General features: G+C 31.1%; 25 protein-coding genes and 2 long non-coding RNA genes across 44 annotated transcripts; 13 read left to right on the forward strand and 14 right to left on the reverse strand.

Annotated features, from left to right (window-relative positions):
* Positions 1-7,495: 7,495 nt before the first annotated feature.
* Positions 7,496-10,133, forward strand: LOC139091063 (schwannomin-interacting protein 1-like). The gene is made up of 3 exons (XM_070640998.1): positions 7,496-7,890; positions 9,435-9,563; positions 9,766-10,133. Exons 1-3 carry the CDS (start codon positions 7,714-7,716, stop codon positions 10,066-10,068), a joined length of 609 nt encoding a protein of 202 aa, XP_070497099.1. The 5' UTR covers positions 7,496-7,713; the 3' UTR covers positions 10,069-10,133.
* A 5,723-nt stretch (positions 10,134-15,856) lies between these two features.
* Positions 15,857-17,127, reverse strand: LOC139091108 (nardilysin-like). The gene is made up of 2 exons (XM_070641051.1): positions 16,017-17,127; positions 15,857-15,915 (listed from the first exon to the last, which is right to left on the reverse strand). The coding sequence occupies exons 1-2, from the start codon at positions 17,125-17,127 to the stop codon at positions 15,857-15,859; spliced, it is 1,170 nt and encodes a 389-aa protein (XP_070497152.1).
* A 2,402-nt stretch (positions 17,128-19,529) lies between these two features.
* LOC139091110 (nardilysin-like) lies at positions 19,530-23,098 on the reverse strand. The gene is made up of 5 exons (XM_070641053.1): positions 22,862-23,098; positions 21,603-22,797; positions 20,863-21,400; positions 20,232-20,505; positions 19,530-20,177 (listed from the first exon to the last, which is right to left on the reverse strand). Exons 1-5 carry the CDS (start codon positions 23,096-23,098, stop codon positions 19,530-19,532), a joined length of 2,892 nt encoding a protein of 963 aa, XP_070497154.1.
* A 563-nt stretch (positions 23,099-23,661) lies between these two features.
* trsn (translin) lies at positions 23,662-24,639 on the reverse strand. The gene is made up of 2 exons (XM_070640966.1): positions 24,455-24,639; positions 23,662-24,383 (listed from the first exon to the last, which is right to left on the reverse strand). The coding sequence occupies exons 1-2, from the start codon at positions 24,529-24,531 to the stop codon at positions 23,756-23,758; spliced, it is 705 nt and encodes a 234-aa protein (XP_070497067.1). The 5' UTR covers positions 24,532-24,639; the 3' UTR covers positions 23,662-23,755.
* Positions 24,640-24,999: 360 nt separating this feature from the next.
* Positions 25,000-25,527, reverse strand: LOC139091042 (glutaredoxin-2, mitochondrial-like). The gene is made up of 2 exons (XM_070640970.1): positions 25,338-25,527; positions 25,000-25,276 (listed from the first exon to the last, which is right to left on the reverse strand). Exons 1-2 carry the CDS (start codon positions 25,461-25,463, stop codon positions 25,076-25,078), a joined length of 327 nt encoding a protein of 108 aa, XP_070497071.1. The 5' UTR covers positions 25,464-25,527; the 3' UTR covers positions 25,000-25,075.
* A 301-nt stretch (positions 25,528-25,828) lies between these two features.
* Positions 25,829-28,326, forward strand: LOC139091041 (uncharacterized). Its single transcript, XM_070640968.1, has 6 exons — positions 25,829-25,920; positions 25,980-26,152; positions 26,215-26,776; positions 26,845-27,346; positions 27,405-27,709; positions 28,140-28,326. The coding sequence occupies exons 1-6, from the start codon at positions 25,830-25,832 to the stop codon at positions 28,223-28,225; spliced, it is 1,719 nt and encodes a 572-aa protein (XP_070497069.1). The 5' UTR covers position 25,829; the 3' UTR covers positions 28,226-28,326.
* A 64-nt stretch (positions 28,327-28,390) lies between these two features.
* On the forward strand, positions 28,391-29,560 carry LOC139091008 (trypsin-5-like). Its single transcript, XM_070640927.1, has 3 exons — positions 28,391-29,000; positions 29,129-29,138; positions 29,196-29,560. Exons 1-3 carry the CDS (start codon positions 28,401-28,403, stop codon positions 29,336-29,338), a joined length of 753 nt encoding a protein of 250 aa, XP_070497028.1. The 5' UTR covers positions 28,391-28,400; the 3' UTR covers positions 29,339-29,560.
* A 1,231-nt stretch (positions 29,561-30,791) lies between these two features.
* Positions 30,792-110,385, forward strand: spir (spire type actin nucleation factor). Of its 3 annotated transcripts, none has more exons than XM_070640932.1 (14): positions 30,792-31,204; positions 50,339-50,373; positions 56,934-57,051; positions 58,576-58,667; positions 67,941-68,135; positions 77,439-77,569; positions 77,972-78,083; positions 78,503-78,620; positions 100,973-101,163; positions 104,301-104,424; positions 105,173-105,229; positions 106,403-107,169; positions 107,240-107,508; positions 107,595-110,385. In XM_070640932.1, the coding sequence occupies exons 1-14, from the start codon at positions 30,847-30,849 to the stop codon at positions 107,806-107,808; spliced, it is 2,781 nt and encodes a 926-aa protein (XP_070497033.1). In that variant the 5' UTR covers positions 30,792-30,846; the 3' UTR covers positions 107,809-110,385. The 3 variants fall into 3 exon arrangements, with proteins under 3 accessions (XP_070497033.1, XP_070497034.1, XP_070497035.1); XM_070640933.1 differs by having other exon boundaries at positions 58,579-58,667; XM_070640934.1 differs by lacking the exon at positions 105,173-105,229.
* Positions 110,386-112,909: 2,524 nt separating this feature from the next.
* LOC139090988 (trypsin-1-like) lies at positions 112,910-115,036 on the reverse strand. The gene is made up of 6 exons (XM_070640906.1): positions 114,953-115,036; positions 114,723-114,881; positions 113,751-113,872; positions 113,562-113,689; positions 113,337-113,500; positions 112,910-113,286 (listed from the first exon to the last, which is right to left on the reverse strand). The coding sequence occupies exons 1-6, from the start codon at positions 114,960-114,962 to the stop codon at positions 113,012-113,014; spliced, it is 858 nt and encodes a 285-aa protein (XP_070497007.1). The 5' UTR covers positions 114,963-115,036; the 3' UTR covers positions 112,910-113,011.
* Positions 115,037-115,172: 136 nt separating this feature from the next.
* Positions 115,173-121,428, forward strand: Gpa2 (Glycoprotein hormone alpha 2). 3 transcript variants are annotated; one of them, XM_070640982.1, is made up of 4 exons: positions 115,173-115,526; positions 120,424-120,451; positions 120,709-120,857; positions 120,999-121,428. In XM_070640982.1, the coding sequence occupies exons 1-4, from the start codon at positions 115,488-115,490 to the stop codon at positions 121,134-121,136; spliced, it is 354 nt and encodes a 117-aa protein (XP_070497083.1). In that variant the 5' UTR covers positions 115,173-115,487; the 3' UTR covers positions 121,137-121,428. The 3 variants fall into 3 exon arrangements, with proteins under 3 accessions (XP_070497083.1, XP_070497081.1, XP_070497082.1); XM_070640980.1 differs by having other exon boundaries at positions 119,536-120,451; positions 120,999-121,425; XM_070640981.1 differs by lacking the exon at positions 115,173-115,526 and having other exon boundaries at positions 117,917-120,451; positions 120,999-121,425.
* A 1,521-nt stretch (positions 121,429-122,949) lies between these two features.
* Gpb5 (Glycoprotein hormone beta 5) lies at positions 122,950-124,440 on the reverse strand. Its single transcript, XM_070640963.1, has 2 exons — positions 124,373-124,440; positions 122,950-123,607 (listed from the first exon to the last, which is right to left on the reverse strand). Exons 1-2 carry the CDS (start codon positions 124,384-124,386, stop codon positions 123,112-123,114), a joined length of 510 nt encoding a protein of 169 aa, XP_070497064.1. The 5' UTR covers positions 124,387-124,440; the 3' UTR covers positions 122,950-123,111.
* Positions 124,441-126,040: 1,600 nt separating this feature from the next.
* klhl10 (kelch-like protein 10) lies at positions 126,041-128,436 on the forward strand. The gene is made up of 5 exons (XM_070641054.1): positions 126,041-126,180; positions 126,502-126,753; positions 126,827-126,974; positions 127,039-127,155; positions 127,207-128,436. Exons 1-5 carry the CDS (start codon positions 126,041-126,043, stop codon positions 128,434-128,436), a joined length of 1,887 nt encoding a protein of 628 aa, XP_070497155.1.
* A 22-nt stretch (positions 128,437-128,458) lies between these two features.
* On the reverse strand, positions 128,459-130,008 carry nSMase (neutral sphingomyelinase). The gene is made up of 2 exons (XM_070640910.1): positions 129,854-130,008; positions 128,459-129,662 (listed from the first exon to the last, which is right to left on the reverse strand). The coding sequence occupies exons 1-2, from the start codon at positions 129,917-129,919 to the stop codon at positions 128,538-128,540; spliced, it is 1,191 nt and encodes a 396-aa protein (XP_070497011.1). The 5' UTR covers positions 129,920-130,008; the 3' UTR covers positions 128,459-128,537.
* Positions 130,009-130,274: 266 nt separating this feature from the next.
* scat (VPS54 subunit of GARP complex scat) lies at positions 130,275-133,474 on the forward strand. Its single transcript, XM_070640967.1, has 2 exons — positions 130,275-130,457; positions 130,701-133,474. Exons 1-2 carry the CDS (start codon positions 130,357-130,359, stop codon positions 133,432-133,434), a joined length of 2,835 nt encoding a protein of 944 aa, XP_070497068.1. The 5' UTR covers positions 130,275-130,356; the 3' UTR covers positions 133,435-133,474.
* Positions 133,475-136,175: 2,701 nt separating this feature from the next.
* Positions 136,176-137,288, forward strand: LOC139091112 (cytoplasmic dynein 2 light intermediate chain 1). The gene is made up of 2 exons (XM_070641055.1): positions 136,176-136,301; positions 136,362-137,288. Exons 1-2 carry the CDS (start codon positions 136,176-136,178, stop codon positions 137,286-137,288), a joined length of 1,053 nt encoding a protein of 350 aa, XP_070497156.1.
* A 2,932-nt stretch (positions 137,289-140,220) lies between these two features.
* On the forward strand, positions 140,221-186,534 carry numb (NUMB endocytic adaptor protein). 2 transcript variants are annotated; one of them, XM_070640759.1, is made up of 5 exons: positions 158,624-159,325; positions 178,519-178,946; positions 179,540-179,791; positions 179,857-180,840; positions 180,903-186,534. In XM_070640759.1, exons 2-5 carry the CDS (start codon positions 178,863-178,865, stop codon positions 181,191-181,193), a joined length of 1,611 nt encoding a protein of 536 aa, XP_070496860.1. In that variant the 5' UTR covers positions 158,624-159,325; positions 178,519-178,862; the 3' UTR covers positions 181,194-186,534. The 2 variants fall into 2 exon arrangements, with proteins under 2 accessions (XP_070496861.1, XP_070496860.1); XM_070640760.1 differs by lacking the exons at positions 158,624-159,325; positions 178,519-178,946 and adding an exon at positions 140,221-140,633.
* On the forward strand, positions 150,188-150,875 carry LOC139091089 (nucleoside diphosphate kinase homolog 5-like). The gene is made up of 2 exons (XM_070641027.1): positions 150,188-150,485; positions 150,546-150,875. Exons 1-2 carry the CDS (start codon positions 150,245-150,247, stop codon positions 150,869-150,871), a joined length of 567 nt encoding a protein of 188 aa, XP_070497128.1. The 5' UTR covers positions 150,188-150,244; the 3' UTR covers positions 150,872-150,875.
* LOC139091082 (uncharacterized) lies at positions 157,399-157,927 on the reverse strand. Its single transcript, XR_011544486.1, has 3 exons — positions 157,663-157,927; positions 157,567-157,604; positions 157,399-157,499 (listed from the first exon to the last, which is right to left on the reverse strand). It is a non-coding gene; the product is annotated as an uncharacterized lncRNA (long non-coding RNA).
* Positions 186,535-187,034: 500 nt separating the features above from the next.
* Positions 187,035-205,378, reverse strand: LOC139090979 (fatty acyl-CoA reductase wat-like). 8 transcript variants are annotated; one of them, XM_070640891.1, is made up of 14 exons: positions 205,097-205,378; positions 202,143-202,261; positions 192,712-192,899; positions 192,214-192,344; positions 191,855-192,103; positions 191,546-191,691; positions 191,013-191,041; positions 190,794-190,940; positions 190,685-190,718; positions 190,501-190,549; positions 190,128-190,324; positions 188,789-188,908; positions 188,406-188,663; positions 187,035-188,310 (listed from the first exon to the last, which is right to left on the reverse strand). In XM_070640891.1, exons 3-14 carry the CDS (start codon positions 192,833-192,835, stop codon positions 188,223-188,225), a joined length of 1,572 nt encoding a protein of 523 aa, XP_070496992.1. In that variant the 5' UTR covers positions 192,836-192,899; positions 202,143-202,261; positions 205,097-205,378; the 3' UTR covers positions 187,035-188,222. The 8 variants fall into 8 exon arrangements, with proteins under 8 accessions (XP_070496992.1, XP_070496997.1, XP_070496991.1 ...); XM_070640896.1 differs by lacking the exons at positions 202,143-202,261; positions 205,097-205,378 and adding an exon at positions 197,481-197,690; XM_070640890.1 differs by lacking the exons at positions 202,143-202,261; positions 205,097-205,378 and adding an exon at positions 196,617-197,392.
* On the forward strand, positions 199,127-211,832 carry LOC139090978 (trafficking kinesin-binding protein milt-like). Of its 4 annotated transcripts, XM_070640889.1 has the most exons (10): positions 199,127-199,246; positions 199,743-199,810; positions 202,055-202,175; positions 202,386-202,501; positions 202,616-202,712; positions 207,743-207,828; positions 207,961-208,153; positions 208,249-209,372; positions 209,884-210,164; positions 210,240-211,832. In XM_070640889.1, the coding sequence occupies exons 3-10, from the start codon at positions 202,070-202,072 to the stop codon at positions 211,096-211,098; spliced, it is 2,862 nt and encodes a 953-aa protein (XP_070496990.1). In that variant the 5' UTR covers positions 199,127-199,246; positions 199,743-199,810; positions 202,055-202,069; the 3' UTR covers positions 211,099-211,832. The 4 variants fall into 4 exon arrangements, with proteins under 4 accessions (XP_070496990.1, XP_070496989.1, XP_070496988.1 ...); XM_070640888.1 differs by lacking the exons at positions 199,127-199,246; positions 199,743-199,810 and adding an exon at positions 201,798-201,939; XM_070640887.1 differs by lacking the exons at positions 199,127-199,246; positions 199,743-199,810; positions 202,055-202,175; positions 202,386-202,501; positions 202,616-202,712 and adding exons at positions 203,562-203,723; positions 205,496-205,962.
* Positions 211,833-212,919: 1,087 nt separating this feature from the next.
* Sytbeta (Synaptotagmin beta) lies at positions 212,920-217,212 on the reverse strand. The gene is made up of 8 exons (XM_070640930.1): positions 216,593-217,212; positions 216,387-216,527; positions 215,973-216,053; positions 215,655-215,890; positions 215,116-215,464; positions 214,809-215,039; positions 214,584-214,721; positions 212,920-214,237 (listed from the first exon to the last, which is right to left on the reverse strand). The coding sequence occupies exons 1-8, from the start codon at positions 216,797-216,799 to the stop codon at positions 214,067-214,069; spliced, it is 1,554 nt and encodes a 517-aa protein (XP_070497031.1). The 5' UTR covers positions 216,800-217,212; the 3' UTR covers positions 212,920-214,066.
* Positions 217,213-217,348: 136 nt separating this feature from the next.
* LOC139091012 (ankyrin repeat domain-containing protein 13C) lies at positions 217,349-221,293 on the reverse strand. Its single transcript, XM_070640931.1, has 5 exons — positions 221,006-221,293; positions 220,884-220,935; positions 220,561-220,789; positions 219,936-220,446; positions 217,349-219,775 (listed from the first exon to the last, which is right to left on the reverse strand). Exons 1-5 carry the CDS (start codon positions 221,120-221,122, stop codon positions 219,359-219,361), a joined length of 1,326 nt encoding a protein of 441 aa, XP_070497032.1. The 5' UTR covers positions 221,123-221,293; the 3' UTR covers positions 217,349-219,358.
* A 623-nt stretch (positions 221,294-221,916) lies between these two features.
* On the reverse strand, positions 221,917-224,986 carry LOC139090981 (uncharacterized). 2 transcript variants are annotated; one of them, XM_070640900.1, is made up of 6 exons: positions 224,897-224,986; positions 224,222-224,336; positions 224,087-224,160; positions 223,895-224,018; positions 222,306-223,702; positions 221,917-222,046 (listed from the first exon to the last, which is right to left on the reverse strand). In XM_070640900.1, the coding sequence occupies exons 2-5, from the start codon at positions 224,330-224,332 to the stop codon at positions 223,679-223,681; spliced, it is 333 nt and encodes a 110-aa protein (XP_070497001.1). In that variant the 5' UTR covers positions 224,333-224,336; positions 224,897-224,986; the 3' UTR covers positions 221,917-222,046; positions 222,306-223,678. The 2 variants fall into 2 exon arrangements, with proteins under 2 accessions (XP_070497001.1, XP_070497000.1); XM_070640899.1 differs by lacking the exon at positions 222,306-223,702.
* A 452-nt stretch (positions 224,987-225,438) lies between these two features.
* On the forward strand, positions 225,439-228,784 carry ALiX (programmed cell death 6-interacting protein-like protein AliX). The gene is made up of 6 exons (XM_070640913.1): positions 225,439-225,749; positions 225,894-226,012; positions 226,087-227,832; positions 228,046-228,150; positions 228,211-228,444; positions 228,513-228,784. The coding sequence occupies exons 1-6, from the start codon at positions 225,550-225,552 to the stop codon at positions 228,626-228,628; spliced, it is 2,520 nt and encodes an 839-aa protein (XP_070497014.1). The 5' UTR covers positions 225,439-225,549; the 3' UTR covers positions 228,629-228,784.
* Positions 228,785-229,123: 339 nt separating this feature from the next.
* On the forward strand, positions 229,124-237,625 carry Cnot4 (CCR4-NOT transcription complex subunit 4). 2 transcript variants are annotated; one of them, XM_070641025.1, is made up of 13 exons: positions 229,124-229,266; positions 230,850-231,506; positions 231,577-231,813; positions 231,873-232,416; positions 232,620-233,165; positions 233,713-234,096; positions 234,266-234,550; positions 234,748-234,879; positions 234,946-235,137; positions 235,250-235,384; positions 235,819-235,980; positions 236,103-236,164; positions 236,521-237,625. In XM_070641025.1, exons 2-13 carry the CDS (start codon positions 231,285-231,287, stop codon positions 236,674-236,676), a joined length of 3,057 nt encoding a protein of 1,018 aa, XP_070497126.1. In that variant the 5' UTR covers positions 229,124-229,266; positions 230,850-231,284; the 3' UTR covers positions 236,677-237,625. The 2 variants fall into 2 exon arrangements, with proteins under 2 accessions (XP_070497126.1, XP_070497127.1); XM_070641026.1 differs by having other exon boundaries at positions 236,103-236,206; positions 236,521-236,661.
* LOC139091088 (uncharacterized) lies at positions 235,365-236,907 on the reverse strand. The gene is made up of 2 exons (XR_011544488.1): positions 235,781-236,907; positions 235,365-235,698 (listed from the first exon to the last, which is right to left on the reverse strand). It is a non-coding gene; the product is annotated as an uncharacterized lncRNA (long non-coding RNA).
* An 851-nt stretch (positions 237,626-238,476) lies between the features above and the next one.
* On the reverse strand, positions 238,477-243,488 carry LOC139090941 (protein BTG2-like). Its single transcript, XM_070640832.1, has 2 exons — positions 242,910-243,488; positions 238,477-242,348 (listed from the first exon to the last, which is right to left on the reverse strand). The coding sequence occupies exons 1-2, from the start codon at positions 243,076-243,078 to the stop codon at positions 241,897-241,899; spliced, it is 621 nt and encodes a 206-aa protein (XP_070496933.1). The 5' UTR covers positions 243,079-243,488; the 3' UTR covers positions 238,477-241,896.
* Between the last annotated feature and the right edge of the window lie 305 nt (positions 243,489-243,793).

The raw sequence follows: 243,793 nt of genomic DNA on the forward strand, positions 1-243,793 counted from the left end.
TTAATACGACATAACCTCAATGAACACGTTGTACCGTTCGGGATGATTTTAAATTGCATAATAGGGATTAATGCTAACGGATATAAAAGATTAAATAAATTTCATAAGCGCTGAATCATTACCAACTTGTGCATAAAATATTAAGCAATAAATTTTATTATACAAAATACAACAAAATGAGAATAAAAAAATGCAAGAAAAATTTTCACGGTACAGCAAATAAGTAGATACTGACCTACATACAACATCACAATTGTTATCACGAGGAGAAGTTAAAAAAAGAAAAAAAAATACAGCGTGGATTGTGGAACTTTCCATGCTCTCTCAGTGGAATATTCTAGTACGCAGGAAAGGATTTTCCAGTTGGTTCATCCTGATTCAAACATTATTATAATCAACTCATTCAGTTGAATGGAGAATAAAAAAAATTGTTGACATAAATTTAAGGGTCAACTCATTTATATCTTGGAGCTTTTCGCATTAATAATAGCTCAATCATAGGAAATCTCTCAATTTTTCTTCTTTTTCGTGTATATAATTATGAAATTTATGTTTATGAATGAATATGAACTTGAAACAAAAAAGAAAATGATATTGGTATGGAAGTTGAATGTGTAATTCTCGGCAATGACTCGGTAGTTGGAACGCATTCATTGTTTAGATCAGTGGTGGGCAACTTCTGTGCTGCGGCAAGTTAGTATATCGTCAACAAAATTTGGAAAATACATAAACAGTATGCCGTATACGGTTTTGGTAGAGGCTTACCATCGTAGTGTACCGTGAAAAATAAAAGGTTGCCCACAACTGATTTAGAATAACTTGAATTTTTACCGGTTTTTATTAAGCAAAAAATTATAATTTGATTCAAAAAAGTTTAAAAATTTCTAAAAGCTCAATTTAAGCTGAAAATTGGTCTTCTCAAAAAAGTAAAATTTTAAGTTTTTTGACATTTTTTTAAGTTTTCAAAAATTTCAAAATCTTTGTTTCAAAATTTAGACCTTTTAAGAAGCTTTTTTGAAAAAATTTGAAAGCTTTGTTCAAAAAACTGCTTTTGTTTTGTTCAAAAAGCTCATTTAAATTCAAACTTTTCAAAAAGCTCAATTTCTCATCGATTTAAAAATCAATCGAACTCTAAACACGCACCATATTATCAGAAAAACATGCTTTAAACATGCCGAGATGAAGTTTATTATTGTTTTTCCTCTTCAGTTGGAAACAAAAATCTTTCAAGTGTGATTTATCACATTCACTTTATTATGAAATGAAAATGAAGAAATTTCGTAACTTGTTGAATCTCTTCATTTTATGTACATTAGGTTATTTAATCTAAATACGGTCTGTTACTTTCATTTATTACGGAGGAAATTATTTTGCTGATTAGGTATTGAAAATGTTGTTTATGAAGCTTCCGAGCTTCTTCTTATCAATATCACTTTCTTAAAGCTCAAAATATTGAACTTAAATAAGGTGCGCGAAGTTCGTTTAGCCGCACTATTTCATTTTTCAATTTTCCTCATACAAACGTTGAAGGAATGAAAACTATTTTACACATTTGTAGCTAGTTTCAATAAGGATTGAAAACAGCTAAAAGATTCTAGCAATCTGCTTTCTTCGTTAAATTAATTAATTTTTTTCTAAAATTACAACAACAACATACGAAGTTCGTTTAACCGCACTTTGGAAAATTAAATATTTTGAGTTAAATACTTTATTAATTGAACCTTTTCTATTCTAATATTGTTCTTATATCAACGATTCTGGAAAGTTTCAGAATTTTCCATTAGGTTTTTCCTAATATTTTCTTCCATTTAATATTTCATAGTTTAAAAATGTTTAAAAAAATTATTTCTCGATCATTTTTTATTAAATTAATATATTTTGAACTGATTTACATTGTTAATAAAGCATATTATTAAAATACTATCCAAAACCTTGCTTAACAGTTGAATTAGAGTCGAAATTTTGAGAAAACCATCCATTGATGAAAAATTTTCACCACTTTTTAATATTAATCACCATTTTTTGATGAAACTATAGATATCATACTAAATTCGAATAGTATAACTCATTAACCATATAATGTTTAATACAATGAAGAAAACTGCTTAGTTCTACGACCAGTGTAACATGAAAATTTTGGTAGAAAAAGTCAAGTCGTGGTGAAAATTTTTCATAGCAGTAGACTTAATTTCTTATTTACTGAAATCATGCTCCGAATTGGAGTATAGGTTATTGCAGAAGGCTTTTCATATAACTTTATTGCTTCATAGTAGTAGAAGTACTATCAAAATAAAGCAAAAACTCGTTTTTTTGATATTTGAATTTTTACTGAGAAAAATTTTCACCACGACTTGACTTTTTCTACCAAAATTTTCATGTTACACTGGTCGTAGAACCAAGCAGTTTTCTTCATTGTATTAAACATTATATGGTTAATGAGTTATACTATTCGAATTTAGTATGATATCTATAGTTTCATCAAAAAATGGTGACCAATATTAAAAAGTGGTGAAAATTTTTCATCAATGGATGGTTTTCTCAAAATTTCGACTCTAATTCAACTGTTAAGCAAGGTTTTGGAAAGTATTTTAATAATATGCTTTATTAACAATGTAAATCAGTTCAAAATATATTAATTTAATAAAAAATGATCGAGAAATAATTTTTTTAAACATTTTTAAACTATGAAATATTAAATGGAAGAAAATATTAGGAAAAACCTAATGGAAAATTCTGAAACTTTCTATAATCATTCATTGTTGATATTAGAACAATATTAGAATAGAAAAGGTTCAATTAATAAAGTATTTAACTCAAAATATTTAATTTTCCAAAGTGCGGTTAAACGAACTTCGTATGTTGTTGTTGTAATTTTAGAAAAAAATTAATTAATTTAACGAAGAAAGCAGATTGCTAGAATCTTTTAGCTGTTTTCAATCCTTATTGAAACTAGCTACAAATGTGTAAAATAGTTTTCATTCCTTCAACGTTTGTATGAGGAAAATTGAAAAATGAAATAGTGCGGCTAAACGAACTTCGCGCACCTTACTTCACTGGCCGCACAGATCAAGTGCGATCCATGACTTACATCAGTTGGCGCCTGAAGCTGGCTCTTTTGTGGCTATCGCTTGCCAATTACCAAAAAAAACCTTTAATAATGGAGCTTCCGTGGAGGAGCCTCTGTATCACACAACATAAGTAACTTGGTCTTGTCCTCATTTACGCAAATCCCTTTTCATCAAATAATATGCGTCGGTAATGGACCTGATGTTCTTTCCAACAATATCAATATCGTCTTCAAAGCTTAAAACTATTGAACTTGTATAACCCCAAAATTTACAAATAAAACAAAAAACTTTCCCAGATCCAGCGGCAATATGGTCATGACACGTACACAATATTAACAAAACAGCTTACTCTTCAGACTACTGTAACAACACAATAGGTAAAAACTTGTAATATTCTTCACAAAAAAATGACTTCAAGGTTATAAGTACTGCTTTTTAACAGCTTTTATGTGAAAGCTTGCACATACGATATTTACTAGACAATTCTAGTATGTCATTGAAAAGATATAAAACATTGTCACGCTATTTTAAATTGTTTGCTTGTGTTGCATTTTAATGTACATGAAAAATTGTTTATTTGAATTGTTGAAGATGTCTAGCTGTTGTCATTAGTCTACATATAGATAGTTTTATAAATGAGGAAGAATGTTTGTAGAATGGATGGATGATAGTTCTAGCATATTGCAGAATATGGTGCATAAAGAGATGTTAACTTTTGGAGCTTAGTATTGGAATTGGGGCGAGGAATTTTGATACTCTTATTCTGGGGTAGAGCAATTTTGGTTGATAAAAGAGCTTTTAAAAAAGCTCAAAATTCAGAAAGCTCAAATATTTGTTTACATTTTGAAATTTTCATAATTTTTAAAATTGTTCCTTCCTGGACGAATCTGCTTCTCATATTAATTTTATTTTAATAGTATGCAGCTCAAACCAACGAAAGCTTCCACATCTTCCAAGAATAACAGCATCTTTTAAATTTCAAAAGCGTTCATACAATCAAGATCTAATCTATTGTAAATTATTTCATTCCGAAAATATTTTGCGTGAAAGTTCTTCTTTTATCAAAAATTAGAATTCAAGAAGATACGATAGATAATTTGTTGTAAGGTTTGTGTTGTTTCGCTGGCAAGTTCAATGTGCCCATAAAATTAAGTTTATTCATGTTGAAATTTCAAACAAATGAAATAAATGTTTAGCAAGTTGCTGTTAAAGTGGTGGACAATCTGTGTGCTGAGGCACAATTTACTGATCTAAGACCAAAACCGCACACGGCATACGATTTATGGCATTTCCGAAAATTGTTGGCAGTACACTAGATTGCCTCGACACACAGGTTGCCCATCGCTGACCTAAAACAATCCAACTGTTGTGTAATTTTCGCCTACAATCGGATTTAATTGAATAAATTATAATTTGATTTAAGTTCTTCTTCATCCTTTTGGAGATGCTTTGAAGATATTTTGGATCAAAATTATTTAAATTCTTATCAAACAAAGTAGAAAGCAATCAAGTAGCAAGAAGCTCTTCAATTAAAACTTGAATTCTATTTTTAACACACAACTAAAACTTTCTAAATCAGTTCTGTTAACTTGTTTTTATCATTTTCACTCTCTAGTAAGCAGCACAGACAATAATAACTATGGATAAAAATAAATTGTCAAACCTGTAATCGTCTCAGTTTTGTAATTGATTGTACTAATTAGAGCTACAAACTGAGTACTATAATTAATTTTCGATAGTTGTATAGTCAAAGTACTTAGTAATCTATACAGCAATAAAGCTATTTTTAAAAAGAGACAATAAGCATGAAATTGATTTAAGTTTTTATTGCAATAATTGAATGTTTTATGGAATTTTATGATTGATGAAATTAGGGCAGAGTTGGAGCTACAATCCAGTGTGAACCAAAATACGTTAGAGTTAGTCAATGGCAAGTTAATGTCCAGTTGAATGTCGCACTTGGAAATGGGAACAGGCAAGTAAGAGCCAATGATAGAATAAGCTTCCCCATTAGCGAAAAAGCATGTTCTGAAAAGCAGAGAAGCTGAGAATACGCTTGCGAGCATACTTTACAAGTATATTTAAGCAAAGCAAGCTCTTGACATATCTATGGTAGGTCATGGATAATAATTGAGTAAGAATTGTAGAATAAGATGCCTCACCTTCCAACTCTGTCTATAAATCCCCTATAATAACATCTTTGATGTCTGCTTCATCTCTATTAATAAAAGGAATTTTGATGATTTTATTTGATTGTGATATGATTTGATTCCATTGTATTATTCTGTGCCCAATTTTCACTTTCTAGATTCTTTTTTGATTTCGCAATCAATTTTACAGCCAATTAGTACGGCTGTATTAGAAAATAATATAATAAAAAAATTAAGGTTAAATTAAGAACAACAAAAAAAAACTAATAAATTGAATTGAAAAGAAATTATAATTGCTTAAACAACCTTCAATCGCACAAACAAGTGTTTTTAATGAATCATAAAGGATTAGCAAATGTAGAGCACAAACAAAATTAATTGGTAACTTTTTTATAGAAGGTTAAAAGTTAATCTTGTTGATCTGCATCTGAGTTCAATGCTTTTATGTCATGAATATCTTCAATTGACTAGTCAGCATGATTATGGAAGAATTTTTCGTCTACCGGTTAGTATGCTTGACCAGTTGTGTACGATAATTTTATGTGTAATGCAAGGACGGTTGAGAATTTATAGAGAAGATTCATCTATTTTTGGTATTTGAGGAAATAAATTTTAAATTGTGACTTAAATTAATGTCAACTTTACTTCCGACATTTATGGATAATAATTGATTTGTACGGTCAGCTAAGTATGTGAGTAGATTAATTTTAAAATAGAATTCTCATGATTCTTTGAGCTAGTTTGAACATGCATGTAGTGTCATATTATAATGAAATGTGTAAGGAACCATTCACTTATTACGAACAGAATAACGAACTTTTGTCAAAATTTAACTTTGGGATTCTAAGAATTTCTATTGTTTAAATAGAATTTGACCCCTGAACAACTCCTCCACTCGAGATATCGACCTATATACAGACGAATGTGCTTATCCAAGAGAAAGACCTCTGTGGTCGGTAGCATATCTGCTTAACCTCACTTGAATTCTAAGAAAACTCTCAATCAAAGAAATTTACAATGCTGTTCAGAACAATTATTAGTTCAAGTGAAGTTGGAGCTTGACCTGATTCTAAGACTCCGAGTTTCTAACCTATCCAACGGTTGGGCAATCTGTGTATCGTAATTAATCTCATGCTTAGTGTGAAAATTATCTGGTGATACAAAGAAGGTTGTCCAAAACTGAGTTTTAGCAACCAAGTAAAATTTCACAGATGAGGAACACTCCACAAAATTATTATTTAATAAAGAAATCACACAGCCGCTAATAAACATTCAAAAAAGCTTTTTCAATTCCGCAAAATTTTCACAACAATTGCCGGCAAAAGAAAAAAAACATTTTTTCATACCTTATTTATTTCACATTTTATTTATTTTTATTTTTCTTCTTTTTTCGCGTGCTTACTCACTCGGAGTTATTTATCTCTCATTCATTAATTAGCTTAAGCAGCCTAAAGACGAATAAACTTTTAATTTTTGGTTGCTTTTAGCACCGCTCAGTCGCTTTTCTTTCCATAAAAGTAATTAAAATTAAAAAACAAAAAAAGCTATAGAGTGAGCGGCACACACGTATGGATTTTTCATACATAACTAAAACAAAAAAAAGATGAGAGCAAATAGCTGCAAAAATAAATGTTGCCACATTTACACATGAGAGGCACTTAAATGTATTTTATTTGTAGAGCACTTGTGGTAACTCACCTCACAAAATTTTGCGCTCTATAATTTTTAGTGTATTTTTGGTGAAATTTCACTTTGGTCAACTGACTGGGTGGCAGACTGACTGGACGGCTGACTGGCTAGGTGACAGATTAGCTGACTGGCTGGGTGACAGATTAGCTGATTGGCTGGATGGCTTGTTGGGTTGGCTGCTGACTGGTAAGGTGGCTGGCTGGCCGGCTGGTTAAATGGGTGACAGGCATGCTGGCTGGGAGGCTGAATGGCAGAGTTCGTCGCAATTACTGACCTTAGAAGAGCATGCTTGCTTCCACCGTACCCAAAAGCGGTTTTCTTGTCTGTTAGGTTGATTGCTGGGCAAATATGCGCTCTAATTCTCTCAATAATACGAAAATTTTTAACATTTTCTTTACATCGAAATTAATTTTTTTTTTCTTCCACATTTCGTTGTTTGCTTCTGTTTGTTGCTGCTTTTTTTTTGCCCATATTTTCTCTCTCAATTTTTTTTTCTCATATTTTTGCTTTTTGGTAGTTTCTACTCACGAACTTTTATTTTTTTCCTACCGCAAAAAAGCATAGTTGCTGAAAAATCAGTCGCTCGGATTAGTTTCGTAAACCACATGCTAGTTTCAACAAGCTTCTCAATTTGTCTGCAATTGCAAGTTTTACAGTATCATAAAAGTGCAGCAAAAAAGAATTTTTTTGTTTTTTGAGAGAACATAGCACATATGCAGTGAAACAGTTGTCAAAAGAATCTGTGATTTTATTGGAAAAAAAAATTTATATTAAGTTTAAAGTTCAATATAACATCAGTTCTAGTCATGTACATCGATAACAAGATGGACTCAATATCTAGTTTAAAATCAATAAAACGGCATTACAAGAAGGATTCTCGTTATGTGAATGATCTATATACTTTAACATATGACAATCATGAGTCACTTGATACTGTCGAACTAATCTCATCACTCTATTTTCGCACGGATATTACTGATGATGTGAGTATGATAAAGAGTGTCAACAATAACATTGTAGAGTGGATTTGCTGTGGAATTATAGAAGTTTACTAAGAAGGCAGTTTGTCCTGTTCAATGATTAAGTTTGCAAACTTAGCGTTCCTCCCTAAATTCTTCACAAATAGGCACAATCGTGATTAAAAAACGATTTTTGACATAAAATTGATTTCTAAGGCATTTTGGTCCTCAGAAGTGCAGCTTCAGAGACATTCAGATCATTTGAAGTTCCTTACTTACCACAATCTTGTAAGCAAGTCAACGGCTTCAGTTCCACAACACCTAACTTCCACAAAATGCGCCTCTAATCAAACGCACCCCAATATAATCATTTCCTTACTTTCTCTTTAACTTCTGCCTTTATACTTATTGCAAAATACTTCAAATAGGCGTTAAATCGAACAATATTTGAATGGTTCAATATGCGGCTTTGGTTAGATATGCACTAACGTGCGGCTTGTCTGTCTGACGATTAGTCTTCATAAATTGTAAATTTATGCTTTTTTAATTGGATGCATTTTACTGTCCATTGGACTTTAAAATTGTAGTTAAAGTGAATTTTTAAACTTTCTCAGTTGAATGAACTGCTTAATAAATATGTCGGTAATTGCCTCTTTTGGATTCATTATTTTATAACTTTTTTTGAGTTTATTGAGATGTTGTATAGAGAGGTTGAATGAAGTTATGTAATTGTTTTTGGGGTTTTTTGGATATGAAGGATGGTTGAGCAGCAAAATGTATTTGGTAGGACTCTGCTACGTTGCTGTGTTGACTGTACGAAGTGAAGTGACCTTGACGACACAATGACAGCTGATTTCGACTCATTTTTCACTCGGAAAATTGTTGTTTACCGCATTGAATAGTTTAGGATAATTTGTGCATTATTAGAGAAGCAAATCCAAGTTCTAAGTCAAAATTTGAATTTCTCCAGATGTCATGCCACGTTTTGATTATGTGTCGTGACTCTGATCAGGACAAAAACAGTAGAAATCCACAGTAAAGCTAGTAAACCTAAATACACAACTCAAAATTAATTTGAAATCTATAACAAGTCCCAGGATTATTCTTGTGTCGATTTGGTGCCACATTCCCTCCAAAATCAAACTCTACACCAATCTAGTTTCAGTCTAAAGTCGATGCATTCCTAACAACCCCCAAAAATGCGTTTAATCCATATAAAAATCAGTTTAACACCCAAACTCAACTAATTTCACTTTTAATGTTTTATTGCCAATAATTGGTTGCATAGATTACTAAATAATAATATAAACATGCAAAATTACTTTTTGTTGTTACCCACAACAATGACGTATCTTGTATAAAATTATATTATTTCTTCGTTTTGTTCCACTACTCAGTTACCAAACGAGGCCATTCATATGAGTATAAACGTACATTTATGTTCATTTAACAATTGAAATAGTGAGGAAAAAAAATAGCTTCAATTATATTTTCAATTTTAAGCTATGGCAATGCATTGGAATTAGCCGCAAACTATAAATTAAAAGAAAATTTCTTTTTAATTACAGAAATCAATCGATAGCCAACGATTTGTTGGTCGAAGACTCACGATGGGCTATACAGATCGTTTAATACGAAATGCCAATTTACATTATCGATTAGCACATGCAAAGGATATGGCTTTACGTCAATTTGAGGTGGATTTTTAAACTTTTAAATAGAGTTGGAAAACAGGCACTGGTCACAGGCAAAAACCGTACAATTTCCTGATTTGTTTAATTTTTCTTATATCAAAATCATACAAATTATCAAGAAATTGTACGGTTTTGTCTGTCACAGGAGCCTGCTTAGCAACTCTGATTTAAAATGTAAACTTTTTTATAAAATTATTATTTTTAGTATGAAAAAAATCGTCAAGGTGCGTCAGAGTTAGCAGTCTTTATCAACAGCACATTAAAAAAGGTAAAAAGGGAGCAACCGCAGCCTATAACTCATCTATCACGAAAATTACTAATGAACATGAACATTACTCAACTACAAATTGTCATCAATGAAATTCACACATTCATTGAGTCACTAAATGAGGCTCTTGTAAAGAATCTAGTCGAACGTGATGAACTGCTGTCAAAAAGAGATGCGATGCTAATTGCAATTGAGAAAAACTCAAGGGAGAAGAGGCTAATTGAGAAGGGAAATTTTTAATTGCTTGTAAAAATGGTCGAAATAGGAACTGGAAATAATAAAAAAAAAGTGAAAAAATAATTAAGTTTTGTGAGTAAAAGTTCTCTTATTTAATTGGATGAGTTTTTCCTACTTCAAGGATTTATGCTCAACATTAACTTCATCAGTACTTGTTAAAGACATAACAAGAAATTCCTACAAATCTAACTAAAATACTCAAGTTGTCAGATTTATGTCAAAACTTTTCCAGTTATTTTATGTTGATGCATCACATTGGGATGATGAATTGAATATTACTGAATTTATGTCAACTGGATGGGTGGTGCTGTGGGTGGAGATAAAGTGTGTTTGATGTAATTTTATCATCAACAACTTTATAATAATATTGAGTATCGATTATCATAAAATACCGAGCATTTATAAAAAAAGCAGATAATGAAGTATTGATTTTCTTTTCAAGCAGATGTTTCGTTGTGTAGCTTTAAAGGTTGTTCATTATATTGCTTTAAACTTTTTCTTCTTCTTTTGTTGTGACGTCAGTGAATAAAGTGATGCAATCTGACTGTGTTGGAAGATGTACTTGATTGTGCAAAAATTGTCTCAGTAATTTAAATTGAGTCATATGAGTAGTTGTAGTTTAGTATGGTAATGATTTGGGTGTGGTACGATGGGTTTATTGATCCATCATGGTAACCTTGTCTACAGTATTATGTATGTATATGAGCTACAGGAGGTTTGATTTTAATTGTCAAAAGCACGAACTAGTCGTCTTCATTCGGGCTTTTGTCTATCCTTTAGATAAATCCCTGCAGAGAAGTATGTATGTCTCAGTTTTTAGGAAATATTTGAATAACTAACTTACTAACTGCACAGATCAATTGTGACCTATTGTCTCCCTTAGATACCCCCTGAATCTGTCCTTATTCCAAGCAATCGCTTGTCAATTTCCAACTCTCAATGTAATAATTTCTCTGTCGGATAGCTGAATGAGGCGCAACATTTCAGCAACTAGAAACATTTGCTAGGTACAATCGATTAACATGCTTACCAATTAGGTTGATAAGCTTAAAATGACTGATAATTAAAGATATATGTAGAATCCAAAACATCAAGACAGCAGTATTGAACGAGCTTTAAGGTACAACCGAAAACTGCAAATCAACGCATATAAAATCTAAGAAATACATTTCTGAGGTTCTTGACCGAACCCTAGATCAATAACATTACTGCTTATTCCATTTGATTTCAATTCCAAAACGATTTTAATTTTAATTCCTAAAAATTTCCATTTCAGCTTTCAATATTCATCTTGTATGTTAAATGTTATGTTCAAAGTGTCATTTACACATTTCTCCCTTGTTAAATTTAATATGCTTACACGCTGTTGCATGTTTAGAAAATTTCTTCAAACATAAATGTTTGCAAATAAGAAATGTTTTTCATCCGACAAAGCGTAAAATGTTCACTTCTGTTTTTTTATTCATATGCAAAAATTTCATCCTTTTTCATTTCAATTTCAATTAAATCTACATATATGAGGGATGAAAAGTTGATGTGACATTGATGTTGTCGCTTTTCAGTTCCTCTGTTTTTCTGCAAATGAGCAAAAATCTGAATTTCATAAAGTTTTCCTACACACATTTTGCAGCTAGCTTGCTTATAGTTCATGACTATGCAAATTTCATTGCATTTGCCTTATCCATGTCAGCATTTAGCAAAATCTGTGGAAGAATTCAATTTAATTCTTCTGTTGCTCTAATGCTGTAGGAGGAGTCGTTGAGAAGTTATGTAAAGCTACATGAGCTTCTCTGAAGAAACTTTAGATTCATTATTGGTCAAAGGCCTCAAAACTGTACCCAGTTTACTAGCTAAACTTCATAACTCATAAACCCATGACCTTTGACATACAAGGCCAAAGATCTACTATTTAGACTATTGATGCCATTTCACCGATACCTAATTAGACTGTAAATAAAGAATGAAATCGGTAAATAGTTAGAATAAAACTGGTGTCAGTACAGGTATAAAACAAGAGAAGATATAGAAGTAGCACCACTGAACTTAGGAGCATGGTCTTATGCTGAACTTAGACTATATAATTGCGAAACATGGCTTACAAATCATCCCTACTATTAAGAACTCAATTTTGAATGAAAATCTCTTAATTTTCGGTTGAAAAGTTTGTACAGTTTGGTTTACATGTGTTCAGCATTAGATGACATAATCTCCTATGTAGTCCATAGTTTGCTGTTTATGTAGGAAATCATGATGTTTGACAAGAAGTTAATTAAGTTATCAGAATGATATCATAATTTGTTGGATTTTAATACCTAAGCATACCAATTAAGGATGCTCAATAATGTCATTAAGTGACTCAAATTTTCTAATTTCAATGTCATTATTCCCACGGTCATTTCTCATTTTTCTATATCATCCTCTAATTCAGCGACCAGAAACTTTTTCTTTTTCGCAGGACACCTCGATCAAAACCGCACAAAGTATACGGTTCATGGCATTTCCAAAATTATTTGCAGTCACACTTGAGTGCCGTGACACACAGTTTGCTCATAACTGCCTGAATTTTTGTTACCAAAATTAAAAAAAATTCTTTTCTTAATGCACTGCCATATCTCGAGTAATTAATTAATAATATAATGAACTGCCTGCTACATCTCTTTGAGTCTTTTCATAATGAAAATTTTTTATCTGCCTCAAAAAAAAGTTGTAGTAAATCAAAGGCAGCATCATCAAAGGCAATAAAGTTTCATCTCTCATATAATTTTCGCATTAATCTTGTCATGATAAAAATTAATAAAAAAATTTTCCGCTTATGTTCATTGAGGTTGATGTTCTGCATACATCGGCTTGAATATTTTTCATGGAAATTGATAGATAATGAGGTTTTTAGTGATGCTGCTAACGTGAAATGAGGCTGGAATATGAAATTTCCTCAAACTACAGATCAGAGTTGGCTTGTCGGTACTAGCCAGCTCTAAAACGGTAGTAATTGACCACGTTGACCAGCATCGACGACGTCCGTAGTCCCCGACATCCGGCACCTACCTTCGGCCATTCTCACCGACAGACGGTATCCATCAGCAGACACCAGGATCAGAAGGTGGCTATTGACAGCCAATGCTGCTGCACATTTCAAAAATATAAATCGTCACTAAACATGACTGATTAATCAATTTTTAATCAGATGTATTCCAATCCACTGCATGCACATGCATCTACATCATCCGATTGAAATGAAATGCACATGTTTAACATATTTCATCGTGAAACTAAACGACATCCGGTAAATTCAATTTTCCGATTATTGCGTCTACAACTTCCTACAAACTCAACAGTTAGAAAATGAAATGTGTGAAAATTTTTGCATCGCTGCCAAAAAAGAATTTTTTTTTCATTAAATATTTTTCAGGTGGTTGAATTTAATTCTTGAAAAATAAATTATGCTATTTTTATGTGCTTTCGGGATTTAATTATGTAGCTTCTCATTAAATAAACATCAAAAGTGTAAAAGTTTTATTTTGTGCTAAATTCTTGTTTATTTAATTAAATTAATGGGATTAGCGGTCAGATAAACACCACAACACAGAGAGTTAGTTAGAATGTATTAAAATAACGTTGGGAATGTCTGTAAATGATGTCAATTGATAAATTGGATTTTTTGAATCTTCTGCTGCAGTTTCTGAATGTAATGAATCATTCATGGCATACAAGTGGCTGCTATATGGCGACCAAGTGACAATTTTCATCTTAACTGTCATTGTCTGCCTTAATAACTACCACTAGGATGCTAAATGACTTCCAACTAGCTACATAGCTTTATTACAAATGATTGGATCAATCTAAATTAGTAGTACTTCTCAAACTATGCTCCGCGACGTAATAATGAGCCTTGACATAATCGGAAGCTTTTAACTAGGTCAGTGTTGCTTCAACTGTGGTCCGCGATACACTAGGGTTTTTCAAAGACAAATTCTCAAATCGGAAATCGAGATGGGGCAAAGACGGAAATGAGACAAAGACCAGAACTGAGACTATAAGTTCCGATGAATCGAACCCGATCGTTATCGACGGTCTGATTTACGAGGAGACTTCAAGGCCGTTAACGACTAGTTCAAATATATTTCTATCTAATCGGGAATACATCAGTGTTTAAGAAGGTTTGAGAATCACTTCAGATGGATCAAAATTATAGCAAGTATAGCAACGCTAAACTGACATAATTTACAAACAATCCCACACATGAATGAGACTATTTAAGCTACAATATAAATTTAAATAGTTCAAGATTTATCATCAACTATCACAGATAAATTTGAAATAGAAATACAGCAAAAAGTATCGACGATCAAGAATAAACTTTGCAGCATGCTTGAAGTTCTTTAAAATCAGTTTCTTTGCAATTTTCCACTCCGTTGATACTTTTCGTCTCACAATTTTCATTCGCTCGATTAGTGCCTGTTATCTGTACTGACAATTTTCTTTTTGTCGCTGTATCTAACAAAACTTTTCTATAAAATTCCAAAATTTCCTTTTTTGTTATATTTTCTATTTCATCCGCTTCGAGTTCACGTCTATTGAATATGTCTTCGTTGTTTCTTATTTCATCGAAATTCCGCACCACTTCGACTTCAAGATCTGTATTTGAAGTGAGTTTAGATGAAATGAAGCATCGTTTAGCGGCAATAAAATCTTCTTCGCTCATCACATTCAAGGTGTTCTGATATTCAATAAGAAATTCCTCAATTTTCGCATCGATGAATTCTGATGCATGTTGATTCTCTTGATACTCGACTGTAATTATCAAACCCATAACGCGATTATTTTTCCTCGCTGAACAATTAACTCCATATCCAAGTTGTTGATGTGTTCTCAAAATATCAAAAAGTGGCTCCATCAATATACTTGCTAAAATCTCGGTGAGACACTCCAATTTAATATCGGATCTTCCGGCTTGATAATAATTTTTTATAATGGCATTATAATCATTGTTGCGTAATGACTTATTTTTTATGTAAGTGGAGCCAAGAGGAAGCTCATAAATTTGTGATTCATTTGGAAAATCGTTAATTTTTTGTGGCTTCAAATTATTTACAATTAATTCTTTTAGATACTCAGCGCGTGACTTTACGATATTTCCTTGGATTAAAATTTTCATCTTTAAAGTCTCGAGAATGTTTGATGTAAAAAGTTTGAAATCTTGATACTTAATTGAGTCAATTTGCTTGTATCTTTCGTAGAATGATCGATGATTTTGCTTGAGGATGGTCAATCTGTAATCACTGTAAGGAAATTAAGTCTCATGAGTGATGAATCTAAGTTATGAAATATTAATGTAGTGTTGCTGTCTTAGATGTCTAAATTAACTCAAAATAGTCAGTTTCATTGACATTCTGGGAGTTTATGGCATATTGCCCTAAAATAGAGCATTACAAACTATGTGTCGATCAACTTTAGAATCAAAGCAGCTTCAAATGACAAACATCCAGTCAACAACACTGCATAACCTACTTACTCATTCAATATATTCAAATCCGTCATGCAATTATAACAATTTTTCTTCAATTCCCTTCTGAAAGTCTCAAAAGTACATTTTGTAATTGACTTTTTCATTTGCATTGTAATAATCTCGAGAATCAATTGTAATTTTTCATTAAATCCATTCAAACGTAAAATCAATCCAGAATCGACTGAATTTAATTTATAGCTATAACCAACGAGTGTTGCTGGATATAATTTTTCGGATAGGAAATTTTTAACACACATTGAATAAATGGATGTCATATTGAGATTCTCAACGGATAATTGTGAAAGCGGTGAGATGAAGAATATGTAGACGTAAGCATATGGAAGCTTATATGTTTTATCCATTTTATAATATAATTCACAAATTTCATTTTCAAAAATTTTTCGTGGATACTTTTCATTCTGCTCTGTTGGATTATTAAAAATACCGAAACTTTTGCATATAAATTTATTTGGTTGTGGTAAGTAAAGCTCATTCATAAGCCATCTTTCATTCCATAGCTTTTTATACTCTTGGGGAAAATCTACAGCTGAATATTCAGTTTGAAACCATTTTTCCTTCATCCGATAAGGAGCACATGATTTATCTGACAGTATTAAGATATTAAACTTTTTCTCATTGAGCTTTTCAATTAATCCTTTCATAACAGAAGCATTGAAATCAGGACAATAATCACTTCCAATAATGATATCTTTATCATCATAATGCTTCATATTTACAGCAATGTCTTGAACATTTTCAATCGCTGACTTTTCTTTACGGTATTTAAATAAGGTATCGCTGATTTCCTTAAACTCTTTAAATCTCGTTTCATGCTCTTCAATTTTTGTTGACTTAAGAAGCAGCAAGTAAGCAAAAATTGCTCTCAAAACACAATCAAAATCTTGAAATCCTTTCGACGTCAAATTGACATCGATCGTAAAGAATGTGAAATATGAATTTCCCTCAAAGTCTTGATATCCAACACGAGCTTTCACTTTTAATGCCAACAATTCATCCATAAAATAATCTGATAAGCTTCCAGGACCTTCGTATTGTATCAATGATGCGAGATATTCGAGGAATTTATTTTCTTTTATATTTGTTGGAAATAAGAATGTCATAAGAAGCTTGCACTTCTCCGATGTTGATTTAACAAAGAAAATTTTCTCGTGAAAATCCGATTTAAAAATCTCGTAAGGATTATTTGAAGCATTCGTATCTTCAATATTTGCATTATTAGAAATTGGAATATCTGAGAATGTGGCAATAACAGTTCGTTCGAGTCTGCTTATTTCCACACATGATTGAATGCACAAATACATCCGATTTGGCGTATAATATTTCCTCCTAAATGCGTGCAATTTCTGATATAGAATTCTGCTGTCAACTCCATCCTTCAAGGTCAATGAATTTCCCCAAATAAAATTCGATGCTGGATGCTCATCGCAAATCATCGTTGAATAAATCTGATTTATTCTCACATCATCATCATTTATATTATTTTGAAATTCAGATTCGACGGCAATGATTTCTCTTTGTATACTATCAAGTGACATCAAGGGTGATATAAATAAATTTGCGAATCGATCGAGAGCACCAGCAAGATGTTTTTCAATAACGTCAAAGTGAAATACTGTGTATTGACTTTCTGTATACGCATTGTCATATCCGCCGTGTGATGAAACAAATTGATCAAATTCATTTTCTTTTGGGTATTTTTCTGATCCCATGAAGATCTGTAAGTTGATAATGATTAATTAGAAGTGAATGTTTAGGTGCTTCATCTACAACGTCTTGATAGTTCGGGTACATAATGATCTAAGATTCAAAGCACTGAATCTTCTTCATACTCAATTAAGATTTGAGTCTTATAATATTTTGGGTCACTGACACCCACTGATAATCCACTGACACCCTCTAACAATCCACTGACATCCACTAACAATCCACTGACACCCACTGACAATCCACTGACAATCCACTGACACCCACTGACAATCAACTGACAACCACTCAGGTGGAAGATGCAACGACTAATTGACCGTATCCCTAGATATAAATCTTGAAATGTCATTGCAAGTTCTGCAAATGTCACCTTTATAATTAGTCATATTTCTGATTAAAGGCAACATGTTCCACTACAACCTGTTGATTCTTTGATTCATTTCCACATTCTCATAAACTAAGTTCATGACACAAAACTTCAATGAGTAAGCTTAATTAGAGCAAGGCAGACAGACATACAGACTGACAAAAAGTGAACTATCAAGACATCTTTCCATCAATAATCAGCACAAAATAACACAAAAAGAAAATATCATCTTGATTTCATCACAAAAAAAACATGAATGAATTGACAGATTAACTGACCACATGTTCCAACAAATGACTCATTCCTTGTATTTCACGTGGATCTTGAAAACTTCCTACATCAACACACAATGCGACAGCAGCTACATTTGATTTATACTTCTTATATCTACACAACTCATCATCATTATCACATGGTTGCTTAATTAACAAAACTTTTAAGCCATTTGACAATTTTAAAAATTTATAATTTTTTCTATCACTTAAAGACACAACGGGATCGTCTAGCAAATTATCAAACTTCATGCTAATTCACAATGAACTCAAATACTGAACAAAAGAGAGAGACAAACACACAATTTTATTTTAATTATCATCAGCTTTTTTTGAGAGTTTATAATATTTGTAGTACAAATTATAAATAAGTCGCAGCTGTTCTGGCGTTACAATCGACAATTTCTCTGTGAATAGAAGGCAGTGAAAGTAAATGAGCATGCGATAAAATTATTTAATCAAAAAAAAGACTTCTGTTGTTGTTATTTTTTTGTTCGCTTCCACGAGTTGCTTCTAAACTTTTTTTATTTACATTATCTTCTTCCTTCATTCATAAATTAATTAATGAAAATTTTTTTAAACACACACGAGTTTTTGTGTAAAAACAAACGCTTTTGAACTAATTAAGTTTTATGGGATTTAATCAGTAGCATGTCATAAAACTTTTGACATGACTTTAATGGGTTTTATTCAAATGGTACATGTAAAGTATTGTAGAAATTTTTGGCACTTAGACAATTTTATGAAGTTTTTATGCAGTTTCAATGGGGATGACTATCTATTCACAGAGCTCAAAGACGACTCAAAATTCATATGGGGTCGAGTCGAATTGAGCCAACTTTTTTGTACAAAATCCGAATTTACTTCGAGCTCTTCTATTTGAGGATCTGCTTTAGGGAGCAATTTAGTGCTTTTGACTTAGAATTACTAACTGTCTTCGCTAGCCGTACAGATGAATTGTGATTCGCTGCCTCCCTCAGATGTTGAATAAAATTGACTTCGCTAACTTCCGCTTGACTTAAAATTCAGTTTTATAATCGCGTAATTTTGAAGGGTTTTTAGAGGTTGCTTATAACTAGACAAAATTTAAGTGATGCAATTACTTAAATACAGACTCATAATTTCGGATAGTTCTAAGAAAACGGGTCAAGTGTTAACTATTAGTTATCATCCCCAAGTTAAGATTGTATCCTTGTTTCTCTATCCAGTGCAATGCACTTCCTGAAAGGCACACGACCTAATGTCACAATGACGTCAAGGCATGTTGACTAATGAAGGAGTGGTGCTCTAACATATAGAGAGCATGCTCACATTAATGACTATACTCGAATACTCGAAGCATGCTTTTTTCATACAAATGAGCATGCTCACAAAAGTGAGTACCCAGCTCAGATATCATCTAAGGTGCAAGTCTTCATTTATGAAGCGCAATTGATATGTACGGTCAGCGAGGCAATCTACTGAAGCGGGTTCCTAAAATTCCAAATTTCATCCCAGTTAAAGTCCAACAGATAGTCACCCCAAAATAAAATAAATTTAAATATTTCAACGAGATTAAATTTCACAGCAAGAAGTAGTAAAAAGAAAATATTTATCACATAAAGTTTATAGCTCCCATAGGGAAAATTTCTAATGTTTGTTTAAATTGTAATAAATTACGAACGATGTTTTGACTGTCAACATCATTGCATACCATATTAATGTGAACGTAACCGTGTTGCAAAAGTATGTCGTCATCATCTGCATTTGCCAGTACTTGAATTGACAATTTTCGTCGTGACGATGAGAGAACAAATTCCTTAAAGAAAATGATGAGAGACTCTTTATTCAGTAATTCCATTTGTTGTGCTTCAATCTCGCACCTATCAAACTTGTACTTTTTCTCTCGAATTTCATTCCAATTTCTTGTTACTTCACTCTCTAGATCATTGTCAATTGAACGTTTCTGATTAATAATTGAACGCTTTACGACTTCAAAATCACTCTCGTTCATTTCATTGAGCATTGACAGAAATTCCCAAAGAAAAGTTTCTATTTTGGCGTCAGTAAGTCTGGCAGAGTTTCTCTTCTCTTGAGACTCGACGATAATTGAAAATCCTAAAATGTCATTGTCATTTTTACTAGCACAACTTACAGCATATCCCAATTGTTCTCTTGTTCTTAGAATATTGAACAACGGTTCACGAATCGTCTTTACCAATAGCTCTAAAAGACATTGTGACTCAATCGTATTCACATCAATCTGATAATAATTTTTTACAATCGAATTCTTATCGTTTGGATGGAGTGATTTTACCTTTAGATAAGTACTTCCATATGGAATCTTATATGTTGAATTTTTTATAGATTTTTCAGTGCATTTCATTAAATTTAGATTATTAATAATGACGTCATTGATTTCTAAAGCTGAACTTTCTGTAAAGTTTCCTTGGATCAAAATTTTCAATTTTAAAGATTTGAAGAAGTTTTGAAGGAATTCTTTAAATGAATTATAGTCAATTTTCTCACATTGCTTGAATCGATCGTAGTAGAATTTATGGTTGGATTTAAGTACATGTAGTCGTAGATCTCTGTAATGAAAAATATCCTTGAATTGATGTTTTTCAATAAATATTAGACATTGGATCGTTCACAAATGATGTATATCGAAGAATGTAATTGCTGCATCTTTCTTGTTAAGGAACTAAATACTGTAGCTTATTCTGGATCTGCTATCTTATCGGTGAGCAACAGTAGCTTCAATGATGCAAATTAGTTCATTATTATCTCAGTTTGGACACACAACAATAGCAAATCAGGCGAAATTTAGCACGATCCTTTGTTATGGCATCAACTGGACTAGCCAGAGTAGACATCAGCTTGTCTCCCCTCCCAGTCTCCCTTACAATATCAAGCATCATTTATGAACGACCAAACAGTCAACTTACTCAACAAATTGATTAGAATTAATGAGATAATTATAACAATTCTTCCTCAGTTCCTTTCTAAAAATATCAAAAACTAATTTGTCAAGAATTCCATCGACATTCTTCATCGCTTTCGTAATTACATCGACAATTAATTTAAGTTTTTCATTAAATCCACTCAAACGTAAAATCAATCCATTCTCAACAGAATTTAATTTATAATTGTATCCAACTAATGTCGCAGGATATAATTTTTCAGCTAGATAATTTTTAACACACATCGAATAAATTGATGTCATATTAAGGTATTCTACGGAGGAATGTGTTAGCGGTGATATAAAATGTACGTATATAAATCCGTGTGGAAGTAGAAACTTATTATCCGGTTTGAAGAAGCATGTACAAGATTCATTTTTAAAAATTGTATAAGGTACTTCATGAGATTCTTCAGTCATCACTAAGCTAAAGTCATTACAAATGAATTTATTTTTAGATGGAAGTGAAAATTCTTGTCGTATCCAACGCTCGTTCCACAGTTGTGAGTATTTTGTTGGGAAATCTAGGAAGGAAAAGAAGATTTTGTAATTTTAAGGTGGATTTAAAGAGTTTGTAGCTTTGAATCATGTGTGACTGGAGAAGGTCATCTGCATGTCTATACTGTACATGATCCAGCCACTCAAAGATCCTTAGTCACTCCTAATCATGATCCAGTCACTCATAGTCAAAAGCTCTACAACATCAAAAAATCAAGTTCAACTTACCAACTTCAGCATATTCAGTTCCAAACCACATCTCTTTCTTGGTATTCTTATGATGCTGTTCCGACAAGATTATCAGGTTGAATCTCTTCTCATTGATTCCATTAATGAACTTTCTTAGTGAAATCTCATCAAAATCATTGCAAACTTCTCGTCCAACAATTACATCCTGATTCTTAAAGTACTTCATATTCAAAGCCAACTCTTGTACATTCTCAATTATTGACTTCTCTTTCCTGTACTTGAACAGAATTTCTTTAGTTCTTTTAAATTCTGTGAATATTTCTTCATGTTCATCCATTGGTGTCATTTTAATAACAAGTAGATACGAGAAAATTGCTTCTAAAACTTTTCCAATGTTTTCGTACCCTTCCCTCGTGAGATTTACTTCGATGGTAAAAAAAGTGAACATGGAATTGCCATCAAAATTTCGTGCACCGACTTTTGCGATAACATGAAGCGCTAAATTTCTATTCTTAAAATATGAATTCAAGCTATAGCGACCTTCATGAGTGAATAGATAAGCGAGATACTCGAGAGATTTATTTCTGTAGTCAGATTCAATGGATGGAAGTAGAAAAGTCATAAAAAGCTTTCGCTTCTTCGTCAGTGACTTCACAAAATAGATTTTCTGGTGGAATTTAGATTTAAATACGTCTTTAAACGGATCAATGGATATTGTCTTAAGAATTGTTCCGTATTCAGGTTTGATATCATTAAAGTATCGAGCTACGATTGCTTGTAAAATGTCGAGATTCATGCTTGACTGGATGCATAAATTCATACAATTTGATTTGTAGAATTTTCTTCGAAATTCATGTAGAATTTTATTCAATGAATTACTGTCGATTCCGTACTTTAAAGTTCTCAAATCACCCCAAGTAAAATTTCTCGCTGGATGTTCATCACGTACCATTGTCGAATAGATTTGATTAATTCTATAAGAATCATTATAAATATCATTTTGAAATTCAGACTCAACTGCTTCAATTTCACGTTCCATACTATCAGTTAGCATCAATGGATGAATAAAGAATTGAGAAAATCGGTCAATGGCACCAGAGAGAGCTGCTTGATCGATTTTAAAATAGAATATTGTATATTCAACCTCAGTCATTGCATTGTCAATTCCGTTACGATTTTTGATATATTGATCAAATTCATTTTCTTTTGGGTATTTTTGAGATCCCATAAAGACCTAAATCATTGGACATACAAGATATTAAATTTCATATCATACACAAAAATTTGCCAGTTGTTACCATATGCTCTAAAAAATGACTCAGTCCTTGAACTTCTATCGGATCATCAAAGCTTCCTACATCTACAACTAATGCAACAGCTGCAAGATTATCCTTTAAATTAATATCCGTATTCTCTGCATTTTTTACCAACAACACTTTCAAGCCATTCGGTAATTTCAATAAACGATACTGTTTTCTGTCACTTGGTGATTTCAACGGCTCCTCAAAAATCTCAATCTCACTTGTCACAATCATTACTTACTATCTCACGTGTGATTTGACAGCAATCAAGTGTGTTACTGATTTATAAATAGCGACAAACAAAAAAAATTTAAGCAGGGTGTCGCATTTTATTGTATTGCGGTATTTGAGGAATTAAGAAGATTGTGATTAATTTGAATTAGGGACTCTTGAGTTGTCGACAAGGTAGGAAAATTAACTTCAGCGCATTTTTGTCCCAGCGATCAGTATATGATTAATAAGTCAGTCCTTGACTTACAAAACGAGATCCAGTAGGATCCTGTTCATTTTCTTCCCTACAGTACAAGATCCAGTAAGATCCAGTTCACTTCTAGATTCCACAAAACAAGATCCAGTAAGATCCCGTTTACTTCCAGACCCACAAAACAAGATCCAGTAGAAGTCATTATCGAAAATAAGAAATTTGTGTTTTACCGGTATTTTCGGGATATAAATTTTTGAGTATCCCTAACAGACACCATCACGATCATTTGCATTTCTCTTTGCCAGCCTTGAAAATTGTTGCTTATATACTTTCATTAGATAATTTTGTACGTACGTGAAGTGAAAATCGGAAGTTTATATTCTCACAGAATTTTTATTTTATTCATTAAAAAATTAAATCATAGTAACTGTTAAAAAAGGATTAAACTTAAAATTAATGCCTGCTTTTCAGTCTTCTTTCATAGATGCATTATTTGATGATTCAGGAAGAGATTCCATATCAACGGGTTTAATTAACAATCCACGAATTGAAAGGTCATAGACAATTTCTTCAATTTTCTTAACATCATACTTAAGTCCATCAAATCGTTTGCGTAATGCGTCATTCTTCAAATTTAATAGACGGAATCCACTGCTTAGGTTTGCGATGAAATCCTGGAGCAATAAAACACGACTATAATCACCTAATGTTACACTGTTGATTGCAAATCGTGATAAATCGTTAGACATTTGTAAGATTCCCATAAGATACATCTCTAAGTCAAGATGAAATCCATCAGAACTGTTCGATTTAAGTCCTAAAATTTCTGCAGATGTGTCACGGGAAACAAGAATTCCAGCTTCGAGATAAATAACAAGAGCAATTAAACTAACAAGTCGTTGTGTTGTCCAATTCCAATGGTCACTAAATCGGTAGTATTGTCCAGTTGGAACTACATGCGCTAATTTCTGATACATTACGTTGCATCTTTCGAATATTTCACGAGCTTTTTGACATGCCGGCATAACATCAGTTAAACTTTTGTGAATGACTTGAAGAACTGTCACTGCCTCCTTTGATTCTGAATCGATTTGTCTATAATTAAATGTTGTAAGTTAGTATGGCTCATACGGATGATTGTGAAATTCCAAGAATATTTTGCTTACCTCACAATTTCGCGAATTTTCTCACGAATTTCTTGTTCCTCTTCCAATTGAGTGTTGAACTTTTGAAACATATCCATGATTGAGTTACTTATGTAATCGCCAATTAATTATAATTTGAATTGCTTTAATTTATATTGAAATTTAATTTCTTTGGAATTTTTTATTTATCACGTTGCCGCTTTTGTTTTGGGATTGGCCAATTTTTAATCAATTCTGAATTTGTCTAGTTTTTAATACGAAGTCGATTTTTCCGAATCTTAAGGAATGCCAGCGTAGTTAAACTGTTTGATGGATAATGATGTAATTATGCAAACCAATAAAACTATATACAAGAACAATGGCTAGAAAACAAGTAAATTTGAACCGAGTTTCTAAAAAATTCCTAATTTTTATGGCCAAACTTTTGTAAACAACTTGTAGAACTATTAAGTTACCTGCCCCTCTCAGATTTTTTGTTGATGTAGAACTTCTTCAAACTCTAATTTACTCTTCATCATCCTTATTCAACCATGAATTCAGTAATAAGATGCAGAACACAAATGAAATTACGTCAATGCAATAAAATAATAATTTATTTAAGCTTTAAAAAATATTTGAGGCTTTTGTCATATTAATGCTAATTTAACTTAACATCTTAGCTAATTCACCAGTCTCGTTAAGCTTTTTAACGTCAGTTCCACCTCCAATGAACTTCCCGTTAACAAATACTCTTGGAACTGAGGTAGCACCTGTCATTTCACCTAAAACGTCTTGGATTTGATAACAGTCTTGTCGGTTCTCGATTTCTATAGCTTTATAGTCAGCATTTAACATTTGGAATTGCTGTAAAGGATTTGTTGATTAGGTCATCAAAAGAAATTTCAAGAGAAAGTCAAAATCTTACTTTTTTAGCCATTGTGCAGTATGGACAGGATGTTTTCGAGAATATAACTACACGATTCTGTTCTATAGATTCCTTTACGAACTTCTCGGCATCCGGATTAAGAGTTTTTGTGCTGGAAGATCCCATTTTTAATTAAAATAAATAAAGTTACTGTCTAGACTTCTTATATGTAAACAAATCTACTGGTATTAAATTGGTTCCAATCGAAACATCCAGAAGCGCATTTTTTCAAGATCCAGAAACACTGGATTATGTAACGAATTAATCATAATTCATGCACTTTATAGCCTTTATGAATAAATTGGAGATAAAGGCTAGAAGGAATACAGACAAAACAATGAATATCTACATGATCTACCAAACAGCCAGTCAAAATGACACAGACATAAAACTATTCAAAAACTATACACAGCACATGTGACTTTTCATATTTAACGGTCTAGACGAGAAAAATTGTCATAGAAACAAAAATAACAAGTTGCACAATTTAATATGGCGAAGAAAGGTGGAATACAGCAGCTTCAAGCTGAACTTTTCACAGATGATGAGCTGGAAAAGTTTTTGGAACGTCATGGAATCTTGGGTATGTCACTTGCACTTAGCTAGATCTAATGAAATTACAATTTTCCCATAAAATCACAGTTATCGACGTCTATTCATGGGCTGGTCCGTGCGTCGGAATGATTGGATATTTGAAAAAGGCTAAACTTGAAATTGGCGGTGATAATCTTCATTTGGCAATTGCCAGAAGTGATTCAATTGAGAAATTAAAGAGATTTCGGAATAGATCAGAGCCTACTTGGTTATTTTGTAGTGTAAGTTTGATTCTTTTAAGCCATAAGAACTTTATTGATCCACAAAAAAATCAATATTTCAGAATAAAAAAATAGTCAGCATGATGCTTGGCTGCAACGTCCCCAAATTGATGGCCATCATCATACAGGAACTAAAACTTGAAGAAAAATACAAAGCAGGAGAATATGAGCGTGTATTCTACGACTTTGATCAACTTCTACCAGACGAACATGAGCGTCAAGTATTAAAGCAACAGTTGGAAGAAGAAACTGAAAGATTGGAAGTAGAACAAGCCATACAACAACGTAAAGAATACATTCGTTATGTGACAGATCAAATCATGGAGCATATTGTTGACATGGGTGTGACTATGTACCTTCCACATGTGATGAAAGAAGCTTACCGCAGAACAGCTGATATAGCTGATAAAATGGAATTGACAAGTAAAGATCGTAAGATTGTAAAGATTAAGCCTGAAATGCTTGAAGTGCTTCATTTTGAAATTGAGAATCCACTACCGGATGTGATTCTTGAGTACTTGTATAACAAGGAAGTGCTGCTCTTTTTGTGGAAGCTTGGTGACACTGATACTCGCACACCAGAGGAAGTGCTGAACATTTTTCACAAAACAATTGCTGTTCCAAGTAAGATTAGATCTTAATAGCTTGTTTACAGCCATTAATCTTGTATTTAACATGCTTTGTATTCCTAGACATTGTCTACGACGAATCAGGCGAAAAAATAATCTCAAAGACCCCAGCAATCTTAGAATCAGCAGAATACGTGCCCGGCTACGAACCCGTTATTGAAGTACGAACAAATCCAAACAAAAGAATAACAACCGGTGCTGGAAAGAAGCAAGAAGTAATTCCACCACAACCAGCACTTCCTACACATGACGAGAAAACTGGCGAGCCTATAAAGAGATATACAATTCCACCCAGTTGGACGCCAAAAAATAAAAGAGCAAATGCTGCATTCATATATATCTTCTTTCGTAATTGTACTGAACATTTTTTACCACCTGATATGCCACCAATGCCACAGCACTTGCTGTTCGTTTTTGATGCATACAAACGTCAAAATATTTTTGATATCTGTAAGCCACATGAAGAGGATATATTAGCCTATGGATATTTTTCGTCAGAGGACTTACAGACATGCACTTTAATTGCAAAGACGACTGAGAAATACGATACCTTAAAACCGACCGTGTAAGTATGCTGCCCATTTATGTTACATAATATAAAATGGAATGTCGTCTACTTTCAGAAATGATAAATTAATGCTGAAAGTTGCAAAAAAACGCAGTAATATCGCCAAAATATTAGCACAAATGGGGCCATGCTACATGTCCAAAAATACACTCGATGGTAAAACTGATTGTGCTCGTCTATTTCCACTTGATTACAACGTTCCGGAAGAAGAAGAACATGAGAATGATAGCTGTGAAAATGGCAGCAAGAAGAAGAAGAGGAAGCGACGTAAAAAGCGTGAAAAGGGTGAAGTTGAAGATCAGAGTCAGAGTCAAACGGCTGATCAAATGTCGACTCAAGACAGTGAGGATACTTTGGATGGTAAGATGAATGATGATATATTGAGAGGTCATTTGGGTATTATGCGTAGCTATGAGGCGGTCGAAGGCCTGAGCAGCATAATGCGGCTGACGGGATTCATCTGTCAGAACAACTTCGTGTCTTGCCGTTGATACGACGATGTAGCGATGGACTAGCGAAGTGGTGGACAACCTGTGTTTTGCGGCACACTAGTGGGCTTCCAATAATTATTGGAAGTGCGATGAACGGTATGCCATGCGCGGATTCAGGCGAGACTAACCTATGTTGCCTGCGAATGCTCTTACGACCACGCTGTGCTGTTCAGAAACGCCTTAAAAGGATGTCAAGCTCCTGCTATAGAAAGGCATCAAAATAATCATTAACACCATTACATAATCCCTAAATGAACCATAACATAACCTCAATGTTTACTTCTCATACTCTTTCACAGACTTGAGTGCTGATGAAGAAGAACTAAACAATGATGAAAAAGATGAGCATGAATCAGCACCGCCTCCATCACCAAACCCACAGTAAACAGTTTCACTTATCAAAATATTAAGACCTTGACCCAAAGAATAGAAGAAATTTCAACAGACATGCTGAATTGCTCAAGATTTTTCAGAGATAAAAAGTCATGATAAGGAATTAGTATAAAAAGCATCAGTTAGATCCCATGAGATTGCAGTCGAAAATATCTAATTTAGTGAAAATGAATAGTTACTTAGTTCTGTTAGTTCCACTCTTAATTTGTAGTGAAATAAATGGTGAATCTGATAAAATAGTCGGTGGTGATTTAATAACAATTTCAGATGCTCCATATCAAGCTGCACTTTTATATTCTGGAAATTTCATTTGTGGTGCTTCAATAATATCAACAAAATACTTACTTAGTGCTGCACATTGCGTACAGGAATACAAAAATAAATTATCGATCCGTGTCGGCGCTAATAATGCATATAAAGGCGGTGAAGTCTTTCAAGTTGAAAAGGCAACATCACATCCCTTTTTCAATGCTGTAACCTTGAACAATGACTTTGCTATTTTAAAAATAGTTGGAGATATTAAGCTACAAAAAGGTGTGAAGGAGATTATTCCATTACCGGAGCAGAATCAAAAAATTGAGAATAATGTTAATGTCTACGTAACTGGATATGGAATGATTACGATGAATGGTAAAGCTGATCACCAATTAAGGGGCGTTTTAGTGCCAATTGTTCCACAGAATATTTGTAGGAATTCATATCCAGTGATTATAACGAATAATATGGTGTGTGCTGGTTTTAAGGAAGGTGGAAAGGATAGCTGCTCGGTAAGTTTCGAATTCCTGTTTTACCTTACCTCAAAACAAACGTAATAAATGAAATACTCCCCAAATTCCTGATCAAGTCAGTAACATCCAGCTCTAATAAGATTTCTATTTATTCTTTCAATTTTCAGGGCGATTCAGGTAACATTCTTTACAATTTTCACATCCAAGATTTACTTCCAGTAAATACTTTTTCAGGTGGTCCAATGGTTGATCGAGAGAATAATCTTTTAGTTGGAGTTGTTTCCTTCGGACAAGGATGTGCTTTACCAAAATATTATGGTGTTTATGCTAAAGTATCTTCCGTACGACAATGGATTAAGACACAAACGAAGATTTGATACCTGCTGACTGAGTTTATTGGGGGAAATTCTATTCTGGATGCTTATTTTGTACTATTTTATGAGTTTATAGCTGAAAGTTCTCACCAATAAATGTTAATCTAGTTTATCGACATGCTTGCTTTGTTATTTAATCTGCAAATATAACTGGATCTTACAATTCTTAACTATTATGTAAAATTAGTACACAAACTTGTTAAAATGTCAATTGCCGACTTAAGAACCGATCAAAATCTATCATTACATACATGATTACCATGTGAGGATCGCTCGTTATATTTGATTGACTGTCATTTTTCAATAATAAATTATATAATTAGATCCATTCATTGTATTCATTAATAATTTTCAGGTCATTTAAATATGATAGTGTTAATCTGTAGTGTTTCTTTCTTATTTACATTCTCATTATCATTGTTTAAATAGTTAAAGTGATTATAATGATCAACAATTCCACTTTTCAGTAACGGTCATACATTTTTTGAAATTTTAAATGGGACACGTTCAGTTTTTTGAATATTTAGCGACCGTTATTTTATTTTGAAGTCTTTTGAATTTATTACAGTTTCTACTATGAGAATTAGATTTAAGGTTTATCGAAGAACTTCTGTATTGAATTTAGCCGGTAATAATGCAAGAAAGTGATAATATCAAATTTTTGAAATTTTTCAGTTATTTTTGTGAAAATTCAAATTTTTCATATTTTTACACCCTTTGAACGCATTCAAAAGTAATAAAATCGTTAAATTACAGAATAATTGTATTAATTAAAGTTTATTACTGAAACTTTATTCCTTTCAGAAATTAAATATCAGAGAGTAATGCAGAGAGCAACAACAGAGAGGAATAATTTCTCAAAGAGAATAACAACAGAGAAAAAAGCTCATTTATTAAACGATATTCGGAAAGACAAGACGTTTGTTAATGTTGTTAGCAAAAAAAAAATAATATTTTTAATTAAAGTAAAATAAAGCTCCAAAATTTAAAAAGTGAATATCTAAAAGTGATTTTATGTGAAATTTTGTGCAAGAAAATTAAAAGGAAATATCAAAAGATAAATGAAAAAAAATTAAATCCGGTAAACAAAAATAATTAATGAAATTTTAGAGTTTTATCGTGTATTTTAAAGCAAAAGTTTTAAATGATCAGAGGTATAATCATAATATGATGAAACTACCAGCTGATTAAAGTGATTTGTGATTATAATATTGTGAAAATCGATTTGATATTGAAAAAGTCAACAAACATCCAGTTGATAACACAAAAAAAAGTTTCTCTGTGAATATAATTAAGTTTTTGTTAAAGTTTAGTTTTGTGAAAAACAAAAGAAAAGGATTATTTTTCTATATAAGAGTGAAAAATCGATTTTCCACACGCAAAAATGCTTGTAAATTTATATTAGCTAAATGCTAAAGGAAATAAAGTAATAAATTAATATTCTATTTATAGTTATGAAATATATAATATTATGTGATTAAGAAGAAAAGAAAAATATAAAATCCGGAAAAATGAAGAAAATGGAAGAAAATAAAATAAGTAACAAATCATTAATTAAACATCCAGAAATATTGGATGGATCAGCCAAGAAAATAGATAATTGCTTGGAATTTTGTTGTGATAAGGATAACTGTCTGACACTTGATGACATACTCCGTTCGTTTAATGCTCCATTGTCGGAGGAACAAGCCTGGTCGCTGATATATCAATCCGTGTTATTGTATCGTAATTTCATTCGAATTGAATTTATCGATAAAAATACAAAGAAGGACTCAACAACACAGAAGGTGTCACATCGAATAAAAGTTCCAAAATCACCAAGAAATTTAAATATTCATAAGGATGGAACCGTTCATATAAACGATAATAGTGAGTAAATTTTATTTTTAAACGGGTTTTCAGAATTTGAATTTTCAAATTTTGATTCTTTGATTTCAAATTTATAAAAATCGTTAGATTTTCAAAAGTGACAAAAGTACATAAATTACTTGCATGCCTAACATTCGTGCTATATTTTCTGTCTCTGTCAATAATGCCGCAGAGCAATAAAAAAAACGAACGAGAAAATCAGAAAATCGATATCAGAATCCTTGAAACAGCTGTTTATGTTCATGCTTGCCACTTGCCACATAAGTGCATATTGAGATTCACTCCTAAGTTTCCGATTCACATCCACAGGTATTAATTTAGTCGTGATTATAAGAATTTATCTTCCCAATTGGATATAACGTTATGTCTCAATCAGAATAATACTCAATGTCGAATTAAATTATTATTATTTTCTCACGTGACTCTATTTACCCAAAAAAGTTGAGTACCAAGGAATGAATATAACAAGATAGCGTGCCTGTAAAGTCCACTTTCTCACTGAGAATTTCTTTCATTATCATTTTGCGTTTCGACTCACTGTCGGACATCATATCGATATTTGTTTTATGCCTACAAGACTACTCCAACCATAAGTAGATCTATGTATCTCCAGGAAGAAAGTTTTTTTTTTATTTCGTTTATCTGCTCACTTGATACGATACGAACAAGAATGCTATAAACAAATATTTTCTTCTGTCTCTGTCTACTGCTTGGTACACAGTAAGAAATAATTTTGAGAAATCGTTTATTTAATTGATTGTTATGTTGTCATGTTTTATTTCTTCTTTATCTCAATTCTTCTTATTCTTTACTTCTGTTACCTGACTTGTAGAATCTTGATCAGATTGTCTTTTAATGGATGTTAATTGAATTTCGTTGAGTTTTGGTTTTTAACGTATTTTTAATGTTTAAATTTTGGTGAATTTTGAGAGATTCAATTTTAACGATTTTCTAGACTTTGAATTTTAGCGGATTTTTAGAATTCAAAATATTTTTGGGCGAATTCGAAAATTTTCGTGGTGAATTATTTTCAAATTTCATAATGTCGTTAAAATTGATATTTAACGGATTTTTAGAATTCAAATCACTTTTGAGCGAATTCAAAAATCTTGCGGTGAATATATTTCAAATGTCAAAAAGTCGTTAAATTTCAAAATTTTCAAAACCGTTAATTTTTATTCTTCAAATTGAAAACATTGATAAAAGCTGTTCAACCACTCAACTTCCGAAACTAATCAACTTCTACTTCTGACTTCATAAAATGCTGTCATGTGAGTTCTTCAAATCACAGAAAGAAATAAAAAATAATAGAAAAATTATGAGAGAATTCCAAGAAAGTCAACAGGTGGAAATTACACATATTTTGATGAAAGAATGTAGATGAAAAATTTAAGATAGAATAGACCCATCTCCATTAATACGGTAGCAAGGGAATAGAGTCATAACTTTTCTTAATTCCAAACATTATCATTATCAGAATCACAACAATAGATTGGACTTGGTTGGTTGGGGAAAAAATATATGTGATCATCAAGCACAATGAGCTATAATGAAAATGAGCATAAGAGTAATTTGAAGTGTAAACACGAGATTACAATTGCGTTTACCGTTTTTTAAAGTTGGTCAATGACCAGATGAGAAGCTCAAAATGCTTACTACTTTCATTATTTACCACCATGATGCACTTACTGTTGACATTTTTTTTTTTTCAAATAGTGGTACTTGAAATGCTTCAAGCCTCTAATGCTTGTAATTTCCTATATGAAATGAACATAAAATTTAATTTTTATATTTTTTCATGGAATTTTTCCATTTGGACTTATAGTTTGACATGTGACTGTTAAGCATAACAATGGAATCATGATCATAAAAGACTTTTTTCTACTTTGCGTTCCCATCGTGTAAAGTCAGAAGAAATGTGGGTTGAGAATTGTAAATTGCTAGGCGATAATTAATGACCCAATCAAATGATTGAATATCCAAAAAAACCTCACACTCTTTTTGATCTTCTCAGGTATCAATTATGCGTAGAATGGCAATCATAATGCAGTAATAATATTACATTCATGATTTTCCTTTTATTAGTTTCTCTCATTCTACACTCAAATTCCCTTCAATCATCTCAATTCGTGATTCACGAGTTTATTTGATGTACATTGAATGATAATCGAAATCAGAATTATTGTGGAAAATTATGTGGGATGTGAGCGCATTTTTCTTAGAATCAGAATTTATGGTCCTTTAGGCAACTTTCAGTGGGATTTTTGGCGTGAGAAAGAATGTTGGTATTTAACGTATTTAGTGAAATTGAATTTTAACCGATATTTATGATTTGAAAAAGTCAAAAATTTGGTGAATTTGATTTCAAGTCTGTTTCTAACGTATTTACTGAATTTGAATTTTAAAAGATTTAGAAATGTGAGCGAATTCAAAATTTGATGAAAATTGATTTCAAACTTAAAAAAGTCGTTAAAAGTTTAAATTTGAAAAATTCTTTAATATAATTAATGAAAAGTTGGCAACCGACATTTCTGATTAATAAATTACAATAATTTTTGGCATTATTCTTTCGGCTGTAAGCCTACTTAAGCACGAAAAACTGATAAAATCGCTATCGCAACGACCTTTGCTAAGCGATAAGCTATGAAATCAGACAAACAAACGCACAAACTAAAAATCTAATGAATTAAATGAAAAACTACGAGAATTAATAATGAGAGTTTTTTTCTCGAATTTTTTCCGTACTTCAGCTGATAAAGTCTACAATAAATGACGTCATGTTACTCTAATAAAGTGATGTGGAATAATATGAAAGTCACAAAAAATAAAATCATTTACTGATAAGAAAAAAAAATAATTTTATTTTCCTTGTGCAGTGTATATTTTTTTAAATGTGTGATATCACAATAGCCTAGTGCTATTATAGCAGGAATTACCACATGTTCATAAAAAATATTGAAAATCACCGCACTAATGTTCAGAGAATTTCAACAATCTTGTGAAACTATAATGATGTTTTTTTCTCCTCATTAAATCTAAACGGTTCATATCTATACATAATAATAATTTCGAGTTTATTTTCAAGAGCAATGCCATGAAAAAAATATAGCAGAAATATATACTTTATTTTAACTATTCTAAAAAAATATAAAAATAATGGATAAAATTAGTGCAATGTTTGATGCGAAAAAAATGAGGAACTGTTAAATGTGCTGAGGGAATTTCCATCTCTATTGTTCTAGTTACATTTAATAGATAGACTTGTTTCACATCGTTGCACATGGAAAGCATGAGAGACATAAAAATTTATACATTATTTTTATAATAAAAAGTAGCAGCATTGAACAAGTTTTTTAAGGGTTACCTTTAGTTGGGTTTTTGGTTTGTCTGGCTTAGCATGGATCATTTTTATGTTAAAATTCAAAATTTTAAGCAAATTTGATTTTTGAAGTTATTTTTGAGGAATTTTAATTTTTAAATATTTTTTGTCCGTCATTATTTAAAAATTCTTCATAAATCTTAACTTATTTTCTTTGTTGGCCGTACCGATCAATTATGCTTCCATAGCTTCTTTTAAATGAAGCATGAAGCTGGCTGTATCGCAGCTCACCGCTTGTAAATTACCAATATCCAGTGCGTTGCCGATTTTGAAGAAGGCAAGCGATCTCGCTAGCGCCCTAAGAACTCATTAAAATACGCATCCAAAATGGACTTAGAATAAGATATTGGCAGGCTATTGGCAACGTTATAGCCAGCTTTAGGCGCAAATTAAGAGATGCCATTGATCACAATTGATCTGTGCAGCCAGTAAATTAAGTATCTGCGTTGCCATAAATCTTCAAGCATTGCCAATCACATAAAAATGCGCATACATTCCACACTCCCACAAAGACTTCTTCTACTCAATTTTATTATTTTATTTTGTTGTGCCTGTGCCTGTGCTGTTGAGTTTCAACTCTCGGCTTAGAAAAATTAAATTTAAACTAAAAAAATAACATGTAATAAATGTTTAGAACGCATGAAAACTGCGCCGATCGTGAATTAAGTAAGTTGCTCGTAATATGAGACACTCCCAGTAACAAGTATCGATATTATTACTGCATACATACAATTTTTATAGTTATATGTAGCAACAACAGCATTCCTTTTGGAGAACAAAAAAGCTGAATGCCTTTAAAATAGTTTAGAAATAAATTCTTAAATTCAATAAAAATGATCGGTGCTCTGCTTAACCTAGGTTCTTATTATTCTCAATACTATGATCATTTAAAAATCCATTAACTGCGCTTACCCAAAAAGAATACCTACAAGAAATTTTTTAATAAATTTAAAGCCACAACTGTTCACAATTGATGCTTTTTGGAACTAATGATCATCAATTAATTATGCGCCATAGAAATTTCCTTTAGATTCATTATTGATGAAGAAATTATGAAATGGATGCATTGAATTTGTTAGATGAGAATAAGAATTATGGGGCTAGAAAATGAATCATTAAATCTGTTTGATGCTCGGCCAAATGTTAAATCATTCAGACATTATTTAACAATCGAATTCTCTTTCACTTCCTGTTGCTTAATTAATTTTTAAAAAATTCTCTTTTTTCTCCCTTTTTTTTATGAATCGCCACGGCTCGATAGAATCTTTCTTTACACATATACACAATAAGCACAATAGGTAGAATAAGAATGAATCGTTAAAATGTAACATTTAAAAATCCACAGGTTGTCGGCCACAGAACAGAACAAAAGAAAAAAATTAAATGCTTGAAATTCCTTTTAAATTCTCATTCATTGACCCTTTTTTACCTCTTAATCCTTTTTCAATAGACCTTCGTTGAGATTCATTTACGGCTGTTTTTTAAAAGAAATATAAAAATTAATTGAATGACTGCATTAGAGTCCGATCAAAAAGAAAACGAAACTGACTCATTATCATAATCTAAAAGGGTCAAGTTTTTCTTGATAATGGTGCTGTATGCGATTTTATGGTTTTATTACGTAGCTTTTTTTGGGGTAAATAATCTAAATTGACTTGATTACACAATCTCTTTAAATAAAGTCAGACGTTGAGCTTCTGGACCTTCAAAAAGTTGTCCATAAATGCATAAATAATGCAGTAATGATCTCATATCTGTTGCAACTCGAAAAAAACGAGATGAAGGCATAGTAAAGTCCAATGTCAAGTAATCAAAAATAATATACGCATATTAGTAAAGTTCAAGCATCATTGTGGCTGGACTATGAAATAATATGAAAATTTTCACTAATTTTTGTTGTTAAAATATTTAAATAATGTCATGGTTAAACAAATAAACATAGTCGGGCACTTAAATAGCAGCAATTGAAGCTTTATTACGGATGTTAACATTTTTTATTTATTTCTCGTCCATTTCGCGTTAAGCTTTTTTGGCAAATAAATTTCAATTCACGACTGTTTATTTTTCCTCTTTGACTATTAATGTTATTGATTGCTGCACACATAATATCTTGGTGTGTTTATTTTTCACAATTTCACTGTCGTACGCCAGTAAAAACACAAAAAACTATCACCATATGGAATTTTGTGTCTTCTTCTCTTGATGCTTATTTCTTTTTTTTGTTGAGAAAACAAACATATTGAGACGGAAATGAGCGCTAATGATGATGCATATTTATAAACTTTTTTCTTTCTTTTTTTTTGTTTCAAAGAAAACTTTCTTTGGCTGATAATGTATGAAAAATGTAGTGTGTAGAAGTTCAATAATAATAAAGCTACTAAGGGACAGGGTTGGGATGTTGAATTTGATTGTTTGGTGAAGAATATGGTTATTTGATTAACCTTAACAAGCTGTTAGGTACTGTAGTGGTATTTCTGTACCATGAAAGCATGCTCTTTGACTGTTGGGGTGAGGGGCTTTTGGGATATTAGGCCAAACAATTAAATCCAAAATTTACTTACTTCGCTGACCGTACAGATCACTTGTGATCCATGGCTTCCTTCAAGTGCCGCTTAAACCGGCCCTATCGCTGACTTCCGCATGCAAATTTTCAAGCTTTAGACATTCTAATATGGGATTTTGCATCATTTTTGTAGTGGGTAGACTAGTTAACATGTGTTTTTTACATGTCTAGACACAATCTCTTTGTTTTCGATAGTTCTGACTAACTAGACTTAGATTCGACAATTCAGTAGCTGTATAGATCATTTGTGATTTATAACATCCTTCAATTGTCACTTATATTTAGCTCTAGCCCTGGATTTTTTAATTTTTGAAGCTTTCATTAGATTCAGAAAGACAATAATCCTAATACTGTTATCAAAATTTGCTAGGATTTCGCATCAAATACAATTCAGGTCACAAGAATCCCTTATTCCTGTTCAATTATTTTCTACTCACGCTAATACTCAATCCAACCACAACAATCACTTCAAATCTTCAATTTCCCACCCCTGCCTAAGCGCCTAAAAAAATACAAAAAGCCCGCTAAGTAGTATTTCCCATCTATTAAATTCAGCAGTATGTCAATATGTGACTATTATTCACTTGAAGATGCTAATTTTTAATTTCTTATTTATCGGAGAATGTTGGTTATTGAAGGGTCCAAAAATACAATGTTATTGGAAGTGAATGAAAGTGCTTTTGTTGTTTGAAAGAAGAGAGAAAAAAAAAGTCAGCAACAGCAGCACACAAAGTAGGAAACGAAATAAATATCTTCGAATATTTAATAGCGTATATGAGTAGCTTTTAAATTCACTATTGGAATCGAAAGCGAAAACGGCTTATTGAAATCGCTTATGATAAATTGAATAAATTAATATTTTTTTCTCTTCTCTTCTCTCTCCTTGATTTAAGTTGAAACTGTAAAAAAACTGCAGAATTAATAACGATGCCTTGATAGTTTTTAATTTTATTTCATTACTTGCAGTGCAAAAATGATATTTTTTATGTATTTATAGTTTTTTTGCACAGCGTTTTCATCGCCAAAAAAAAAAAATAATTTTTTTTGATGCCTCATGGTTAATCCATGCTTCTTATTTTAATCTTCGCGATAACATAAATGCGGCATTCACTTTGACAGCCTTAAAGATAATGTCATTACATTGCGGTATTTTTTCTTCTTCATATTCGCATTTTTATGATCATTTACAGAAAGAAATGGATATAATATATTGGCGTTGGGGGCAAGTGACGTCTGTTTTTGGGTACTTAATGTTAGTTCTGTTCTAAATCAGTTCTGTCACAAAATCTGTGATGATCAGATGATGCCTCAATATTTAAATTAACCACTGTTGACTTTCTGAATGGAAAGAGATCTCGAGGTAGATACAAGAACTCATGGGATTGCTATGTGAGCAACAATACAAAAGTGCTAGGAATTAGAAACAGGCAAATGTTATCTAAAGACAGATTAAGCTTTAAAACGAACTTTAAATGCGGCAATGGGGATTCCCTTACAGACAATGAGCGTACTCACCTAAATTAGCATGCGCATGTTCAATTTTGTGAGCATGCTCTTTGTCTGTGTGGGGAGCATTGATATATGGGTTATGAATGACACTCAACATATTCCTGCGTTTTACAATATTTGTGCATCCAAGGGTATTAGCTGTAGGTAACCCCAGGAGTAAACCAAACAACTGACCCATTCCGACTCTCAGAAACCCCAGTATGAATTGAGGAATTCCCAATATGAATTGAAGAGGACCCCAAGTAGTCCAGTACTAAACGTCATAAGCAAATGAATCCCCAAAAATATTTATTCCGTGAATCTTACAAAAAAAGTTTTAAATTATGCAAGATTATGAGAAAAAGAAGAGAAGTATAAAATAATTTCTTTTGATTTTGATTTTCCTTCCTTCTTAATCTTCTTTCGCGAATCTCTCATTTATTGTTATTATTTCTCTTCATTTCATTTATACTTATTATTTTTATGGCTATAAATTAGAAAATAATTTCTTCTAAGAAAAAGATCTCACGCATTTAATGTTGGTTGGTGGATTTTATGAATGAGATTAGTTTTTAAATTGTGACGTAAAAAAGGCACAAACATACTACACTACAATTCTTATCTTAATCTTCTTCATCTTCACATGATGCCCCCTTCTTAATATTGTAAGAGCTTACATTGTCTTCCTTATAAACGTGTTTTTTTACAATAAACTCACTGCCGATTCCAATCGCACGTTGTTGCACACTTTATGACATAAATTGTCGCTGGAACTATGCTTGCTTGTTGTTGGCGTAATATAAATATGTGTATAAATTTTTTTTTTTTTAACTTGTTGTGTAATGATTTCTTTTTTATGATATGAAGGAAAAATATTGTCGACTTCTCAAGCATGCGTAGAGATATGTATAGATTAAATTAAAGAAATGTGTCATATTGATGGAATTTATGTCACCATTAAGAAACGTCATATTTTGACTTACTTGATAGTTCTTGGAACGATTTAAATTCACATTTTATGTCCACATAAAGGTGAATTGGTATTTGGAGCAATGCTGGACTTTATAGCATTAATGTTGGTGCATTTTGTCTTAGAAGTGAAGTTGAATTGTTAAATGTTTTGTTGGAGATCGAGAGTTCATGATGTTGGGATTATTAGGTGATTTATTAAATTTTTGGTGGTCTATATTCATGCAGAATGAAGATAGATGGGACATAATTTTTAATCTTCTTAAGAGAGTAAAAGGAACCGAGCAATATTAAGAGCTACAATCAATGTAATGCTGAACATAGCACAACAGACTGTCGCAAAGCTTTCTTAGTTAAATTTAATGAGTCTAAAGCCCTTAACAATCTGGAAATATTAATCTGGTGGTAATAAACAGACAGTAAATAAAGTAATTCCATTTATTGAAGTCAGGTTAATAAAAAATATGAAAATTTACACCAGTGGAACTGCAAACTATCTCAATTACTTACTTACTTACTTCGCTGGCCGTACAGATCAACTAAGGTCCATGGCTTTGCTCAGATGATGCTCAAAACTGGCTCTATCGTTGGCTTCCGTCTGTATTATCTCAATTACAATCTGCATATCTTTAGACCCGATAATTTAAAAATAATAGCTTTACATTACTCATTCCCAGTAGCAATATCTAATCTATTGTTGTAAATATGAAGATAGACCACTTGAACTTTATCAACAAGGCTATTTCCTCAGAAAACAATGATAAATACAAATGCGTCTTTCACCAAACCCCCAAAAAGTCAACTCAATCACTTACTTATTGTTATCACAACACCACGTTAAACTTTCTTCCTCCACATTCGATTCAATCAATTCAATATGCATAAAAGTATCAAAAACAAACAAAAAAAAACTAAAGCGGCATTTCAACTTCTTCTTTCTATCAACAGTTTTAGTGAGATTTTTATGACTCATTTGACTTTAAATTTCCATAAAAAAAAATTCAATTCTTGTTATTTCAAGAAATAATAATAAAATAAACTAGAAAAAGAAATAATTTCTGACACAAACAAAAGAAGATAATTCCAATCATTAGATTTTTTAGTTTTTCTAGGTTTGTCTGTTTGTAAATGATTAGCTTAACACTTTTTGAGGCACATCAATCAAACATTTGATCGGTTACCGTTAAAGAAAAAAAACAAAGAAACGAGTGATTAGCTGCGGGTTTTGTATCAGCATTTGTATTAACAGTTAGAAAAAGTTTCGCTAATTTGAGGCAGGCATGAAAAAAAAATAATTGTTTACTTATTTAGCCTTATCAATTTACATTAATTATAGAATGGCAATTTCTCATTTGGTTTTCTAACGAAATAAGAGCTGATAAGATTATGAGTAAATTTTTTGGGTAAATATTATGTCAGGGTGGGGGTAATGAAGTAAGCTTCGATGGAAGAATGTAGAAAATTTTCTAGTGCTGACGTGCAGGGATGCGTGTAGGACAGTGTTTCGTGTCTATCTGCTTGATGCAGCTTTAGACTTTTATGCCAAACCCTAACAGACAAATAAATCGGTTTTTGCTATCATAGTAGTCTTTCCGTATCATGAAAGCATGCTCTTTGCCTGTTAGGAAAACTTGCATTAACGTGAACTAACCTCAAAAATTCTAAAAATGCTGAAATTGAATTAAACAATTAATTTTGTGATCCTCAACATATTTCTATTGCTACATCTCTGCCCACCCAGTCAATTCCTATCATTTCCGCCAATCTAACCTCAAAAATTTGCACACAAAAACCATTTCTTGCACGCTTTTTTTCACCAAATAATTTACGGCAAATCAAAACAACGTCTCCCGCCTGCGAAGTATAAAAGCAGTGAAATCATATGATAACATTATGACTGATACGTTTGACCTCTATTAATGCCGGGTATTTTTGCATTTTATTTTTTGCGCTAGCAGTGAAATTTTTAAAACGACGAAATTTTTTGTTGTCTTCTCTCTTCCTAATTTAAAAAATTGAAAGAAAAACTTTCGCTTAATTGAAAAATTGATTGAATTAATTTGACACTAATGTGTTATCGAATGAAACAGTAGCTGCTGATTAAAAATCTTTTTTTTTTTTGGCTAACGTTCGATAAATAGTTTGGAACAAAAAAATGTTAATTAATTTTTGTGCAAAAAAAAAGAGATTTAAAGAAGATTAAAATGCGATATACGAGAGAAAATAAGCTATTTTGGCTGTTAATAAGACACAAAACTAAAATATTATGTTGCTTATGAATATAATTTCTCTATTGATGATCAATTTTCAGAAAAAAAAACAAAAAGTTCATACCGGATCTCATAAATGAAAAATTTCACTATAAATTGCAGCAAAACGGCTACTAAGACTCGACTACTTATGGCTTCATCAAATGTCAATAATGCTTAAAAGCCATATCTAATTGCCGTTTTGTATTGAAAATATAAATAAGTATTAAAAACACTTGCCTTGGCAATGAAAAACACTCAATGATAATTTTCTTTAACATTTTGATGGCGCTTAATGTTTCCACTGCAGCTTTATCTACAAAAAAATGTTGCGTTTCCTTTTTTTTCTGTGTCAAATTGACACATGAGATGTTTTTGACATAGAGCAATTTATCACTTTTTATGATGTGATGCTAATCTTTTAGGTTAGAAAACAGAAAATATAAGACGGCGACACATGATATCAGTTTTCAGCTCTCAAGTCTTGTACCGATTACGTCTGACAAACGAATCAACATTGCCCCGTCATAAAGTAGACAAACTCATTGAGACCTTTAAACTTATTTACATTTTTATGCTGTTGAAACAAAAACATCGACACAAATAATAATAAGAAGTAAACAACAGTAAAGGAAAAGAAGGCTTGGGTCGCAAAAGATAAACAAGAAAATGTTAAAAAAATAAAATAAAACGAAGCTTGATTGCAATTAAATTGTCAAGTTAATGATTAAGAGTTAAATAATTGTGTAGCAATTGAATGTAGAGAGATTGAAAAATTGGAGCAATGTCATTATGTTGGCCTTCCATAATCACATTTAATGTATATTATAAATCACAAAATAATCTTCATGATTCCTCCGTGAAATGCAACGGTAAAATTTGTGAGTGTCAATAAATATTTGACTTAACTTGAAATCAAGAGAGAGTTCAAAAACACCTTTATTGAAATTCATGATCAGGCCCAGCATGAAAAGCCCAAGAAAGAACATTTCTCTCTGCACGCAGAAATCTCTTTTTCATTTTATATATTTTTTTGTCATCGCAATAAAAAGAAAGAAGCAGAATAAGTTTATTTTATAGCACAACTCGGTGCTTTTTTTTTTCTTCTGATTGAAATAAAAGCAGAGAAAAGCATCGTCTTTTTGGAAATTGCTAAAATCCAGTTCTGAAGATCAGGTTTTTATAGTGCATAAATTAGTGACAGGCAGTGCGAAAGGAAATCTTTGTTTTGCTGTCTTACGGGAGATTTATTGGTGCAAACTTTAGTGACCTAAATAATTAGCTTAATAGAGCTTCGAATTTTTCATGTTCCTTACGGTTTTTAAAATCCGAAAATCTCGACAAAATCTTCTAAAATAGTCAGTCGATGTCGATTTATTGATATTGAGGGAAATTAAAGCATTAATGCAAATTTTGTCCCGAGTGACACATTCTATGGCTTTGTGTAGGATCTTTGAATTTCGTACCTGATCTGATCGCGTTAATTAAACATTCGAAGTGTCGGAACTTCAAAAATCATCCAATTCGAACCATTGCAATTCAATTTACCGCATCAAATTCAAGTCATGCTTTAATCTGCACAAGCAGCCACATAACAGTCATTCTAATAATGTATCTATCGGGTATGCTAATAAGCATCAACATTTTTATTATTTTATGAATTTAAAATGAATTGATTTGAGCTTTATGATGCCAATCTATTGATCAGATGAACGCAAAATTATTTTAAAAATGTGAAAAAAACATTTTTTTCGATTAATTTTTGCATAAAATTCACGATCATCTTCATTTTTTTGGTGAAATGCTTTTGCTCGTGTCTAACTCAACAAAATTTCTTCTGTCGTTTAGGAATGAAAAGAAACGAAACATTCAAGTTCAATGCCTGCAAAAAAAGATACTCTCACGTCTAGGATTGAATGAACGAATTATTGGCTATATATATTTTTATACGTTTTACGGTGATTGTGTCTCTTTTTCGCTTTTTTTTCATTTGACATTCAAGCATCTCCAAAATTTATTTATTCGACAAAATTGCAAATTAATTTTTATCTATGGAAACGGAAGTAATTCTTTAATGTGCTCAGCTTCACATGGTGAATTCCGAATATAATTTTTCCTCAGCAAAATGAATAAATGCGCGATAATGCTAATGATGATAATTATTATGACTCACGTGAATAACAAGCTACATACATTTTCTATATTGATGATTGTCGAATGTCATGTCAGCAGTGATGCGTTCCGTAACACTGACTTTGAAAAATTTTTTTTAATTTTATTCCATACGAAATTATTTTTTTTTGGGAAGAAGAGCTTCCTCTGCATGAGACATCAACAAAATTAATTAATTAACAAACATTTCACTTTAATTAGAGAATGGGAAAAAATAAATCATCACATGATGACAATCAGCATGACACTTCCACTCAATATTTTTTGCTTAATTTCTGTCCCGAATTTCTTTTTTTTTCCTGTCTCTTCTGTTTTTGGCAATATCATCTACCTTCTCAATATTTGAAGTTTAATGAATGAATGGCGATGAAAATGAAGATGAATAAAAAGAGAAAGAATTAAAGAAGACATAGAAATTGCCGTCATAATGTCTGTGGAGATAAATTTGATTCTCAATAACATTTATTAGTCGCTTTTTATGACACTTTGTGTTCATATTCCAAATATGATGAGACATCAAATTGTGCATTTCCGCTCTAGAATTGTTAACTCGTATTCTAAATATAACAGGGATGGAATTAGTGGACAATAGAGCTGTTTCCGGAATATTTTGGTCTTTTTATGTCTATAAATTGAGTACAGTAGGTTTTGTAGATATTACGAAGTTTCTAGACGATTCTTACAACCAATATCAGCTTGATAAAGTTCTTCGCTATTTTATACCAGGGATCAAGTTACGATCAGGCGCCTACAGACGTAGAATACCAGATAATACGCACAGATTCTAGAAAATGACAAATTTATGATATTTTTGGAAATTCCTTCTTTATCTTATCTCCCCGTCATTCAATAAAAAAGAAATATTTCATTGGAATATCCGTTATACCGTCTGATTAGGAAGCATTAAAATTTTCACGATAAAAATCAGTCCAATCACCTCTTTATGATGATATATACCAAATTTAATTTTATCGACTTTAGAATATTTTCAAAAAGTCATAAAAAGTTCCCCCCCGAACACCATTAAACTCACTCAATCGACCATAAAAAATTCGATAACTTCACAGTTATTGCCAACAAAATCTGCCACTGACATTATTAGCAACTAATATTGCCAATTCTTGACTATTCAAAAAACAACTTCCAATGATTTTGTTACTATTTCTCATCAGAAAATTGCTATTGACAGCAGTCAATGCTACAAACAGCTTGCATGCAGTGTAAAAATTGTTGGAAATAATCAGCGGGCGGGAAATAAAAAGCTATTACGACTTGTACCAAAACTTATTCAACTCTGCCTTCAAATTAATAATAATAATGATGATGGCAATAAAATCAATGATGATAAAAATTGGAACGACTGCATTACACCCAAAATTGGTGATAATCATCTTCCTTTCATTATTTACTTAATCAATTTAATTTCATCCATTGATTTACTTATTCAAGTAACTTCCTTGTTTAATGGAATGCTGAGACATACAACTAATGGATATGAAATTGTAAATTTACACTCAGACAATCAGACTTGTAAGTCAGTAAGTCAAGATGAAAAGCAGCAGTCAATGAAAGCATAAAATTGGAACAAATTTCATTAATGACTAGTGACGTTTGAGGATAAATTAGAGTGAAGTTGAAATAAAAACAAAGACGATAATTGTAATAAGAAGAAGTAACCGAAATAATTTCATTTTAATGTTTGTGCTTACCATAAGAAAATTTAATTAAACACTGATTAGACATCACAACACGATACGACAATCCAAAAAAAATTTGGTACAGACAAAAAATTAGTGAAATTTTTTTTATTAGGAGTTTGTGTCGATTAACACAAAAATAGCATCGCACTGCATGGGCATTCAATAATCGATTTAACGAAGGCATTCACTTTTTTTGTTGTTGTTGTTGCTGTGTCTTGAATGAAATAAAAAGTTTATTGATTGTAAATCTTTAACACGGTTACGAGTGTCTTATGCTGCTTATGATCACATTTTATTCTTCATCTTTTTACTTCGCATGATTGTTGGTCTGTTTGTCGACTAAATATGAGATGCTAAGTACTTGAAAGGCAGAGTTGGGAGACAAGTACTTAAATCTGGTATTTGTTATCAGTGACCGACTGACCTGGAAAGCATACGGTATAGAAATGACAGAATATCTGGTGCCAGGACGGCTTGACTCTGCCATGAGACCCTTAACTCTGGCAGCAAAATTCTGGCATTTGCTATAAATAGCTACTAGTGACCTCCTGACTCGGAAAGCACACAACATGCGTATGAACGAAAATCCGACGACACGATGGCTTGGGACTAAATTCATACTGATCTGAGGACCAATTTTCGTATTTCAAATTTCTACATCATGTGCCTTTCGGGTGACAACCAAAGTCCTTTTGAGTTCAAGTAACGACTGCCGAAGACTGCCAACTGATCAGAATCAAAACATCAAAAGTCAGTCCATCTCCATCTCTGCATGCAAGTTAAAAATCAGAGCACAGTCCAAAAAGATACACAAAAATTTTTTTTAGATTAAGAAAATTGGCAAGCACAAAAAAGACTATAATGCTGATGAAAATTTTGAGATCATGTTTCACTTGTTTGTTATCTCTCGCTGATTTAAGAAAACTTATGAAAGTTGCAAACATTTTTAACATGCTGCCAACGGGCATTGAATTAATAACGATAATAATTGCTCATTGAATTTATCTTTTATTATTTTTCGGGTATGAATCTAATGACGTATAATAATGGATTGAAATATGTGAGAAAGTATGTCAAAGTCATGGATATTAAAAGCCATTAATTCAAAGTTATAGGTCGATGACTTTTAATCACTTTTGTTTGACGAAATAAAAAAATCTTTTAATAAATATTGAAGAAAAATTAGCTTTTATTAGACATTCGTTGTTCATTGTTATCGATGCATGAATGAAAGTTTTATAATTCACACATTCATTGATAATTAATAGAACCTCAATTAGCTGAAAAATAACAAGTGCTGATTAGTTTATGACATCATTTCATTAAACATTAATTGACAATTTTTTAGGGTTTTTCTTTCTTTTTATTATGCTAATAAAGATTTAATTCGAACAATTTCTCAGCATCTCATTCTCGTGTTAAATTTGGCTTGCAAATTAGCATCGCCATGACATGGACATAGCGGATTGATATATTTCATATCTGATTTCATTGTTTGCTTTTGCTGTTTAACATCAGGATATGCTTTATTTGATATTGGCTTGCAAATAGTTTTTGGACACTCCTCGCATTTTTGTCGATTTCGATAGGTGGTCAAGTATTCGGCTGCTTTTTGTATGACTTTCGTGTCTAATAAGGCTGTGAATAATATTGCACATGCTATGCCAATCATGAGGAAATCCGTTAAATTTGTTGAGTTTTCGTCAGTCGAACTTGGGTATGCACTTCCGATTAATAGATTTAGATGATGTCTACAGCTGTATAAAAGCCCCATTGATACCTCTGATATCGTAAAGAAAATAAGAACTTCCACAAATTGCAGTAAATAAAATCCAGTCTCGGTATTCGGGCATAGCTTAATTCTATTCAGAAATAATCCAACTGATGCAAGAATAATCAGGCTTGCTATAGCTATTACTCCACTTTCAGACTCAGGCAATTTTATCAACAGTGAAATACCAAAATAATAGTGCATGACTGCAGTTATTATTATAGCAATAAGCTGTGTTATCATGGCTGTTTGTTGATTATGACAAACGAATAAAAAAGTAAAAATCTGAAATAATGCGGAAGAAAAAGTTTTTGCAAAATGATTTGCAAAGAAAAATATAAAATAAATTTGTCATCATACCCGAAAAGAATGAGACACTAGAAAGCTCCGCAAGGTTGAACGAGAAATTTTTTTTAAGACAATAAAAACAACGAAGACAAAAGTGTAAATTCGCGTACAAAAAAAAATAAATTAAAAAAATTGAATTTGAAAAGCTTACTGAGATATAATTTTTAATAACTTTTAGTGCGAAAGAATGAAAAATTAATTGTTTATGGAAATGATTAATTATTTCTGCTTATTGAAACCGCTATAAACATGTTTACGATTTATTACTAATGCATAGAATTGATTTCTTATGATTATTCCGTTATCCTTTTATTTGTCTGTCATGGAATCTCATTTTTATATTTGAACAGGTGTTTGACTGTTAAGAGTAAATTATATGAAAAAATATTCTTCTTATTCCTTTTTCTCTTATTGTGCAATAACTGCAAATATTATTTTTCATCAGTCATGTACTGTATTGCAATGATGCGAGTAATTTGCTGACCGCAAACAAACTCATGCAATGATTTTTCTCTCTCATTCTACCTTCTCATCTTTCTTTCATATTCACTAGTTTTATTTTTAAATATATTCTCATCATTCACATTTATTAATCTCATCCAATGTTAAGTATTCATAAATTTGACGCTAATTTTGTCATGGGAATCTTTTTTAATCGATTTTATATCCATTTTATTCAATAAGATTTAATTCAATGGTAAACTAAGTAAACTTGAATTGTATATGAATAAAAACAGTCACTTGAGGCTGTGTGGCAGTAAAGAAATATGCCGAAGAAAATTGAGTAATGAAATACTCTTTGGTCTAACAAGCTTGTCGTTCATTTAACTTCTTTCTTTTTCTCTTACCTCCTTTAAAGTATCTTTTCATATGCTTCAATGAATTTACATCTTAAGTTAATGTTTAGTATTATTTTCTTCATTCTGTCTTCTTGATACCAACTCCACGACAATATCTCAGGTTACGAGAGAGCGATGAAGAGCATCGTTGAGCACAAAAACAGTTGAAAATGAATATCGAAAAAGGAAACCACAAGATATTGTTGAATATTCATGTATCAATCTTAAATGCAGTAAAATGAGGAGAAAAAATATGCAATAGAAACTAAATATATGTGATTATGACTTTCTGCAGGCATTTCTTAAACTCTTTTACTGCTTTTTATTTTCATCTCCAATTGAATGAAATAAGATATTAATTTAATTTCATAGTATACATAAAAGTATATCTAACAACATTGCTTTTAATTTAATTTAACTTTTTATCTCGCAATGTACGTGCATCAGGGGTGTATCTAGATTGTTGCATTCTTAGGGTTTTTGATCCTCTAGTCATCTTCTTCGAAAATACTCATTTATTGGATGCTTCATTACTTACTTCGCTGGCCATTCAGATCAATTGTGATCCATTAACTCCTATCTGGTTCTATCGCTGGCTACCTCTTCCCAATACCCGATTCCAAGTTCAATACTGTCTCGATCGACAGCTTCTTTTCATGAGATCTTTGACCGCTCTCGTGATCTTTGCTATCAACAAGGTCAGATTTGAAGACTTTACTTAAAGAAGCTTCCACAGATCTTCTAATGACTGCTGGTGAATTAAGCAAGTCAAACTAGATTGCTAGAGCTAATGCTCTGAAGAAGTTCCTAGAACGAACTAGAAAGCTTTTATTACTTCTCTGGTAAGCCCCGACCGAAAAAGTACACGGAATTAGTGCATTTTATTTCCAAAAATTTGTGGCGGAACACAGGTTGTCCATCACTGTTCTAAATGCATGTTGCTCCAATTAAGTCTCTAGTGACTTTTAAAGAACCCCAACTCATCTCCTGGATACTCCACTGATGAACACATTCCATACCAGTTCCATAAAGATTGTGTTTTTGAAGATCACGTTAATACCCTAAAGATATAGAAACGGAATGAAGATTGAATAAAAAAGTATCATGCTATATTTAAGCTAAAAAAATTTCTTCACATGATCTTTATGGATTTTTATGAGCATAAATTGCAGGTGAGAAAGTCTGCTTTTAAGATATGACTGACACATGAGGAAATTACTATACATACTCTTGACTTTGACCTTCTTTCCCTCATCCACCATCAATATATTTTATTTCTTCAAAAATTACTCGAATGTAATTTTCACAATGTAATGTGGAAACGAACCAACAATTATTGATAAATTTCATAGGTCATGGGCGTAAAAGCATAAAATTTGCAATGCTTCATAAAATTTCTTTACTTTTTTTTGTTGTTGTTGTTTTGTTTCATATTTTTTTATTATTTTTGAGGTGTGTGCAAGCATGAAAAATTTATAAAAATCTAATCGATTTGGCCAACGGTGCCGCTTTTGATCAGAAATCAATTTCTAATGTTGGCATTTATGTGAAATTAATCTGAAGATTTTTTTCCTCTCTTTCTCTCTTATTTCCCTTCAAATAAACACAAATTTAAATGATTTTTTTTTACTAATTCCATTTCTTGTCTATTTGCAGATCTCGAATGTTGTCTAATATCATCACAAAAGAAGGTAAGTCGATGCTGATTATAATGATTGTTGAAACAAAGCAAATCATTAGCTTTAAACCATCTATGATGATGATGATACTGCTCATTAATGATGTTCGATTAATCAACATTTCTATTACTGTTTTTTTGGTTGAATATCGTTAATAGCAGTGTGGAAGCAGAAGCTTAATAGTCATAGGCAGTTGAAAACGAAAATTCATTGCCAAATCCCACGACAGTAAAAAAACAAGATTTAAACTGAGCGTTCACGCAGAAAACGAGAAGAGGAATTGAAGAATTGTAAAAAATTGTGTCAGGAGGTTTTTTTTGAATGTCTCTTTTGGCTGTGTTTATGCTCGGGTCTGATCTTCTCATAATAATAAATGAATGGATATATGAATGAATGAACGAATAAATTATCCGGAAGGCAAAAAAAAGTAAAAATTACAAGTGAAATGAAATTCTTCGCCAAGTGCTGTAGCAAGTTGAAATTTGATGTAAAAAAACCAGTTCAATATATTTGGCACTTACGATATATTGCCGCATTGGTCCAGTTTTCACTTGATAGTATCTTTCAGTTATTTTTGGATACATCAATAAACGTAGAAGAAAGAAAAAAATAATAAGTTTGATGGTGAATGGTACACTGATGCATAAATATCATGTGATTTTTTTTTCTCTTTGCTCTTAAAAAATTATTTTTATTGAGCAGCACCTGTCATGTACAGTAAAATGCCTTTTTTAAATCCATAAAGAATGCTTTCAAATCTCTTTATTTCTTCTACTTATTTACTTAACATGTCTCAACCCTAATCGTACAAATATTCATCTGAATAAATTTTTATTTCATTCTCGTAATGAGGGTTCATTTGGTGGTGACGTCCAATTTTGTAAAATGAGGAGAGTATGAGGCATAATTCCAAAGCAAACAAATAGGCACCTGTGTCAGGCAAAAACCGTACAATTTCTTGATAATTTGCATGGTTTTGCCTACAAATCCACACAAATTATCAAGAAATTTTACGGTTTTTGCCTGTCACAGGTGCCTGTTTTGCAACTCTGTTCTTCTGTGCTTATCTGTAAGACATCGAACAAAAATGACTTAATAATTCTAGAATTTTGATTGACATCACTTCCCAATCAACCCCAAAAGATTATTTCATTCCTATCTGTATATTTATATGTCTAAAAGTCTTTAGACTCTAAACTGTCACAGATCATTTCCACAATCTAATCATCGTCAAGTCTCAATCTTAAGTCTAACATGTTATTATAATTTCTTTGCCTTCCTTCTCGCATTTTAAAAGTTCGAATTATTTTGATTAATGACTATTTCATTCCTTTTACTACGATTTACAACCTGAAAAATATAGACGTTTTTGGAATAGAAAGAAAACCAAAAAATAAAATTTCATCATCGCTCGTAAAATCGCATTCTCATGACACAATCATATTGGCAAAAAATTGTGAATAAATATTTGACCTGGAAATTTTTACGTTTCTATTTTGATTTATGAAAATAGAGTTTTGCGATTTTAAAAATAAGCATTCCACATACGGAAATTTAAATTTACTAGCAATTAAAAGTAGAAAGCTCTGACTTTACTTATGAGTTATCTTCTTCGTATTCTTGCTTAATTTGTTTCATTGCACGTTGATGAGAACCTTTTCGCTGTTGGAGAATAAGTAGAAAATTGATCATAGTTTGTCCATTATCATGCAGACTTAATTTTATTAATATCGGAAATCAACAATTATATTATTGTGATGCTTTTATGGAATTTATCCTTTGATGATTCTTATATTGCTGTTTTATTGTGGAAGATATGATTGAGTTTATGCAGAAATGGATGTTAATGTAAGGCATCAAAAGAGCAGCAGTCTGCCCAACACTCTAACGACCTGGGTTCGATCCCAGGGAAAATCTAGTCGGATTTGGGCTCTATTTCGCTGCTTCTAGTCATACCAACTCGGTTTGTGTATTCCCTAAAAAACCTTTTAGCTATTCAGATCTTTAAGATCCAGAGCTGCGCTAGGGTGATACGCGGCTAATGATTGTTTAACGAGTGAGGGTGCGCCAGACCACTGCACTCAATAGACCTACAGTTTATAGTGGGATCAGAACCACTCCTTTGATGACATTACTGCCTGTAGCCTTCAAAGGGAGGCTGTGAGCCGCGTTTCCACTACATATGATTCGAAAAAGGACCAGTGAAAAATTTCCCATGCCAAGTCTCGAACCCATGATCGATAGATCGGTGTTGCAATAATTATGTACCGAAGTACTAAACCATTCCGCCACCGAGCCACTTCGACTCACTTGTATGTCTGGTTTGTGTATTCGCGACTTACAAATTGCGGTTAGGTTCATTGCATTGGTACACCTTGGGTGTATTTATGACAAAAGGATGAATTTTTAAGGTTCAAGTCCTTTAGTCCGTTTTAATAGTGCTAAGCATGCTACATAACATACCTTGTAGTCTACAAAATTCAAGCATTTTTAACTTACATCATTACAGCTCATACCTGACATAATACCAAAATATGTAATAACCTCAAACTAGAATTCTCTCTGGTCAGACTCGAAAAATATTATTATGAATATAAATTATTCATTAATACATTTATTATGCATTAATTTATGAATGGTCATGTATTGAAAAAATTTAAACAGTCAGCCGCGCGGTCGTCGATCCATTTAATATGTAAATTAGTTTTTATAGCAGAACCACTTCCATTTAATAACAAAATCGCCCTTAGATTAACCATTTCTATGCTAAAGATGTTCATAAATAGTTCTGTTGATCTTGAACGATCTTTAACGGTATTGATTGTGCTTAGCATGAAACAATCTTTGACATATCCATCAGTTCACCTTTCAATCATCCGTCAAATTATTCTAAATACTTTCAACCTATTATGCTTAACACCTACTTAAAACTCATTGAGTATTCAATAAATTGACTGCAACTGATCGATGCTTACCGGTAGTAAAGAAAATAAGCTTTTATGCCTGCTTAGAATAAATCTCATTTCAATATTTCCATTCATAATCATAGAAAAATTCAAATTTTTTAATCTGCGCTGTTCTGACTGATCTTTCCAGTAAGCATTTTTCACTTTAACAATTACCTATTTAAATGCATCATAATTATCACAACTCATAACGATGATCTCGCTTACTAATTTAATGGATCTTAAAAAAAGTTCTAAAGAAATGTTTAAGGAGATGTAAAGAAAAGTACTAATGATTGCTTATTGCGGCAATTTAAGAAGCTTGAATAATAACATGAACATTAACCGTTGTAAAGATTCATATCTTGCACCAATTAAAAATATCAGTGTATTTTTTTATATTTTGGAAGCATTTACGTGCTACTGCTTCTGTTACCACATGTTTTTTCTTTTCTATTTATTGAATTTATATGTACATACTTATGCTGCATAATATATCGACAGCGAAATATCTAAAGAGCGATAAAATTGTAATGCACATTTTGCCCAATGCTTTATTGTGAGGAGAGCTTTCTCGATTCCACTTGATGTAAGAGAAATAATATTAAGAAAAAAAAAAGTTAAATGAAATGAATAAATTTTGATGTCGATAAGAATTTTCAATTGAAATGGTTGTGTACAGCAGCAATAACTAAAGCACGAAATGTAATTTGCAGAATAATTTTTTGCTCTCTCATTTTTATTTCGTGTGACTATCAAAAAATAATAGTTAAGAAAGCTTGTTGTGGCAGGGCATGTGAGCGCATTTTGTTGTAATTAATACGCTAGTTTTGGATCATCAAATGCTCACTATTTACTTTGCTAATCGTACAGATCAATTGAGATCCATGACTTACCTAACCATCGAATACAGCTTACTTGGATCACTGACATCCCTTGTTTAGTCCCTTCTACTTCCCTAGTTTTGTAAGAATTATCTCAAAGTCCTTAACTAATTTTTTGGCTGTCATTCTAATTTTGACCCTTCAGTAGACGTTTTTTCTGGGATTTCCCATGTATCCCGAATGTATCCTATGTATTTATGTTGCATCGTTTGTATGCAGGGTGTATCCTATGTATTCAGTGTGTGTCCTGTATACTCAGGGTTTATATTTATGTATTAAGGGTGTATAATGTGTATTCAAGTTGTATCCTATGCTTTTAGGGTGTATCCTATATATTCAGTACTCAGGGATCAATGCACGATCAATTTTTCGTTTCTCGAAAGCTTTAGTATGAATAAACCATCAATCCCTGGTTGTACTACAGTCATAAATTCTAGTATTATTATGGTCAACTCTGATTATGTTTAAAAACCCGACTTCATAGATCATAGTCTATTGAAACATAACTAGACGGACACAATCGACTCCTTTACCCAAAAAAATTGGAAAATGAGCTAAAAAAAATTTTTATTTTCTTAAACAAGCAAAAAAAAGTAGAAGAAAACAAGTCATTTGGGATTTTAATTAATGCAATATAATGTCAGATTAACAATATGCGATAAAGTGTAGAGAAAAATGTAACGACATATTGAATAAATTAAACTTTCCAAAGTAGCAGCAGCCACGGAACGGATGAAGAGAGAAAATATACTTTTTTTTTTTTCTTTCTTATTCTCTTCTTCTTATTTGTAATTGTTTGTGATAAGCGCAATTAACATTCCATTTGTTTATTTCAAGGCACTTTTCTTTTCAAATTTTTCTTACTCGTTACTTTACTACTGATAGTTTTGTGATAAAGAAATTCATTGTTATTATTGACAATGATTGTTGAGATATGTGTGTGAGAAGAAATGCTTAAAACAATGTGGAAGTGTTTATGAAATTTTCCATTTCATTTCATGTGCGTAAATATTTTCAATAAATACTGTTCAACCGATGAATGAGTGGTGTCAAGTTGTATTTTACGCATTTTTTTACGAATGGCTTAATTTGACTGATGATGTTGTGTTCATATTGTCTGGAATGATTGACTGTTCTTGTAAATTGTGGAATTATTTCGAGTATGTACTTCAAAATGATGATTGCTGTGTTCTATTGCTCCACTTTGTTGTGTAGGGTATCAACTTAAATCTGAGACAGGAATGCAGCACAAGATTGCTAAATGCATTGCAGTCTGTGTCAAATGATATCTTGCAGTCTGGATTTCTGTACAATGACATGACTTACTTAGAGTGAGATTTTTTTCTTAGTCATGTGAGTTAAATCTTATCAGATTTATGTTAGGTGTTGCTCATAAATCTTAAATCAAATGAAACTGCGTGAAAATGAGTCAGAAGTTGAATTAAGGGCAATGCTTTCTTGGCAGCCAGAGTTTCGGCTGGTTTCTTCTAGATTGCACCAAGATTTGTCTAAGTTTAGTAAATCCCAGTAAACATTGAAAAATTTCAAAATTCCTAAATTTCCACATAAATTTTTCAAAACAATTCAACCAGTAAGTAAAATATCAAGATATCAACACCTTCAGCCATGAAAAAAATTGATCACAGCTGTGATAAAAATGCGCTTTCATGTCTGACTCATGCCTCTCGATTCGTTCTAATTTTTCCTCCATTCATTTAAGTCATTATCACAAAAAAAACCTTCCACATTGTTTTCTTAAAAGAAACAAAAGGTACAAACGAGAAGAAGTGAAAATGAATTTAAGAGGAGAAGAAAAATTTCTTTTTTTGCACTTTGTTGCATGCGCTTCTCATCACATAATTGCCTTATATCGAATGTTATTAACTAAAAGGTAGCAATAATGAAATTCTCAAATGCATTCATGAATGAAAGTTTTTTTCTTTCCTTCATTTATTTTAAAATTTATGCTACAATCGGTACTCGTGTCGTGTACATATCTTTAAACTCTATTTTTCTTAAGGTCAAAGTATTAGCAATACAATTTTCACTTTCATGGCATAAAGTAGAGATCGGTAGTAGATGCATCGAATTATTTATAGGTCTTGATACTCGTTACGTTAATTTATTACGATAATTATATTCTGAAATGTTTGTCATAATTTTCACTCATTAGAATATCGTTGCACTTGCCTCTCTCGGGTATTTATGTATTGATCGATATGAATTGGGATGTGTTTGTAAATTACGTCGTTGCATGGGGTACATGTTGGGATTTTTTGATAATAGTGAGGTTTAGGAGGTTCAGTAGAAGGTTTCATCCCTTCAAGTCATATGACACACTTGACCAACGATGGGTAACCTTTTAGACTCGACCAAAGCCACATACGGCATTTTGGCGACACACTAGAGTGCAACAACGCACATGTTGCCCACCACTGCTCTAGACACACACTTTGTTGCAAACGTCACATTCAAACGACCCTCTCTCAAGTTGAACGATCACAATATTTCTATAATTTATTAAGAAAAATGTAAATTAGAGTTGTTGCTTTAAGGCGTTACTGACTGCATGGAAAATATTTATTTGAAATGCTAAACAACTTGAAATGTACAATAATTATTCAATAAAGTTTAATTACCATGCAATCAATGAAAAAAATAATAATATAATTTTATTTCTACTTTCAAAAAAGTTGCATATTTCCTAATAAAGTTCACTTTTATTTCTCTTTTTTAATTTCAGATTTTATTGAAAATCGGAATTGCGGTATATACAGCACTTGACTTTAATCTTTCACAGGATGAAGAATGTATAATTTCATCAGATCTGGAGCAACTAATTAATTTAATGACATATGAAGGTAATTTATGAATACATACGACACCTTAACATTCTCACGAGTCTCACTGTATTTTGCGTGTAATTTATAGTTTTAGTTAATTAGAAGCGAAATTTGTTCGTGTTCCCACACACATGTATGTCTTAAGAATTGAAAACTACTTGTCATTTATTATGTGAAATTTACGTACGTGTGAAGATTTTTTTCGGCAGTAAAAGTTTGATATTTTCACATGCATAAAGATAACGTTGCAAACATAAATATATTCTTGCTGAGTAGAATCTCCCAGGCATAGCATGAAAAATAATAAAAAAAAAATGTAATAACAAAAGAAGCAATTTCAGCAGAGGTCAATGAAACGTTAATGTAAATTTCAAGCATGCTGATACTCGATTACATATAGGTATACGTGAATGCTTATGATTATGCTCATCCCACATTATTCGTACCTATTGTTTTGAGCATATTGCTGCACATAAAAATGGAAAATTACAAGAATTTTTTCTTCTTTCTTTTTTACTTCATAGATGAATCTCTCAATTTTGCGAATCTTCTTTTATTTACTTTTTTATTGTGCAGCAGTAAATTTCGTTATTTCTTTAAATTATGCATAATGATGATTTTCATCTTTTTTTCTTCTTCACACATGAATTATGTACGTGTTTTAATATCGGATAAAAATGCAGGAAGGTTCAATATTTAAATTTTTTAAGGTTAGAATTCGCAATTCCTTTGATTGTGCTTTTTTTCATATGCATAGCAAAATTGAAATTTTCTTGGAAAATTCATGTGAAATTTATTCATTCGTTAGCCATTGCAACACAGACAAAAAACTCAAAATGAGGCATAAAAATTCATTCATTATTCTCCCCTCAATAAAATGCATATTATGTAGCATGTTCAACCTTCAAGACCAAAAATGTGTATTTTACAGACTTAAATTGTATAATGATTTAATTATATCGGCATTAAACATCACAAACCGTAGTTATCTAAATTGAATATGTCTGAATATATTTTAAATTAATTTTAAACTCAATTAAATCATCTCTTACTCTAAATTACATCGAAAAATATAAATTAACACTTTTAAGCTTTAAAAAATGCTGAAATTCTCATTGTCGTATTATTTTGTTTGTTTCTTTATATTTATTCGACCTCCTCTTTCTCTTTAATGGTTATTTCCTTTCTGAAGAGGAATAAAGAAAAAAACTACATTTTTTCACATTAAAGAGATTGATATAATTCACACGCTGTTCAGTCATTTGTATTCAGTGCTATTTTGTTGTTGGAACTGAAAAAAATGAGCATTTTAGAATAATTTAAAAAGGTCTCACTTGCATAATTAAGACAAATGAAAACAATGAAAGCATGAGACTTGTGTGTGGAATTTTCTTTTCTTTTTGGACATTTAAATGTGTTGTTCTTACCGCCTATTTCCGTGCGACTCGGTGAATTTTTATATTTTTATTAGACGAAAAATTTACGCTTATCAAGTCATTAACACTGCTATTTTTTTACTTTATTTCCATTTTAACAACAAAGAAGAAGTTGATGACGAAGGTATTGAGCGTGATTCGGAAGAAATTGACGATGAAAAATTTTTAGACTCTAAAGAATTGGACCATATACTTGAGGTGAGTAACTGAATATAAACTTAATAATAAACTTCAACTTGAATTGATTCGTGGCTGTCAAATTTCATTCAACGAATTCATGCCATTAAGTTAAAAAAAATGAAAATCACATGAATTCACTTACTTGACATGACATGACTTTCAAGATCAAATTTTATTAGTGACATGATGTCGATTCCCATAGTCATTGCTCATTTTATAATTACAAAATATTGTGTTAGTTGTTTTTCGCACTGTAATCAAAACAAATGAGCTCATTTTTAATGTGTTGGTCTAATAATAAATAGTTTGGACTAAAAAAAGGAGGTATTATGGTCAGGGATGTGTCTAGGGGTTCCGTTAATTATTATTTTGAAGTTTTTCAAGGAAATTTTGCAAACTTTTTAATTTGAAAATTGTGAAATTTTAGTTTTTTAAATAAAAAATCAACCATAAAGCTTAAAATACTACTGTTACATCCCTGACTATGCGCTAACGACCATCAGATTTTAAGATTCTGATAATTTTGTCATACTCCCGTCACTGGTTGCTCAAGAAATTAACTGTTGCTGTTGTAAAGTCATTAAATTCATAGTTTTAAAAAATACTATATTATTAGAAGAATTATTGCAATTCACAAGATCATTTAAAATTGCCTGCGAGGGCATCACAGGTCGTAAAATATTCTATAACAAAAATAGACTCATGCTTTGACAGTTAATGCGGTTCTTCAAGACACACGAAATTATCGCAAAGAATTAAATCTAAATATAAAAAATTGTTATTTTTTTTCTTCAACTTAATGACACAAAGGAACAACAATAAATTAATTCTCTTCCTTGTTTGCGTGATATTTACTGAAGGATCTTCCTTAATGCAAAAGTCTTTATTGACAAAGAAGGTGAAAATTTTGTGTGGCACACAATAAGTCAGTTATTTTGTTAGCTGCCAATAAAAAAGAATGTAAAAAGATATCGCATGTCTCGCGTACCTTATTTGATAACAATTTATTAAATACGACTCAATGCCATTTTGAACGTTGTGGTATAATATAATATATATCCATGACATGTTATTTTCTGATTCATTGTTCAATTACCAACAATATAAATTCTACAGAAATTGTCAAATAATAAATTGAATTTTTGTTCATTTTTTCGCGTATTATTAGCCAAAAAATTAAGATTATTAATTGCATAATTGAAATGAAGTAATAGCCATATGCCATTTATAGAATATCATATCTCGCACTCTCATGCTCCATAGGCGGGTTTCATGTTTAATCTTAATTTATGGAAATGTCGTCAGTCAGTTTGGTGCACGAAATTAAAAATGTATTTTTTCATCATTTAATTTCGTGCGATATTCAAGCGACATGCAAGCTGAAATGAATATTTGAGGTTCAATAGAGAGGTGTTTAGGATATTAATGAGTTAATTGATGTTGGAGGTTATCTAGGGGAAGTGGAGATTTGATGTGATGATTTAAGTGTCAAGGATTTAAGTCAGTTATTGGGTTGAAAGTGCTTGTCGGAAGAGAGTGTTGACATTAGCTTAAACAATGAGCTTTTTACCTATTTAGATGAATTTTTCCTTGACTAAGCCAAATTTGTCCAATTTTACGGACATTAACAAGCTTCTTTCATTGCATATCAAAAGTATAGCTTCTGTATCTTAACATTTAAGTCTATCCAAATTACAAATCTCTGTTTCCCAGTTCACTTATTAAGTCAATCTACAAATTGATACACAGTATGAGAATCAAAGGATTTTTAGATGATTAATGTCTGTTCAAATTTGTCTATAAAGTTCAAATCTAACTACTACAGTTAGTTCTTCTAGATATAGATATTCTTTTGAATTTAAGATAATTAAGCCAATTTACCATGGATAATAATAATTTTAAAGAATAGACTGCAGATGTGAACGAATTTAAGTTAATCCCAAGAATAAGAATTGATTTCAAAATACTACAGCAGAAACTCCCATAAAAATCCAATCATTGAACCTCATTCAACTTTTTTTTCATGAACTCATTAAAGCCTTTAGGCATTATTGTTTCTATATTTGCCATAAATTGTAGCACTAATTGAACATTGTCAAAATATTGCATCATTCAAGTCATAAATTGCCAAAATCTAAATTCTATTGTTAAAAGTGACAAAACAATAAAAAAACCAACTTTATTGCATAAAATCTGTTGCCCTTAATTCCATAACTCATTTCATACATCATAAAAAAGGCTAAATTGAGAGAGTCAACAGGCGCAGATAACAAATAATAAATATTTTGCCATTGATTTCATAAACAGCTCAACACGTTAGAATTTTCTTCATTGTCTTCTTAAAAAAATCTTTTTCTTTTCTTCTTGCTGACTGCTTTTTTTAGTTTTTTGTATCAAAAAATAAATAACAACAAATTGACTCTTTTTTTTGTGTGAATTATGATTGAATTTACGTAAGATAAAAATACATTTTTCTTTCTTTCTCTCTCACTCACCTTCTTTTGTTAAGTTCATTCAATGACAATCGACATTTATCATCCCAATAAGACAGACAAAGGAGATCTTTTATGATGATGATTTGTGTTGATTATTTAATGATTCTCTTGAGCTTTTTTGATAATTTGGCAAATCGAAAATTAGCAAATCAGATTTATTAGCTATTGACCTGATTAATTTTAATTTTTAACCCAAAAGAAGACTCAAAAAAGTCATGAAAAAAAAGTCGAATATCACCCAAGGCGATAAAAATGTATTTTATGCTTTTTACAGATACAGAGTGAAATGTTGTTTATGGAATTGAGTAGAAATATTTATGGCATTTCTTAAGTCAAGCGCTTCAAATAAAGTTTAAGGAAATATTAGATAACAACTTAATCGCTTTACTTATGAGTGAATCAACAAAAATATTTAAATAAATTTTTTTTCTTCATATTATTAAATTGAAAATAAACAAAACAAAAAAAAAATGCCAAGTGCTTAGTGGGTGGGCAATATATTCATTTTTTTTCTAGTCAATTTTTCATACCCAACCAAACACATTAATGAGCATGATTATGATGACTTATGAGTGATGTTTCTATAAATTACAAATTGGCGAATGAAAAGTTGATGATTAATTGCTTTTTAGTGACATGAAATTTGTGGCAGGCCGAGACGATAAACAAAATTCGATAATTACCTAAGGAAGTGGAAGTAGCTGATTTCTAATGGCTTTTTTTGCAACAAAAATCACTTAGTCGATTTATTAATGGTCCGCAAAAAGTTTTTAAAAGCTTTCATTTCAATTGACGGTCGGGTTGATTTTTTCGCACTGAAATTGAAATGTAAATTATGTGAAAAGCAAAAGAAGGCAGTTTAGTTCCTTAATAGCTCGTGTGTTAAAATGCTTTTATTTTTGATAAATTTTAATGCAAAAAAAATAGAAAATATTTTGCCTTCGAGGCTCATGACAGTTCAAGAGGCAAGGCTTAGGTCACAAAGCTTTTATATGACAATCTAGACGTGATCTTTAATAAAGTTTAGATATTAATATTGGAATGTCGATTGGAAATTTTATGCTTTCGGCGACGATATGAATAGAAAGGATTAAGTCATAAATTTAGATGTATATTAATGAAAAACTTTATATTGATCACATAAATTTTGAAATGACGTTTAAAAGATTAACAACTTAAGTTCATCAATCTTTTGAGACGATTCATCACTAAAGGTCATAATGCAAATGCAGAAAGCATGAAGCGTAGAAGTTACTGAAAATCCGGTACCAGGTCGACTTGAATCTGGTTTGAGGGCAGATTTCATCGAGTCTGTACTGGGGGCTAAAGTTAAGGTAACGTGGGGCCTGATTCTCAATATTTTCTATGCCGTATGCTTTCACCGTCACTCCAAGTCTTGAACCAAGGAGCGATTAGTTATTTTTACGTATTTCGCAATCTTGATCTGATAATGATTAGTTTCTATTGATCCACTGTCAATGGTATGCCGTTAATTAAGTGGTTGAACAGGCTTCTCTCCCTGTTCACACAATTTTACACTCATTTCCATCAGTAAGAATTCAATTGCATCAATAATAGTTGATTTAGTTGGTCAAAAACTTGCAGGTACGCAGATGCAGGTACCTGTTCCAACAGCAACATTACCAACTATATAATTAAAAATCTTAATTACTCCTGCTTAAACCAGGATATGAAAATATCATGCAACACAAAATCTCAAAAAAACCGCATTTAATTTCCAAAAAATGTAAACTTCAGTTAAGTGTCAAAATTAATTAGACTGTGTGGACTAAAAACTTTGTACCTGTTTAAATAATTTTTTAATAATTCCTTTAAAAATTATGCAATTAATATATGGCTTTATATCAAGATTAATTTATTACTATTATTATTTACCTGCCAAGCTGTACAACTAAAAAATTCCAAGAAATCCATATCTAAAGGCAAAAAAGTCATTCAACCGCAAAAAAAAATAACAAATCTAATAGATTTATGAATGTTTCATGTCTTGACAACGATGTATTGTGTGAATGATTCATCAATAATTCACACCACAGAAATAAATCAAGAACATTCGCTGATTACAAATGGGTCAATTTTAAACTATCGAAAAAATCACTTGACACATATACAGTATCTTCTATTTACGTCTAAAAAATGAAATTTAGATGATTTTTTATTTTTCGACTCTTGCTGTCATTAAAACGGTTCACATCATGCGATGATGACTTCATTTTCATTTCTAATTTTAAAGCGTGAAAATTATTCATCAATTTTTCATTTATTTCCTCCTCGTGAGCTTATTCGGAAAAAAATAATAAATGACACTCATAACTGTTTACATGCTTAAGAATTATTGTCATCTTTAACAGACAATTCTTGTATCTTGAAACATTAAACAAGTGACACAACATGAATTCAATGTTGCTTTTTCCTCTCATTTATTTTATTTCTATTTTTTTTCTATGTCAAATCAAATGTAAACCGTCCTAGTTATAAAGTACAATAATTGTTAATAAAACACACATAAGCCATTGGGCAATAATGACTTTAAAATTTCACATTTTTTTTACTATTTTTTTCGTTAATAAATGAAAAATTAATTAGGATTGAAATAAATCAATTAATTTGCCTTTATTTTGTGCATCGATTTGTGAAATGAAAATGAAAAAAAAAATAAGCAATTGAATAGCAATTGAGAACAAGTCGGCAATAATGTTCATGGCCTTTGAAAGTCAATCGCAGCTTAACTCATATTATTAAATCCCAACTTGATTCTCTTCTTATTCTCTTCGTCAACAAAAGCATGCTTATTGCTTAGTGAATCAATCAGTTTACAATTTAACATTCTTTATTTTCCAATGAATTGGAGGCATTTATATATGTTGAGGCAATAAATGTGGTATAAAGACAGATGACAAGAAAATGTTTAGTAAACGGAATGTTGTCACTGTCATCAAACTACTTGCATTTTTTATTGCATTACTGTCTATACATAGACATCTTATTGATGAATGAATTAAATGAAGAAATTATTGAACTACCAATGTGGCTTTTTTTTTGTGTACATATATATTAAATTAATTGAATGAGTAGAGCACTTGTTGCCGCAATTTTTCATCCATACTTTTTATTTTTTTTTTCATGTGATCAAAGAAAATATTTGCTTGAAAAGTGAAAATTCCACAGCTTTAAATGGAAAAAAATAGTAATAATCATATAAAAAAGTGAATTGTGACCTTAATTTCATTTCCATTTTATTTCGCTTTATATTATTTTATTATATTTATTTATTTATTTGTATATATATATTTTTCTCACATAGTGTCTGCCCACCCACAAAATAGATAGACAAGTTTTGTGATCTTTTTCCTCTCACAAATAGGCATAAAAATTTTTTTTTTGAATATTAATTGACTTTGTTAATTTATGACTATTTCATTAAAAGGCTTATTTTTCGTTAGCATGTTAGTTAAGACTACATATGTCGTGCATTTTCGTTAGCTAGTTAATTTACCCGAGCAAAGTAGGTGTTTGTTTTGATTTGGAATTGTCTAATGATCCTGTAAGCTAAATAGCATGCTTAAAATGTGTGATCAGAATCATTGAGTCGCAGTAACTCGTTAGCGCAGTGGATTCGTTCTTTGGGATTTAATTCTTACCAGAGCTCCAAGTAGACTTGAATTTTATAGTGATTAGAGTAAATTTGACTCGACTTTACCGAGTCGACTTGAAACTCTGATTATTACACACTACCCAGTGACCATGGGCTCGATCCTCGGTATCGACAAACGCGGTTCACACTTCCCCTTTGTGGACCACAGACAGCAATGTCTCATGTCATCAAAGGAGTGGTCTAGCGCAAATTGAATCGTTTGACAATCAATAGCCTTGTAACGCGGATCTCTGGATTTTAAGGTCTGAACAAATAAAGCTTATTTAATTTTTGAAGCATTTCGATCTACAAGAATCTCGCAAAGTTTCAATTATTTACTTAAGATGTTGAATTTTATAAAAAATCTAAACCAAAATCATTAAACATTCCCTAACTTGATGCTCAAAATTGATCTCATATACCGCTCGGAATTAGCAGAAAATTCGCGAATATCGGAATGAGGAAGGCTGTAGGAGCAAGACATTTAAATATAAAAATAAAAAGGCGAACATTAATGAGAGGCAATATGAGTTTATGGCATCAAATTTCCGATGCAATAACAACCTGACACTTCCAATTGACGCCCAAACAATATTTATATTTTTCGTCGCTGTTAAATATTTCTTTTTCGTGATTATATCGCTGTCAGACAATTATGCGAGCAAAAAGAAACATAAATAACGAAAAAAATTGATGTAAATCAAATGAAAATAAAATATTTTTTCTGTTTCGCTGAAATCAGCTTATTTACATCTTTGCATTGCCAACTGTTTGCTGTTAATTTTGTCATTATTACACTTCATTTTCATCATCATCACGTTTGAGCTTGATCGGCGTCAATTTAATATACCACACAGACGAAAAGCATCCAACAAACAAAAAGCAGATGATGAAAATGAAATATAAATATTTTGGACGCAAGACAAGCCTGAAATATCAAGTAGAGAAGAAGAAAAAACTGTTTTGGAATCTTCTTCTTATTGTTATTGCTCGCTTATGATATTTTTCGATTGTTCACCTTAAATATTTTTCATAAATATACCGGAATAAACGAAAATAGACAGATTTATAGATAGAAGTAAAGTACGAGAAGAGAAAAAAAAATAACTAAAGCAATGCCAATAATAGAAATAGAAATAAAAATTGTATTTCTTCTTTGCATTATGTGCACATTTGAATGTCTGTAAAGGCAAAATAAAAAGAGCAATAAAAATGTTACGTAATATGAATATGAACAGCACATATTTTTGTTGTTGAACCATGAAAGCGAATAGCGTTTTTTTTTTGTGGTGGCACAAAAATGTTTGGTGCTTAGTTCCACATGTTTGCTGCACCTTATGACTCATACATGCATGCGATTATTTGAGGAATGATGTCAAATCGAAACAAATGCGACAAGTTAAAAAGTATGAGAGTCATGCACAAATGAGTAATTAGAATGGAATTAAAATGTCCACAGATAAATTATATGTAATTTTCACAATTTTTTCTTTCACGCAATTTTCTTCTGTAAATCATAGAATGCCAAAAAAATTATTACTAAATCTCATACTCGTGAGACTTTTTTCCATACTAAATAATATAGTATAGATCAAAAGAGACAAAGCGACAATGAACATCTTATTTAGCCTTCAAAAGCTCATTGAAAATAATCACGATGTTTTTTCTTTTTTTGTTCACTTATTCGAGTATTTTTTTTTTTGATTTGCGAATGCCGACTATTTGCTACAAATTTAATGTCACATTGTTGCAATTGTAAAGCTTCATTACAACAGAAACGCAACAGAAAAATTTGCATTCATAATGAAGAAAAATGCATAAAGTTGGAACTACTATTGATTAACTTGAATGAATTCTTTTTGGCGCGATTTTGTAATGGGTTAAAAGAGTTGGAGTATTCAACGGTTTGTCGGGTATTGTGTGTAATTCAGTCTCATACCTGAATCTACCATGCGACACCTTCATCGATCCTCAAAAATTTTATCTGTTCCATCAAAATGCGCCACAAAAAAATTCCACAAAACGCACATAGTTTTTCGATGATTGCGAATGTTACGTTCTGCGAATATTATAAATAGAATTGCATAATGGCACACATCACACGATGTCTGCCTTTCTATCATCATTTATCACATATAATGAATATTGATTAGCGTCGACGAGATTTTAGCGTTAGACCATGCGTACATCGCGCCTTTGATGGAGTTATACATAATAATAAAAAGGTCTATTGTTTGATATTTCTTCTTCATACACAAACTTTTTTGATTAATAAATGTTTTTATGACTTGTGATATCGACAACACTTACTGGCAAAAAAAAAAATGAATTTTCATAAAAAATTAAGATGTTTTTATGTGCCACCATTAATTTGACTTTTTACGATTGATAGGCTATTAATCAAAAAGCCATAAAAATCACTGTTTTTTAGGTTAGTCGTGCGGTCTGTTGAGAGAAGTTAACAACAGACGAAACTTTCATTCAACATGTTTTTTTTGACCGGGTTTTATGTAATTTTCGATCAATTTTTACAATTGTTGTTTATAGACAACAGCGACATTCACTGCAGTACACAACACAATTGCTTCTGCTGCACAAATAAAAAGTACTTTTTTTTACGAGAATTGCCATTTAAACAGCAGCACTGGAATGTGTCGCACACACACCAAAAACTAAAGATTCGATTGATTTATGAGCTTTTTTCATGCAATTCATTTTTTCCCGCTTTTTATTGAATTTAGCAAGCTATTAATGTGAATTAATAATGAAACCACAATAAAAATGAGCCATGAGGTGGTTTAAGCTATATAAATTTTCAATCGTCATATCTTACATATTGAGACTAGCTTTTAACCTCTGACATAAATTGCAATTTTTCACAATCAAACCTACAGATGCTGGTTCTCTCTTTTTTACTACTTTCTGTTTTGCCTGCTGTATTTCGAAGATCAAGTTCAATATTAAAATCTATAAATTAATCCTATGAACATGAACAATGGCAGGCATTTTTTTGATTTGTTTTTATTTATTCTGTGGTTTTCATTTCTAATTTAATTTAATTTTTTTACTGATTGATCGATAAACTTTGTATTTATTTTTTATATTATAAACCTCTTATTTTTTTCTTTATTTTCATTTCAGTTATGCACACCACGTGTCCTACCTTCAAGTCCGGAGGAGCATTATCGTGCTGTGTGTAGGGCATTGGCTACAGAAAGTATTGAACTTCGTGTATTTTTATCGAAAGTCTTAACGAATGACACTGAAGCATTAAGAATAAAAGCCGATGCACAGTCATCGAGACAGGAATTGGCGAAATTAAAATTTACAGATTGGGTAAGTGTTAAAAGGTCAATGACTAGTTATTATGATTAATGTTGAAATATTTTGGAAGTGACTGAATTTATTGCTAAAAGATTTCTTACGTAAGATATTCTTTTGTACTCTGTAAAGAGTTCCTACACAATTTATTGCAAGGCTATTTTCTGTACAACTTAGTGCTGTCTTTCACTTATTTTCTGGTGATGGTATAGACTGTGATCTTTGATCAGCCTAAAAGTCATAACATGTTTTGTAAACATTACAATGTTCCAAATTCCGATGCTGTTTTTAACGACTTAAAGACATTAAAATCTCTGACTTAATTCAATATCGAATTTCTATAAACGGCTCTTAATATCCTCGCAAAATATTAATTTATAATCACCTCAAAATAAGTCAAAAAACGTTTATAATTCACCATTTTTGGAATTTTTTCGGTTACAGACTTATTAGGCTTATAGATTTACGATTTAAATTCAAAATTTTTTCGCAAATGATTATCAACACCTATAAAATTATTTAAATTTGTCTTAAACTTTCTCCTTAAGTAATAAGATTTTCTGTCCACTGCAACTGGATGAATTCTCTAAATGAACAAACAATTTCTAAACATTTTGATATCAATCGATATGAAAAATTTCAATTACTGTAATAATAAGAAAGTTTACTAAAAAATATGATTGGAAACTGTATTGAAAGTCAGGAATTGATGTGCGATTGACTTGCTACGATATTTGTGTATGAATAAAGTAGCTGCTGTCAGTGATTTGAATTACTTTTACTTATAAATAATATATATATTTTTTTAAAAAATCATGTTTTGAATGGGATGGGGTGGGCTTATGCATGAATATTTTTTCTATGACTTGCTGCATACTTTATTGAGATAGTTCCTGGTCAGGAAAAGTTCCATTCACTTTGGAATGACAAAATATTTAGGAGTTCAAAGACATTTACAGTCAAAATCAAGCGGTGAGGGCCTGTCCTTAAATATTTGTACTTATCTAGAGTTAGACGTTACAAAGCTCGAAATCGACATCAATTTAATATGAAGTCGAGTCGACTTTTCCATGCAACATCCGAGTCGACTTCGAACTGTAAGCAAGATTTTTTAATGGTCTCAAATAATTTTGCATGTGAGGAATGCATGCAGTTTAACACCAATAAAAGTAAAGCAGCTTAACACTTAGCTAATACTTACTTATTTTACTGGTCGCAAAGATCAATTGTAATCCATGGCCTCTCTCGATGACGCCAAAAGCTGGCTCTATCATTGGCTTCTGTCTGCCAATTTCCAATGTCAAGTGCGATTCTGTCTCTATCGACAGCTTCATTCCAAGAGTTCTTTAATTAACTCTGAGCTACTACTTACTTACTGCACTGGCTGTGCAGATCAATTTAACCATTACCCTTTCAGATGGCTCCTAAAGCTGGCTCTGCCACTGATTTCCGCCTGCTAATTTCGAATGCAAAGTGGAATTTAGTCTCCTTTCAAGAGTTATTTGGCTAATACTGAGCTAATGATACTTAATCTTGTCGTTTACTAAGCTCAACTAAACTCTACATCAAATATCATAAAAATTTGCATGTAATAAAATCTAACAGTACAATCGCGTGTAGGAGCAAATGAAAAATTCACACATCAATCCCTGAATTAGATTTAATCAATTCTCAATTTTTCTACATATTATGATCTGTACAAAAAGATATGGTAACATGTAAAATTATTCATAACAACCACAACAAGTCAAATCCAACAAAAGAATCGATAAAAATCTTAAAAATTGCATTTTTAAAATGTGCTATAAATGTAATTCATTTGCGTCAAAACTCATGTGACACGATGTTTGATAAGTATTTACTTTTGAGCGATAAGATAGATATATTTCTAGTTTCGAAATGTTCATATTATGCATGATTTTTTATTTTTTTATTATGCATTTAATTTTATTTTATTTAAATGACGAAGAATATGAAAGGAAAGAAACACAATTTTTTGCTTAATACTTCTAGTATTTCCATTTGAATTATATATGTGGAAAATTAACTTGTCGCTGTCGTAATTTTATACTTTATCGAGTGCTTACAAAAAAAATTAAAGAGAAAAATGGAAAAACATTGATCAAATTGGCTGTAAGGAAATTATGTAAATTTTATTTCTTCTCATTACAAGATAATTTCATTAGACAATGATTATTAGTTTGATATAACAACAACAAAACGTGTAGAGTCATTGAAGAGATTGATAAGAAGTTAAAACACATTTTTTTTAATAATGTAATTGTCGGTTAATAATTATTGCATGCAAAAAAAGTGATGTTTAATTAACATTATTGCAACTTTTAATATGAATAGTCCGATCTTAATAATAAAAATGATTTAAAAGAGCACATAATACATGAACAGCACAAATAGTAATCATTTATCGTATCTGCTCACATATAATTTATATGATTGTATAACTACATTTTATGTATATCTACATATGACATGAAAATTATTTAATATACCGGCTTTTTTTTCTTCTTTCATACGTCTGTTTTCTATATGACTTGTCTGCATCCATCTGTCTATCTTTGGGTCATGTACAAATGAGGTTCATTGAAAGTTTTTTTTTTGGGAATTCCCTTAAGTCAACTCATTTTTGAGATGATGTTTTTGATTTTTTGGTGGGAGTCTTTTTTGACACCTAACAAGTCATACCGAATCGCAGGGATTTAGCTCTGCGATATTCTCCATTGTGTGTTTAATACGAACATTTAAGGAGCTTTTGGGATTTTTATTTCTAAAAACCCTAAAAAATTGCAGAAATTCTTCCAAAAAGTTTAATGGGTTTGGTCTATTTCTCCCGAAATACTCCGCTGTCATACCAAACCTCTTTTCATCTGTTCCCTCAGACACCACCGACATCACTACCAAACAACCCCAAATTGTAGACATTTTAAATCGAAGAAATTCTTCATACATATTTTTTGATTTATCAAATCCAATGATTAATTGACTTACAACAACAATAACATTGTTATGCATCATCTCATCATTATTCAGTAAATGAAAAGACTTTTTTCAAGACGTCATGAGCGCACACATGTTTGATTACATTACAATTTTTTCAAAACTCATGCTCGTAATTGACGATTGTTTGTAATATTAAGTACATTATGAAAAATTATTTAACGATTTTGATCAGTTTTTGTAGAGCTTTCAACAGTTGTTTTTTTATAGCTGTGCATATTTTTTTTTTTGAAAAATAATGTTTCAAAATCTAAACTAAATTGAGTCATTTAGCGCGCAATATTTAAAAAAATCCATACCCATGTGGGGGTAAGGCTGTTTTCGCTAATTTTATTACTAAGACACCATTAAGGCATGAGAGAAGAAAGATCAAAGAATTATGTAATTTTGATGATGGTAAATTACGTATTTTCTTCTTCATTTCATCTACACGCACTACAATGGTTAATTAATGCTGCAAAGCTTAGCATTTGCAATAGTGAAGAAATGAACATTTTTCATTTAATTTAAATATTTTGTTTTTATCTTACATCATTTGCTTACCTTTTTTATTGTGAGTGCTGTAAAAAAAACATTCCAGAGAAGTAAAAATAACTCAAAAAAAATATAAATTATATCGGGTCATTTATGAGATAATAATTTGCAATAATCCAATCCAAAAGATATCCTTCGCTTCATTTACATTCATTTAAATCTTTTGAATTTCATTTCTCACATAATCATAAAAAATCTCCGCATGGCATTGACAATTAATGTCGATATTTTTTTGTTCATAAAAGAGCGTCAGTGTCAATTTCATAAAAACAAGACTGCCTCATATTAAATCGACAGAAAAGTGCAAAAATCTTTTATTATTATTTTTTGTGACTCAATCAAATTGGAAAAAGAAAGTTTTTTTGCTTTTAATATTGAATTCAATTCATGCTGCAATGATCCAGCATAAAATTTTTTTTAACGAGTAGCTACTTATTTATTTACTTATGATACTTTATTCAATAGATACAGAGAATCCCATTGTTGTTAAATTCCGGAACTTTATACTTTTTTTTTCACTCGATTCATTAATAATGAGGAACAGACGGTCGGGCGGTGAGAAGCACAGTGAAATGTGATGAGTCTCAATCTCCGCTTCCGAATTATTTTACATCTTCTTCTTCTTACGGGAAAAAGAAATATTTATGACTAAGTTGTTGAAAAGTTTGGTTAGGTAAATTAAATTTTTTATTAGATGGTTGAATGAAGCGCAGTGTTTTGTGGCTTGAATGTTTAGTTTGAACACTGGTACTGAAATCTTAATACGGTTTATCATTGACTGCAAAAGAACTGCAATGAGAAGATTTTGCGCTGTATTTGACGAAGTTAGGTAATCAAGACTTGTTTATGGCTTGGTCGCCAGCGGTGTTATTAGTGATAACAGCGAGCATCATGTGAAGATAGACACTTGGCATTTGGTCCACCAACAAATCAGATCAAAAGCTTCCCCATATCCCTATTATGCGCTGCATATCTGAGCTTACGATAAATTGCATAAAAGTTAAGTTTCGCCCGGATAGACAAGAAGCATGCTAAATTATATTGATTGAGTATATTCATGAGGACGCTCAATAAAGTGAGCATGCTTATTGTCTGTTGGGGTCCTTTAAGAGGACAAGCACTTCCAACCACTCTGAATAGTCGCAACATCCAAAAACATTGCAATAATCTGACTAAAACTACTTCGTATTCGCACATCACCTCACCGTCCAAAATGAACACTTTCAAGCTTCACTTCACACAGCAAACCAAAATTTGAGCATACCAAAATCAGATATTGTATTCATTCACAAGGCAGGAAATTGAGAAAATCTAATAAGCGAGTTAGGCGAGAGAGTTACTTGTTGATTAAAGTTATTTTCATCTGAATTTTTATTTTCTTCATTTTATGCCTCAAATTGACATCCACAGTAGCACGATGAAATGAAATAAATTGATCAATTTTCGCGTAACTGTCAATTTACCATGCGTCATCTGTCACATAAAAGGAGATGGAAAGAAAATGAAATAAAATTGTAATTGACCGAGAGATATCAATTGTATATATGTGAAAAGATACAGATAGTAACCAATTTAATATTGAGAAATGAAATTGGATTAATTAATTTTAATTGAATATAGCAGTTCCTTCTTTTATATGTTCTCTCTCTTATTTATTTATTTGTAATTGAATTATGTCGAAGAGATAAATTTTAAATGACTTACTGACTCTTTTTCCGATACTATGTTTATTTAATGAAATATCAGCAGTTGCTGTAAACTTCTCTTAAATTCATTATTTTTTGCTTTATACTTACTTTGTATCTTTTTCTCATTTAAATTGATATGTGAATTGTTATGTGAAACATAAAAGGGTGAAAGTTACACAATCAGCAAGTCAACAAGTCAGAAATGCAATCGCAATTTTATATATTTTTATAAGGCTCTTATTTTTTTGACAAATACATAAATATGCAGACAGTGACAGACTTTTTTACGTGCATCTTTAGCTGGGATAATTGAAATGGGGTTGTGGAGCTGTTTGTGTCTAGTTAGGCTTTGTGACACGCAATTTTCGAGGAATTTGATTTCAAAATGAATTATTGCTTGAAAATTTTAAATTTTTGTCATTTAAAAGACTATTATGCTTACTTTGTTGGCTGTACAGATCAATTGTGATCCATGACCACCCTCAGATGTCGTCTAAAACTAATCCTATCGTTCGCTACCCCTTGTCAACTTCCAATACCAAATGCAATATTGTCTATGTCAACAGCTTCTTTCTATGAGTTCTTTGTACATCCTCGTGACGGAAATTTTAATTTTAGAGTGATTTTGGGCAATATTTTAAAACTTTTCAAAATTTTCAACAATCTATTGCCATAAACTCAAAAGAGCGCTCTCAACATTCACTCTCCAAAAGCCATCCTACTTGCAACCTTCCATTCCTTAAAACATTCAACTCTACATGAAAAAAATGTCTCGCTGATGCACTTTTCTGATTCTCGTCTGCATCAGCTCTTTTTATTTTGTCATGATTTAATTTAATATATTTTATTTTTGGTAATTTCCTTTGTGTGGTTCATGAAAGAATTTACAGAACATAAAGACATATGTTATTAAGTAAGCAAGGGTATGAAATTGAAAGTGAAGTGAGTAAGAAATGCGATACCTATTTTTATATTTTTATATCAAAGATTTAATTAGTGAATTAACATTGCTATTCCATTTCTGTACACTTTACAAATACATTAAACATACAGAGTAAGTGAAGAAAAGAAACGGTAACCAAACATAAGTCACATGAAATAAAAATTCCTTCATGGCGTAAATGAGTTACATAAAAGGAAAAGTTGAAATTCTTGAGACGCGATGAAAGAAAAAATTAAAAAAATTCGTTGTGGGAAGATTTTTGTGCTTTTTTGTCATTATATTTTCTCTCGTCTGTTTAATTAATTAATCTCATTTCTTGTGGCCATTAAGACCGAGGACCAGCATATTTGGCAAGCGATACAAGTATGTATTTTTAGGATCTTATGTAAATTTTTTGTTCATTTAATTCACTCAAGTGATTAATTGGATCTCATTAGTTTCAATTAAAGCATGAATGCATCCACTGACACATTTCTTCTTATTTAATATAATTTTTTTAATGTTACTTTCCGCGCAAACTTTTGCAATTTAATTATCTGTATATTATCCACGTTTATGATGAACTGGTTTCAATTTAATTAATAATTCTAACTATATATACCCAATATGCAATTATTTATTTATTAATTTTTTACTCTCCACCTCTCATATTTTTCCATCTTTTAATGCTTCTGCTTTATTAGTTCGTGCATGCATGACTCTCAAGCTCATTGCAATATAGATTATTATTTTTTTGCTCTAATTTATTATTAGATGTCGATTATTATCGCACTAAACACACATGAATGTTTCCTTTCAATGATTTTTATGGCCTTTTTCGTTTGGTGCTGTTGCTTATTGCTAGCAAATAACATTTAAAATAATTACAGCAATTCTTCAACTAACTTACCAGCAGCCATTCCATTTCATTTACAATCATCGTCATCAACAACGTTTGTTATCCATTTATGAAAATCTCTTTATTTTAAATGAAATAAAAGCATGTTATGATCCCATAAAAAAAATAAAAATTGTTATGCAAACTAGGTGAATTGAAGAGAGAGAATAGCTTGTAAAAAGATCAATAGGCGCAATTGAAAGCACATTTTTTCTGCAATAAATAAGAGATTCGGGGTATTTAATTTGGTTTAAATTTAAAGTTCATCTAGCTATGGTCAAAAAAGATTCGAAATTTTAAATATTTATCCGCCATTTTGTTTTTTACTCCACTTCAAAAAGTTTTTCTCGATTTATTTAAGATTCTTAACTATAAAATTGATTCTTTTTGTAGAATCTTCAATAAAAAAGTGGCAAGCATCTTTAGTAATAATTTTTAAGCCTCAAATAGACAAAATCGAAAAAATGAGCTAAAAATGAATAACTCTTACAATGCAATGTTAGTTAGTCAATGAGATAGGCATAGAGACCAAATGAAAAAAGATAGAGAAAGAAAATTATTGGAAACAAGTCAAAGATATAAAAGAAATGAGAAAAGGAAGGAAAAAAAGTAACATGTGCATAGAAAATAAATTTTGATAAAGATACATATTCGTAAAAAAATTAGTTCCATATATCTAAATATCCACTAATGGTAACTTTTACTTAACTTTTTTTTTGTAAACAATTTTTCTTCTTGTTAATTCTCAGCTTGATATCTTCAGTTTGTGTAAATTATGTAACTACACGCAATTGGCATTAAAATTAAGCTTAACAATTAATCGAACTTTAATGAAGTGCATGAAAAATAATTTTATCCGCCAACAATATTTTGCACTAAAAATATATGAGCAGGTACAACGTTTAGTCCAATCATGAACGCCTCGAATCGATTAATGAATTGTGACCAATTTTACTTGACTTTCATTACTTATAAATGTTTACTCTGCGTGTGATCTGCAAAAAAGTTATGAGCTTTCTTCCATTTATAAATATTGTTATATTGAACATGCAATGGACATATATACAATCTTTTATGAATGTCACATGACATACTGAAACACATAAACAAATGAAGCAAAAAAAATGTTATTAAATAAGAAAGATGAAGGTTGAACTGTATGGCAACAATGTAGGATGTTAATATGAGCATGCAATGCAAATTTCAGTAATAAAAAGGAACTGGAACTTCCTTCATGCTTCCACGCAAATGCTTGTTTTTGCTTCTTTCTTCCTTCATATTTAATTACTGTACTGCTGCTGCTGTGTTTCCTTTCCCTTTTTTTGCTTTAATCTAGTTGATCATGTTATGTGTCCGAGAAATTTCCTTTTGTCTCGGTGATATGAATATCAAGTCAGATATGGTTGAGGATCAAGTTGGTTGTGTAATGTACATGTAGGAGATTTGAATAAAGACATGTGGTGTGGCAAGGATACTCATTAAAAGGTTAAACTCTTTCTAAGAGCTCAAGCTCAATTTGGAATGAACCCGAAGTTCTTTAGTGGTTTTTGACGCCATTGCCATGAACGGCTAAATGATGACTATATTTGAGATTAGTCTGTGACCTTAATTGATTTACTTCATCACACCACAGACCGGATTTGTTATGCTAAATTACTCTTAAAAATTTGCAATAAAATATATTTTTAAATGCACTTGTTTTAGGTAATTTAAATGCAGATTATCTAGCTCATGCTGAGCGCCAAAATTACCACACTTCTTTTTTTCGTCATAAAAAATAGCAATTATGAATTCCTGTGCACGACTTTGTGTCATAATTACTGAAAAAAAAATCATTTTCCCACTGCTTCCATACGTTTATGGCTGAAAGTATTTTATTATGCCTTAATGCAGTCAACAGTTCATTTTCAATGCTAAAGGGAAAGAACATTGAACAGTATAATAGAGATAGTGCTTATGATTTATATTAATAGTTACCGGCATTGTTGCTTTGCTGTCAACATAAAGGTCTTTTTAATTATTTTGACGAATTGAATTTCGAAAATATTTTTTTTACGTACTTTTTTCAATTACACTTAGCATTGAACGCCATATTTGTAGTATTTACGTGATTCTTTTGTTGTTTATGCTTCACTTCTATTTTTTAATTTTTTGCATTTTTTAGCAATTTTAGTTGATTTATTTCTATATTAATTTTACAGTTTAAATGTCGATGAAAAATTTTTCATTAATTATTTTGAATAAATTAATTTCCTTTACAGGCAAGGTTTTGGATGCAAGTTGTTGATGAACTCCGGAGAGGTGTGAGACTGAAGAAAATCAATTTTCTTCATCCGCCTACAGAATATGCACTAACTCCGTATGAGATATTGATGGAAGACATAAGATCGAGGTGAGAATCAATATTTTTATTATTTTTTGTACATTTATTTTTATTATGCAGTCATGTCATCATGAACAATCGTAATCATACCTGTATAAAAGTAAATCTCTGAGAATGAAACCTTTATGCTGTTTATGTGTATGATGTAATTGCTAAATGAAACATGCACTTACAAATGTTGTACCACAATGTGAAATACACAAAAGTGTGAATTTTATATATTTTTTTTTCCATTTTCATTTCCTTTAATTTTCATTCGCTGCTCATTTACTTACTTACTAACTTACTTATTTACATGACAACATGAATGACACTTTAATGATTATGATTAACACATGTCTCACTTATTGCAAATTATCTTTTTACAATTTTATACAATTTTTTTTTCTCTTTCTTTTTCTGTTTCTCTAGGAAATATCAATTGAGGAAAGTGATGGTGAATGGCGACATTCCACCGAAAGTGAAGAAAGATGCACATGCTGTCATTTTAGAATTCATAAGATCTCGTCCACCACTTAGAAAAGTAAGTTAATAGATGTTTTTTGATGTATACAACAATTATGTTATGTTTTCAAGCTGTCTATTGTCTGAAAGTCTGTCAAATTTGTGTTTCTCGTGACACACAACAAAGATTTTGACTCCCCCAAAAAAATGTCTTATCTAAAAAGTCCAAATATAGACAGTCATACGTGATTTTTGCACGTTGCAGTCAAACAACTCAAAATCACTTTTATTCATCATGCACTAACCAGATAAATTTTTGATGTCAAACAAAAAAAATAACATAAAGACAAGTTGACGGACAATAGATTGAATTGAAACAAGGTAGCATGTGATATTTTCGTCACAATACAGTGATTGTTGTGTACATTGCGTCTCTTTCTCTTATCGATCAATTTACTAAGAAAAATAAAAAAAAAATATGTTTATATCAATTATTAGGCAACAGATAGGAAACTAGCACCATTAAAACGCAATCCATCACCTCGCGAGCAACTACTCGACTCAATACGAAAAGGAAGAGTTTTAAGACCTATCGCAGCTGGACTAAAGAATAGATGTGAGTACATATGTTGTTTACTAATTATAGAAGGGATTATAAAACATGTCAATCTGATTAATTGATTAATTAATTCATGAGTTACATAAATAGAAAGAAATATGAAAGATATGCACGCGTATGATACATAAAAAACGTGATTAGATGGGAAAAAATGTATGAAATACCGCAAGCTATAAATAGAAATGCGACATGGAAAGTGTTGCAGCTTAATTGATCTCATATTATGCACTTACTAGATAAATTTACATTTTATGGTCGTTTTTCTTTAGTTAATAACGCCGCAAAAAAATTAGTTTTCCTCTTCTCACTTCTATTTTCATCTCAATCTCATATTTACTGGATTCTGTCTATGGTAACGATATTTATGAATGAGCAAAAATTATTGCAATTTAAATAAGAAATAATCAATTCATGGTAATATGAAAAATGAGCTTCAAACATGTTTCCGAGAGTCTTGTTTTAATAATCTTTTCATACTCGCTCAATTTTTATGGCATCAATTTCATTGGCAATGACAGAGATTGATCTGCATAATTGAAATCTTTAAGTGCAAGCTACGGAGTGCATTACCACAATTCATGAGAATAAATGGCAAGTTTATGAGTATGTTTTGATGCGAATCGGATGCGCATTTTATGTTTTATGATTCGTGAAAGTAAGAATCTTGTTGCTGCAGTTGCATGCTTTTTAGAACTCAAAAGGTCAATTTTTTCATATTTTTGCACAATTTGGATGTCAAGTTGTAGCCTTCTGGGCCTAGCTATTTAGAAAATAACAGTTTAGACAACAAATGTGTCCTTTTGACTCATAAAGGAACTTGATACTTCCATAGACTATGGACCATAGTATTGCTTTTTGTATTGGGAATTGACTAGCACTAGCCAGCAATAGAATCAGTTTCAGGTGACATCTAAAAACAGCCATGAATCACAATTCATCTGTACAACCAGCGAAACAAAACAAGCAAACATTCGATTCCTCCGTGTCTGCAAATGCAGTCATTACGAGCTACAGACAAATCAGCCATCAATACCTCCTTTCAAACCAAACCTCGTAATATGCTGCTACAAAATTACGATAAATGATTTATGAATTGCATTTAGTTAGCTCATATTGCATTCATATTTATCCTTTACTCACGCTTTTCAGTTTAAACTTATCTTAGTTCCTTCCTTTCAATTTTTATTATTTTTTTATTTTTAAAGTTTTACTTTTTTATGCACTTTAATGTTGCACATTTGTCATATCTTCTAAGAAATACGCTTGTGCTTTTCCACATAATGAAAGTAAAAACGTTATGTTGCACTTTCGATTTCTAAAAAAAAGCAATCCATTCAACTCAAATGTTTGTCCGCTTACCTAGCACCATCACCAAAGCTGGCTAATAGATACGTATAAGAGAGAGACGAAGGGGATTATAGAAGCACGCGATTATGATAAATGAGATGAATTGATTACTTTTTGGTTGAACTTGAATATTTTCTCTCCATCTCTATCTGCTCATGTTATTTTGCTATGCTTAATGCTGCCGGCATTTCTTAATAAATAGATGAAGATCATTGAAACGAAAGCAACGTGAACGTTCAAAATGAATAAATTGTGCGAATGAACATTTTCCTTCAATCAATGCTTGCCTCGCGCATACGATTCGTGAGGCATTTTAATGTGATTTTATATGCATAAATTAAATTAAATGAAAAAAGAAAAAAAAATATGTCTCAAAAATTGAATTAAAAAACAATTTCTTTTATTGTTGCATTGGGTACGACTTGTTGGGACAGATGGCCAATGAAGGCTATAAAAATTTTGTCATGCTGTGTTTCCTTCGCATAAACAAATTCGGCAGAAAATTGTTATTTAGTGGATCTATCGAATGAAATTTATTATGCTTCTTTTTCCTACATTAAATGCTGTTTTACAGCAGGGTTGGGGCTGGTTGAGGAGTTAAGAATGAATCATTAATTACAATTATGCAGATTAAGAGCTTTAACAGTTGGAAATGCCTCAGAAGTAATGAAAATTGCTGTTAGAGCTTTTGGGACATTTCCTCCCCAACTCTCGTTGTGTCTCACAAAATCTACATTGACAATTCCTCACCCATCCCCAACTCTGCATGCTATACTGCAAAAAAATATATGAAAATGACTGAGAATTTCACGAATCATGCTGTGTGTGCGGTCAGTTCGCATTAAAATTTAAATGAGATTATCATGAGGAACGAGAGTATTCAATATGCCAAAAATAAAAAAAAAAAGATTTAATTTACGAAAAAAAAAGAAAAATAAAAATAAAAACTTTCGATTTCTATTTTTCTTTATTTCGTATCTCATCTCTTAACTTACAGTTCAACATATTTAAATATGTCAGACCATAAATTAATAATCTTCGAGCAGAAAGGTATTCATTAATTCGAACGAACTTGATGACGACTTTTTTTTATATTTTTTTGATGAAGGCGTAAAAGTTAATTAAATTTCATCCATTTATGAGTCCGCATCATATAAATTAAAATTATATTTTATTTTTTCGATTCTCAAGCGTGTTAATTTCACTAAATTGTATTGTGGCTTTATTTTTGGTTGTGTGTCTGACGTACATGCATATGTTGCTGAATTTATGATTTCATGTTACACATTTTCGTGTTTTCTTATTTTCAAAATTCTTTCCTTTTCTTCACTTTTCATTTCTTTTATTTCTGATGACTTTCATATATGGTGTACCCATATGACCAGACTTTCATCATCGTCATTTCCATAATAAGAAAAGAAAGATTTTTTTTTTCTTATCCATCAACTTAAGATTTATACATATATGTGAATGAGTTTCGTAAGATTCACTTGACTTGCAGATTATTTGTCAAAAATGAAAAATAAGAATCACGATATTGTAAATGAAGAAATTGTCACAAGTACACGCATTTGACCCATATCTAGACAACATTTTTTGATTGATTATTATCAATGATGTGGTATACATCTTGAAATGAAATCGAAAGGTGCGCGCTATATCGAGTGAAAAAAAAAAGCAATTATCCTTCATTATGTGACTAGCGCTATTTCAAACACTTTACATGTCCGTCTACTCGCATTCGTCTTCAGCGACTGTGATTTAAAAATCTTAAGATCATGATGATGATGATGAATGTCAGGTTGAAAGGAGAAAAATAAAAAAAAAAATATGCGAATGACGAAAAAGCAAAGTTAATGTGAGGGAAAGTGAGAATAGCACGTTCACATAAAAAAAATGAATGAAGGAATGACCAAGAAACAAGTTAATTAACATTCAGCGACAGATATGAAGAAAAAGAAAGATATAAAAAAATTGGGATGTAATTTATGGTCATTTAGTCACTTTAAAGAGCCATTTTCATTCTTTTTTATAAATCATGATCTAGCAATCAGGAAATCACTGAAAATACTCACGGTAACCCATTGGGAATCACTTAAATTATGAATAAGATAAAAAATATATATGAATAAGAAGAAAAGATAAATAGAGAAAAATGATTAGAGCTCTTATGTCTCATTTTATTGTTGGTATCATGCTGATGTATGTCTATCGGGGTACAAGAAAGTCTAATGTACCTTGTGGTCTTGTATGGGAATGTAAATATTACTTTATTACAATGAGGAATTCGTAAATTATTAAAACTTATGGTCATCTTTTCAATGGAATTGCTTGTGGTTTTTTAGATGAAGTTATTTGAGATGTCAGGATGGCTGGATGTCTGCTTTGTTTCTGATTCAAAAAGAATTATTAAAGATTTAATAATATAATTCTTAAATAGATATAAAACTCACTCAGAAACTCAATTGACCGAAAAATTCCTAAATATTCTATTCCTTTGTTCATATATCATACATAACTATGCTTCCCAGTAGGTCTATGTAATCGATATGCCTAATTTCTGTTTAACAGAGTTTAACATATTTTAAATGGAAGCATACTTAAGTTACTTGTTCTATGTCCTCTCATGTGTCAAATGGTATATGACACCAACCTGTTTCAATCATATTGACGAAGGCCTGTAAATTTTGTAATATATTGACAGGTATACGTCTAGAATGTATGAAAGAATTATCAATTCTCACAAAGTAAAGTATGCTCAGTTATGGATATTGATTAAAATTCATTTGCAAGCTCATTGCTTGTTAGGGAATATTCATAATTACTAACTTCGTTGGCCGCAGAAATCATTTGCGATCCTTTACTTATCTCAGTTGGCGTTTAAAACTGGCTCTATAATTGGCCGATCTTTGCCGATTACCAACACCAAATGCGTCACTGCCTCTATCGACAGCTTCATATCCTGCTTCATATTCATAAGAATTCTCAAATTTTCATGATATATTCTGCCTAAATTTCAGACCTTAAATATACCTTAGCCATTTGGGCAGAAGTCATGGTTTTTTCTTAAATAATTGAATTTATAATAAATTCATTTTAAAAATTCAGATCATCTACAATCAAACTTGGATCTCAATACCTTTAATTTGAGCACGTTTCTGCTAATAAATACGTTTCAATCGTCTAATACCTCCAAAAATTCCATACTTTTTAAACATATCTTTCGGTTAATGTAATTAAATTCATACACAAAAATAAATATATTCCTTCCCGTTTGGTAAAGCCTAACAATATTCATTTGCAAAACGAGCAAAAATTTCTTTTACTCTCATCATACCGTTTCATAATTTTGGAAAAAGCGAAATTTATCTATTTATTTTCTATACGCATTTGAGAGAAGAAAAAAAAATTGTATAAAGAAATCTTTTCTTCTTTAAATTGATTATCAATGGCTTCATCTCATCACATATGGCTCTCGAAGATGAAATTTTTTATTTATTTTGTTTGTTTTCTGCATTTTTTTCTACACACATCTTCCTCGCCATACGTGTATTTATATTATGAATGAATTAAGATGAATGAGTTGAAATTTCTCGATATGATTTGAAAAAAAATAATATTTTTTTTATTATTATCCGATTTTATATCAATAAAAACGATGATATTTTAAAATACTTGATGGCATAAAAGAAATGGCCAATTGATCTTATAATGCATCACTTATGCTTGAACTAAGCATCTTAACTTTTCCTTTCATTCCTACTAGCCACATCTGAATTTTTTTTTAAAAATCTTTTCACTTTCTATTAAATTTTAAAATGAATTCTTTTCTTTTAATTTATCTTTATGATTTCATCTGTTTCGCTGACTGTGTACAATTATACATTTCTTATAAGCGTATCACCTTTATTTTATTTTATTATTATTTAAGAAAGCCAAAAATGTAAGTTTAAAGTTTAAAAAAAATATAAATGAATTTCTAAAGGCAACAATGTAGACTTAATTGAACGGCGCTATTTTTATTGTACATGGCTGGCTATTCCGCAGTTGGAATCGCCACATACCATAGCATGGGAAATGCCTATTGCAAATTATTAAAATAAGCAAAGGTAAAAAAAAGAAGAAAAATTTCTCACATCTTTAAGCGAATTTTGCAGTTGGAAAGTGTGCATAAAGTTTTATTTTATGGGTCATGAACGAACAGGTTCTTAAAAAGGGCATTTTATGCTACATACTTCATCATCATAACACATTAAAATCTATATTTTATGCTTCCTCATTGTTATTGTCGATCGTTAAATATATTTTTTTCGAACCATCATCATCATCCATGCGGTGATTCCAATGATGAGCATGTGACACCATTGAAAATTTATGTTAATTTCATACCAATTCTCGACCGTCAACACGTGGTTGTGCCCTTTAAAAAAATATATAAATATATATTTATCCAATCAACATTCCATCGAGAGATGACTTTAAGTGAATAAAAAGGAGTGAGAGACAGAGGAGAAGAGAAGAAAATATTGCAAAATATAATATCAATCTGAGATCATGTTATGATACCTATAAATATTTCGTTTTATGTGAAGTGCATTATGTTGTAGGGTTTTTTTTTTGGGTATTTTTATTTGATTTTGTTTGGGTGACATTTGGTTATGACGTCATGAGGAACTGAAAATTTGAATTCGTACAGATCAAGTTTGATCCATGGCCCTCTCAGTCGGCACCCGAAGCTGGCTCTATCACTGGCTACCGCTAGCCAATTACCATTTCCAAATGTAATTGCAAAATTTGAATTCAAGAACTTATTAATGACCTATCTAACTAACGACGCATGATGTAACAACATTCACGGTGTCGTCAGGGCAATTTCGCATTTTACCGATACTATGGCAATGCACCGGTACCCTAGCAGACATGGCATGCTTTTTGAGATTGGGTGTGTGCTTTAATACCCATTATTACTTTCCTCATACTCTAGAAACCTTTAATTGAAGCAATATTCAGACGATCTGTGAGAAAATCTACAAATTAAATCTTACAACATACGTCATTTCTGAACAATCCCACATCTCTATTCGTCTGAAATGCCAATGATCTTTCTCAATTTTTCATCTTCATTTTATACCTTTTTATTTCTCCCTAATGCATATATGTCTGTTAACATTTGTCTCGATATTTATCATAATTAAATGCATAAAATTATCATTTTTAGATTCACTTTTATTTTCTATTCCAAAAAAAAACTGATTTCGATCGAAAATTCGTGGCCTTGAGGAAATCTTCTTTCACATAAATGCATTAGAAAAATTTACATTTACAACATTTTCATTCACAAACTGATCATTATGGTTATACAGATGGTGGGCAGATTATCTGTAACATTGATTTTGCGTTTTTCGGTCATTGTCACAAACACAAATGCATGCAACACCCAATGTTGCATCTCTCCATTTCCTTCTGTGTAATTCATAAAAGATTTCTTTTGCATGCTGCACCGTACACAAAAAAAAATAAATAAAAAAGTGTGTCAAACATGCAAATGTCAAAAAGTACCTCTCACCATATTTTTATCCATGAGATGCTGTTTCACATGCAACTTATTACTACTCTCAATATATGTGCTGAACATGCCTCATTGCAAAAAAATATTATATTCCTCAAAGCACTTTCCATTATCTTTATTAGATATTATTATTGCATTAAATGTGCGAACATTCTTTCATGAACTTAGCTAAGGCCCTTGCTATTGCACGGTCATGACTAAGTCTTAAGTTCCGAAAAGCGCTTTGAATTTTATTGTTTTTCATGCATTAACGTTTGTGGTTTTGCAAAAGTTTAGTTTTATTTGTTGCTGGGTGGCTTGATGAGTAATAGGCTGTAATGGGAATATTTGGACGGAAACTACAATTGGCTTCAATTCTATTAATAGAATTTTGCAAGACATTTTAAGCTTCACAACCGAAAAATTGCGTTCACATTTATTCAATTACATATTTTTTCCCACAGCATTTAGCAAAAGAATGCAACTGCATAAATGACACCAGCAATGGAATAATATTCATAATAAAAGATCGAGTCATTTCGATAAAAGACATTTCAATCGCAACATAAATTTTATGCTCATTGTTGTGAAAGAAAAGGAGAATAGAGATATGAATGTGAGAGAGAAAGAGAGATATTGACTATTATTATATTTTGGAACAAACAACCGAACATGGTCTTGTTGTTGTCTTTTTTATTTTGGTTTGTTTTATCGAATGTCTCATGTCATGAAACATGAATAAAAATATTTTTTACATATAAAATATGACTGCACCTGCATATGTTTCATATTATGCCGTTCTTTTGCTCTTTTCTTAAAAGAAAAACAATTCATATAGTAAATATTGTCGTGGGCTGAATGTCGAGATAGTGATATCGTCTATGATTAACTTGTTGAATGCTAATTAAATGCAGGCGGTGGAAATGAATAGGAAAAATGAGAGAGGAAAGAATTCTATGTCCTCGAGGTGCAATTCTGTGATTCACATTGGATAAAATAGAACTGGTATGCTCGCGAGACTGAATGAAATAAATTATAATTCAACCAATTAGCATGACGAAGTATTTAAATTCATAAATTTTATGAGTATGACTCAGCCAGATCTGATCATTGCCTCTTATGCATTCCAAAATGTTTCTGACCAGTCAAATAATAAATTTACCGATTAGTTTAACAAATTTTTCAATTATCTTATACGTCCATATTCACCAAACATGATCTTGGATATACAGATTGCAAAAGATAAATTCCGTTTAATTGATAAAAGTTGAAGTCGAGGAGTTGTTGCCTTTAATTATTATTCCAATGAGATATATTGTGCAAATATAATAAACAAACAAACAGCAAGAGATAGATAGAAGCAAAAGAAATAACAAATAAATGCAAATTACTTTCATGTCATTATTATAAAAACTATTCAACACAACCTTTCAACATCACACTTCACTTACCAAATGCTACGACACACTTTACCTCGCAAAAGAATTTATTAATATAATGTAATATTTGCTGATTAAATATTTGAGAGAGAGACATGCGGAATTGGAGAAAAAAAAGCATTAAATCAAGATTCGGGTGACAAAAAAAAAATTATGTGAGATATAATCAGTAGATTGTTGTTGATACAAATCCCGTCCCACTCAATTCGCGAAAAAAAAATCGGATGAATTAAAGACTGAGGTCGTTAACAATTTACGTTCACTTGTCACATGACATACTGTTCATGTTCAGGACCTCCTCTAAAAGACTTCTTAGTTTTGAGCATGTTTGGTGATTCTGAGACATATTTCCTGGTTGTTTAACATGTTATGTAGAGTAAATCTGCTCCAAGGATGAAATCTGTTGACATCACTAATAAACATCCCCAAATATATACGATATATCAACAATACAATATGATATTTAATTTAAATATTAAAAAATGCAAAAAATTATTGTATAAGAAGTTAAATTTTCTTATTAAAATCATTTTTATATCAGCTTATTGCATTCTTGTGAAGTCTTTCCACTTCTTCACATATATTTTTATTGTTATGACTGAATAATCCTTGTAGCATTGAACTGCGTACGCAGAGTATCGCATATAATTTTATAAATTTATTTTTTTCATCCATAATCATGTCAAGTAGAAGAAGTCTATTCATTACTGTTATGATATTAGTGTCATAAAGGTCTCGTCAAGTGATTGTTATAGCCAAACCTTTAGCATGTAATATAAGGTATGATATGTAAGAGATCGGCGCCTAACTCATATAATATAATATATAGTATAAATATGATGTTGAATAACTTTCATAAATGCATTATTAATCACACAAGACACAAGAGCTTCATGATATTTTTACTTCTTCTTCTTCTTCATCAAGCTCAATTCAATTCATTCAAGATTATTTAAATTGCTCAGTATGTACTTCCCCAATGACTATGTTTTTTCTGTAACATTGCGGCAATATATCAAGCCGATGAAGTCTCTTCTTAAATTGTTTAGTAAGAAATAAACGGCCGTTATCACTTTCATTTGAAAACAAGCTCATATATCTAACTATTTTTTATGTGTTTCTATCTACAAGTTTCAACATCTATAATTTTTGCGAAAGTTTCTCATTTTTTTTTTTTAATATAAATTTATTTATTTCTCTCTTCCTTGCTATTAAACGATTTTTGATGAAAAAGAGATAAGTTGCGGTGAATAAGATTTAATTTGGACACTTAACACGTTTTTGTTGCGGTGGATATGCTTCTTATGCTTTACAATTGTATATTTCGCATTATTTAATCGGCAGTCGTTGAACCTACCTGCCGTATTTAATGTAATTTTGTTGCGGTGGCTTTACTAATATGGTAAAATTCCATTATTTTGAGATGATTAAAAATTTATTACGCATGAAAAATTTCTCGGGCACTTCAAATTCTCCTCTAAAGAAGACTTAATTGGATGATTTAATTTAATTTTTCTTTCATGTAATTTAGAAAAAAATAAATAAACAATGATTAAATTTAATTTTATATTTTTCAATTACAAGGAAATATTCTTGAGCTTATCATGAATCTCTCTTTAAATAGCGAAATTATTCTTAGTTCTTGAATGACTTTTTAAGAACGGTTTCGGATATAGTAAGATACTTAATGAGTCAGAACCGCAATATTGCATGGAAATATTAAAGCTTAATTGAATCTTCGTTAATAGCATTATAATTGGATTCAAATTAAATATGGTCATGATTATTTTCAATTAAATGAGATTTGACTCCAAATTAATGTGATTTATTTCTGTAGGTATATCAACAGGATTTATGGTCGAAAATTGATTTCAACATTTCAAAATCGCACACTTTAATATGTACATCCAAATGTAACAAAATGTACTTCAAGCTCTCAATATCGATTGTTAAATAATTAGATTTGAGTTGAAAAACATCTTCAGAATCTCAAGAATTAAAAACATAAAGTTCAAGAAATCAAACTGAAAAGAATCTGATCTAATTGAAGATTTGGCTCAAAATCTGAAGGTCGTGCTCAAAGCGTGCATTTTTTTCAATGTTTGAAGTTCAAAGGATCTTCAAAATAACTTTAAATGCTCAAAATCTCACAAAATAACTTTAAATTCCTCAAAATCCACACAATAATCAATCTCAAAATTTTACATAATAACAAATTTGCACTTGCTTTACAAAGCAACAGCAACTCAAAATTCACGTATTTATTCAAATCCACAAGATTTGTATCGCAATCTTCAAATTCACAAATCTCACGATTTATTTTCTATACAATTTTTAAATCCATCAATTTTAAAAAATCTCACTATAAATTCAAGTCTCAAATAAATCTCAAGATTTAAAACTCACTCACAATGTGAAGTGTTAGCTGAAAAATAGTCAAAAATTTCACATATAGATGGCGTCTCGCAAAACTTCGCAAACTTCAAACTTGAGTGGAAAAACCTTTTTTATCTTTCACTTGAAAGCTTTTTTTTTCGTACCAAACAATAAAAATATGTTGTGCGAATACATCGAAATTTTTATGTTCCACTCATTCCTCAGATCACATTCTACTGTTGTGGTTTTCTAACGTGTTTACATTCAGTTTGTTATTAGTCATGTGTTTTCACACGAAAAGTGTGTGTGCATAAATCACAATAACAAAAATAATAAAGGTGAAAAAAAAGGAATTTTGGCATCAAAAAACAACTTGAAAGGATTAATAAACTAACGTGAATATATCTGTTGCTTGAACAAATATTTATTACGATAAAAAACAATTTGTTATCATTATTTATTTATCTGTGTTTGTAAAAGTGCGTCGACACATAAAGCAATAAAGTAAATTTGAAGAAGAAAGAAAGAATCTTAGGAAGGTCTAAGAGCAAACAGTTTTTTACCGCAACATAAAAAGATATGACAAAAGGTAAATTTTTTCTTGTAAAAAAGAGATTTTTTATTCAAATGCGTGTGGTTGGGTTTTAAGTAATCATAATTATATGCATAATCCAAGCAGCGACATCAACGTGAGCATGTATATATAGACATTAAGTATGGTAAAAGATTAGAATGGATTAGACACAGCAAGATGGAAAGACAGGGTTGGGGAATTGAATGTTTAGGGCTGCATTCAAGCCTTTCCTAACTACATGAAGCAGCATGATCGCTCAGGACACTACCAAAACTAAGGGTGTCATTAAGGAGGGTTTTTGGGATCAAACTCACTTATTCTTATTATTTTTTGGAAAATATCTTCAATTTGCTAGTATATTTCGTGTAAAAATACCGAACCTCTCTAAATGTTTGCGATCGATCAAAAATTATTCAAATCCCTCTCTTTTCCCTCTCAAAAAATTTCTGGCTTGGCCAATGAACAAGTCATTTTGCTAAGGCTAAAATTCCACAAACAAGAACTTGACCGGATGTTTGTAATTTAACCAACAATTATGCGCATATATATGAGCATCTTCAAACTTAAAATTCCTCCGTGGACCTTAATGTAAGCAAAAACATTGTTCCAATTGACAGTTCCGCTGTCCACTTCAATTCCCCAACCCTGAAGAAAAAGAAAAAAATTTAAATTCAACCCACAAAAGCGCAACTCTTTTAAATAAAATTATAATACTTTTAAAAAAATAAAGCTCAAGGTCTTTCACAGCAATAAATAATGCTGTTATTTCGGCTTAATTGTTTTGAAGACAAGAATTTTTTTTTAGTGTCTTGCGGTGTAAAAGTTGCAAAAGGGGGCGATCATTATTTGTGATTTATGTTAAAAGTCCGTAAAAAATCAGCATTCAATTGAATGGAAGAAGTTTGCAAGAAGGCACGTGAACTGTGAATGCATAATAACGTGGAAACAAGTATATGGGCTTCATGCTTATAGCAAATTGTGAATGGTGGCTTTTAAATTGTTTTATTTGCGATTTTTTTACACATAAAAGCCATATACTGTCACTTGAAGATACGAGCATATAAAAAAAGTCAACATTAGGGTTGTCAATTACAAATACCAATATTTGGGTATTTGGTCCATTTTGAAACTATTTGGGTCACCAAATAATTTGTATTTTCAAACCAAATAATTTGTATCTACCAATATAAGAGTTAAATGTACAGCAAGTATGAAATTTTTCCGGAAAATCTTCAAGTAAAAAAATTTGAAGGACTTTTTTAGAATTTTTGACCATTGTTTTGATTAAATATCCAGTGATTACAAAAATGTAACACATGTTGTGGTTTTGAAAGTCAGGACGAAGAGATAGAAAATCGCACTTCATTTCCTTTGATTAGAATGGCTAGAGTCATGAATAGACTTAGATCTAGACATTAAATTACTCAAAAATACTAAAAAACAGGACTGAGAAGTTAGAGGTGCGGCATATTTCATTGAAGTCCATTCAACGAACCTTCTTTGCATAGAATGTTTTAGGTCGAAATTTCCTAATCATATGACTGAAGAGAAGTCAATATTTTATTATTGTTCTTTGGAAAACAATCAATTTCATTACTTCTAAGTGGATTGTTATTACTAATTGTACAGTAAGCATGAATATACAGGCAATTTTTTGAAAATTCAGATGTTTTTAGGGTCATATACATATTTTCGAAAATATTTGGTATTTGTACAATATTTGGGGGTCTCGATATTTGGGTATTTGGTATTTGTACAAATAGTAAAAACCCAAATAATTGACAACTCTAGTCAACATAGAAGATGTAAGAAAGTTTAAATACCGTTAGATGAAATCTATTCGGTGACAAACACAACATGAGATTTTTTTCCACTAAATGTTCACTTTTTTTGAACCTTTATATGAACACTCAGATGTACATAGCGTAAAATTCGTTACAAATTCTCATTCGGATCAACCAAAAATTGCTGAAATATCTCATTTCCATTTAAGTTGTGTAATGATGAGAAAATTGATAGTTTTCATCAACTGAAGTATTGTCTCGTCTGATTCACTAATAATTATAGCTGTTGCAAATAAGATTTATTTCATCAGATATAGGTACTTACCCACAAAATCGGCTTCCATGGTACTTGAAAGAAAAATAGATTATTTTTTTGCCGTCTTTCTACCTTTATTCTACATAGTTCAAATAGAGAGAGATAGAAAGAAGTAATTGAGAGTTATAACATAGTTTCACGGATCATTATATTCTTTAACATCTCGTTATAATGGTCATGCAATCTAATGCTAATCATAGTAGTGAAATAATCTTGGTGATTTAAACAAATTACCACATTGATTCGAGACATTACCAACTTTATCGCCTTTTGTTTTTTTTTTATGTCGATTGCTTTCTCTATTGTGTGGATTTTGTTGATGCATTCTTGTATATTATTCAGCTGATTGGTTGTAAAGAGATGGAATGCCGCATTTCAATCAAAAACAAGCGAATCTGATCAGCAATTTATATTGAGAAGCTCGCTTGAGTTCGAATCTCATTTTCGAAATTTCTAAAATCTCTATGAATGAAACTTCCTTCCACATACTCATCATTAATACCTTCAGATGAACGTATTTCCCTTTATTATTAAACCTGACATATTTCGTCAGCTGTGTCTAATCATATTGGCTTTCACGCAATCAGCAATTGCCTATACTGAAATTGTTATTGATTAACTGGAATAATGAAATTAATTTTAACGCCTCAGAACAGCCTACCAAATGACTCATATCAATCAATATTTGCTAGAAAATAAATTCTTCGATCTTTTGGCCTCATGTTAAGCTATTGAATGAAAATCAACCAAACACTTAATTTCATTGTACATCAAATAAGAAAACAATGTTTTTTTTGCACGCTCATTCAAGCTTCTTCTTAAATAAACAATCCGCATTGTTGCTACTCACTTCTTAAAGCGGTAACGCCAGAAGTGATTTACAATTTTGCATGCTTTATAAAAAAAAATCACAAAAGAAAATTGAACGAGCTGAAATAATAATGAAACGCTAAAGAATTTTCGATAATCAATTTGATCTGGAAATTTAAAGGAAGTCTTTCGTCATTAATTGTGATGAAATTTCGTAACAACAAAATAATATGGATTGACTGAGTTTATTAGCTATTGAATTGATGGATAATGCGATAAATATTATTATGACATTCATGACATAGCAAGCTAGTCATGTAAGATTTAAAGAACATAATCACATGTCTACGAAGGAAATGAAGAAAAAGTATTTGCAATTTTTGTACAATGTGATATGTTTTTAAAAGCGGGTCAAGTCACGTATGACATTGATGAAACTTGATATGACAATCAAGAAGAAAATAAGTTCAAAATTCACGCATCATGTACGTTACACTACCGAATCTTCGCATGATTTCAACGGTATCACATCTCGTGTTCTTGTCATCATGATATTTAATAGCTAAGTAACATGAAATTTCCTCGAAATTTTTTGATGTTGCAGCGTGTAGAATAAGTAGGTCATGTAAAATTCTGTTGAATTAATGACAAACTCATTGACTGAGGTTTTGAGATAAACGGCGATTAAATGTTTACCGCAGAGTTTTGTTTAATCATCTTTAAAATTACCTATAATTGAGGGAATACAGAAGGTACTTGAGCAATCATTTGCTTATAAGATCCATCATTTCCATGATAAATCAATATTTCTTGACATTTTCTATAAACGACCCCAAATACCAATATTTGTTCTCACGAAAACAAATAATTGAGAGCAATTTTGCAAAGCACAAAACTGCGAGCCAAAATTTTTTCTGCTGACACAAGCAGTTTTCCAGTCCAATAAACTACAAACATTGCAGCGTCATTATCTGATTGACCTTAGCAAAGCCACACACGATACAATTTAAAAATAGTATTTGAAAATTATAAATCTCAATAAATTTTAATAGCTAACAAGACATGACTAGACACAAAGGCACATCGACAGTGCTAAAATTGAATGAAATTATTCAATTAAACCACCATCAAGCTTATTAATCCAATATGTAATAAATTGCTAGCATATTTATTGCAATTACCACATTAAACTTCTACTGCTGCAAGCTTATAATGAAATTAATTTTCACTTTATTTTATAATTTTTTTTACTCGCGAAAAGAATGCAAAAAAAAACAGAACCGAGCGGTAACATGAGAGACTCCTTATTCGCAGTAAATAAGCAAGCGAGGTTACTTTTTAATTAAATCTTTTATGAGTTAACGAAAAAATTTAATTTCTTACATAAACCAATTTTGTCTTCATTACATTGAGCTATGCAGTAGCAAGCACATGGGAAGTAAGATAATTTCGTTTTGATAATGAAGTCATTTAGTCTTTAATAAAAAATTGTGAGCAATTTAATTTATAAAATTCAATTTAATGTATTCAAATTAGAGTTGATTATATTGCATAACTTGTAATTTCCTTTGCTGTAATAATGTCTTTTCATCAAGACCATCCAATAGCCCTTTGATTGCTATGAATTAAGCTTCTGTCATTAGTACTGGTCCCCAGCGGTATAATGCGACAAATCGTCATCGGATGGTCAGGGTGATTAGGGTGATCAGGGCAATTTAGCGTCTATCGTTAATAATTCGATGTACCGCTGCCTCAACCTTGTGCTGTTTAAAATAAAGGCTACCATATGGCACCCAATAAACACTCAATCCCATACTGTCCAACTCGGAAGCAATTCCTCTTTTTCTAGAATTTTCAAATGCAAATAAGGGTAAACATTACTCCAGTAATGAGCTTATATCAATTATGATAAAATTTATGTGTACAATCTGCATGCTCTTGAAATAAAATACCATCAATGACATCCACATAAATTCCTAGCTCTTCCTACATTTCCATCCATATAAAGTTCAAAGTTCAGCTCTCATATTCCACAAAGTGCATTTTATCTCTCTCTCTCATTTCATTCACCAACACAATAAGAAAATCGATTGTAAAACGTAACAAGAGAGAGGAATCGACAACGTGACAGTCAAATAGAAAAAAATGAGAAAAGTTTTTTTGCATTCACGTCTTATCAAACGTTTCTGCTGGTTTTTTGTATGTAAACACTGTCATGTGCATAAAATGGCTTTCACTGCGCATACGCAGTGTAAAAAAAAATATTTGAGTATGATTCATAAAATTTATTTTCCTTCCGCTCAGTTCAGTTTTTCTTTCTCTCTCGGTGCAGCAGCAGCAAAAAAAAAGACATTTCAATCTTTAAACAAAATATTTTTTTCATATTTTTGTTTTGTTGTTGTTTGCTGTCAGACGGTCCAAAAAATCTCGTGAAAAATCGAAAATTCATCTTGTACACGTTAGTCTGTGAGATTGTCTTGTTGTGTTTGGATTGAAACGAGCATAGCTGAAGTGATTTTTACAATTTTAACGTGAGAAAAAAAATATATAAAATGTGTTTATAAGACATGCTCATTAAATTCTTTACTTGTTTTGCAAAAAACTCGTGCAATTTATGTGGATATTGTTCAATAGTAAATTTATACTGTGGGAACTGCATTAATAAGTCATCGTGTAAACTGAATAATTCAAACCATTCGGTACAAAGATTGAATTATAAATTGAAATAGAGAATAATGAAAATTTAATAAAGGACAAGTGGAAAAATTTTTGTAACAGCTGACACTGAAATATTCAGGAATTGTCTGAATCATCTACAAATTTGTGAATCATAAACTTGTGTTTTTCGATCGATAAATTTCACTAAAAAAAACTGGGAGTAAGGGAAATTCTTTTAAGCAACATCCCCCTTAACAAATATTGACGTCTTGACTGCTATACACAACATATTTTTGACCCACGCTATTCGCCAGATTTATTTACTTTAGTTTATTTTATCGCACGACAAAAGAGAGAAAAAGAAAGACACAAAAAAAATTTCATGAAAGCAATAAAAATGAGAAAATCATCATTTTTCATGTAGATAACTCAAAGTCTGAGCAAGTCTAAAGTGAATAAAGACGAAGAGAGTAAAAAAAAAATATAAAACGTGACAAGATTTGTAGTCTATTTTATTGGTGACTGTAAAAGTTATCTACAAATATAAAGTAAGATGATTGTACCAACGTCGCCATCTGTTGATTCCACAGCACGTTTTAGGCAGCCACAGGCTGCTCCACGATCTACTATTCCACCGCGGCCAAAACCAAGATCAGGTGAATATAAAGTTGTTATTTTTATTGCTGGACATTTTGTTATCCATTCAAAGCAGCAATTCAACGAGATTTATACAAATTGACTTATAAACGACAACATCCGAAGCTATGGAGAAAATCTAATAAAAATGGCAATTGAATTACATCAATTACGCAATTTTGCTCAGAGAATATGAAGAAAAATGACTTGATCTTAATGAGCTTAAATATTTCAATCAATTATTAATCTTAATTGGTTCAGTATGCCACATATAGATGAAAATATTTCGGGTCTATTTTCGAATGAATTTTTGAGATGCTTATTTATATTCAGCATAAATTAAATCACAAAAACAGCCTCATTTCATATGCAATATTTTCCCAACAGAATGCCGCAAAAATTTTCTATGTAGATTGTGGCAGTTTCCGTAACAAAACATTCGTTGCCATAAAAATTGCAATATTACCATATGTTGGTTGGAAAATTTTATAGACTAAAGCAACAATCGATTTTTTTTAAATCCTCAACTCTTTGCTATGAATGTTAAAAACAACATGGTATAGATATGTCAAAACAACGTCAATCGGAACTTGAGTGTAAACGTAACTTGTTGATTTTTGGTAAATGTATCGGTTCCTGATAGATTGGAGGCTTGTACACATTTTTTAGTTTAAAAAAATGTGGGATTGTCTTGACTAATTGAAAAGTATTGGACGTTACAGTTGTCGCTATAAAGCTGTCAGTTATGTTATGAAATTTCGTAACACGTCTCTTCTGGTCATTAAAAAATCAGGCCAATGAATGCTTCATCTGATTGAGAAACTGCATATTTTGGATCATGCATTGCAGAAAAGCATATGATGTAATTACACTTGCTTGACAAGCTATAAAGTGAAGCCTTTTATAACACCATCAGCATGTACACATAAAGCATGCACATATCGCAGTTCTAGTACCTAATTTGCTTCACTTACATATGTACTCATAGCAGCTATCCTCAAGAACCCTTCTATAAACTCTATAATTACTGTCATTAAACAGCTAATTAAGAATTTAAAAGCTCTGAGTATCGTTCAAAGACTGAATATCACACATGTATGGCGTTAAGTGCTTTACTTTTATGGCATCTTCGGATTATGCGTTGGCAAATAGTTCTGTCTACCAAAAGTCTTAAGAACAAAAAACTACCATTAAATGAAACCTTTTTCAAAAACATGCCAAAATGTTTAAGGAACAGCTGAACTAGCATATTTGGGCCAGGCAGCTCTATAAAAACCAGATTAAAGTACGGCAAATGATTTATTTTGAATGAGAATAGTAAAAGGAACAAAAAATACAAATTTTGAAGAAACGGAATGAAAGGGAAATGTTTTCGGCTAATGATTGTTGTGATAGATGTGATGTAAGCCAAGAAACTTGAGAATATAAGCCCATAAAATGTAGAAAAATCGATATTTCATGATGTGTAAATGTATTTTTTTGTTTTGTTTTGCTGGTGCACATAACAGGCTATTAAAGAATAAATTGAGAATAAGTGGGTCATTATGGAAAAATTATGCTGCACAAAAATGTTTCTTTTACCAAAATATTCTTGCTGGTTTTCATCGTGATAAGCAAAAACAGCAAACTAAACAAGAAACTTTTTTATGACCGGAAATGTCAAATACGAGCTTGTTTAAAAGAATGCTTTATAGGAAGGTGTGTTTCTTTACTGCAAAAACCCAAAAAATATTTCTATGGCCAATATAAATTTCATGCCAATATTCAATTTATGTTATGATCGCTTCCTTCTTATTAGTCTGCATTTCAAGCTCCTGCTTAACATTACACATAAACTTATCGATTTTATGAATTTTATTTTTACGTCTCGAATGGTTTTTAATGCATTAAAAAGCAATTTCCTCATCCTTTTTGGAAGAAATTTATTCCTCTACAATGTTTGAAATCATGATGAGGTGCAATAAAAAAGAATGAATAACCATCCGGAGACATTGAGTCGAGCCAGAAAATTTTAGTGGAAAAATAAGGGATGGGGGGTGACAGCATGATGGTGAAATTCTACTAATTAGCACGATTTTTCTTCTCTTTTTTGTAATTTTCATTATGTTATTTAATCGTTCTATACTCGAGAATGCATCGGCTGAATTAAAAAGTACAGAAAAGTTTAATTGCATTTTTTTCCTTTCCTGAGATTAAAAGTTTTTTGTTCAGGGACAACAGAGTTGGTGGTTATGCTAACAATCTTAAATATCACAGGTCGGTTAACCAAACCAAAGTCCGACTCCAAGCCGGCTTGGCTAGAGCATGGTCATGAACCAGATTTTTATCCGATTAGTTCTCAATTGTGCTATTGGGTTATTTTCTTTGTTGACCGTTCAATTGTGATCCTTGCCTTTCGATAGATGGTACCTAAAGCTAAATCTTACACTGGCTACCCCATTCTAATTTCCAGTTCGAAGTCCAATTCTGTATCGATCGCATGTAGCTTCCTTCCACAAGTTGCTATTCGGGTAACTTTTTTGTTGGCCATACAGGTCAATTGTGATCCATAAACTTCCACGATCTAGCCTGAAACTAGATCTAACATTGACTACCTCGTGATAAATTCTGATTTCAACTACAATATTGTCTCGAACAAAAGCTTTTTTCCATGAGTCGTATGACCACACAAAAAACAACCCCAAAAAGCTCAACCCAAATTCCAACTCTGAGTAATTTGCTGATAAAGAACTTGCAAACTTTTGACATTTCAAAAAATAATTTTTTTTAATTAACAGAAACGCTATTCCCTCATTCATTCGTCTCACATCAATAAAAATTGTTAAACGACACTCATTTGTAGCGCACATTAAGCACAGTTTGACATTTTTATAGCGAAAAATTTCTTCCTATTTTAGTTTAATTTAGTTTTTCATCCCATAACCACGTCTGTATTGCTATCGAGAGGTTTTTCTATTATAAATTTTTTAAAACGATGAAGAAAATTGAAAAGATAGAAAATAATAATAAAATAGTTGAGTTGGGTAAGAGAGAGATATAGAGAGGATGAAAAACACATTATGGTTGTACAAATGAATCGGAAAAAGCTCTTTTCAATCCCTTGTTTGCTTTTCTTCTTCCGTAATACATTTTAAAATTCAATTTTCATTTATAAAAGCACAAACATAAGCACATTTTATTTATAATTGATTAATGCTAGTACAATAGCCGTTGGACATAAAATTAATTAATAGTCTATAGGGGCATAGACAACGTACAACGTGTTGTCATAAATAATACTAATTTACTGGGCACGTCTCTCACAATTTAAATTTTTTTTTATCTATTCATATCAAATCGGAATGAGTAGCGCATTTTAATTTTCGATGCCATCTTTCAGGTTTACAAATACAAAAAAAGAAATAACGCGATGAGTTGATTGTTAAGTCACGAAAGTAGTGAAAATAAAAGTTGCATGCAGTGTAATAAAGATTGATTGTATGTATTTATTCATTTAAATAACTTGCGACTATAATGAATTGAATAATGATGCGATTTAGTATTGAGTAATTGAATCAGATATACTTGATTTAAAAAGAAACTTTTTTATTGAGATTTTATGCAACAGAAGTGATTATTGAGGGGTTTGGTGGTGTACTTGTGAATCTTCAAGTATGCTTAGATTTTGTGGTTATCTGGGGAATGGAAATAACTTGAAGCTTAACAAAATGAAAATGTTGATGAAAATTTAGAAGAATTTTCATTTAGTGCTTTTAAATTATTCATTAGGAACGTTCCACAAGGAATTGAAATTTTATGAACTTCCATCTGTAAAGAAAATTGAATGAACAAAATATTTCATAAAAGATTTACGACTTTACTACCAGATTCCAACTTTTCACATCAAAATTGTGGCAATTTTTAACAAAACTTTGAGTAAAGATCTGGGAAGCAAATCAGCTGTAAAAAAAAGTTTTGATGCAGATAATAAATCGTAAATAAGACAAATTGTTGTTAGTTGTCTTAATATTAAGAAACAGAAACTTTTAATACAGCAAAATATGTAAACTCCCGAGCGGAACAATAAGATGAATCGCATTTGCCGAAAGAATCTAACAAAATTAGCCTTCATGGTGTCATCTTCACGTCTTACGGTTATAACGACATGGCACAAGCTTGTTAATCGATCCAAAATCTTGCATCCGGCCAGCGTAGCTCAGGCATGGTGCCAAAAATAAATCGGATTAAATGATTGATTAACCGATTTGTGCTATTCGGATACAGACACATACTGATGCTGTACCAAACACCCAGTGTTGTTCGGGACTCTTGTTAAGTTAACTCATGAAATTTAACTCATAAAATTTTAACATAACTCATTAATTAATCAAATTAGTCTTAATCAGATAAACAAATCATACATTAATAATTTGATAAAGCTCAGCTTTCAAATCAAAATCATAAAATGTGACAAAAATTATCAAACAAATTTTTATATCAACACGTTTTATACTTTTATGATTTAAATCTTAAATTTCACTTTTTATCATATATTTAGTCACAATTACATAAATGAAAAATGTACTTTTGATAAATTAGCATAATCTTCAGAAACAACAGTAGAATTCCAATTGACTGATGACAGTCAAATTGCATAGCAATTCATCATTGTGCGAATATAAACATTCAGTTAGAGCTTTCACTTTTACAAATTCTTTTTTTGGCAAGCCACTATGGTGCCATTAAAGGAAATTACATGTGTTGACACGGCGTTAAAAAATATATTTCTGTAGCATTAATGATATACAATGAACATTTAAACGTTCGTCTGTCATCAAGAGATTTACTTACTTATTTTTCATTTTCTTGCTTTTCATTTCAGTATTGCCGCCTACGACGAGCACATCAAAGGCAGCTAAATTAGAAGATATTTGTAGGAATACGATAGATGAAGGAGAATCATCATCGATGTCTTCATTAGCAACAAATATGTCTACATCTTCATCTTCATCAGCATCATCTACACAACCCACTTCGAGAAGACTGATATCCGTGGATTTTTCATTGTTTAAGGTAAATTTAAAGTTTATTTATTCCCCTTTGAGAATTATCTTCCAAACTCATCTGATGGAAATGCGGAAAATAATAATAAAGTACAGAGAATTTCTGTGGAAAATAAGCAGGAAAATTTGTAGAAGATAGAATTGTCGCCATGATACAGCGGTAGTATTAGATACTAGTAAGAAGCTCTCATTTATTTTCTAAACTGAGGCGCATGGGGGTCCATTAACGCTTTATCATTAGACAGCTCTATCTTTCGATAACTTCTGAAAGTTTGGGATATTGTGGACTAAAGCGTCCTTATCAACACATCCAATCCAAGAACTTTTCCGTCTTCCCCTCAATATTTTGCGTCTACAAAGTCTGCACTAGGGCATCCTGTGGTCGTCTGTTCACATGACCTGCCCATCCAGTAAGAAATTTACAACCTATAAAATTTTCCAACTGAATAAGACGCATTTTCAGCTGTAAATGCTCACATAAGACAGTCAATTGACCAAAGATCTAGCATAAACCCACTCATCTGTAGCATCATAATATTTCCAATGATAAGACTTCCTCTTATTCCATAATATAGCACATTTTTGAGACTTTTTTTTATGCTTATGGCACAACTGTGGATCTCTTTGCATGTTACTAAGTAACTTTTATTACATCATGAATAAAATAGTAAACTTGAACGAAATATTGTTAGAGACGATAGGAATATCTAAACGGTTTGCATCTCTATCTGTTAAACAGCAGCTTATACCTATTCAGAAATATTATGTAGGTCAAGTGAGATTATTTCCATTAGGCACTTTTATAATTTACTTTAATTTCCATAAACAAATAAAATATCAATTTCTATGCTCCAGCTGCTCATGTAATAATCTCATTTGAAATTTTATGGGTTCCTACTCAAGTCATAATCGCGTCGAAATGCAAACAGCATAAAAATTTACTTCATTTCCTTTATGGAAAATTGTTCATGCTTTTCATTTGTTTACTCATGAGACTAACTTGCTGTGAAAATATTTTTCGGTTGCACCATCGTTATAATTATGATTTATCTAAATTATTACACCAATGTGACGCCATAATTGCAAATTAATGGAATTACATGATGAATTAATGCTGGTTGGAAATTCGATCTATTGTTGACAGATAATAATGTCTGTGACATGAAGCATTTAACACAATTTACTCTCGTTAACTTTATATTTATTTCACATTTAAAAAGTTTTATTTTTTCTACGTGTAACTTACACTTCTCGTTGGTGATTTTTATGTCAATCTTACGAAATAGTAAAGAATTAACCTTGTCATGTGCCTTAAATGTCGAGTATTATGTTGCTAAATGACTTTGATCTGCTAAACTTTTATGTATTGTTATGACAAATGGTATGTAAGAACTGTTCTGTATATGCAACAAAAGATTGTGCTGAGTCAGTTGATCTATTGTCTTTTTAGTTCATCTCTTTTGTCAGCTATTCTATATGCTTTTTGAATTCTCTATACAATATCCTTTAATCTTAAAATATTATACACTAGTGTATTTTTTTATTCGCATGAATGATTTGCATTGTTAATGTAATCAACATGCAAAATGTCAAGGTTATTTTATGCGACATTCTGTGTATTGAAACAGGAACAAAACTAAGGTCTTTGCTTTATCTTATTTTTATACAATCATCTCTTTCTCACATCCTTTATTTTTTGTGTGTGCCTGCATGCATACACTTTTTTTTATCCTTCTCATATTCCATGGAGAAACTTATTGGATGTAGGAAGCAAGTGTAATAACGTAAATAGAATGAATTAGTACGTAAAGAAGAAAAAAGGGATCTGGAAAAACCTTTACAGTAAAGTTGAAGGTGAAAAAGATTTACTTTTTTTGGTAATCGTAACGTAAACTTTGAATCATAAATAACATAAGCATAAAAATTCATTGTTACATCCTTAAATAACTTGTGCTAATATCCTTATTTTTAGATTGTACAGCATTAAAATGCTTCTGTTCCTTTATCTCTACTTATAGTAAATATTCTATAGACACACTTCGCTATATTCATTACAATAACAAGAAAAGAATCTTCAGTAAATAAATTTTGATAATTTCCTTGCAAAACTGAACCTTTTTTTCTGCTACTTTTTTCCAATTATCCTTTCCTTGAACTTGTTGTGCACATCGTATCTATTACAATCTAAGGGTATAAGGCACATAAAAATGTAAGAGATGGTGTTTTTGTACCAGAAAAATGAATCAATCTTAATGTACGCATATTCTATGTGAATCTGAACATACTTACGTGGGAATAGGAACTTACGTATGTGTCGATTTCAACCTAAAGTATAACATAATAGAGCTTAAATCCCAGTCGTGAAAATTTTATGACTTAGAAGGCTTTAAATGTATAGGAACGCTGATTTTTAGGAATTTTATGGTGTTTTCCATTGAATATGTAAGGAATTTAAGCATGAGAATCAAAAAGAGATTTGGTAATTGACGTAAACACATTTCTATGCTGTATATGCTAATCAGTCGCGATGTTGTTATTGGAAGTTGATTGGGGAGAATGCCGAACTTTCTATGAAGATAAGCTTTAGTTTGGGTTCGAGGAAATGTGGTTCGAATAGTTTGATGAATGCTATAGTTCCACATAAGTGGGAATAGAATGGTCATCTCACTTGAATCCTCTTATTTTTGGTAAATTCAGGATCTTAAAGGGACGTACAATTTTGCTCCATTTGAAATTAGCATGATCTTGTGTAAATTCACTAGTAACGCACATCAATATGCCGGAATAACACACTATGTTCGTTAGGACATCGCTCCATCGCCCTATTACCGCGAAGTTGTCCTCATAGCTACTTCTATTGCGAAAAAGGCGGTTCACTATATTGTATGGTTTAGATATGTCTTAATAGCCAAAACAACCTTATATACTTGTTTGTCACCAAATTTGCCTCCATCAATTAGTGAATATCCAAAATTCCTCCACATCTCGGGCCAATAACATGATTGAAAGCAGAAATTGTCCCAATTTAATATCACTGCGCACTTGAATGTGTGGGAGTAAATGCCGCATTATGTAGCCTAGATAAAAACAATATTTTGTATTCTTTATTAAATTTTAATTTGCATTCTGTTTATCTATCATTTACAGGATGATGAAACGCCACAGTCAACAGACGCTAATATGAGTAGTACGAGCTTCCATCAATCATCTACGGCGGGAAAAGAAAATGAGAATAATCATAATAACATTAACACAATTTTGAGACGGACAAGTGAGTACAATGGAAAATTATTTAATTTATATGATGAAAATAATACTATAAATCATAAGATATGAATGAGATTATGTCTACAAATATCAATTACGGATGACATTTAGTATTGAAAATTATCGTTCCTAACATGCAAAGAGTATGGTCTTGAGAGCTTAGTTGCTTACTTATGACCATGGCATCAATCAGATGTCACCTAAAGCTGGTTCTATTGCCGGCTTCCGCCTGCCAATTACCAATACCAAATACAATATTGTCTCTATCGACAGCTTCCTTCCAGGAGTTCTTTGGTCTTACACGAGCTCTTTTGCCTTCCATTTTGAGAGCTTGCTCACCTTAACTATACTAGATGAGCATGCTCGTGAGACATTAAATATACTAACTGAGCATGCTCCTGAGCGTTGCTCTCAGCTTGCTCTGATCTTGAGACCACGCTCTTTGGCTACTAGGACTTATTGATTTCCGTTCAAATTTTATGATTCATGTGACTAACAACAACTTTTTTTTTATAATTTTATTATTATTTTAACTTTTTATTAATAACTTAAAATTTGCAAATTTAGGTTCATTTCTGCAAGGCTTGTTCCTAAAGCGATCGAATACAACACTGTACTAATTTATTGCCAAAATTTTTACTCTCCTTCTCTCTGTCTTTATTGCCTCCTCTCTTCCTTCTTACAAATATAATAATGTTGCATTTATTTATGCTTGGATATCACTAAATTAAAAATTTAATGATAAAATGAAGGAAACAAAAAAATTACACATGATGAATATCATCGATTTTGTGATAAAGCTCTTGAAAGTAATTATAATTCAGATATTTTTACAGCATAGTTTTGTGTTTTTTTAGCATGGCATTTTATGTGTTTTTTTGTTATCATTGCTGTATATTGATTTTTATATTTATCTCATTTTGTTTGCTTCCTTTTGTCCTAGAAACATAAATTTTTATTGATTTTGTTGTGTGTGGCTTTTGTTTGAAAACATCTTAAATTATATTTTTTGTATTGTGTGGTTTTTATCTTTTATTGCGTAATTTTCCATAGCTTTTAGTGGATATTATGGAATGCTAGGGGGTCTTTGGTTTGAATAATTGGTTTGTTTTAGATAAAAATCTCTTAACAAGCAAAAAACGCGCTTTAAATGATTGACCAGTAGAGCAAACTGAGAGAAACGCTCAAAAACTTGCGTAACTAGTGCATTTAAGTATACCAAGCTCTAAAGAGCATCCCTTTAGCTTTTTCATGCTTTAATAAAAAAAAGCACGAAGTCCATTTAACATATTATGTCAAAAAAGACTGCATTTATCCAGTTGACTGCAACTAAATCCTAAGAAAATCAATTTATTCAAACCAATGACCCCTTTAAGATTCTACAAAACTATAATCCCTTAAATCAAGCTTTCAAAGTCTTAATATTTTACCCCAAAATCCAATAAATCTCTATAAATTACAAAAAACTTTTTAAAACAGCTTAAAGTTGTCAATTACATTTCAAACGACACTAATCGAAGTGACAATCTAGGAAATCTTTGACACAATTTCTATCTTATTCCTCGAAGAATGAAAAGAACTGAAGATTTAAGCTGCTGTTAAGTTGAAAAGAATTTTATAAGAGTTATGCTCTTTGCTTCTTATAGCACACTTGCTTCTTACTGTGGGTTGTCAATTCTTAGAAGAAAGTTTCGTGTAGATTTGGATTAGAGCTTCTCAAATTGAGTTCCAGCTGCTTTCATACCATAGAATTTTGGAACAAAAAACTTAATTTTGTCATGATTTATCTTGAGTTTTGGAATATCAAGCACTTTCCGAAAAATGCGCTTTATATCACTCCATACCATTGCTTCCTAACTTGTATTTACATTAACTGCACATTAAAATAGAAACTTAATAACGCCCAATGTACATTTCATTAACTTTTTTCTCTCTTCTTTTCTTTTTCTTTCACTTTTTAAATCCGAAAAAAAATAATGTAGCATATGACCTAGCAACACAATGTGAATCGCGTCGTGCATCGTTACGTCGTCATACAATCGTTGGATGTCAAAGTTTTAAGAACATCAACGACAGTCATTCAGTTCCGCCAAGTCGACCACAATCACGACAATCAACAGATCACTCAAATTCAACGCAAACATCATTACCACCCGCGACATCATCAACTATATCGATTTCGACATCAGTGGCAAATAATTCCTTAAAGACAACAATGACACCGCAGCAGCAACAACAGCAGCAGCAAAGTCAACAGCAACAGCAAGTGTTACAAAATAATTCAAATCTTCATTCTATGGACACATGGGGAAAGAATTCACTTGATGAACAGGAATGGAAAGAGAAATTACAAAATGATCGTTTGTCACTGACACTCGAAGAAATTGTTCATATCCGTTCTGTGATCACGAAAGCTGAACTTGAGAGTTTACCGATGGGCATTCAAATCAAAGAAGATGTTGAGAAGCGTAAATTGTGTTTTCTATGTTTGCGTACAAAATTCGGAATTCTCGGACCGAGAGGTGTACCATGTAAGCTATGTCAACGAACTGTCTGTGCTAAATGCTATACAAAAATGCGAATACCGACAGAGCATTTTAGTAATGTTCCAGTTCAATTACTCTCACCATCAAGACAAAATAGCCCGTCAATATCAAATGCTCCATCGCCAAGTCATCACAATGGAATAGATGAATCGTTTCCACGATCGCTTATGGAGAGATTGTTACGGACGGATGTTGATAGAAAAGTAAGAAGACATAATTGAATGCAAATGTTTCACTTTTCTTATACAAATTTCTTTTTTTTTCTCACTTAAGACTCGAAATACTGTCGGATCAGCACCATCATCACCAAAAAATCAACGTTCTACATCAAGTACGCCGGGGTCTAGTCAACAGAACTCATTATCGATAATAAATAATGGAGTTTCAACTCATTTAACAGCAACAACTGTTGTGGGTGCCAAAGATAATCAAAACTCGCTTAGAAATTCACTAATGTCGAGAAGTATGGAAGGTCCGAGAAGTCTTCCTCCTCAGAGTCCGAGAAGCTTGCCGCAGTCAAATTGCAGTACGCTTGATAGGAGGTATGTTGAGCTTTAGATTGTCCATTTGGATTCTCAGCCTTAAATGTCACTTAATTCTATATTTAACTCAAATTTCCATTTCACAGGAGCACCCTAAAGAAGGCATTCACGCTAATGCAAAATCAACAATCAACTTATGACCAAAAAGAAGGACTACGTGGTGAATTGATGGCAGTATGTAACGACTGTCGAGGACTCGTGCTAAACATAATTAGATACTCGCGTCAAACAAGATCATCTGCTAGGAATATGCAAATCAAAAGTTTGACATTAGATTTGAGTCCTGTATATAAACGATAGATGAATCAATTACAAAGAAGGATGTGCAGGCAGATGACAGAGAATTAAAAGAATTTAAATGTGATGTCATAATAATAATTATTAAAAAAATTTTATTTAATCAGCTAATTGTGAGATGAAGGATAAAAGAAGGTTTGATCTATACATATTTATTAACTACTATCAAGAACAAAAAGCGGGCTCGACATTAATTTTTTTTGGCAAGAGTCCGAAACTCGACTGAGCATTTTTCATATCGCTAAATTTTTAGTTTTTAATCTGTCATTTCGTTTTAAAATGGAAAAAAATTTAATAATTTTTGTATTCTCTGCTAAAGTAAAAGTTTTTTTGGATAAAAAAAAAGTCACACAATTAAGTGATTTCGCTAAAAGAGATTGCAATAATACTACCTGGAAATACTAAAATTAATCTGAAATTTTTTCATATTTTGATGTTTTGAACAAATAGAAAATTGTAGCTAAAAGTGCTTCATTTTCAGATCAATAACCAAGACAATCTCTTGAGAAAATGATTATATTACTTACGTGCACGTAAGTTCATTACTATTGAGTCTTTACAATCTTTTTCTATTCAATATCATTTCATTCATGAAAATTTGCTTCCAAACATCAATTATGAATTTTTTCATTCGATTTTTAAATTGTATATACATAAAAATTTTATTGTAACAATCTACAACCATACACAAAAAGTATGAAACAGTGAATGAACTTTTCTCTATGAAAAAAAGGAAGAACATTAGAGAAGAAACACAAAAACAAAATATGATAATAAATTGATAAACAAATTCATGCTTTGAAAGCTTTTAAAGATAAATGAAACAGTAGTCAGAGGATACAAATGAACAAAAGACATGAAAAAATTCTTTATCAGACACGCAAAAGGAAGATTGATAGAGTTGGGCTGTAAAGGGGTTTTATAAGAGCTGTGCAAGTTTTGGGGACTAATTGTGTTATGGAATTGTTGGGGTTTGAGGGAAATGATCAGAGTTGGGAATGACGTCAGTTAATGAAACTAGGCAGAACTTGTCTCAGTGTTGACACAAAGGAATTATGACTAAGATAGTCCCATTAAAAATCTAAGGCTCGTCTATCAATGAAGACATGTAGATAAAAAGAAATGCAGGTCGGCAACCATGGACGAACTAAAAGGGGCTGCCAACAACTCCAAACCTGGGCATCTAAAATGCATGAATTCTTCTTAAAAATCTAAAATGACTTATTTTTATTAGTTCAATCCAAAGCTCGAAGTGGAGTCGAATTTTGTAACGAACATTCAACTTAAGTCGACTCTATTCCATATAAAATCCCACTTTGAGGTCTAGTTCAATCAAATCAAAAGTATCTGGAGTCATTTGTAGGAGGTTTTGTCTATTAGAGTCATTATTGTCTTGTTTGAGAAGTTCAACATCAGATCAGATTAAAGTAAAGACGCAAGTTCGATTCCTACAGAAGACTAACCTTTCAATTATTCCATAAAATCTTGGAAAATGTTTTAAAAGTCAATTAAAATCATAAAGGTTCATTCCTTAGAATATCATCGATATACCCAAGAAATCAACACAATGCTTACAAAATCACATTCCTTAAAGCTTAAATTATCAGACAAAATCCATCTAAAAAGCCTTTAAAATAAATCAATAATAGCTTATTGCCTCAAAATGTCATATTAACAATCAAGAAGGCACCATCATGACTACCTATAAAAATTTAATGATTATTCATTGATTCCTCCCCTCTAGCTAGTCATAAAGTCTGCTCCATAAACTTTTCCTCAGGACATATTTGTCCTTTATAATATTATGTATGTGATTTGTCATCGCCCACGTATTTTCCGCAAGCAATTCATGCAAATATAAACATAAGCTTTATAATGAGATCGTCAAAGCTGTGCATGACCTTTAATACTCAAACATCCTGCTAATTTCATTCAATATTTATTTCTGATCCTTATTGGGCTGCCCACCTGACATTTCTATGCATTTTTATAAACTCAGCCTACATACATGCCCAACTCTATGAATTATGAATAAAAATAATGATTGAATGTGAGACATGAATTTCCTTTTCAGCTCAGAAATGGCCTTTCAACAAAACATAACTTACTTACACGATTTATAGACTTCTATTTTTATCAGCCCAATATTTCCAATTGTTATTTGAATAGGAAAGACATATTGAATGTTGATAATGTTGTTGAATGCGAATAGTTTTTTGTTCCTTCTTGTCTGTCTTTACAGATTATTTTGTAAACGTTTGTTTAGCACTTCCATAAATTTGTTCGATAAAAGGAATTTAATTGAATTTATATTAATCATAAAGCTATAAAATGATGAAACATAAAGTTGATAGATTGATGAACCAAGAAAAGAATTTTTGATTATTTTGGCAACAAAATGCATAAAAAATTCTTAATGTGTTCAATAAAGTTTCATAACTCGTTTGCTTTATTAATCAAATTTGAAAATGTTGGAGTAATTGAAATGCTTCAAAAAACAAATAAGGAATTCCATATTGTTAAGATAAAATTTAGTTCAGTTACATATGGAATTTTAGATTGTTAATTTGTGTATATTTGGTTGTAAGTTAAAAGTTTAAATTTCCAAAAACCTTTCAAAGTTGAAAATTTTAAAATTTTGAAAATCATTCAAATCCAAAAATTTTAAAGACTGTTCAAAATTCAAGTTTTAAAAGTCAAAGAAAATTCAAAATTTTAAAAATAATTAAGAATTCAAAAAAATCAAAAATTGTTTAAATTTCAAAAAATTTAAAAACTTTTAATATTTTGAAAATTCAAAAAAAAAAGACGTTTGAAATTCATAAATTTTGAAAATTGAAGATTTTTGAATTTTAGAATTTTTGAACTCTTAAATTTTTGAAAATAAATATAAATCAAACAAATCCATACAACCAAATATCCACTCCAAAACCATCAAAATCAAAAAATTTTAAATCTTTTAATAAACATTTCTAATAGACATAACAGTTCCAACATCTATAATATCAAAATGATAACAAATCAAATAGTTTCTTTTAGAGAATTTCTCGTGATTTTCAATAAAATGCTAAAAATACGAATTTGACATAGACAAAAGAAAAAGACATTAAAAAAGAAGGTGTGAGGAAGAAATTTGCTATCATTTAATTAAGAGAAAATGATGAGTTTAATTTTTTTCGGTGATTGTTAAGTGTGATTGGAATCGTGTAGGCATTTACTTTCTTATTTTTGCGTGTTTAAAATATAACTTTTATTATTTTCTACCCTTTAGGGGACGTCTAACTTAATAAATTTTGTTATTTTGGATATAGGAAGTATCCCAAAGATTTCTTAAAATTACATAAGCTGTTTTTGAGCAATAAACAATGATCAAGCTACAACCTTTTTATCCATAGACGATATAAAAAGTCAATTTAACATCCATGACCATCCATGGATGGAGAAAAAAACAATTTGCAGCTTTTAATGCCAGTAAATTAATTAAAATTGAAAGCCTAAAAGCATTGCAGCTTGTTTATGAGAATCACAATAAGTTACAGAACTAATCAATAGAATAAAAACGAGCACCTACTATCAAAATGTAAAAAACTTACTTTAATTTTTATGTAAATTTTCTTATTTTTAAACTTTAATTTCACACAATTTTTGCAGGATGAATCATCCTTGCGTTTTAAGGCTCTGAAATATATAAAAAAATTATTTTAAATTATTATTAACGTTTCATCTCTAAGGCTTTGTTTGATATGTAAATTAAAGGTCTTATTTTAAGATTCCTAGATCCTTAAACTGATTGAAAGAATAGTGCAAATTAAAATTCGAGAGAATATAAATATAGAATCGAAATGTTGTGAATGAATACTATAATTTAATTAACGATTGTTTTCCATTAGGAAATAAAAGAATATGAAGACATTTAAAAAAATTAAGTTTTTGTTGTTTTTATTGATTTTGAAGGACTTTTGATATTTATTGAGAAACTTCCAGAAACATTCTTTATTACATCCTTGAACCCTTTCATGTAACAGCTGCGCAACATGATGTGTTACCGAAAAATAAGAAGACGAGAGCTACAGGATAACCTTAGGAATGAAATATTGAAAGAACGGACCTGAAAATATCACGCAATGCCCATAGAACATCGAAACAAAAGTTTGAACTTTTTGAAAACAAGCTAAGGCACGTTGATGACTTGTGCATAGCAATTATAGAGCTCTGATGAAGGCATATAGATTATAAGACAAAGCAACACCACAACGCTACCTAGTTAATGTCAAAACTTTTTGTTGCTACATTATAATTCTTGTAAGTTATGTTTCTCGGCACACTAGTGAGTAGCCAAACCTTTAGGTGTTTTATGAAAAGTGTGGAGATACACCAGATGTCGCACAACTCAAATGACAAAGTTTGTCACTTTTGTCACCTTTTCGTCATTTGTCAACGAGTTGCCCGTCCTCAGTGACATACTAAATTTACTATGTGGTTTACTGTGTTGCATTCACGACACTTAAGGAACGGCCTTAAGCAGCTTATCGCCATGTCGCCGTGTTGACGATTTAGGATCAAAGCTGCGACTTTTTATGCTTTAAACTTACTGTCTTTTTGTCACTGACGATTCTCATTTTTAGAATGCTTATCCATTTTAAAAATTTCTTAATCATCCTCATTTACACTAAATATTCTCGACTTCCATAAAGAACATAAATCTACGTAGATTTCTAGATTCTCAACAAGTTATTCCTCAAGCACTCTTAAAATCTCACGTACTTATGTATGAACATCCATAATAATCTTTAAGAATTCTTAATTATTATGAGAAAAAATGCAATTCAGATCATAACATCACGTCATCAGAATCAGTCCATTTAGCAGTTAATGATACTTTAAATCAAAAACTTAATAAATTAAAAGATTAAAAAATTCCATCGGACAAACTTTTAATATAAAATGAGCAGCCAAAAAACGTGCAGAAACTTTTGATATTTTTCACATCGACAGCAGCGCCTCTACCTGTCAAAGTCGGCAAACTCAATTTGCTGGATATAAAAAGAAAATTTAATCCACAAGATTTAAGTCAAAGTCGAATTTTAAATTACTAAACATGAGATTTATCAGCAATAAGTCATAAGACACAGAAACATGAATTTCCTGTATGCCTTAAAACTTTTTAATTCACGATTAAATAAGTAAAATAAAAATTTACAATAAATCATTTAGAGATTGTATCAGACCAATTTTTCATAAAATCATAGTCATCTAAGTCACGTTCATCCAATGGCAAGTCATCATCATCATCGTCATCATCCTCATCATGATATTCAGCCACAGTTGGAAAGTCAATTATAGAGTCAATCCAGTCTTTATATGCCGATACTCTTGTGAATATATCTGGCATACCTTGACCACATGGAACACCCCATGAGACGATTCCAATTAATGAGCCATCATCCTGTACCAAAGGACCGCCAGAATCACCCATACATGCTGAAATTTGAGGATTAGATTGGTAATTAAGATTGACTTTATTGTTTTACCTCCGCCTTCAGTTGTATCCGTTGGCATTGCACATACATTTGTCTCAAAAATTCTATCTTTGTTCTGCTTAGTCATTAATGAGACACAATCTTCAAATGTTGTTGTCTTCATTTTAATCCACTGCAATGTCTCTGGAATAGTTCCACTACTCGTTCTACCGAACCTATAAGAATATTTTACAATTATTAAGCCTGTTTCTTCTTTAATTACTAATCATAACTTACCCACTAACAAATACCACAGTATCCGGTTTTGGAGGCATTGCCAGCATCTTAACAGGTTTAACTGTCGGTGTAAAGTCAATAAAAGTTTCAGTCTTGATCATCGAAATGTCATTCCTTAATATCTTTGCCTATAAATAAATTCAAAAATGCTTCAAGTCACTGCTGCAGACAGAACAGAAAAATATTTACATCAAAGTCGGGATGCACAGCTATTAACAGAACCGTATGGCGCACTCCTAGATCTTTTGAATAATTTGATGCACCAACAACAATAATAATGCCAGTTGCTTTACGTTTATTCGTGCAATGACCTTTAAAAAATTTGTTTGGATTATTAAGCAAGAATTCATGACATAGCATGGAATATGGTAGATACTGGATGGTATTTTGGTTAATTTGGTGTTAGATACTTTTTAAGGCATACAAATGATCATTCTCCTGCATGATTTCTTAGTGTTCTTCGCTATGGTTAATAGAAACATCGGTCCTGAATATCACTTGTATTTTGTGATTATGATTTGATTGAACAAGTCATTTTAGTCGTAGGAAGTGAACCAACGATTGCGTATCGCGAGTCGATGCCAATCTACTACTAGGGTTCATTCTTAACATCGACTTTCTATTGTACACATCTACAATCTTTAGCTTGTCTTTAACTGTTTAAATATGGGAAATCTCTACCTTTGCAAGGGTAGTTTGCAGCTATTGAAGATGAAGCAAGTGAATGTTCGTAAGATTGGCGCACTCAAACCTAAAGTTATTGTTTATATTGTGATCTGAACCATTATTGATGATTCATACCCTAACATGCTTTCAGGATACAGAAAAACTGTGATACTTAAAATGTGTACCCTAATACATCCTTAAAAGCTTGTTCTTAACCTTGAATTCCATATGCCTTATAGCACCCACTCAGAGAGAAAACGTTCAATAACGCTCAGTAGACTTAGTAGTGCTTGGCTTCTGGTCGCTACAACCTTCTTAAGTACTTGCCTATGAATTTTAAATTTGTTTGGCTACTCCCAAAATTCACGAGAAATTAAGCTTCCAACTCTTTTGCAACTGGCATTCCGCTCCAGAATCAACAAATATGAATTAATTCCTATTGTCGATTACCTCATCCATCCAGCAGTCCTCCAAAAAAAGCTCGACATAACTCACCTGCCGTCCCCAACCATCTCTCAGTCAAAACAAAAGCACCACAAAAATGTTTTTCCATTATATTATCACGCAATGATGCTTGATAAGGAAATTGATAGTCATCGTCAGCTGAGTAACCACCAACGATCTTATGTCTATATACAAAGGTAGCTCCCAGAGCTGATAACAAAATGATTCAAAAAAACATGTTAATTGATAATATGTATTATGTTATTGTCGTTTAGACTCACCTACTTTCATGACTTAGATAGAATAATATTGTCAGGAAATAACAATAAAGCATTAAAAACTTCATTGTAACAAGAGTTATAAACTGCTGGGCTGACGAAAATTTTCCGATTCCTTTATATACCACGGATGTTATCTTATCTTATCACTGCCTACACATGTCTTCCTCCTAACTTTTTTTTTTGTCGAGTCAATTGTTTAATTAAATGTTGGAGTCTTTTTGAGAATCAATAGGAAGAACTCGTACTGTGATCAGTTTAAGATGTGCCATTCATTAATTCCTATATTTATGGATGGTCATTAGCATTATTCAATTTAAGTCAGTGAAGAGTCTCTTAATAAATTAAGAAAATTGTGAAGCATCAACAGCAAGTAAAAAAAGGAAGTGATGAGTGAATCAAAACATCATTAATAATTGCCAATCAATCGTATTCATGTCATACAATAACATAAGAACTTTACATTGTGTCTAGTCTACTCTACCGCACCTGATTTAATGATCTTTTAATGCCCTATGGCAATTGAATAAGTAAATGGATGTTGGAGAGAGAGATTGAGTTGTTACTACATAAATTTGTAAGTATGATATAGAAATCTCATTAGAACTCTGGGAGCGTCTAGGCCAATTATTCTAAATTACGTTGAATGATTTACTTAATACAATTGAGCGACTATGTTGTAGCAGGTGTAATGATTTGCATAAATACTTGATAGATCCGTGAAGATATTAGATTCGAGTTTAATGAGTGCAGCACATGGAATGCTGGAATTTATATAATTTTATGGGAATTCCTTTAGCGGTTGATTTGTTTAAGGTGTTTTGGGAAAGGCTGTTAGACTCGCCAACAAGTTGTCATGGGTTGTCAGTTTAATTTATGTATATTCTAGAATTTTTAATAAGCATTATACAGTACAGACAAAATATGTGATAACTAGTCATTGAATGTTAACTAAAAATTGCAAAATTGAATAAACTCAGAAAGAGTCAGTGATATCTTAGATAAATAGGATCTATATGCACTATCATCAAAAGCTAAAGAGGTTCGATTCCTTATATAATCCCAAAATAAATGTTATAAAATACGATTCCCGAAGAATTCCTTTTTTTTTTGAAAAGTACGTGGAAAATTCGACTCATGATATTATAAAATGTTGAAGGGATAGCACACGATCGGTATGACCCTGGCATGATTCTGGACTTAAACGAATCCGGCCCAAGTCAATGGAATGCTAGCCTAGAGCTGAATTTTAGATAAATTAACTGATTTTTGTCACTCTGGTTGATTAACTTCGAGCTGTTAAGAAAAGGAATAAAAATTTTCAATTTTTGGATCTAAAAGAAGTTTATTAGATTTTTCCCTGAGCAGACACATAAAGTGGTTGTTAATCATGCCCGAGACATTGCTGAAATTTCAAGATTTCACATTATCAAGAGCTTTAAGAAGACAATTATACTTTATTATTTCCTTAATTTCATAAATTCTTGAAGGGGTTGCTAGAACCCATGTTTTACCATACTAGAGAATGTTCACTAGAGTCACTCGAAAATTCGATTATTTTCTATTAGCTACTTGACATTTTTAGATCATCAAAACACATGAATCATCAAATCGATGCACAAAAATAGAAAAAAACTTCCCAAGCCACCCAAATTCTCCAGAAATTTCATTTATTTTTAAATTATCAAATTCATTCATTATTGTTATGAAATTTTCCCACTGTCATGTTCTAGAATCTAGATCATATGCCATTTAATTACGTCAATGATTTTCTTTGGAATTTTTTTTTCGGTGATTTTATTTACGTGCCAGAAATTTCGTCGTGCAACTGTATCGAGTCAACAGGCTTTTATCTCTTAATTTTTTTATATGTTAATTAAAAAATAATATTTAGTGACTGTATTGCGCATATGAAAACGGCTGCTATCAATGCTGATTGCACAGTCAATTTTTGTCATCAAATATCAAAACTGTAAATTCCTGGCAAATTAAGAGACATAAAAAAATATCAATTTACATATTAAAGACATTAAAATGTCAATATTGTGGCGCTTAAACATGTCTGTCAGTTGAGTGTCTTAACCCAAAGGCAATAAAGAGCTGAAAAAAGAGAGGCAAAAAAAATTAACAGTTTTAATAATGACGTTAAGCGCTTAAAAAATGCATTGGAATTTGAAGGACAAATGTGTCGCTCTGCGTTCAGCTTGTTCAACAAATAAATTCGACAGTTAACAGTTGGTGATTTATTGAAAAGTAATTTGACTCATTTACCATCTGATCTGTATGTGATGCATAAGTATCTGCAACTTGTCGTCGTGCTGCGAGAGTTTTTTCAGTCCAACAGGAATTTAAATTGGAATTTTTTCATGCCTTTAAGATAAAAAATTAAGTGAGTCACATACAGACATGTGTATTGTACATGATTAATTGTACTATTGAACTTGATATTGATTGGAACAAATTTTTACGCCTTTCAAGTTCATAAAAATTGAATGCGGAGATTGTAAATTTCATTTTTATTGCGAGTTTTTTGAATAAAATGCAGTTTTGTGATTTGTTTTGGCTTCAAATCTCAAAAAATTTCCAAATTTTAAAAATCTTTCAAATTTGAAGAAATTTTCAAATTTGAAGAAATTTTCAAGTTTGAAGAAATTTTCAAATTTGAAGAAATTTTCAAATTTTAAGAATCTTTTTAATTTTAAAAAAATTCAAATTTTATGAATCTTTCAAATTTGAAGAATTTTTAAATTCAAAGAAATTTTTAAATTTTAAGAATTTTCAAATTTTAAGAAATTTTCAAATTTTAAGAAATTTTCAAATTTTAAGAAATTTTATGAAATTTTCAAATTTTAAGAATCTTTCAAATTTAAAGAAATTTTCAATGTTTAAGAAATTTTCAAATTTGAAGAAATTTTCCAATTTTAAGGTTTTAAAAAATTGTCCAAATTCCAAAAAAATCAATTAAAATTCAATTTTTTAGCCAGTCAAAAATGCGTTCAAGTATCTCAAAAATCTATCAACTCCTAAAATTAAGTTCAAAACATTTCCATTATTGTGACTGAATGCTCAACATTCAATTACCTCTTGTAACCCGACCCAGATCCAATTAAGATACGAACAGAGAAATCAATTTTTTATGTATTTATCGCTGATTTTATTATAATGCGCACATTTGTCACTGGCATTTAATTCGTTATTAATTCAAAAAATAAATTCGTGCCTGCTCAAGAAAAAAATATTATAAAGTCATGTAGATTCATAGTCAGTTGAATTTGAATGGAAACATAAACATGAAGAATTATGTTCAAAACATAATAGAAAACACCCATTTCCTCTTCAAGTCTTCATTCATGAATGTTTATTTAATTGTTGAGGTTGGTGCATAGCCACATGATGCACTTTAGATGAAGATGGGAATTCCTTACAATTTATTCCAATGAAATGATCTTCAATTAATATTATGAAATGATATAAAGGAATTCAAAGAACTGTCGACAAATATTCTCAATCAATCTTCACTGGATGTAAATAAAAGAGAATCTTGAAATTTCTTTCCAATATTTTCATTCTTATTTAATGATCAGGAAGAATTATTTAAGTTGTATATGCTTGATTGTACATATTCAGATGAAAGAAATTAATGGGAATTAAGATTGCATGCTTATTTGCATTAATTGTAATCCTTTTGCGCTGCATTTCTTGAAGGTCGATAAACGAACGATGATCTTTAAGTATATAACTTTCTACTATGTAATTATATCGTCGCATGCTTTATGTTAATCTAAAATTGTGTGAGAATTTTCAAGATTTACGGAATGTATTAAGCACTTGATCTAGTTGTTTAGAATTTTACTGTAAGTCAGAGATTTGTAGCATTACGGGCTCCGGTGAATGGTCTAAATAATCTACTTCTCGTGCTGCTTTGTCAACTCTCACTGATCATTAATATCAATGTATGAATCACATTAATAGGACTGTGTAGTGTTGTTTGAAGCTAGTCTTGTTCTTGACAATGTCTGTTCTTAATCACAAACTAGAGTTCAATGCTGAATGCGCGTACAAGGCATTCAAGAGCCATCTTTTGATCCATTTCACTTTCGACAGACCTAAAGATGCTACAATTGTTATAACGTTCATTTGAGATTTGAATAATATTTTTTATACATAGCTGAAACCCCTTTTTTCATGCAAAAGCTCACTCCGTTTTTGAACTTCAAAGAATAAACAAATTTTTATTAAATTGTGAAAATTGTGCCCTGCAAATGCTCAATCAAATATGTAACAAATTGCAAATATAAAAGACTTCCTCTGACACCCCATATCAACAGCCAAAAAAAAACAAACCTTCAAAATTGACTTTATTACAAGCACGGAACATAAACTTTAATTAAGTTCGCTGTTATTGATATCAAAAGTAATTACAGTAATTAATAAGCATTTGAACATTATCAGGACCCTTCACATCACTGTCAGTTTTCTATTAAATTGTTCTATTTTTCATAGTGATATACAAACTGTTTATAGTTTAAGCTTTGAGATTAACAGACATAATATTTTCAAAATGACTGGTTGACTGGTTTTTACAGAACATATTTGAGCTTTCATCAACAAGTGGAAAGTATTGAGAGCTTTTGAATGAAAATGCTGTATAGAGGATCGCATCATTATATGCTGATAATTTACTGCAAAGGTTTGACTACTGAGGACATGTCTTCAAATTTTTAATGCACCTGAGATTGCGTCGTGATACATTCGTTTGAGTAGGACATTTGAACCGAACAGCACAAATTGTTCGTTTTATCGATCTGAATCAATTGCTCTGACGGCAACATAATGGCTATTGCGATGGTCATGACATCTCATCTAGGCGAAAGTTAGTGCTGTAAAGTTGGTTTTTTTGGACTAACGTAATAAGGATGGACTTGGAATAGATTGAAATATTAGCTATGCTAAGGTCAAACTCGTGATGTCCTACCCCAAACCATCTATAAAATGCCCATGACGTTCATTTAATGCTCCAAAAATAATTCAACAACAATTAAACATTAATTCCTAATTCATCAATTTACATTCAATTATGTCTCGCAGCAAATCGTAAACAAGTCATTCAAAAGCTAAAGATTCAATGTTTTTTTGCTCTTTTATGCTGAATAATTGATGAAGACTACAACAATATCCCTCTTAATCCCCATTCCGATTAAGCAAAGAGCTCATAAAACACTAGTTCCATAATAATTGACACAATCTTCAAAATGAATGTACGCAAAATCCAAAAAAATGTCTCATTTTTACTTAAAAGCACATGCTTTGCTCAGTTGTCTCTCAGTTTACTTGTAACACGGCACTAGCTATCAGCAGTTCCAAGAGACTCCCGAAACATTTTGTGAATTAATATCATCATGAAAGACTGCAAGGAATATCTGATGTTAACAGTTTTCTGCATTTTAATTTTTGCACCGACTTTATTTGCACAGCAAGGTGATTCGCCGTGGCAGCCGAAAGGTGAGTTTTCGTGATGACTTTTAAGGAAAACTGGATGGACAAGACTTAAATTGTCAAGTGTAGCGTCCACTGAGGGTTTTACTTTCTTCAGCACCAAAAGTCCTCAGGTCGCTTTACAAGTTCCTAGACAGTAAATTTGACTATAACTAGACCATACCTAACCACAAGTGCTACATTTAACTCAGACATTTCCCAAACCATGCAGTTCTATTTAAAGACCAATTTTACAATCATAATAATTATTTTTGTGTATCCAGTTGGATGTCATCTTGTTGGATTTACCAGAAAAGTGACCATACCGGATTGCATTGAATTTCCATTGACGACAAATGCCTGTCGTGGATTTTGTGAAAGTTTTGCAGTTTCAAGTAATTTTGCACTTGGACCTCATCGTGCTGATCAGCCTGTAAGGAATTGAACTTGTTGTGCTTCAATGAAGGCTGTTTTTGGCTTTGGAACAGTGAATATTTAGTGCTGAAAGCCAAAAACCCTTGTTGTGCCACTGGAACTAACCCATTAAATGTTGATTCTTTTAATTTCTTCACAGATTACATCCGTCGGTCAATGCTGCAACATAATGGAAAGTGAGGACATAAAAGTGAAAGTTAGATGCTTAGAAGGCATCCGTGAAGTCACATTCAAGTCAGCAACTGGATGTAGTTGTTTCCATTGTAAAAAATCTTAACTTTTTCTGGACCTGATTTTTAATCGAAATTTACGACGAGAATTTTTGGACTAAAACATTGCATTTTTGAACATGTGACTACTTCCTTGTACATAGAGATATTATTGCTTAAAATTTTTGCTACATCTTAGAGATTTTTCTAAAAAGAACCTGATGAAGAATACTTTACTTTATTATATGTAATATATTTACTTAAATTAATACTTGTTGTACTTTTCTCATCTTAAATCTTAAATTTATAAAATTTTTAACGAAAATTAAATTACAATAAAAAAAGAGTTGAGACATCAAAAAGGGGCACAAAAAAATTAACAAATCTACTTTAATTCATTAATTCTTAAATTTAGCTTTAAGATTTTAAAGATCTAACAAAAAAGCTTTAACACTTACACAACACCAGAGCATGGAATAAAGGTCCTTACTGTAAACACCAGGCAAATTAATTATGCATTTACTATATGAATTTTATTGAGATGTGCTGCATATTGTAATCTGGAAAACAAATCACTCTGAATTAACACAGTATCATTTTTTTGGTACCAACATCTGTTTATTATTTTACTAGTAATTGATTTTTACTTTCGCTTCTGATTCAAATCCAATGTCAAGACTGTGTCAAACTAAAGTTCGATCAATATCAACTCTTACTGAAAATTGTGAATTATCTAAAATAAGAGTCACAAAAATATGAAAATTGTTGTTACAGAGTCTCTCGAGTAACACTAATTAAACCATTCCGTCCATATGACAATTCCATCTAAGTATATAAGGTCCAGTCTGAGTATAGCTTCAAAAATGGCATTGGAAATGAAGCTTAATGTCGACCTGGTCTAAATAGTCCTTAACAAGAATAGATATGATTGCACGATTACGTTAACGAGTGGACAAAAATATGTTATAACTAGTTGATGGCAAGTTCTAACGTATTTTTGTCTACTCAGGGTTTACTACCCTTAATTGACCAGACACATCATTTATTAATCAAGTCTGAAATAATTGATAATTTGGAAGGTTTGATAAACTATTTTATGCCTCACATTTGTCGAATTTATTAAAGTTAAGCATCCTTTAAACCATTCCAGGACTCCAATCATTCAGATTCTTTAGTTAACTTCAATAGAAGGTTTGGATGTCCAAATTTTATAAAAGGCAGAGTTGCTTCTTAAAAGGCAAAGAGACCGCTTTAAGATACCGTAATCGTCTTTCTGTGATATGGAAGCATATTCTCTGCCTAAAGTAAAATAAGCTGTATTGTCAAATGCAATGTTTTTGATAGAATATATCTTAAGTAGGTGTCAATTCTGATTATTTTCATGATTCCTTTTCAAATTTTTTAACAGATTTTGGTAAAATCTTGCACTAAATATGCCATGACAATTCAACTTTTCTAAAAGCACACACAAATATTCCACAGGTTCATTGATCTACCTCAAGATCTCTTACCATCTCCAAAGTCAATAAACATCCTAAGACACAAATTTATTGAATGATACTCTTCATGTTTCCGAATTTTCATCAATGAAATTGAAAACATTTATGAATGAAAACTTATTGACGAATAAGAACGGTCTTGATCCACAGAGATTCTAAAATTCATTCTATGAATGAATTTGATGGAGTCTATTTATATCGATGAATATGATGCTGTAACCCTTCCCCTAAAGTTTCATCAACAGGTTAAAAATCGTCACACGTCAATAAATATTTTTTGATGACACTTTTGAGATGCTCCTATGGGAAATCTACCTGAAAATGTTTCATTCGTGAAAATTTTACTTCTACGCCTTTAACTCTTTCATTTTTGAGGAATGGATTTAATGCAACTTATAATATTTATTCATTATACTTTTCTCATCATTTTTTTAAAGGTATAAACTTCACAATATAGTCAATAATTATTTTATAATACACAAATTTTCCATCTGCTTAATCAGATGACTAAGGATGTCATTAGATAGAAAATTTCCGACCAAAGTTATTTCTCCACTTGCAATTGATAATCATTATCAGAGTCTTCAACATTCGGTCCAATAAGTCTTACAACGGAACTTTTATGCAATGCCTGTGGTGATTCACAACTTGTATTAATTGATGAACATATTTGACAACTGCATGCCATTGGCTCTAAATATTCATAACGTCTAGCTTCAATGCCAGCATCTGGATCACAATTTTCAAGTATTGCAACAACTTTTTTAAGTTCCTTTGGTACACAAACTGGATGATGTGACTTTTTAAATGGAAATTTCCAATCACTAATTTCTTTACTATCACAACGTCCCCAGCATGCATTAACATTAATTCTATCCGAGCATGAGTATCCTTTTGCGTCCGTCTGTGTTATCAAATATGTATAGAGACGTTTGTGACATCCAATTGGTGCTTTTGTTGGTCCTTCAACAATTGCTGGCATAAATTCGGCACAAATACATGCAGTTATCAAAATTGGAAACAAAACAAGAAGGGGAGAGCTGTGGATGTAAAAAGGAATTAATATGTGATTTTTGTTTATTAATATGAGGGGTTAGTTCAAAAATGACGTCTATCAGTTAGAATTCAATCCGGCAGTTTTCAGCTGTACCTAAGCCGAGCGACGCAAATGACGAAAGTTCTGTTACGGTTCCGTTTGGCTTCTTTAAAGCTGCCATTAGTACAAGAGATCTAGCGTAGCTTTAAAAGCTTCGTGGTGAAGTCTTCATCACTTGTGTCGCTCGGGTTAAATTTCGTCCAAGCCTGCAGGACTGCATGATTTGTTTTCAGGATTACAGTTTTGGACGAACCCTAATATTTAGGGACAGAGAAGGACTGGAGGCAGATTACGATAGTGGCTCTACGTCTTTCTCTGTGGGAAACCATGGATCACAATTGATATGTACGGCCAGCGAAGCAAGAAAGTAAGAAGGATTGGAACACATAAATGTCAATTTCAGATGGAATCATTTCTGAACAACCCAAATTTGCTTTTTTATGATATGTCGTTAGCTATGATATATCGTTTATGATATGATGTGAATCCTTGTAATATGAACTGAGATCATTTTGTGAGAATCGAACTCAGGGCCTTGCAGGATTAGGAAAAACTTAACAATATTTTAGTCATTTGTCTATCCACTCGACTATTAAGACCTTAATCTTAGACTTGCAAATTGCTTTAGATATGGTACAACATCCTTTACATATGCCACAACATCCAATATTCCACACTGCTAAAACACAACAATAAACAGTCAACTTACACATGATTCCCCATATTTGTGTGAAAATCAGAAGTAATAGGCACAAGAGACCCAACTAAAAACGTTGATAGCACGAAAAACTCTGAAGTATATTCGATCAACATGATGGTTTTTATAAGAATTGCTGGTTCTTCCTCGACAGTTAATGCGCATGTCACGTGTAACACTTCCTCTTGTCTTCAAGCACTTTCTTAGTGTCTTCAAAATTTATTTTGAATAATTCAGCAATGAAATTGTAATAAAAATTTTAATAACTGATGATAATGATAATAGATGTATTTGCTTATTTTTTTAAGGCACTAGCCACTGAAAAATCATCTTGACGTCATCGTTGCGATACTCGAGCATTAAAAGACGCATAAATTAACAATATTCATAGAAATTTCTAAGAATAAACATATCCAGTCTTTGAATTTCATCATGGACAATTAAACTTGATAATTTTAGAATCCTGGTCCGTGGAAACAAATGGAAATGACTAGAAGATGTTGAATGTAAGTTCTAGAAGTAAATAAATCAACAGATTGGAGATCAAAATTGTCATTTTTATGTTTGGTTGCTTCTTGACATTCATATCGGACTAGAACTGGACTTATATTCAAATGTCCAATGAATAAGATATAACCGTGTTGAATTGAGACCACTGTTGGACCAATATTGGCACTCGATTATTTCCAATTCAAAAATTGTTAGAATTCCTTCAAAAAACCTTGACAATTTCCTAGAATTCCAAAAAGTATCGCACGTGTAGTGATAAAATTCTCTTTAAAATGTTTCATTGAAGTGAAATCAGAAATTGACAAAAATAAGTGACAGTCTGCCACATAAAACAGAAAAACAGATGTTGCGTTGTTGCCAAAACAAAAAGCTTTTCAAATCGTTGTGACATTTCTAAAAATATTATTCAATGTCACACATAAATAGATTTTTAAAGGATCATAAATTAAGTTGATGACGTCTTAAATTCTGGAAATTATGTAACTTGTCCGAGTAGGACATTAGGATGAACCTCATTTTTCGACACAAAAATGGATCGAAATCAACCATGAGCGCAACATTGCATCAGCATCGCATATGGCGTCGTAGCGATGCCTAAAAGAACACGTTGTGCTTTTCGGGCAACATTCTTGAATTTACAGTCAAAGTCATTGACTTCTGAGGACGGATTTTGGAAAATTCTTTCATCTTTGAGAAAGTTCCTAAAAATGGGCTAAAGCAGTCATCAGAAATGCCATCCATGCACTTCCAAATCATGCCGTGAACACGGAGACAGCTCTAGTAGCTTAGTAACAGCCCACAATGTATGCTTTGTCCAGTTTAATTCACTAAATTCTCCTTCAAATCAGAATATGATCAATTTACCCCAATATTTTGATATTCTTCGACATTTCTCTTAGTAAACATTGCATTTTCATCCAAATTTTTTAACAGTTTTATTTTTTATACAACACTTGATAGACATTTTACCCTTTAATTTGTGTCTTATAAATTTTGTGTGTTCCTTATATTTTTAAATTTCGGTTCCTAAATCAATTAAAAGTTTTCCCATCGAGTTATCAAAATCAATAAGTCCTGTTTTGTGCGCAAATGGAAAATGGAGTTTCAATTTTATCGGAAGCAGAAATTAGCAGTGACGACGATGAATCAGGTGCACCACCACATCCGTGTATGAGTCGTGAAGCCATGTTTAAGCTGTATCAAATGCGTCAGAATAATCAATTGTGTGATGGAGTCATTCACACTCTTGTTGATGATACATATTTTAATATCCATCGAGCGATCTTGTGTGCATGCAGTTCTTATTTTAAGTAAGTAGACACATGTGTGTTGGTTGACTTTGTGCCAGTAGTAGGTAAAAACTTTTTTGTGCCACGGTACCCTGTTCATAAGCTAAGGCAGGAACCGCACACGACATGGGATTTATGTGGCTCACACGACACAATAGTGTGCTAAGACACACAGGCTCATGTGGTTCACACGTCACACTAGTGTGTCATGGCATACAGATTCATGTGGCTCATACTATTGTGTCATGGCACACTGGTTCATGTAGTTCATACGTCACAATAGTGTGTCATGCCACATATGCTGCCAACCACTACTTTAACTTCAATTTAATATCTTTACAGCGCATTATTTACAACAAAATTACATCAAAATGAAAATACTTTTGATATTCCCGAGTTTCCATCTAATTTCATCGAGTGGATTATCAAATTCGCATATTTACGAGACACATCATTCATCGATGTCAAAAATGTTAGTGAGATGTATGCGATTGCCGACTATTTTGGAATGGTTAGTCTCATGAAAGCATGCATAAATTTTATTATTAAGATACTCTCACCGGAAAACTGCATTGGCTATTGGATTATGTCAAGGTATGTAAGTATCATAAGTACATTCTATATTTATCCCATCAATGTCTTCATCTCCCATTCATTTTTTTCACAGATATCGCAACATAAGTCGATTATTGGAAAAGTCATGGAATTATATACTCGAAAATTTCGTTCATATAGCTTGCGTCAGTGAGGAGCTTTTGAATTTGAATGTTGACGACTTTTATACAATGATCAATGATGAACTCTTGAATGCTAAGGTATGTGAGACGTGAGGCACTACAAAACCACATCATTCAAATGACATTTTTTTATGGTTTTCAGGATGAACATGTTGTGTGGGAGGCTGTACTTCGATGGATTGACTTCAATCCCGAGAGTCGAGCTAAGCATTTGGCAAAATTGATGAATGGCGTACGTTTGGGTCTTTTAGCGAATAAGGTAAGCAATCTATAAGTCCATATGCAGCTCTAAAAGTTCATCTATTTCCAGTATTTTATGGAACATGTCAAGGCAAACAAATATGTCGAAAATAATGAAGAAGCTCGTCCGATAGTTCTAGAAGCAATGAAGTTTCTATGTGATCTGCAAAGCCTGTCGGCAGCAAGCTTTGAGTTCATTACACCTTCTCTAGCAGTTCCACGACTTCCACATGAAATTATATTTGCAATTGGTGGATGGAGTGAAGGTGCACCGCAAAGCTGCATAGAAACATATGACACGAGAGCTGATCGATGGATCAGAGTGGCTCCACTTTTTGAGGACCTTAAAGGTCCACGAAGTTATCATGGAACTGCTGTTATTGGAACTAAAATGTATATAATCGGTGGATTTAATGGAACTGAATATTTCAACACATGCACACGATTTGATCCAGTCAGGAAGACTTGGAAGGAAATAGCACCAATGCACATTCGTCGATGTTATGTGTCTGTGGCTGTCCTTGGTAAATTTGTGTATGCTTTAGGTGGATATGATGGACGATCTAGGCAAAATACAGTCGAACGATATTGCGTCAAGACTAATCAATGGAGCTACATAAAATCAATGCATTTCCGTCGATCTGATGCCGATGCATGCACAGTAAATGGCAAGATCTACATCACTGGTGGATTCAATGGAAATGAGTGCCTTAATACTGCTGAATATTATGATCCTGAAACTAACACATGGACACTATTGCCTCCGATGTCAACTCGTCGTTCCGGTGTTTCCTGTGTTGCTTTAAGGAACTGTATTTATGTTATTGGTGGCTTTAATGGACTAGCAAGAATGAATACAGGCGAGAAGTTTGATATATCAACAAATACCTGGTCTCCAATTCGTGAAATGATCAATCCACGTAGCAACTTTGGACTTGAAGTAATTGACGACTTGATCATGGCTATTGGAGGCTTTAATGGTGTAGTCACTATCTCAAATTGTGAATGCTATATACCTGAAAGTGATGAATGGCTTGAAGCAACAGACATGACAATGATTCGATCAGCACTAACTGCAAATGTTGTTCAAGGACTTCCAAATCTTCGCGATTATATCCATCAAAATCGTCATCAACTCATTGAAGAGAAACGAATCAGAATGATTGAAAACAATGCATCCTCGACAATAAGCTTTAGCTTTGATTCCGTCAACAGTAATAACACTGCGTCTATTGAATCAATTCCATTAGAAGCTGATCCTATTGAAGAAGAGTCTGAAAATGAGGATGATGAATTTTGATGTGACTTAATAAAAATTCTTATATTTTCTATTGGATATAATTATTGTTTTTATTGCTGTTTTATTGGACATTGACAAATATAGTGTCAATGCCTTGTTTTTTAAGAACTTTCACTTAATATAGCTTCATCCCTCTTCAATGCGATTTCCATAGCAAGTTTACCCGATAAAATACCGTGTTTCTCCATCACATTCCATAAGCTTGCCATAAATGCAAAAAAGATTGTCATGCCGACAATTAAGAATTTAACAATAAAGTAAATAGTCTTAAAGCCATATGCAGGGCTTATTTCTAGTATATTTATGAGAATGACTACAAGTCCAATTGCCATCATAGAATAACTACGACGATGAGATTCTAATGCCTTTAAACTATTTTTGCATGTTGTTATGCACTCTTTGAGATTCTTAATGTTGTCCGTTAATGCCGTTCTGTCAAGTTCTCTTGATGATCTTTTGTCCTTACGTCTAAATGAGATTCTCGTGTGAACAGCTTCATGGTCAGAATAGCTAATATTATGTTCTGGAATCATGTCAAGTAATGGCATATTGTATTCTTCAACTTCACAGTCGTAGTCACTTCCACTTCTGTATAGAACATAATCAATACGAATTCCTTCTTTTCCATTGACTGTTTCCTTTGGTGTGTATGTATTAGTCTTACTTTCATGTGTAGCAAAATAGCTTGATGGCTTTTGATTATATGCATCCTTCATACCGGACGTAGACAGCAATACACGATAAGCTAAATCTTGTGGTTCTGTATTCAAGTCACCAGCAAGGATCTGCAGACTACATTCTCCACGAGTAGTTTCGAGGAATTGAGCAGTATCAAAAGCTTGTATAATACGATGAGTCATGTAGTCATCACAATTTTTGGAATATTCAGCATGAAGATGAGATAAGTAGAAATTAATGACTTGATCCTGGACTTTGATTCTGCACATTCCAACACCCTTTCCACCGAACCAATCGCCATGCTGGATCTTATGAACATATCCATTAACAGCCCAGTGATGAAAAAATGCTGACAAAATTTGGTGCCTTGAAAAAATGCATAAACCACTTCCAACAACTCCAGAATAAAAGTAATGTGAATATGGAAATCTTTCAGCGATTCTATTTCTTATTTTATTGTAGTCATATTCGCTCCAGACTTCTTGTAAGGAGATTATGTCATAATCACTATTTGCAAAATGATCAGCAATGGCTTGAACTCGAATGTCCTTAATAGAAAAGGAGAGTTAATTAGAAATATATTTAAGGGATTTTTAGTTATAGTCATGTCCATTTGTGTATAAAACACAGTCATTTTAGATCCAGACATTCAAAAATCCATAGTAAGGCACAATCAATTACCAATCCAGACAACTGTCGGCAAACAAAAATCAATAATATTGAAAAAGTAAAAATTTACCTTATCTTTGGATATGAACGGGATTCCCCAAATGTTTAATGTCAGTATTGATAATGTTAAAACCATTTTATGATATAAAGTTGAATAAATCAGGTGAAATTAATGATTTAATTAATAAAACATCACAAATAAAAATTTTTTCAACAAAGTAAACAAACGAATGTTGAGAATTTTTTGAAATAAATATTTGAAATTTTGAAAAACGCTAATATTTTGCAAAAAACAGTCATAAACTTTGAAATCTTATATGAATCATACAGGTAAGAACGATAGAATTGCAACAATCAACAAGACATTCCTTGATTTAATAATTTTCATTCATGATTTTGAAATTTTATGTCAATTTTTTTAACGGTTTTCAAAAATTTAAAAGGCTGCTAAAGTTTCACCCAAAATAAAACTTTAAAAGTTTATGTTTTTTTTTCTAAATTGGATGAGAATTTCGCTAAAATAGAATATTTTTTAGAAAAGCCAGTTCCAAACAGCATAAATTATGTAGTGGAATGGAGAAATCGCTACAGGCAATAGATTTCAAACAAACAGCATGGAAGAGTTGTAATTATTGTAGTAATTACTTTTTTAAAACACCAAGAGAATTTATAAGGTGAGTTGGACAATTTTTTCTCACATACAGTACAAAATTTTTATGCCTAATATGCCTATCACATCCAAAAATTGAGTAGTTTAGTCATTCAACATAGTTCGTCGAATGATAAGAAAGACAAATAATGTGATTAGTTTATTAGAAAGTTCTTGGATAGTTGATTATGTTCATGTGTGGATGCATTTGTCTTCTTTTTCACACATTCCGTTTTTCTCATATTCTCTCTTTATAATTGCTTTCTAGGCATCTTCGTGATAAACATTGTAGTGTCGAAGGAGGCTCATTTGTATGTCAATATGGATACAATGGAGTTTGTTCCTCATTACCACTTGACGGCGTTTCCGATGAAGATTACGAAGCACATCTTGAGAAATATCACGTTAGTCAGTCATTGAAGGAGGTTGAGGATAAGTGGAATATATTTTCTGCTGCTCAAAATCTCCCATCCGTACTATACGATCCGTCAAAAGGACGTCAGTCAAATATTTTTACGAAAAAATGGGGCGATAGCTTTACAGATAGACAAGTGATTTCAGCCTCGCCACACCTACCAAAAATTGATTGGAGTCACTTTGAGGTGTATTGTAGAAAAATTGGTAAACGTTTTCGTCGGCATGTAAAGATTAATAATACACATCAACAGCAGCAACAAATTCAACAGAATCATAATCAGCCATTTCAATTAAGACAACAAAATGATCATACACCAAGCTCATTATCACCATCGTCGTCGATATCTAGTCTTCAAATTCTTGATAATTCAAATTTCCGTAATATTGATGAACGACTGCTCAATGAAGCAACAATTAGAGACATACCTCAAATTTTCCTTAAACCTGATCTAGATTTTAGCAAGCCAGAAACATTTTCACTAGTCTTTAATGGACTCAATTTTATAAATTCGGATGCAGATCATCAGGATTTGCAAGAGAAACTAAGTCACTATTTAGATATTGTTGAAATTCAAATAGCAAAGCAAGTATCGCAAAAATCGTCATCATTCTTTCATGCCATGACATCACAAGATGCGATAATGGAGGAAATGTCAAAAGCAACAGCAAATGTTAAGAAATTAAGGGAAAAATTGAGAAATGTTGACGATACACTCGTACGGCAATCACTTAACATCATTAATTGTGAACGAGTTAAAACGAATAAGCAAATAGTGCTGGAGAAATTAAAATTAATGGCAACTGTACATCAAACACAACCAATGATACAAGTCTTACTCGGTACACAAGATTATGTTGCGGCACTAGATTTAATAAGCACAACTCAAGAAATTCTTGCTCAAGAATTGTCAACAATTCATTGTTTTCGTCACTTACCACATGAATTAAAGGAGCTTGAAAAAATTATCGATAAAATGTTAATGACGGAATTTGAAAAATATACAACATCAGATCTTAATCGACCTCTACTTGAAACAGATAGTCGCGTGCTGGATGAAGATAAACTTATATCAATAATTAGCGGATTATTGCGTAAGAAAAATTTCTCATTTATTGATCTATACAAAGATGAAGCGATAACGACAATAAAGGCATTAATAAAGCAACTTGTTATTGAAGTGATTGCAATGTCAGATGCCGAAATATGCCTAACTGGTTCCGGTGAAGAGGCACAAAGTCTCTCGCTACAAGAATGGATTTTATTATTAGATACAGCAACGATTTCTTTATTAAAAATATTAAAACGAATTCGATTAATTCATGATGTTATGCTTCATGTGACTGATTCAAGTGCTGGAAAGGGCATGGATGAGGATTTAGCTTATTTAAATGATTCTGACACATTTTTATCGATGACTGATTATAATTGTATTGAGAGTAAACTCACCAATATGCTGCAATCTGTTGGTAATTATTGTCATGAACGATGTGCAAATTTAGTATCAAATCAAAGCTTAGAGCAATATTCTGGATCTTTAGAAGAGATGGAGAAGCTATCACAAATTGTCGAAGAATTTTGTAGTGGATGTGAGGAAGTAATTGGAATTAAATCAATACCACTTATGACAGCACTTAAGGCACAAGGAAATCGATTTTCACAAAAATTCCATGCTGAACGAAAATCAAAATTAAATTTATTATTAGACAACGAACGATGGAAGTCAGCGGAAGTGCCGGGTGAAATTCAAAAGATGGTCAATCACATCGCTAAAGGTGATTTTATGTGGACGAAACTTGAAGATCATTTTAATGGACCATCACTTGTGACACCAATGTTAATGGTTGATAATGAGCCTTATGCACTTGTTGGATCAGCTTTAATTCTCATACAAATAGTCTCAGAATATTGTCGTTGTGCATCACACTTACCAATTATTGCATCTCAAATGAGTCGAAATGTTGTAGATTTACTGAGGACATTCAACTCAAAATGTTGTCAACTTGTTTTAGGCGCCGGTGCTGTTCATGTTGCCGGACTGAAAATGATAACAATCAGCAATTTGGCACTTGTATCAAGAGCATTACAGCTTGTCTTATGGCTTATGCCACATATTAAAAATCATTTTCTTAAACTTGATCAGAATGGAAGTAGCACAGGAAATTTAATGGGATGGACTACAGTCGAGAAGGATTTCATTAGTCATATAAAGGAAGTTGAGCTTAAAATGTTATCAATTGTAGGACAATTAGTTAATTCACAGCTAAATAATTGGGAAGCACGTCCACCGATTCCATCGCAAAGCTTCCGAAATATCTCAAGACATTTTGTTAAACTTCATGAAGCAATCGCTCAAGTTTTACCGACTGAACAAATACACGGTGTTTTTAGGATCGTTCATAAAAATTTTAAGGATAAATTAAGAGAACAATTAGTGAGAAATAATATTGTTAATAACGGTACACCGCAACACGGTACAGTTATATCGGAATTAACATTTTATTTGGAGACCTTAAGGACACTTAAAGCAATGCCTGCAAATGAGTTGAGTGATGAGACAATGGATGATATTTGGATTAAATTTTAATAAACCTGACGTTTTTATGACCCTTTTTAAGAAAAACACATTCCATAAAAATTTAAATAACAATTTAAACATCAAAATAATGATATAGCAGTGAATGATGAAAAGTTTAGTGATACAAAAAAAATCAGAATATTATATATTTTTGTCGTCATTTTTGCTTCTTATAGTTGTGTTCTATAATTAAATAATTTATTATTCATATTCTGTAGTCGTTTTTAAATTCAATTAATTTGGAAAAAAAATGCTAAGCTTTTTATAAATTACAACTATTAGTGCCAAAGTGATTTTATCTGGATTCTAATCCCTTCTTATTATTAAATTATTGTTTTTTGTTACTGATATTCGCACCGTGTTTAGTGGATTAAATTTTGAATTAAATTGTGAGATTTTTGAATTCTTCAGGGCAAATTGGAAGCTTTTTGAATTCAGCAAGGCAAATTAATAGCTTTTTGAATTCAGCATCGTAAATTTAAAGCTTTTTGAATTCAGCAGGGCAAATTGAAAGCTTTTTGAAACTGAGCAAATCAAATTTATAGCTTTTTGAATTCAGCAAGGCAAATTGAAAGCTTTTTGAATTCAACATGGTAAATTTAAAGCTTTTTAATTCAGCAAGTCAGAATTGAAGCTTTTTAAATTCAGCTAAGCAAATTTGAAAGCTTTTTGAATTCAGCAAAGCAAATTCAAAGCTTTTGGAACTAAGAAAAGCAAATCGTAGGCTTTTTGAATTCAGCCAAGCAATTTGCAAGCTTTTTGAACAATTTTTTCAAACTCTTTGAATCAAAATCAAGCATTTGTACTTATTACAACCTAAGTAATAAAACCCACGGTGCGAACAAGTCATAAAATGTGACTTTTTTTATAAATTCATTACATTTGATTTAATTTTGAATTCCTCATCACACTATATTGTTATATATATTTAAAGCATACATGCTATAAAGTTTAGTAATATTTCATTAATTTGCATACACGATAACAAATTAATTAGCACACACGAGCAGATTTTTTTTCGACTTGAGCCATTTTTCCCTTCTTCGTCTTAGCAATATTGTATGAAAAAAAAAATATATAAAAAATTGAGCAACACTTTTGATTGTTAAATGATTAATTTTAATTAGTTATTAAGTCTATTAATTTATTTGATTTTAACTGTGTCAATAAATTAATTAATCATGTGCTTCATCCCATAATTATTTTATTTTTTGTGAAGCCTTGAACTCTATCCGTCTTGAATATATTATGATTATTAATATTTTGGTGCAATCACACATAAAAAAACAATGAAAATTCACAAAATAACAATGTAAATGACTTTTTTTGAAAGATAAACTTATATTACAATGATTATACAAATGGATTGTATTGATATCAAACAACAAAATTTGATGTTTTTTGCATACACAGAAGTTTTCTCTTGATGAAGACAGTTTAGCATAAATTATGAGAAATAATAAAGAAAAAAATTATTATGATTATGTATATCAATCAACACTAAGAAATTTGTGTCGTTGAACCTTATTTAACCGTATTTTATAGCTCTTGGAAATTTATTTCTTCACTTTGTGCTGTTCACGATAGTGATTTGTAATTTATGGTAATTGGAAAATTGTTTATTAAATATTACTGTGTCTTAAGGCTTAGATTGAGGTAATTTGAGAATTTTAGTGATTCAAGGGTGCATAATGAGATTGTTGAGAATATTCGATAGGTCAAGAATTGAAGGTTGAACATTTTTTATGTTATGGACTTCTTATTCAACCTTTGAGATTTTTTAGCTTTTTCTGAAAAATGTCCATTTTATGAGGAATATTAAGCAGCCTCAAACTTCTACCTCTTCTTAAAAGACGAACTTCATTTATGAAAGACTCAAATCTAGTTTTTTAGATTAATTTGGGTAAATTTGTGAACAACTTTGCATTTAAATAATGTCAGCTCAACGTGTGGACAGAGAATTTCAAGAGAATTTGTAAATACTAGGTGACAGAGCCAGCAACAATCAAATAAAAAACCTATTGTTGAAACCTAAGCTCCAAATAGGAATATGCTTGCAGTAAATAAGTAAGTATCTTACGATTGGATTGGGATTAGTGTCTTCTTAGTCCCCAGAAACATGATTCGTCTTAAATTGAACCGAAATCAGCCGTCACGTTGCTGTCAGGGCAACTTCCCATCTTGCCGTTAATACAGCAACATAGCAGTGTCCATGAAAATATGTTGTGATGTTAGGATTAGTGTTGTGAGTGGCACAACTTAATCAGTATTGCCTAAACAACAATGAGCTAAATAATTAATAGAAACTTTAGCAGTCATCAATCTCAGATCTAGATCCTCAAAGAATTGGAAGGGTACTCCTGCTCAGTTAATGAAAAACCTTCAAAAAAAGACCTGACAAGACGACTATTTCATCCCATTTGACAAAGACATATGACATTTTCAAAAAATATGATATTTTTAGCCCCGTGTCACTCATTACAATGCGTGTACAAAAACCCACCCCTAATATGCCACACCAAACTTCCAATTTCTCTTTCAGCACTCGACGTTATTGTTCAGTAACTAAATACCATACTCAATAAAAAGATTCCATTCTTTGAATTCACCATGGTAACAATTGTACAAACAAAATAGCGCTCGGCAAGCAAATAAAATGCTCATTTTTCTCAATTTTACAAAAGTCCTTTGAAAGAAAAGCAAAGTAAAGCAAAACAAGCAGTTAAATAGACGGATAAACACATTGCATAATGTCTGATTCAAGCGAAACAATACAGGAAATTGCTTTTAAGCTCATGCTTGAACAAAATAAAAACGATAAAATTTTAAATGGAACGACTGAAAGGACGATTTTTGTTCTCGGATCTAAAGGAGTGGTACTTAGTGCTAATGAAAAATTTAAAAAATGGAACTGCTTAATTTTTCTTTCTTTTTAGGGAAAATCAACAATGATCAATAACTTCCTTGATAGGAATGAGCCAATTCGTAACACATTGGCACTTGAGTACTCGTATGCTCGAAGGACCAACTTAAGTGGCCAATCAAATCAGAAATTAGTTGGTAATATATGGGAATTGGGAAGTTTAGCAAATTCAAGTCAATTGATAGATGTTCCAATTAAATCACATGGTCTTCAATATCTATCTGTTGTCATAATGTTAAATTTATCGGAACCAAGTGAATTACTTATTGATCTTGAGTCAGCATTGCAAGGATTAAAGCAATCAATTGGAAATAATTACAGTGAATCGGAAATACGTGAATTTCGAGAGAAAATAATTGAAAAAGATTCTCATAAAGATCATCCAGACATAAATACATTGGAAGTCATGCCATGCCAAACGGTCATCATTGGTGGTAAATATGATCTGTTTGAGAATTTAGACTCGGAAATTAGGAAGCATGTAGTGAAATTTCTACGATCAATTAGTCACACACTGGGTGCATCATTAATCTTTTATAGCATGAAAATACCATCACTTTCAAAAACTGTACGAGATATTATGAGTAATCTTGCATTTAACTCACCACAACATCCAATTCGTGTACAAAAGACGGATTTTAATGAGCCAATTATGATCAGTGCATTTAATGATTCATGGGAGAAGCTTGTCGTTATGCCAAGCAACAGTGAACGTATTGGAATACAGTTTAGTTCACAAATACAACAGAATCGAGATAAGAATGAGAATCAGGAGATGTCAGTTAATCCTGCAAATGATGTGAATTTCCGTGAAACTATAATCGATGACTTGAGGGCTATGAAAGATGATGAGCTTATAAGATTGATCAAAAATTCTGAAATTAAGCTCAAATTTGATTCCTTTAATCTCGCCAACAGCCCATTCAATTATCTCAACTAGATGCGTGCATAGATAAATTTGGAATTTGGTGTGGGAGTGAACGGTAATGTTAATTTAAGTACAAGATTTTAATTTTTTAGTACTTTCAGTTTTAGAACATGAAATATGTGTCAAAAATTAACTGGAATTTTGAATTTCAGACATGTTTATGAATCTGAAGTTAGCCCAAAAAGCACAAATCAGTTAATCTTTATTCTTCTAAAGTGCTTTAATATGTTTATAAAATTGTAAATTTAAGTATTTTTCGGATATTTTACAAGCTTTTAACATGTCAAATACATAGGTTTAAGCTGTTTTCTAACAAAGATCGATAAAATGATATCCAGTAAGGTTCTGGAAGGCCTAATTTTGAAAAATATAAAAAAAATTTAGATTGTAAACAAAAATTTGAATTTTAGAACTTTTTTCAAATCTTTTGTAACTGTCAAAACTGATGTTAGATTTATTAGGGTTTCCTGTGAAGCTTGAAAATGTTTGGGAGACACTGATTTAGAGCATGAATTACTACATAATTGAATTCACAACATTTTTCAAATCCAGTACTAAAACAAATTTATAACGGTTTTTTTCATTTCCACAGATCCATAGCTGAAAGGACATAATAATAACATAGCATGCAAAGGAAATTGGCGCGTAAAAAGAAAGAAAAGTAAACTTTCCAGTGAGCAGGAAAAGTCGTGAGAGGATGAGAGAAAATTTTTAACGATTGTGAGAGGAACTTGTGCCTGTATTAATTCGGTGGAAATAACAAAGAATATTTAAAAAAAATCGTTGATTTCAAAGTAGAATGATTAAACTTTATAGCTGTAATTAAAATACAAAATAAATAGAAATATTTGAACAATAAATTTTATGTTAATTAATTCAAGTCATTCCGTATGTTCTAGTCTCAAGATCACACAAAATATCGATGAATCACCCTGCCCGCAAAAAACCATGAAATTTCCAAAACTCTACCTATTGCGCAAAATCCACTAATTCTTCTCACAGTTCAATAATTTCTATACAGTATATATTTTTCCTTCCACATACAATAACACATACTTATTCACGTTTCACATTTTCATTCATCGCTTCAACTTTTCGGTGTTTAGTTTCTTTTTTCTCAATTCGATAAATTCGCAAAAAAATGAAAAAAATACTTAAAAAAAATGATGAAAGATTTTTGTTAAAAATATTACAAATTTCTCAGACATATTTCAATTGATTGTGTACTGGAGTATCGAGCAAGTCGATGACTATTTACTATTCAACTGTGAAATAAATACCAGATAATTCAAATAATAATGAAAAAACAGTCATAAAGTGTAGTCGAGAGAAGAAAAAAAATAGAATTCAATACAAGGGTCAGACACTACTGAAAAATTGTATAAATCCAATTTTTACAATTTTTACCATACAGAAATTGTAAAAATTTTAGAAATTGCAATTTACAATTTTTCTCCATATAAAAATTGTAAAAATTGTAAAAATCAAATTTCACAATTTCTTTTCATACAAAAATTGAGAAAAATTGTATTTTTACAATTTTTATGGAATTATTATGCTACACGTGTTTTCTATAATTAATAGAGATTAAAGCGTATAAATTCATTTTTTTAGGGGTTTTCACCTTAGTAACAGAAAATTGAGCCTAAGTTTGGTTTTCCTGTGGATTTTTCAGTCTAATATAAGAAATTCAATACAAAATTTGATTTTTCCGATGGGTTTTTCACTTCGAGTAAGAAACCCGAGGCGAAATTTGGCTTCTCTGAGAAGTTCTTCGTCCTTAATGAGAAACCCGAGGCAAAATTTGGCTTTTTTGAGAGGTTTTTCACCCTTAATGAGAATCCCGAAGCAAAATTCGGTTTTTTTGAGAGCTTTTTCGAACTTATTAAGAAACCCGAGGCGAAATTCGGCTTTTCCGAGAGGTTTTTCGAACTTATTAAGAAACCCGAGGCGAAATTTGGCTTTTTTGAGAAGTTTTTCGCCCTTAATAAGAAACCCGAGGCAAAATTCGGCTTTTCCGAGAGGTTTTTCGAACTTATTAAGAAACCCGAGGCAAAATTCGGCTTTTTTGAGAAGTTTTTCGCCCTTAATAAGAAACCCGAGGCAATATTTGGCTTTTCCGAGAAGTTTTCGCCCTTAATGAGAAACCCGAGGCGAAATTCGGCTTTTCCGAGAGGTTTTTCGAATTTATTAAGAAACCCGAGGCAAAATTCGGCTTTTTTGAGAAGTTTTTCGCCCTTAATGAGAAACCATAGGCGAAATTCGGCATTTCCGAGAGGTTTTTTGAACTTATTAAGAAACCTGAGGTAAAATTCAGCTTTTTTGGGAAGTTTTTCGGTCTTAATAAGAAACCCGAGACAAATTTCGGCTTTTCCACGAGATTTTTCGCCTCTAATAAGAAACCTGAGGCCAAAATTTGCTTTTTCGAGATAGTTTTTAATCCTAATATAAGAAAATCAATTCATTTTTCATTGCTTTGCAACAAATTTTTAGAGAAAAATAAATAGAAAATAGAATTTTTCAGAGTCCTCGCTCTGTTTTAAGGAAATCGACCCAAAATCAAAACGAATAACTATGAATTTTAGTATTTTTAACAGCACTTTCTAAGTGTAAATAATTAAAAATATATAGATTTAATGAAAAATATTATATTTTGTCATTATAATCATTAATGTCATCAAAAATTATAGAAAGCAATCTGAAAAATTATTTTTCTCTTTTTAAAGACTTGAAAAAATTTTCAGTTAAACTAAAAAAGAATTACAATTTCTACAATTTTTCACAATTTTTTCCATACAAAAAATTGTAAAAATTGTAGAAATTGTAAAAATCAATTTCACAATTTTTTTTCTAAGAGAAATTGTAAAAATTGTAGAAATCAAATTTTTTACAATTTTTTCATACAAATTTTAAGAAATTGCAATTTCTACAATTTTAAAAATAGTGTCTGACCCTTGATTCAATATTCGTGTCGAAATTGCGAGTTTGGCTGTCAAGTTACGTGAGTTTTAAAAGTAAATTGTTGTGTAGTTGATTGATAAAGAAATGTATTAAATTTACAGTGAATCAGTGGAAATAATTAAAGATAAAAATAGAGTCTAAATGTAGAATAAAGTGATGAAATTCGTGAGTTTGAATCATATCCTTTCCAAAAAAATATAAAAGTCAAGTTTGTGGATTATGTAAACATCTCTGATAGGAAAGGAATTTAAGTTTTTTTAAGTGTGTGGGTTTTTTTCTTTTTTTGTGTTCAGTGAAGGATATCCTCAATTTAACACAGAAAGTGAGCTTCAGCAGATCATAAAATATTTAATTATATTATTAAGGACATCCGGGACGGAAAATAAACCTTAAACGGTGAGCAAATTTAATTCTTTATTTTTGTAATCATGCTCTCAATAATCTACACAACGACTTGATAATTCTATATCTAATCAATCATCGAGGATATCATAAAATTTAATTCTAGCATTTTTATTTACACAGCAGTTCTAATTGAAAAGCTTTGTTTGTTATTGAAGCATTTATCTTTTAATTAGATATGAAAAAAAGAGCTTTTCTGGGTACTTTTACGGTACTGAATGTTAGATTTTAATTATTTATCGACACAATCCTCTTATGGTTTCATGCGAATTCATTACAATAAAGGATTTGCATCCGAAAATTTAATTTTGTAAAGGAAATTGTATTTCCATAATGATATTTGCTATTTGTTAGTTATTCAGTGAATTTATACAATGAAATTCTATTAATTGAGTTGAAATTGTTTGTTATTGCATAATATAAGCTGATAAAAACAATTGCAACTGCCCCGAGCGACGTATTTGAAGAATACTCAGTCAAAACTCATTCATTAACATCAAATGGAAGCCGATTTCATGTTGGATTTATATGGCTGTCAAATAGATATCCATGGCTCCATGGCTCCTTGATAACCATTTCGACCTCATGACGGAGATTTTCTCATTTGTGTCATTCGGGCTGTAATGTTTGGATTACTCACTGAAATGAAAATAGTTCTTAGTATTTCAAAATTTTCAAGTTTCGAAGAATTTTGAAATGGATTTCGTCAATTTCAAAAATTTTGAAATAGATTTCGTCAATTTCGAAATATATATCGTACAAAGCTAGCTTCAAAAACTATAATTTAACAATATGTCAATTGATTCCTTCTGAGAATGTTGGATAATATCGGACCTAATCAAGTTATGTCAAGTAAAAATTCTAAATTATTCAAATCTAATTCAAATCATAAAAGTTGAAATAGAATTTAAGGTGATTCACTAATTCTCGAGTGGAACAGGCAAAGATACGTTAGTACTAGACATCAACTAGACATTCACTTGCCATCAATTAGTTAGAACGTATTTCAGTCCACTCAGACTGAGATAAATCGACCGTACGTCTAATAACAAACAAGCCATTTCATGTCAAGTTTCTTAAATGTCAAGCTTTTAACTAAACAAAAGATCGACTAATTGCAGCCTGCAATTTACTTAATGAATGAGAAATTAAACTATAAACCCTTAAATTATGACTCATAAAATTGAAACTTTGAAATTTAATTAACTTTTTAAAATTAAAAATACAGTGTTGCTATAGCAAAACACAACAAACTGCTCAATTATCATTATACCCTTCACACTTTGATGAGAATCAAAAACAACATTAAGTAGCATAGACTACATCCAATCACATTTAATCAATTTGAAACTCTATAAGATCTTAAAATATTCTATCGGTTCTCAAAATAAGCTTAACTTCTACTTCTATTCCAAACCACTCTCCCCAAAAAACATATGAATCTATTCGAAGAAAAACTTTTACAATAATCAGACAGCAAGTGTGTTTTAAGATCAATTTCGATACCATGATGTTATGGTCAAAACTTCGAAGCTCATCAAAAAGTAAAAGGTCTTAGAAACTCTCGTTCAAGTCGTCTTTAATTATATTTGTTTGTGTTATTTCTTTTGGGGTTGTGCAAAAATAACGTATTTTAAGGGATTTGATCGTTTTAATTGGATTATTGTCATTTCAGTTCAAATACTTCAAAATAAATTCAAAATTAATTTCGAAGAATTCGAACTGAATTTCGAAAAATTCGAACTTGATTTCGAAATTATGATATGACTTGAAGGATAAATGGCCACAAAATTAGCAAATTGGCCCCTCCTATGGTAGTCATCTTCTTATGGGCAGAGATCATAAATCGCCACAAAATTCTATTTAAAATTGATAAAGCACAGAGTCATCTAATGAGCTTGAGATGTCAGGACTATATGAAGTTCTGACTTCCTTTTTGTGTGAATTCCCATGTATTTTCCTACGTCACATCTTCCTGCATCACCAATTGACGTCATTTGCAAATAACTTCTCACCTCAAAACCTTGATTCCAAAAGAAAGAAATCAAAAGTTTTGTTATAAAGCTCCAGATTAACAAAAAAAAAGTATTTTATCTTATTTTCGTGAAACGTATAAGTCTTAATAGCATCAGCATCTCGTTCATGCATTTGCATTGCGGAGTAAGAAGAGTAAGGTATAAAGAAAAAAGGTTATGTAACTACGTGCAGTAAGTATAAAGTCATGAAGAAAACGAGAGAAGAAAAAAAGAAGGCAAGGTTTATGAGGAAAATACAAGTGGAAAAGTCCTGTGGTAGAATATCGATTATATTGTTGGCATGAAAGAGAACAAGGAATAAGAAGCAAAAAATTTTGTGCGTAGGCGAAATTTACTTGTAAAAAACGCTAAATAACATGAATTATTCTATAAGTGAATTATAAGTTCTTCTGTCTGACGTCGTTACCGTCTTTGTACTGCAAATATTGACTCATTTATAGCTTTTTGCTTCCGAGAATTATCACAAAGGAGAAATTTTATGTTCTAGTTGCAATTAGGGATCGTTCAAGTGTGACGTAAGCAAGCAAATGGAGTTTCTGGGTTCCTCATCCTTGTGGCTGTCTTAACATAACCTCTAAATGAGTTGCACATCCTTGCCTCCCTCCCTAAACATTAGACATCACAAGTGAATGATCTCTTGCCATAAAATGACGTATGTGCAAAGTAAAAATAAAGTTCACAATGTTTTACAGCTCGTGCTTTGTGTGCTTCATCGCTAAATGGTACAATAAAATAATGACTGGCATACCGAAGTGCAAGGTTCACTTAGCAACACAAAGAAGATTTTTATGTTCATGAAAAAAATAATAACATCAAAAAACAAGTCCACAAAGTTCAAGAACTTCTCCTAAAGGCACACAAGATATTGCCAAGTTTTTATAAGAAAGAGAGTATATATTGAGTCGTGATGAAATTCATATCTCTGTGTGTTATGCTACCTGTTCAATTTTCGTTATTTATTTATCTTTAGTCTTCTTCCTACTACTCCGCAACCTTTTAGAAATTCTTATGACATACTGAATTTGATTTTGTTTCTGATGTTTTCAATTATTCTTAATATGCTTCAAGAATTTTTTTTTTGTTCTTATTTTATCATGAATGAAACATTTTCATCAAATGTATCTGGATCTTTGATGTAATTTCATAAAAATCTAATAAAAATTCGAGGAACCATTAAATATGAATTAATGGTTTCGGATGAAATGGTTTTTGATGTATTTTGACTTTATAACGGTTCTTTGGAATTTAAACTTGAACTCAACTCTACAGTTGTTTACCCCTGAGAGCGAATTCCAGAGAAAATTCATAGTTTTCAACCCTTCGTGAGAAAAATATTCATTAAAACATTTATTTCCAAAAAACTTTAAGAAAATCGTCTCGGTGAGCGGTCTAGAAACCAAATACAATCTTTCTGAATATTTAAGGAACATAAGTTAATACATTAAGCCATAATCTGAATTGAGCTAGCACAAATAAACGAATTTTTTGGCTTTTTCTTACGGATTATTTATTGAATGTCAGTAATTGAGTTCTCAGAGGTTACTGCACAGCTTGTGGAACTAAATTAGTCTCTATCACGTCAAGACTTTAATGCATGAGGTAATTCACGTCGTCATTTAAAGTTAAATTTTCCAATTACTCAAGTAGTCAATTCCAAATACAATTTTATTGCACAGAAATCTGGTCAACATCTATAAAACTCAATCGAGCTCCACATTTAAGCAAACAAGCACATAAAATCATCGATAACCTTCAAGATTGTTGGCTGAAATTCAAGTTTACAGAAGCGTAACTATCCTTAAATATTGATTAGAATTGACAACCCATGATATATATAAACTCATCGTACATCAATAAATTAAATTAAAATTTAAATTCTCTACCAAGACATTCGAGCAAACATCAAAAACACTTTACATTTGGGGAAAATAATCAATAGCTAGTGAAAGTTTATAGTTTGGCAGCAAAAAGAAGGAAAAAAAATGTCAAGACATGAACGGAAATAAAATGTCAATTGAGCTTTCATACATGAGATGTAACATGATAAATATTTTTCTGTTAATGACGCAATGGTTATCATCCCATCTTATGTACCACATAACCATAAGTAAGAAGAATTATACATTTTTATCACATCACTTGATTTCATTTCACTTCAGTCATTGTGAATTTATGACAAGTCATTTGTTACTCTTTCATTGAAATTTGTCTTCTTCCTACCTACATTTTAATACGTAAGAATGAAAGTCGGACATGGTATTTTGCGGAATCGGATCTAATAGTCATATATCGTATTATCATACCACACAAAAAAGTGAAGTGAATATAAAGAAGCATTACATGAAGCCATGGAAGCATGCAGAGTAATTCAATGATAAGTAAAAGCAATTTCATTTTCAAAAAATAAAAATGAAGTTTCTTCTTGTACTGTGTCTTGTATCTACTCAAAACAATACATAAAGATATTTTATTTCAGCATTATCTATTTCATTTTATGTACAGCATGTATATGCAAGAAAAATAAAGATAAGGAATACTTGAGATGTAAAATTGAGTCAATAATTTGTAGACTTTTCTTTTAAATATCTAAATCAGGGGTGGGTAACCTTCTATTATTCGCGATATGGCTTGGTGGTAAGCTTCGATCGAAAACGGTTCGTAATTACTTACTTATTTGGCTGACCGGGTGGATCAATTGTAATCCATGGTCTCCCTTAGTTTGCGTCTGAAGCTGGCTCTATCTCTGGCAACCGATTCCCAATTGCTGATACCAAGTATTACCGTTACTCTATCGACAGCATCATTTAAAGGTTTAAAGACTTCTTAAAGACTTCTTTGGAGCTTCAAAAGGTCCAACAAGTCTTAAGCTTCAACAACTAATAATATGTCCAACCCAGCGGAGCCGGTTGACCTTGATTCTTCGTACAATATCCGCTTTTTCTGTAAAGCTGAAACAATTCTGCCTTGTTCCTGATTTTGAATAAATCATTTTCTTTTTTTGGTCCATAGATAACTCTGGATCATCCTTTCAAATACACCAAATACGTTCTCATCTGCAACAGTCATATTCCATGAATCGGAACCAAACAATACTACCGGGCGTATTACCCTCTTGTTCAATTAACATACGGCTCATGACATTTCCAAATAATTTTGGTGGTACACTAAAGTGCCTCGCACCTAGGTTACCCACCCCTTTTCTAAATAATGGAAGCAATATTTCCATTCTCCCTATTAAAAATATCTAAATACCAGCTTTTATTTGGTACGAATCATGTTACGTAATTTCATCTAAGGCTACAAATAATTGGCGTTTATCCATCGAAATTGGATCCTTTAATCAATGAATCAAATTATTTTGTGAAAGCTTCTATTTTTTGAAGAAAAGAAGCTTAATCAAATCAGTACATCCTTTAAACTTTATTATTCATTATTGAAATTCCAATTAAAATGAAATGCTGACAATAGAAACAATAGATTAAATACGGAAAGACACATAATGAAATAAATCTACTATAAACCTTTCAGCAACGGAAAAAAGTAGAAAAAAAAAGATTATGCTGAATAATTATCATCTCGACAGGATAAAAAGGAAAAAACTTTATCAACATCATGATTTTAATTAGATTCGTACGGAAATGTGAATTAATGTCGTTTGTAGCAGTTACGACACTTGGGACAAATAAATAGTGAAGGAATGTCTGTATATTTAATTGTATAAAGCTAGCTGTATTACATGGACAGAAGGAAAGTTTGACGGACTTGTAGACATAAGTGGTTGTTTCTGTTGATTGCTTTAAGAGTTCACCAGTTATCCTCCTTAATTTATGAGGACTTTTTAGACTGTTCTGAATTCTAGAGGCAAGATTATACAATGCTTAACTAAATCAATGCTCCTTTGCTGAATTCAGTAGCATTTTGATATTAGTTCAGCGATATTCAGCAAACTTTTATTCAATTCAGCAGTTTTCCCAAGTAAGCTAGGAGCGTTCTCTAAAGAGCAGAGTAAGCTGAGAGCAACGCTCACGAACACACTCATCTTTGCTTATTAGGGTTTACAATCTAAGCTCTACAAAGTTCAGCAGGCTATGATTTGAATAGTTCTATCCACCAGAAACTAAGAATGAATCACTTAATTAAACAACATCAAACCTTAATTAACAGCAAATTAACAATTATTTCGCTCAATATAACAATTCAACTCGTTAATATTTAAAGCTATTAACCTTTACGCAATCATAAACTCCCGAAAAAAATAAAAACTCATCAAAAAATTTTCGACTTCATCTATACCACACGTGTCTCCTTGTGGGCGAGAAAAGTATGTCATGATACCTGCACAAAAAATATTTACGAGCACATATAAATGCTGAACATAAATATTTTGGCAAAATTGTAGAGAAACCTGCCAAGTTTTTTTAGATCTGCAGATCATCAATTTCATTATTGGATAGAACATTCAATGAAATTGTTTGTATATTCTTTCAGTTTCGTGTCTGAACTGTTTGCGTGTATACATGATTTTAGACGAAATCTTAAATGAAGTGGTTTAGGACTAGTCTGTTCATGTATCTATTAGATGTGTTTTAGATTTAAAGTGGTTTTGATCCTTCTATGAACTATCCCTAGCAACGGAAGTATAGCAAGCTCTCAAGAACATAATAATTGACTTGTAGGGTATATGAGTAATTTTGGGTCCGGTAGGCCCGAGAAAGATCAAACTATCACAAAATACCCTATGACACGCACAGTCCTGAATGACACTTGATCTGAATATCTAAAGACATATTCTATCCCAGAGTTTGTATAGAATATACGTGATAGATGCCCGATAGTCTATACCGAGAAACAAAATTCAATTTAATCCAATTTGATCAAACATAAATTATTCATAGCAAGTTTAACTTTTATTGCTAAAAAAAGCAATAGAGTCTAACAGAGAATTCACTTCTCATCAAAGAGCATCAAACAGACAAAATTACTTTTGAAATAAATCAGCCTTAGAATAACTCTTTATTACCCATCTTGCATCAACTGAAACAAATTTAATGTTGCAAAATATGCTACAAAAAGAGAAGTAGAAACAAACTTTTTTATGAACATGAACATTTTCGCTGAAACATTGAAATGATTCTATGAATGTGGTGTCATTATTTGCCTAACATGGCTCAAACTCATGCTACAGCTTGTGTGAATATTTCTTCCTGATAATTTTTTCACCAGCGCGTGTTGATTCAACGGAAATGATTAACATAACCTTAATGTGGTGAAATTTGTTCTAAATAAATATTTCTTTCGTACTTTTTATGACGGTTAGTGATCTAGATTTGGGTAAAGTGTCGATTGAACTAGTTTAGGTGGCCATGAGCACAAGACACCAGTAAGTATGGCAGTACAATGAATATGAAGGCGAATCCATGAAGCGAGAGCCTTGGATTTATTTTCGTGAATCTTTAAGATCTGTGGAAGCTCCTATCCTCGTGACAGCAAGTGCTAATGGTCCAAAAGATAGAGCAAAGCCGATCCATCTAGAAAAAGCTTTCCTATATATTAATATCACTATAATTCCACCACATATGCCTCTTAATCTACACAGCTTTAAAGCCTTAAAATATTCCATCACAAAGACAAATTTCCCTCAGCAACAAAAAGCTCACATTGCCTCACAAGTCAAAATGAAGAACAATTCACAGCGTGGGGTCATAACTCAAAGTCCCAACTCTACAGCTATCACATCAGTCACGTCAAGCACAGAAAAATTCGCCTTTAATCAAATCTAACCTTGAATGTCTAATAGAATTTCCTTTATATATACAGCAGGAAATAATGAATGAAAGGATGAATAAGAAATTTATATAAAAAAGTTTTTGGTAAATAGATTACACAGTTAGACATTGACTTAGTTACCTATCTCAATGATCATAGGACGAAATTGAAAGTTTTATGGAATAAATAGAAGAAATCAATAGAAATTGTTTAGTATGTCCTGTTGCTATTTCATATTATAATCAAATTCATCATCAAGTTTGTCTATTTACAGCCAAAAGTCACTGAATTGTGCAAAAATTTAACCTTAAAATCGATTTTCGCTTAATTTGAATAATTTTTCATGAAAATGGCATTAACAATTGGCAATTTTTCACAGAATCGAGTGTGCAAAATGGCAAAATATATTTCATTATTTTCAGAGCCTGTTTCCATCTGACATTATATTGTTATGATTATTGTCATTTCCATTTCGTCAATTGATTTATTCTGACAATATGTTGAATAAATAATGAATTGTGTCATTATTGGAAAGAATGGCAAGTGTAAGCTGATGAGTTGATGTTGATGGTAAATTTAATTTCATGAATGAGAGTTTAAGTACATTAAAGCTCGTGTGTGACATAAAAAAGGCTTTATTGCATTTAAAATCGTAAACATAGCAACAATATGTCTCCGACGAGTCTACGTTGTTTGCTTTTTCTATGCTTCATATCCAATCGATGCTAAAATGTACTATTATTACTAGAAAATAACCGGAGGCAGTTTAATGCTGAAATATCTATAATTGAACTGAATCTCGATCCACTACTTTCACTATTTGTGATAAATGAAAGGAAGCAATGTCAGTTTTCAAGGATGTAACATTATGTCATAAATTAATGTCCACATAAGTGACATTTTATCGATTTGTTGTGTAAAAATGGACATTACTGGATCTAAAAATATTTTTTTCCGGCTGCTGACTTTTGTGCGGAAAAACAGGTGGTTTATTTCCATTTTAATGTACTAATGATAGCATGTCACAGCAAAGTTTTCAAAAAACTTTGATTTTAATTAAATTTAATGAATTTTTGATGAAAATGCTTTGTATTATTAATTACCTTGCTTTTGCTGTATATTAATCTGATGATTTGCCGATTGGTGACATTTGCTGCTGTTAAGGTCGCTAAATCACTCACTGAATCACTTAATACTCACTTATTGAAGCTTAAAACTAATTTTAAAATGATTCCAAGATTTAATTTTTCACAAAACTTTCCCGCCAAAAACACTCCAAAATGCAAACAACCAAAATTTCAAAAATTTCCAATAACGGAAATGTCAGTAAAATACGTCAACGATCTTAATTAAACTTTTTCAACCTATTAATGATCATTGAAGCTTCTGTTATCAATTACCATGCCAATTAAATCTATTTCCACATCTCAGCATGTAATTGCGAGAAAAAAAATGTTTTTAATTAAAGTAAGCATTAGAGAGAGAAAAAAAGAAAAGTAAAAATAATTAAAATTCAAAATGGATATGAATACAGCTCTAAAATTAGAAAGAACTTTGGCAGTAATCAAGCCTCATGCTTCTCAACATTATTCATCAATTATTCGTCGGATTCATCTTTCCGGATTTCACATTCTTCAGGTTTTTTTGAGCGGAAATTGATTTGAAATTTCATTCAATTTGACATTGATAAATCTTATTATTCATTCCTGATAGGAGCGCTGCGTTAAATTAAGTGCTGAGCAAGCGGAAAATTTCCTCAAATGTCAGAGGCTGAATGAAAAGAAAAGCAATGAGAAAATCTCAATGGAAATCAAAGAATTAAGTTCTAGTCCGCTTATTGCTTTATGCTTGGCAAAGGAAAATGCAATAAGATCATTGATAGATCTCATGGGACCAGAAGATTGTTCAGTTGCACGAGATAAGGCGCCCACAAGCTTACGCGCATTGTATGGTGATGACAATGGTAATGTAATGAAAAATGCCATACACGGATCAAAATGTGCAAGTGATGCTCAACATGAATTACATTTCTTTTTTTCGAATAGTAAGCACGTAGGATGTTGAAATTTATATTAAAAAAATTACATTCGCAATCTACTTGCAGTGCTTCCTGAAACCATTTCTCGTGACATTGATGATATACACGATTACTTATGCCAGAATATTATTCATCCGTTAACTGATGCATTGCATGAAGTATTGAAAATCAAGCCCGTTGAACCATTGGAATGGATTGCAAAATATATACTTGATCACAATACAAATCAGCCATTGATGCAATCTGGATGTACAGAAATTTTCAATCTGATTGATGAATTGCGAATGGATGTGGAAAATCAAGCACAATATGAGCAACAGCAACAAATGAATGAGAGAAAATTAAATTGTGGATGCTCTATGGTATCAGCAAGCAGTTTATCTTCCTTGTGATTGAATTTCTATTGTTTGTAAATGATTTTTCAGTATAAAATTTCCAGTTAAGCTTAACATTGTTTCTCACTTCTCTTTATGGCAACATTTAAATTGAAAATTGGAAAATGTTTTTCACTCAAATAGGCAAAAAATTTAAATTTTAATCTAAATATAAACTTTTTTGATTGTAAAACTTTCTCATTTGATGCTTTTGGCAATTCAGTAGTATAGAATAGAAAGGAAGAAAGGCTGAGAATAGGATGAATTTCATAAATAAACATACTCAAATATTTTGGTTAAAAAATAAAATTAAAAATTCATTGAAAACAATTTTTCATTAATTTTATGTTTGGTTAAAAAGTTTTAAAGGTAGTAAGGCAGTAAGACTTTTGTCGTGACTTTATTTTGGCATAAATAATTATTTTTAGTTACGAAACTGTGCTGAAAGACCAAGATTTTCAAATTATCTTGTATTTTTTATGAATCCGAATTTATACTTATCTACTTACTGCTTCCTTCCTTCGCTGACTATACAGATCTGTTATGCAAAATCCAAATTTAGATAAAAAAAGCACTCTAAAGTTCAAATTTTAGTTCAAATTATCGAGTAAATTTTAAAAACACTGAATTTGAGTTCAAATATTGAACTTTAAATTTAACGAACTTTGTTTCAAACGATTTTTAGAATTTCAAATTTTCAAACAAGTTCAAAGATAGCAGGACCATATTTTCAAAATAGGTAACTGTTACAGGCAACAACCGTACAATTTCTTAGTAAAGTCTATGGTTTTTCTTGCAAAACAATACAAATTATCAATAAATTGTACGGTTCTTGTCTGTGTCAGGTGTCTGTTTTGCAACTCTGAGCAGGGTTCTGGAATTGAAGGATTTAAAGCCGAACTCGGCATCAACTTAGAATCACACCCACTTGAGTCCGAATTTTTGATCATTTAACCGCTTTATGCATTACTCTTTACCAACTTTTCACATAAATATTTTATCTGTTGTCTCTCATTTCAAATGTCTCGCATAAAAGTCTATCCAAACAGAAAACTTTTGCAAAAAACTCATGAAATATATAAGATAAAATTCAGCAAATCCATCCGCCCACGCAAGACATGGCATTTATTTTGATAAAAATCTTATCTTGGAACATTTTCATATCGGGGGTGGCAAAAGAATCGTGGGAATATTTTCGCCATTCATACGCATGGAAGGGAATTTTCTAAAAAGCAATCATTTTTCATCATTATTTGTTCATAATTTTCAAGCAACGAGGAAATTATCATAATTGAAGTGGGTGTAGTCCCAATTTTCCCAAAAAATAATGTTATATGTTATTGTGTGGGTCGAGAGTTATCAACAATCAGTATAAGAAGTATGTGTGTAATGAGCGATCAGCACAATGCAAGTGAGTCGTTCAACTCAATATAATGCGGATTAAAACTCATTTTTATTTCGACGACAATTTCAATCCCTCCGATTTTATAATTTGCGCAAAATTGTTTATTTAGGCACATCAAATGCGGAAGGAATGATACAAACGGCATGTGTATCACCGACGCTTTGGCATTAATGCACACACAGTGAAAGACTCTCAAGAACTCTTGAGAAAACTCAAATTCTTTGTTTATTAACATTTTTCACACGACATATTTATTATTTTATTTGCATAAATTATATTACTAGGCATCCAGTGCTTAATTTTTTAGTTCCCACCACAGATTCACATAAAAAATTACAAAAGTCCTCGTGTTATTGATCGAGGGACTTAAGCGCATTTTTGACCCAAAGATCAGTAATTGATTAATAAGTCACTTCCAGACCTAAAAAACAAGATCCAGTAAATTCCAGGTCACTTGCAGACCTAAAAAACAAGATCCAGTAAGATCCAGGTCACTTCCAGATCTTGAAAACAAGATCCATGTAAAACTTCCACAAATTTAAGAACTTCATCATTTAAAGGATTTTCAAAATTCAAATCTCATAACGGTAAAAAAAATTCAAACATTGTACACACTGTTAAAACATCGAAGAACATTGAAAAACACTGTAAAACAATGAAAAAACGTGTTGTTGTTGTTTTTATTGCTGTTGTTTATGAAAATGAAAAATTGTTAATTATAGCATTTATGCGTTGATTTGAAACTTTTAAATGCCCGATGCGCCAATAACTTTATGGAACTGATCTTTTAAAACCATTCCGAGCTCTCTACGATGTCTAGATTAAAAGTTTTTATTGGCAGCCGACCGAACAAAGTGTCTTATTAAGCTACCTTTTTGAAAAAAATTTCAAAAATGCGCTAAAAATGAACTCTTATTACTTGGACAAATGAATTCTTAATTGTATAATCACCCTCGAATATTTTTTATTTAACATTTCTTTTCATTATTCTTATTTTATTTTTTTATTTGTTCCTGTCGTCGTCATCTTCACCGTCACTGTGACTGTGTTCATATCATAATTTTTATTCAAATGGAACAAATGGAAAAGAAATTTTTTGGTGTTGCTTGGCTCGGCGCAGTTAGTCTACTAACTGGGGTGTAGTCAGTAAGGTTATCCAAAAGGGGTAACCCTTACTCTAGCAGATTATTACCAAAAGAACTCATTAAGATTTAAAACGGTGAACTCAAATTCAAAATTTAACGGAAGTTCAAAATTCAAAAACAGGTTCAAATTCTGAGCTTGTGCAAGTAAATAAAAAGAATATAAGGGCAAATCTTTTTAAGGTTTTTTTTTGACATTTTAATTTTTTAAGAAAAAAACTCAAAATTTGTTAAAAAAGTCGCAATTTTTGGTTTTTTTATGAAAAATGCTACTTTTCTCTACGTTACTATATCAAATTGATCAACACAGCTGCTTCCTTTAAAAAGTTATTAGTCTTGGAGAGTGTTTCTGAGTTAAATTTACAAATTTTGAAACTTTTAAACTTAATGTTTTCAATAAACCCGAGCATTTTTAAAAAATTTAAATGATACCATAACATTTTCCCTCATTGGATAACTAAATTTTTGCTATTTATGATTTAAATTAGTGCCTAATTAAGAAGATATTTAACAAAAATAGCGTTTCTGAGTTAAAATTCTCCAAATTTTCAAAGCAAAAAAAGTATACAAAATATTTGAAATCTAAATTTCCGTTAGATTAATTCTCCGAAAAATCATTTGTTTTAATTTTTCCAACCCAAAAAGACATTTAACAGCACGTTTTTGAGATATTACATCTTTGTGATGTTTTTTACATCCATATTTATAGTTTTATTAGTATTTAAATTCATAAAACCAAATCAAATTATAGAATTTTTAGCAGTTAGAAAAAAATTTGAAAAAAACAAGTTGAGAAAAATTTTAATTCGATTTTTTGCAGTTCTCTTTTTCTGTAGATATGGCTATAAAAGTTGGCTTTTAATTAAAAACTTTGGGTAAATTTAAATTTAACTGAAGTTCAAAATTCAAAAATAAGGTCGAATTTTGAACTTGTGCAAATATACAACAAGTTTGAAATTGAAAAAAAAAACTAGTAGCTTAGGTCAGTACTATTCAAGCTATACTCTGTGAATCTTCAAAATCTGCCAAAACACGGCAACAAAATTCACACTTAATAGGTGTCTAACTCTAAAAAGTTTGAGAAAAACTGACTTCGGGGTTTTGCTCTACATACCTTTTCTGACAAAACCCCATGAATCCCCCTTACTGGTAAAATAAGTTCCGCTTTAATTGAGTGCCCTTGAATAAAATTATCATTAAATGCGCACATAACAAATGAACGACTAAGTACATAAGATCATCACAACATACAAATTGCTCCGTGATGTGTGAAAAGAAATTTATATTCTTGCATTAATTTGGGTGCAATATGTTGCTTGAATTCTGTCGTTCCATGGTTGGACGAATTTTAAAGTTTTGTGCTATATGGGAATCTATGTTATGTGAGCATTCAGTATGATGTTCATTGAAGAGAGCGAAAGGGAACGATAGAACAATAAAACTTTCTGTTATTGTCCTTTCTTATACTGTAAATTTCATGATGTTGATCCCTATTCAGTTTTTTGAATATGCGATGTTATTTATTAAGGGAATGAGAGTGTCATTTGGATGAGTTTTTTGTATGTATTAATGGCGCATTTGTTTAAAATATTATTGGAATTACGTGCTTTCTATTGATTTCTATGAAATATTGTTTCCTATTTTGGATTTAGAAGGTTTTTAGCGTGAATTTTACATTTTTGTAATGAAATTTTCAGATTTTAGCATTTAACGTATTTTTAAAATTTGAATTTGAACTTCTCTTATTTTCAAATTGAAAAGTCCGTTAAAAATTAGATAAACTCAAATTAGAAAATATCCTTTCATGCCAGCCTTAATTTAAACCATTGCACTAGCTTAATGAAACACATCCGTTCAAATCAGACAAACTGCCAAAAGTAGCGATATCATAAACAGGAAAAGATCAAAAATTTCACAAAAAATACCTCTACATGCAAGCATATTTTATGGTAATTAAACTGAAGGTGCATCATCAGCATGGTCTTTTCTATCTCTCCCCCCTCTATAACTTCTTCCTTGTTTTATATCCATGAGAAAAAAATGCGGTCGATGGGAATTTTTTGTTCATGTTTCATGATATAAGCTATTCAAGTCTCCCTATTTTCATCTTCATTTGCTTACCTTACTTAATGTGCTTCCATAAAATAATATAAAAGGAAGAAGATGAGTTGATTGAGAAATTGTAAGACGAGGATAGAAATAAGGAAGTAAACAAAACGTGGAAAGGGGAAGTTAAATAAATGACTTTAAGAAGCTGCTGTATGCAATCAGAAATGAGAAAAAGTTGATACAATTATAAAGGATGAGAAAAAGGACAGGAATTCTACCTATGGGAAAAATTGATATTGTCCTGCATCGGAATTTATATTATTTTCTCATTCCCATCATGAGATATTTTTTCACGTGGGATTTTGTATAAATTCCCGTGAGATTTCTTATTCTATAGTTTCAATTTCAATTTCAATTGACCAAAATGTAAATGAAAACGAAATGTAAAGAGTGAAAATTCCCATGCTCAGGTCATTAATTTTATTTTCACTTGAAAAAATGCTTAAGTTGGAATTAGCATCAAGTACAAATAGTCTTTTATAAGCGTAATTAAGTATTCGTTATGTATATAGGTATTTAAATTATAATATGATAATTGATGGGCAATTTTAATATGATAAATGCCGTTACTGATTTGTAATTGATCAACTTACAATTCACAGTTCATTGGATTTAAGTGTTTGGGGGTCTTCGAACTGAATAATGCAGATTTGATCAAATTTGATCTAAAATTCGCAATTTTCAAGTTCAAATTCAAATTTTTGTCTAACGGAAATTTTAGATTCAAATTTTCAAATCTCAACAGTTATTCAAACCGAAGACCCCCAAATAGTTCAACTCAATTCACTCAAAAATTCTCAATATTAAAATTTTTTCTCTAACGGAAATTTAAGATTCAAATATTCTAAATTAAACAATTATTCAAACCGAAGACCCCCACATAATTCTAATCAAAGTCCTCAATTTTTCCAAATTCAAATTTTTTCCTAACGGAAATTTCAGAATCAAATTTTCAAAACCCAGCTATTCAAACCGAAGACCCCTTAACACTTAAACAGAAATTTCTGATCAATTCAACTTATAAAAACTTAACATCAAAGGCTTCCTTAATATGTGAATCTGAGATCAAATACATTTACAGGCATTAGCACTTCTCCCATCTATTTTGAATTCAAGAGACTACATCAAGGCAAAATATTGATTATTTAATTTTCACACCATTACCTTTTTGAATTGACACAGATATTGGCTTTAGCAGGCTATAAAGGCATAGATACTAATATGAAAAAAATGTATGTCAGAAGTGCAATAGAATTTTTTATCACACGATGTAATTATAAATGTGTGTTGTGTGCTGTGCAACCACAAACTGTGCCGCTACAGCAACAATAAATGAAATTGGAATTACATTCGTCTTATAAAAAATTCTTTTATGACGACATTTTGAACGTAACATAAATTTATGTTCGGTCGCAATGTTACGCAATTATCGATATATCTATGCTTGTTATACACATTCGATACCCGCTGCTAATAAACCTTTTTTTTATATTTTTAGCTGATTTTCATTGGAAATTGATGTGTTTGTTTATTCATTTTGCACGGATTGTTTGTTGGATGGTTGGCTGTGTATTTAAGACTTTGTAGATCAACAGATTCATTGATTTGATCATGTCCAATAAGTCAATTTCTGGAAATTCAATTTTCAAGTCTTTGTTTACAAAAATATTTGTGAATATTTTGATTATTTTGAGCTGAATCTTTGTCAAAATATTGATCTTTACTTGCTAAATACTTAAAAGATTAAGATTCAACAGATCCAGGAATATAAATACTGATGCAAAGCAACAAATTTGAAAAAAGCAAGTCTGAGTCATTCAAAATTTGACAATTTAACTTCCAAATAAGTCACAAACTACTTTAATTAGTCTAATTTAAATCAGTTCCGTTCAATACAAATAATTCATGAGTCATTCCATTAAATAGACCGGCAAAAAATGCGCCCAAAAATTTATCCACATCAATGACCTTCCACACCAACTTTTTTGGCCTCGATTAACAAGAATTTGTTTTTCTTCATTTCATTTCAAATTGGAAGTGCATTTGTTTATACTTACAACGAACCGAGCCTTATTTGCCACTGAGTTGTGTATTACTATCACATATAAACCATCTGTCAATCATTAATGACGATTGTGTGCTATATGACTTACCTGTCGACTATATAGAATGCATACACACAAAGGGAGTAAGCCATGTACTTTATGGATTTTTTTTTTTGTCGTCTCTGTCTTCCTCAATATTATTTGAGTGTCTACGACAATGCGATGATGATGATGGGGAAATTTTTACGGCAATGAATATTTCATTCTCACTCTTGATTCTCCTTTGTGATGCGTACAGGAATTAACATTGTAATTGTTAATCAAATAACAGCTAATACGATGACAGCAATATAATCATTAAGCACATGATGAATCAAATTAGATCTTAAGAATTAAATGAATCAATAAATAATATTGACTATGATAAAGAAATTGCAAATTCATGTCCAATAGACGCAGACATGCCCATAAGAGAGCGAATATATTTTTAATCTCATTTGAATCACCCTGCAAATTTATTTTGTTATTCGTCTATGGATGAGGTTCAATATTTAAGCCATACAAGCGTATATGCATGTATTTCCAATATCAACGTATTTGAGGATTGGTTCCATAACGTATTTTTTTTTACTCACTCTCTTAGCTCTATTACTTATTATGAATGAGTTGGTTGAACGCGCATTTGTATATTTCTGTGGGAATAGTCGTTACAAAATGTATGTGAAGAGTAAGGTATGATGTTATTCATTAATGCTTGGGTAGGGTTGAGTGATGTGTTTTGTTGGTTTTTTAATTGCTTACTGGATGTTACTGGATCTTTGGGGTGTTGTCAAATGATCAAATTTGGCTAAATTATCCAAGAATTCTTCCAAAATCAGCATCGGAACTAAAGATCATCAATAATATCCATTAATTACCATCCATTCCAAAACACAGTCCCCAACCCTACACTCACAACACAACAAAGAATCTACAAATTACGATCGTATGCAGCAACACAAACACATTCAAAGAATTAACGTATTTTTTTCTCTGTCTAAACCTTGAATCATACACAACATTTTTTGTTTAAGCCATCAAACAGTTTTAACAGCTCGTCGTGACAACTGGCTGTTGCCAGTGATTTTTTTTCTCTCAGTTTTGCAAATCTTTCATCGTCTTTGTTTCTCCCCGTGCGGATTTTTTTTGTTGCTCATCGCCAATTTAAAGTGCCGTCATTCCAATAACGATATCTTATCAACTTGTGGATTTTTCATTGTCGTGTGAATTGGATGTGTAGTTTAAAGTTTTTTTTTGTATAAATAATGAATATTTCGAAAGATATACAAAGTGATAAGTGTAAATGCTGTATGAAGGTCTAGCAAGAAACATAAATTAAGAAAAAAGAAAAGAAGGAAGAAAAAAATTAAAAATAGCTAATACCTGTAAAAAGATCGCTCCAGCCTCTGCAGGTTGAGTAATTGAGTTTCTGTGCTGCAAAAAAAAATAAGAAAAAAATTTGTAATTGAAAGTGAGTTAAATACACAAACAAGGCAGTAAATGTATATACAGTGAGTAATTAAGTGCAAGTGCTTATTAAGTATTGTCTTTTTGGATATACAATCGTGGATATACGAAAAAGGATACGAAACAAAAAGGAAGCTAATAATTGTCAATTTAAAAGAGAAAATTTGAGGTGTTTAGGTCTTTAAAAGGAAGTTCTAACACAGCAATTGACCCTTAGACTACTTCCATGTTACCACATATACATGCAGTCGTGAGAACTTAACTGGTAAATATACAAAATTCATAGAAATAATCGGCACTAAGCTTCAATTAAATGGAAATAGACGAAATGAACGATTAAAAATTGTTTGAATCGCAGTAATCATATCTTAAAATGATCTCATTTGCTTAAAAAAGCAATCAAAGAAACGAATTTCCAAAAATAAAAGAATGATTAAGAAGAGGTTTTTTTCATTTTAAATGAAATTCCAGCATTTCTTCTTCTTCATCATCCGACTGTTGCTTGTTGCTGTTTAAGAGTCTCAGCACAATGGTTATATACCCGGGAAACAGGTTTTTGGAAGTCTTTTTTTGCTTGAATTATAAAAAAACAACATTTTACGTCGAAAAAGATCTCTGGAATTACAGTGAAAGTTCTTCGCGTGGGAATGATATCATGCAAAATGAATGTCCACAGTTATGCATTGTCATGACATCCCTTTCGGACAGAAGAGAGAAAAAATGTTTGACAAAAGCATTTCCTCAGAAAATGTCAGTGATTCTCAGTGCTTTGTTGTGTATTTTTTTATATACAATTTAAAATTCAAATTGGTTGGTTGTGCCATTACCCTTCAGTTCTTCATCGTCATAGTCTTCTTCATCATCATCGTTATTCCTCCTTTCCATCTCCGTCTTTTTGATTCTTTCATATTCCAACTTCTCTCTGTATTCAGACAATAAAGAACGTCCAAGAGAGAAAAAAATCAGAAATTATTATAAATTTATTCTTATTAATTTCATCATCTCAAATTCTGCTGGTGCCTGAGAAATGAAATTATAGTGAACGGCAACAGTTAAAGGAGAAAATTCATCCACGCTTCAAATTCATATTTTTCTATATAGTTATTTCGATTACTGTTATTAATGAATAAATTGTTATTATACTCCAGAACATAAATAATTCAGCAGATTCCTTTCATTTCATGGTCATAACTATGTGTTGTCTATTTATTTTTGAAATGATGATTTCAATCGATTGGCTATCGATGTAATTCCGAGAATATGATGATGATACCATTGGCGTGACGAGACAATACTTTTCTTGTCTAATCCGTTCACGTATTTTAAGTTGAATCACTGAATACACAAACAGTAAATTTTGGACGAAGTCAGGTTTTTACAGCCAATAATAAGAAAAACTTTTTGGATTTATGAATATGCCGATTAACTTGCAATTAACCTCAAAAATATTTTCTAAACAATTCAACTGCTGTTGTTGAGATAATTCATTAAAAGGCATATCAATCAATGAAAGTGTTGCTGTCTATAATCTCTGCACGTTCATTAAGACAATGTTGCAATACTTTTTCATGACTCTCTTGTGAAAGGTTTACCTTAATGTTAAATGCGTTTTTTAACTCTCACCAAAACTTCCTAAAGCAACCGCAATTGTAATTGTAATAGCAAGGCACCCATTATTTTGAAGCTATATTAACTCAATTAAGGTCAGATTTGCAGAAAAACAAGAGCAGTGATTCTTGATAGAAAGTTTTTGTTATTTTAGTGAATTTGATTTGAATCTGTTGAATTTTAAGATCTGATTTCTAGTAATCTAATTCAGTTTCTAAGTTGTAATCTTGTTGCTGTATCTAGAAGCTTGAATAATATCAAATAAACACGATAAATTAATCAGAAACTAATAAATAATTGAAATTTGATGTAAACAATTTGAAAGCTCGCTGAATACTGCTGAATTGAGTTGAATTTGTGAAATTCAAATTCAAAATTTCCGTTACAAACAAAATTTAACATAAAACTAAATTCAATTAATCTAAATGCAATTCAAACTCAAAATCCAATCAGAAGCACAATCAATCTATTAATCCACACCAGTTGACAACAAAGCCATATCAACAGCATATTTCTTGGCATAAACCATAACGTCTCTTTATCACAAAAACACAGTAGGATAGAGATTTAAGGTTCCTTATCATGATTTCCATTGAATATAATCACATATCATCTACAGTATCTGTACAGACGATAAAAAAACCTTTGTTCCATCCTCTCTTTTTTGTGTTATGATAAAAATGTCAGACGAAAGAGTAAAACCATAAAACATTCTTCTTCATCTTCCATTTTAACTTGTCTAATGTGACACTTGAAAATTTTTTCTCCTTTGTGGATGTACATTTTGCTCTTGGTAATACAGTCAGATGATATAAATTGCTGCAGATGAGATTAAATCAAATCTTTCTTTGGTATCTACATATTAAGCTATTGCATGCTTCATACTGAGCGTAATTAAATGAATTAGAGGAATTTACCAAGTCAATGTAAATCACACGTAATGCTGGATTTATATCAATGTAAATACCAGAAAATGATAAACAGATAATAAATATCATTTGCATTATAAAGTCAGTACACAACAGTAGCATAATTTGTGACCGCAATCAAAGTTTAAGTGTCAAATATTTGTTAGACTAAAAATAAAGTCAAGAATGTTTGTTATCATGATGGATAAAGACACAATAACAGTCAAAAGACGTCAGCAGTTAAGGTAGACCAAGACATATTATTTGAAGATTTCTTTTATCTTGCTTTATATCATTAAAGTCAAAGTCTTATAGACTGCGTATACAGTTTAATTATATTGCGGATGTTTTGTGTGCAAATAAAGTAAGGTCTTATCACATTCTATGGACGGGACTCATGATACTCTACCCTTTTTTTTTTGCTTCTAATATTCCATCCACGTTATACATCTTATAAATCCTTTAATGCTTTTATTTTTCTTGAAAAATATTATTTCATCTCAAATATATTAATACACTTATCGCAGCGCACATAAGTGTATGCTTTATCCCATAAATTGTTATCAGACGTAAACGAATTGTAGCTATAAAACAACATTTACAACAACTTGATTGTACATTCAAACGTGATGTCCCTTAAAAGTTGTGGATTCTCTCAAAAACAAATACAAGGCAGACTGCGTAGGATCACACAAAATAAGATATTTAGCACTAACAATGATTCATCGACAACTGTGTAAATATTTATAATCGGTCGATGACGTATTATTTATTATTTTCTCTTAGTTGGACTTAATTCCGACTGATGTTCAGTCCATGACACAGATTTTTTTCATGCTTAATGTGTGGTAAGCATGAGTCATCGAAGTGGTGATTGGGATTAATCATGTTATTAGAATGATTACTAGACTTTAAAGACTTTCCGGTAGAATTGGTCATAAATGGGAAGTTTTGATTATTTGGGGACATTCTGAGTGGTTTTTTGTTGGAATTGGATTCTAGTAATGATCATTTAACGGTTAATCATTGAGAGTGCAATAGGAAGAGAGTTACAACAAGCCTTTGTTGTTCCAGTGGTTGAATAAACCCCGATAGCTCAGTGGTAGGGGCAATCGACCCAAATTCGACCAGAAATCATAGGACATGGGTTCGAGTCCCACTCTGGATCCATTATTCGAAACTATACCTTGTCTGTCAGTTTAACATTGTTGTCATTAGTGACGTTGTTGCTTCATATGATCACCTGATCATCACTCAACCTTAACAACCGTCCATGACTCATTCAACCTCAATAACTGGATCAACGACAGGAGATCTTCAATAATTATCTTTGATTTACCTCCAAGTGTCAATATTGATCTATGACAAATTTCCTAGACTCACCTTGAGTGTTGATTCTTCAAATATGATAGCTAACACACCATGGAATTCCATTTGTTATATGATCACCTTCAATTATCTCAAAGGTTCAAAAAATGTAATCGATTAATGAGTTTTTCCCAAGCATATATACAGTCTATCGTCTTTGTTTACGATAATGATTCATTTCAGTTATTGTTAATGGCAAATAGCGATATAATAATTGTTCTGACTGGATAGCATGTACTTATAAATACATTTAAGAATGCTGAAAAGCCTGTTTTTTTGTTTCAAATGTAGAATGCAGTATAGTTATGATTAAGCTCCATCTCTGTCACTCTCATACACAATACTATTTTTTTAATGTATTTTCTTTGTTTTGCTACGATTTGTAAGAAAAGACACTTTATATCACCCTTGCTGCTGCTGCTGTTGCTGTTTTGCTCTCGAATAAAATTCAGCATGTAATCTCCCTATGCATTCAGGTTTTCTTATTCGAAAAATATGTACAAATGAAGGAAAGAAATCACGAAAGATGAATTTAAACTTGATTTCAAAATAGTTTTTATTTTCTATTAAGCTACTATGAGCAGCTCGCTGTTGCTTCAGATTTTATTAAACTTTGTGGTGCGATGAGTTATTTTTGAATTTTCAAACTGTCAAAAAAATTTTGAAATTTTTAAAACGTCAGAAAAATTTGAATTTAAAATGACCGTTGAGAAATTTAATCTGGCAAATTGAAGGTGGATGCTTATGCAAGCAGCAAATCTCACCAAATCAAGTCATTCGCTAATGAACTTTCCCAGCTTTCAGGTATGCCTTAAAAAGACATAGTTTAGACACAACTGCCTTAGATTATGCGAAAGTAATGTTTTTCTCACTCGGTGATTTTGCACAAAAATATAAATGAAATTTTTTTCTCCAACCTTTCTTGTCGCTTTGGTGGTTTTGTGGAATTTTGAATAGTTTTTTTTTATGTCTGTATTATTCATACAGAAGTGTCATGCTACATATATCTGTCTACATGGCAGCAAAATACTCTTTGGTACATTTATTTTCATTTGAAGAGTTTTTAAATTTATTCATAAAGAATTAATTCACATCCACATAAAATGAACATTCATGCTGTATATTTGTAATTGACAGACGTGAAGAGCCAGCCTGACACTTGTGTGGAATTATAAAAGAACAGAATTTTTATGTGCAGAAAATTCAATTCAATTCTAAATAGAAAATTCATGACTTGATAGTTTAATTTATTTTATCAATGTCTATGCCTGGACGGTGTCTCTTGTGTACTAGCCATATTCAGTATTTATGCTTGCTCATAACTCTCTCTTTTCAACTATATAGCATATTATTCGTCCTGAAGATTAATCACTCTCATGAGCTGTGCATAAACAATGAAGTTAGCCTTGAATGAAGTTCTTATAAAAGAAAAAAAATAAAAATTAATCATGAAAATAGCCGAGCATGCAATTTAACTCCTAGTGCTGCACACTTCAACAGCACAAAAGACAGAAAAAAAAATAAAATTCAATATAAACAACGGATGACTGACGGTGATTTGACTACTAACTTGTTTGAATGTGAAAAAAGAATTAAATTGTTCAGCAATAAATGTCGTCATATTTATCCAATATTTATTCAATATACATAGCTTAAATGCAAATTTTAAAGATATTAAATTCTCAGATGAAGCAATTTATTGAGTTTCCTAGAAGAGATTCTGACTCAATCATCTGAATATTATTTATTTTCCTATTTTACATACTCAAGCAGTCAACTGAGATTTAATTTATGTGATATTTGATCAATTTTCTTTGAATTTATGCTGCTTATGTTGTTTGAAATTGGAAGTTTATAAAATTAGCCTCGCAGTTAAGCTGCAGTTATTGATTTTCAGTAATTTTAAAGTATTAATCTAGCACATAATTCAATAAAAATTCAACCTTACAGCAGGATTTAAAGTTATTCAGCTATTTGAGCAATAATTCAGCTGCAATTTAACTCATTCTGCAATTATTCAGTTCATTTTGCAGCATTTCAGCTCATTAAGCAGCAATTCAGCTCATATATGTAGCAACAGTTTATTTAATTCTGCTGTCATTCAGCTCATTTTTCAGCAATTCAGAGGAAATTTAGCCAAAACTTCATGTTAATTCAGCTAAAACAGAATCAATTCAGTTTATTTATAAACAATTCAGCAATAACTCAATAACAATTCAGCTAAATCGACAACAACTTATCATATTTAGCAAAATATTAAGATCAATTTACATATTTAGACTAAATTCCTAGCCCTTGAACCTTCATCACATCTTAATACTTCCGATATCATCCACTTCATCACTCAATTGTAACCCAAACCTAACTGCCACAAACCAAATAAAATTTTCAACAAATAAACTCATCAGAATGTTATGCAAAATGATGTTTATTCAACCCCGCAGTACTTACTTTTTACTCAAAATGTATGATGAATGATGAAGAAGTGTAGCTCGATGAATTGTTATTGAATTTTATTATCGGCAACAAAAAAATGTATATGAAGGAAATTATCCCTTTAGGATGTTGTCTATACTCGATGCTTCGTAGCATTTCGAATGCAAATTGAAATAAAATAAAAAGATTTTCCCATTTTGGTGCTGATTGAGCTGTTATGCGAAATCCTCGTGGCAATATAAATTGATTTTTAATGATCTTAAGACAATGGAAAATGTCAACTGATTCGAAATCAATTGATTGGTTGACAATTGAAGTGATTTGATTCTTGTCTAGAAATTCTTAAATACATTGGAGTTTATTGTCCACAAACAGAAAGTAATATGATATTCTATTAGACATAAGAATGCCAGAAATGGATGAGTCAGACAATATATTCTATTTGTGTGGTGCTTACTGTAGATTGCATGTGAATATAGTGTTTCCAGTTTTTATGTTGTATAAAATCAGACAAATACCTTTGCATGTCATGAGACAATAGATGGCCGTGCCGAACATGTGGTAAACTTTATGGATTTTTTTACATTTTTACATTATTGTCTGCATAGAACATTCTTTTTTTCATAAAAACCAGGCATTGTTTTGGTTAAGTTATTTTCGTATTGAATTCTAAATTAATATGTTTTAATAACAAATGACAATAGGAGCAATAACACAAATAATAATGGTAATAATGATGTTTTTCCTCGAAAGTTCATTCGCTTTAAAAATTTTCTTCTATTTATACTGTTGCTGCATGTTAAAAATATAAGGCTGACTACCACATTATAAAAGAAATTAATGATTCAGATGATTTTCTATAAAATGTTGTTGATCAACAACGGGACAGAATATTAAGTAATTCAGCCATGCAGCAAAAGTTTTAACACAAAAATGATGAAATCTTTTCCGTTTTGAAAAATAATAAAATAAAGGTATTCAGAAATTGGCTGGTTTGAACGGATGTATATGAAATAATTTGGCAAAATTTAAGCTTAATTGTGAATTCAGACGAATCCTGTATAATCGGTTCATTCCGCTGAATTCAGAAAGTTTAAATGAATTACTCAAATTGTGTTTACTCATCTGAATTCAGCTCATTTGAACGATTTCTGCAAATTAAGTTCATTCATTTGAATTCAGCAGACTCACCACATTTGATTGAATTCAGCAAACTCAGCACTTTTACCTAATTTCAGGAAACTTAGCAGTTTTTACTTAGTTTAGCAAATTCAGCACAATTGACTGAATTCAAAAAACTTTACTAAATTCAACAAACTCACCACATTTAACTGAATTCAGTCACTCTAACCTCATTCAGCAAAGTAAAATTTTCAAAAATTCCTTCTTATTTTCCTGATTCTTACTTGTTTCTTGTCATCACATCCACAAAGTTTCCTCATTATATCTCAGACTGGTTCTTTTACGATCTTTGTTAACTCGTTTATTGCCTTAAAAACGAACACTTAGCAGATGAACAATTATAAAAAAAAAGGTTTATCGATGAAAAGAAATTACTCAATTTGCGTGAATGGCAATAACAGGCGTAAGAAGGCAACAAAAATTACAAGAATAAGCAAGTTATAAAATGAAAATGAGAGACGAGTCGCGTCAAGGTCAATGAATTTATCTTCCCGCTTATAGTATACTCAAATGTATAATAAAAATCTTCTTTATTTTCCATATTTTTTCGGCGTCTAAAGAATAAGAGATTTTTTAAAGATGGTTATTGAAGAGATGAGTTGCGAAAATCACGAAATGCGATAATGATCAAAAAAGTTTAAAACCAAAATTTCATCATCATTATCATCCTCATTACTATTACTATTCATAAGTAATAAGCATATTATGAATATCAGGTTTTCTTGCTTTGTTGTTGTCGCTCTATGCTGTTTTTATCATTTTATAGATCAACACTGCGATCATTCACCTCCCATTTGCTATCCACGCTCGAGTAAAAACATGAGCTATGGTTTTGCCTATTTACCTTACTGATGGTGTTTGGTTTTTCAACATTATTCAATTTTTATGTTTACGCATATAAAATTTGAAGTGTTGCCTCACCTTCTTCATGTCGATCGTATGAAGTAAGGATTGCTTTAAATTGAAAAACATATTTCTCCTTTCTCTATTTGCTTTTTTTCATACCATACCAATCACACAAGTGAGATTATTGTACTTTTTTGAAATTGATTCCTTCTTACTTTATCACAATATGCTCTTCTCAAAAAGTCTATGCATATATACATATTGATTGTCACAAAAGCTTTTTTTCTTTAGAAACCTAATAAAATGTAAATCAATTTTTCTTTCCTTTCTTCTCGACTTTTTCAAAGAAGTGCCTATCACCGACAATAACATTTCATCTTTTTACTTCCTCTTGAACTCACGATGTTTTTTAAAATGTGTCATGACGTTCAAATATACTTGTATCTTTTACATTTACGTGAGTCTTTAATTAACAATTTGTGAAAACGGAATGTTTGTTAATGCGTGAGAAAAACAAAACGATTACGTACATATGCAGTTATGTATATTTGAATATGTTTTTAAAAAAATCAATAGTTTGTTGTGTTGAGTTCAGAGTTACTGAATAAAGCTTTAATGACATGGTTGGGTGAAGAATGCTGAATTGGGTGAATAAAGCTTAATTAGCTAAATTGGCTCAAAAGTTCTGAATTGTTTGAAGATTGATGAACAAAGCTGAATTAGCTCAATATTGCTGAATTGGCTGAAGATTGATGAGTAAAGCAGAACTTGCTGAACTAGCTCAAAAGTGCTGAATGGGTTAAAATTGATGAGTAAAGATTATTTAGCTGAATTGGCTCAAAAGAGCTGAATTGGCTGAAGATTGATTAGTAAATGTTAATTAGCTCAATTGGCTCTAAAAAGCTGAATTGACTAAAGATTGATGAATAAAACTGAATTGTCTGAATAAAACTAATTTGCCTTAATAATGTAAAATCAGCTCAATTTCCAAACTATGCTGAATATTGAGAATTAAACACTCAAATCCAAATCAAGTTCAACATAAAAGAACTTCCTCGACTCACGAGACCTCACACAAAACCGTTTAACACCATTGTCATAATTAGGAAGAAAGAAGTTTATCTTTACGTATAAAAAGCAACTCAATGGTTTGATTAAACTACCGACATTCCTCACTAAGTTTATGAGAATTGAAAAAGGTTGCCGATAATAAGTTATTTTAATAAACATGCAGCGTAATTAAATATTGTGTCATTGCTTTGTATTTCTTTGTAGTCAACAATAGAAGTATGGCTTTGAAAGCTATAAAATAAAGCAAACTGTCACATGCCACAATCATAAGTACTAAATTTTTATATAGCCTTAAGATACACAGCGTTAGTTCCCGTATTCATTATGACCTTTGAATGTGCGTGCTGTTGATGATACGGAACGAGAATCAAGAGCATATATGAGTTAATGTCCGACTGAATAACTTTTTTTAAAAAATAATTTGCGATATGATGATGTAGGCGTAAAGTACTTTTGATATTCTTGCGTTGTCTGCTATTTTTATGACGTCAAGTATGTGTGAGAATAATTCCTCATGTGATGAAATTTATTACTATTTGGAAATGTTCACAGTTTGTTTTGGCACATATGAATCATAATGTTTGATCTACAAAAAAAAGTTTAAAATGTATTTGGCATTTCTGATGCATGACATGAACCATCAAAATCGATAGAATTCTTAAACTGTTATTTTATAGCCTGAAAGTCACCCACAAAAGATTTACAGCTACGCCATTAAGTCTCACCGCATTCATTGCTGGATACATCATGCCAAGTCATTTTCATTTCTCTAAGTAGAAGCAGAAGGACATAAAGTGGATTCTCATTGATTGATGAGCATCAAAATAGGCTTTTGCTAGATGATTTTTTATGGCATGGCGCAATGTGAAGGCGTCAGTCCTTAATTCGATGCCAACATTCCATATACTTTCGATTTGCCTTAAGCAAACTCTCATTTCCGTTTGTCCATTGTTTACGCAAATCTTCTTTTTAATTTGGTTGTCTTGACAGACAATATGATACACAATTTCAATTATGACAGCTTTGAGTAATAAAGTGAGCAAGTGATGGGCACAAAATCACGTTGATTTGATGTTGTAAACATTGTTTTATTACATGAAATTAGATCCAGTATTAAGGAAGACACTGAAAATCTCTAAATGAATTTTTTCTCACAATATCCAATTTGTGAACATCTGTTAATAAATTTTTACTCGCTTCCTCTCAATAAATTGATTCAATTCATTTTCAAATATCCTACAGCACTAACTAGGCGAGTCAGTATCTTTTTTTTTAATTTCCCGCGTATATCCATAAATATTCATTTTTTGTGTCACAATTGAGTTTGGAACGCGATCTGTCAGGAATTCAATTAAAAAGCGTCGTACAGCATCAAGCGATAACAAGCCGTTTTGTGAAGGGGGATTTCTCTCTTTCTTTTAATTTTTTATTGCTTCCTACAATCAGAACTCGAGAAATTTAATAACTTTTTATGGAGTTAGTAAATCAAAATATTAAATCATTTTTAAAATAGTCTTGTTGTGACAAATACTTGTGCATGAAACATATTTTTTCATTATTAAATTATCTTATGGGGCGTTTAATTTAATGCATATGTGGTTATTACTTTCTATAACATGCTCTCGGTAATAAACTGCTTAAGAAAATAAATACTGTAAGTAATGAAAAATAAACATATTAAGAAAATTAAATTGACTCTTTGTACGATGTTTAGTTTATCGTAAAATATAATTTGACTGAACCAGTTGACCTAATGAAATATTAAGCTAGTTTAGAGTTAGTAACGGAGCTGGTAAATTTGGAAATATTACAGTTCAGCTGATTTTGCATTGGTTTGTTTATGAAATAATTTCCTTACCATATTCTCACCTCAATCTTGCTCAATCTGTTGTGTTTTGTGCTACAATCTTGTACATTAGGTTTATGATCTAGTTAATAATCCAGTTGTTGATTAATATACTACAATTTACACTTTATACACATTAAATTGAAATATCTTGACTTTCTTTGTTTACAAAAATTTTCACCAAAATTAATTTCAACACAGAAAATTCAAATAAATTTAAACCGTTAAAAAACAATCAGAATTAAAAAACGGTCAAAAAAGCCATTAAGCCTCAAATTCCCTCAAAAACAATAAAGCAAGCCATAGTCCATTACGTAAATGACCTTGCAGCTATAAAGCAATTAAAAACAATTTAGGATCCATTCATTGTTTCGGCATCAATTTATCAATATTTGGTTAGACAGTCTCAGATATCCAGTTAAATGTCTAATAGACGCAAACTTGATTGAAATTAATTTAATATAAAAGTTGTGTGTATGAGATCAACATGAGGTTAATTGATTACTATACATCAAGTAACATCAAAAGGAATCTCGTCTTCATCATTCCGTGCAGTTATTTTTCATTTTTAATAACAATAGAAGGAGATTGAATCTCTTATATTAGCATTATATAACGTCCGCGAGAGCACTTTATGCTGCAATGTTTATTAATAAGATGAGAAGCTAACGAGTGTGATTTAATAACATTTCACTAGCACATTTCACGGTATGCTGATTATGATTTATGTGTACATTTCAATTAAGTGCTTTAATTGTTTAATAAACGCAAGTTTATTAATTTCATTGGCATATTGTGTATAATTAATCATACAAATCCATCAATTGAAAATTAGCAACAAACTAGTGCTCGGGTAAATGACATTTCGCTTTCTTCTGTACACATAATATAGATCTCAGTCGTAGTTATATCAATGGTAATTATGACGATAAAAAGTTTTTCAATTAAAGAAACTTTAAAAATTGTCAATTGTACTTTCAAAACTACTTTCTCAAATCTGACTTCCATAATTGACATTTTTCTTCATTTTTTTTTTTTTTTGAAGTGCAACTTAAATAGACGATTCGGGTAATGACAAGTCAAACGACTTTAAAGCGTCAGTTTTGTATGGTTTCATCACTAATAAGGTTGGTTTGAGAGGAATTTGAAGTTATGAAACTTTTTGTCGGTTAATTTTGGAATTTAATGGCATTTTTTGCAAATTTAGAAATTGGAACTAATCCGAAACTAATATTATTCAGATCTGTATCTATCTGAGCGGCAACATATTCACAAGGAGTAACCTACGTTTCCATATTAACAACTACACTTTGGGATTCCTTGATGACCCAATAATGCCTTTTTGTTAGAGTTCAATCAAAATTGCAGACCTGCATACTATGACCAACTATAAGATAAAGTACAAATCTGCAGATCCACGCATCTAAAAACCAGGAAATGCAGTCCAGCAGTTCTTGTCCAAACCATATTTGTTTTCAATCCATTTCCCAATGTAATTTACCACTCAGTGTATCTGACATGGTCACTGATGCATATTCAATTAACATTAACAACAAAAAATCCAGTTTTATCCACAATGATATATTAAATGCTAATGTTTTTTGTCACTTGAGTTGTCTCCCCACACCAAAAACAAAAAAATCACTGACTCTTGTCAAACATTGTGTTCGAAACACAAATTACGAATTCGGGATTGCATAATGACACATGTCAAAAATGTGTTCAATTTCACTCGTAATTAGTCTATATTGGTGATGAAAATTGAGTTTGGCATAAATGTCGACTCTGAGTAAGCAGAAAAATCGGGAGCAAAAAAATGAAAAACTTTCCAAGCCAATCATAACTTTTGCATTCACCGCCTGTTCTAATGATATTGAGCAGTTGTTGATTATATGATGAAAACTTTTTTCCGTTCCTTTCTTTTCGAATTTCATGTCGAGTTAACTGCTCCATAATTCGCATCATTCTCTGTCTAAATTGAATGTTTTAGATATGTTGGAGTCAAAACCATCCCTTCTTGCAGATGTTTCAATCATCGTATGCTATTCCGTCTATGTTTGACTTGTACGTGTATTTTTTTATGCTGTAAATTTTACACTGTGTGCTGCATACCTGATCCAAATACATCGACATTTATTATTCATTCCCTTTCGACTCTCTCTCACATTCATCTCCATCGTTTCCTTTGTGTACACACGAAAATACCAATTTTTACGTCCAATGTTGTAAAGGCAGATGCTATGTGCTGCAAGTCGTCGATAGTTTCACATGTGTGTTTGTACGGTTAAAAAACATTTTCGGATGAAAATAAATAAGCATGATGTCTTCAGATGGTTCCGGTATTCAAAGAAGTCATTTGGGGTTTGATGACGTCACAAAAAGTAGCAGATGATGTACATTTATGTTGAACATGAAATCTTATAAGAATTGCATTTGCCAATGACACTGAACTGCATTTTAAACAATAATGCAATTATAAAAAGTGTAATCACAATCTATTGTTGAATAGAAATATGTGCGAACAATCCGATGATTCATGATTCAACTAATGCTGAGGTAATTTGAGGTATTTACGTTTTAAATACACCTCGATATCATGTGAACCATGAAATTGTACGAAAAAATATACTTTATCTGTGAATTGCATGTTTTAATCTCTCGGTGTTGAAGTTTCACTTTTTAATTTAATTGAGTCACATGGGATATGTGAATTGTAGTCAATGGAATGTGTTGCTTGAGCTGAGAATGTTTTGATTTATTGTGAATTCTTATTTTGTTTACTACTAAATGAATTTGTTATTTTTTCACTGAACGAACTTGACTTTAATATTTGAATTTTAAAAAGCCGTTGACTCAAAATTGCTCAAATCTCGTATACCTAACTTTGATATTTGAATTGTAAGATACCGTTAAATCAAAATTAATTAAATCCAAGCAAATATCAATAAGTTTGTAGCATAAAAAGCAATAAAGCTTCAAAGACTATACAATAAATAACAGAAAGCAATCAGCTCTTTAACATAGCAAAATGAGAGATGGTGTGAAATACCTTCATGACATTTTTTTTTGACATATTGATTGCAAACTTATCGTACAAACGATAGCACAAACGTGATTAATTTAAAACTCAATCGTACATATTACACGATCGATGGGGTAATGTAATGGAAGCCATATGGTAAATATGTACACTAGTCTAAAGAGGAAAACGGCAGTAAAACTACTGATAAGAAAAATTTTATCAAAGCAAATTGTACACGAAAAAAAAAAAGAATTCCATCACATAAATCACACTTTATTGAAAATGATGGGAAATGAGTTAGGCTTCGTGTGAAAAAAATTTTTGAAAAAATTAGCAAATATTCGATGTTCAAGTGGGAAAAAGGTCACATAAGAGTTTATGTATGCATTAGCACAGTGGTGGGCAACCTGTGTGTTGCGGCACATAAGCCAAAATCATTTGAAAATATCATGAACCGTACACCGTGTATGGTTTCAATCGACGCATATCACCAAGGTGTGCGTCGAGTATAAAAGGTTGTCCACCACTGCATCTAGCAAAATAATATATTATTGCCATCAATTGTTCTCAGGATGAATTGAGAAGGAAAATTGCAGTTTTCTTTTTATCCAGAACTATTCTTACTTATTAGAGGGGTGAGATTGGTCCATTTATTACAATATAGTCAGATGTATACATGGGAATTTCTTTTGTGTTAATTGAGAATGCATTAAAAATTTTTACTTCTTACGGTGAGAGTTAAGGACGACAAAAATGAAATATAAAGAAACATTGAAGGGATTATTATTAAAATAAGAAGGGGGAACTTAAAAAACTGTATTACTTTTTAAACGATCTACTTTCCGGTGCGTTCCTAACATTTCATTTAATGTAATATGGCTGGTAATTCGAGATCTGAGAAAATCGCTTATATCCTCATTGAATTACATTATTCATTATTTTATGCATTTAAAAAAGAACGAAAACGAATAATTAATGAGAAAAAGTCACAATACTTTTCATTCTTTTCCGTCTCATATCTGCTGAATATTTATGAGATATGGTATAGTAATTTTTGTTGTGAAACTCATTTTCTCAAGAATCATTTAGTGAAGTTAGACATACTGAGTTGACTGATTTTATATGTCATGAATTAATTATTGATTTGAATTTCATGAGCTAAATTGTTTATTAGGTTCATCAGATAATTGACTAGTTGCTAAATGCTATGAATTTATATTATTGTGATAATGGGTGTTCGAGACTTAACAGGTAGCCCGAACAGACAAGAAGCATGCTCATGAGAATATGCTCACAGCATTGAGCATGCTTAACTCTATTGTTTGAGTCACTCATGAACACGCTCATTTTGGTTAGTATGCTCATTGTCCGTAAGGGTATGGATGGTACATGATGTAGAAATGGTCGAAAAATCAACTTCCAAGCTAACTTAATTCCGGATATTCCACTATTTCTACAACATACCCTTTGAGAATTAGGGCATCTTGTGTGTTCGAAACCTTACTACAATTAGGATTCTAGAGAGGTACACTCTTTCACAACATAGCCCGGAGTGGGATTCGAACCCATGCATTCTTAACTGTCGCATGTCAAGTAATTTTACGTACTGAGTCACCAGGAGTTGCTAGGGAATGTGGCACAATGCTCACTTAAACGATGAATTCAGAAACCATCAAAAAGTCTTAATTTTGCCACCATTTTCAGCTTGAATCGCCTTAAACCTTAATCATAAATGCGTCACAATCCCAAAAACTCATCACATTCACAATTCAACCTTAATACTAGTTTTTATTATACAATTTCAATTTCTAGTTTCAGAAGTTAATTTGAATATATTTCAAATTTAATTCTAGCCGGAAAGAAAGAGTCAACAAAACTCTCACAATTGTTATTCCTGCCTTATTGTTTCACTCGTCATTGGTTTTAATAGGCTTATCATTTTTATGGAACGACCTCCGCGATTTAATTTCAGTTCATTTACTTCTTTTTATATTACCATTCTTGAAAATTAACACTGAATTATAATTTGTGACTGCATTTAGGAATTGAACCCTTTTTCTTGTCTTGTCTTTCTTTTCATTTTTAATTTATTTTCAAAGGAGATTAAAATAAATTGAAAAAGGAGCTATTTAGACTTCATGAGAAAGTGATCAGACAAAAGGAATTTGTAGCAAAAAATAATTCTTAAGGTAATCAATATAGGTATTGCAAATTCTAAATATTCAATAACCCTTCAATAATCTAAACAACTGCCGGAGAAGCATGAGAAAGTAAAACTGGTTAAAACAGCTTGCGAACATGCCGGTCGACAGCGCAATTTGTATTAAATTTCATTTATTATGTATCCTTTATTGCCGGCAATGAATGTGACTGATTTTAATAGTTTTGTGTCTTTGAATCTTAATGTCAGCTTCCTTATTTCAATGGCCGTAGTGATCAGCTGTGATCAATGGCTTCTTTCAGTTGACTTCTAAAACTTGCTGCTATTCTGAATGGCTATTGACAAATATCAATCCTAAATGCTTCAATGTCTGAGCGGCAATGGTCAAGTTGGTTAAAAAGTCGGGCAGTCGACCACAAGGTCCCAAGTTCGATCCCAGGGAAAGTCTAGTTGAATTTAGGTCCTTTTTCGCTGTTATAGTTCAGCTTCATATAACTGGAGTCGTTTTCAAGCCTTGAGTCTATCATGCAATGTCAGACAGCCAGACATCACCCAGACTCATTCTTTTACAAAGCAATTAGTTAAGTAATGCAAAGAAGGTAATGTGTTAAGACAACAGCATTAAAGCATAAAAATATATACCTATACAGTTATCGATTTCAATGATTGAGATCAGTTCCTCTTCTTCATCTGTTTGCTATAGTAAACAACCGAGAAGTATATCATCATGAGTACGAGTGAGAGAGAGATTGGAATGAGATTTTTGCACATCGCTTGTCATAACATTAAGCTTATATCTGGCTTCCAAAGAATGTTTTTTGTTTGGGGTATATTTTCAAATATTTACATTCCTTTTCATCACCGATTCATCTCACTCTGAGTATCCAATGGAAAGAAAAAATGAAAGCATTTCTCTCATACCTTTCAGTTCCATAATGTAATGAAAATATTTCGCATCAAAAAAATTAAGCAATTCCAAGAAATTTTTGGATGTTTTCTTTCACTGTCGAAATTTTAATGAGCATGAAGCTTTGTTTCATTTTTTCGTTGTCCGTCTTAAATTACCGACAAATGCAATTCAGGTCTGAGTGAAATATTTCATATACACTTCAGAAATTAATTAGTTTTTAATGTTGATTTAACATGAAATTTTTTGAAACTTGATGAGAGTTGATGATCTTGACCAGTAGTGGACAACCTTTTTTACGCGATACAGCTTGATGATAAGCCTCGATCGGAACCGCATACGGCTTGTAAATCATTCAAACTAATATGCCGCGTCACACAGGTTGTCCACCACTGATCTAGACTTTAAATGAATGGCTTAATATTCCATAACTGTCGTTCTGTACCAAAAAATATAAAACTTTCTCAAAAAACAACAATGCCTGACAAATAAACCAAAATGAGCATCATTTGCCCTTTCAAACTTCTCGTGTAACGAAACCCTTAAAATTATTCTAATGGAAGAATCTTCAAATCCTTTTTTTGCTCATGTTCTCTTATCAATAACAAGCTTTAAATGATAAAAGATTAAATTATGACTTTATCATGTATTTCTATCTAAAGACCTTTCACAAAAACAGCTTTAAATTGGATTAAACTTGCTGTGCAGCTTTAAGTCGTCGATCATTTTCATTCAACTGTCGAGTGAACAAAGAAAGTCTTTATAATTAATGATATAAAGTTCCAAGATATGACATAGAATTCAAGTCACATAAATTGATACTTTTTTAAGAATATTGTTCTTTTTAAGGATTCTTCATTGTCTTCCAAAGCTGACCTTTTTCCTCATTAAATTTGTTTTTGATATATGCAAAATATAGCATAAGTTTTTGGATATCTATCTGATTCAATGGTCTTTTATTCAGTCAATGATCTTGAACTTTTATGGGAAATAATATGATTTTGGGACAAAAGTTTAGTGTAATCAAGTAAACAATAATGTTGAATTTTCTAGAAAAACTGAGCACAATTTAGCAAAATTTCAACAAACATTTGGCTGAATTCAGCTATAATTACTCAAATTTAAGCTAATTCAGCTTATTCTATTATCAACGGTCGTTTAATATTCAAATTGTATTTGCAACTAGAATTCGTTTATTTTACCCTTTCATAGTTGTTGACCCCTTTGTACAATGTACAATTATTTAGTCTTTTTTCAATCTTCGTCCAGTTATTATTTACCTGATAGAGACATTTGAGATCCTTAATTTCCAAACAACAACCAAGATTCCAACAAGTTGTTACAAATTTTTAATGAGTTTTGCTCAAATCCAGCTTGCTTTGTTGAAAATACAAATTTCTTATTTTAGAAAAGATTAAGAAGATTTTGTAACAAAACAAATCTGCATGAATGTTAATCACTTCTCAGAACAAAAATTACCTGCGTTTAAAACATCTTAATCCATAATCTCAGAATTCCTTCAAGACAAATTTGAAAGATTTACAAATTCTTAAAAGATTTGCATCAATATTTAAAAGTTAAAATATTTTAACGATGATCTTATTTGTAACGAAAACATGCCCGCAAGAATCTTAAAGAGTCTGAACCAAAACTTGATAGCCATTTGCATGCAGCCACACTGGATGATTGGATGAAAAAGAAATTTTTATCTAGTCACTGTCATGTCAAAATTATGTTTAATAATTTGTTGGTTCTGAAGAGCCTTTAAAGACTTGACTTGTTCAAATGTTACGCAAATGCTTCATTATGTTTATCAGGAATGATAAAATGACACTTGAGATCTTTAATTTTAATGACAGGAAAATGAAGTGAATAAAATTATGAAAAAGAGTCAATGGATGGCTTTTATGTCTGAAGTAGATATAAAAATTGAGTATAAGTGTCGAAAAGAAAATCACAAACAATTATAATCATAATTTTCGTCTATTATCCATCGTGCAAAAAAATAAAATTGAAGTTTATGTGCCGAACTCCAAAAACGATGTAAAATTGAATAAAAAGTTAATTGCTTCCTTTCTATTTCTTTTCTTTATCATGTTCCAGATTAGTGAATTTTAACAAAAGAATCTAATTAATTTCTCAATATCAGTACATAGACAAGAGTAATAAGAAGACATAAATTTCATTTATGCTTGCACAAGCAAAAGATTCAAAATAAAATTTGTTAAAAATTGGAAATCGCAATTCTCCATACGTTTTCAAAACCATACACTGAATACATACAAGAGAGGGATTAATATCAAGTTAAGAGAAACCTTTTGTGAGAAAGAATTTTCCTCTATGCCATCTGATATCCAATAAGCTTTCGTTTGAAACTATAAACGATCAAAAAATAACATTGAGATTTATTATTTTATAATAAAGAATATAAAAATTTAATTTAAAAAATGGGAAATTCATCGTCATCACATCAACCACTCGAGCGTGGTTTTACCAGAGGAGCAGTGAATAATGGTGACATCAAGAATGTGGTTTGTATTCAGATTTCATATCATACTTTGGCGCATTTTCTTGGTGAAAAGTGTTATTGTTAACAATTTGTCTATCTAGTTGGCTTTGGAATGAATTTTTCAAGTTAATTGTTTACTGGAACTTAATTGTTTGTTAAATTTTGTTTAAGTAACGATATTCAAGATAGATCCAGATATTGGAAGTCAAATTACAGATTTTAGACGTGTTCCAATCAATTTTTAAGCCTTTGCAATCAAAGAAAACTGATTAAGAGTTCAAACTGGATCTTATCATAGATCAACTACTGATTTTGATGAACAACTTCTTTAGATCAGATAATATATGGATTCAATAACTCTCTTCAACCTTCAGAAATCAGAATCTACTTAAACCTCCTTTCCACCAAAGTAAAATGCGCCAAATCCACTTCCTAATCATCACATCCACTTTTAATGTTACGGATGATACCCTTCAATAAGAACATAAAATGAGGATTATTGAGAGCATGAATTTTTTACAGCTTATGGATATTTTATTTCATATGCTTATGAATACATTGTTCATCATTATGTAATTTAAAACTCTGTTTTTTTTTGCATCTTTCTTCTTATAGAAATCATCATCATTTAGGACAAGCAAGCGATTCTCGCCAAAGAAAATGGATCGACTACGTAAATCATTTCGTGATTCATTTCGAAGGCGCAAAGATCGTGTTCCGGAAGCATCAAAACCGCATTTATGGCAAACTGATGAACAAGAAGTACGTTCTGCAACATGTGCATTTCCAGTAAAGTATCTCGGCTGTGTTGAGGTATTTGAGTCACGTGGTATGCAAGTATGTGAGGAAGCACTGAAGGTTCTTAGAGTAAGATATAATTTTTATCATGTCTTGTTGACTTTCATCTAACTTGATATGTTTTATCATTGTAGAATTCACGACGAAGACCCATTCGTGGTCAATTACATGTGAGTGGAGATGGATTACGTGTTGTAGATGATGATACAAAAGGTTTAATTGTTGATCAAACAATCGAAAAAGTTAGCTTTTGTGCACCAGACAGAAGCCATGAACGCGGTTTTAGTTATATTTGTCGTGATGGAACAACACGCAGATGGATGTGCCATGGATTTTTAGCATCAAAAGACTCCGGCGAACGTTTATCGCATGCTGTTGGCTGTGCCTTTGCCGTATGCTTAGAACGTAAACAACGACGTGATAAGGAATGTGCTGTCACAATGACATTTGATATGAAAAATTCAACATTTACACGAACTGGTTCATTTAGACAGCAAACGATGACTGAAAGGTTGGTTGATCCACCATCAGCTGCTGTTGCTCCACAGCCAAAATCAGCTTATAATCCATTTGCTATTGAACGACCACGTGCAACACCTTCGATGCTGGAACGTCAAGGTAGTTTTCGTGGATTTACACAAATTGGTGCTCAATCTCCTTTTAAACGACAAATGTCATTGCGTATTAATGATCTTCCATCCAATACTGAACGTCAACGTGCATTCCTTGATATAAATACATCACAGAGATCAGCTGTCTCGCCAATTCCAGAAGTGTCACCACAACCAACCGACACCGTCAGTGAACTTTGTAAAGAATTAAGTCAAGGATTATCAATGCTTTCAAAAGATACTGAAAATTTCTTAAATTTTGAAAAATTAGCAAATGGAATTATAAGTGGTACAGTTAACATTCCATCACCTCCATCATATCCAACATCAGTAGTTGCCGTAGCTCCATATCGTCCATTAGTATCACTACAAAATTCATCTATTCCAATTGGAACAGCAACACCTATGCAACACAATAGTGTAATTACAACCGAAACAATTGCTGAATCTTACCCAAGGTCATCATCGCCTGCTGTTTATACGTCACCGCCATCATCACCACAAAAGGTAAAATCTTAAAATACATGAAATATTAATGGAAATTTACTTATAAATCTTATTAATTTCAGGTTATACCTATTGAAATAGCAACACCGACACCACTTCCGAAAGCCGAACAGTGGCTAACAGAAATTGTAAAAAATGCATCGCCAGCACCAAAACGTGCATCACCATTCAACACACAATCTCGATCGAAATCTCTCGCAACATCAGATCTATTTGAATCACAAACAGGTGTGGCAGAGTGGGCCAATACATCAACAGTCTCAAATCAATCACAAGGTCCAACATACCATAGCACTAATCCCTTTATATCACCGCCTAAACCTATTCAACAGTCATTTCAAGTTCAATTGTAAGTTTCTTATATAGAAGCAACAAATACAAATCTAATTAACATACAGCAACTTACTTTGCATACATAAAATATGCTTGATATACTTATCAATGTCGCTTTAAATCCATGCCACATACAATTTGTGATATGAAAATATATATATTATTAATAATATTAAATATTAATTGATGAAAATTTAAAATTCAAAAAATACTACAAGTATTTGTGGCGGATTGTTCATGCTGATTAAAATGTGTATGGACATCCATAGCATGTAAATGAAAGTTGAATGGGAATATGTTGAAGATGATGTTGGGCCAATCGTTAATGACATGAAGCAAGCAATATTATTAAAAAAAAACTGTTTTATTGAACTTCGATCGATGTGTTGTAGCTTATTGAAAGAAGCAAATACAAAAAAAAAATGCCATTTTTATTGAATATGAATGGAATTGGATATAGGTGTATAGTGTGGTTGTGAGAATGACGAAAAATGGAAAGTTCATTTTGTTGATCGGTATAGATGAGGATTCATGATGAGTAAAAGGTGATAAAAGATTTTTTTGAAAATAAGATAGTAGATATTAAGCGTTGAGGATAGTGCGATACGTTGTTAAGCATAAAAGTATATACTAATTGTATTAAAACCATTATTTTGAACTCTCAGTTCATATAAATAAAAAATTCTTTAACTTATAGTGAAATTAAACTAATAAAGACAGAAAAAAATATCATTAACTAAAGAGCATTTTCGTTTTGCTGTATTTCGAACTTCCCCATCCGTGTTAATCTTGATGATAGACCTTAATACCTATAAACTGCACAAAAATGAGACATTTGAATTTGTTTCGGTTTTCATCTTGGTTCATTTATCGATTCCAACTCCGAATTGATGAAAATATGTTAAAACTAGTTGATGGCAAGGCAATGTCCTGTTGATGGCATGTTAATGTCCACTTGATGACTAGTTCTAACGTTTTTATGTCCATTCTGGATCTAGTTTTATAAATTATTTGTATATAGTTTGTTTATAAATCTACGCTTAGTTTTTACAAGACATTGAACTTATGTACTTAATATAGGCATGATAATGTGCAATAGAAAGATGATCTTGATTTCATTTTGATGCACCAATTAATGCATATAATCAAGTTTAATAATGCATTTGTTTATAATGCACGCACGCACTGAAATTTAACGCACTTAAAAATAACTTAGATCCTCATATGATAAAGCAGGAGACATAAAAAAACATTCAATCTCGTCCAATATATATTCGATAGCTTCTATTCCTCATGATGGGAGCTTTATTTGTCAAATGTCTAAATATTATTTATTGTTCAAACATCGAGAATGTATTGACGACTCGTTACACTCGAATGTAAACATTATTCGCATCTGTTTGGCGAAATTTCGTAACATTTTAAGTGACATAAGAAAAATTACAGTATTGTTTGGTGTGAACTATGATTCAAAGATTGACATTTCTTATTTGATTTGCTTAGGATTTCAAGGTAGAACTCGAAATCGATAGACACTGTCGTGAGTCGAGTGGAGAGCTCGAAGTCGACACTATTGTTGTATGGAGTCGAGTCGACAAGAGTCGACTAGAGTCGCCTCTTTCGTACAAAATCCGAGTCGACTTGAAGTCTGGCCGACTGTCGTCATCTTTGATAAACCAAGTCGACTCGGGTCGCCTTAATGTTAGTCTACTTCGATTTGTATTTTGAACATAATAGCCTAAAAGTTTAAATTTATTAACTTAATGACTGAGTTTTAGGAGTTCAGAAAGTTTTTCAGTAATAGCAAGTATAGGATATCCTACTTAACTCAAAATTATAGGTAGACGTAAATCGTAAGTAGATGACCCGAGTAACACAATGTCGCATTTTTTAGGGCATCTTTGCGTATTTCCTCAAGCATGCCCGAAAAACATTACTCAGTTAGTTCATCAAAAATCCGGCGTGATTCTGATTTGGTGTCAGATCCGACTTATGACTCCTAGTGACCATTATCCCCAAAAACACATGGTGAAGAAATGGCTGAAATCGGGCTTCAGTCCCTGAGGTCGGATTGATCGAATCTAGCCTACGAACGGATTTATCGAATCTGGTATGATTTTCGATAATTTCTACGATGTATCCCTACTTTGTGGGTGCTGCTCGGGGAATATTTCAAAACTGTTCAAAATATAAATAATGTTTTTCCCGCTCAAACTGAAAACTAAGTTCATTGAGCACATAACTCTTCAACTTTGTAAGCATAGCTCATAAATTACATCAAACCACGATAATCTTATCAAATTTTATTAATTAGAAATGTTACGAACATTAATTCCAGTTATACTGCATGATTATCAGCTGGAATGTCATTGATCTATAGAATTCAATATTAGACATTTGACAATTAATTAGACCGCAAGGAAATGTGAAGTAAAACCATAGAGATTCACACGCAAGAACTCAATTAAAAAGTAATAAAAATATCACATAAATTAAATCGAATTTTTTAGCTTTATTAAAGAGTTACAGATGTATAAGACGGAAATAATTGATTTATTGACACAACACACAAGATGATGATGATTATAACTGAAGTAGATAATTATAATAATGAATGAAAGATAACTAAATGCATACATATCATTTATTTTACACAATATTATTAATAACAATATACACTATTTAAATAAATTTATCTATCTACATAGTAGATGATTATAATGAGAAAATAAATACCTTGAAGATCAAATCGTTTAAATGACTGCGAGATCATGTTCTTAAATTCCAGACAAAAAATAAAAAAAAAGCGTAAGAATAGGGGGTGTTGAGGTTTGTGGAGTCTACTTTGAAGGCTTGGCAAACAATAGTTAAATTTTGAAAATTTAACGGTTTTATAAAATTTGAATTTTCTTTTAATTTGCAGAAGAATGAGGAATTTTAGAGCTTTTTAAATCTGTAAAAAAGTAAAAGTTTTTGATAAATTTGAATTTTCAACATAATTTTCAAAAATATAACGAATTTTAAAGCTTTTTAAATTTTTGAAAAAATAACTTTTTGAAATTTAAATTTTTTTCAAATGCAACTTTTTTGGAATTTTTTTTAAATTTTTGAATTTAAAAATTTTTTATTTTTTTCAAATTTCCAAAAGAAAAAGAAATTTTAAAGTTTTTTTAAATTTTTGAAAAATTAACGGTTCTTTAAAATTTTACGAGTTTTGAAGGATTTTCCCCTATTGATCCCCTATTGAGACCCCATTGTCATACGCCAGAATTCAAAATACCCTGAAAAAATGACGATGAATTTGTAATTTTTAACGATAATGAGACGACGATTAAAATTTTTATCGCAAATAAAAGAAAATGAAAAAAAAAATAGAAATCATAGCAGTTAATGATAATAATTATTAACGGAATAAAGAGGTGAAGGATGACTGATGCATGAAGAAAAAGAGATAGTCTATCAAGAAAATTCGCAGTAATGATGATGATTAAACTACATTCCAAATTCGCGAAATATATATGAAATGACGAAATAGCCAGAAAAAAAAAATTGTAAAATTTTTTAATTGTAAATTCCGCATAGAAGAATTTTTGCTTCTGCTGTATTATTTAATATAAAAAAAATTATAATTGTACATTAAATTGCCTTGTTTATAAAATAAAAATGATTATACATAAATATATACATATTAATATATATAATATTATGAAAGAAAAACGTAATAATGTATAGAGATATAAAAAAATGCTGTAATAAATGAAAAGATTAATTGATTATGAATGAAAACCACATGGAACTTAATTGTTGTTGTTGTTGTAAGGGGCTCGACATTTGGAGACCAACATTTCAATCACCTTTATTTGATTATCATGTCGATTGATTTGCATTTAACCCATAGCATACTTGAGTGCACAGCAAAAGTTCAACCTTGATAAATCAAATTTTTTTTTTGAATGTCTCAATGAACTCTGATCGCAAACATTTATTACCCTTCTAATATATCCGAGACATGTTCGAGACATTTCAATTTCCATTTTTAATTGCCTTGAATTAAATGTTTATTAGTTCGCTAAATGATCAATTATTTAATAAGAAGTTGGGTGACTTTCTTGAGAGGGTTTGACGCAGTAGTGCACATCCTGTGTGGCGCAACACAATGATGATGTGATATGAAAAATCTCGGGTGTACCACGAAAATTGTCTTAGAATTGTCAGATTTTTTTTAGAATGATTCAAAAAATTTCTTAAATTTTAAATCTAGAGCTACTTTTTGTGATTTTGGGACTAGAGAAAAACTTAAACTTTACCAGTTTTACAGATTTTCTACCTTTGTGTACTTCAGAAAATTTGTTAGAGTCGTTTACTCGATACACGAAGTGTATCATGGCACTAAAAGCGGTTGCCCACCAATGGATTAAAGTATGCAAATGCATTTTTAATTGACTTTGATTGAATTTTGAAGGTTTTTGAGAATGAAAGTCATTTGAAATATTGATTAATGATTTTATGAATAAGAGTATGACACTCTGTATAACCTTAGTCCAATCTCGAGAAGGATCTGCAAGTCAGATTAGCATTTGCTCTAATGATCATGAATATATAATTCAAGAAATATTAGAAAGGTTTGATTGTATCCGAAGAATCAATCGCTGAGATTTACTATCCAATTAAGAATTCCAAACGAGAAAATTTTCTTTCTGAAAATTCAATTTTCAGCCCACAAATTAAATGAGAGTTATCCTAGATCATCAAAATCTAGACGATACCAACTCGAGTAGCAAAAAACCGGTTAATTGGTCAAAAATCCAAATCAGACCAACGTGGCTCTGACTTGGTGTCGGATTCGGTTTGAATCTAACACCATTCCTAAGTTATGCCGGCCCTGTGCTGGATTTGAATCGATCAGCCACTTAAGATGTCTTTCTTTTCCTATCAGAGAAGCATCAAGTCAACATGATTTTAATTTAAAGTCAATGAACCCTTCTCCATAATGGTCATAAAATGTTTTAGCTCGTAAAAAATTTCAGCTCATAAAATGCATAAAACCGCAAATCAATAAGCCATAAAACTGAATCATCGTATTAAAATTTTCGCAGTTATTTATAAAACAGGAAATTTCGATCTTAAGTACAATTTCAAGGAAATGCCATAAAATATTAAATGAAATGCTTTATCTCCAAATGACTTTTCCCAAGCATACATACACAAGATAGGACCAATTAAAAAATCGAATTGTTTGCAATGATTTAAGGTCAATCAGTCATTGTATTGATCAAAATAAGATATCTGATTAAGTCTTAACTGAATGCTTAAAAAAATATGTTGAAAGCAACAAAAATTTATGTTGAAAAAAATGAAAAAAATAAAAAAAAACGATTAAAAATTTTAAAAATTAAATGTTTTTTATGTTTGTGTCGATTGCGATTACTTACAGCAGTGGTGAACAACCTGTGAGCCGCGACATATCTTGGTGGTAAGCAAAAACCGAAGCCACAGCCGTGTGACATCCTTAAAAAAATGTTGGCATCACACTAGTGGGCCGCGACACGCATGTTGCCCACCCCTGACTTGCAGCTTGCCCATGATTACAAACCTTCTCTCATAATTCCTCATAATACAACATTAAAGGTGGTAAGTAACTTGTGAACAAATTGAGTATGCACGTGTGAAAATGAAACAGCAACAAAAAAAGCTCAGCACACACCTCGGAGAGAGAGCGAGCTTTTTCAAGTTTTTCATGCACATTTCAATCTCAGTGGACTTTAATCGATGTCTCGATGTCTCGATGTACAGATTTCATAATAAATAATATTTCCAATTGACAGCAATCACTTGATATTGTGAAAGAATCTTAAAACAAGTTTTGGTATAAATGTTAAATGAGTGGATTTTTTTCTCTTTATTTTTCTCTTTTTTTTATTACAATTAAAATTTTTCAATATGTATCCCAATCTTATAAACTAGTTAGCAAATGAGCCTTTTTCTATTTTCATTTAAATTTTTTTCTTTCGTTTTATTATGTTGAGGGTCGTTCAAGTTATGACGTCCGAAATTAATAGGAGGGTATGACACTCCATATGGTGGGGATAGAGCAATGGTGGGTAACTTGTGTGGTGCGGCATGAGACCGAGTAGTCCAGAGTGTACAAAAAACAGTTAGAACTAGTCACTAACTAGACATGGGCTTGCCATCAACTAGTTAGAAGTGTTATAACGTATTTTTGACCACTTGAGAGTTTGGCTACAATATTTTTTGGACATGCTATGAATCGTATGTCGTGTAGGGTTTTGGTCGAGGTTTACCATCAAGCAGAGCTTGAAGTCGTCTCGGATTTTGTATGATTTGAGTCGATTCGAGTCCATACAAAATTCAGGCCGACTCCGAGCTCTGTCATCAAGGTGTTGCGCCACTGTTGCCCACCAATGTGATAGAGAGTTGCTTATAAAAAATTCCAATTTTCAGATAGACATCATTTATGGACGACACCCCCTCGATATGATTTAATTACAATTCGTAATTCTTACTTATTCAACGACGTAATCAATTGTCTTATTTATGTATATCTTTATCTCTGTCTTCGATCCATTTCATCGTCTCCATACGTCGTTGTCGTCTCTCTTTTTTTTCGCACTGTTAATGATATGGCATTTTTTGCAAACACCGAGGAGATGATGAAAAATAAAAAAAAAATAAACTTTCTAAAAATTATATTATTATAGAAAATGGCTCAGCTTATTAAACTTCGGTAAAAGAACATTTTTTACAAACGTATAAAAATACATATTTTTCGCAGACTTGGAGTCTTTGGGGTACTGGATGGATTCTGAGGGTCATTATGGATATGCTCATACATCTCTTGATCCATAGTATCAAGAACATCACCAGACTATCCACAACCACCATCTTGTCACCTCCCTAAAGCTGTCCAAAGCTCCCAAGTCTGAATATCTTCAAATAACTTGAAATATGACTTAATTTGAATGTGTTTTTTTGTTGTGCGGTGCAGCATAAAATAATTATGCATATATTGCAAAACATAGAGGGGTAGGTTAAATGATCATTCTATATACTGAATATAGCATATAACTCAGTAAAGCTATAAGAAAAGCTTTTGTTGTCTGATGCATCCAATAGAGCCTGTATACGTGTGAAATACACACAAAAATATGATAAAAAAAAGAGAGACATAATTTTTTAACACAATATTTAGCTATGTAATTATCCACCATTACCTTGTCCATTTCTTCCTCGCCTCATCTACATTGGAAAGGTCGTCTTTAAACAAATACATCCGCATTCCGATCATGTAATGACTGATATATTCATCCCATTTTAATGTCGACATATCAAATGGAAATAGTTCACGATCGGCACTATTTAAATTACTCCAAAGCTTCTGAACATTATCATTTGTAAATGTCCACTCATTAGTACAGAAAAATGAAATGACATTTGCAAATTTGTGGATCTTCTTATAAGTTTTTAGCAATCTAAATGAAAAACAAATTAGGAATGATATTAATTATTAGATAAAGTCACAAGATTGTAACCTTCATTGATCATAAACAGTGAAAGACAATGAAAAAAGAAGGAGAATAAATGAGCTGTTCCTTACCTTGGTTTTTTGCCAATGCATAGTATAATAAAGTCTATCAGCAATGCCGGTATTATATGCAAAAAAACTGTGTACAACTTATTCACAAATGCAGACTTATTCATAAAAAAGCAAATATACCTAAATGGGGAGATTAGATGACATGAATTTTAATGGCATAGAATTGACTTATTACTACTTTATTATTTCTTTTCATACAAAAAAGACCTGATCTTGAAACGGTTAAAGAAAAAGTTTCTTACTCTTACTCATTTCGATGGAATTTTGAAAAGTTCAGGGGAAAGCGAGTCAATCAGTGTTCAAGGAAAAATTCAGCGGAAATCTGCGTTGGTTTGTTTATACAAAAATTATGAATCATTTAACACATTTCAAGATGTTTCTGTTAACATTATTATGCAATATTGCGCAATACGTTAAGCCCTAATGGAAATAGTAAAAACAAAATCTGAATGATGTGAAGTCAGTGTTGTTGTTCGAGTCTTGACCTGTAAAAGCCAGTTTTTAAGTTGAGTTTACTTATGACTACAACAAATCTTAAATAGACAAATAGTCTATTATATCTAGACGTTTCTGACCTTGATGAACTTTTTGAATCAAACGATCAACAGCATAGATAATGACTTGGTTAAGCATTTGAGCATCAAGACAAGGCCTTAAGAGAAAACATGAACTTGCTTATGGAAATTCAAACTTGCTTAAACAGATCTTAAAAGTCCGTCTGTATCCCGAAAAGCACAATACGGTTAATTGATTAAAAATACAGCACCAGACTGTCGTTACTCTTAACTGGTAACACCATGCAAGAGCCGGCGTGACTCTGACTTGATAACACCATGTGATCGTGAATCTGTGGCCATGTGACCAAGTCACAGTCACGCTGGCATTGTGTTATAAAGTCAGAGTCATGCCATGCTGGTGCTTCATTTTGAATCGATCAACCGACTAATGCTATTCGAGATATGTCTTGTCATCCACATCATAGTTATCTGGTTTCAAGGTTAGCCTAACTCACAGTAGACTGCGGGACTGTCAAATTGAGATATAATCTCCAACATTATAAATCAAAACCGAGTCGTAAATCTAGACTAACAACACTGAATTGAATATGGAGGCAAAGTCAATTTAATAGATACACAAAATGCATAAAAGCAGCATGAAATCCTGAAGCTTAAAGCACAATGGGAGACCTAATAAAACAATAATCGACTATTTTTGGAGGTTATGTTGTTTGTGTGTGAAGAAATTATAAAAAAATAAGACTTAAATTTTTATAAGCTTGTATGAAAAGATTTAAAGTAATAAAACATAAGATTAAGTCATAAAAAAGTGTAATAATTACCATATTGCACTACTAAATGGATATATAAAACCATATCTCATATTTAGCTCTGTAAATTCGCCCCATTTCAATGGATTTTGCACGGATGATACATAATTGTAGATTGGAATGTTAAAATCTTCATTTTCAGCTTCGCTTGATCTCTTCTCACTTTTTTTATTTGCAACATCGTATGCCGATACAATCAACGCATTCACCTGATGATAATACAGCAATAAAAAAAGTAAAAATACGACAGTTAAAATCACTGTTTATTGATGATACAACTACATAAAGCTCAAGAAAGATTCACTCTTAACATTAAGTAATGATTTTAACAATCGACAGGCACAAAAAAAAGTAAAAGAGATGTAATTTCTTCATTTTTACATACCGTCATATCCACTGGTACAATATTCGCATTGATATTTTTGTCGCAATGCCTAAAAAAAATTACGTATACATTTCAGTCAACATTAAAGACATCTCATTAATGATGATTTCACTCAATTCATCATCATCAATGTGACTACAGCATTAAGTTAACAAAAAAAAGTCATTTTAAAGTCAAGTCTTACATAGTTCTGAGAACTCCTGAGCCAGCACCAGCAACTGTACAAATTAAATTAGCATAAAATTAATTAATTTAATTAACATATATCCAATTATTTTTTTTGCTAGACATACCGACACCTGTGGGTCCATAGAGATTATCAATCCATCCTTTGATTGGTTCCTTTGATGTTGAGGTAACAATTGCAGGTCGAAAAACTCCAACGGGCATATCAGCACATTCATTCTTGACTAAATCCTCTGCTAGAGCTTTCGTAAGTGCTAAAATGTTTGTGTTAATGCCAATGTTAATTAGCTACGCAAAAATTTCTTAATTTTTTATGAGTAACTTACTGTATGTATTAGGCCATTTATCGAGAATTCTGGCAATTAGGAAAAAAATAAAAGATTTTATGTAAATACAGTTACTAGGAGGTCGGTCTTAAATAACGTCGAATCCCGAACAGCACAACGTAAATCGTAAGACGCAACATCATCGGCAAGACGCGAATCCGAGTTGACTACTTGACTTATTGTCAAGATAATGACTAAACTTCCGGTCGATCCATTATCAGGGCAGCTGCTCCGAATCGACAACTAGTTATAATGGATTGACCGAAGGTCTAGTAATTATCTTGTCGACTTATGGATTGACCGCAGATCTTGTTGTCATCTTGACATTATGTCAAGTTCCCCACTCAGGGTAATTGCCCTCAAGAAATCGAAATGCGGTTCAGGTCATTGTGCCGCTCGGGATCATTTAAAAGAGAGGCTTGACGCTATTTTCTGACGAAAGTTTTTAAAAGGTTCGTTCACACAAGGCGTGGTTAAAAACGTCTATAATGTGAATGACTGCTAAGGTCAATTCATATAGAGGTTGAACTTACTTTGGTGTTATTTCTTCAATTGCACGTGAGTCCAATTTTGAAATGATATTATCCAAATGATCATATCCGATTGAGTAATCGTAAAATTTCTCCTCCACCGTATCGAGATGACAGTTTGAATAAGCCGTTGATACATGAATGAAACACTATAGATAAGAAGAAATAATAAAGAAAAAGAACAAGAAATAGAGGTCGCGTTTATATTATAATTGACTTTGAAATATACACAGTGTCTACAGTGTAGCACAAAAAAAACAGTAAGAAAGACACATGCAAATATCTAATGAAGGTCAAAGATTTATTATTTACTTTCAATTGTGTCATCTCCTTTCCCAACTGTATAACGTCTTTTGTTCCATGCACATTAATATCAACTGCAAGTTTTAGATTCTCATCAAATTTAATTGTTGCTGCTGCATGAAAGATGACGTTTATATTTGATATTAATGTCTGTCTATCGGTTAATGATAAACCCAAACCAGCAACTGAACAATCACCAGATATGGTCACGATTTTATGACGAAATTTCGGAACAGCTTCGCGGAGTTTATCAAAAAGCTAAAAAGAAAATATATATAAAGTAGTCATGTTATGCAATTGGACATTGAAACTTGAATTATATATATATATATTTTTTGTTGTCTACGATTAAGAAATTAATGTATTACCGGATCGTCAAATAGCTCCTCGATTCGTGTGTGTATATCTTTGCCTTTTTTCTTTCTTATCAGCAAGTAAATATTCTCAATTCCTGGACATGTTCGTAGGAGTTTGTCGATTAAAACTTTTCCCATAAAACCTAATTATCATAACATTTTGATGATGGCATATCCAATAAGAAAGAGAGAAAGAAAAGAGAGTCAGAGATTTTCTTTTAATAATTAGTAATATTAGTTAATATAGTCTTGGTCTTGTGTTGTTGTTAGCTATTACTTCATAGCTAGTTTCATTAAGTATGTGTTCAATATATTGAATATTTATTGTGTCACTGTTAATGCTGTTTAAATAATGTTAATTCCATTTTTCTGTTGTTTTCTTTTCAATCAGAAAAATGAAATGCTTTGCAATTTTTCATGTTCATCGATGTGTTTTTTTGCGTTGTAAGTTTTGTTAATGTCGTCTTAAGTTAGTGCAAATATGTTAAAGGTATGCATATATTGAATCACCTGTTCCACCTGTGATGAAAACATTGGTTCCATTATAAAAGTTTTGAATGGCGGTAAAATGCGAATCAGTTTTTGCTTCGTTCATATTTAGGTCAACAGTATTTGTTTGGCACGGCGGCGTCATTTCTTTATTTTAGACACAATTTTTATATTTATTTATTGTTAACAAAAAATGTTTTTTACACAATCTATAAGAAAGAAAAGAAGAGAAAGATGTTAAATATCGGAGGTGGATGAGCTTTTGTGCATCATTATTGTCCTAGCTCAACAATTCTTTTAATATCTAAGCAATCTTTCTTAAAAATTAACGGACATAATTTGAATTTTTCAAAAATACAACTGTCATTATTTCTGGAAAATTTTCCAATTTACTTCCGTTATTTGAAGGACAAATTCCCGAACAATCGTCAACAAATTCAATAATCTACATCATATGATGACTTTAACCTACAAAAAAATTTCCTCTCGACAGGACATAACCCACATACATATTTTGTTTACAAATCTTATGTCATCAACAACAACTTAATCAACCATCCAGAGATATGCAATTCCGCTCTTTTTACTAACACACAAGCTCAAGGAAGACATAATCGTATGACATAACATAACACAATATTATTCTGTAAGATCTACAATTCACACTAATGCGAAATGCTGTAATAATCATCAATAATTTCATCAATATCAATGCAAAATAAGCGAAGAAATATGTAAATAATAACGCAATTAGTCTTGCGTATGTGAAATGAAAGAGAAGTGAAAGAAATAAGAAAAAGAGATTCGAGAATGGATCAGTGAAAATGAAACTTGTTGAATTTCAACATATGTGGCACCGATCTTACCATGTGTTCAGTTTCACTCTCACTTGACATTGTCCTCATAGAACGTTAGTGATTTTACTTTCGGTCAATTGATTGCAATCTTAAGGTACGTGAGAAAGCTCGTGAATAATACTTGTGACTTGCTTATTCATTCATTTATTCGGCAAACTATTTCTTAATCATTTTTAAAAAATTACGTACGGGCAACGTACATATTCAAACAAACAAGTTATAGTGCAAAATGCCTTTAAAAAAACTTCACTTGAGCAGTTTCGGTTTGCAACACACATTCAAAAGAAAGTGAAGAAAGAAAAAAAAAATTGTACGTAGGTTCAATGAAACATTGAGAAATGCTTAATTAAATTATAAAAAAAAAAAAAAATCTTCAAGAGATAAATTTTCTACAAATATATGAATGGGAAATAACACACTTCAACTATCGGTTGTGGCTCTCTTTTCTCTGCATCATACACATATTGTAATAAAAAAAAGTAGTAATAATAATAATATAAGGAACTGGCACGGAGGTATACCAAAAATTAAATGGTTAAAATTTTTTTACATAATAACCTACTTTGGATATACTTACACACTTATATCTCTATACGAAAAAAAAAGATACAGCTCTTTTATGAATAATTTTATTACATTAATTTTTTTTTTTAACCGTTTTCTCTCTTTTTTATTGTATTCAATTATGTAACGATACAAAATTTTTGAAAACTCCTCAACACGACTCAAAATATACTTTTTTTTTTTCTTCTTTCTGTACAAGCGGAGATATGATGCGAGATGTGAGTGGTAGCCGAGCACAGTCGATAGTTATGTGAGAACAAATAATTGAATCTGTTGACGCTCGAGTCTTTTTTTTTATTTTATTTTATTTTTTTTTTTTTATCAGTTTCAGATCACTCTTTGGAATTCTTCTTCAAAATATAAAAAGTTATGCTACTTTTTGCATTATTTTTTCATTTTTTTTTTCGCTTTTCTCTTGCTTCTTATTCTTAAAACTTTTCACTCACTCACTCACTTGGTATTTGGGTTTCGCGTTTAAAGACGATTTCTATTTTTTTTTTTCCTCTTTTTTTATATATATTAATATAAGCACATATATTGTATACTTCAATTTCACTTCTAGACTATATTCTTATTTAACGAAAATAACACTTTCAATTATTTTATCAAAAAAAAAAAAAGGAAGTAAGATTACGAAAATGAAAATTCACTTTATGTCACGTTGCTTAGAATAAACTTTTTTGTGTATATATACTTTTTTTTTTCTTTTTTTTTCGTGTGCTGTTACATTCAATTTGATGTGCCACACATAAGTGCTACTTTATTATAAAATCAAATAATTGATATTTCCGCTTGTGACGCTTTGATCAACCTCCGTCCGTAGCTCGCAAAAACGCACTTTATACTGTAACACTCGAGCATGGAATGCTTGATAAATTTCAATATAGTTTTTTTTTTTTGGAAATGTTTTCTCTCCTCTTCAGGCTTTTTTTTCAGCTCCAGCTTATTATTCCCCTTCCAAAAAAAACAATCACACAATACTCAACGAATTTAAGTTACTCACAAAAATATATATATTATGTATATATATATGTACACAGCATCACAAACTATCTTGTCGTCCGTATTTAATATTGTCACATGTATACGTCACATGAACGTCTTTATATTACTGGGAATATCCATGTGATCAGAACTTTCCCTTTAAAATGGATGTTCTAATCCATTGTGATCGGGAAATATCTTCTTGATCATTCACTTATTAATTATTGACTTATTTTTTGTTAACTTCCAATGAATTATTACACTCCTTAATATCGTTCAAATAAATGACTACATTTTTTGCAGCACGAGTGTTTGCACTATGGCGTGTACTTTTCTGAATACTCTTAGTCAATCTTATCAGTGTTGTTTCCTAGACGGTCAGTCATCTGCAGTTAGAACTTTTTCAATTTTATGCAAAAAAATCCAAATTTTTATTCACTGGATCTGCATTTAAGCAATAATTTCACCACTAATTAACAAATTAAAGACTTCATTCATTATCTTTTGTTGGTAGTCCTTGAAATCGACAATTTCAAAAGTCAAACTTTTATTAATGAAATTGTTAAACAAGAGCTGCATCAAACTTTGCTTTTAAATGAGAGATTATATTATTAATTAACTTTTTACAATACATCTTTACCTCGATAGCCCATTGAAAAATGTGAAATTTGCAAACGGTTTTTATCACGGTTGACGTGACTTGAATACTTGATGAAAAATTTCTGTGTGTGGCGAATATCTGATTTTTTGAAACTTATGTTTTGATGAAATTATGGAAGTTCTATTTACTTAAATTAAATTTCAGCTTTTAGTGCTGTTATAATGATAATTAAATTGTAATGTTTTGAAAATTCCATCTTAATTCTGCAAAATATGATTTTGAAAATATTTTCCAGGTTGTTTTGATTACACCTGACCAACTAACCAAAATTTCAAATCACAATAAACCGTTAAAATTCAAATTATTTCAAACCGTTGAGAATAAATTAATTTAATTGGCTACTTTGATCACATCTCGACAAACTTGATAATTCAATTTTCGGACACACTGCATCTGACTCCGGAAGAAATCAGGAATGAAACTAACTGATAACAACACTGCATTTGATTGATGATAAACTCTAATCTTCAATACAGTCATACGACATTAATTCACTTTACATTTTTTTATAAATTCTTTTTATAGATAGGAACGAAAGTAAATCCGAAAGAATTTTCAGCTCCACAAATTATGAAAAATATGTCTACATATTCATTCTTCTCTCTTTTCTTCTTTCCTCCTCTTTTTGTATGATGATTTTTTGATGATGATAATAAAAGCATCAAACAGAGACAAAAGAAGACAAGTGAGATGGAAATATTAAAACTATCACACATCTACCTTATTTACTATATATTGTAATTTATAAAATACTTTATATTCTCTTTTTTGGCTTGTGATGCTAATAAATCAGTTCAAAGACTCCTAAATTTTGTCATCTTTTAGGCCCAAGTCTCCTCCCAATTCAATTATCTACTTACATCATAGAATCTCATGTCCGAATGTCTAACTGGATAGAATATAGATAAAACTAAGCACAAACAAAAATCTTTTCAGAGGAAATTAATTATAAAGCTCTAATTGAAGACAGCACTTTAGCAACTGAGAAGGAATAAAAAAAAATTGTTAGATTTCTCAACTTTTCTATGTTCCGTCCGGTTTTTTTCAGTAGGTTAGTAAGAATGAGTAAGTTAAAGTAATTTTTTATATTATACTGAGAGTTTTTACTTTATCATTTCTTACTTCTTTCTCCCCTTTCTTCCATTTTCATTTTCTTTTTCATGTCGTCGCGCGTCTTTTACGTTTCTTTTCTTTCATTCATGCTCTTGATTTCACTCAATGTACTCAATTCTTTCTCGATCGAACGTTCAATGCCGCTACAATATGCATATATGAAGCAAACGTACTTAATACTGAATAACAAGCATCTTAAGCGGATGCACTCGAAAATTCACCACAACCAGTGCATCGTTGTCGTTTTTTTTAACTTCTCTTTCCTTAAAATTTATGGATTATGCATTCATATTTTTTTACACATGATTTATGCCTCTTTCTCCTTCCTTACATCTTTACTGATTTTAGCCTTGGCATGTATCATTGCATTTATTTACGCATCATTCATTCACAGATTAGTACGATAAAAATGTGAATATTATTGTGAATGAATGTTGGTGCCAATACTCATATATGATCATCATCAGACAAAAGCTCTATGTAAAAAGCTCTCATAATAGCCGTTAATGTCTTCCGTGCGTATTATTGAGTATTATATCATTGTTACGAAATATTATCTCGATAGTGACCGCTCTCAACAGCTGATTGATAGATTGATTTTGTATACAAACCTCTTAGCTATGGTAATGACCCACATTAACTTAGTAAATATTAAATTTCTTCTTTCAACTCTGTTCGTAGCTGTTTTTCTCGGAATATAAACACTTTTGGTACGTAAAATGTGGAAAATCCTTCTTTTTAGACGTTTATCTCTTTACTTTAACACTTTATACACAAATAAAACGTAAATCTTGTTTTAGGATTCGTCATGATATTCGCATAAGTATAAATCGTGACTCTAAAATTAGAGCTTAATCGAATTTCTTTTGTTACAATTAACACGCTCCACATGGAGCTGTTTTAGAAGAGACATTGTGGGATCCTTATGATTATTGCCAAAAATTCTTGGATATTGATTTTGGATACCCGATCGGCACATATTGGTTTACTGTCGCCTCGTCGCAGTGATCTTAATATTTCAATATTTGCCGATCGGGATAAGATTTTAGGAATATTTGACCAGAAAACCGGCAAACTGATTATTGATATGACACTAAATGACTCCCCATCCTTGTCGTTGCCTTCAAGGTTCTTCACATAAAACGTGCAATGATTCCTGTAAATTGGTAGTTACCGCTTGCCAATCACCAATATCAATACTGTGTCTATCATTGCGATGTCAGCAAAGCAAATAAGTAAATCTGCTTCTCAGAATCCATATCCATACAATTCGTCTTTTGTCATCGACTCGATATTTTATTTTCATCTTCCAGTGAATTTTAGTTAGCAATAATTTTGTAAACAAAACGTTTACTTCATTCTTCGATTGATTTAAGAGACAAATATGGTAAAATAAACATGAATGCCACTTACCTTTCACATTACAATATTGTTCAAGAGCACTTCCGATCATCTTCATATCCATTTCAAGTGATTCACACCAATTCACACAATAAAGTTCATTTACTGGTCTTTTAAATAGCGCGGAAGTTTTTGGATTTTGTTCGTTTGTCGTTATTTTTTAAATTTGAATCCTGCGTCTTTTGGATTCACAAAAAAATTACACAAAATGATGCGAAAATGTTTGGTCATATTTCAATGAGGTTTTAATGTCTTTAACTAACTTTTAATTAGTTTAACCTAAAAAACTCATATTGAAATAGGTTCCTTAGTTAATTACAGTCATAAAAATTAAAAATCACAAATTATGAAGAAAAGTAAACATGCATCAGTGAGAAATTGTGTGTAACGGTCTGGTCTCCGGTAAAAACATTAATTAACTTAGTTAAATAACTGAAAACTCTGAAACATTGTGTAAATTAGTGATTAATAGATAAAAACTTATCAATCTAGTGAAAAAAGTGTACAAAATAGTGTTAAAATTCAAAGAAATCTTGAAAAAATAAAAAGACAACAAATAAAAATACTGGAATTAGAAGAATTTTATTAATTGCAGTGATATTTCCAAAGATCAGTGAATAATAAAGTACAAAATACGTCATATAAGTCGTAAAGTAAATAAAATATTTAAATCCAGTAGTGAATAAAGCGTAATTTGTAAAAAAATCATATTTATTAATTGAATAGCGGAATTTTTTAAACATCCAAGAGTGTTCATCCCAATAATACGTATAAGCATGTACTGTGTACGTTATGCTAAGCTATAAACTATAGTGAAGAAAAAACAATAGAGAAAATATATACGAGAAGTGTTATCAGATGTTAATATTTTTGTTAATTTCATTGTTAAATAAATTTAACATCCATAATACATGAAAGGATATACAAGAACTTATAATCATGTAATATATATAAAGTCGATAAACGTGAAATAATTGTAAGTTATTTTTATAAATCTAATTCTAAATTTAGATTTCATTCAGATTTTCATTTATACTCTATTTGATATATTTTTGTATATATATGATATTTCGTAATATCAAAAAAAGTGATTTATACAAAGTTATTTAAACAAGTTCATCAAACTCAATAACAAAAACTAAAATCGTTAATTGCTATTAAAAGAAAAATCATTAAATATTTTCATCTGCATCTATACAATTTACTCAATTTTTATTTATACTTCCATTATTTCATCTCTTATTCTCGTTTTTTCATTTCCAAAAATAAGAAGAAAGACACTCAGTTATTTAAACAAAAGTTTTCGAAAGTAAGCAACTTTAGTGTACTCGACCTAATTCTTCTAGTTTTCAAAACTTTTATTTCTAATATTAAATTTTTTTTACACTTAATTATATAATTCAATGATTCGACGCTCATGAAATTTTGCGATTTGTGGCTAGTAAACAAACCATAATCTCTTCTCATTTTAGGTATATCTAAAAAAATTTATTAACATTCAACGAGGAACGGATAAACATTCATCAATTGCGAAGTTAAGGTAATCATCATAACCATGTGAACTCAAGCACTGTGTCTTATCAATAAACTACTGAAGGCTAAAACATTTTCGTGGGAAATGTTGATTTCAACGTTGATTAAAAATAGAATATCACATCGATCATTATCTTTACGGCCACGAGAACAATAAAAACTGGATCATATATAGTCGGTTGTTCATGTCGCAATGTGATATCAGCCTTTAGCGTACAACGAAATGATAATATTTGTTAAATGAGACAATATAAAGTCATACGTCAGATAATTTAAAAGGAAATTCCTCCATACTCCAATTCAGAATTCAGATTGATTCATCAATTTTATGCTTCATATAAAAATTTTTTCATTTTCTTCTATGATTCAATTATAAAAACAATGACAATATCGTTCTCAAAATAATTTTCTGACCTGATGCATATTAGAATATTATTTTTTCGGATGGTGACATAAATTTAGGTCATAAAAATTCTTCAGTTAAAACTGAGATAATCCTTCAGATCATAAAATAATCCGTTCAAACTAATATTCAAAGTTTAGTGTATCCTAAAATAATAACAAATTAGTTTATTGCTGTACGTTCAAAAATATGAAGAAGATGAGAAAATTGCCAACAACAAAAATTATGAATATAAAGAAGACCAACGTGTAGAAGATCAAAAAAGTGAAAAAATTCCCAGTGACAAATTTAAGCCGATTGACGTAGGCGCATTTTCCAAAAAATAATAATTAGTGAAATTCGATAAGAAAGTTAATTACAATCCAAATTACATTAATCGAAGGTAAATTCACCGATCAGAACTTTACTGTGAATGGATACAATTTGATCAAAATCCTTATCTATGAATAACTGGTTCAGTACCCGGACGTCTAACAATGATAAGAATATGCATTTATAGTGTTGTTTGATAAATATTTAGTTTTATCATGACATTCAGTGAATGAAGTTTGTTTTGAGAAGGAATTGTCATTGAAAATTTGTGATTAATATTCTAAAAAACCTTATAATTGTTAATTTGGTTCATATTTGAAGGATTTTAAACATAAAAGTGCTTCAAAACCGTACAAATGTTTTATAAAATTGATGATTAAAAGTTGTCAATGCTTGCAAAACCCTATAAATGTGCAAAGTCTCTTAAAACCGTATAAATGTCATTAAAAATGACCTTAAAACCATACAAATGCAATCAAATACGATCTTGAAACCATACAAATGTCATCCAAAATGACCTCAAAACCATACAAATGTAATCAAGATCACTAACATTTATATGGTTTCAAAATATGACTACATTAGAAAGTGACTAAAAAAAGCGTTTAAAAACAGCAACATGCAAACTTACTATGCCTCACTGCTCATATAATTCAACCGATTCGGTCGAACAGTCAAAACAAAAGTTATGACACATCATGCCTCTCATCAACCTTAAACGATTCTCTATTTAATATACTCAAAAAGAGAACCATTCTGAGCCTCTAATTCTCACATCTGTCGCGAAAATGAAAATAAAAACAAAAAACAATTTTTTTTTTTAACCCAAGTTGAATGAAAAGAGGCTTAGGTCTACCGCTCATTACGTTCGCGATCTATGTGTTTTGCAGATCGCCAAGGTTTCATAAATCAAACATAAAGTCAGTCTTCTTCTTAGTCGTGACCGTAGTGCTACAACAGTGCTTAGCACTTTATATATTTATATTTTATTTTATAACCATTCATACATGCATGAAAGTTGAGTTTACTTTTGCGAAAAATAATATATAAATATGTATATCGGACTGTGAATGTATTAATTTAAGTTCAAATGGAACAATATATAAAAAAAAATGGAAAATAAGAAGAAAATTTATTTGATTTTTCTACAATACTATGGTAAAAATTATATGAGCGGGCTTCAGAGTGGCACTTTTTTTTCATTGTAATATTCACATTAATGTACATTATTATCAATGTGTGAAGTAAGTTACCTTTTTTGGTTTACGTGAGGCTCTGCACATTTAGTCATTAAATGGTTGCATTTTGAAAAGGAACAGTGAGCTAATAGGTTCAGTTTTTATATCGATCGCCATTAGCATTTGATATAATCAGAATAGTTAAGAAGAAAATTAATGAAAATGTGCAAAAACACAGATAATGTAAATAAAATAAATACTTTTTTTTGGTGTTAAGCTTGTGATCGTGACGAAAGATTAGCGTGGAAAAATACATTAAATCTAATTTTTATTTTTTCATTTCTGGATCTCATTTTAGGATCGATTTTTATCGATGTTTTCTCCCAACGTGAAAGCTACCCTTGAGAAGCATAGCATAGGAGTACCACAAAGCTTATCATACTTACCAAAACAATATAATGATGCTTCGACCGTGACAGGTAAGCGCCAGATCATCACTTTTTGCTTATTATCCTTCTCAGGCATGTTTATCTTCCGTCCCTTTATGAGTCATACTGGATTAGTCCTAAAATATGATAATAATACTCATAAAATAAATCTGCATAAATCAAGAGAAAAGGATGATAAATTTGCAGAAGGACATTTTTTTTTGGGAATCTCTAAAATATTTCTATTTGTGCATTCATTAGATCTTTGTAGTTCAGACGCAGATGAGGTCGAGATATTTTCCCTTATTGAAGAGCAAATACCAAAATATAAAGTACGAGCGTGCAAGATAACAAATTTCTCTGGCACATCCAATCAAGTAAGTATCTCACGTAGACCAAACAATCATGTCAATCACTGACTAATTGAAACATTTTGTTGTCTCTTTTCATGATTCTTTTTTTGTTTGTACACAAACCAAAATTGTCATCAGGACTTTGAATTTGTCAAATTCCCCGCATTGAATGTCCCAGAGAACATCGGTCTCGGCTTAACATCCGATCAAATAAGGGAAACTTTAAATTACTTCCGTGAGTTGTTATTGTATTTAAAATTTATTGTTAATGCCTTGTGTATGATCAGTTCTTCTTGTTATTTCATCATCATGTTCTTAAGTTACCAAGTGAACTGTACATACTTGTATGAATGTGTGACTTATGAATATAATTGTAATTGTGTGTTGACGTATTGACGATGAAACCACAAAAGTGTTTTGTAAATGTGGCAATGAAAGCGCATTTCACCCGCATTAAAAATGAGAATGTGCACCGGTTGATAATAATTTTGAAAAAATAACGGTTATCAAAAATTTGAATTGAGATAATAAAATTTGAATTGTAAAAATACGTTAAAATTGTTGTAAGAATCAGAAAGAATTTGTTGCATTTTCGGGACTGTTTTTGTGGTTTTTGACCTGATGTCTTTGTGCATTAGGCAAAATAAAGCAGTTTCAAATAACAATAAACAAAAGTTGAACAAAGTGCGCACCGCAACGTCACTTTCTCATCAAGAAAATGCGCAAAAATGTACGAAATAAGTAAGAATCCCGTGACTAGTGATGTGTTATCTCGCTCAATTTCTTCATTTCCTTTTGCGAGTTTTTGTCGTGCGGTGCATGATAAGAACTCCATTCATAATGAAAGTAAAGTGGAGAGTGAGTAACATTCTCAATTTTTTTTGTTGAGCCTCTCTAGAAGGCTGAGAACGTCAGAGTTATTTTTTCTATGTAGACTAAACGATGTGTGCGCCGCTCACTATAAATCGCTCTACAAAAAGTGCACACATTTAAAACTTTGACTAAAAATAAACTAAAAAAAATTTTTTTTCTTCTCTTCTTTTATATTTTCATTGATATAATGAAAAACGAAAACCTTGGTTCAGTATTCGTTAGACTATCAATTATAATGTATATATGATTTTAGTAAAGCATTTGAAGAAATATAAAAAAGATTTCTAATAGTGAAAAACGCGTGTGAAGTGATCAACTAGCTAAATATTATCGCGGAGTCATAAAGTCCGTCCGATAATGAGAATCGTTTGAAGTTTGTAGTCAAAAATCATCTCCATCCACTCAACTTTTGTATTCCTTTCAATTGACGCAGTTCATTGCGCTAATTATGCAGGAGTCGACTCATCGACTATTTGGAAACAAATCTCATCTCTTTATTTTAAACAAATTTTATTTTTGGACTTAAATAAGACGTTACGCAAACTAGTGCTTGTTTGCGGATTTTTCTTCAATTTTTTTTTTCTTCCCTTTAAAATTTTTCAGTTCACACGAAAAACAGTCACGAAATTTTTTATAAAAATTCTTTTTTTTTGTTCATTTCGCTTAATAACGGACTACACATTTATATGATGATACAGGCTAGGTCTTGTAGCACAAAAACATTTCCTCAAACATTTCATGGAGAAAACAAAGCTTAATCAATCTGTTATTCTCTAAAGGATTATTGTATTTTGTATTTTTGGCATATGCCGTGATGGTCACTAAACATCATCGATCCAACATTGAGTTCTGTATCTGGTATTTTTGAGTGCCTTTTTGCGAATAGCTTTCTGTCATATTTTTATTATTAACAAATTACGTCACTTTTTTGCGATCATATGATAATTGATTTTTAAAAAACGGTATAACTGATGTGCAAATATATTTTGGTACGCATTTTGCACAAACTTACTTTTGTGTTCTTAATATGATGTGAATATGTCACTTGAAATTCTGAAGAATAGATAAAAGGTTTCTCAATGCCGCATGATACTATTGTTCTTTTAAAAGGGACTGATTCATTGATGATAAGGAGCATACCACTTGAATTCTTATTTTTATACAATTCGACAATCTTGATTTCTTTTGGAATTTTCTAGAAATACTTTACAACTTGAATTTGTACTTAAAACCGTTAAAAATATTTTTGAATTCAAAAACTGCTAAAAACATAAAATTCAAATTTGTCGTGACCGTTATATTCAAATTAAAAGTGACGCTTTAATTTTGAACTCTAACTGATTGCCAATATTCAAATTTTAAGTGACCGGTAAATTTTGAACTCTAAGTTATCATTGATATTCAAATTAAAATTGACCGTTGAATTTTGAACTCTAAATTGTCGTTAATATTCACGATTAATATTCAAAATCACAGTGACCGGTAAAATTGAACTTCTCATTCAAAAGTTCAAATCTTAGATTGACAACGGTTATGCATTAAAAATTCACATTAAAATCCTCACGTCCAATTTGATGAAATTCCTTTTATCAATAACTACACAAAATAAGATAACAATGCGCACTGTTCATCAATCGACACCATGTCTTTATATTTTGCTAATTACTGTTGTGTATTTTTTTTTCCGCAAATTCACTGTGTGAATGAAGACAAAAGAGTAATAATAAAATTGCAAATATGACATACCTTCACGGCGTGTTGACAGTAATTGAAAAGAATTATGCTGTACGATCGGCACTAAGCACTCCTCCGATTTGTAAAAATAATTTTTATTGCTTCCTCACCTAACCAATCCACACAATGTATCATATCGAACGTACTTGCTGTTATCTGATTATTATGGTTTTTTGTGCTGTTTATTTGACGATTAATTAGTTGAAGGGAAACGATAAAAAGCTATTAAACTGTTTATAAATTGTAAGACCGGTGTGGAAAACTTTTTCATTTCTGTTTTGACATTATCTTGATATACACACATACCCTGCAATAACTGCTCGTTGAAAGGAATAAAAAAAGAAGTTGGACGATTTTATAATTTTTTATCGACATTTAATTAAAAATTACAATGTCTCTTACCGTACACAGTTATGGTCATCATCAGCCGAAACGACCATCGGTCAGACGACGAAGGATGGAGCACAGTAAAAGCGATATTAATAATAATAGTAGATTAACACAAAGTACTTCACATGACAACTGCAATTGTTTTGTATCCTCAAATCCCAGCAGTTCTAGTCGACACTTTGAAAATACTCTTAAAGTGCTTGACAAAAAGCGAAATTTTAGAAAAACATTTAGTCTATCGAGTATTCGAGAGGAGTCACAAAGTTTTCTTGATTTGGAACTTGAAATCGCTGATCGATTACGCGAATTAAAAGAGAAAAGTGCCATAAGTTTAAGTAGATTAAATCTTGATGAGGACGATGATGGAATTATATATTTTATGTCTCGCGATCGGAGCGGTTCAACGAATCTTAAAATGAGATTCGTCAATTCATTGAGTAACCTGTCGACGATAATACGTAATGGAATAAATAAAATTAATGATAACGGTAAATTTTGAGTCTTGAGAAAAATGTTAAGCAACAACAATAACATGATTGTTTACATGCATTAATGTGTGCATTCTCATTTGGTAGTGAAATGTAATGAATGATGAATGAATGTTGCCTATGCTCTACATCTGTCTTGTGTATAACATGTGATCTGAGGTGGAAATGATTGATTGATTTTTAAAAATTACACCAAATTTGAATTTTTGGTGAATTTTCACATTCTGTGGTGAAGTTCAATAAAAACAAGTGGTGAATTCGAGTAAAATTAAGAAAATTTAATTTAATTAATGTTAGGAGTTATAACTGTCTGATTGCATAGATATTTATTTGACATTACAATTTAGTGTTATTGATCTACGTGTTGTAGTTGTAAAATTAATTAAAATTTAAGGTAAAAAAGATTTTTGAATGAAAATTTCAAATATTTTCTCTAAATTTGCTTTAAACCAGTTTATAGCTTCAAATTTATGACCAAGATAACGATGTTTACAGTAATATTAAGTTATCAACCTTTTCTTTGATATAAGTATGAGTTTATAAGATCAGATTTGGAATTTTTAAAGATAAATTAAATTTTCATTTAAAATTATAACAAGTATCAAAAGAATGCTTTAAGTGGCTTATTAATACAATTTCGACAATCCTTAATTGATAAACATGTCACGAAAATAGGTAAAATTAAAATATGGCTGAATTTTAATTTTAAAAGTCATTGCGAAAATGTAAACAAAAACTTTGACCTTAATATTGTCAAGTGGCATTTATGAATGGAACGTAATCTCTTTAAGGATAACAAATGACTAAGGTTAATGTTTACAACCATGACAGTATAGCAATCAGGTTTAGTTAGCTTGTAATACAATATAAATGAAAATTCCAAAATTAACGGACATTTCAAATTTGAAAATTCACTAACAACGTCAAAAAAATAATTCAAAAATTAAAATAACGGTTAAAAATTTGGACTCAATCAAAAGAATGTTAAATTAAATTTATTAACGAACATCAAATTTCAACTCAGATCACTTGATTGTTGTTGTCTTCATGTCTGTGTGTTTGAGTTAGGGAAAATTCAAAAAAACACAACAACAAACATTGTTGCTCTCATGTTTTTCATCTTAGTCCCCTTCACTTCCTCCAATGTTTCATGTGATACGTGAAAAACATTACAGAATCATTATCCTTGCCTCTTCTTTATTACGTCATTCTTTTTCGATGCGAATTAAAAGTTAGACGCTTTTCAAAAAAAATTTGTGGAAATTATAAAAAAATAAATTAATTAAATAAGAAATCTTAAGTACTTAAGACTTTATATCCCAGTGAACTAAAAAACAGCAAAAAAAATGTTTAGTCGTGTTGTGTCAAATTTTCGTAAAAAGACAAGAAAAATTGGACAGAGCAAGTCCTTATCAAGTTCATTATCTTCTGATGAATTATTTTATCGCTGTAGTAATTATCATCAAGTCGAAAAGAAAGTTTTTGCGACAAATTCACCTTCATTTGACGAGAATGATGAAAATATAATTTTATCAAGTAATGCTACTTGTAATAGCGACGCACAAGATTCCACGATTTGCGATAACAATGAATCAGGTTGAGATAATGAATATACCTTAATAACTTATAAAATGGTGGAAATGAGAGCAAAAATGTTGTTGTTTACACATTAATTCATTAAGTTTTTATGATTATGTTTATTACTTTTATCGAATTTGGTTCCAATTCCAATATTTATGTCTCATTGCGCAATTTTTTTTCTTTAATTTATTTTTTATAGTCCTGTCTGGAAAAAGGTGCTCCGAAATGACAACATGCTATGATGATATTGAAGCGGTGACAAGATTACTGCAAGAAAAAGAAAAGGTACTTAAAATGTCAACAAAATACCCCAAAAAAATAGTTATCATTAAAAATTTATCAAAACAAAAAGAGTTCCAAGATAATTTCAAGGTTGATTGAATGTTTTTTTTTTTTTTTCATTTGTCACGTATTTAGGATCTTGAATTGACTGTGCATATAGGAAAGGAACTTTTATCACAAAATACACAATTAGAGAAAAGAATATTAGAATTAGAAGGAGAGCTTAGAGGTGCTAACGAAAGTATTTCACAACTTAGTCATGAGTTGGTGCAAAAAACTGAGCTTATAAATATATTAACGGAGAACGAGGAGGTGCTTACTGAGAATGGTAAGAATTTTTTTGCAAAATTATGGACATAAATTCCTGCACTGCAGTTATCACAACAACTTCTATTAATATAATTCCTTATCATTTCTTTTTAGCCTCGCCTTCATCATCAAAATTAGTCAATATAGAACTGATACAGAGAAAAATCAATGTTCTAGAAAAAGAGAATAAGAAGCTTCATTCAGAGGTGCTACAAGTGCAAGAAGCAGCAGATGAGATTGAGGAACATGAAAAGAGATTAATGCAAGATCTCAGTGAACAATTAAATTTAACAAACTCACAGTATGAAGGTTTAAATCTAGAATTGGAGAGGTATAAGGAAGAGAATCGATTGCAGAATGAGCAGATAGCTAATTTATCGCAAAGGCTGTCTGATGCGGAATATCGATTACATGAGCTATTGACTGAAAATGAGGAAGCATACATCACATTGAGTGTAACAAAGGAGAATCAAAATTTACTTGCGTCGGAATTATCCGAGTGTAAGAGTCGATATCAAGAGACTTTAACACTGCTTCAAGAGGCTCAATTGTTATTACGCGAGAAACAGCGACGCTCACAACCTCAATCAAATCGCAGTTCTCTTTATGTGCCAGGGGGAATTCAAGTTATTCCACAATATAATCCAGAATCACTGGCCACAGAACTTATGGAGTCATCGATGTTCTCAGAAAATAGCAGTCTTGATAGCGGGATTAATTCCGACCATGGACATAATAAACAAGTTCCTCAATTCCAGAAAGTTTTTGAAACAGTTAAATGTGCTGGAAACAATACATTTACTGGATTTGGTGATTCACTGGCATCAGAACTTAACATATTATCATCACAGCCTCGTATGTCCAGCTCAGTATACTCGACGGACAGTATCAACAAGTCAAATATGGACAAAATTCCATCATTTTCAATGTACAGTTCAATTTACGGAAGCCAAAAGAATGATGAAGCAGCCTCAACTGTTTCTGACGATTATAATAGTCATCGACAATTTGGAATGATGGGTTGTCCCGGCGCACAAGATTTAGAAACAGCACTCAAAAACCTCAGCTCAGCGGAAATCATCAAACGACGAACAGAACTCTCTTATGGCACATACAATTATGAGAATGAAACAGCTATGACACCAGAAAGTGTATTTTCTAACATGTCGGCATCAACTGGGTCATCAATGTCATATTATCGCTATCCTAAAAAGTTGGAAATCGTCAAGCCTTTAGAGGTAATATGATACTATATTTATTGATATTCGCGCATATGCTGTGCCAATTTTTTTTTTCATACCTGCTTCATTAGCGCATTTATGTTATCTCGGTACACATTTACTGATGAGGTGACTGACTTATCAATATATTAGTTAATTTTAGCTTTTTTTAAATACTTTAATTAATAAGTTAATCACACTTAATAGATTTAATCGGTCAAGCTTAATTAATTAATTGATATTTATCGAAAATTTTCCACAACATTTCCTACCTAATGGAATTGAGCAATTAAATTCACATCGATTATGTCACGAAATTATGCAATTATATTGATTGCAATTTCAGACTGTAACGGTTTTCAAAAATTTAAATTTCTTGTGACCTTGAAAATTTTAAATTTTTGAAATCCGTTAAATTATTAAAGGTCTCTCAAATATTCAGTACTATTGACGAAATGCGCTATATTTAGACTTGTCTTTAAATTATTCCAATTCCGACACATCTAATTAAAATTGTCTTTCTTTATAGGGTTCAATAACGTTGAATCAATGGAAAGGACTTGCCACACCTACATTAGACGGACTTCTTCATGACAATGAGCGTGTAAAAGTACGAGGTGAAAAAGGATTGGATGAATTTGGCCTACAAATATACTGTTTGGGTGATGTCGAGGAAGATGTAGAAGAACTTCCGTCGTTAAAGCATTTCGAACCATCCTCATGCATTTATACATACACAGACAGTAAAGTTTTACATCACGATGATGGTGCTTCCATAACATTTAGTTTACCTCCATCACGAATGTCAACGTAAGTATACTTGATTTAATTATGTCACCAAATTGACATAACTGAGTAAATAATTTTATTTTTAATATTTTGCAGCGCACCGCCAACACCTCGAATTGGACTGTCCCGAAGAAATTCATGTAGCACATTTTCGGTTAGTAATGGATTAGCGTCAATGCTTAATGAGCGTGGAATATCTGCCGTAACGCCAAGCTGTCTAAACACGCCATCTGGACCAAACTTTTCTCCAACCCTTACACCATGTAACTCTCCTGAATGTCAATCACCAACATTAGAAAGTCAAGAGGCTCACAATAGCGTTTCACTTACATCATTTTTGTCAACAAGTGCTGGATTATTAAAGAAGAAAATCACTAGACAAAATAATAATAAAAGCAATACCAATAATCAGGAAACTGATAAGGCTGCAATAATCTTAGAGCAAAAAGTGAAACAAAGAACAATTAATTTATTAAAGGAAGTGGATACGCTAGGAATTGAAAATATTTTACCCGCCATCTCATCGTCATCATCATTATCATCAGGATCACGACTTATTAATAAACCATTGGCCCTACATAGCTCAAATATTTATACAACACGTTACAGTCCAATGACACAATTAACTAGCCTTAAACATTTATCGGATAACAGGAGGAAATGTAATGAGAGTTCGTCTGAAAGTGATAAGAAATCAAATGTGAGTGCCAGTAGTTCAACAAATAATAATAATAATAATAATAGTTCGAGTCCTGAGGCGCGTATTAAGCAGAAACTTCAGAGGCACAAAACCCGCCGAAATTTAAATGCTGTTCAAAGGCCTGATTTAGGAACAGTAAATGGAACTAAAGCAGCTGATAAACCTAAAGATACTCAATCCAAGCCAGGAATTGTTGGTGGATTTGTGGGAAGTATAAGTTCAATATTCTTCGGACGAAAGGGAGGCTTCCTGTAAACTTACTGAGGAACATAACTTATGTTGAATACGCTTTCATTAAGTTTTAGTCGTTAATTTTATATATATCTACTATTAAATTATAGTTAACTAAAGAAAAATTTTGTAGACAATGGAAAACACCCATAATGATGTTCCTTAAAACTGTGTTTCATTGCCACTTCCAAATTTTTGACAGTTTTTAACGTATTTTTACAATTTTGAATTAAGCTTTAAAAAGTTTTGAATTTTTTGAAAACCGTTAAATTTGATAAATTTGTTATTAACAAGGAAGAGAAAATGAAAATGCACTTTTGACGGACATCATGGCTGAGTGCTACCAATTAACAGCAATATGTTCATTTCAAAACATACACAAAAAGTTTTTAATTTATTTTTTTAAACATATTTAGTATCTGCCAATTTAAACGTAGCATGTAGTTAATTAAACAATAATTTTTAATGTGGGTTGCGAGCATAAGCTACTCGCATATTTACTTAAAAATTATTATGTGGCTGTTTTTACTGTTTCTACATTTAGTTGCTTTGATAGATAAGTTAAATTATTATTCTAAATTCAAAAATTGGTGTCTTATCCTTTAATTTCATCCAAAAAATATGAAAATTTATAATGTGAACTGTATAAAATTTTTAGATGATTATTGAAAAATGGCCTTATTGACTTAATAAACACGTTAGTGCGTTAGTGATGTATAAAGATTATTTCGTAGACAAAGAAATGAAATTTAAAAGAATTTCGACACAATTTTATCATTTTTTTTGCTTATCCAGCAATGCCATAAACGACGAATTTTATGGTTTTTTTTTCATAATTACAGTGTAAAATAATAGTTTATAGTCTTCTTACTCTTCTTTTATTGACCATATAAAAAAAATACGTTAATTAAAGCAACAAAAAAATACAGAGTTTATGATTCAGATTTTATCATATTTTAATTAAACATGTTGAATCGAGTATTAAATAAATGAAAGAATTTTAGGAAAAAAAATAAAACTGAAAAAACCTTCAGAAATATTAAAAATTATGTTGCATTTTTTAATTCCATTGAATTGCTTGTTTCAGGTGTGAATTAGCCCAAGTCGATAGCAATAAATTCATGAACCATGGATATTGAGACATACATTCTACTGATTTTCTACCTAGACATGCAGTCCAATTAGTATAAAGCAGCAACAGGTGGCAGGAATAGAATGTTGAATGTGACAGTTTTTCCAATAAGACTATGGAGACTTGCCATTAGAATCCAATGTTTTCTTCATGATGCTTGGCATACAAGCGACTTAATGATCAAAATCCAGATCCAAACAGCACAACGTACTCAATAGGGTACAGCTACGTGACCATACTAACGGTAAGTAGCAAAATTGTCCAGACGGCATCATGACGGGTGGTTTCGACCTATTTTCACGACAAATAATGCAGTTTGCAGCATCATAACACTCGGGAGAATAAATGCATGTAACAGAATGAGAATCATGACCTATTAAGCTTCATGACCTATTCAATAAATTTCTGGTTATCAAACTTTAATAATAATTTGAAATATTAATCATATCCTGCCCATTCACCGTAAATAGAATTTTTTGTTCTGTATAATGTAGATAAATGGATTGTTTGGTTATTAATTAATTAAAACTAATAATGATACAGTCAATTCATTGATTTTCATGGCAGTTAAACAATAGCAAGGAAATCCACTAATTCACAATAATATCGACATGTGTACGTGTAATGGCAAACGAACTAGCTGAAAATGAAGCTTTATGCATTTAATATTAAACAGACATAAAAAATATAATTAATTAGTAAGTAGTGGTATATTTAAGCATACAGATATACTTTTTTTTCATTGTCATGACATAAAATTTAGCATCTCAAATATTATGTTCCATACATCTATAGATAGATTCATCTCTTATAATTTAATATATTCTCTTTTCTTCTTAAATTTTTTTTTTCATCTTTTTTTTAAAAATGCATAAGACATTTGTTGATTTCCTTGTAGAGTTTTAAAAGTACATTAATTAAATTTCCTCAGTTGCTTTATTAAAGTAAATGTTTCAGAATCGAAATGTAAGAAGGGGATCGTTCACAAATGATGTCTATCATAGAATGTCCCTGTCCATCATCGCCTTTGACATAAAATTCGATGTCATTTACATAGGCTTTTAGTCCCTAGTCCCTTGAAAAATTTCTGTATTCAAAATAGCTTTTAAATAGCCTTCAAAAAAGAAAGCTCGATGTTTAATTAATTTAACGTCTTTCAAAATTTCAAATTTCTAACGACTTTCAAAAGTTCAAATTTTTGACGGTTTTAAAAAATTCAAATTTTTAGCGACTTTCAAAAGTTCAAATTCTTAAAATCTGAATTTTCTTCAAAATTTTGCCGGTTTTACAAAAATGACTGCCATAAAACCCGCATATGTACAGAAAAAATCCCTAAAATTTGTCACAAAGCTCGAGATACTACCCTCATCCCATGTTACCCTTAAATGTTAAATATCATTAATGAACGATCCCAATTTGTTATATGAAATAAGTTACTCTCCTTTTTTGATAAGTTAATTCCCATCCATCCTTCCAATATTTTTATTAAAAATTCCCTCAATTAGATTCCGTCTTTTTAATGAGCTCTCGGTAAAAGGTACTAAATATATTAAATGTATATAGACTTTTTTATAGAAATTTAATACTAAATATAGTTCCAATTTCGTTATTATATTATCTTTAATTATTATATTAGACCAATGATTTGTCGACAATTAGTTACTCTTATTATTTCTTATTAATTTCATTTAGTTAGACATTTTTTTTTCTTTAATTTAGTTTAGTTTACTTCCTCCGACCCCAATTTCGTCTTGTTTCTTTTGTTATGTTTTTTATTATGTTTTTTTTTGCTTCAATAGAAAAATGAATACCTATTCAGTTTCAAAAAATCAGTGCAAAAGTGTGTATTAAATATTATAATTATTGAGTTATTATTGGATGCCATCTTGATATAGGCTTTCTAGGATTGTGCATCATTTCTTTCCAATGATCTCTCCCTAATGTGTCATCTTTTCCAATACTGTCGTCCAGGCCTATTCCACAACTACCTACTGCGTCCTGTTCATTGTTTCCATTCTCCAGTATGTAAATCTGCAATTTTATGAAAATATTTTGAATTAACGGTTTTCTAAGATTTGAATCTTAACGGTTTTCAAAAATTTGAATTTTAACAGTTTTCAAAAATTTGAATTTAACGGTTTCCAAAATTTCAAATTACAACTGCTTTCAAAAATTCAAATATTAACGGTTTTCTAAAAAAAATTATTTTGCAGCTTTAAAAATTCTAAATCATCCACAAATTACTATAAAATTGAGCAAATTTAAATATCGACCATGAAATCACGAAAACCGCTCCAAAACAAAATAAATTAATCTCAAATTCGTTGAAGCTTAAAGCACACAAAAGCCCCTCAAATCAAAAAGCCATTTAACTCACTTCAAGTCCAGAATTATTGAAATTCGACGATGGTAAATTAAATGTAAACGCCTCATTCCAAATATGCTCATTATAAGACTTCTTGGAAAATTCAGTTTTCTTTTTCTTCACTCGTTTTCCGTTTTGAATAAGGTAAATCTGAGAAATAAATAAAAAGTTTTGGCAGCGATTAATATTTTTTTTTTGTGATTATTGATGTGAGGGAGGTCAAGGAACCACACATACTCGCACAAAAAGTTCATCATATTCCAAATTTTTCGCTCTAATAACGACGAGTGTAAGTCTTGCAGCTTGTGGAAGATAATTTAAGCTTATTAAAAGCTCCGGACGATCAATTGCTTGTCGTTTAACTTTAATAATATCGCCCCATATTTCATTAGATTTCGATAAATCCATGTCTGCTAAATTTATCTTTAATTCTCCTGATATGTCATTTGATTTATCTGCATCGAGGACCTGTAAATAAATGAGAATGAAGAATGAATGGATTATAAATGATGCATATGGAATGTGAAATGAGAAATGAACGTACTAGTAATATTAATTCCGTTTCGGTTAGTTGAAGTTGGTCACGTGAGATAGGAAATTTAAAGTGTTGATTAAAGTATGGATTTGTCTCAAATCGAAAGATACTTGTGTCCCTTTTTCGCTGATCAATTTCCGGCTTAATCTCTAAACGTACGTACACCTCTCGAAATCCATTCTCATCCGATGGACACAAATTATGAGCTTCAATTAGATGAACAGCAAGATCACTACATTTTGAGTCATATGTAACACGTAAATGAAGTTTTCCAACACAAATACTGTTCTCCGGAGCATTATACATTATTGGACCGACTTGTCGTGTGTAAAGATCTAGTTGTAAAGCACCTAATGGACTGTAAAAATGAATATTTAAAAAGTGATTTAATATACATATATATATGACAGCCAACCAGCAACATATATGTATATCCTTTTTTTACAAGTATGTTGCAGGCATAATGTGAGCACATGAAATGTGATCGTTAAAAACAAATTAAATTTTCATATATTCGCAAAATGCGAATATACACAACAGACACATACCTAGGTGGAGCAGGATTATTAGAACTACATGGATCATTTCGCGGTTGAAGAAGTAATGGAGGGCGATTAATTTTGGGCGATGAGCATGATTGAAATAGCGCTGATGGTGAGAATAAATTTGCTTGAGACGGACTCGATACTTTTAGTTTCTCATGTTCTGCGCTTGACGGCGACATCGAACGTGCATCTAAACTTAAGCATCTTAAATCTCTCATCGGGCTAGGTGAGCGAGAATACTATGGGGTTTTTTGTATTTGGAATGTAGATGAAGAATAAGTTTGTATTGGAATGTTGAGGGAAAAAAATGTAATGACTTACAATGAATTTTCCATCTTCTTGTAAAGAAGTATGATGACCTCGAGCATCAGAAAATCGAATTTGTGGGGATGAACCTCTTGTCTAATAAATAAGAGATGTAGAATTACCATTTCTTGTTAGTAAAAGTTGTCAATTTGGGAAATTTTGGCAAAAGCTTTGAAATCTTCTAAATTTGGATTTCAAATGAGTTTAATGACAGTCTTTGAGTCATAAAATATAAGTTGATCTATAGTTTTCTATGAGGAAAACTATTTTTATACTTAAATTCACCAAAAACCAAATTTCCACAAATTGTAAACAAAGATTTAAGTTTGAACTTTTCAAAAAGCTTTGTCCAAAAAGCTCTAAAAATTTTCAAAAGTTCAGTCAAAAAAGCTTTCAAAAGCTTTGTTCAATGTAAGACACAATGCATACTTGTAAATTTTCGACGCTACTCTCACTAGAAATACTGGATGTTCGCGCTAAATGTCGAGGTGGGAATGACTTGCTTTGATGTTGAAGTACGATTGATGGAGATGGAGATGATGACAGGGGAGATCCTTTTCCATAAGGTTCCTTTAATGTACACACATATAAGTTCAATGATTCACATTTTGGAATTAAATGTATTAAAAATTTACCTCAAATGACGAACTTGCTGATTTCGATGCATCCTTAGAATTATCCTTTTGAATTGATATCGCAGACGGAGATCCATCATCAGAAGACGTATTCGTTGGCGATTCATTGTTTAAGTCAGCAGCACGTTTCACTTTTTCTCGAGCAATCTTTGACCATGAATCAAGTCGATGTGCAAACCATGCAGCACCATGAGCGCTCATTTCCATTAAATTTCACTCGACCCCAACCAAACCAAAAAAAAAAGAACGAAAACTGCTAAATTTTCACTGTCGAGCAAAATTAAAAATTCACAAACTTTTTGGACATAAAAATTAAATTTAGTGTTCCTTTATGTCTCTTAACTTCCAAAAAATCTACGTAGTAAACTCATCTATTCATAAGAAAATATTTGATTTTATTTTTTTCCATTCAATTGATTCCGTAAGATTGAGGATTTCTTTTTTTTATATATACTTTATTTGTGTGTGATGAGAAGCAACAGTTTAGTAAAAAAAAATGCGAATCCTCTCATAAGAAGAAAAAAAAATTTTATCTCTTCACTCATGCGTTTTTCAGCTAAAAATCCTTGAATTTTGATTCAGAAAAGGAAAGAAAAAAATGTTTATGGTTTCTCTAAAATTGCACCATTTTTTTTGTTCCTTTTTGATCATCCACAGACTAGAATTTTAGAATATTCAAATCACTTTTAATTCCATTCAAAAGCTCGAAATTGTCGGACCTAAAGTCGTCTTATAATTCTCATTAAAAACACAAGATTCTAAAATTTTTTATTCAAACAGGTGTTGTTTTATTGAAAAAGTAACGAAAAAACGAATTATGACTTCTGCGCAGTACACAAAAGTTGTAAAAAGTTCAGTGTTGGACGAAGTTTCTCTCTTTCTTTTTTTTTGCAATTCTACATAAGAACATACAGACGTTGTCCATGATACAAAAAAAAAATAATAATAAAACCATCGTGTGTATTTTTCACATAAATAGATTGTCAAACTTACTCTCTCATTTCGTTCATTACTAACTCTCATTTCTCTTACTTTCTTGTAAGTTCTTTCCATTAAAATTTTTTTTTTATTTATTTATTGTTGGCATTGCTCTGAATCACTAAAGTGAATTGTCTCAGATTATTCAACTCTTTTACTGTGTATGATTTACTGTGGGAATTGTGGATTTGATTGCATTTGATTATCTCAGAATTCCCTGACTTTGAATATTTGATTTTCAATTTTAAATTCCAAAAATGCAACTTGAGTTGATTGATTCAAATTTAGATTCTAGTCTTAAGTTCCAGTTCAAATTCAAGCATAGATTATGCTTGCATGGTGCAGAAGGATCACTCCGGTACCTAAAAGCGGTCTCTTTGCCTGTTAGGAACTAAAAATTAAATTTTCAAAAGTAATTCTTGAATCAAAATTTAATCTTAAGATTTAAATCCTAGGATTAAAAATTAAATCCTAAGATTAATTTTAAACTTCTCAAATTCTAATCTGCATTCCCAAATCCACAAAAGATTCATCATAAAAATGTAACAGCACATAACGAGATTTCCATCATGAGATCTTTACAATTATCCTTAACTTCAATAATATTCAACATTTGCTGTCATTCTTAGAGATTCAATATAATCCACTTTAGTGATCCACAGCCTATACCAATGTGTATCATAAACAAATCATAATCATTGCCTTATTACTTCCTTTTTGATATGAGTTCTGCTTATTTTGTTTTCATTGATTTGGACAACGCCTTATTAACATTCAAAAATATTCTATAGAGCCTAAATCTACATACTGATTCACAAATATGCAACTACAAATATTTAATTACTTTTTTTTGTGTTACTTTAACTAACAGTTTTGTGTTACTTATTACTTTTTTTTCATATCAAATTGAATTTCAAATTGGAATGATATAACATCGTTATCATTAATTTTTATTTGTTTTTATAATAATCTGATCATTTATTGGATGAGGGGATATGTCCTAATATATTCTGCTTATCTCTAGACATTATCATTTATGTTATAATCAGTAAAGAGGCAAGCTTTGCAAAATGTTTATAGCAATTTCATTGTGAAATAACTCTTTAAAGAAGGAGATTAAATAGGATATGGGGATTTGTTCATAAATGACGTCTACCGGGGGAAATGTGGTTTTAGGATCACATCACACATCTCTCTAAGCAACATGAACAATACGACAAAAGTATGTTGCAGAGACAGTGTCGTGACGATTTGATGCTAGTTTCATGCTAATTCCGTCTTTATACCAATTTGTTACCGCCTTGGTGCTGGATTATTTTGAATTTGTGCTTTTCAGGATTTATTTTGTGTTTAGTCTGAAATAGCTTTAGATCAGCTCAATCAAATTAATTTTAGTGGTCAATCAAATGTTACGTAAAGCTACGAGCGGTCAAATTCATAATCGCGATTTATGGCTTTACGTAACGTTCAAACGACTCCTTATGACATCCAAAATTCACATTATACACAAACAACTATGAGTTTGTATACATTAGCCGGTCAAAGTCAACTCGACTTCGTAAATAATTAAAGTCGACTTCGATCTCTTAAAATCATAGACGTCACATATGAACAGACCCGCCAAAAAGGGATTACATCAAATTAACAATTAAAAATACTTCATTATCCATATACAATACAATATTAATGTATGACAAGCAAGGGGTGGAATATTAAACTTATTCATAAATTCATCATAGCCATTCAAAAATGTAAATGAACAGACGTGATAATCAAGCAATAAAGCTGCTATAAATCAGGAAAGCGTGTCTCGTCCAGAGTGTAATTGTCGGGTATGTCGAAAAGCTCTTCGGGTATGTTATTGCGAAACTCAAAGTCTTGAAATGTTATCTTAGCTGATACGGTCGGAATAATTGGAATATGTACAGATATTGGGAATCCTTTTTTAGGTAATTTTAGGGATATAAAATCTCTTAATTTTGAAAAATGTTTCAATGGCGCAATCACTTCAAATACATTCAATAGTGTATCTAAACTTAATGGAAAATCCGAACACATAGCCACGGTTGCTTTTAACTGCTTCTGTGACCTTTTAAATACCAATTCTCTTCCCAATGCAGGATAATTTCCTATTTCTGAATTTATGTACTCTTCAAATGTTATGGCTTTTGCTGGCGGTGGTTTTAATGACATTCGTCGTGGGATCTTTATTATTGTCGTCATTATCGTTCGTGGTTGTCGTTGTTGGTTTATGAGACAAAAAAATGTGTATTTTTATGTAAATAAAGAAGAAAAGAAAAAACAAAAGCATAAAGAATAAATGTAAATAAATAAAGCATTATAATCCTTTTTAATATTTTCTCACCTCCACATTTGGATCGATAACTTGTGATTTCGTCAACGATTCCACAATGCTTGTTTTATTCTTTTGTAGATCGTCTCGATTTAAATGTTCTCGTCGTTTACGTTGCTCTAATGTTAATCCATTTACATGGTATAAATCACATTTGTATTGACCAGCAATTGTTTCTTTCTTATCTTCACGGAAAAACCATCCAGTCTTAACTTGTGTAAATGAGACATTCTTTGTTGAAAAATTTGCCGTAACTATATCTGACATCATTAATATATCAATTTCGTCTTGAATTTCAGCTTCACTTTCCTGAGTTCTAACATACTGATAAACTTTTGCCTCATTATCGAGTGCCGTTATCATTGTTTCGTTGTCTCCACAAAAAAGAAATGAAATGTTGCCACGCTCCCACTTCATTTCATTAAAATCTATAAGTGTAGAATCGAGGCGTATTTTTGAACCCAATTTATATATTTTACACACATCATTCGGCAATATCTTTGATATTAAAGGTACCCAACTACTACTCAACCGCAACCATGGCACATAAAAAAATATAAAAGAGAAAAAGAGAGTAAATATCGGTTAGATAATATGATATGCAAAAAAAAATATTATGCAAACCAGTTAGTTATACCTGAATTCCCATTTCAATTCCATATAAAAGTCGTTAATTTGTGTGAGCGCGGTTTTTAGCGACTCTTTTCGCTTTGATAACGACTTTCGTGTTTGTTCCTTTAATTTCTTTAAAATTACTTCAATCATTTGACGGTTTCCGAAGGATATTGCTTCACTAAGCGGCGTCCAGCCATTGCAGTTCTTAATATTAACTGTAGCATTATGTTTTAATAGGATACAGACACATTCTACAAAACAGCATAAAAAAAGTGGAAAGAAAGAAGCCTCATTAAAATTTAATCAGGAATACACAAACTGGATTATGTTTGTTTGCTTAGTTACCTATTCGTCCAGTAGCTGTTGCAAGATATAAAGCTGTATTTCCATGCTTATCCTATATAAATAATGAAAACATAAAACTTTTTTGCTCCAATTTTATGTCATGAAAATGTTTCGAAACTTACCTTTTTATCAATGATTTCCTTGTTATTCTTAAGTATCTGAGTTAGTTTCTTTAAATCATTGTTAAAAACACTCCTGTGAAGCTCAAATTCTTCAACTTCTTTCGAGTTATCATCCATAATTGTAAATTTTCATATTAAATTCAATTTAAAACATTTCACAGCACAGGTCAGATTAAAAAATCCACAGAGAAATACTTGAGAAATAGTGAATTACGAAATTCGAACTGAATTGGTGCACTGCTATATTCTCCAAGCAGCTTAAATCACCCAAAAAACTTGGTCACTTTTTAGCATTTTTACACGCTTTTTTTTTTTTTTTTTCACAGCAACCAGTTTAGAAATCTGCATAAAATTTGAATTTTAAATGAAAGTTACTTTTAAGAATCGAAAAAGTTGTGAAAAGTATAGCACTGATTGGCTGCATAGAGATAAATGTAAATGAATTATATGAATAGAATGTTTTATTTAATTTTTTTTAGTTTTCTAGCTTACTGAGGAAGTTTTACTAATTTTTCAAAAATTCCAAAAATCACAACGACATTCAAAAATTTGAATTTGAACTTTGAATTTTTGGATCAAAAAAATTTTGAAAAATTTCTGACCGTTATTTTGTTATTCACTTTCTTACCATTTTTTACATGCATCACTTCCAACATTTAACATTATCTGCCAGCTATGATCATTTGTAACAATGTCACGAGCTTAAGAGTTGCACAAAAAGAAGAAATATAATATTAAATGTCTCAACTCTCACGTACACAATAAGTCACATGCAAAACGACATAAAACTTAACAACAAAAAATTATGGAGCACAAGCAATTAAAATCGCATTTCTCATCTTCGCAGACGATGGTTCTGAAAAGTTTCACTATAATCTACATACATTAATTAAAAACACAAAACACACTGATTAACATGTCAGTCAGTAAAAAAGTCAATTAATTTTTATTTTTGATCATTTTCTGTATCATTTCTTTATCATAGTCCATGAATTTTTGTAGTCGAGTTCCTTTTGGATATTCGGTTGGATATTTTCGTAGCTGAAAAATTAGAAAAATGGCATAAAGCTGTAATTAAGCAGAACTGCAATGATGCGAACTTTTGTGGTGTAAATGAACCTGATGGGGGTCCACGATTTGAATAATTTCAGTTTTTGACAATTTGATAAAATTCAAATTTTTTTCATAACGGAAATTTTGAAGACAAAATGTGAATAGTTGGACTAAATATGGCATTAATTCAAATCGTGGACCACCCAGTGATTGAATAAAATGTGAAACTTTTCTTGACTTTACTTACTTTTACCATTTATCATCTTATTTTGTGAATTGTGTAATGTGTGAATTTTGTGATTATGTTTTATGTTGTGTAAGACTCCCAATAATGACATCATGTGAATTTATTAAAGATTAAATCTCATTTCTTTATTTTTAATTAATGCCTTATTTTTTTAGTATGAATTTTTTACAAAAATGTTGTGAATTTAAGCTTTTATGTGCATAAGCTATGAGACCATTTCAAGCCACCACCAATATAATTGAGTGCAACCATGAGTGTAATTAATTAATAAAGTTCATAATTGTAAAGAAAATAGAAACAAAGAGTTTATAAGTATTAAGAAATCAGTAGATGAATAAATTGGTTAAAAAGAGAAACTTAATATGTTAATTAATGGAAGAAGGAAGAAAATTTTTTTCAGCGAAAAATTAGAAAATATCATTTCCGTATTTATAAAATGATATATTCGAGATTTCTATTCTACTTAACGATTTGGAAAGATTTTTTTGATTTAAAACACAATTTCTAAAGGAACTAGAAAGATTTTCTAATTTAATTTAATTTTTTAAAAAAATATTTAAGGCTGAGGATCGGTGCTGCTAAAATTGAAGATTTTAGATGATTTGTATGCTTGTTTAAGGATTGCGCTGGAAAATATGTCAATTTAAATTTTAAAAAATTACGGTAAAATTTAAAATTTAGGTAATCCGACGGTTTAAATTTTTAATCCGAACACCAACAATTTAATCTCAGGATTTATTTTGAATCCTCAGTGTTTTAAATATTATTTCTAAATTTCTAATTAATTAATGAATTAATTTAGGAACTAGTCAGTTAATCAGTTAAACTATTAATTCTTGAACTGTTGTGGAGATTGGAATTAAATGTAGTTTTCATTTACTGGTATCAAATCTAACAAATTAAAATCAACCAAATGGGTTTAAGTTAATCCGATGGATTTAAAATAAATCTAAGCTTTAGAATCTTTAGTAGTGATCGAAGCAGAAGACTGGACTCCATGCAAAATTCGAGTCGATTTCACGCTCTGATCTTGGTACAGTAAATTGAAAAATCAACAGTCACTTAATCATCCAAACATATTAGCATCCAAATTATCCAAAATTAGCACATAATCAATATTAATAGAACCGATTCTCGGCATGATAAATAAACACAGACGAAAAATAGGAAGAAGAACTAAAACTGTTTCTAATTCTAAAGAAACAAAGTAAAGATGCCAAAAATTTTGGGTCATGCAGTGTAATTACTAAAATGAATATAGAGACTGGCTGACTGCACAAAGTTGGAATAAAGTAATTTATTATCTAGGTGAATGTCTTGAATTAAAGTGATCTCGAATTTCTTTTATGAACATTTATTCATCTAAACTCTCTTTAACTGTATTTGGCGTAACGTTTCTGTGAAAGATATCAAATGATTTGACATGTTATCAATATTATGTAATTATAAAGCAGATGCAGCATAATGTGAAAAAAATATAAATAAATTCAGTAAATAAGCATAAAAAAAATTGAATTAAATTGCACGGCTGTTATTTAATTACAATTCGGTTACTGCAATTTAATGGAGTTTCATGTGAATAGACTTACCATAATTCGGTATTTCTCCTTGCATGCGAAATCTGTCTCATCAACGTCCTGGTAACAATCGTGTCGACTGTCTTTAGGTACGCCATTGCCCTCATGTTCGCACAATTTACTGATTGGATGAGCTCTAAAAGAAGCAAAATGAATTCATTCACTCAAGGACATTAATGACGAAAATGGAAGTTGTATGCCTACTTAACAATCATCTTGTCAATTGAAACTTGGTGTTTCGAGTTTGATGTTGGACAGTAGAAAATGTCTGGATTTTTCTGCAAATGCAAATATTGGATATTATTGCGAAATTTTTAACAACAATTTTAGACGCCGTACCTTGTCGTATATAATCATTTTCCTCAACATGTCTTTGTCCTTGATTTTTGGAAGTTTATCTTTTGCGAGCGTCGTCGCGCAAAGAATGCAAAGAATGACTAAGAGTTTCATGTCTCTAAAATAAGAAACAATTTAAGGAACAGATATTTTTACATAACATATTGACAATTAAGCCTATAAATAGATTTAAAATTCATTCCGCGCATTATTCAAATCAGCATTGAATCACACACACACACATTGAAAAAAAATTAATAAAATTTTATTCTTATTTGGTCAAGAATGTCTCCCACAACTTCCCAATACACTGATACACAAAGATGATCAAACACCCCAGATTTGCAGAAAATAGAAGTGATTCACATTTGTCCATTACAGTTATGCAAAAATGAATCGTGGGTGAGTCTCTTTAGAAGATTAATTAAAGTAAAAAATAGCTCGACAGCAAAACAACTTTCAAAAATTAATTTATTAAATCATACAGCAACTTATGGAATATACAATGAAATATTAAAACTTAAGGTCGCACTTCTGTTGCTTCGAAATTGAATAGCTATGCTAAAGATTACCACATTAACCAAATGATTTATAGAATCTTAACACGATATGCTTGATTTAAACGATTTCTAATGTTAATAAAAATTAATGCAAATAATATTTTTTTAAATAAATTACATTTTACAATAAAAAATAAGGTGTTGTCTCAGGTACGATTAAGAAAAGACTAAAGTATAAGGTGTAGAAACTGTGAGACTGTGAACAACAATCAACACTTGTGAGATCATTTGACTGTTTCGTTGTATTTGTGTTAAACTCTCAAAAGCTCTTGACTTGCTCTTAACAAAGCTCTCAGCAAAAGCAGCAAAATTTCGTGGCTGAGGTGAAATAGCGCATTTTTGACTGATTGTCAACATGATTTTTTGTTCCTATCATGACTCTCAACCGTATTTTTTCAAACAAATTCATCAAGTTCAAATTTTGAACTTTAAATTGAACTTCAATTTTCAATATTATTGCCGGCGATTTTTCAAATTAAAAATTTCCGTTGACTCTTTTTGACCTTGAAACTTAATTTTCAACAAAATTCATACAGGTTGTACAATTTCCTTGATAAATCTATATCATTTTCAACAAATAACAGCAAGAATGATAATTACCAATAAATAAGCTCCACAACACAAAAAAAAACTGTCAAAAAAATAACCGTCATCTAAATTTCAAATCCCTTCCCAACCATTATTTATTTTTTTCGCGAAAAAAATCATCAGTGTTTAAAAAAATTAATATTGTCGTGAAATACAGTTTAATTAGGTGAAATAACAATCAAAATGGATCTTTTAACTGTGCCTTTAAAGAAGCCAAGTGAAGTGGATTTGGTAAAACCCCTTAAGAATCTATTACAGAGCACAAATGTCAAACCAGCAGATAGTTCGCAAATGGAAAAAATAAATTCCTTAAACAAACAGAGAAATCATGCAGTTTTCAAGGTATTCGAGAAAAATGAAGCCGCTCTAGAAGCCATTTATGCGTAAGTACAGAATTTCATGTTAAATCAAGTTGATGTCAACTTTTCTCATACGTATTAGATGAGTCACTATTTGTTCGCTTATTCACAATCTTCTTTGTTGTTGTTTCTTATTATTACACCACACACATTACTCTTATTTTTCAGATATTATGATCAATTAAACGCTTTGGAAGTTAAAATTCCTGTTCATGAGTTTCAAGTTCCATTCAAATACAAAGATGCATTTGATAAGGGATCGATTTTTGGGGGAAAAGCAAGTTTAAGTAAGCATAGAACGACATAGAACATTAATCAAATAACAAATATTTATATTATGATATGTTTGTCTATTTCACAGCCTTATCATCACTTGCGTTTGAAAAGGTCTGCGTTCTCTTCAATATTGCCGCTCTTCAGAGCTGTGTTGCTGCATCTCAATGCTTTGAAAGTGATGAAGGTCTTAAGACAGCTGCAAAGCTGTTCCAACAATCAGCTGGAATTTTCTCACACTTAAAATCAGCTGCACCAGCATTAGGACAAGAACCAACACCTGATTTATCACCTGACACACTTCATGTTTTATCAATTTTAATGTTAGCTCAGGCACAAGAAGTATGTTTACTCAAAGCGATCAAAGATGGAATGAAGGATCAAATTATAGCAAAATTGGCATGTCAAAATGACGAAATGTATGCTGACGTATTAAAGACAATGCAAAAGGACTCAATTAGATCATTATGGGATAAAGAATGGATACAAGTTGTTTGTGGAAAGCAAGCAGGAATTCATGCTATTACTTTATTATATCAATCAAATGTATTTAATGCTTCAAAGAAAATTGGTCAGCAAATCGCTGCATTACAAAAAGCAATAGATCTATTTAAGACAGCACAAAGTCGCGCTGGAAAACCAGTTTATGAGGAATATAATAAGAAAGCGCAACTAAAGCTTGTAGAAGCTAAAAAAGAAAATGATTTTATCTATAATGCCATGATTCCGGATCCTTCAACATTGGAATCCTCTGGAAAGTTTCAGTTAGCAAAAGCAATTCCAATTACTGTACCAATGAGTACCAATTTCAAGGATTTGTTTAGTGATTTGATTCCTGTTGCTTTACAACATGCCATTCACAATTGTGATGCACAAAAGTCGGAGATTGTTAATGCAGAAATCATGAAGTTAAGAGATGCAACTCAAACATTAAATGGTGTTTTGTCAAGCTTGAATTTACCAGCAGCTATAGAAGTTAACACACCAGGCCAAAGTTTGCCACCATCACTCTTAGAAAAAGCCAATGAAGTTCGCGATAAAGGAGGTGTTCAAAGCATCCAAACACTAATTGATGAACTTCCAGAATCGTTAACAAGGAACAAAGAAATTCTCGATGAAACTGAGAGAATGATGAATGAAGAAAAAGAGTCTGATAATCAACTCCGTAATCAATTTAAAGAGAAATGGACACGTACTCCATCTGATAAGTTAACAGAAGTTTTCAGATCATCGGCAACAAAATATCGCGAAATTATTAATAATGCGATTGTTGCTGATAAAGTTGTTCGACAAAAGTTTGAAACTAACCTTCACGGAATTGAGACGCTTTCAAAACCAGCAAATGAATTGCATAATGTAATTCCGGCACCAAGTGGTGCTGTTTCAAACAGTCCATCAGTAATGAAATTAAGAGCCTTGATGGAATCCGTCGAAACAATGAAGGCTGAACGAGATGTTATTGAATCTGAACTTAAATCTGCAACAGTCGATATGAAAGATCAATTTTTGAATGCATTAGCTCAAGATGGGGCTATAGATCCAGCATTGACAGTCTCACATGTCGGAAAAACACTTGCGCCATTACAAAAACAAGTTGCTGACAGCATTGGACGTCAACAAGCATTAATTCAAGAAATTCAGGATGCACATAATTCATTTACAGCCGAAGTTGGATCTGGCTCGAACAAACGCGATCAACAGTTGTCACAATTGGCATCAGCCTACGATATTTTCACCGAATTGCAACACAATTTGAAAGAGGGTTCAAAGTTTTACTCTGACCTCACACAGCTTTTGATTGTTTTTCAAAATAAGGTTTCTGATTTCTGCTTTGGTAAGCACTAAAATGAAGTGTCTGACTTAGTTAATTTCTTGCTTTCGTGAGCAAACAACTTAAGATTTTCTCGCGTAACAATCTGTAAAGATATGACGAAAGGAAAGCACTAGAATTTTTAGGATTAATCCTCGGATTTAATTGTGAATCCGCGGATTTATTCTTCAATCCTCCTTAAGTTTCAAATATTAATCTAGAAATATTGTATTACAGCACGAAAAACAGAGAAGGAAGAACTTTTGAAAGACTTGACAGCTGAGAGTTCACGTGTTGCTTCTGGTTTCCAACAACCAAATATTCCAAGTCACCACAGCTCTGGTATTAATTAAAATAATTCCAATAAAATATATAATATTCAAATAAAATTTAATTATTCAGGACCTCCACCTCGTCCACCACCAGTTCAAGTCCAAGAACAGCAATCGACAGTGCCTGCTGCTCCACAAGCTGCATCAGCACCAGCACCGTATCCTGTTCAAATGCAAGGAATGCCTCAACCTGTTATGGGATATAATTTCATGCCTCCTATGCCAGCATCATTTAATCCATACGCAACATTACCAGCTGGTGGAATTCCGTATCCTCAAGCATTTAATTTCCCACAGGTTCCCGGTAATTTAGAATATCCTGAATGAAGATGAATCAAGACTGATAAATTTATATCCCAAATAATCACTTAGGTACACAATTTTATGGAACTTATCCTGGAGCTTACTCTCAACAGATTCAACAAGGAAATTATCCATATAATGCACCACCAAATCCAAATAATCCACAAAAACCTTACGGATTTTAAAAGTAAATTTGCAGTTACTTTTCTCAACAAGGAATATTTTTTTATAAACATTATTTAGTGCATTGCACACTGTAATTTTTGAAAGAAATTAATCAACAATCCTATTCATGTTATTCAAAAGTTAAAGAAATTAATAAATTTAATATGCATAATATACCTAGTACTTAGATTTCGTTTCCATGTCTTGTGCTTCAGCAATTAATATCTTATTAGTGCTGTGATTCTTTTGTTCAATTGGTCCTGCATACGTGTCAGCAAGAATGCTAATTGATAAGATCGTTTAAAGTTAATTACTTTGTTAAACTCAACTAAACATTAGTAATATTCACAATAGAAACTGAGTCACAAGTAACTGACCGATAAAATGTTGTAACGGTTAAAAATATTTTTGAATTTTTTGTTTCGCAAATCGAGGGGAAGCCAAGCCATTCAATAACCGAAGCACAAGTGCTATTATCTAGCTCAATTCTTAGTAATTTTATCTGATATTTGTACAGCTTAACAATTTTACATTCCATGTTACTACCTGCTATTTCCCAATAAATTGGGTTAATTATTTTTTAATCATCAACGGACAAAATAATTTCAAATTATTTACGAAAAAAAAAGTTAGAAAGAAGGAAATTTCTTTAAAAAAGGTATTTTTCATAGTAAATCTCATATATAATCAATATAAAATAGTGTAAATAGATACATAAAGTGGATATCTAGTGAATTAGAATGGAATACATCGCAAATATTGAGTTTTAATAATGATTTTAAGGAATTAAAAAATCAAGTCTTTTTTACGGAATTCATAATGGCATTTTCTTCATGAAATTTCAATTTCACGTAAAAAAAATTTACGATCATAGTTAAAATTATTAAAAGCTAACTAAGTTAGCTCTGACAGACAATAAAAGTGTCAAATTTAAAGGAATCAAACTAATTTTTTGTGGTATTTTAAGAATATTCTGGATTTTCGTCATACAAAATTTCAATATTAAATATTTTTTTTTTTGCAAAATTTCATTCATGAAAAAAAAGACAGGCGAGAAATCAAGTGAAAAGGTAGTCATTCGAACCAATCAACAGCGATTGTCGGGGAAGTGTATGCATTCAATTGAGGAACTGATTACAAAGAAGTTAATTAATTGCCAAGAATACAGAGAATAGAAAGTGAAATTTTTATAATATACCTGAATATCTATTGAAAATTGTATAAATTAAACAGCAAAGCAATTCTCTTACGTTCCTTCCGAGTGCTATTTTTATCTTTGGGAGAAAAATTACAGAAATAATTTTCATTTCTTATCATCTTCACATAATTCTTTAGTGTATTATTTCATATTATAAGGAAAAAATAGTGATTCATAGTTTTAGCTTAAGGAAGGAGTAATAGTAAGGAACGAGGAGTGGGAGATAATAAATGAAAAAATAAAAATATATACACATCATCGAAAAGTATAGTAAAGTGAAAGACCAAAGAAGTTGATTTTAAAGTGCCCTCAGAAAGCTGAGCCTGACATTTAAAGTTTTTTTTAATGTAGAGTACGAAATACCGTTCAGCTGAAGAAAGAGAGAGAGAGTGAGAAAGAGAATCGAGGAAAATAGATTTATTAAACTTATACAAACACCCACCGTCATATGAAATCATTAAATATACTTTCAATACAACCATAGACTTTAAAAAAAATTCAAGTTTTTCTTTCCACATAGTTCTTCATTGTTTGATTCTGTGAAAAGTGTAAGAAATGACCTTACTTAATCGTCATGACTTTTTTTTTTGATGATGATGATCATCATTACTGTTTTCTCTCTCTCTCTTTACAAACAACTTTTTCTTCATCTTCTTTTGCATTTTCTATACTTCTTACAATCCATAATAATCGTGATGATTGGTGATGATTATGAGCAAAAGAAAATATTCTCTCATCTCTTATTTTTATTTCGTTAATGCTGACTTACTAGATGTTTTTTATCTTGTGAACAAGCAAAGCAAGTCGAAAAAAATGAGTGAATCATTCGTGTATTTTTATTGCCATCATTCCAAATTGAGGAAATAAGAGAGTGAGGGCAGCAAAAAAAAAAATACAAAAAATGCTTGCACAATTTAATAAAAGTGATTCTTGTTTCAATCGCATTGCAAAAATGTAGAAATTTTTGATAAGAACAATTGCTAATTATCAGCAGGAAAATGGCAAAAATTGATTAATTAAACATTTCTCCTTCAATTTTACAGTTGGGTTGCTTCAATACGCAGTGCTACAATTGAAAACATAAATTCATACTTATTTAAATCAATAAGGAACAGATCGCAACGAGTGTGTGTGAGACATCATCATTGCACTTTGTGGAATCAATTTTGCCAAGATCTAGCTATCTATTTCTCACCGTTCGTTGTCAGTGTAAGTGTACTTTTGTGCAGTCTTAATTTTCTCACAAATTTACACGGTACAGAAAGTAGTTGAAGAAACAACGGTTTTGAGTGTCAAACGACAACAACCAGATACCAAAACTATACTGATTTGCTTAAAAACAAACATCCAGTAAACATTACAGCGAAAGCATTAGCAGCAAATAGAACTAGCTGAAGTGAAATTGTGTTTTTAATTGGAATACCGTCAAGCTTTTGTTATCTGCTTAATTCATTGAGAAGCACCGATTGTCATCTAATATGAACGTTATGAACACTAGCGGAGATGAATTACCTGAATGTCCATTATGTATGGAACCACTAGAGGTTGATGACTTAAGTTTTTTCCCGTGTACTTGTGGCTATCAAATCTGTCGATTCTGTTGGCATAGAATTCGAACCGATGAGAATGAACTGTGTCCAGCATGCAGGAAAGCTTATCCGGAGAATCCCGCCGATTTCAAGCCTTTAACTCAAGAGCAGGTAATACTATTTTTACTTCCTCATGTCATTGTTCTTTTAATTTATGAATGGCTATTTTTATGTTTTGTAGATTTCTGCTTTAAAGGCTGAAAAACGTCAGCGTGATCAACAACGAAAACAAAAGATCACTGAGAACCGAAAGCATTTAGCGAATGTTCGTGTTGTCCAGAAGAATCTTGTATTTGTTGTTGGACTACCACCAAGACTAGCCGATGCGGAGATTCTCAAGAAACACGAGTATTTCGGAAAATATGGAAAAATTCATAAGGTCGTGATTAATCCTAGTACAACGTATGCGGGTGTTCAGGTATGTATTACAAATTTAAGATAAGAATGATAGTAATAATTGTGAAATTTTATATTCAGGGTCCGTCGGCGTCAGCTTATGTCACTTATGTACATAATAATGATGCGCTTCGAGCGATCCAGAGTGTGAATAACATCACGATAGATGGACGATCGATAAAGACGAGTTTAGGAACCACAAAGTATTGCTCTCACTTTATGAAGAATCAAGTATGTCCGAAACCGGATTGTATGTATCTTCATGAGCTGGGCGATTCCGAGGCGAGCTTTACGAAAGAGGAGATGCACCAAGGTAAACATCAAGAGTATGAGAAGAGACTGCATGACGCCCTTATAGCTCAAATGCAGCAACAATCTCAACAAGGTGTAGCTGGTTCCAATCCGTCATCGACAAGTCCAATTGCAGTGCCGACAGTGAATTCAGTGAATGGCAGTTCTGGTAATGGTATAATGAAATCAGGTAGTTTAGAAACAAAGGAACTAACGAGCAATGGAGGCAATAACGGAACGGTAAATTCAAATGGACAAATACAAAAGGAGGCATGGCCAAGTCTTTCAACGTCACCCGTAACTATAAAGGAGAATAAAACGAGTGTGAAAGGAAGTGAGTGATTATGCAAATTTTCCATTATATTTTTTCATTTCTTATTTTCTCCCGGCTGACTTCTTTTTAAAATTTCTTAGTTTCATCAACAAACATAAACTTACAAATTTTTCTTTGTTCTTATTCTCTCTCATTTTATGTGAACTGTACATGTACATATTTACAAAACGTCTACAACAAACATGATATATCAATTTTGATAGATGGAAACCATAAAGAGAACTTAAAGAACGAAGCAAACAGAAAGCACGAAAAGGTGAAAGAAAAATCAAAATCCACAAAAAGTCAGAAGACGACAAATAGTAGTAATAACCACTCGTCGCTTCGTGATAAAAATAAAATTAATCATACACAGTCAAATATTAATAACAACCTAGATGATGATCAGGGTGAGACAGATAGTGACGACACGCCGTCTATTAGCAGCAGCACAACAGATAGTGGAACAGTAAGCGAAAGTGATAGTGGAAAATGTTCACCGCCAAGCTCATTCCCAGATCCTCCAATTCATCACACTATTCAGACTTTAAATAATAGTAGTAGCATTACGACAACATCAACATCAGCGGAACAACAGCAGTTGTCTAATAAAAATCTACAAAATGAACAGCAAACAAAATCGATTATATCATCATCAAATAGTATTATCGATACAAACGATATAACTTCTCTATATACAAATTCTAGTACTAATGATAAAGTGAACAATAGCATTCTCAAAGACAGCGGAAATTTGGCTGATACGTCAAGTAAGTTCATTTCACTAATGTCTGTTGCTATTCTCTATGATAACATTATCGATTTGATAACTTTTTCCTCTCATTTCTGAGCGTTTCCTGTTGACTGCGTCAATTTTAGTTCAAAAAAGTTATGTCATTTCCTTTCCAAAACCATTTTACCTTCCTCGTTATATTTTTAGTGCATCTTGTTATATATGGCATAAACTGATGACCATAACTCATCTACTTTCAAAGTTTCCATGTTTGTTTTAGGTCAGAAAGCATAACAACAAAATGTATGTTTTATAGGTCACTTCCTATGGCTGAATCTAGCTTATAAACATTGAGATGTTATGTGCTTAAACAGCTTTGTTATAACGGTTGAATTATTTTTGAATCTTTAAATTTTTTGGCCGGTTTTTCAAAAAATTCTTTTGAATATTTATTGTTAATCTTTAAAATATTTTGATGACCGTTTAATTCTCAATAATCCTTCTTACCACTCATGAAATATTATTTATTGAATACTGAATTTTTAAGACTGATTATTAATGGATGAATTTATTCTTCTCAACAGCACGTCTATCAAAACTTACATTATTCGATGATAATTCAAGTTTCTTCTCAAGAAACTCATTCTTAAAGCACGACAGCACAGATCATAGCCATGCTATGACAAATGCACAACTTCCTGATCTATTAAATGGTACCCTAAATAACAGTAATAGTATGGGATTAGATTCCAAACAAATACTCAAAAATTTGGGCAGCTTTGGATCAAGTGAGCCACATGACGATTGGGAAAGTGCTTTTAAATATATAATGAGTAAAAATAGCTTCAATAAACATTATGATGAACAGCAACAAGAAGATTGGTTACGTTTCCAAGAATTAAGAAAACATCCAATGTCATCAACCAATAGTGGTGTAGGATTAAATCAATTCAACAATATGTTTAATAGTAAGTCGCAATTTCTTTCAAAAAAAATTCTCTCTCTCCTTTTTTTATCAGCTAATATGGAGTTATTTACACTAAAATAATTGCGTCTTACTTTTTTCCTCTGTTTTATTTTTACTTCGTTCACCCGCAACATTCTTTCAACGCGAATGTGAATTAAAAATATAACCAGATGATAACAATATTGATAACATGTTTACGCAAAATGAAATTAATCGAGTGATGTTCAATAATCAATATTCGCAACAACAGCAGCAGCAACAGCAACAAAGAATGAATCATAATACAGACCTAAATCATGTACATCCAAATATGTCTAAATTCTTTGATTTTCATAAGCAACAGCAACAGAATCAATTCATAATGAACTCAAATCCGTTGACTGATCAACTAAATATGGCAAATCTATTAGATAATCATCATCGTATGAATCAAAATAGTTTTATGGATCAAAATGGTAAATTTTTTATTTTTTTCATCTCATTTTCACTTTATTTATGTATGTGCATAAATGTTTTTATGCAAAAAGCTCCTCTTCCGTTCTGTCTTAATCTCCTGTTGCTAAATTTATTGCCCGTACTGAATTAAACAACCTTAAAGTGAGCTGAATTTTATACATTTTCAATGAACCTCTTTGCTCTTTCATTTCTATAGGATTATCTCACTTACAAAAGCAGAGATTAATGAATAACAAATATGATGGCAACAATATGCCCTTTTCAAATAGCCAACAACAGAATCGAATGCATAATAATCCATCACAGTTTTCAGTGGAAGACGATTTAGGTATGAAAAAAATGGTTTCATTCAGTTCCAATGGCTCTTTTCACAATGCAATAATATCATTTACAGGTTTTGATCCAATTAAAGAAAGTCATAAAGGATTATCAGAATTGATAAATGATGAAGTCTTGCAGCAACAACAAATGAACAGCAACAATTCACAGAGATCAAGAATGCCCCCACCGCCACCACCACCTGGTTTTAATCATTTACAATCTAGCGGATTTAATTTCGGTTCTGCTGCATCGCCAAGAACACAAAGTAAGTGGATGTTTCGTGACATGTAAAAAATGGCTACTTCCGTAATTAAAAAATTTATATTTTAATGCATCACTCATTGTTCTTTTATTCTTTTTTATTTTTACAAAAATAGCTGGAAGTAAATTCCCATTTGTTAATATGCAAGGCAGCACAACACAAAACAACTGGCCAATGCACATGGGCTTTCAAAATCAAAATAATTCAGATGCTTTTTCGCATCAAACAAATAATCAACACAAATCAGCAGGTAAGCTGTAATTTTATTTAATTTTAGTGTGTGAAATCACAGTTTGTGTTAAAATATGAGAAATAGAAAATCAAGTAATGCGGGCATGCTGGTAGAAACGCCTTTTTTTGGGGTTGATATGAGTCTTAGGGTTTAGTTATAAATCCGAGGATTAAAATAAATCTTAGGATTTAAATTGAATCATTACTTATTTTTCAATTTTATTCTTAAATATGATAATAAGTTGTCCATATTAAGAATGACTAATGATAATCCAATGACTTTACGATAATGAGTCAGCTTATCGAACAAAATGACTCAGTGTGTCCACTTTTCTGCTGGTCATAAAAAAACTGTGCTTAAATACAATAACGGACTTTGTTTATATTAACATGTTTTCTATGTTAATTTACTTACTCTAAATTTATTGTTTGTTTTTTCATTATTTTGAATAGGATTCGGCAATAACTTTTCAGATTGGACATCAATGGACCCAGCAATAGTTTCATTCAGACAATTCTCTCAATTTAATCCACAACAACAACAGCCACCGCAACAGCAACAAGCTCAAAATCAACCTAACAACGATATGTTTATGTCACAAATGAATCAGCAAGGTAAAACTAATAATATCAAAATTCGTCATACAAGGCGAAATGATGAAGCACATCGTATTCGTTTTATGATCTAAATTTTTCAATGCTTCATGTCTTCTTCTTTCTCGTTATACCAAATTCAGGTTTCGGTCATCATGGAATGAATATGCAAAATAACTTGCAGTCACAAACATCGCCAGCACAGGTAATGTTATAATGCATTACTATTTAATGGATAAATCATTATGTATGTGTCGAATTGTATAAAAAACGAAGAAAAAAATACACAGAGGTGCTGTTTGAGTATTAGATTAGATTTAAGCTTAGTTTATAAAACTATTGGGACGAATTCGAAATTTGGGTAGCTCATTTAGCAACTCTGTGTGTATATTTGGAGTACAGACATATGTACAAACAGCGTATATACGTAATAATATGTCTTTTTATATCATTGCAACATGTTTAATATGTCTTTTCTCTTTGTTTTCTTTTGCTGTGCTTCTCTCACACTCATGTTTTTACTTCTTTTTTTTCTCTTTTTTTTATTTTATGCCAATTTAGGTCTTTTCTCATTCAAATTTATTGAATAATTATCACATGAATAATTTGGCAAATGGCTTTCCAAACAATAGCTTTGATAAATTCTCAATGCCATCAATTCCACCAGGTTTCCAGCAAGGCAACGGCAATAACAAAAAGGCAGAATGCATTAATTAATAAAAAATAAAACAGCATAATATTTACACACAATAATTGTGAACTGATTTGATTCTAAATATGTTATAATTACTCTTTATATTCGTCTACCTTATATCATTTATACACAAAAAAACAACAACAATTTTCGTTACTTTTTTTTGCTATCAAATGCATTACTATAATTGAGAGTAAAACAACAAAAAAAAATTATATGAAAATAATAATATTTCTTCTTATATATTGCTTATATGTTTCACATAAACAGAATATATTCATGTTATGAAGAGAATGGAAGCATCTGACAGTTATTTGATTCATAATTTTCTTCTTCTTTATTCAAAAAATGATATATTTAAAGAATGAAAAAAGTAAAAAAAATCCGGAAAATTCCGCGAAAAATTAAATTAGTAATAAAAACACACAAGATCAGATAGAGCTATTGTTGGAAATGGATAATTATAATCAATTATTTTAAACGAAAAAAAAAAATATATTAAAAATATATATATTATCATGAGATAAAAATGATGTAAAATTTGTGCAAATTTTTAAATTTAAAATTTTTGGCTTTATTGAAAATGAAAAACCTATTGAGAGAATGCTAATGTTGAAAAAGACACATAAAACCCACACACACACACACACATATTTAAACAGACATGCAAAAAAACCTACCTACTTAAAAACAAAAAAATATGAGATGACACTCAAAAACATTTATGATAAATTAAAAAAATACAATGCTAATCACATAAGCGGTTCATGAGGAGATTGATTTTTGACGATGAAAATTTAATAAAAATGCTATATCACTTTATCGAAGAATAATAAAACGATCATGAGAATGATTATGAGAAGATTTCAGAGAAAATCTTTTAAAAAAATACATGAGAAAATATGGATGATGATGATGATGATGATATGTAATCGATGATATATGATTAATAAAATTATATGAAAAAATTTACATGTCTTGACTTGTTTACTCTTGTTTTTGTTTTCAGGCTAAATTTATTTTTTGAATTACAGCTGTTTTGAAAATCGTCAATAAAACATGACGTTGAGAACTACGTATTAAATTTTAATTTATGGAAACTTTAAATTTAATTTTTCAAACCGTTGAAATTTGAATTTTGAATCATTGAAATCCTGTTGTAATTTGAAGTTTTGAAAATCGTTGAAATTTGAACCATTGAAATCCTGTTGAAATTTGAATTTTTTGAAAACCGTTAAAATTTGAACTTTAAAAAATCTATTAACTAAATCATTAAAGCTTTCAAAAGTTAATATCCTTATTCAAAAAATTACCCAAACTTGAAAGGTGTCCAAAATTTATTGGGTATCGAATTTTTTTATTTCGTCTTAGTTAAAGTGATAAGTTATCATCAAGGCCACTGAACCTTGTTTTTAATATCAAAAGCAAAACAACAATTTTTTTTTTCTTTTCATTTTTGGATTATCAATCTATCAAAACAAGAATCTTAAGAATACATTGACTCAGGTGATGTTATACTGCAAAAATCCAGTTTTTGAATCATGTCATGGTACGAAATTTTCCCGAGGACTTTATAAATTTATTTAAAAAAATCGATGAACTAGCTTCAAACTTGTAACTAAGTGTTTTCAAGTCTTATGACTTGAATACTTGAACACTTACAAACGAGCATTTTTATTTAACGATCGCACGAACAGCAATGCACTTTAGTTGATCTGTCGCTGACAACTTTCAAGCATTTTCTCGCACATTCAAGCCTGAAAAATAATCTGTTGTAAATATATATAAACAAAATAGAAAATTAAATGAGTAAGAAGTCACGATTTATGCATTAAATCATTAATCTTAATTTTATTACATTTTCTCTTTATTATAAAATTGAAAGGTCATTATAGAAATAAAAAAAGAAATATAGACAAAATGAAGATTCTCCACAAAAAGATTTTTCTCTTTTTTTTCATAAATCAATAAATTTTTTTTATATTTTTCACCTTTTTTTTAATTTCTCATTAAATTGTGTCACAGGAATGATTCATCTTTTGTAAAGAATCTTATTTTTAAATTGGGGAGTTTTGTTGTTTTTGTTACATAAAATCACATCTGTTCATTGCATAATTTCATATTATGATAAATAAAGCTTTCATTAATTTCCTTTTTTCACATTTTTTTTTTACATTATTTTGTATTGTTTTAAGATCAAGAAGAAACTTTTCTTTTTTTTCAGTTAAAATTACGAGAGAGATATAGAATTTTTCATTCCTTAAATACATTATGCAATGTGCAGATGATCATTTAAAATAATAAAAAAAAAGAATGAAAAGATTACTGAAAGAAATTAACAGCGTGCTGCTGCATTGCAGAATTCCTACAAAAAATTATTTAAATGTAATTGAAAGTTTTACATTTTTTTTTTGTTTTTGTTTTCCTTTTTACACAGAAATTTCAGTCAACTTTAAGCTTCACAATACTAAACAATTGTGATGAAACTTAGTAGACGAAGAATATTTTTAGTGATGATCATGATGTTTAGTCATAATTTGCATATAATGAGAGGATATTATATGCAATAATTCAGCAAACTTATAATTAACAAAATAGCTCAAATATGAGTGAAATTTCCATTTTACAATTCGCAAGTAGATTTGTTCTTACATACTTATATATTCATTATATTTTTATCATTTTTAATCTTTAACTTTTTTAACTTTTTTTTTTGGATCGATCTTGTTTTTGTTGTGTAAAGCTTAAAATATTGAGAAGAAAAAACATTAAATTATCAGTTCTTAGTATATCAATGTTATAAAAAGTCTTACAGTTTTTTGTACGAATGTTTATCACGATTGTTTTAGAGCTCTCAAAATTTTCCTACTCATTATTAAGGAGAATATAATTAATTACTCGATTGTTTAAACCGGAGCAACTAGTCAGAATTCCTTCACGATTTTTCTTTTTTTTTTTTGATAATGCGTTAAAATTCGATATCAAATTCTGACTCAACTCCTCTACTTAATTAATGATGAAGCATTGGGCGACGTTCAAATCTACCTACTTTACTTTTATCTTCAACTTTTTTTTTATTTAACTGCTTCTGTTGCTGTTAATTCAAAATGTGCATCATTACATTTATGCATTTTGTGCCACATAACAGCTTACAATATCTTTTGTTCGACATCACCATTCAACTTCTTTTCTTTTTCCATTCTATGGATTTTTATTTATTTCTTTATTTTTTTTCTTCTTCTTTTTTCTTTATTTTGTGTAAAGTCTATTTCCCTTTTTATACTTCATTTTCCATTATATACATATACAATTAAAATTGTTAGAGATCTAGGAGAATGTACACATAAAAATGCACTTTATATCAAAATGAACTGCTTTTAAAATTGGACCAATGTCTTCTAGAGCATCTTTTGCAAGCACTTTGTATGATTAGCTGGATAAGTTCTTCGTTCTTTTTATTTATATAGCAAGCTACCGACTAATATCTTTAGAAGATAATTTAATTAATTGACAAAAAGACTAAAAAGTACGTTAAAATAAATTTACAATCTCAAAAATTTTCGTTAAAATTTTTAAAATCTTTTGCAAATTTGAATTTTTGATAACCGTTTCAATTTTTGACAGTTTGAAAAATTCAAATTTCAAAAAATCGTTAAATTTTAATCGAATTCAATAAAATTTTTAATCTCAAAAATTCGTTAAATTTTGAGTTTATTGCAAATTTGAATTTTTGACAACCGTTACAATTTCAACGGTTTGAAAAATTCAAATTTCTAAAAAACTGCTAAATTTATACGAATTCAATTCCAAAATTTTAAGTTTATTTTTAAGTTTTTTTGATTTTTTAAAAAAATCTATCACAATAATAAATTTTTTGGTGTGTACAAGTTGTTTGCTCGAGAAAATTCAAGGTTTTTAGGCAGTCTTCTGACACACAAATGCTTTTATGATCATCTGTTTTTACGATAATGATTTTACTAGTTATTATTTGTTGTGTACAGAGAGGAAAAGAAAAGGTTGAAAGATTTTTACATTTTTTTTTTCTTATGGAACAAAAGACTTAGTCTTATTTTTTGCACAGGTAGTTAATGATCTTTTTCTTGTATGATTTCTTTTGTGTCATGTACACATGTTGCAATGAAGAAACAAACAAAAAATAAAAAATCACCGATATATGCGACATGTGCAATGGCAATAGAAAATTCATTGACATTTACAAATATATATATACTGATCTTTTTAGTCATATCTTTTGCTTAACAACCCAAGCTCGCTATTTTGTAAGAGCATTATTATACAGACAGAAATGCATAGAAAGTAAAGTAAATAGTTTTGTTATTGTAAGATTAAACTAACTTAATTTTAGTAACGATGCATATTTCGAATAATAAACGTTTTACTTTCAATCTTCATTTGTAATGAAATAAATAAATTCCACTTTTTTTACTGACGTTAATAACACAATACGTATTAAAAAATGTGTTTTACACATATATAATTTTTCTTCTTCATTTCTTTATATATGTAAACAGCACAAATGAGGTCTACGTCACGTTTTCATCATAGTTCTGTTGATTTTCATACAATTTTTTTTTTTGTTTCATCGAATTAAAAAATATATAAAAAATATTTAATAAACATTCAAACAATATAATACACAACATTCTTGTTTTTTATTTCAGAGTTGGACAGACAATATGTCAATTTAATGACACCTTTACAGGAGCTGCCAACTCTGTAGTGTTATTTTTAATTTTTTTTTTTACTTATGTGTTTTGTTCAAAAAAGGAGATGAGAGAAATTAAAAGAAAAAATGTTTTGTATTTTGTGTTTTTCCATAAAAAAAACTTAAAATTAAATCTTTTTTTTCTGCATAAAATGGCAATCAAAAAGCAACAATCAAAAAGAATGGATGATATTATTATTCCTGCATTGTCTTCTCTCTTAATTGTTGATTTTTCGTTTTTTTTTAATGCAGCAGCAACTGCATTTTTTCGTAATAAATAAATCTGTGTTCAATTTATAAAAAATCTCTTATCACTATTATTCACTAAGGTAGCCGTTATTCATCATTAATTTTTTTCATTTTTTTAATAAAAAGAATTGTTTTTTTTTTTATTTGTTTTGTGTGTTTATAAATCGGTTCCACGATAGTCCTTTATCGGGTCACGTCGTCTTTTACTTATGTTCAAAAAAAGGGTTCATTTGTTTTTTGTAATTTTATGTTGTTTTTGTGTCCATTTTTAGAATGCTTTATTTTGGTAATAATGATTGTTTGATGGCGATTGATGATAATGATGCTGATGATAGAACGAGTGATAGTACTTAGGTGGACTATTGTTTGTCGGGCGATTTTTCAAATAACGCTTTGGTTTCGTTATAACTGAGTTGTTAGATTTCTCGTATAAATCTAAAACTAACTTATTGATTTCAGGTGAAATCTCGCAGCGCTCCTCACTGCTCTCTGATGAATCTAATGAGTTTGCTGGACTTGCTCGATTTGCATCATAAAGAACCGATATCGATCCATTCTCGCCAATTCGATAACTTACTGTCGTTGGATCAATCCATAAAGTAATCTCTTGTGGTAATAAGTCCCGAATTACTCTTGTACTAATACAACAGTTGTTTGCTGCTTTTGCAATACAGGGATCCGAAATTTCGGTGTTGACTCTGATGCATCGAAAGCCACTTCCTTTATATTCCATTTTATTTTTATTGCATTTTTTTGATGTTGATGTTGTGGTTTGTGTGTGTGTGTGTATGAGTGATTTCAGATGCAATTTTAAGAAGAAAGGAGAAAAGAGAAATGGGAGAAAAAAAATAATAATAAATTAAATTTTATTTTCTTGTTTGGAGCTCTATTTTTTCTTCTTTTATGGCGTTTTTATACGAGACGAGATATTATGTGAATATAACCAGCCCAGCTCAAAAAAAAATTTACTATATTTCAGCTCAGTCAATAAATTCATAACTTAATTCACATTAAAAAAAGATGCCAAATTGCAAAATTTTTTAAGTGGTATGATGTATGTATTACATACTCGTAGTTCCAAAATATAAAAAAAAATATCAGGAAATCTGAGATATTAGCATTTCCATTGAAATGACTCATTTGTATTAGTGAGAAATAAAAAAATGGTAAACTAACGTATTCAAGACATAACATAATCTCGTCATAATAAAAAACTAAGGACCATTTTGTGGACTTTAACTTTGAAATTAATTTTTTTTACGTAGGAAGTATGATGCTTACCTTTTCTTGGATTCTCGATGTACCAATGATTCCGAAATTTTTCGTGAAGAATAGTAATTAAAGAGCCTCTAAATGAATGTAGTTGAGTTTCAGTTAAAGAATTCTCTTGCTGTCTTACGCGCAATAAATTCATCAGAAAGTCTGCGGCAGAACTAATTTCCACTTTCATGATGCTCAATTTGGTGAATGTTTTCTTGTTTTTATATTTTTTATGTTGAACGAACGAATATATTCGACTTATACTGTTTTTGTACTTTCTATTTTTTTTTTCTTTCCTCAAAAAAAAAACTGATCTTTTTTACTGTATCTGTAGCTCGTTTATTTTGCTTCAAAAACCCAAAATGGAATCCTTTTTGATTGAATATTCCGTAAGATTATAATCACTGATAAGGTACAGAAACTTTTAGAGGTATCACAATGGATTAATTAAAGCAAGAAAATATAATTAAATCACACAAATAACTAGGTAGTAAGACGATGTTGCAATTTTTTTTTTTGATCCAATTATTTCACAATTTTTTGTAGTTATGTATTATTTATAATCAAACTGACTATTCTTCAAATTTTAAATAAACTTTAAGCAACTCTGATCAAAAATTATTTATTTTAAAGGCTTAAAATCGAATAATATTTAATTAAAGTTGCGATCTAAGACAAAGGAAACTTTTGAAAATTTTTCAAGATGGTGAATGTTTAATTCGTAGTCGATGATGCTATTTCCTCTCTAAACTCACAATTTTTAATAGCTCTAAAAGTTATGCTAACTTAATCTTATCCTGATTATAACTGGACGATAATTAAAACTAAAGCCAGGATAATTCGTTTAAGTACAAAAAATTTGATGAGATTTTCTCTCCAAAGCAATCATTTCATAAACTATTAAG

This window comes from Chironomus tepperi, unplaced genomic scaffold (assembly GCF_022539635.2).
Source record: "Chironomus tepperi strain 1889 unplaced genomic scaffold, CSIRO-AGI_Ctep_v1 contig_223, whole genome shotgun sequence".
NCBI lineage: Eukaryota > Metazoa > Arthropoda > Insecta > Diptera > Chironomidae > Chironomus > Chironomus tepperi.

Bases quoted from the DNA above. Each gene is read 5' to 3' on its own strand.
- LOC139091063 (XM_070640998.1), top strand. From the start codon at position 7,714: ATGTACATCGATAACAAGATGGACTCAATATCTAGTTTAAAATCAATA. The intron at 7,891-9,434 runs GTGAGTATGATA...TTTTAATTACAG, and splicing joins GCACGGATATTACTGATGAT to AAATCAATCGATAGCCAACG. The intron at 9,564-9,765 runs GTGGATTTTTAA...TATTATTTTTAG, and splicing joins TGGCTTTACGTCAATTTGAG to TATGAAAAAAATCGTCAAGG.
- LOC139091108 (XM_070641051.1), bottom strand. From the start codon at position 17,127: ATGTCACTTGATAGTATACAAAGAGAAATCATTGCCGTCGAATCTGAA. The intron at 15,916-16,016 runs GTATTTTTAATA...AAAACATATAAG, and splicing joins ATTTATATGCAAAAGTTTCG to CTTCCATATGCTTACGTCTA.
- LOC139091110 (XM_070641053.1), bottom strand. From the start codon at position 23,098: ATGATTGTGACAAGTGAGATTGAGATTTTTGAGGAGCCGTTGAAATCA. The intron at 21,401-21,602 runs GTAAGTTGAACT...TTTCCTTCCTAG, and splicing joins AACTGAATATGCTGAAGTTG to ATTTCCCAACAAAATACTCA. The intron at 20,506-20,862 runs GTAAGTTGACTG...TTTTCATTACAG, and splicing joins AATTCTAATCAATTTGTTGA to AGATCTACGACTACATGTAC.
- trsn (XM_070640966.1), bottom strand. From the start codon at position 24,531: ATGGATATGTTTCAAAAGTTCAACACTCAATTGGAAGAGGAACAAGAA. The intron at 24,384-24,454 runs GTAAGCAAAATA...ATTTAATTATAG, and splicing joins AAAATTCGCGAAATTGTGAG to ACAAATCGATTCAGAATCAA.
- LOC139091042 (XM_070640970.1), bottom strand. From the start codon at position 25,463: ATGGGATCTTCCAGCACAAAAACTCTTAATCCGGATGCCGAGAAGTTC. The intron at 25,277-25,337 runs GTAAGATTTTGA...AATCCTTTACAG, and splicing joins ACTGCACAATGGCTAAAAAA to CAATTCCAAATGTTAAATGC.
- LOC139091041 (XM_070640968.1), top strand. From the start codon at position 25,830: ATGGCGAAGAAAGGTGGAATACAGCAGCTTCAAGCTGAACTTTTCACA. The intron at 25,921-25,979 runs GTATGTCACTTG...ATAAAATCACAG, and splicing joins GGAACGTCATGGAATCTTGG to TTATCGACGTCTATTCATGG. The intron at 26,777-26,844 runs GTAAGATTAGAT...TTGTATTCCTAG, and splicing joins CAAAACAATTGCTGTTCCAA to ACATTGTCTACGACGAATCA.
- LOC139091008 (XM_070640927.1), top strand. From the start codon at position 28,401: ATGAATAGTTACTTAGTTCTGTTAGTTCCACTCTTAATTTGTAGTGAA.
- spir (XM_070640932.1), top strand. From the start codon at position 30,847: ATGAAGAAAATGGAAGAAAATAAAATAAGTAACAAATCATTAATTAAA. The intron at 31,205-50,338 runs GTGAGTAAATTT...GTCTATTTGCAG, and splicing joins CGTTCATATAAACGATAATA to ATCTCGAATGTTGTCTAATA. The intron at 58,668-67,940 runs GTGAGTAACTGA...TTTTCATTTCAG, and splicing joins AATTGGACCATATACTTGAG to TTATGCACACCACGTGTCCT.
- LOC139090988 (XM_070640906.1), bottom strand. The intron at 113,690-113,750 runs GTAAATATTTTT...ATTTATTTATAG, and splicing joins CTGTGCATCCCGACTTTGAT to GCAAAGATATTAAGGAATGA. The intron at 113,287-113,336 runs GTAAAACAATAA...CTCAAATTTCAG, and splicing joins GGATACAACTGAAGGCGGAG to CATGTATGGGTGATTCTGGC.
- Gpa2 (XM_070640980.1), top strand. From the start codon at position 120,349: ATGAAAGACTGCAAGGAATATCTGATGTTAACAGTTTTCTGCATTTTA. The intron at 120,452-120,708 runs GTGAGTTTTCGT...TTGTGTATCCAG, and splicing joins TTCGCCGTGGCAGCCGAAAG to TTGGATGTCATCTTGTTGGA. The intron at 120,858-120,998 runs GTAAGGAATTGA...ATTTCTTCACAG, and splicing joins CTCATCGTGCTGATCAGCCT to ATTACATCCGTCGGTCAATG.
- klhl10 (XM_070641054.1), top strand. From the start codon at position 126,041: ATGAGTCGTGAAGCCATGTTTAAGCTGTATCAAATGCGTCAGAATAAT. The intron at 126,181-126,501 runs GTAAGTAGACAC...ATATCTTTACAG, and splicing joins GCATGCAGTTCTTATTTTAA to CGCATTATTTACAACAAAAT. The intron at 127,156-127,206 runs GTAAGCAATCTA...ATCTATTTCCAG, and splicing joins TGGGTCTTTTAGCGAATAAG to TATTTTATGGAACATGTCAA.
- nSMase (XM_070640910.1), bottom strand. From the start codon at position 129,919: ATGGTTTTAACATTATCAATACTGACATTAAACATTTGGGGAATCCCG. The intron at 129,663-129,853 runs GTAAATTTTTAC...TTTTCTATTAAG, and splicing joins CGTTCATATCCAAAGATAAG to GACATTCGAGTTCAAGCCAT.
- scat (XM_070640967.1), top strand. From the start codon at position 130,357: ATGGAGAAATCGCTACAGGCAATAGATTTCAAACAAACAGCATGGAAG. The intron at 130,458-130,700 runs GTGAGTTGGACA...ATTGCTTTCTAG, and splicing joins ACACCAAGAGAATTTATAAG to GCATCTTCGTGATAAACATT.
- LOC139091112 (XM_070641055.1), top strand. From the start codon at position 136,176: ATGTCTGATTCAAGCGAAACAATACAGGAAATTGCTTTTAAGCTCATG. The intron at 136,302-136,361 runs GTACTTAGTGCT...CTTTCTTTTTAG, and splicing joins TTCTCGGATCTAAAGGAGTG to GGAAAATCAACAATGATCAA.
- LOC139091089 (XM_070641027.1), top strand. From the start codon at position 150,245: ATGGAAATCAAAGAATTAAGTTCTAGTCCGCTTATTGCTTTATGCTTG. The intron at 150,486-150,545 runs GTAAGCACGTAG...ATCTACTTGCAG, and splicing joins ACATTTCTTTTTTTCGAATA to TGCTTCCTGAAACCATTTCT.
- numb (XM_070640759.1), top strand. From the start codon at position 178,863: ATGGGAAATTCATCGTCATCACATCAACCACTCGAGCGTGGTTTTACC. The intron at 178,947-179,539 runs GTTTGTATTCAG...TTCTTCTTATAG, and splicing joins ATGGTGACATCAAGAATGTG to AAATCATCATCATTTAGGAC. The intron at 180,841-180,902 runs GTAAAATCTTAA...TATTAATTTCAG, and splicing joins CGCCATCATCACCACAAAAG to GTTATACCTATTGAAATAGC.
- LOC139090979 (XM_070640891.1), bottom strand. From the start codon at position 192,835: ATGACGCCGCCGTGCCAAACAAATACTGTTGACCTAAATATGAACGAA. The intron at 191,692-191,854 runs GTAAATAATAAA...TCTTATCTATAG, and splicing joins AGGAGATGACACAATTGAAA to TGTTTCATTCATGTATCAAC. The intron at 188,664-188,788 runs GTAAGGAACAGC...TTTTTCATTTAG, and splicing joins TGCATTGGCAAAAAACCAAG to ATTGCTAAAAACTTATAAGA.
- LOC139090978 (XM_070640886.1), top strand. From the start codon at position 205,476: ATGTCTCTTACCGTACACAGTTATGGTCATCATCAGCCGAAACGACCA. The intron at 208,154-208,248 runs GTAAGAATTTTT...ATTTCTTTTTAG, and splicing joins GGAGGTGCTTACTGAGAATG to CCTCGCCTTCATCATCAAAA. The intron at 209,373-209,883 runs GTAATATGATAC...CTTTCTTTATAG, and splicing joins AAATCGTCAAGCCTTTAGAG to GGTTCAATAACGTTGAATCA.
- Sytbeta (XM_070640930.1), bottom strand. From the start codon at position 216,799: ATGGAAATGAGCGCTCATGGTGCTGCATGGTTTGCACATCGACTTGAT. The intron at 216,054-216,386 runs GTATGCATTGTG...CTTATTTATTAG, and splicing joins GTAGCGTCGAAAATTTACAA to ACAAGAGGTTCATCCCCACA. The intron at 215,891-215,972 runs GTAAGTCATTAC...AAAACCCCATAG, and splicing joins AAGAAGATGGAAAATTCATT to TATTCTCGCTCACCTAGCCC.
- LOC139091012 (XM_070640931.1), bottom strand. From the start codon at position 221,122: ATGGATGATAACTCGAAAGAAGTTGAAGAATTTGAGCTTCACAGGAGT. The intron at 220,447-220,560 runs GTATAACTAACT...GCGGTTGAGTAG, and splicing joins GAATTGAAATGGGAATTCAG to TAGTTGGGTACCTTTAATAT. The intron at 219,776-219,935 runs GTGAGAAAATAT...ACAATAATAAAG, and splicing joins TTATCGATCCAAATGTGGAG to ATCCCACGACGAATGTCATT.
- LOC139090981 (XM_070640899.1), bottom strand. From the start codon at position 224,332: ATGAAACTCTTAGTCATTCTTTGCATTCTTTGCGCGACGACGCTCGCA. The intron at 224,161-224,221 runs GTACGGCGTCTA...TTGCATTTGCAG, and splicing joins AAATGATTATATACGACAAG to AAAAATCCAGACATTTTCTA. The intron at 224,019-224,086 runs GTAGGCATACAA...TGCTTCTTTTAG, and splicing joins ATTGACAAGATGATTGTTAA to AGCTCATCCAATCAGTAAAT.
- ALiX (XM_070640913.1), top strand. From the start codon at position 225,550: ATGGATCTTTTAACTGTGCCTTTAAAGAAGCCAAGTGAAGTGGATTTG. The intron at 225,750-225,893 runs GTAAGTACAGAA...CTTATTTTTCAG, and splicing joins GCTCTAGAAGCCATTTATGC to ATATTATGATCAATTAAACG. The intron at 228,445-228,512 runs GTAATTTAGAAT...ATAATCACTTAG, and splicing joins TAATTTCCCACAGGTTCCCG to GTACACAATTTTATGGAACT.
- Cnot4 (XM_070641025.1), top strand. From the start codon at position 231,285: ATGAACGTTATGAACACTAGCGGAGATGAATTACCTGAATGTCCATTA. The intron at 231,814-231,872 runs GTATGTATTACA...TTTTATATTCAG, and splicing joins CAACGTATGCGGGTGTTCAG to GGTCCGTCGGCGTCAGCTTA. The intron at 233,166-233,712 runs GTAAGTTCATTT...TCTTCTCAACAG, and splicing joins AAATTTGGCTGATACGTCAA to CACGTCTATCAAAACTTACA.
- LOC139090941 (XM_070640832.1), bottom strand. From the start codon at position 243,078: ATGAAAGTGGAAATTAGTTCTGCCGCAGACTTTCTGATGAATTTATTG. The intron at 242,349-242,909 runs GTAAGCATCATA...TGGAATATAAAG, and splicing joins CATCGAGAATCCAAGAAAAG to GAAGTGGCTTTCGATGCATC.